Source organism: Notolabrus celidotus, chromosome 18 (genome assembly GCF_009762535.1).
Source record: "Notolabrus celidotus isolate fNotCel1 chromosome 18, fNotCel1.pri, whole genome shotgun sequence".
NCBI lineage: Eukaryota > Metazoa > Chordata > Actinopteri > Labriformes > Labridae > Notolabrus > Notolabrus celidotus.
This window is the reverse complement of record NC_048289.1, coordinates 16,543,681-16,832,038: the sequence shown is the minus strand read 5'-3', so window position 1 is coordinate 16,832,038 and position 288,358 is coordinate 16,543,681. Positions and strand designations below refer to the sequence as shown.

At 40.0% G+C, this 288,358-nt stretch overlaps 2 protein-coding genes and 3 long non-coding RNA genes across 8 annotated transcripts; 3 read left to right on the top strand and 2 right to left on the bottom strand.

Annotated features, from left to right (window-relative positions):
* Positions 1–70,245: 70,245 nt before the first annotated feature.
* On the bottom strand, positions 70,246–149,107 carry LOC117829705. 2 transcript variants are annotated; one of them, XR_004634674.1, is made up of 4 exons: positions 148,705–149,107; positions 74,741–74,815; positions 70,793–70,928; positions 70,246–70,448 (listed from the first exon to the last, which is right to left on the bottom strand). It is a non-coding gene; the product is annotated as an uncharacterized LOC117829705 (long non-coding RNA). The 2 variants fall into 2 exon arrangements; XR_004634673.1 differs by having other exon boundaries at positions 74,741–74,806.
* Positions 149,108–158,085: 8,978 nt separating this feature from the next.
* Positions 158,086–166,826, top strand: LOC117830202 (glycylpeptide N-tetradecanoyltransferase 2-like). Of its 3 annotated transcripts, none has more exons than XM_034708222.1 (12): positions 158,086–158,559; positions 158,663–158,771; positions 158,966–159,110; positions 160,749–160,867; positions 161,033–161,124; positions 162,211–162,327; positions 162,471–162,641; positions 163,937–164,045; positions 164,219–164,389; positions 164,479–164,505; positions 164,603–164,646; positions 165,142–165,275. In XM_034708222.1, exons 1-12 carry the CDS (start codon positions 158,540–158,542, stop codon positions 165,173–165,175), a joined length of 1,158 nt encoding a protein of 385 aa, XP_034564113.1. In that variant the 5' UTR covers positions 158,086–158,539; the 3' UTR covers positions 165,176–165,275. The 3 variants fall into 3 exon arrangements, with proteins under 3 accessions (XP_034564113.1, XP_034564112.1, XP_034564114.1); XM_034708221.1 differs by adding an exon at positions 166,533–166,826 and having other exon boundaries at positions 158,403–158,559; positions 164,479–164,646; positions 165,142–165,279; XM_034708223.1 differs by lacking the exons at positions 158,086–158,559; positions 158,663–158,771; positions 158,966–159,110 and adding exons at positions 159,538–159,668; positions 166,533–166,826 and having other exon boundaries at positions 164,479–164,646; positions 165,142–165,279.
* Positions 166,827–169,530: 2,704 nt separating this feature from the next.
* svild (supervillin d) lies at positions 169,531–240,508 on the top strand. Its single transcript, XM_034708356.1, is given in 31 exon segments — positions 169,531–169,910; positions 192,838–193,315; positions 203,123–203,157; positions 207,743–207,798; positions 216,365–216,462; positions 217,540–217,642; positions 218,892–219,182; positions 219,219–219,493; positions 220,306–220,438; positions 227,287–227,434; positions 230,935–231,018; positions 231,124–231,210; positions 231,384–231,567; positions 231,662–231,834; positions 232,941–233,102; positions 233,294–233,430; positions 233,516–233,663; positions 233,939–234,084; positions 234,330–234,505; positions 234,730–234,865; positions 234,949–235,249; positions 237,102–237,166; positions 237,168–237,257; positions 237,436–237,538; positions 237,662–237,869; positions 237,957–238,090; positions 238,183–238,338; positions 238,525–238,668; positions 238,757–238,869; positions 238,960–239,112; positions 239,300–240,508. Coding segments are annotated over 30 exon segments (4,491 nt in total). The 5' UTR covers positions 169,531–169,910; positions 192,838–192,950; the 3' UTR covers positions 239,387–240,508.
* Positions 240,509–244,477: 3,969 nt separating this feature from the next.
* LOC117830448 lies at positions 244,478–268,529 on the top strand. Its single transcript, XR_004634788.1, has 3 exons — positions 244,478–244,672; positions 247,704–247,823; positions 268,029–268,529. It is a non-coding gene; the product is annotated as an uncharacterized LOC117830448 (long non-coding RNA).
* A 2,873-nt stretch (positions 268,530–271,402) lies between these two features.
* Positions 271,403–272,257, bottom strand: LOC117830449. Its single transcript, XR_004634789.1, has 2 exons — positions 271,616–272,257; positions 271,403–271,518 (listed from the first exon to the last, which is right to left on the bottom strand). It is a non-coding gene; the product is annotated as an uncharacterized LOC117830449 (long non-coding RNA).
* Between the last annotated feature and the right edge of the window lie 16,101 nt (positions 272,258–288,358).

The window sequence follows — 288,358 nt, the reverse complement described above, 5'->3', positions numbered from 1 at the left end:
GGCGATGGGGTGTACAAATTTCTGCCTTTTTTTTTTTTTTTTACTGAGCTTTAATTAAGACAATGAGGATTAAGTGTCCTCCAATGACAACACCCAAAGGACTCATGCTACCTCAGCTGCTCCACATAACTCTCCAAATAAAATGCTCCAAGACTGTTTGGTTTTAAGATTGAAATAAATTGGGCATCGCCTATTGATTATATTTTCAGCAAAGGGGGACCAAAGTCCACAAGCCAATTCGTCTTTTATTTCTATGTGGCACAAAGTAAAACAGCTGCACGATCACTGTAACTTACACTTTGAGCTCGTAGAGAGAACATAACTACAATTTTAGTTTGATAAATGTGCATTTGACATTATGTAGAAGGAGTTGCATACGTTTGTTGGCCCTTGGGTCACACTGTTTGTTTAACAGTGTTAACATTTAATTGAACCCTTTCTTTCTAGAAGAGTACACGTACCTCACCTGAATTCACCTCATATTACTTAATTATTTCTCTCAGAGCTAAGATGACAAAGCATGTTGTGGGTTTCATGGTAACAGATTATCTTCTAATCGCTGTGAACTCTTAGCACTCCATTATTAAACCTCTGTTTGCTAGCCAGCCTCCAGTCCTTTAAATTGCTGCCCATGTTTTTTTCCCTCAGCAATTTAAAAATGTCAAATGGAAAAAAAAACAGCCGAGCCAGTCAGATCATCATGTTCTGGTGCCAACGCCAGAAAAAGACACCCATCCACATAGAGTAATGACAGGAGAAAGGCCATTCGGGTCAGTTGTAGTAATTCAAAGCACAGAAATACCAACTCTTAAATCAGATTTGTTTGCTATGTATGGCAAAGGTTAACTGTGCAGAGCAACCAATACTGCACCTTCTATTTTGACTTAAGTCTCCAGTCGTTACACTGGAACGCATCTGAATAAGTTGTCAAAACTGAGACCCGACCCAATCAGGATGTTTTAGCCATGCTCGTTGCTGAGAGACAGGCAAAAGGCAAAATAGTTCAAACAAACATGAGATGAAGGTTGTGAATCAGTGACAACTTGAAGATTTAATCACCAACAACAGATTGGTTCTGTACATTACAAATAAGTGGTTTCAGCTAAAGCTCCAGTGAGGAACTTCAGAATTAGCGTAGATTTTAGATGTCAGTGCTCCCCTATATGAAAAAGCAGAAAGGCCTTTTTCTGCGCTCATTTCGTCCTCTAAATAAGTCAGGAGTTTCAGCAAAAAAAAAAAAAAAAAACTCATCCTGCCTTCTTTCAACAGTCAAAGGTTTCCATTGATATGAATCTTTATCCTGAAATTTTAAAAGTGGCTGTTCAGCAGCATTTTATGGTGAAGGCACCATTTATAAACCTGCCTTCTATCTGCCAAAAATCAAAGGTTTAGTGTCCATAAATGAAAAATACCTTCTCCTTGTCATCATATCTAGCAGAGTGGATTCAGTCAGCAGCTAGAAATATTTTCCTGACTTAAAAAAATATTAAATGTCTGCACTATGTTTAGAGCAGCAAGACTTTTCTGCTAGTTTATAACTCACTCAATGGCTGCAATCCAAAAAACATTTCTGATTTCTCGAAGAACATAAAATACACCAATTACTGCCTGGTGTCAGACACATGGCTACAGACATCTCCAGTTCTTTCCAGTACTGCACACAGAAGATGATGTTCAAAGCAGATATATCCACTTCTACACACAGAAAAAAAAATCCTGTGCCTTTGAGTTGTTGATTCACATTTGCACTGGTACTGCTTCACATTTTAGCCCGTCAAGTAGGTGCTATTCAACCTCTCACTCTGTTTATTACATTTACTTTACTCTGATGTATTTAGTTTTCACTTTTCATTACATTTTTATTCTAAGCTTTAACACATTTTTTCAACTGTCTTTATGTTCAAAAAGTTGCCACATATTTTCAGTTAAAACATCAGAGTTGTATTAAATTCAGTGCAGGAAGACATTTCAAACTGCAATAGGAGTTCCAAATGTGCGCTAAAGGGTAATGCAATTCTATCCAGATGAGGACATTGTAGTCATGCATCAGAATCTAATGTGGATTCCCTTCAACTGGTTATAGCTTGCATAATTGCAGATAAAAAAAAGGGAGCATTTGACAGAAAACTATGACTTATACTCTACCTTAAAGGAGTTGCAAGCACATAATTTGTGCTGGTCTTATTCAAGAATTGCAGGTCTTGTTTTCAAGTACCACTCAAGATCAGTTACCATAATTTTACTCTTTCACTACAGGGCCAGATTATTTGGCAGGTTGATTGTTAGCAGTGTGAGGCATCACTGTCTTAAAGAAAAGCAACAAAAATAATGATCCCCACCACCTAAACTTTTAATACTGGTCGCTTCTTTTTAGTTGATTGGCGTGTGAAAGGAATGCCGTAACATTTGGTGTATGAGACGTACTTTGAAAGGTTTTTTTTTTCATTTAAAAAGTAGGCTGAGTACTTTAAGATAAGATAAGATAAGATATTACTTTATTGATCCCCCGGGGGGGAAATTCAGTTGTTACAGCAACCCAGACATAAGTACAATCAAGAAAGAAGTTTCAAAATAAGTACAAAATAAGTACAAAATAAAAACAAAAATAAAACAAAATAACATAACATAAAATAAAATAAAAAAATAAAAAAATAAATAAAAATAAGTAAAATAAAATAGATAAATAAAGCTAGAGTACAATTTAGATATATACAATTTTACAAATGGAATTTAAATTAAATAGCAGTAATTACAGGCAGTATTAAACAATGTTTCAGTAGTGACAGGTTGACATGGTGTGATTATGGTTGGTAATGACAAATTAAGCAATAAATAGAAAGAATATTTGTATGTAATATGACCATGGGTTGTAGTTAGAATAGTAATGTAATATAACAAAATATAATATATCAAAATATATTTATTACAGAATACAAATGCTGAGAGAGGTATTTTACCCAGAAGATACTGCTATAACCTGTGCGCCTTAAGTGTATGTGCAGTAGCCATCATTATCCACAGCATGCAACCCAGTGTTGCCAACCCCTCAGTGTGGAGAGTAGCTATTGGCTGTCCTAAAAGTCGCTAGAAGTCACTAAATTACGTCATCACTTCATTTGCATAATTTGAATTGTAATGGACGCTGTTGGAGAGACAAGTAATGTTGAGAAAGAAACAAAAAGAGAGCAAAAACACCCTAAATATGTTTAACTACACTTAGGAGCCTACAAAAATTCTAAGTAAAAAAATCAAAAAATTCAACCATAACAGTTTCAAGATATTTATTGTATAAAATCTACATTAACTATCTAAAAGGACCAAAAAGAGACAATAGGCAGGATCAGCCAGCGGTGTCTTCGTACATGCGTGATATGCTGCAGCCTGGATGCAGAGGAGTGAACGCCTCCTGCTCTGAATGCAGTAAGGAGGGACTCACAGCAGCATCCACTGCTCGTTGAGAAAAGTAAGAACGATACATGCTTTCACGTCAGTCTCCAAAAAGTCTCCTTTTAACACCAGAGAAAGTCGCTAGATTTGTTGCTAGTCGCTTTCTTGAAAAAGAGTCGCTATAGGGGTCTGAAAACTCACGAAATATAGAGACAAAGTCGCTAAGTTGGCAACAATGATGCAACCTAGCACGACTGGAAAAAGTATCCGTTACACTGTATAAAGTCTGATGAGATACATAGCGATGAAAACCAGGCTGGCAGCCCCACTTTTGTTTCATGTATTTGAAGAAAACAGTGTTGCATTATGATGAAAATAAACTGTAGGGAGGAGTATAATTGAAAAAACGCCTCAAGTGAGTGGCACAAGATGAGGCCAATTGGTCAAGGGTAAGCGGCCCATACCTTACAGCTTTCTACTATCATCATTATGACAGGTTGAGCTCAAAGACCATGCAGGTAGGATTGCAAGCTTTCCACTGGCAAAAATAGACGGTCAGAGAACGACCTACGCAGCTGCACAGAAACTGCACATTGTGGACATTGCTGAACGCAGTGCAAATCGTCACTCAGGAAGACTTTGTCTGATATGCTGATGCGACTTGTGGTCTGGATTTTGTGGTACCAATTGAGCACGAAAGTAAATAATATAAAGATGAAACAAAGACAGAAACTTAAAGCGTGCATGCATGCGTGCGTGTGTGCGTGCGTGCGTGCGTGCGTATTAAGTAGCAGTGTCAGCTCTGAGACAGCCTAAGAGAGGACAGGCGAAATGTCAGCCCATCTGTCAACATGACATGTGCAATCTCTCCTCTTCTCTGTCCATCTCTGTCTGTCTCGCTCTCATTCACTCGGTTAATTCAGGACTCAAAACTCTCTTTCTCTTCCTCCCCTTCTCCGACATTAATTCTCTCACACACTTCCTCCAAGGGTTCCTATCTACAACTTTAAATCTCTTGGTTCTCTATCTCGGCACTTATCTCCCTCACACTTCCTCTTTGTTATTCTCTCTCCATATCTTTCCCCCTCTCTCTATCTCCCTCTCTCTCCAATTTAATACAGACATCCATCTCGCTTGCGTGTCCCATACAGAGAAAACAATGAGATGCTCGGGATGCGGCTGCCCTTTAAAAATCTCTGTACAAGCTGCTTTTTTTTTTGGCTGAGAGGAGCGCTTTCCGAAGTTGAAAACAGCTGACCTTTTTCCAAAAAGCATGTAGAACATCAACTGCTGTTTTTATCAGCTGGCTGATCACAACGGACGAAGAAGGAGGATGGCGCCATCCTACAACAACAACAACCAAGATAAACAGAGATTTTAAATTAAACACACCTGTTAAGTTTAATGGTGTTTCTTGTGCTTATACAAGATGCACAGGTTGCAACAAATGCTTTTACTTAGCTATTTAATTTAGCTAAGAATTTTAAAGTGATGCAATTCCTAAATGTCTCAAAGATTTACAACCCTAATTCCAAAGAAAGAGATCAGCTTCAGAGAAGTCTCTTGTATAAGAGGAGTGATAAAAAGTTTTGATTGGTAATCCTTTAGTGATATGCTCAAATCAATCCCAATAGCCATACTCTTACCCAACAGCTATAATTACCATAAAACTCTGACCCACCCAAACCCTTTTATTTTGAAGGTTTAATGCTTTTCCAACATCTTTTCATATGCATGATTACACCATTACCAAGCATGATTATGAATACATTTCACAGTTTTTATTAATCAAGGGATTGATAAAGAAAAAAACAGGAAGTGTTTTTCAACTCACCAGCCCAGAAGATTGCTTTCCATGAGGTATTTTATATCTCCTCCACTTTCCACTTTCCTCTTAAGTCAGCTCATTTAGGCTGCCCTTTTAAAGGCCAGCAGCAACCAGGGTCAAGGGTCAAGTTGATTGAACTTTGTATTGAGTGCCTCCCACACCTGAGTGGTGCACATCACAGCAAGAAGCACTCCAGCTAACAGAGCGTTACGGCTCTCCTTACAAGAAAACAAGGTCTCGACCCACAAAGAGGATTTATTGCTCGGTGTGTAGGCGGCTATGGTTGATCTTCTCTTGGACAGGAAGTGAGAAAAGGATTGAACTTCTGAATAACGGGTGAGCAATAGCAAATCAGAAATTGATCATGACATCTTCCCTTTTTGTTTGTTTATAAAACCGCCTTTAATTAATACATTTCTGTTAAAACATGCACAGTCACACAGGTGTCTGCAAAAGCACTGACAAGTCTCCTTTTAAAAATGGGAAAAGTGGGAAAACAATATATGGCTCTGTAAATTACCATGGTGACTAACAAAGAAAAAAAAAACGTTAACATTGTTTGTGCTCAAAAATAGAGATATTTTGATGCCATTTTCCCTCTTCTGATATTTATTCCAACAATTAAACATGGGATGTGGCCAATACAGAGTAGCCCTCAAATACTGATGGGATAAAAAGTTAACGAGATATTGGTGGAAAAACACTGATCACTGACATTTTGTTGCTCTGATGAGCACTACGTTGTCTGCAAGCACAACACTGTTTATGTAAAGCTATAACCAGTTAATATTGAGGAGGGCTAATTGGATGTTGTACCAGTTGGTTTTATGACTGGAGTATTCGCAGAGGGGCTTGCATGTGTGAATGCAAATGGCAAAAAATTTCACCCCAACTTTGTCTGGACTTTTTCCTTCCATTTTTTGAAAGAAATAAGGGAGTGGATGTGTAATTTCAACACAGGTGTGGGTGATGATGTTGAGATGCACAACTGGTGCATTTGTTGAAGCTGCTTGATACGCTTTTTTGCTCTCCACTGTGTTCATTTTCCATTCATGTCCATACATGTAAAAGTGCACAAAAAAAACGTTATAGTGTTTGACTCTGCTCCCACCATCTCTGATATTTTGAAAACTTTACACGCAGCCTGCTTTTTACATCTTGCCTCCTGAAACCCCCGGCGTCCAACAGGGATTCAAGAATCAAGATTCAAGAAAAATGTATTGCCAAGTGAGCTCGCACACACAAGGAATTGGACGTTGTGGTGAATGGAACACTGGTACTTAACAACAAGACAGTAAGGACACAACAAGACAGTAAGGACAATAAATATAATCCTTAACACAAATCCAAAAATTCTAAATAAAAATAAAAATACTATCTGTACAAAAAAGGTAAAGAAGTAATTTGAAAGACATTAAATAAGTTAAATTAGCCTAAGCCAGAGTGCTCATGCAGTAGATGAATATAATAATAAAATATGCTATGGAATAAATTACAATATTGCCCATGGTTATGAGGTATTGCACCAGAAATCGAGTATTGTACATGTATGTGCTTTATCACAGGAGTCTTTAGTGTTTTACAGTGTGATTGTTCATGAGTGATAAGGCCTGAGGGAAGAAGCTGCTCCAGTGCCGGGATGTTCTGGTGCTCAGAGTTCTGAAGCGCCAGACAGAGGGCGGCAGGTCAAAGAGGTGATGACATGGGTGAGAGGGGTCTGTGAGGATTTTCCCTGCCCTTTTCCTCATCCTGGAGGAGTACAGGTCCTGGAGGGAGGGCAGGGGGGCGCCGATGATCATCTCTGCAGTCCTGACTGTCCGTTGCAGTCTCCTCATGTCTGATTTGGTAGCAGAACCAAACCAGACAGTGAGGGATGAGCACAGGACAGACTCAATGACTGCAGAGTAGAACCGTTTCAGCAGCTCCTGTGGCAGGTTGAACTTCTTCAGCTGGCGGAGGAAGTACAGTCTCTGCTGCTGGGATATGAATAAAAACTTTGGAAATGTTCAAAGGCAGACTGTCCTGAATTGTCCTGTAATGTACGAAGTGTGAAAAGCACTAAAGAGATGGGTAAGTCAAGAAACTCTGAGGACTACACTAATTGTAAAATATGCTAGGTTGCAAATAGTTTAGGTTTACAAGCGATTTAAGAGCTAACATCTAACTTCCAACAGATCTGTGATTGGTCTATATCGCTTCCACAGCAATAGCGCTCATATGTTTCAGTTTCAGTTCATTTGTGTGTTTCCACTTGCTGCGCTATGTTGCGTTTCTGCTCTGTCTCAGCTCCGGCAATCTGGTGCCCCTCCACAGCAGATATGCTTTTTGCTGGATGTTGGAGCACAGCCGTCAATCAGCACAGGGTAGATAAGTGTGACAAGAAGTCAGGGGCTGAAACAACATCTAATAGATTCTCATGATAAAATATCCTGTGTTGACGCAAGATTGTATTTCACTTAACTACATCAACAAACCATCATAATGAGCAGACCCAGGCCTGGAGTCAACAGGCCGACAATATGGATGAGGAGAAGCTCATCATGGAGGTAGAAAACAATTGATTCTGTAATTACTGCGGTAAATCCTTAGTCTCTTGAGTCCAGCTGCCTGGGCTTTCAACTACATGCTGCACACTGAAAACACAGACGGTGGGTGCTGATGGATGAGAGAGCACGGAGCCAAACCGCAATGGAGTGGAGACAACTTCACACAAATCTGGTGAAGAATAGAATATAGAATAGAATAGAATAGAATATATCTTTATTGTCATTGTACACTGTACAATGAAATTGAGGTGCAAGAAAATGCATAAAATAACACTAGTAAAATTAAAATAAAAAATCATAAAAACAGTAGAAACAGTAGACAAACATAAATAAATAAAAATAAATAAAACCACAAGACACAACCAGCATTCAACAGGCAGGCATTCAGTGTATCGGAAAATTGCACAGTCCCATTTATATTTCATTATTTAGCGCTTACTGCACGTATTGCTTTGGGATAAAAGCTGTTTTTCAGTCTGTTTGTTCTCGTCTTAATGTCCTGTATCTCCTACCCGAGGGCAGAAGTTCAAACAGGTGATGACCTCGGTGTGTTTGGTCCCTGAGGATGTTTCTCGCTTTTTTAAGGTACCGTGAGCTATAAAGTTCATCCAGGGAGGGGAGAGGGCAGCCAATGATTTTTGAGGCGGTAGTGATGACCCTCTGGAGCGTTCTCCTCTCTGCTGCTGTGCAGCTGGCGTACCACACACACAGACAATACGTAAAAAAAACTCTATATGGAGCAGTGGTAGAAGGACACAATCAGTTTTTGTGACAGGTGGTTCTTCCTGAGGAGTCTCAGAAAGTAAAGCCTCTGCTGCGCCTTCTTCACAGTTTTTGTAGCGTTAGTGCTCCAGGTCAGGTCCTCCTCAATCTGAACACCAAGGAACCGGAAGTCAGAGACCCTCTCCACCCAGTCCCCGTCAATGAGTAGAGGCTGAATGTCTGTTCTTTTCATCCTGAAATCAACAATCAGCTCCTTGGTCTTGGAGGTGTTATGGACCAGATTGTTGTCCTCGCACCACCCCGTCAGCCGCTCCACCTCGTCCCTGTATGCAGACTCATCTCCACCAGTGATGCGTCCCACAACGGTAGTGTCGTCTGCAAACTTAATGATGGTGTTGCTGGAGTGGGTGGGGGTGCAGTTGTGAGTGTAGAGGGTGTACAGTAGGGGTTCAGCACACAGCCCTGTGGGGAGCTGGTGCTGAGGCTGATGGTTGAGGAGGTGTGGGGGCCTACTCTCACAATCTGGGAGCGATGTGTCAGGAAGTCCAAGAAGTCTGACTTAAGGTTATAACTAGTATATGTGGTTTAGGAATATTATCAGGACACAATGAAGCACAGAAGATAAAGAAGTCAAGAACATTGGTGATAACTTTTGTGGGAGATGAACTATTTTGGGAACACGTGGGAACCAAAAGGTGAATTGTAATTGTCATTCTTCTTTGCCCTTTAGATCTCAAAGTTGAAAAATTCACTGATCTTCATACTCCATCTTTCCGCCATGCACAAGGCAGACATGCCAAAGCACAAAATAATATGCACGGACATGCATTCTTACACACACATACACACACAATGAGACGAAACCCTGCAGACTAAAAACAACTACTGGTTTCAGCGAGTTGTCACATTCTAGCTGAAAGTCAATTTTACACTTACTTAGCCCCGTAATAAGAAGTCATGTTGACAACCACACAATGCATCTCTGCTTTTAGAGGGTTAGAGAGAAAGAAAAACAAGGAATAAGGAAGGGAGGAGGGTTAAGCAACATTTGGTGTAGTCTACAAAGTGACGCCAAGACAAAGAGAGAGAGACAGAGAGAGAGACAGAGAGAGAGAGAGAGAGAGAGAGAGAGAGAGAGAGAGAGAGAGAGAGACAGAGAGAAAGACAGAAAGAGAGAGAGAGACAGAGAGGGGGGAATAATCACTCTATAACAATGTGTGTTTGCACTTTTTACATATTTCATCAAACTATTGAAAGAGATTTTTAGTGCAATGAGTCAAATATCTGTAAGGAGTAAAAGTTTGTAATGCAGAAAGTTTCACACGTTCTAAATAAAGCCTTCATTGTGAGACCTAATTTTCATACTTAAATTGTATTTTAAAGTTATGTTTAGATTCAATCAGACCTTCGTTATTGGTTTGAATTTTTTTCTGTAACAGCCATACAATGTATTCACAATGCATTCACAATGCATTCAGTAATCTCCTTTTCTTGTTAGTGGCACAGATTGAATTCTCGTACTGAGCAATCATAGGCTCCAGGCATGCATGTTATACAGTGTAATTTCATCTGCATTGATATCAGCCCCACTGTTAACGGTTCATCGTCTTTACACAATGTCAGAGCAGACATACCACTAACGCAGACTGAACTGAACATTTCCTTCAGTGGCTGATTCATTTAAAAGCTTAAAATAAGGAAGCCCAGTTATATCTATATAATGGATATTTCTAGATTTCTTTATGATGCATCCAAAAAGAGACAAGGACAGCACCAGAACCTTCCTGAGATGTTTACAGACATCCAAATTGTTGAAAAGGTAAAAAAAAAAAAAAAAGTTTGTCAATCAAAAGAAGCAGTATCCACAAACATCTGTCTCAGAAGTGTTTCTATTTGATATGAATGCCAACATTGGCTGCATGCTCCTAGATTTGTGTTATTGAACACAACATTCACTCACTCCAAACAGCAGCACTCGTGAACACCTGTTACTAGGGGTGGGAATGGAAAACCGGATCCGACTTAGAACCAGTTCCAATTGATCAATTCCATCAGTATTGTACACCTCAAATGTTATTGATTCTTCATAACGATTCATTTCCCAGCACGACGTCACGTCACACACTCTGCGACACAGAACTCCTTCAACCCCGAGGAAACATGGAAAGGAAAAGCGTTTTTCCTCTCCAAATTCAAAGTCTTTTCATCCAGGCTCGAGGGGCCATGTCCGGACTCACGCTGCCGAAAACGGGGCATCGAGAGCGGGTGAAATACCTCCGCGATGACCCCATTGAAGAAAGGCGTTTTTCCTCTCCATATTCAAAGTATTTTCCTCCAGGCTCCACGGGCCACTTCAGGACTCATGTGACCCAGAATGAGGTCAACCTATGTTCAGTATGTTCAAGTTGAATATGTTCATGTTCAGTCTTGTGCAGACATAATTTTGGAAAAAATAAAATGGTTCCTTTTGGTGCAGGAGACTGTGTAGAACTACTTTTTTCCCCCTCAAAAAAATACTCAGGAATCGAGAATTGATAAGGAATTGGATTGATAAGCAGAATCAACAATGGCATCGACATTGATAAAATCTTATCAATTCCCACCCCTACCTGTTACCCTGTGCCCTCCTGCCCCCAACCAGACACAGTTTGCTAGTCTTTGAATTTTTTTTTTTTAAAACCAAAACCCATTTTAAAAACATGAACAGTATTCAGCAACAGAAGGTCATTACTGCTGATGTAACACTCTAAAAGGCCCGTTTCTTACCTTGGCTTTAAGTCGTTCACTGCAGTTTATCCAGCTGTAAATTATTTGGTTTGATTTTGCTCCATCCTTATTCTTTTTCCGAAAGTGTTCTCAAAGACACCAGTGGAACCAACAACACCAATACTCAGTCAATGAGGTCACTCCGAATTGGCTTCTCCCTGGATAGAAGAAACAAAAGAACAGGTCGTCACATAATGTGGTTTAAATTTCTTTTTTGTTTCAAAAGAAGTCCCTTACCTCATTCCTTCATCAAGTCCTACACTGAGTATTTTTTGACAGTGTATTGTTTTCTACTTTTGCATGGAAAAGTCATGAGCATCCAAGGTGAGTTGTTAGATAATGAGCTTCAGCAGCAGGCTGCACACCTTCAACTGTCCTGTCGAAAGTTGCCATTTATTGCTAATTGCTACAGTCTCTTTGAAAACAACCTCACCTTTTGCATAAAACATGAGATCATGGTTTCAACTGCTGTTGACTGGGCTCTTAATTAAGACATCAAGTTTGTGTGGCCTCACTGAAAAACCCACAGTTTTTAAGTTGACACAAAGTAGCTGTTGAAAGCTGAGCTTAGTATTAAACTCCATTAGTGCTGTCAGCGGAGCAAATGGTGCTGAAGAATTAAAACCTTAACTAGTGGGTTGATTAATCAATCTATGTAACATCACATCTGCAGAATGAGTGGAAAATAATCCAATTATGCACTACATATAAAAAAAACTCAATGTTTTCACCCATGCATGAATCATCATTGGCGGACACTCGGGGTTGAGTATGTCTGTCCTCCTTCTTCTTGGTCCTTGTGGGTCTTCAGGTGGGCGAAGAGGCCGATCCGGGACCCGCATATTTTGGGGCAGTAAGGACATGGGTGGGCAGTGGCGATTGTGGGTTTGGGTGGGACCTTTTTGGTGGAAGCGATCTCCTTTCTGCGTCTGTGCTTGTCCTCTGCAGCACTGTCGAGATCGGCATTATACTGCGCAGCTCCATCTCGGACAAGTTGTCTTCAGTCTGCCCTGTTTGATGCTGTGGTCTCCCAGGTCTTTAGGCATATGTGGCACTTCTTGAGGTTTGCTTTGATGTTATCTTTGTACCTTTTCTTTTGGCCACCTGAGGCATGCTTCCCTTGAACAAGCTGTGAGTAGAGGACTTGTTTGGGAAGGCGAGAGTTCACATGTCCAGTCCATCTGAGCTGGTGTTGGGCGATGATGGCAGTGATGGTGGAAATGCCAGCCTCGTCCAGGACGCTGGTGTTGGTCCGTCAATCCTCCCAGGTTATCCTGAGGATTCTCCGGCGGTACCTCTGATGGAAGGCTTCAAGTGCTCTAAGGGGCCTGCTGTATGTGGTCCAGGCTTCTGAGCCATACAGGAGAGTGGGGAGCAGTACCGCTTTGTGCATGAATAAAAGGTATATTACATTTATCTTTTGTTAGTGTTTCTACAACCTGAAGCGATACTTTATGAAGCCATTACATGATTGTAATAGGTGATGAAAGGAGAAGTTAGCAAAACAAAGAGGGAATTTAATTTGTTAAGTTCAGCCTTCTAGGCTGCCAAAAAATGATGCACTGTTTTTGTTGTTGGGTTCTTCAGCGGGTCATTCATTATCATGTGTGCGTATTTGTCTAGAAGCGGAAACACTTGTTCCAACAGCCCTGACAGACGTGTTAGCACTCTACAAAAGTTGCTATTGTGTTGGTGCCACACGCACACACGCACACACACACACACATGCATGCACGCACACACAGACCCAAGTCTGGGTTGTAAGTGGGCTACCCAGTGAGTCATTCTGTGTGAGTGTGTGGGGAACACAAAGTTAATCATCATGCTAACTACAGAGTAAAACTTTCACTTTCCTCTGTTTTCTTTGGTTTCACAAAACAACAAGCAGAGCTCAAACTGTAACCTTTGCTGCACAGTAGTAGATTCGCAACAGGCATCATTTATAGAGACCTGTCTCTCTGTCGTTCTGTCTCTCCCTCTGTCTGTCCGACTGTTTGTCTCACAGACAAACCAACACAGAGAGGCGAGTTTGCGATAATCATCACTCCCTTTGCTGGTTAGTTTGTTTACATTCCTCTGTTTAAACAGATAATGCCGACACACTCTGATACAAACAGTCTGACTCTGCCCCTCTCTGTGAACAACAAAAACGACAAGCTGACCTCCTGATGGGCAGCGTTTGATCTGGTCTTATTGATAGAAACAGGCGAGGACAAAGACTGTTTTCAGCTAGAGAGAGACAACAAAGCTGTCTTTAGCAAAAAAATGTATGATTTGGAGAACAATCAAAGCTGTTAGAACTGTGTGAATACAACATTCATACACATACAATCGACTTAATGCAAAAGACCGTGTGATAAATTACAGCCAGTAATGACAAAGACTAAATCCTTACATTTCAGAGGACTACACCTCTTAATGTTTGTTTCAACCCTAATTAAAGCAAATGTAACATATTGTGCCATAAAACTAGGGGCAAAAGAGTTTATAGCAAACGCTATAACCTCTATTTGTAAGACACCAGTTTCATGATTTCTTATACAGAAATAAATCCAGCGTCCCACTGTCTTGTAGAAAGAGAGTTGTTGAAGCAGTATTTTTATCTGTTTTAGATTATGGGGATGTGATTTAAAACATGCTGCAGCTTCAACGCTAAAACCCTTGGATTCCGTTTACCACTCTGCTCTCAGATTCATCACTGGTGACAGATATGACACCCATCACTGTGTCCTGTATGAGACGGTTGGTTGTCCCTCTCTTGAGCAAAGAAGGAACAAACACTGGCTTTTGTATATTTTTAAAGCGCTTGTTGGAAAGCTCCCCACCTACCTTACAGACTTGTTGGAGTGGAATTTTGTATCCTACGGGACTCGCTCTTCTGATTGGCTCATTTTGAAAGTCCCTCGAGTTAACACTGAACTGGGTCGATCAGCATTTTCCATTGATGCCCCTAAATCATGGAATACCCTCAAACAGACTTTAAAGCTGACATCCATTCCCTCTTTTGCAGAATTTCATCTCAGACCACTGTGTTTGGTGAAATTGTATCTGTTTTAATTAATATATTATTTTGTGAATGATTGTGTGTTTGTTTGTTGTTTCTAATGTGCCTGTGGTCTCGACGACTTTGTAAATGAGGGAAACCTAAATGTCTTTTCGAGAATAAATAAAGGTTTCGAATTGAATTGAATGCTTTGTATTGAAATTATGTCAAATAACATCATACTTATCTTATAATAGATTTAACTCAGTTCAAAAGAGTCATTGTCGTATTGCATTTTGAATACTGACAGACAGGAAATAACAGAGAGCTGAATTTGCAAGCAGTGCAACAAAGTTTTCACAACAGGCAGTCTATAAGAAGTCAGTGTTAGTTCTGAAGTGTCTGCCTGTGTCAATCGTTTCCAATTTAACTTGTCCTTAGCATTGACACTGGTTTGAATAGTAAAAGAAAAATTGCATTGATTTACCAAGTTACCTTCCCATGCTGCTGTAGATTACCTTACAAAGCTCTCCTCGGGTAGCTTCAGTGTTGGGGGGAAACTTTGTAAAGCTTAATTTTTCAAGGCAACAAGTTTTTTATCTCACTACATTTCACGAGGAGCTTTCTCGACACTGCTCTAAGCACAAAAACACTCCAGAGTTGAAAGTAGTACAATTTTTGGAACACATGCTGTGCTTGTCAATGTTACTTCTCTGACGACAACCAATCAAAATCAAGAAATGTTTGGACCAATATCAACTTTTTCAAAAACAATAAGAGGGATACTGATCACGGCAGTCAATGACAACTCAACTCAGGGCTCATCGTCTCTCAAAAAAATTGGACTGCATTTGCTTGGATGGGCCAATTCTTTCCCAAAACTATCTCAAATTGAACCCTGTTGAGTCTGAAATAAGCGTCGCAATGGGAATCATGCAGACGCAAATCTTGCACCAGTCAGAGATATTCTACCAGCCTTTTCCTCACATGGTTTATCACATGCAGCCAGACTTGTATTTCGCACATTACAAAAAAAAGAAATTCCCTTGAATAAATCAGATCTATGCAGTTGTTTGTTCAATATCTCCTTTGCTTCTATGTGGCTGCTTGTCTCGGTCTGCTTTAACGGTTAGTTTTTAAGTCTATTTTAAAGGGATGTATCATGTGCCTTTTTTCCCAAAAGACAAACCAGAGACAACGACTGCAAATTAGCCTTGGCTACAAGTCCTGTATGCACTGCATTGATTGTTATTTAATTAGATGTAACAATACCTACATGTACGGTCCCTGTCAAAAATAAAAAGAAACATTCAATATACAGAGCAATTGGGGCACTGGTGGCCTAGCAGTCTAAGCGCCCCAAGTACAGAGGCTACAGTCCTCGTCGCAGGGGTCGCCGGTTCGATTCCCAGCCGGTTGACCATTTCCTGCATGTCTTCCCCCACTCTCTGCTCCCCACAATTCCTGTCTCTCTTCAGCTGTCTTATAAAATAAAGGCAAAAAGGCAAAAAATCTAACTTAAAAAAAAAAGTATACAGAGCAATTCAAAACAGACTTAAAGATCACTAACGTATAACAGCTTGACATCTTATAAACTAGCAACAGAGAGTGCTGGTGAGACATGCTCTGAAATAATAATAATTTAATAATAACTTTATTTATATAGCGCTTTTCAAAACAAATTATAAAGCACTTTACAAACAATTTTAAAAAGCAGTAGGCAGTAGTTAAAAGCATATCATTATCCAGCAGATGTAATAAAACAAGGAGCAAAGCAATAAACTATAAAATCAATAAAAAAGCAAGACTAAAATAGTGAGTTTTTAAAAGCGACTTAAAAGACGACAGTGTGTCGGCTTCCCTGATATCCTCCGGCAGGTCATTCCACAGCTTAGGGGCACGAACAGAAAATGCTTGATCACCCTTGGTTTTTCTGTTTGAGCGTGGAATAGTTAGTAAAGACCTACCAGAGGATCTGAGGTTACATGATAGTTTGTATGGAGTCAAGAGGTCAGCAATGTAGTCTGGAGCTGACCCCCTACGAGCTTTAAAAGTCAACATCATCATTTTGAAATCAATTCTAAAATGGACCGGGAGCCAGAGAAATGATTTTAAAATGGAGGTTGTGAGTGCTGCCAGTCAAAACAGGCGGTAGACACGGACCCTAAGCGAGTTAAAAAGCCAGGAATGGTGAGTGTTGACTTCAATATATGCTAACAAGAGCTAACATATGATTAGGTGATAAAAGAATTTACTACAGAAAGAGTGTCACGTGTGATGATCAAACAAAAGCGGACCCATATGCACACGAAAAATAGATTAATTAAACAAAAGACAGAGATAGCTAAATGAAGTAACTTACTTTAAAAAGTCCAAAACACAAAATCCAACCGTGGAAAATAAGTCCAACGCGAAATTCACAACAGTGAAAGACTCTGGAAACGACACTTGAGTTAGCACTGTAAATTCTCTGACACAGAAGGGAGGAAACACAGAGACTAAATAACAAGCGGCAACCTCCGGTCTCAAAGTATGAAGCCCATGCGGAAGTGTTATAAACTGCAGTTCATCGAGAATCCACTTGAGGCTGGCTGCAGAAACACCGGAAACCACATAGACACCAATTCAAAAAAGCCGATCTTTGCAGCATTAATAAACATGTTTACAGCCTGGTTCAAAAAATGGCTTGGATACAGTAGCTAATTTCTCTATCGACACACACTGTTCGGGGGTGATTTTTTTTTTATTAAGTCATAACTGACTTGACTACCGTTTGGGAACACACAGCTGTTGGCTAGGAGGCTCAAACTCCGCCCCTTTACGTCACACTATGCCTGGTTGAGTTCCGCATTTCCAATATGGCTGCCGCCGTTGATTGGCTTCAAAGCAGCGCACAGGAACAGATGGGTGATGTCACGGATACTACGTCCATTATTTATACAGTCTATGCTAAATACACACAAGGTAATCAGACACAGGTGCACCTAAAGAAAAATGGAAGGAAAACACAGGAAGTAAATGAAGACCGGACAGACTAGGGGAATACGACAAAATAAAACAGGAAACACACACAAAGTGTGAAAGAAACAAGGGTGCTGGCTCACAAAATAACACAAGAAACTACAACTGGAGAGCACTAGAAATAACTTAAACTACTGATGACTGTAAAAGACAAGACTTTAAGACAGCACATAAAAGAAAGAGTAAAAACTACAAAATACAACAGGAAATGAAGACTATTTACAAAACCAAACAAAAGCAACTCATGACAGAAAGAGATGTCCCACAGACTAATTGGATGGTCTATTAGAACAATAAACTGCACAGAAATAAGTTAAAACACCGCATAAAGGAAAGCTGCAACAAATGGCAAAGGTCCATTTAATGTTGTAAAGAGAATAAATAACAACTTCTTCAAAGCTGCTTTTTCAAACCATACGTATTTGACAGCCACCTCCCAGAAGCCCTTATGTAATCAAAGTCTTTTTTGTTAGCGCTGCCTTTCAGTGCTCTCCTCAAATACCATTTTTTTCTTTTTTCCAGATGATAAACCTTTGAAACAAGATAAAGAGCACATGACAAAAAGTCTTCCAGGACACTTGGCGAATCGAAACAAAGCTTCATTGTGTGCTGGGTTTACAAGATTATTACTTTGTTTGTTTAATATAATAAAATGATAAAAGAGTCTTTTACTCAACAATAAGAGTTCTCCCCGATGAAGGAGAAGCTCCTCTGAGTGCCACCAAAGTGCTGCGCGCCAACTCAGTCCTATTAATTGTCCTGTTTGTATATTATTTAGACAACTATTTTCAGGAAAGTGTGACTGCTCTGCAAATTATTGCATAAATTAACATTAAGTAGTAAGTACTGTATGTAACTCCTGACACGACTTCTCTCTGGATCTATGCTGATTGTCAGAGCTCAGCTACACTTATACACAAGTGTAGAGCAGGGGAATTATCTGGCTAAAGGCTGATTTATACTTCTGCGTCGAACTGACGGCGTAGCCTACACCGTAGGTCTGCGTAGCTCCCGTACCTACGCAGAGGCCTACGCACGTAGCTGACATGCACCTCCTCCAAAATGTAACTCCGCGTAGAGCCGACGCGGACCGCAAGCCCTGTGATTGGTCCGCTCGGCGGCTTTTGTCTTTCCCACATTCACAGCACTTCCGGGATCCCGGACATCGGCCACACATCGGCCGTGTATTTCATGTCCTCCTCTCTATTCTTCATGTAATCATGTCTGTATGATAAACAGCAACATGTATCAGCTGTAGATTAACATAACACCCTCTGAATCTCTGTGGAAAAGTAAACAGAGATCGTAGCGGGACCGGAAGTAGGAGACCGGCTATCAGAGAGAGCACACTGCCCTCAGGCGTTTCGGCGGAGAATTACTGCGCGACACGGACACACCGACGCACAAGTATGTGGTGCTCATGTCCGCGTCAGACCCTGCTGCGTAGGGGCGACGCAGAAGTATAAATCAGCCTTAAGTTGTGAGCTATGAAGAAAGCTGACAAGCTCAAGCAAGAGATAACCTGCTTGCAATACCTGTAAAACTGCAGCTTAACTCCTATAGTGTTAAGTAGGATAAAACTGGCCTTATTCCCTATGAGTTTTGAAAGATTGAGACAATTTGGAAAGTCTAGAGGATGATGTTATATATTACACTGCTTCTTACTTAATACATTTCCATTGTATGTATAGGCACCTCTCTGGACACTCAAGGTCACATTACAACATAGCAACAATAAAAGCAACACTCAACAGTAAATAAATAGATACATTAGAATAAAGAATACAATAATAGAAAAAAGAAAGGGGAGGGGAAGTCATTCCAGCCCCCAAGAGAGAGATTAGAGTGAGTATGCTTGGTGGAAAAGGTGAGTTTTTAGGCGGGATTTGAAGGTGGTGGGAGAGGTGGAATTTTGTGCGTCCAGGGGGAGAGAGTTCCAGAGGCGGGGGCCGAGCGGCTGAAGGCTCTCGACCCCATGATGGTCAAGCGAGCAGGTGGGAGGGTGAGGTACTGAGGGGCTAGGAACAGAATCTTGAAAATTATGCAGTATTTAATTTAATTAATGGGAAGCCAGTGGAGTTGCTGCAGGACAGGTGTGATGTGGCTGGTGGAGGGGGTTCCGGGGATGATGCAGGCAGCAGAGTTTTGAACCAGTTGAAGTTTGTGGATGGATTTGTCAGGTAAACCAAAAAGAAGGGAGTTGCAGTAATCTAGGCGGGAGGTGACCAGGGTGTGAACCAGAATGGATGTACTGTTGGGGGAGAGAGATAGACGCAGGCGAGTGATGTTACGGAGATGCAAGTATGCTGACTGGGTGACATTAGTGATGTGGGAGTGGAATGACAGTATACTGTCGAGGATGACACCCAGACTCTTAACATAGGGGGAGGGGGAGGGGGAGGGGGAGGAGTTGTCAATGAGGATCTTGGAAGTTCAGTTAATTTTATTTTCTATATAGCGCCAGTTCACAGCAGAAGTAATTCAGGGTTACCTCTTTTAAAGATCAGGTCTTAAACTTGTTCTTTTATTAAACAGACTAAATATCCTTGTTACATGATGGGATGTCATTATGGTCATCTGTTCTTTGTATCGCATGGCAGAGTTCTGCCCCTATGCGCGCACAGACACAAACACGTGCGCACCCATTCACACATCACAGCACAATGATACGATAAATGTTCATCAACAACTTGTTTTTTCAAGACAAAAATGAGACTATGACGAACCTCCATGCATCTGTCTCAGTTGCATTGATGATTTTTACCCCCGGTGTGTGTTAGTGACAAAAACACAACCGGGGGACATCTGTTTAATATTTGACATTTGCAGTTTTTGACGCTCTCTCCGTAAAAAAGCTCTGCATCTAGAGCTTGATTTAATCCAGTTTGGTGAAACATCAGACACATTTAGTAAGTTTGGATTAACTCCTTGGCATCAAAGAATGCCGTGAGGTGACTGTCTGTCTCGAGCGCCCATCAATGGACTGAACTGGAGCACTTATGACTCAGACTTGGCCTCAGACTTGAGCATTGACTGTATTTGGACTTGGAAGATGGAGAGGAGAATTCAGACTGATGATACTGATTGTTTTTTTGTTAGTTTGCTCGTTTGCTCACGTGCACAGAATACCAATCAGAGGTTAAAGGAATCCATCTATCCATCTTCTTCCGCTTGGTTAAAGGAATCAAGAGTTTTAATCTTTTTTTATTTTACAGCAAATCAAGATCAGTGCAACATGAAAAGGAACCATAAAGGAGACACTGTAGACTTAACAGGCATCTGTCCACGATGCACCCAGAAAAGTAAGTGACTCTTTCAGTAGCTCATGATCACCCTAGCCTCTAAACTGAATAAACCTCTGGGTCCAACATGTTTGGTCAGTTGAAACTCTGATAATTAGTGAGTGGGGTGCAGGTATTTTTGAGTTTACTGGACGCCTGCAGTAGTGTCTCCCCTTTAAGCAAGGCATGGTGCAAATTTTTGTATGATGCAAAGCACTGTAACAAGGGTCAGCCAGAATCAAATTTGATTTATATATGTCCGAAAGGTTTCACTCAGTCAGTCGAGGTAGCAAAGGTGAGCCATCAAGAAACAACAGACCACTCCCATAGAGTATTGACCGATCAAAATGAAGTATACAACACAGCCATGCAAGAACAGTTGAGCAAATATAACGTAGTTAGTCACTCATTGACAACCTTTTTCTGTTTGTTGATTATATCCCAACTTTAGTGCTGGCCAGACAAAAATAAGGAGGTCAGATTTTAAGGAGGTCAGACTTGTCATAAAAAGACAACATACTCATGTGTACACACTTTAGATGACACTGGTTCTGTGTAACAACAGATTACAGCAGATAGTCAAAGGCAGATGCATGCACTGGGGACAACCTCAAGGGCAGTAATACTTGATTATATAGCAAAAACACTAATTTGTACTTTTTTGGAAGTCAGCTCTTATCCAGGGTGACTTTAAATGACTATGCAGGTCTGTATTCAAAATCTTGCTCAAGGACATTTTGACAGGACGTAGGCTGTTGATGTGCACACTGTCTGCCTCGGAGATGGAATCTGTAACCTCACAGTAATGGGATGGTCTCACTAACCGCTAATCTGCTCCGCCACCTGAGAAATAGAGACGGCAGAGATGGAAAGACAGAGAAATATGAGAGTGTGGGTAAAAAGAAAAAAGAAGATGGGAGGGAAAATAGACAGACGGACGGGGGAAAGGATGATAACAGAGCAGGGGAGGAGACAGTGAGACAAACAAAGTATGAGTGATAGTGAAGAGTAAATGAATTCAGAGGGAGGAGGGATGGACGGAGAGTGATTGAAATGACGGAAAGCGAGTGATGAAAATTACTAAAAAAAAAAAGAGGAAGACCCATATTGAGAAAGAGAGAAATGTGCTGGAAAGAGAGGCGGATAGAGATGAATTGATTTGAAAAACACAGAGGTCACATTCACAACAGATTCCCTTTAATCTGGTCCCCTCTGTCGGTAGTTCTATTTTAAATACTAATCAGCCATTGGTCAGGAAGCAGGAAGTGGTGAAGCTGAACCCTTTCACCCTCCATTTCCTCAATGACAAATTTGGGTGTCCTTCGATTCCGCTTCCTCTCCGTCTCACTTACCGCCAGCACTGTCACATATTCACATTAGTCACCGTGGCAGCTAAGAGGACTGTGTGTAGATGTGTATGTGTGTGTGTGTGTTTTGGAGTGAGTCAGAGGAATGGAAGCAAAGAATGTGTGTGTGAGAAAAAAGAGAGGGGAATTATGCATGAAGAGAATGATGTATGAGTGCATGGGGTGGAGTTTGTGTGTTGTGTGTAGTGGATGATGTATGTGAATCTGTGGCCCTGTGTGTCACTTTATGTATATCTGTACCTAAGTGTGTGTGATAGTGTAGATACATGTAAATGCTCTGAGTAAGGGTTAATCAATGTTGACATTTCTGTCCCCATTCAACCCTCCTTCTCCTCATGGCTGTGGAGTTGACACATCATAAATGCGGCAAGTGGCACTTTTTTGTTGTCACCACCTATGGTTTAAATTTTTAAAGTTACTTTGTGGTGATCAGCGGCTGAGAGAACTCACCAGCTCTGCTGCTGTTGCCTGGATTGCTGGAGAGGGTCTTGCTATACTTTCATCTATTAAAGATGGTTGGGGCCCAGCAGCTCCTTTTTTCTCAGTGTCTACCAATTTAGAATGCAAACAGAAGCATATGTTTTTGTCACACTGTCAACAGGAATGGGTGTGCCACACTCTTTTACGCTATGATTTGTGTGTTGGGTTGTCCCAGGCATCACTTTTGTTGTTGAGAAAAAATTGTCAAATCAGAATCAAGTAATTAACACAACGGGGTAACAGCCCTATGTATACGATCATATGGAAAGACTCAATAGTGGCTAAAGTCAGTGCGCCAATACACTCAAAGTGCAATTTTGACTGATGCTAGGAAGATATAGCATGTTGGTTTACAATTTAACAACTGGCAACAAGACCCCTCTGACATGAGCATACCATTTTTGACTACAAATGGGGGACATGGAAAAACAAAAAAATAGTCTTGAAGTTATTGGTGGTAGTTAAATGGTGGAATGAATTGTCCAACTCCATTCGATCTGCAGAGTCCCTCTCTACTTTCAAAAGACAGCTAAAGACTCTCTTTAGGAAGCACTATGCACTTAGCTAGACTGCTCTCCACTGTTGTCCCCAGTAGCAGATCATGTCTTCCAGCTACAGTTGACTCGCACTGTCCTGCTCTACTCTGGGAATTTGTGTTCAGCTCTTGAGTGACCCAGCACTTGGTACTTTGGTAATTATTGTGGTGATGACAAGTTAATTGTTGATGATGATAATGGAAGGTCTTAAATTGTTTGGTTGCTTCATTGTAGATGTTCCTTATTTTACAAAAAAATATAATAAAAAAAGAATTCCTTATTTACTTTTGTGCATTGCATTTACACTGCATGGCAGTACCTGCACCCAAATGGACTTGAAGCACGTTGTTACTCTGACTGATCTTGTTCCCTCTTGTCTAGATCTTTGCTTGTGTTGTTCTTGTTCTCGTATGTGTGTCGCTTTGGATAAAAGCGTCTGCTAAATGACATTGTAACATTGTAAGTTAAACTGTTCTTGTAACTAGCCCTGTGTGTTTTGTTTTTTACCCAGACATGTTTCAACTGCAACTTCCTCAGAAATATCACATGATGTTGTTGTTTTGTTATCTGTCAGCTGATTTATAGAGGATGGTCAGCCTACCCGAAGCAGCAGGGAGACCATGCCCCCTGTTGTCCGACAGTCCTACAAAACACACAGGTCTATAGTTGCAAGAACGGTTGAACTATAATATACCGTGTCAGAATGAATGGACCTCTTTGCACTAAGGAACAATTAAGAGAGTAACGCTAAGTTTGAACAATACAATGATCAACTGATTGTAAACTTGAACATTTGCTTTAATGTACTTCCAATTGTTATCTGGAGAAGTCAGTTGAAGGTTTCAGAAATAATAAAATTAAATTGTCAATATTTTGGAATTTTATACATCAAATTTTTGTCATGGATTTTATATTGCCTTCCAAAGTTACAGGTGCTTGTCAGAAGAAATACAACATCTACAGCTTACACAGTGATTAGACTGACTTCAAACAGTCTGGACTGTGCATCTGTGCAGATTACTGTACTCAATAACTTTAAAAAAAGAAAAAGTGAATGTAAGCAGCTGCCAATACAGTTGGAGAGGAGCCTCGTCTACCTCCACAAATCCAATGATGTCCTTCAGGAGAAGGTAAACTGGGAACAGATTGGACTGAAGGCATGGAAGAGCCTGGAGAGATTTTTTCCCAGTGTGTCAAGTCAGACTGTAACCAAGAAGCCCTGCCAACAGGAAGTGAGCAACCAAGGCGATTACATTAGTGTACATGTAAAATCCATCCCTCTGCACCCTAAAGACTTGATGAATTTTAATACACATTGGTTAGGTGTGTTGTTGTCTGTGTAACTGCGCTCAGTTGCACTTCACTGCAGCTGGCTGGTTCAGTAAACCCCTAGACTCTGTGTTGTGTGTAGAATGAAGTGGGAGGCTTGTTTTCTGTTTATGCTGCTATTTAACATCTCTGGCATGTCTCTCATACACTGGCCAACTGCTGATAAGTATAACAAATATAGTGATACAAAATATTTGTGTACCTGAACAGGAATAGAATACGGACTGGTCAGACATAAAGTTGGCCCAGGTGGCACACTAAGCGACTTAGCTTGATAATGAACTTACAAATGTTGTTATATGGACGCATTAGCACTTACAAATTACAGTTAACCAAGCCAGGACTTAGTTCAATACAAACAATATGGAGTCCTTAATGTGTGATACAGACATCAATACACAGGTTTTGATAAAGTTACTGTAGTAATTTACAGTTTTCTTTCATAAATGTAATTAAAGGTTGGAAGAGCAAAAGCTTAGATCCATTTATTTGGAATAAGTTTCAAGAGCCACTTTGTATTTTACTTATGAACCCCTTCATTAAGCAAAAGTCTGGAAAGTTCAATCCCTGGCCTTGAGGACTTGTAGTCCCAAATGAGTTGGCATGAAATTTTCAACACAAACTTTGCATACAAGATCAACAAGTCCTTTTGATGAAGAAATGTCTATGGTTGGTAAGAGCATTCCAAATGAAATTAACATTAGGGCTCAAGAAAAGATATTTCAGAATGCTAAATTCACCTATAGTGGAGGGAACTCAAACTACACTTATAACTCCAGTTACAGATTTATTATCTTCTTGGTTTAACAAGTCTAGGGCTGTTTTTGAAACATGCTGCTACATACTACCTACTAATGTAGTAGGCAATAGGTACTGCCTACTACAGGCTGCGTTTGAATTTAGTCTGTAGTATTACAGCTCTGTTCGATCTGTGTTGCAGTGCGCTGGGCCAGACATCCCTGAATTTCCGGTTTCGGAATGCAGATGTAAACAACGGCTAAGCTGATAGAGAAACTGCTTCTTCAGCATCACTTATGATTTAAAAAGTTTGGAAGTGGTTTATATGGAGTTTAATAATTTACACAGCACCTAAAAACTGAGTCCCCCCATCAAAAAAAAGACAAGAAAATAAAAAGCGGAACGAGTGCTGTGCATTGTGGGAAACAGTACAGGAGGCAGACTGGTCCATTGCATACTGTGAAATTTACCCCAATCTGTAGACATCCAGGGAGTTTTGGCATGCTGCAGATTTTCCTCTGTTCGCAATTTTGGCCAAATCTAGTACTGCTAGTATAGTAGGCGGTTTTCAAAAACAGCCTAGGAGTGTTGCCAAGAGTCTAGCTCAATAGATGTTATGGAGTTTATTATCAGGGGGAAACCAAGGTGGTATCCAATTTTCAGAAAAGCAATCAGCTAGTGAAGATTTTTTAGAGTTATAAAGTTATCAATAACAACAGTGTTACCTTTAACACAGTTACAGTGAACTCACAAGGCTCAAGTAGTGTGGTTGACAGCGATCCAAAAAGTCACATTAGTGCACCACAACTGGCTTTCAAAAAATATCAGCTTCAGCAACGATAGCATTAGCAGAACTACTGTTGTCTACATCCCCCACAAGATAAAAAAACAGAGGCGATAAAACAAGATGGTAATAATTTGGCTATCCATGACTCTGTTTGCCCTGTTGTATTCTTCCTGTGTCAATCTGTCTCTACCTATTTGAAAGAAGCAATCTTTTCCATTACATCTTCTGCCATTGTCTTGTCAATACAAGCTCAACAGTTTGTAACAAAGGCAAAGCCGATTACTGCTGCTAGCCAAGATTGGACTTAAGTGGACTTGCTTTGCTATATCCAAAACCTGGCTGCTTGAGTGGTTAGAAAATGATGCTGAATATTGGTGAAAATGAACAAAATACTGGTCCCTTGAATGGGAAACAGACTCCTTGTCCTCAACTTACCTAACTTAACTTTCTGCAGTACTCTGAGGACATCACACTATTCCCTGCAAATATAGGTTCTTTATCTGGAAATGTAAAGATAAACATAATACCCTTTTCTTTGAAGACAACCTCTCTAAGATCTGGGTTAATATAAGCTGGGGTGTTGGGATAAAAGTCAAAAGCTCTCAGCTAAATCTCAGCCCAAAATGGGGTTAAAAGTTAAAAAGGCCCCTTGGATGTATAATGACAAAGGACAGTTTCAGTTCTCTGACACACCCGTGCAATTTCTCCTCTATTTCTGTGATAATGTGACAGTAGAGGTCAGAGATAAAGAGAGAGCAGAGGGAGATAACTTTGAGAGGACGGCAGATGGACTGTACATGCGTAAGTGTGTGGGAGAATGGGGTGGAGTACTGAATGAGTGATGTATTTTTCAGTTTGGGAGCACCAGAGTAATGAGTCGCTTGGTGAAATTTCTGTATCTATATTTAGATCAGGTCAGTTATGGAAAAAGAAAAACAGGGCAGCTCCCCTTGGTTCCTCTTTTTGACAGGTGAGACCAATGCGTCTGGTTCTGCCTGAGGTTTCTGCCTGTTTAAATCAGTTTTTCCTTGCAACTGTGGACATAGAGAATGAGTAAGATTCCATACATTGACACTACTCTACGCCATTCAGTTTGAAAAGCTTCTCTGGCCACACAATTTAAAACTCACCATTGTTTAGCCTCTTTCCTGTTTCCTGAATTCCCATGTGGCTATGGCTGTTCCAATTTCCTAAGATGGAACATATTCCACTAGCTGAAACCGTTTTTTGTTTTTTTTACATTTAGCACTTCAGACTTCCTTATGGGTCAACGGTTTCTCACTGTTACTCTCTTCTAACAGCTGAAGCTACCTAATAACAGTGACTGAATACCTGCAGGCTTACTCATAATAACCATGCATTCCATCTGCATTTTTAGTTTGGCTACTCCAAATTGCAGCATTGCAACCAGAGCTACTGGGACTTGGTGGCTACAGTGGTGCTAGCTGTAATTAAAATGACAGCATTAGCATGCTGCACAGCCTCGGTTTTTAAGAATGTTGAACAGTATTTTATGAGGTTGCTGGTGTTGACCACTGTGCACTTTTGCGTTACAGACCTACTAGAGTTTCTCCAGTATGAGACCACAACAATGTGATGTTGTTACTTTAAATAGCCCCATGGGAACAGGTGAAATGATAATAGTCAAGAGAGAGTTTAGATGTTTAGATAGTTTAGTGGTAATTTTAGTACTGACCAATAAAAAATACCTGTTCTTTAAACCTATCCCAGGTTGCCAAATTTTGCGAAGTGCTTGCTCTTGTTGGATTTATGTTGGGTCTCTCTTAATTAGATAAGGTAGGGTATAGGCATGCTCTTTTTGTATAGTGATATCTGTGGCCTAGTAAACCATATTTACATGGTGGCCATTTTTCCCTTAACACCCCGCCTAAGGCATGAAGCTCAAATAGTATTAAGGCTGATTTATAGTTCTGCGTCGAATCGACGGCGTGGCCTACGCCGGGGGTCTGCGTAGCTCCCGTACCTACGCAGAAGCCTACGGAGCAGACGTGCACCTCCTCCAAAATGTAACTACACATAGAATCGACGCAGACCCCAAGCCCTTTGATTAGTCAGCACTTCCGGGATCCCGGACATCAGCCTCACATCGCCTGTGTATTTCATCTCCTCCTCTCGATTCTTGATGTAATCATGTCTGTATGATAAACAGCAACATGTATCAGCTGTAGATTAACATAGCACGCTCTGAATCTCTGTGGAAAAGTAAACAGAGATCGTAGCGGGGCCGGAAACAGGCGACCGGTTATCAGAGACCACACTGCCCTCAACCGTTTTGGCAGAGCGTTGCTGCGCATCACAGACACAACGACACACAAGTATGTGGTGCTCATGCCCGCGTCAGCCCCTGCGTAGGGGAGACGCAGAAGTATAAATCAGCCTTTAGGTTTTACTGCTGAGTTTACAAAACATAACCTCAAGGAACATGAGTAACTGTTAACTGTTGTAATTAGCCAGCAAATAACACAACAATGAGCTGTCACAATCTAGTTGTAAGTCTGGAAACACTTTAAGGTACATCAACATGTGATTTACAGAAAGCAACCAGTAGACAACAGCTATGTAAGCAATCGGTCACTTAATAACTTATTATGCTGTTAGCTTCGGCAAGGCTACAAACTAATTTTGTTTCTGAATTCTTATGTTTTTGTTTTTATTATTGTTTTTTCAGTTTCTTATTCGTCCTGAAGTTGTGAATTAAATGACTGTCTGATCCCCCAAATGAATATGTCCTACAAACTGGTACACATCATTACAGCATTAGAACAGCATATAAGCTCACCATTATGACCATAATATAGAAAAATAGCCACTGAGTGACTTTTTGATGAAGACGTGGGTAAGCCAAAGAACACCTAACACCTCTGCATTGGATTTGGTCTGTTTAAGTCATCTTGTAGATTTTCAAACGTAGATCAATCTGTTCAAGTTTGGTCGTGTGTTGTAGCACTTTGTTTGTTTTTCAAGGTCTACATTATCATGAAGGTTGTTTGCCCAAGAAAGAAAAGAGACTTTTAGGAAATAACTTTCCACCGAAGAAGTGCAAATGTGGAAAAAGTGTTACTCAACAAAGGTCATATGGTAATAATGTGAGAAAAAGTAAAGAGATGACAATCTAGGAGCTGTTTTTGTATTTATCTCCTAAATTTAATAGGATATGTGCGATGGGCCACATCTACTGCCTCCACATAACAGAGTCCTAATGGAAACTAAGTAATAAACTCCCTTTAATAAGAGTTTACAGGAAAACTTGCTCGAAAACTTGCTCTTTCTAAAGAAAGTAAGAAAGAGTCAGATACACATCTAAACCTCCAACAATGTCTTTTTAATGATGTTTCACCCATTAACCTTCACAGAGCCCTTGAGAAAAAGTTCTTGCTAACTTGTGCAGATCTCCTGGAAACTAAACTCCCTCTTTCAAAAACTCATGTTTCCCCACAGCTCTTGTCTCATCTTCCCCCCTCTGTACCTGTTTATTTCCTTGTCAGTCACCTCCATCTCTCTCCCTCTGTCAATCTCCTACATCTCTGTTCTCACATCCCGGTCCACTCAGCGTCCTCCTCTTGTTTCCTTTCTTCCTCTCAGACATCCTGTGCTTTTATCTCCATCTCCCACTCCTTTCTTACCGCCTTCTTTTTGTTAAGTTTTTTACCCTCTTTTTTATTTGTTAAGCTGATAAAAGTTCAATAAATAGGAAGTAAAAGTTGTATTTTTTTGAGTTCAAACAAGGATCTAGCAATTTGAGCCAACTGCATGGTTTAATTCATTGTAAGTGCCTCGCTGTAGTCGATCTCCTCGCCTGTTTCACTGCGTTAAATATTACATTTCAAGACGTTATGTTTTAAAAAGCATTGCTATATCAATGTTTGTTTAAGGTGTTTTGTTTCCAGGGGCTTTACAGAAAACTATTTCCCATGAGTCTTCAACCATGACTGGCTAAAGGTCAGAAGCTGAATAAGGTTATGAGGTAAAAAAAAGTGAAGCAGCTTGTTCAGGATTTGCTACATAATAAACACAGGACAGAGAGAAGCACATGGTGTAAGCATCGTAAGATGGCTAAAATTAAAAAGTGAAAGAAAAGCAAAACAAAAGGACAATATGTATATGGAAAAAATCAAGTTACACACACATATGCACTCTACTATGCTAGCAATTTCCATCCTAGATGTTGAATGGTCATAAATTGTATCTGTCAAACTCTGCTTAAATTCTTATGGATTCATTTTCTTACAGTAAGTGCTGTAGTTTACTCTTCTCTTTGAAGTCTATATAGGAACAGGTTTGCTTTTCCTTAAAAAAAACAGTTGAAATATACTTCTGGACCAAACTGAGTAACTATGGCTAGCTTAAAGGCACCAGCATGATATCTTTTAACTCTACACTTCAGCCCACATGCTTGTTGCTAGCATTTCCTAGTTTCGAGTACTTTCAGTATGTAACATGCCTTAATTTCCTTCCTCTTACTTATTTTCCTTCAATGTTTTCTCTCCATTTTCTATAAAGTATTTCAGTGTGCAACATTAGCTTGTAATGGATATCCTTGCTTGAATTATTTTATATAACTTTGTGAGCTTTGTCAGCAGGCAGTATTGTTCTGAATGTTTAAGAAGCACATCTTATTTTCTATGAAATCTGAAATGGTACATTACACGCCACCAGATAACAATAATAATAATAATAATAATAATAATACATTTTATTTAAATGCATCTTTCAGAGCACTCAAGGTCATATCAAGGCCATATGGGGCAGAGTTTTTAAAAAGATAAATGCAGTTTTATTTATGTTTCTATACATTATTTAAAGAAATAGTTTTTTAAATACTTTCTTAATTTTGTCTCTAGGTGTTTTTCTTTAAACACAACTCCAACTCTACTTCCATCACAGTTAGTTTGGCTTTCTGCCAATATCTCTAATGTTGCGTTCACACCTGATCCGAACGATCGAGCTATTCGCGCGAATACATCAAGCGGCAAACTCCGGTCTCAAACGATGAAGCCAATGCGGAAGTGATATAAACTGCAATACATCGAAAATCCGCTTGAGGCTGGCTGCAGAAACACCGGAAACCACATAGATATGAATGGGAAAAAGACGATCTTTGCAGCGTTAATAAACATGTTTACAGCCTGGTTCAAAAAACGGCTTGGCCCTACAACGCTAATCTCTCTAATGGCACACACTGTACGGGGGGGTGAATTTTTTTCCAACGTGACGGTTAAGAAGATATTAAGATTATGAGTTTTGCCCAAATAAGGACATGACTGACGCGACTCCCGGTCGGGAACACACAGCCATTGGCTAAGGGGCTCACACTACGTCACACTCTGCCTAGTTGAGTTCCGCATTACCAATATGGCTGCTGCCGTCGATTTGCTTCAAAACAGCTCTTAGGAACAGATGGGTGACGTCACGGATACTACGTCCATATTTTATACAGTCTATGGAATACATCCACAAGAATGTTTTGTGTTTACTTGCTCTATTCGCGTGAATGACTCACTCAATTGGCGTGTCAAGTTCGTCTGTACACGAGTGCCCAAAACGCTAATTGTCACGAGAGGGAGCGGGGGGTTCCCACGTCACAGCAGTGTGTTGTTATCAAACAAGGTTGAGCTCGCGGACATTAAATGGGGAAGCCGGATATGCTAAAGGGAAAGAGCTAACTTCCTACTACAACCCATAACTGGATTCAAGTGACAGACAAAGTTTTTCACAACTCACCACATAATCCTCCTCACTCTCTGTCCTCACAGGGAGCTCCTGTTTATTCCTGATCCCATAAAAAGTAGGTAGTGTCACAAAGTTAAGGGAAGCTGCACGGAGACAGAATCAAAGAGTCCCATGTACTCCAGATGAAGGAATCTCCGCTGGTCCATACGTCACACCGCGGGTCACGGGGTGATCTGCACGCTGATTGGCTATCACGGTGCGATTGATTCACTGGAGTTCAGATATTTAAACTTGTGGAATGAATTTGCATCATTCCTGCGAATGATTCGTGCCTTTCGCGTGATTCACGCCGCCAGACCACTACTAACGCCTCTCCATTGACTTTACATGTATTTCATTCGCGAGAAAGATTTTATTCACGTTTGGTGTGAATGCCCCATTACAGTCTCCGATCTCTATATGACCTACCTCTAAAGATATTTAAAATCTCAAACTTAAAGCCCTTGTTAGGAGTTGAGGAGTGAGGAGCATTATTAAAACAGACTGGTTTAATATAAATGCCTTTCCATGGTCTTCAAAAGCAAACAAGATTGTTTGCAACAAGAATTACAATTTTATATTGTAATTTTTTTTAAGTTATACTTCTGTGAATTCTTGCCTTTTTGTTTTTTAATATGACAGCTGAAGAGAGACAAGAAATGTGGGGAGTATAGAGCAGGGAAAGACATGCAGCAAATGGTTTAGGCCAGGAGTCAAACCAGCGACTGCTGGGACAAGGACTGTAGCTCCTATACATGGGGCATGCATCCAAACCACTAAGACCGAAGGCGACCCATATTGTACATTTTTAATCCTATAACGGCAATGAGGGGGTGGATGATTGATGGCTCCAAACTGGTTACAAACACAAAGTTCCTCACAGGAGCTTTGAGCGGCAATCACACATGTTTGGAGACATCAATTGATGAACATCTACAAGGTACTATATTCAATTAAGGTGTTTTCATAAACAATATCACAATCTTATTCATGGGACACAGAAAATGAGAACCTTGCAAATTTTCTCTTTCTATCAAGAAAAAAGTTGTAGCATACATTTTGAAGTGAATTTACTGCAATTTTCCACCTTGCAATAAAACTTGCAGCTGAGTACAATAAATAAGGAATAAATCAGGCCCATGTACGTAGATGTGTGCTATATGTCAAAGTCCCACCCGCCCTCTCTATGTCAAGTTTTAATGTCTAGAGTCAAGCACACCCTGTTAGACAAAGTAATCACAAAAACACACAAGACCAACCCCACCAGCGTTGTATCAGTGATACATACATGCACTAAAGGCCCTCCTCCTCATGTCATGACAAGATCAATCAGCCATTCAGACGTGGAGTGTCCACACCCACAATCCCTTGAACACCCATAACTCACAGTTATGGGTCTGATGTGTATGTGTGTAAAAAAGGGTGTGTACACTGGCTACAAAGCTGAATGATTTGGTTTTTGCATGCCTCCATGAGGATCCCTTTGTTAGTCCTGTACATTCATTCTCATGTATCTTTATCGCTTTGTATGACAAAAGCTGTAGTGTTAAAAATGCACCAGGGAGCAAAGAGTGTAAGGAGAATGAAACAGAGAGGCAGAGATATAAAAGATAGCAAGAAGAGGGGAGAGATATTATAAGGTAGAGAGAAGGACAAAGGGAGGAGGGAAGGATACCAGAGGGAGGGAGAAAAAGAGATTAAGCAAGTGAGAAAGACAGACAAATCATTAAATTCATACCCTGGCCGGGAGGTAGATGGCAAATGAAGTTAGTGGAGGTGAAATTGTGACTGAGGGTGATACAAAATTCAATTATCTCTATTAGTTCACTTCATTATCTCGGGCTCAGGTGCTCTAATGCTCACATTATGCTATCATTGGGAAACAGTGCCACTCTGTTGGCTTCATCTCCTTACGTTTTTTTCTTTTGTGTTTGCGTGTGTTGTTTTTCCCTGACAGATTAATTGGCATCACAAAAAAGACAAGATCAGGTCTATCAGTCAGGCTTGAAACCCTCTGGTAGCCCAACCCTCTCTATAGCTGCACAGTAGAACAGTTTCTACTGGCGGACAGTACTGATGATTATTAGTGGTTGTATGGCTGGGATGATGGAAAATTAGATAGGCAAATAAAACGGAATTCAGGTTAAACTGCCTTATGTAGTTGACTCTTAGAATTAAATCAGTGGCCTTTAAAACCACTAGTTGCTGTGGTGCTTTAGGACCTGTGTCCACTGTGTTTTTGTGTTGGCAGCACCCATGACCCAACATCAACTTTAGAGGGCTTCTTACTGACTCTTACTATTGCCAGGTTATAAAAGTTATCTCGTAACACTGCCAATTCCCTGACTGTAGAGTCTGTTTAAATTTTTTTGTATGATTCATATTTGCGTCTATTGAAGAAAATTTTACAACACAAAACCTCAATCATGTATTTGTGTCCTAGCATTTGCAGACCTGGAAATAGCACTTCTTAAAATTTGAGTCTCCTTATCTGCCATTATTACCTGGCTCTCTCATTGATCTTCTGGCTGTGTAAGATGCTTGATTCTGATAGGTCAAAACCCCTTGACAACCCCTTGACAATGGTTATTAACTTTCACTAACATGATCAACGCCAGAGAAAAACTGAAGGCTAAAGGTGGCTAAAATATTAGTTTTGGTAAGCATGCTAAATCAGCAGGCTACAGACATTTTCATATTGGATCCTTCTAGCAATATTAGCAACGGCAGCAGAGAAGGTGAGTGAAACTGGATTTTGCATGTGTATTTAACACAGTCCCTGTACCATAAAACATTTTAGCATCCATTTTTGTGCAGTCTGCTCACAACAGTTTTGACTATATTAACCAAAAAATACATTGTCATGATATTAACACTGAGGGCCCGATCTACTAAAGGTTTGCGTGTATAAAAACACATGCAAACTTGATGGCGCACGCAAACCAGATGTACCGAGCACCGAGGATTGCGTCTATCAAATGAGCAAAATAGCACTCGCTATCTATTTAGCGTGTTTGCCGTCATGAATTTGCAGCATACATGCAGATTATCAGAACGCGCAAAATACTGGCAATGAGCATTTTTGTCAGATCGGCAATAGACTTTTGCTTCGGTATCTGGTCCCTGAAAGAGGTTCTAAAAGAAAGTAGTTGGCCAGGGAAGCTGGGGGCGATGTCCCGACCGTAGTGCTCACCAAGCCGCCAGGCAGCTTGGTGTAACTCCTCATCTTGGCTTGCAGCAGTGTGTTGGGGTGTATTGCCGGTGAATCTTTGGGACAGTTGCTGGATGATGGTATCAAAACAGGCATTAAAAACATTCACCCGAAAGTTGCTCTCTGCGTCAGTGAGGCGACTGTCCTCATCAAAGTGACGCCAACGTTTCTGGTCCTGGCTGTTTCAAAACTGCGATTGACTTCCCAATTTAGTAGCTAGAGCAAGAGTGGCAAACTTAAGGCTGATTTATACTTCTGCGTCGAATCGACGGCGTAGCCTACGCCGTAGGTCCGCGTAGCTCCCGTACCTACGCAGAGGCCTACGCACGTAGCTGACGTGCACCTCCTCCAAAATGTAACTACGCGTAGAGCCGACGCGGACCGCAAGCTCTGGAATTGGTCCGCTCGACGGCTTTGTCTTTCCCGCATTCACAGCACTTCCGGGATCCCGGACATCGGCCACACATCGGACGTGTATTTCATCTCCTCCTCTCTATTCTTCATGTAATCATGTCTGTATGATGAACAGCAACATGTATCAGCTGTAGATGAACATAACACGCTCTGAATCGATGTGGAAAAGTAAACAGAGATCGTAGCAGGACCGGAAGCAGGCGACCGGCTATCAGAGAGACCACACTGCCCTCAAGCGTTTCGGAGGAGAATTGCTGCGCGACACGGACACACCGACGCACAAGTATGTGGGGCTCATGTCCGTGTCAGCCCCTGCTGCGTAGGGGCGACGCAGAAGTAAAAATCAGCCTTTAGCCTCATCAAATTTCTCTCTTAACTCCATCAAAACACTGATTGCATTTTGGAGTAGATGCGTTAATATCATTGGCACATCTTTTGTTTTTCTCACAGCATTCACCTTTTCACAGATGGCCTCCCAAATCGCGTTTCTTCTGGCAACGCTGAGATGTCTCTGCTGGAGTTCACCGATGTGTTTGACAGCCGGTAGCATGTGCAAAATCGTCATTACAATAGGGCAGTCCGCACCACTTTTGCACTTGTTATCATTTGTGCACGCAGTCATAGTAGATCACCTGCAACACGCCCATAAATAGCATGTGCAAAATTATAATTTTGCACATGCAAATTAGCGCTCATTATTTGGGATCTTAGTAGATCATGCCCTGAGAAGTTAATGGTTGTGCAAAAGGTCTCACTGTATAGCATCTGCAACCCTTTATTTTGAAGGATCAAAAGGATGTTCAATTTTATATCTGCAAATGACTTTTATTTTGAAGGGACAAAAACAGGATCCACAGAGGCCCACCTGCACATCCCCTCAGTCAGTGATGCAGCCTATAGGAGAGGTCTCCCTTTCTCCTCACCTTCATCCTTTTCTGTGAGATTGTGAGTAGTTTTAGTCATAGTTTAGTCATAAGTTGCATTAGTAGTTCAATATCATCATTTATGTCCATATATTGTGTTGTATAGAGAAAGTTTATAGTGTATTTTAGCTTTGTTCATTGTATTTCATAGATTATAATCATATAGAGTATCTAATTCAGTTGTTATCATTTGCACAGACTTTATGTTTATATGTATTTTATTCTTTTCTTCAGAAACCACCACACACCTATGTTCACCACACACCTTCACTTTCATATTCACCATCATAAGTAAAAATCAATGTCAAAGGAAATAAAAGGAGTGGAAACCAAAAGAGAGTGTGTCACCATCGAATATCTTTTCATCCACAACATCCATGTTCTGACCGGACAAACTGTGACGATTGCAACCCTACAGATAAAATCACCAGCAAGTAGTTCATCTCCCTGAGGTCTCAAGTGTGGCATCTGGTACACCACCGCCTCTTTTACAATGGTCAATTTGGGAATCAATTCCAAACATAAAATCAAGATGCTGGTGTATGTAATTATCTAACAGCCCTAGTACTTATTCAAAAATCAAACTTACAACTTTTCAATTCAACAGCTATTTGGAAAATACCAAAAGAAGAAACAAAATGGGAAAAGGAGCCTCTGGTGTAATATGAATGAACAATATGGGGCAGCTGTAGTGCCTTGTGCAAGTGGATCTCAGTGGTACTTGTAGCAGAAAAACTAGCCATGACCTTTTTCCATTTCTGAGATTTTAAGTGGTGACTGAGGCCCACAAGGGATCCACTATCTACACTGACGAGAAAAGAAAATAATATTATAAAATCATGAGGAGAGCCGGCTCTAAAGACAAGCAAAACACCACATTGAGACCCAAAAATCGCTTGAGGGCACTCCAGCATGACAAATACTTTCTGTTAAGTGAGCTTGAACCCTCAGCCTTCCAGTCAATCTTTTTCCCTTACAAAGCCACACACACTGCTAGCACAGCAAAGAAATGCACATATGTTTTTATAGGCATAATTTCATAATATTACACCTCCATTACTTTGCCTGTCTTCCTCCATAATGAAGTTATTGTTCTGTGAGTGAGAGGGGGCCCAGTCCAACTATGCTGCAAGGTCAGTCCTTATTGATTTACCATTCATCTATTTGTTGAGGTCGTTACCGGCGTGTTGATGGTAATCTTGATTATGAATGGATAGTTGGAGTAGTGTTATGAGGGAGGGTGGAACCAGGAGTGAATGTGATGAGCCAGAAAGCAAAGAGAACAAGGAGATCTGGAGAAAATTAAATATCTGAATGAATGCAGGGTTTTTTTTTTCAAAATTCTCCAGCGCACATTTTTCTTTGACATTCAGCAAAGTCATAGGTGTCAACATGTAGGTGGAACATGGGGATAACAAATAGAAAGAACATCAAGCAATGAGAAAAAAATAATTTTTAAAAGTCTCCATTTCTGCCTCTAGTCATCTCCTTTATCTGCCAAAGTTTGCTCATTAAACACAACAATTGAAAATTAATTAACGGTTTCAACTAAATAATGAAATATTTCTGTGATCTGAATTGTCTATATCTAGTGCTCATGTTCTCCAGGGTCTCTTCTCTCTGTCAGCTCTGGATGCTTTTCAATTAAAACCTTTATTAGAATCCCTCCAAGCAATTAATGAGCTGGTTAGTAATTTAGTAAGCGTGTAATTACTGCATGGATAAGATATCAGACTTTGAATTTCAACATCAGATAAATAAATCAACAGCTTAGGTCATTAGGAAAGTGTCTAAGCATAAGACAGAACATAGCGCAGCTTATACAAGTAGGATAGTTAAGCGGCAGTTGTATCAAGCCGTGGAGTGAAAACTGTTTTGATTCAAGTGGAAGTCATATTGTGTGGCATTTACAGACATAACTCTTTTCCCTAAAGGAGGAAAATGTTTTCAGGTCATTGCAAATTTCAGCTAACACTCAAGTTAAAGTCATGTTTGTACTTCTGTGTTGAATGGGTGCTATAGCCTAGCCCTGTTCTAATGCACCGCCTCTAAAATGTAAGTAAAAATGTAAGTACAATGACGCGGTTCCCAAGCCCTATGATTGGTTCACTGGGCAGCATCGTATTTCCTGCATTCGAAACATTTCCGGAGTAGCGTACATCAACTGCTTTATTGCTGTATGATCAACAGCAACATTTATCAGCTCCAATCTGACACAATACGCTTGAAGTAGCCATAGTTCCCTGTAGAAAAGCAGGAGAAAATTCCGCCTGAACAGAAACAGCTAATCTGACTAGCATAGAAATCATACTGCCTTCAAGCGTTTATGCAGAGTATTGCAGAGTAACAGGCTTTGCGTCAGGGTCTGCTCACCCAGTCAGGATTCTAATTTACATAACTAACAAATTCACTAGATGTTATCTTGCTTATCACCTGACTACCAACTAAAGCTACAAACAAGTTGAACATTTTTTATGTAAAGATAATTCATTATTCAGCCAGAAAATAGTCTCTTTGATGCCATGATTGGAAATACTTCAATGGCAACAATAGTTTAAAGCCTCCTAGTGGCAAATCTGGAGCTGTCCTGGCCTGTGTTTCAGATTAAGTTGGCTAAATTATGGAATACCAGACCAACCTGCTCCCATCAGTTTCAAGATGTGATATCTTCAATAAAACTCGATGTTACCCTTGAGTGTTGGATTATACTGAGTGGTGTTTCGTATACTGACCTGACCGAACAGAGGACTCGGCCAAGAAAAAGCCAGAAGTCCGTGCAACAACTCAAACTTCTCAAGAGCCTCATTCCTGAAGCTGCAGCATGAGCAAAGGATATTGGCAGATAAAATATCTTGGTAATTGTATCCTGTGCCACAATCATATTGAAAGATCGATGGCTGAAAAGGTCCATGAATAAGTTATGTCAAGACTACAAAAGGAATGATTTTGATGTTATTTTTCCTATTAACTCTAAACTGATGTGTTGTTTTTATTCCTCTATGTTGCAAATAATTACAGAGTGAGCAATCTGGCATGTTAAAGTGACATAACCAAAGCACTACAATTACTGCCTCAGCATGCAGAGACGGCCAAAGGTTGACAGTCCTGCCGAACTCTATCAGTAATCTATGCTCTGACATTGTGTTCTAGGGAGTGGAGGTCGGAAAATGGTCAGCTGTACAATTGTTAATGAAAGAGTCATTCTTGCAGCATTCTAATCATCCTACACAGACATCTGCATTCTCTTGCATATTTTTGGCAGGAAAAAATGATACAAAAACGTGTTTTGGAGGGGTAAAATGGATTTGAGAGAGTCGATAATAAATGGAAGTAATTACACAAACAGAGCTGGGTCCATATTTTCACAATGTTCATTAAAATTGTGCTGACAAACTATCATTCAGCTCTTCTGACAGCGTTATAAAAAGGACACAAGGGGAGTTTTGTAGAGTGGCAAAAGTCACAGTGAAAGCAAGAAAGGAAAGCAGAGAAATGTGTTTCTAACAAAATATATGAAGGCCTTTGAAGGCATCTCTGTAATGCCCAACCAGCTAGAAGTAAGCATCAACAACAACAGCAGAATATCAATAATTGAGCATCATCAATTATTTAAAAATTGAATGTCTGACTTTTATCAATTACTAATTACCAATGAGAAGCTGGTACATATATATGCCCTGACTTAATGCATGCCTTGCTTTATACAACACGTTTATCACACTTCAGTGTACATCAAGAGGCAAAAACATTCCTCCCTGAAGGCAAAGAGAGAATTAAATGATGTTAAGCAAATTAGAAACAATGCATTTTTTCTATGATTGCTACGTTGGTGCGAGTGTGTGCTATGAGGAATATTCAGTGTGTTCGTGAGCCGGCCAGGGGGGAAGATGATCACAGCAGAAGGTGTGTGTGTATGCATTTTTATTTGCTCTGCCTTGGGAGAGTTGGGTAAGCAATAGGAAATATTTAAAACTTGAATTTTACAAATAGAGGCAGAAAGGAAGCAGCTGGAGATGAGTAATAACCATGCAGCACAGGGGTAAAAAGATTTAAAAACCCAGAGCTAAGGCAGCACAATGTTGTTTGATCAAGCCTGCAGAGGAGAGAGTGAGAGAGAGAGGGAAACACTAAAATGCAGACTCACTCACACACCTCAGATCTGAGGCTTAAGACCCATAAACTTGGTGTTATCTCTACTGTATCTCCACACATCTGCATTCAGGAGCAAAAGCACCTGATGCTGCATATACTCTCTATCGACAATAATCCCTGGACATGTTGTGAGCTTTTATATGCAGCTTTAAAAAAAAGTAATTTAAGTTAGGAGTTCAGAAACATCTCAGAAATAAACACGACTGCTCCATGTTATTACATGCAACAATAACTATTAGCACAAGATAATGTTGATTGAGTGTTTAATTTAAAATGATGGCAGATTATGAGGAACTAAGAGATAATCAGACTAATTACATCTGTTGCTAAATATGGATTAATGCTATCTTGGTGTTTTCTTCACCAACATGAAATGTAATCCTCTAAACAAGTCTCTAATCTGGTCTTAATGTCTTTATCTCAAGACTGCAGTTATTCATGATATGAGACTTATGACAACATTCTTAAGCTGTGATACAAAACTGTGCAATATCATGTAATGCGGTATGTTTAAGTCATGTCAAGTCATTTAAGATATAATTTTAAAAAACGGATTAAACATAATAAAAAAAATGTTGCACTGCATTTCAGTTATTTCACTCTCTGAAATCAGATACTAACTTCAAGACTAAATAATACAACCTCAAAATCTTAATGAATTGATAAGTTTGCCAACAAGCTAATGTCACAGACATTTGGCAATCATACCAAAGTGATTTAAAAATGTGACAAACAGCCTGGCTTCTGCTTGTTTTATTTTGTATCTTACTTCTAAGGGTGGTCTCATTTGGGAATAATATGAAAGAGGTTAATTGATAACTCTAAATTGCCCATAGGTGTGAGTGTGTGTGAATGATTGTCTGTCTCTCTGTGTTAGCACTGTGATAGGCTGGCGACCTGTCCAGGGTGTACCCTGCCTTTCGCCCGAAGCCAGCTGGGATAGGCTCCAGCCCCCCGTGACCCCTAACGGGATAAGCAGCCAAGATAATGGATGGATGGATGGATGGATGGATGGATGGATGGATGGATGGATGGATGGATGGATGGATGGATGGATGGATGGATGGATGGATGGATGAAAGAGACTGTAATATTATATAATGATATTGTAATAATACTATTTTTGACTTATATAATTTTCATTTTTTTGTCACAAAACCTGACCTATTACAATTTAACTAATCTACATGATACAATCCACAACCTATTTTAATATACAGGGATAGTTAGATTATTTAGAAGTGGGGCTTTATGAGGTCCAAGCCAATAATAAGTGTTTTACTCACAGGGGATCCTTGGCTGTCAAAATGGGTTAAATTGTGAGTAATCATTTCAATGTAAGTAATAAGTGAAGTAATAAATCTTACCCCTTCTCGATTATTAACTAATTATTAATGATCAAGTCAGCTTCCCTTTTACATACCAACATAATAATAATATATTTTCACATGTTCTAAGTTTATAATTTGTTGTTGTAGTTGTTTCTTTATTGTCTTTATATAACAATACTACATAAATATAAATATGTCATAATAAATACATACATTTGTTAATTATATTTCTTAACCCAAAAGTCCAGTTACCTTTATATATCTGTTTTAATACACACTCACATATATGTATCCAGTAAATCTATACTTACTTACATACACATACATCTACATGCACATGTACAGTAATTATAAAGGCACTGTGGGGAGTTTTCATGTTCTGTTGATCCAGGATAAAGACTACATTTCCCATGAGCACCATCGCCCACTGTTGTGAAGATGTGGCTCTTATCAAAGTGTGCATTTGTTGTAAAGCAAATAAATGGAATACAGATATTTTAAATACTACTTTTCTTTGTTAATGACACCTTTTTGCAGGACGCAGAGTGATGAGGTCATGAATTTATTCCTAGCTACGTAAAGTTATTAACAGTCATAAAACATTGTATACTTTGATTAAAGGCCCTGTGAGGAGTTTTGAACTGGCTGAGAAGCAGTCTGAAAATGATACCAATGCCTCTTTATGACCTTGAATAGCAAACAACACCATCAGCAACAACACTGACACCTTCTCTGTTGTCATTTTTAATGCCTGAAACCGCCCTGAGGGGGTAGGTGTCAGACCAGATGATGGACATCTCGCTTCAGAAACAGCCTTTATTTTAACGTTTCATGAAAAATAATCACATTGCCTGATAAAGTTGACTGTTAAAAGACAACAGGACGAGGTTTTAGTTGAAAACACTACTTTTGCATGTATAGGACAAGAGATAAGAGGTATCACTTTGTCCACAAGGGGGCGCCAGAATCGATACAAAACAAAAGTTCCTCACAGCAGCTTTAATTACTGTTGCTTAGCTTACAAAATGTGATGGGCGAGTCCAGTGTTACCCATTACAGCCCAAATGTCATGATATCCTAATAAATGTACAAATAACATTAACATGCTCAAAGTTAATTCATTAGTCCTCTAAAGAGCAGTGAAGCATTCACAAGCCGGCATAACAACTAAACCCTATTCATAGCCATTTGGCTCTTTTAGCTAGCAAAGTCTTGGTTGTAGAGTTCTTTCTTTAAAGCAGTACTTCAACAGCAAACGTACCTCTTTTTATTAATCCTGCATCAAGGAAAAATAAATCTACCTACAGAAGAAAATATCACCTCCTGCTTGCTAGCTTACTTCTCACTGCAAAACTTACAAGCAGAGTTCTAAACAAACCCACTTCCAGGTGACTTCTGAATATTGACTCAACACTTTTTAATGGAAAGTCAAACTGGCTCTATAATTCTGTTTAAAGAAGCTACGATTCATCTCACTGATAATCTTGTTAAACCATGTAGGTCATGAGAGGGGATCAGTGTAAGAGTGAGACTACTTAACAATCAGTTAAAAACTCCTCACAGTGCCTTTAAGTATCACATTCTAAGGTTATCCATCTAACAAACTTACAAATGAACCTCATGGTAACTCTGTAGTAAGAATCAAGGTGGTGGTGTTGCTATAAATAACACTAGATGTGATATTTACAGAAGTCGTGGTCCTTTTAAATACGTGTTACAGTTGTGTTCGACTTTGATAGCCTACAATCTGTCAACAGTCTTCATTCATGTCATTCATAAGTGTAACTTCTCTCTCCCTGACTGCTCTAACTGAAACCCATATGGCTCTGTGCATTAGAGATCCACTTATGGGTAGTGTTTGAGCGTACAAGTGTCGTGCAGAGTTTGTTGTGGTTGTCATTGACAAACGTCTGCTGATCTGAGTCGAGCCGTCAGTCGGGGGTGCACGAGGTAAGCCTCTTCCATCTGTCGCCCCTCTAGCAGGTGGCCTGGATAATGATGTGGCATAGCGTGGCTCATATGGGGAACCAGTCAATGGCGACAGACACCCGGGCTGAGTCAGTTATTTCTCGTCAGGAAATGAAAATCAGAGGATGATACATGCATTTAAAGGTTTTCAATTAATTGGGTTTGCATTGTACGAGTGACACTCTGGCTTCACCTGGGAGGCTTGGTTGCTGTGTTGAACAAATGCCTCTCTTTACTCTACTTTGAGATGGCAAGATATAATGTGTTTGAAAAAGGTAATTTTATTTAAAAAGCATCTTTCACACTTACTTTAACAGCTAAGCAGGTTTTGAAGCTTCTTGATACAAGCCACTTATCCTCGTCTGTCCCTGCTCTGTGACTGACCTTGACCTCTTGTGTGTCTGTGGTTTAAGGTTTGTAAGGACACTCTGTGCTGGATTTAGCCTGTTTACACTAAGTAGACTGGTCCAAACTAAATATAACACATGATGCTCAACACTTCATAAGGGAAAGAAGGTATCGTTATGCCAGAATTTGTTTATAGTGTAAATGGATTGGCAAATTAAATATATGGAACAACTTTTTGTGAAATAGTATAGATTCTAAGTGTTTGCCATCCAAGCAGCAATTTTCCCTTTGTGTCGTTAGATCCTTCTTGACTACTTCAAACTCTGTACTACATAAAACAAAATAGCAAGATACTGTTGCACCATTAAAGAAAATATCAAATGAAAGTTTATTTTAAAGTTGTCCATCACTGGCCACGGTTACATGATGTTTTGTAATTCGGAATTAATTATTCAGAATTAGATAATTCGGAATTAAAGTATTCTCCTTCGTAATAGTAATTCCGAATTGAGGTTTACATGGAAAAAACATTTAATCGTCTTTATTTAATTCCACTTAAGGTCTGGGGGTTGGGAAGGGTTCTGATTGGACAGGGGCGGGCATGACGTATTTACGTCTACCAGAAGAAAACCAGTTCCTGCTTCTTTTATTTTTCGGTTACAACATGGAAGACCACACAATATTAATTAAAATTATAAATTATAACTACAATAGATATACAATTGAATGTCATCAGCATAACAGTGATAGGTGTTAACTTTATGCACCATCAGTAGTCTGTGGATTTCTTGTAGATTTCTATGTTGCTGCAGACAGTTTGTGTCTTTAACCTCTGCTCTCTTTCTTTGCTGTTTCTATTTCTTTTCTTGCTTTAACCATTGCAAAAAAAAAAAAAGTTAAATGGATCAATAAACTGGTATGATTATGGCCTTAGTTTGTGATCACAGCCGTGTACAGAGCAATATTTTTTAAAGAGAAATATTAGACTGGCAATGGAAGTAAGTGACAATGGGTCACTTTAGGTTACTCAATTTATTTGTTTCTTCCATTGGGGTTTAATTTGCTCCCTAACTTCCTGATCTCAAAGGCGAAGGTCATTGTTCAGGGCCCTCAGAGTTTCAGATGCTTCCATATGGGAGATAGTTCAGTCTTCACAACAGATGCAGACTGTCTTTCCTTCCATTTGTAAACACTGGGATCTATGTTGACAGTGTATGGATCTTGTGCTGCTTTGTATGTGGACTACTGTCTACATAGCAAATTGCCCGACAGGGAGATTCAAGTTATACTCTACTTCTTTGAGTTCCATTATCCACACGTGTCCTCACCGAAACACAACAGCTGGTCCTGCCCCACCTCCTACAGTTTATCTTAGCCTCTATATGTAGGGGTGGGAATTGATAAGATTTTTATCAATGTCAATGCCATTGTCGATTCTGCTTATCAATCAAATTCCTTATCAACTCTCCTAACGATTCCTCAGGTTTTTTAGAGGGGAAAGTAGTAGTTCTACACAGTCTTCAGCACCAAAAGGAACCATTTTATTTTTTCCAAAATGATGTCTGCACAAGACTGAACATGAACATATTCAACTTGAACATACTAAACAATAGGTTGACCTCATTATCGGCCTCATGAGTCCGGACGGGGTCCCTTGAGCCTGGATGACAGGACTTTGAATTTGGAGAGGAAAAACGCTTTTCCTCTGGGGGTCATCGCAGAGGTATTTTACCCACTCTCGGTGCCTCATTTTCGGCCACGTGAGTCCGGCCATGGCCCTTTGAGCCTGAGGGAAAGCGTCCCGACTCAAAAAGGGGAGAGGTAGGCGGGGGTTCACCTCCCCGACGCTGAAATTTTCACATTGAACCCTTCTCCACTTCGGCCCAACGTGAACCTCAAGCTTCGTGGCCGAGTCGACAAATGCTTCAGCATATTTGAGGTATTTGCACCTAGGAGTTCTGCGTCGCAGTGTGTGACGTAATGCAACATACCGCGATGTGACGTGACGTTGTGCTGGGAAATGAATCATTAAGAAGAATCGATAACATTTGAGGTGTACAATTCCGATGGAATTGATCAATTGGAACCAGTTCTAAGTTGGATCTGGTTTTCGATTCCCACCCCTATCTATATGTATCAGATTTTTTGACTAAATTTTTCAGCAGTGTGTTGATAATGAGGCCCAGAGAAGGCAACTTGTGTTTTTAAATGTTTCACTCAACACAGCACAATGGGTGATCTGTGTACAGATAACAAGATGATAATGACAAAGAATTCAGCAACAAGCCAAAACTAAAAAAGTGCAGAATGACATTGGTAGCAACGAGCTGCACATGACTTTTAAAACAGTGGAATGAGATGGCTTTTATTAAGATGAAATGTTGTACCAGAATCGGTGCATTAACAGGAGGTACCAACGATAAAACTTCTCTCTCTTTCTCTCCGATCACCTGCTGCAGAGGATGTCAGTTGCTATAGAATCAAGTATGTAATATAGCTGTGTAATGAATGCTAGTGACAGGCAGCCAACACCAAAGGGAAAAAACACACCAACCTAATGCCAGAGCTTGCCAGTATAAGTATTAAAGTACAGGGGAAAAAACACTCTTCAAGTATCTCAAGTCAGATGGATTCAGCACCTTGGACAGCGACATAGACATCACCAGAGGTGTTCAACAGTATTGTCAGCATGAACAAACACCTACCATACTTCAAAGAAATGAAGACCTCTCAAACACGACACATTCCCTCATGCAGTGCAAAGCAGTGCGAAGCAGCACGCATGCACACACACACACACACACACACACACACAGACACACAGTCTAGTATTTACCTCTTGATGCTCTTAAAGGGTCTCCTCTGAGGATTGAGCTTGAGACCGTCTCAGGCCCTGTGTTCATTCAACACACATATACACATACACACACACACACATACACATACAAACTGTTTATCCAATGAGGATTATGACATGGAAAGTCATAGGCATGACACAAGAACCAACACACAAACACACACACACACACACCGCACAGGGATTAGGTTATTGACGACCTCAGACTTGACATTATGCGACGCTGACTGGGGCGTGACCATGACAGCACCACTGACGCCTCAGGGGAAAACACACACACACACACACACACACACACACACACACACACACACACACACACACACACACACACACACACACACACACACAGTGAAACTGGCCCCTCTCTGTCAAATCCTATTAAAGAAAAGGAAATGGTTGTAGGTTCTAATCCCCCCCTGCTCAAACCTGAGCTGCACAGCATGACAGACGTGCAGATAAACCGACAGGCAGAGAGAGACACACAGACAGATAAATGTGGAGGGCATGCTCTGTGATGATGCCTTTGAACAGAATGTGTTGTAGGAAAAAACTTAAGTATCACTTCCAAGAGGAAACTATGCAGCTCCTGCTGACAGCATCAATTTGAACTCTACTTACTCCGGAACTTGCCGCTAGTTATCAAAGCTATTGCCTCAAGGGGAAAAGAAAGCAATTCCTAGAAACACAGGTAATGCAGCCTTGTTGCCAGTGATGGATGACAGTTACTTACTGACACCTGTATTAACTGACTTGGCTTATATCTGGTTTTCACCCTTTGAATGTTATACATAGTAAGAGAATAAAATAGTCAGATTTTAATTTTCGTCATCTAAAGATAAACAGGATATTGGGCCTCCACAGATTTCTAAATAATGCATGATTTCCACCATGAGACTCCAAACTGGAGTTAAATGGGTTAATTAGGGATCATTCTCATCAGAATCTTGATTTGATCAAATTAAAACCCAATTAGGCGGACTTAAACAGATTTGGAAGATAAAGGAAGATAAGGAAGATAATCATTGATCAGAGCTTCTTCCCCTACTTCTTTCCTCAAAGGCAAATAAGAGGGTTGATAGAGGTTTTTCTCTTAGGACAAATAGAAAGATAGATGGAGGGCTGAACAATTAAAAGTATGGTTGGTTGTATTTGTGTTGAAATATAGATGAGGGATGGCTTATTAGTAAAAGGATAGTTCTGTTTTGTTTATGACTAGATAAAGGGTTCATTTGTGAAACCGTGTACTTAAAGAGCAAAATTGCTTGACATATGACGTACCTTTGTGTTCTTCTGTCAGTAAATATTATCTGTTAACCAATCTTAGAAAGCGTCAGCTATTTTCTGGCAACAATATCGCCTCTGAGAGCCACGGCCAATTTTCAGGGTAGCTGGAGGTTAGTGATAAAGGACTTCTGGCCAAAACATCTTTTTTATTTGTGCAGAAAAAGAAGTAGAAGTGCTGCTGGGTCTTTGTATTGATCACATACAGGTGCTCTAAGGATACTTTGGGCTTGCTGTGCTTAATTCATCCTGTGAAAGGATGGTTGCATTGGGTAAAAAATGAAGACTTCAACTGTCCTTCAAAAGACAACCAAGGCACACTGTGGGATCTGTGCTGAATTAAAGTGCATTTATTCATCAAGGGATCATTTGTTGACAAAGTTTGTTTTACTCAATGCAACCACCTCTTAACAAGGTGAATCTTTTTCTGTGTGTTGTCTTGTCTGTCTAGAAAATTAAGATGTAAGAATTGAAGCACCAGTTTGACTCAGCGGATAAATGGTGCACCCCATGTACAGAGGCTGTCTTTCTCAGACCTGGAGGCACAGGTTCAAATCGAACCTGTGGCCCTTTGCTGCATGTCATTTCCCAACTCTGTCTTGCCAGCTTCCAACTCTGTCCACTGTATCTGCTCATAGACAATGACTAAAGCTTAAACCTGTCAGATGACTGCCAATGAGTTCTGGGGTTGCAATTACAGTTGATTATGACAATGCCAGTTGAGGCCACTGCTTGTATTATCAATGAAAACCAGAACACTACAGATACAATAATCCAGTCCTACAGACTCTGCATTGTTATGGAGAATTGTAGATTAGAGTTTGTTGTGAGCTAGCACTCGATCCTGAACTGAAATCATGAGATCATGAATTTACCAACTCATGTTTCAGGTTACACATCGTGCCAGAAAAAAAGATGCGTGGCTTGAACGTCCACCACTTGGTAGACAGCTGGAGGCCATATTTTTTAAAGACTTTCTCAAAGCTTCTTTGCCTGAATTGGCTTGTCCTACTGTGCTGTGTTTGGCAAGAACCTGTTGCCTCAGGGTTTGCTTCAGGGATTTCTGCCAGAAAGCTCCCAGACCATATATACTTCTCCTGTAAAACTCAAAGTTAACTTATTTTAGTACTCAAAGCCTAAATCCCACCAAAACATGACCATTTCATTGAGTTGACCGATTTACTTTGTATGTTCAAGGAAAAGATGAGGTCACTAGTTGTATTCTGGTCAGACCTGTGATCACAATCTGAATCTGACAACCTCACCCATGCAGACTCTGCGTTTCATTACATCATGTCCCATGACGTCAAAAAGGCTTTGTGTCAGACATTTCAAGGCAATCAAAGCCCAGAATGTCAGCTTAAGAAATTATTTGAAAAAAAAGAGCTGTGCAGGAATTTATGCCAAATTTGGGCTAACATTATCAACTCTTTTTTGTTCTTTGTTTGGGTGGGCACTTTTTCATTCGTGCAACTGCTCAAATATGTAACTCTAAGTAATATTTTGTCTACCAACTAAGGATGTGAGTATTTATTTGACTAGACAATTGAACGTTGACAACCTAACTAGTTGGTACCAGAAATAGTAGTTGGTTAAACAAATGATACATTTTTGTATCATTGCAGTCCCAAAATGCTGGTCATATGTTGTGTCTAATGGCCCTTTTCCACTACACAGTTCCAGCCCTACTTGACTCGACTCAACTCGATTTTGGTGTCCTTTCCACCAGCCCGAGTACCGACTCACGATGGGCGGGGTCGTCATAACACAGCTGCGCAAAGCTGCGTTCATGTCATTCTGAACGCAAACACAGCAATCACAAACAATAGAGGACATGGAGGCAATGGTGTACTTGCTGCTTGGTCTGTGGCTTTTTTGTTGCAGGCCAAGCGAGAGAGGAAAGCAAAAGAAGAGCAAAAGAGTACTGATGGCTGGCAGTCCGTCAACGTCACCTTTTAGTATCGGCTCAGCTCGCTTGGAACCAGAGCAGAGCAGGTACGAAAAACTGGTATCTTACACGAGGTACCGCGCCCGTGGAAACGCAACACAAACCGAGTAGAGTCAAGTCAAGTCGAGTAGAGTAGGGCTAAGACGGGCCGGTGGAAAAGGGCCATAAGCTATCACCAACCACTAGCTGGGGCTATAGCTCTGGTTAATGGTAAGTGACATAATGGTTATGCTTTAATGCTCTATTGCCCAAATGTATGCTGTGTCTGGCTGAACTCAACTGGAGCAGTGCATAACCAGTACAGGCATGAGACCTTTAAACCTACAAGGAGGACCAAGCCTGGTGGTGCTAGCTCTGCTATGTTAGCCACCTTTGGCAAATAAGTTTGATATCATTTACCTGCAGATTCTAATTCTATGTTAAGCTGTGTTTTAATAAATTGGGCTCCGTTTTGGTGATTATCTTAGTGTTTCCTTACCTTTGGACTAGTCAGTAAGGCAGAATTTGAATTTCTGTTTAAACCACCATTGATTAGTCACTTCAAAACAACCTGACTCCCAACTTCATTGTGCAGTTTTTATATTGCTTTTTCTTTAAAAGAAGCAAATCATTTTAGCTTTTTTCAAACTCTACCTATCAAATTTTCGTTTTTCAAACATTTGATTGCAATTTACTTTCTTATGGTGCAATTTTCCATTTGAACAAATAAGCCCTACGCTGCAATGAAAGGAAATGTGATGGATTTTAAAAAAATACATTTTTCTTTGAAAGAATCATTAACTGGCAAGGATGATTGACTTTTACTAGGATACAATACCTTAATTCTCACTTTTAGCATCACATTAACCATGAAGTCTTCGATTGAAAGTTCATGCTGCATGATTCTCACATGAAGAACACATCTTAAAATGTCAAAGAGAAGAGAATCAAAGACAACTCATGAAGTTAGCTTATTCAGTTAAGAAAAATAGCAAGGTTTAAAAGTAAAGATACTGTAGCATTGAAAGTCTTCAACTTTTGGCTGCCTCCATCCTACAGCAGTGGATCACTTTTTGTCTAACTGATGAAAACAGCTCTGAAGGTTGACTGATGGCTGGAGTGAAGAAAATGCCATATTAAATATATCAATCATTGGTGTAGGGCTGGTATGTTTCATTAGAGGCACAGAGGGGCAGCGGGTGATGATTCGACCTCTGAACCACATAAAATCGTCTGACAGAGCATGCAGGGAAGGGGGTGGAAAGAAAACAGCAACAAGGAGGAGGATAAAGTCGAAAAAGAAAACTCTGAGAGGATTGAAAGACAAAGAAAAGACAGAGGTTGTATTACATGTGCTGCGGCTATAAGCTTATATGATCAAATATAGGGAAGAAAGCTCATCCTTGTGTCATAATGTGATATGTGGACCATAAAACAGACCTGATCAATGGAAATGACCTTAATTGATTGATTGCTGAAGTAAAGGGGTCAGTGAGACATATCAGTTGTTAGTGTAGGGCCAGTTTGTCATCGTTTGGAGATGATGTGACCTGTGAGATGCTCATTATTCATCCATCAGGGAGATTGTCAGGAAGGGGGAGGGCAGACTTTTTTGACTGGGGAGGCCAGTCAGATAAGTTAATTAATGGAACCAGATCATGTGCATGTGGCTGCTGGGTATTGTGATTGATAGTAAGAAAAACAAATAATGGATGAAACTGGATGTGCAGGTTTTTTTAAAAAAGCTCCCGATGTTATACCACTTCTCCAATGGCATAACTTGACTTTAGTTTTTGCTTAAAAAGGAAATAAAATTGCAATAACTGACGCTATTAGATTGCAATACTTTGTATCACGTATCAAGGTACTTCAGCATCGCAAATCAAATCAAATCGACTCACCCAAGTATTGCGAAACAATTGAAATTGGGACAAAAGGCAAGGCAAAGCAACAATCATATCATCGTTGCTTCGCTCTTGAGGAGCATATCATCACAGCACTAGATGATATGCTAAAGCTTATAGTTAGGGCTGGTTCAAGCTTCGACCAGCTCTTTGTTATGCTGCTATAAGCTTAGACTGCCGGGGGAACTGACACACTGGGATCCTGTCTTTCCTTCTCTCTTCTCTGTCTGCCTGTCATTTACTTTAAGTCTTCCTGTCCCATTAGTTATTAACCATAGATCTTTCTGGGAGTCCCTGAGGCCCCTTGTCCCGTAGATTCCTCTTGATCGCTGCTGGATCATAAACAGCCTGCTGCTGTGTACATGCCAGACTCCAGCCGATACAACTCTACTGGTCAACTATTGGTCTCACCACTACCTACTCTCTCTCTTTTCATATCCCTCTTTTCAACCCCAACACGGTCGAGGCAGATGGCTGTCTAACATGAGTCTGGTTCTGCTCAAGGTTTCTGCTTGTTAAAAGGATGTTTTTCATTGCCACTGTAACTTGCTAAATGCTGCAAAGTGCTCTGCTCATGGTGGATTAAGATGAGATAAGACGGAGTCCTAACCGTAAGATGGGGCTGGATCTTATCCTGTCTTGATGTTGGGTCTTTGTTAATAATAAAACAGAGTATGGTCTAGACCTGCGTTGTTTGTAGAGCGTCTTGAGATTACATTTATTGTGATTTGTCGCTATATAAATAAATATATAGCTTAATAGTAAGAACAGCAAGTTTCCTGATTGTCATCTACAAGAACAATGCCACACAAGTAAAAGGCAGCGTAGAAACCTCAGGGAACTGTAATATGCAGTCCTACTGATAATTTCAGTGGACAGATTGAATCTGTTATTTAAATCCCAATCACTCTTAGATTAATCTTATAACACAAATAATTGAAGATAAAAAAGGCATACAGAAAAACAAGAAAGTTGGTGAACAGAGGAGAGAGGCAAAGTGACTTTTTGAACTATTGAGGAGAAAAATCGTTCCCTCCTTTCCACCTTTTTACCCTCTTTTGACTTTTTCCTCCCTCTCTGCGTGCAGCTGAGGGCTATGATTATAGTCCGTCATGGGGTTCAGAAGGGCTTTGTCTTGTGCAGTCCGTATAATATGCTTCTTATGAGATATTACTTGTAAATAATTCATACTCTCAGTCACACAAACAGGCACACAAGCACTTTTAGGCATTAGCATGCACATGCCGTACCGTAGTTACATGCACACACTCAAGTGCGTGCATTTATTCAAACACACTTAACCGATGGAGAGGCACAAAGTAGTTTTACACTTAAAGGGATAATTCAGCCATTTTTCAGATCAATTATGCATGCATCAGCCTACGGGCTAAACTGCAATCTAAGCTTTATATTTTCTGTTTTTAGCCATTTTACCGTTTCGTGATGTTTCAGATTTTACTGCGTCATGCCTCAATGTGGAGGAAAGTGCAAGAACCTTAAAATCAAGCAGAAAAATGGTGTTTATCTTCGAGAATATGCAGGATGCAAAGTACATTTACATAATATTTAGTGTCCATTTGCATGCAAGAGTCCTGCACAATTAGAAAAGTCCACAACAGACCCCTGGGTCCTGTTAGAGGGTCTAACTTTTTTGTCATATGCTACTTATTCAGGGTGCTGAATTGATTATTTGTCTACTTGTTATTAAAAAAAGGCAATCTTGTTACCTAAACTGTGCTTGGATGTATTGCTTAAAATCACTGACTAGATAGTGATCTTACAGTAAGTATTAATTTAAATTAATCTGAGGAAATCCCTTTAAGCCCCTGCAGGCCATCACCTGAGCATAGGGGGCATTTTAGAAGACAAGGGACATTAATTATTTCCTTGTCTCTTTGGCCCTGTGTCTTTGGCTTACTGTCTTATTCTTTTTTTCCTTTGATCCTTTTGTGTGCATTGGGATCTGTTCACTGATTCAAAATTTAGTTTTCCACTACACACAAAAAATGGACAAAAGAAGAGTATAAATAATGTGTGACAACATAACATAGTAGTGCACAGCCTCTTAAAGGCTATTTTATTTATTTATTTTTTTTAAGTTATATTTTTGGTCTATTTTTATTTTAAAAGGACAGCTGAAGAGAGGCAGGAAATTTGGGGAGTAGAGAGAGGGGGAAGACATGCAGGGAATGGGCGACCGGCCGGAAATCGAACCGGCAACCCCTGTGACAAGGACTGTACAGTAGTCTCTGTATGTGGGGTGCTTAGACTGCTAGGCCACCAACGCCCCTCATTTTTTTAAATATGAAAATGGATACATATGTATGTATCCAATGCAAAAACAAACATCAAACAGCACTGGTTTTATATAAAAATTAATGTTCCCAGCACAAATGATGCTGTTAGAGGACACAGGCCTTAAAGGGAAAGGCTTGATATGTTTCTCTGCAGATAGCTTGAAGGTTAGTCTTTGAAAATCTACTACCAAAGGACCAAGGAACACTTTGTGGACTGAGACTTTATTGTGCTTTTTGTTAGCTAAACTCTGTGCAGATTTCTGAGAACAGTTTTGATTATCCACTGGATTCATGCTCCTTTGCAATCTTAAAACTATATATGATGAACCCCAATTGTTCCAGTAGCAGCTGTTCAATTGACAACTAGCAGTTAAGAGAAAGAGACAGATTTTGGAAGCTTTCTTTTCTCTATGAGGAGAAAAATGAACTATAGGTAACACGTACACAATTCATTACTTCTCGACTTGCTTGTGACAGCAATTGGATTTGTTATTTAACAACTTTATAAGCATGACATGTTTCATTTTCAGGAGACAGTTTGCTCCAGGCAACAGATTTGGTGTTGTCATGAATTCCCTTGAGGGTTTAGTCGACGAATCAGCCAAGAGACACGATTTAGTTAGATTGTGAGTAAGGTTTCTGAACGCTGCTGTCAAAGATGTACCATCAGTTGTCTAAGAGTTGGGTGATGTTAAGGCCAGAGGTTCTATAATTAGCACACGAGCAGATGGAATTTCAATTTTTTCAATTGGATAAAATGACTTTTCATACCTTTTAGGACACTGATAAACTTAAGGCTGATTTATACTTCTGGGACATGAGCCCCACATACTTGTGCGTCGGTCTGTCCGTGTCGTGCAGCAATTCTCCGCCGAAACGCCTGAGGGCAGTGTGGTCTCTCTGATAGCCGGCCGCCTGCTTCCGGTCCCGCTACGATCTCTGTTTACTTTTCAACAGAGATTCAGAGCGTGTTATGTTAATCTACAGCTGATACATGTTGCTGTTTATCATACAGACATGATTACATGAAGAATAGAGAGGAGGAGATGAAATACACGGCCGATGTGCGGCCGATGTCCGGGATCCCGGAAGTGTTGTAAATGCGGGAAAGACAAAGCCGCGAGCGGACCAATCACAGAGCTTGCGGTCCGCGTTGGCTCTATGGGGAGTTACATTTTGGAAGAGGTGCACGTCAGCTACGTGTGTAGGCCACGGTGTAGGTACGGGAGCTACACGGACCCCCGGCGTAGGGTACGCCGTTGATTCAACGCAGAAATATAAATCAGCCTTTAGTGCGAACAGGAGACATTGAAGGGATATCAAAATCCTCAATGGGACCTGTGTAGATAATTATCAGCTTCTATACAACCCAAATTGACTTGTTTGTGGTGTAAAAATAAAGCACACCCTCCACAGAAGTGTGTGACAGTACAGTTAAGTGATAATACTGTTAATGGGTTCATGTTTAGTTTGTATTTTACTTAATTTAGTCAATTCAAAGTTGAGGAGGTGTTATAATTTGAAGTAAAATACAGTCATTACTGCTGATGCATTAATGAGTAAACAGCACAGCATCTTTGTTGGTTGATGTCTGGCTACTGTTTTAAAATATGTCATACAGTGATGCAACTAATGCACACTATTATCACAGATTTGTTGATACTGTTATTTTGTACATTTTTGAACCAACTGTGTTTTTCTAAACTTGTGCATGTGTATGTTTTGAATGATTCTATGGTAATTTGGTGGCTATCAAATCAGCAATTTGTAACTTCTAATGTCAAATTATTAAATGATTGTGTTGTAGTAGAATATGTTAGGGATGGTGGGATGTGTTAGGCAGCAAGGTAACATTTTGTTCTCAAAGTTGATGCACTGAAAGCAGAAAAATAGGGAATCGATGGATGTGAGTGACTGTAACAAAGGCAAAGTAGGACGGCTGGGTCAAAGTATCTCTAAAATTGCAATTCTTGTAGGGTTTTCTCAGTCTGCAGTGCTTGGTCTCTACCATGAGTAGTGCAAGGAGGGAAAAAAATGGGGACAGGGACAAGGTCAAAAGATCAACCAAGGCTCTTTGTTATCATGGAGAGCAAAAGCAAGCTTGTGTGATTTGATCCAACGGAAGAGCCACAGAAGCTCAAATTGGTGAAAAAGTTAGTTCCAAAAGCACCTACATGTGTACATGAGCATTAGAACTGAACCACAGAGCGATGTAAGAAGGTGGCCTGGAGGAACAAGATAACATTTTCAAGGTGTTGACTTGGCCTCTGAATTCCTCCTTAGCCAATCCAACTGAGTACCTGTAGGATATGCTACCATGTCTAATCCACAGAGGCCCCACCTTGAAACTTCCAGTCGTTAAATAATCTGCTGACATTTTGGTGCCAGAAGAACACCTTTAGAGTACTATTAAAGTCCATGTCTTGTCAGGTCAAGGCTGGTGGTCAAATTGTTAAGGCTGATGGGGGTAAACTCTGTCCCACTGCACAATATATATTCATATGGATGCAGTTGCAGTCTGGACTTAGAGTAGTCATAGGTATTTATGTTTTGGTGAGCTTTTTCAGAATGCCAAAGGATATTAATCAGTTCATAGACTTAGAGCTCATAATGCAGGATGACAGTTACCATAAATGTCCCATCAGTGAGCTACCTGTCACTTCATATGATGTCATAGTAACTGGTGGTTCAATTCTGAGAAGCGGACTAGAACTAAAAAATACCATGATATATTGTTCTTTTATTAGTCTGAGAAAAATGAACCAAACACTGAATCTGAAGTCATCCTAAAGTCAAACTTGAAAACAAAATAATTACTCAATCGAAGTGAAACACAGCAGGACTTAATTCACAATCCACTTCACTCTAAAGAAAGCAGAGTTTTCTTGTTATTTCATATTTGCTCATATCTTCCCTGCTCCTTGCTGTCTCTCTGAATGCTACTTTACATTAATGCACTGCCCTCCAAGGGACAGATTGAGGCTCAGTGCTTTACCAAGCCCTGAGGACATTTTTAAATATTAACCACAGACACACATTCGACTGCACATCCACACACACACACACACACACTACTAACACACAGTGAGGAAAAAGGGTGAAAGACTCTACACACAGGTAACATTATTGGAAAGGAAAAGTGCATTGTGATGAGGGGTTTAATGTAAAAATATGACAGGGATGCATACTGAGAGTTTGATGAAAGATAGAGTGAGAGGGAGAAAAAAGCAGACACCTGTGGCTCTTGTGAAATTGAGTGTGACATTTGTAATAGTGCACAGTGAAGTAGAATGGGAGTGTGTGGGACTTGACACCCACCCACCCACTTACCTACCTACCTACCTACCTATCTACCTGCCTACCTACCTACCTATCTACTTACCTACCTACCTATCTGCCTGCCTACATACCTACATACCTACCTACCTACCTACCATACAACCATTGATCTGTCTGTCTACTATCATTCCATCCATCCACTCATCACTCTGTGGCTAAATAAATCCTTCCATCTACCATCTGTCCAGCAATTCATCTATCAACTATCCATTAATGTATCCACCCAACATCCATCCGTCCAACCATCCATTATTCAATCATCCGTGTATATCTATATACCCTTTCATGTGTAATTGATCCATCCACCCATCATTTGGCCATCTATCCAACCATCCATCATTTAACCATCCTTCCATCTATCCATCCAACCACCAAACAATCGATCCACCCACCAATCAATCCATCCAACCCCCCACAAATCCATCCAACCACCCATCAATCCATCCAACCACCCATCAATCCATCCAACCACCAATCCATCCAACCCCCCACCAATCCATCCAACCCCCCACCAATCCATCCAACCCCCCACCAATCCATCCAACCCCCCACCAATCCATCCAACCACCAATCCATCCAACCCCCCACCAATCCATCCAACCCCCCACCAATCCATCCAACCACCCATCAATCCATCCATCCATCCACCCAGCAATCAATCAATCCATCCAACCACCCATCCACCAATCAGTCCATCTAACCACCCATCAATCCATCCACCCACCCACCCATCCACCAATCCATCCATCCAACCACCATCAATCCATCCATCAACCACCCACCAATCCATCCATCAACCACCCACCAATCCATCCATCCACCTACCAATCCACCAATCAATCAATCCAACAACCCACCAATCCATCCATCCACCTACCAATCCACCAATCAATCAATCCAACCACCCACCAATCAATCCATCCACCAATCAGTCCATCTAACCACCCACCAATCCATCCATCCAACCACCAACCAATCAATCCATCCAACCCACCTATCCTAAAGTCAACAATCATCAAACTATCGATAGATTTCTCTATAAACTCAAATGTCGATCAAAGGAGTTTGCTGCTGTTTGGGTCAGAGCAGTTCACCTTAATAATTCTGGTAAAAAAAGACAAATTTAAAAGCCAAAGAGACAAGTTGAAATTTTGCCTTCAAAGAGGTTGATGTGATCCCTGCTGGCAACATTTTGTTTACGGCACCATCTGCATGCACTCAGGGAGGTCAGCAAGCACAAAACAAACACACCCTGCAGCCACAATTAAAACGAGTTGTTTTGTGTGGGGAACTTTAATATAGATCAACAGACCCCTGAACCCTCCACTGTGCTTCTCAATTTTCTCATTCAGACACTCAAACAGACTCAGACACACACATTGAACTCAAAATGGGATTAAATGCTGGGATTTTTGGCAAACAGTGTGGTACCGAGGGTAAAAAACAAACCTGATAATAATAATAAGATAGATACAGAAACAAAACAACATGACTTGTTAAATGGACAGTTTATCTATCAAGAGAATTTCAGATGCTGGAAGTCCTACTTCATATTTTAACATTTTTATATGATTTTGGGTTCAGTTTTCTTTAATATCCTATACATGTTACATTGCCTTTTCTCTTTGTTATGATCAAGGCAGAAAAAATGTTTGTTTCTGTAAATGTTAGTTTCCTGGCTTAGTCAGTTCTAAGACTCTAAGCTCAGAGCTTAGTTTCAGGAGTTACTGAACACCACAGTGTTACTGTGGGTTCATTTCTGGGTGTCAGAGGCCAAACCTGGCAAGAATATCCAACACAAGATTGATGATGCTTTACTATTCCCCATTTTGTTTTGAAGAGAAGGTAAAAAGTTAGGAACCCTGCCTAAAGTGACACTTTAAAAATAAATAATGTTTTAAAAAAAAAGGTTTTAAATCAAAGTGATACATTTTACCATCTTTTGTGGACAGATTTTCAAAAACTGGCTCATAAATGCAACAAAAAACGCCAAAATAATCAAATGCATTTGCATTTCTTCTGTCTTCATGGTGATAATTTGTGTTTTGCTGATGGTAATTAAATTTGTCACAATTACTTGAATGTATCAGCATACTGTTGACTTAAGTAAAGTATTGTATTGTCAGTATAGCATATTAAAAAGACAGGATCTGTACTTTTTAATTAGTTTGTATTGTGAACTTATTCAGCTCCTGTTTTATAAGGGTTTAATTAAACTCTAATGTGATACCTGGATGACTAGCACATTAATTATATTTTGCTAATTTCGTATGTGTGTGTGTCTCTCTGTGTGTGTGTGTGTGTGTGTGTGTGTGTGTGTGTGTGTGTGTGTGTGTGTGTGTGTGTGTGTGTGTGTGTGTGTGTGTGTGTGTTTGTGTGTCTGCTGGTAAACTTGTGCAATCAAGGAAAATTAAAGACAGAAAACAAGAGCATCACTGATCCGTCTCTCTCACCTTGTCAACTTTACTTTGGTACACTCTGTCTCAGATGAACCCGCGGTCACTGCGGTAACAGCCTGATTGTGTTGTGCATTAATTAAAACCGAGTGAATGAATAAATGAACACAGAAAAGTGGCAGAACAAATTTGCTGTTAAAGTAGAAAATTAAATAAATAACAATACGTCTAAGTCAGATGCGACCAAATGTCAGAAAATGATCTGCTTGTTTGGTGGCGGTCTGTGTGACACGAGGGTAACAAGTGTCAGTTCTGCTGAAATCAAAGTGCAGAAGTATAATTGAGCCACTTGTTATTCCAGCTGTTATGATGCCTTCAAGTGCTGTTGAATTTATTCTAATTAAAAGTCAAGCACATGTGAATGATGCAATCAGAGGAGGGGATATGAAATTGACAGTCATGTTATGTTATGACTTTGAAGAGGTTTGGAGAGGTCTTATTCAAAAATACACTTACACACACAGCTACTTTCTGTCCTGGCAGCTCTGAATGTTTTACAGTGATGCTGTTTCGCTTCTGCTACGACCTTCGCCCCTTCATACCCCCCTTTGTGTGTTTTACACTAAGGCTGTTTCCGAAACGGCCTGCTACATACTACTTACTAATGTAGTAGGCAGTAGGTATTACCTACTACATACTGCATTTGAATTTAGTATGTAGTATGACTGTTCTGTCCGATCTGTCATGCAGCATGCTGAGCCAGACTTCGCTGGATTTCCGGTTTCGGAAAGCGGAAGTAAACAACGGCGAAGCCGATAAATAAAATGCTTATTTATCATCCATTTATGATTTAAAAAGTTAGGAAGTGGTTTATATGTAATTTGATAACTTTCACAGCACCCAAAAACGGATTTCCTCCCGTCAAAAAATGAGGAAAAAGAAAAAGCAGAACGAGCGCTGTGCATTATGGGAAACGGTACGCAAGGAAGACTGGTCCGATGCACACTGAGATATTTTCCCGAATCAGTAGACATCCGGGGAGTTTTGGCATACTGCAGATTTTTGCTCTTGTTCACATACTACTTACTACATACTGAGTTTTGGACATATCAGTACGTACTGCTAGTATAGTAGGCGATTTCGGAAACAGCCTAAGACTGTATAAAATATGGACATAGTATCCGTGACGTCACCTATCTGTTCCTGAGCATTGTTTTGAAGCCAATCAACGGCGGCAGCCATATTGGAAATGCGGAGCTCAACCAGGCAGAGTGTGACGTAAAGGGGCAGAGTGAGCCTCCTAGCCAACAGCTATGTGTTCCCGTCCGGGAGTCAAGTCAGTCATGTCCTTATTTGGGCAAAAACTCGTAATCGTAATATCTTCTGAACCGTCACGTTAGAAAAAAATTCACCCCCCGTAGAGTGTGTGCTGATAGAAAGATTAGCTACGTAGAGCCAAGCCGTATTTTGTACTAGGCTGTAAACATGTTTATTAATGCTGCAAAGATCGTCTTTTTTGAATGGGTGTCTATGTGGTTTCCGGTGTTTCTGCAGCCAGCCTCCAGAGGATTCTCGATGAGTTGCAGTTTGTAACACTTCCGCATGGGCTTCATCGTTTGAGACCGGAGGTTGCCGGTTGGTTTTACATCGTGGACGAGGCATAAAGGTCCCACCTTTGAACAGACCATCTCAAAAGGCTTTTTATTTATTATAACTTTCCTTCCTTATTTTTCAACTCAGCTCAAAAAGGTTGTTCGCAATGGGTAAGTTCTAATACACGCTTAATACGTTTTACACATGCCCTAAGTTGAAATTATTTTCCTATTTTATCTGTTAAATGTTCATGAACTAATTTATGCTGGATTCAGTATCGAAATTGGTAATGGGCATGAAATTGACGGGAGAATTGATGGGAAAAACTGAGGGAGGACTCATGTGCAGAAGTAATAGAGATTTTAATAATAAAATAATTAGAAGGTACAAATAAAGTTAATAAAATATCCAAGAACTAAATCCAAAAGAAAACCCAACGCAGGACAGGGGGAACAGAGAAACTAAATACACAGAGTATTTAACACAGGTATGGAACACAGGATGCAGGTGAAACTAATCAGGTTAATCAAAAAAGGTGGGAGACACACAAGGACAGGAAGTATAACTAATCTGAAAACACAGGGATCAAGAACTACAAAATAAAACAGGAAACACAAAAGACTTGACTAAAGTACAAGCCAAGGATCACTAATAACAAGAGGAAGATATAGACTAACTTATAACTAACACAGAATACACACGGGACATCGACACAATGAAAAAGGAAACAGACTGATAAAACAAGGATAAATCCAACACTAAACAAGGTCAACTCATTTCAGAAATGAGTTGAGATTAAAAATCAGCATTTTAAATTATCAGAGGAAATCTAAAACTCTGCATATGTTATCACAACTGGATTTAGATACTTTTTAATCTTCATTTGAGAGTACTTTATGTGTAATTTTCAGAAGGGATTATACTTTAGTGCTCCTTTAGTGAGACATGAAGGTCGCACCAACCATGTTTTGGGATTGCGGGGGGAACTGGCACACCGACACACTGGGATCCTATCTCACCCCCTTCCACCCAACCCCCTCATCACTTACTTTAGCTCTACCTGTCCCATTAAAGTTACTAACCATAGACCTTTCTGGAGTCCCTGAGCTCCATTGTCTCATAGGTTCCTCTTCCGGACTCCAGCTGATACAGACTCCAGCGGCAACAGCTTCTACTCCTCGTCTCATCACTATCACCGCTCCCTCTGTGTCTTATTCTCTTCTATCCCTCTTTCCAGACCCAACTCGGTCGAGGCATGATGGCTGTCTAACATGAGTCTGGTTCTGCCTGAGGTTTCTGCCTGTTAAAATGAAGTTTTTCCTCGCTGCAGTAACTAGCCAAATACTGCAATGTGCAATGCTCATGATGGATTAAAGGGGACATATCATGCTTTTTTCATCAATATATATTGGTCTAAGAGGTCCCGAAAACATGTCTTTAAAGTTTATGCTCAAAAAAACACTTTGAAATCAGATTTTGGCATGCCTGAAAAGTCCTCTTCTTCATTCCTCATCAGAACACTCTGTTTTCCCTCTGACCACGCCCCCTCCGGATGTGGATGTGCCTCGGCTCTCCAGCACGTTGATCTAATGTTTACATGTTGGCTGAATATACACGGCTGCTCAGAGATCGCGTTACTTCAACCCTCTGAATCTGATCCTGACGGAGAGGCGCCTGTAGCAGGACCTTTCTGAACGATTGGTCATAGATTTAGTGTTTCTTGTTGTTTTATTTATCAGTATGTAGACGTGTGTCTTGGTACACAGCTACGAACATGTAGCTATGTGGCTATGCTAACTAGCGCTAGCACTTATCCATGATAAATAAAAATCATCCACTAGATCTTCAAATCTGCAGACGTGGGGAGTAAAACCGACCTCTGCCAGAAAGGCAGCGGGACCTTTTATGAAGGATTGGTCACAGATTTAGTGTTTCTTGCATGCTCCCTCCTAAGCTCCTTGTTAGCACACATTTGTGCAGGTAATGAAAAACGGGGAGGGATTCAGTATTATTTTATACAGTCTATGGGCTGAACAAGCTCCGAGCTCTGACTCCGTGACAGACCGGATATTGTTGTTACGTAACAAAAACACGGAAGTCTGAAACGGCTCGTTTCACACACATTTACAGAAAGGTGGAGAAATCAAAACAGGGGCAGAATGGATTTTTTTCATTCTCGGGGAGTTTGTAGACATGCCAGGGACACATATTTCAGGTAAAGAACCATTAAAAAGTCAATTTTGCATGATATGTCACCTTTAAGGTGGAAGTTGGGTCTCTGTTCATAATTTGACATAGAATGGTCTAGACCTCCTTTGTTTGTAAAAGCATCTCGAGATAATATTTGTTTTGATTTGGCGCTATACAAATAAAGATTGATTGATTGATTGATTGATTGATTGATTGATTGATTGATTGATTGATAAAGTTGGAGCTTATTGATCCTATATGGTAATATGTGACCTTTACAGTGGTTCAACTTTTGTTTAATTCTAGTGTCAAAGCATTATGTATGAGGTGTGTTAGTGTAAATTTCACCATCATACTGTATCTGTGTAGATCTTTTTTAATGAATTACTTCCTTTAAATTGCTAATTTATGTGGGATTAGGCATAAGTAAATATATGTATTTATCGTTTTCCATTTCTCCTTTTTTTCTCACTAACTTTAGATGGACTGAGTTGGACTTTCTTGTTATTGAAAAAGCTTAAAATAAACGGTCAAAAATAAATAAATAACATCAGTGATAAACTGCCAATCTTTAAGTAGTGAAGACTTTGACTTTTGTTTTTACAGACTGTCAGGAAGTCAGACAAGACGAGGATTGCTGTGATTATGGCGAAGGTCATTCATGCTTCAATATCATACGGGTTGGAAAGTTGCAAGTCCGTGTTGTCGGTGAAAAACAATCTCATGTCTTCAGCTTGGTCAAAATGCCGCTGATCACCTATTATATTTGGTTGAACTATTTGAAGCACTTTACAACTTTGTTTTTTAATAAAGCAGAATACAAAAAACTGCCAGTCCTCCTGTTGATGGTCCCTTTCACTTAGACTAATTATCCTTATAACTCAAAATGAATGCAGTGATGGTAATGTATTGATTCGTAAATGCTTCACATTGCACCTTTGAGACTGATAATGGATGGGTGCAAAAGGGAGAGCAAGTAGTGACGCAGGACTCAAGTCAAGAACAAGGCAAAAAAAGTCAGAAACTGTCGGTCATATGATGGGGAATATCCGGGTATAAAAACATGCTGTGTGGCTTAACACTGCATGTGTGTGTGCCTGAAGGTCACACTCTGATTGGTTATTGATCTGAGCCACCTATATTGCTCTAATATTTCCACATGATTACTTAACCAAGAGACAGATCCGTAAGTGAGTGTGTGTTGGTCTGTGTGTGGACGTGTCCTGAGTGTAAAGCAACATACTGCCTTTATTTTTCTCTCATAATCATCATCCAGACGGAGCGTATAATGATCCATGACAGAGACAGGGGAGAAGAGAAATGGAGGTGTATGTGTGCGTGTGTGAGAAAGACAGAAGAGTGGAAAATGAAAAAAGAGCTCTTTGCACCTGCCCCTCTTTGCACCTTTTACACCTTTGGAACATGACATAATGATTTCTGAAAGAGAAGACTGACACTAAGAAGTCAGATGCACCTCCCTATCTTTGACTAGTAACCTTTACTTCAAGGTGTATCACTGTTGGCTTTGTCTTGATTTATTCCCTGGAAATAAATACAGTTTGTGTGTAGCCTTCATTTCAGCTTAGACTGCAAATTGACTGTTTGAAAGTTGACTAATTATTGACCATTGATGATGTTGATCCACTAATGGTTGAATAAACTGCAAAAAATAACAGTTTTGAATAATGAATCAGCTTCTAAATTTTAGATTATTATTTTAACCCTCCTGTTATGTTGTGGTTCAAATTGACCCATTTGAAAGTTAAAAAAAAAAAGCTGGGAAAGAAGCAACTTAACAGGAATGTGAATGCAAAATATGAATACATTTTTTTGAAATATCAGTACTTCTGATACCAGATCTATATGCTCTAAAATCGATTATCAAATGAAAATATTGATACTTTTGATACTTAAGTCATTTGAGGCAAAGTAAATCATTAACAGGAACACAGTGGAGAGTAACTAAACCTTTCAGATCTTGTGTAAATGATACGTAATGGTTTTATTGTTTTACTTATTTTCTTTTTTCTGTGTTTAAAACCCCATTTTCACATATTTTGTATGATTGTGTCCTCTGTTTGGTTTTTCTGTTGTTGTGTTGGCTCGGCTATATTGTAAATGATGACGCTACCTCGATATACTTACGAATTTAAAATAAATAAACAAACAAATTATTCAGGTATCCGATCGGTATCTGATCGGTATCGCCGATACCAGCCTGACTTTTACTCAGTATCGGATCGGAAAGGAAATCAGTGGTATCGAACATCACTTCCTTTAGGGAAGACTTGCACCATGAAGGCGGTGACGGTCCTGTGCAGCAGGTTTTCGGCCAGACAAATTATTCTTTGTCTTTTTTTTCCAGATTTCTTCATGTTTTTCTTTTAACTGCTGGTATCACTGCCTCTCAGTCAAAGACAGAAACAGCCTAGACAATATTGTTAAAATATGTTCTAAAAGCATTGGAGTCAAACACAGACATCTGGGTATATTTTGTAACCTGCAGATTTTCTGGTAGTCTGAGTGTAATTTAATTTATTCCGTTCTTAAATGAATTTTCTCTGCTACGTTTTATCCGCTTGTAAAACTAACGACTATACTCCTTTAGATATTCTAACTTCTTATGCCTCTTTTGTTAGCCTGGTCTATTTATTTATTCTATTCTACCTATCTATTTATTTATCAGTCTGTTTGATACTAGTGTTTGCTTTAGACTTTATTTTGAGTTTTAGCCCTTGTGTATAATTTATTGTTGACTATATGTCACTGTGATTTATTTCTTTTCTTTTTTATGCACAAGCTGCTCCATAAAAATTGCCCTGGAGGGATAAATAAAGCTGTTTCATTAAATTAAACTGACGATTGTTTTGTAAATATTTCTTCAACCTGATTAAAATCGCTCTAATCAGAGGTTCCAACTTCACTGTGTACACGGAAGGTCAAATTTATTATTAAATTATCAGGCTTTTAACATGTTTATTAGTGGTTCATGCTAAAATGGTGAATGGTGGATGATCTTGCGTTCTTTCAAAACATCAAACTACATCTTCTGTAGTTGTTTGGTTGGGAGAAGTCCCCAGGAGGCTGAATTACATAGTGTTTGTGTAAGGTATCAAAGACTGCAGAAGAAATAAAAAATCTTCTCACATTACTCAGAAATATTTCATCCAGTATCTGAAACACTTTTTGAAAACATAATGTTATTGTCTGATTTAACTTTCTCAAAAGGTACAAATATTGTTTTCCACTTTGTTTTGAAAAGCGTTTCAATTACTAAAACACTGTTTCTCTTAAACAGAGTGAAATCCAAAATGCTCCACTGAGGAGCTGCCAGTTCTGTTGATGGTCTCTTTCAGTCAGAGTAATTGTCCTTATAACTCAAAATAAATGTAGCTTTGATAATTAATTGATTTCTAAATGCTTCTGGTAGCACCTTTTAGCGAGATTAATTGTATTACTGGTGTCAGTGTGACGAATGAGTCCTAGCATAATTCACAAAAAGTAACAGAAATGAAAAATAAAGAGGGCAGTTTAGAGGCACTTAATCTAATTCATATTCTAGTTTATGTTCTTATCAATGTGACTCTTTTTTTCTATGATTGATTCAACTCTACACTCTCTTTCCTTCTCTTCCTTCCTTGTCTGTTTGTTCTGCTTTGTTTCGAGTCATTTCCTGTATAGTTTGTTTAAATTGTGTCTTTTTCCACTGTCTCATTCTTGTTTAAAAATGAATAGAAAAATCTCTCCTCCATCTTTCCTCACAACATTATTATTAGCCATATAGAAAACTTGAAGCAGCAGGAGTCTCATTTTTATTCACTGCTGACTGTTGATTTTGCTGCTTGAATGATGAACATCACCAGCTGCAGATTATATCAACTAGTCAATTAACTTTGATCCCCGAACAGCTAAAATTCAAGCTGCTGCCTCGACACAAAGGTACTTTGTCAGAGAGAAGAAACATCCACCTGTAAAATCACTCCATGAGGAAAATGTGTGCTTTTTATAGCTCAACAGGATCATCAGAGGAGCGACATGAGAAAAATGATCCAGCTGAGTGTTTTGGAGAACTTACAAACTTTTATGCTGATATTTTCAATTTTTTTTAAAGTTATGAACTCGCCACATATCTTTGTCTTGACTATTGTGGTAAAGTTATCGAATAATGTATTGCATAATGTCATAAAGTATCATGTCATGAATTATCCAATCATGTCACATAGTATCATGTCATGACATATTCGATCATGTCATAAAGTATCATGTCATGACATATTCAATCATTTCACAGAGTATCGTGTTTTGACATATTGCATCATGTTATATAATATCATGTCATGACATATTGCATCATGTCATATATTATCATGTCATGACATATCTCATCATGTTATATAGTATCATGTCATGACATATCTCATCATGTCATATAGTATCACATCATGACATATCTCATCATGTCATATAGTATCGTGTCATGACATATCTCATCATGTTATATAATATCATGTCATGACATATTGCATCATGTCATATATTATCATGTCATGACATATTGCATCATGTCATATATTATCATGTCATGACATATCTCATCATGTTATATAGTATCATGTCATGACATATCTCATCATGTCATATAGTATCACGTCATGACATATCTCATCATGTCATATAGTATCACGTCATGACATATCTCATCATGTCATAGTGTCATGTCATGACATATCGTGTCATTTCATATAGTGTCATGTCATGACATATCTCATCATGTCATAGTGTCATGTCATGACATATTGTGTCATTTCATTTAGTGTCATGTCATGACATATTGTGTCATTTCATATAGTGTCATGTCATGACATATCTCATCATGTCATAGTATTATGTCATGACAAAGTATCATGTCATGACATATAGTATCATGTCATGACATATCTCATCATGTTATATAGTATCATGCCATGACATATCACATCATGTCATATAGTATCATGTCATGACATCATATCATGTCATATCCTATCATGTCATTTTATATAATGTCATGTTTTTTCATATCATCTATCAAATTGAATCATATCCTATCACTTCATTTCGTATCTTATGACGTATTGCATTGTATTTTATAGTGAGACACCTTGCGATTCTCAATCCCGGTATATACAGTATGTGAATAAAGTAAATCTTGCCAGAGTCTGTGATGTGACAGTGTTTCCTACACTTTACTTTAGAGGATTGTCAAGATGTATATAAACCTGGCCTTCTAGTCACTATATTTTTGTTGGCTCAATGTTATAATATGTTATTAATACTTGTTATCAATATTAGCCAGCAGGACCAGGACAGGTGTGAGGGTAATACTTTGGTCAACCTCTCCTTCCCCAATACACAGACTATAAGAATCAAACCCCACCAGCAACAGGCTGCAGTCCATCAGGATCAAAACCCCCCGCCACAAAAACGAGCTTCTTCCACTTCTCTGCTTGTCTCATCTATGAGGTTCCCTGCTGTGACACAGACTGTCTTCAAGCCTCGAAGTCATCATATGCTAAATACCGTAACACCATGACACAAGCCACTACATCTGACTCCATGCATTATATTAACACTCTCATTATTGTTGCATAATGCAAATTGTCTCTGTAGCCCATACAGTAAACTTTTGCACACTACCTCTGTAGGGAATAAACCTGAGTCTGATTTTGGCTACACCTGTGGACAAAGTAATATGTCTTCTCTCCTTGCTGATCCTGTCCTGTACGTGTGTTGTACACTCTAATGGAAAAAAAAACAATCCTGCTCTCTCTTTAAAGCTGGCATATCACTCACTGTGAAACTGTGAAAATGGGCAAAATGTAAGCGAGGGCACCTCCCACAGCATGTTGTGACTCACTTTGTTGAATTTGAGGGCAGTGGTTACAGGTCATGAATTAAAAGGATCAAAAAAAAAATTAACTTACTGCTAATGGTGATTTTTTGGAATCAGAGTTAAACTGAGTCTTTTTCATAACAAGTCAAAAAAGCTAGTACCAAAGTGTTAGACTTTGTATGCAGTTTTTTTCTAAGTCTTGCTTGCTTGTGTGTATGTCACTCAGTAATGTCAGCACATCAGTCTGTTCAATCAATCTTTTTGATAACAAGCCGTTTTCACATGCAGCTCAACTGCTGCTGTGAAAACAAAATCAGCATGGGGGGAGAAATTCAAGCAGGAGTTGTGTTTATATGGGGATTTTCTAAAACATGCAGACAAAGAAAGTCAACATGGCTAGAAAAATATCTTGAGCAGGTTAAAGTTGTTTGGAGGAACCACTTGAGTAAACAGTGACATTACAAAATGGTATATTTTGGTTATTTTATACTTTTAAATATTTCAATTTGGACAATACTTAATTACTTGCCCATGTTTTTGATGTAAAAGCTGTCCTCGCGAACACTCATAATACCCCATACTTCAGACGCCGTCATAAAAACAATGTTCCAAGTGTCTATATCTGAAAGTGACTCAGCACTTGAAATTTTGAGTGGAGTGAAAAACAATTTGCATACTTTGTTCATACGCACCCAAAAGTTTTCTGATGAACGAACAAAAAAAAACAATAGCACATCTCAATGACAGACTTGATATATGCAGCATTCAAACACAGACACATTTAGACAGTTCTCAAAATATTCACTGAAAATATTCAAATTGTGATGATGCCTGTCTGAGTGTTCTGTTGTGTTTTTGTGTTCCTGTCTGCATTTTGAAAAACGCTCCTGTCATCACTCTACAGGAAGGACAAATTATGAACAGGGACACTTCTATAGGTCTGCCCAAACAGAAAAACAGAGCCACAGAGAAAAGACAAATTCAGATCAGTCGAATCAAAATTCCAAATATCTCAAATATGATGTTTCACCAAGGATGACAAAAAAAATCTAAAAATACTATTTTCTGCAAGAGACAGACATCTCCATATATCTTTTTTTTTGCTGAAGTTCTTGAAATAATTGGTTTTCTCATGAATAAAAGACAAAACATGAGCTAACCAGGTGAAATAATTTTTTTTCTGCAGTATACTGATATTGTAGAGACAGTAAAAGTGACCCTTTTACCACGATAAATAAATCACAGAAAAATAGCAGGTCAAAAAAGTTCATACAGATATATTACCTGGCTGTGTTGAATACTTGATCCTGATTGGTCAAAAAATCCTTCACATCACGTTAAGTCCATCTGGAAGGAGTTCTTGCATATTCCACCTCTGCCTGTTGACACTGTGGCAGAAATGGTACTTTCCATTAGCATTCTAAATTTTTGAACAATATGGTGGATATGGTTAAAATAACTTTAAATTCATCTGGAGCACAGAACTTGAAATTGGTTGTTAACGGCTGACCAATCACAACAACAAGGAAAAAAGAAGCGAGTAGCCACAAGTAGGTTGATAAGAATATAGCGTTGCAATGGAAGTGCTACGAATTGCAGAATCTAAAGAACTATTATTTTTTTAGATGCACAATGAAATACTCTTTATATACAATCAGCTTCATATCAATATTTTGTGACAACTTGTTCATGTGTTGAATTCAGTGGGGTAGAAAGGGGTTTAGTGTGCAGGTAGTTTGAGACTAAAATCCTGTCGGGTGAGCAGGACCCTGACACAAAGCCACAATCCAGACTCTTTTCAACCAACTTGATATGAGGTTGTCCCTTGGGATACTTTTGATGTTGAGAGTTAGTCACTGTTGTTGTAGGATTTTGACCAATCAGAATCAAGTATACAACAAAGCACGGTAGTAATTTGCTACAGTATGTCCACCCGCTCACTATACATTATAACTTTTCCAACTGTCTATTAAGGAAACATTCAACATAATGTCACCCATGTTTCAGTTCTTTAACATCTTTTGTTAGGACAAAGGGATACCTTAAGCCTCCTCTTCTTTTCTTTTCTTTATTTTTGTTTGGCTGGTTCTCATGTGGGAAATTGGGATTGGGTTCGGTTGTCACTGGTTTGTCCGACACTGTTAAACGCAGCCATGAAAGGGACTTGGTCTTGTTTGTTTGACGTCAACTGATTGAAGTGATGAGCGCCAACTCATCACGACGGGACTCAACTAGAGACAACCACAAAGCACTTTTTAAAAGACTTATCCCAACCAAAGAAAACAACTATTAAACTAATAAGAAGACGCTTGGGCTCACCCCTCACCACCCAGTATATTCCCCGGCAGACCGGTGCAGGTGAGTGGACCCCTTTTCAGTTTTCCCCTACTGAGAACCAGTCCTAACCTTCGTTCTCGTTTTGATCACTGTTCATGTTGGGGCTTTATGTTGCATTCATACCTCTACTCGGGGAAGCCCGTAACACTTTGAACACTGAAATGTTCCTTCACTCATGCCCCTTATATAACTGTTACAATGAAGGTCTACCACCAGCAAAAACATGCAAAATAGAAAAACAGACTGTGAGGGATGGGGCGATTAGCTGTGTGCAGTGAACAGGGATGAAGGTTTGATTTTCCGGTAAGCACAAAAAACTTTTCTAGTACATAAGACATGAAGAAATAAGAACTTAGTGAGTTTCCTTTGTGCAATGAGTAGTAATATAAAGGCAGCACGGCATGTTTCACCTCATTTAAGTCACATTGCACATCCTGCGACCCGCTCACGTGCACGTATTAAGATTGTGATGTTTCAGGAGTAAATCGAGCAGCTCCAGGAGGAGGGAGAGCAGGTGAATCACTGTCCATTTATCTGCTTGTGTAAAAATGTGTCACTTCTAACTTGATGCTTTGCTAGTATGGATATAAACATTAACAGCAAAGTTAAAAGAAAAACAAAAAAGGAGCAAACCATTAAAAAGACGACCTGCAGTGTATGTCAAATCCTGATTGTACCTGCCAGTTTACAAAAATAATGAATTCTTAATGAGCTTGCAAACAAAATCAGTGCCAACAGCACTCTGGAGCCAGGTTATCTCAAGGATTTGTGTGTGTGTTTATACAGTGAGGCAAAAAAGTATTTAGTCAGCCACTGATTTGCAAGTTCTCCTACTTAGAAAGATGAGAGAGGTCTGTAATTTTCATCAGAGGTACAATTCAACTATGAGAGAAAAAATGAGAAAAAAAATCCAGGAAATCACATTGTAGGATTTTTAAATAATTTATTTGTAAATTATGGTGGAAAATAAGTATTTGGTCACCCACAAACAAGCAAGATTTCTGGCTCTCACAGACCTGTAACTTCTTCTTTAAGAAGCTCTTCTGTCCTCCACTCGTTACCTGTATTAATGGCACCTGTTTGAACTGGTTATCTGTATAAAAGACACCTGTCCACAGCCTCAAACAGTCAGACTCCAAACTCAACCATGGCCAAGACCAAAGAGCTGTCCAAGGACACCAGGAAGAAAATTGTGGATGGAAAGAGTGAATCTACAATAGGCAAGCAGGTTGGTGTGAATAACTCAACTGTGGGAGCAATTGTAAGAAAATGGAAGACTTACAAGATCATTGATAATCTCCCTCGATCTGGGGCCCCACGCAAGATCTCATCCCGTGGGGTCAAAATGATCATGAGAACGGTGAGCAAAAATCCCAGAACTACACGGAGGGACCTGATGAATGACCTGCAGAGAGCTGGGACCAAAGTAACAAAGGCTACCATCAGTAACACACTACGCCGAGAGGGACTCAAATCCTGCAGCGCCAGGCGTGTCCCCATGCTTATGCCAGTACACATCAAGGCCCGTCTAAAGTTTGCCAGAGATCATATGGATGATCCAGAAGAGGATTGGGAGAATATCATGTGGTCAGATGAAACCAAAATAGAAGTTTTTGGTAAAAACTCAACTCGTCGTGTTTGGAGGAAGAAGAAGAATGCAGTTGCATCCCAAGAACACCATACCTACTGTGAAGCATGGGGGTGGAAACCTCATGCTTTGGGGCTGGTTTTCTGCAAAGGGGACAGGATGACTGATCCGTGTTAAGGGAAGAATGAACGGGGCCAAGTATCGTGAGATTTTAAGCCAAAACCTCCTTCCATCAGTGAGAGCATTGAAGATGGAACGTGGCTGGGTCTTCCAGCATGACAATGATCCCAAACACACCGCTCGGGCAACGAAGGAGTGGCTCCGTAAAAAGCATTTCAAGGTCCTGGAGTGGCCTAGCCAGTCTCAAGACCTCAACCCCATAGATTTGTGGAGGGAGTTGAAAGTCTGTGTTGCCCAGCGACAGCCCCAAAACATCACTGCTCTAGAGGAGATCTGCATGGAGGAATGGGCCAAAATACCAGCTACAGTGTGTGCAAACCTGGTGAAGACATATAGGAAACATTGACCTCTGTCATTGCCAACAAAGGTTATGTTACAAAGTATTGAGTCGAACTTTTGTTATTGACCAAATACTTATTTTCCACCATAATTTACAAATAAATTCTTTAAAAATCCTACAATGTGATTTCCTGGATTTTTTTTCTCATTTTGTCTCTCATAGTTGAAGTGTACCTCTGATGAAAATTACAGACCTCTCTCATCTTTCTAAGTGGGAGAACTTGCAAATCAGTGCCTGACTAAATACTTTTTTGCCTCACTGTATGTGTTTGTGCGTGTATCTGTGCGTGTGCGTGCGTGTTTCTAATTTCCTGCAGGAACAGGTGCATTAGAGCCTTTGGGCGTATGTGAGAGCATCATTCCAATCAGCTCCAGTTAGGTGTTTATGTTTGTCAGGTGTGTGTGTGCGTGCGTGTGTGTTTATGTGTGTGTGTGTGTGTGTGTGTGTGTGTGTGTGTGTGTGTGTGTGTGTGTGTGTGTGTGTGCGTGTGCGTGTGTTTGTGTGTTTGTGTGTATAGCAGCCTAATTATACGTGTGCATGTAGTGCTAGATGAAACAATGAATACACTAATACCCGATACTTGACAGAGAAGTAACACAAAAACGCACACACCAGAGATTAGCTGTCTTTGACAGGGTTTAGTTTACTTTCAGCCTCATTACAGATCTGTTGTTTTTGTTAATGAGAAATGTTAAAGAGGGGTCTTAAAAAACAAACTCCAAAAACTTGTGACATATTCAGCTAGAATCACTAAATTACAACCTTGTTAACAAAACTACAGACTTACCAACTGAAGAGCACCTGAAGAAAGGATCAAAAGTGGTTGTAATCTTCAGCCAGCTGCCGGTTTCACCTGCAACAGCTTGGGAAGTCACAAGCTATTTTAAAGCACGTCACCTTTTATAGCTCTCATCCCTCTTTTTTTTTTTTTTTTTTCTATGTTTTTGCACTTTCATCATGACATGAATTGAAAATGTAGAACATACAGTATATTAAAAAAAATCAATCCTCAGTCCTCCCTCACGCTTTGAGCTATCATAAATAGCATCCAGCTCAAATAAAAGCAGCAAAAGAAGTGGACAAAAAAACCTCTCTGCTCCCAAAAAGGATGAGGTCAGCGATTAAGTATTATGTCACTGTATGTAGCTGATTTTGCATAATGGAGATGTGCATGGAGCAACAATGAGTTATAAATCCTTAAAGCTCCTGTAAGGAATTTTCAACTGGTTAATAAATCAACTGAAAAAATTACAACTGATGCCTCTGTTTGACCTACAATAGCAAATGAGAACAGCAGCAGCAGGATTGATTGTTTCTGTAAAGCAGTTTTCAATGCTTGTAAATGCTGCCACAGGGTATCTGTCAGACTAGATGATTTGCCGCACATTTAAGCAACAGCGAAAATACATCATCTTATTTGTATTGCATCATAATCATAATCCACCCCACATAAACACACACTGTACTAAGCTTTTCTCTGCTAACACATACTGGCTTGTCCTGCCCCACCTCCTACAGTTTCTCTCTGCTTAAAGCTGGGGTTGGTAGTCAGATTTAGATACACTTTTTGTCATACTGGTTAAAATGATCTTTATGTCCTGATGGCAATCAATACATGATGTGTTCCTAAAAAAGAGTGAAAAAAAACTGCTATCTACAGCCGGAGTAAACCTGGGAAAACACCAACCAATCACCGTATTTTGGCTCTCCAAATTTTAAACCAATCAAATCCCGTCCAGCCGTTCTGCTCTCCTCCTGCGCGCACATTTCCCCGGCGTGCACTCCTCCGAGTCTCCGTCTCCTGCCTCTACTTCCCCTGACTCTACTGACTGCCCCTCTCGCTCGTCCTCGGGCCTGTCCCCTCTGACCTGATGAGGTGCTTTGCTCAGGACTGTAGTCCGGATCAGATTCTAAAAAGCTCTCACCAACAATCAGAATAATTAATGACGTTCAGTAAGTCCTACAGAAAATATATTTTTATTGTAGCGTCCGTCCGGACGCTGTAGGGATGACGAGCTGATAGGTGAACACGTTGAGCTTTAATAACCGGTCACTGTCGGCTGTGATCACGCCAACCAACAAAACAACAATCAATGTTTGAATGAATGAAGAACTTCTCCTCTCCTCTCTCCCACTCGCACACTCTACACCTCTCCTGATGCCTTCACTGACCGTCAACACTGTAGGAATTAAGAACATCTACACTGAACACGTTTAACAAACAGTAGAGTTGTTACAGTTTTATATGTATTATAACTTTTCTCCTGATATCGTGTCACCAGTATAACTGGATAATGCTAGCATGATAGTTGTGAGTACTAACAGCAGCCATGTTTGTTTGTGTTTTTAACTTTCACTATGATAATGTTTTGGTGAGGACCGGTTTTGAATCATTCACGATCATATGGTCGAGAATCAGCGGCGCTCGTGCATGTGAGCGGGGGGGGGGCGTCGTTTTGGAGGAGCTCCGAGGGAGGAGGGGAGGGGTTAGACGGAGTCATGAGGAAATGCTACATTCAAATTCATGCTGGTTTACCGAGACTACCAACCCTAGCTTTAACTCCATGTCGGATATTTTGACAATCATCAGCACTACTTCATATGGACACACCCAAGTAAGACAAATCACATTTTTAAATGCTTTAATCAATATTACGCTGCATCAGTACATGTGACCCGTGTGCCAGTGCTAATTTCGTTAAAGAAATTATGACGATAAATGTTTGTCAATGACAAATTTTTTAAGGACGAATTTTTTTTGTTGAAGAGACAATGACGAGACGAAAATTTTAGTGGCTGACTGTCGGACATTAAGAATCCATGTTTTCCCCGCTGTGAGTCTAATCTTTAAAGATAGAAGTGATGCATTCCTGTGACAGGCTTGAGTTATTATTTGAGGAGCGCAGTGTTAGTTTGGTCTCTACCTGCAGCAGGAGTGCATCTGTCTTATCTTCATTGAGGATTTTTACCCCCGGTGTGTGTTAGTGACAAAGACACAACTGGGGGATGTCTGTATAATATTTGATGTTTGACGTTTTTGCCGCTATTATCGTAAAAAGCTCTGCATCTGGATCATGATTTATTCCAGTTTGGTGATAAATCAGACACATCTAATAGGTTTAGATCAACTCCTTGTCATCAAAGATGCAGATGCATTTTAGAGTGCCGTGAACTGACTGTCTGTCCAGTGCGGCTGTCACTGCAGGTACATTCAAGGACCGTCGTAAATGTGCAATACAGCCCTTTCATGGCATTTTTCTGTGATTCAAGAGAATCAAAATACAGTCACAGTGGTCACATCAAGAATGTGTTCTTTTGAATTTTTAGCAGGGACAGGCTGTAGGACTTCTCTCTCTATCACACTGATCATCTGCAGCATATGTGATGGGCGCTGCTGGCTATCAGACGTGAGGAACAGAGAGCGGCTCGTTGATTTTCGGTGGCAATGTTAAACAAAGAGTCAAAAATAAATGTATAAATAAACTGGCTGTGCCAACATACTTTGGCATCCCTCCCAGCTACTATCTGTATGGCAAAAACCCCAAATTTGAATTCCCCAAATGACCACTTGTGGGTCACAGAGACTTGCTTAACTGAAAAGCTTTCACCATTATTGATACAGACCTAAGCCAGTGTCTTTTTATTTAAGAAATAGTATATTTTATTTTACTCAAAATGATACTTTACTTTGATGTAGAATGGCTTAAATCTGCAAATGATGTCTCTAACTCAAAGAAATCAAAGGCCAAACACTCAAAGGGTGGTAGATGATTCCCCTTCATGAGTGCTGGTTGCAAATTTGTGGATTGAAACAGGTTGCTGCAGGCCTGGCCAATTCATTGAGCCTCAAAACACAGACAATCTTTCTGAACTTACTCTCTTGGTGCCTGTGTTGGAAGAAAAAAAGAAACAGATGGCTGGATGGATGAATTGATTGATGAATGGATGCACGGACGGATGGATGGATGAATAGACTGTGCTGCAATAAAACTTTGCCATAGACTTCAGATTGCTGCAGGATGGTTCAATCCACTGATCCTGAACACCAGGAAAACAACCATCTGTTTTTATCCCCCAGCCATGACAATAGTCTCCATCTAATTCTCTTTTTTTCTTCTTTCACTATCTCTTCTTTCCCCCTCAAAATCTATCTTCCTCGATTCATCTGTCTTTACCTCTCCATTTTGTCACTCAACACTTCTTTTTCACCTTTCTCCCCCTCTCAAGGATCCTGTTTTTTTGTAGTTCCCCACTCCCTGCATCGCCGTCTGGTCCATTGGGAAATCAAAGAACTAGAATAACTTTCCTATCACCACGGGAACAAAAACTCATATAGTCGTCATGGGAACACACTCATCCTGGCACCACAGGAACCATTTCACCCAGTAACCTGCTGAAACAGGACAATTTGTTCCCCAGTTTTCTTTCCGTGAGGAAATGCTAATACAATATTGCTTTTGATGATGACAGACAGAAGATTATGTGAAAGTACCAGAAAAGGCTACAAAGTGCTGCAAACAAAGATTATGTTTATTATGATTATGTGTCCGCCTTTCTTGTTTTTTCTTTTGTTAGCTAACTATGGTTAAGGGCTTGACTATCTTCCTCTATACCTAATATTTTTGGCTTTTTCACAAGTAAGCAATGTTTTACTCCTCCAATAGAGACTGCTTACGTTTCACTGGTTCACAATCTGGTTTACGGCTTTACCACTTAACTCTAAAAGAGGTTTAACTGGGTTATCTTTTTTTTTGGGAGGGGGGGGGGGGTAGTTTCTGTAGTTAGCTAAGGGAGAACAGAAGAGATGTCTGATGTTGTCTAGGAGTTACTTCAATTGCTTTTTATAAAGAAACACTGCAAGTGTAATGGGAAGTCAAAATCCCTCCACAATTAGCATTGACATATTATGCTGGTGACATCATTTTGGAGTTGGTGAAGCTGTAGAAGTAACATTAAGCCCACTCTGCTAACCAAAACATACATTTAACTTCTAGATACAATGGCGAATAACAGCGTGCTAGTTGGCAGTCTAAGCGGATTTCATGATTGATTAATTGCTTGTGATGTCTATTCGTTGTGCTCATCTGTCGCTCAGTCTATACGTTGCTTAATTTCAATTGCATGCAGCTAGTTCAATGATTGGTAGTCACTGCTTGATGCAAATGTGTACAGCACTGTTAAATGTTGTCCTGTTGTGTCTGCATGTGTCTTTTTTTATATTTCCTTATTGCTGTTTCCTGATTGTCTTGCTCCTGTATTTTATGTCCATGGCAGCTTTCTCAAAGACTGTCATATCATGTCCTTATGTAGAACCTTGTCTTGAAACTTTACCAGAACTTATAGGGAATGTTTGCCAATGTAGTGGGAACCATATGTGCAACTTGCAAGTGGCATATGTGTGTAACATGAGGATCAGTAATGAAATCCCAACTATTCTCCTAAATATTTGCAGAGTTGAAACATGTTGGCAATTATGAGTGTAATTTTGAATTTTAAGCCATTACAATTGGCAATTGTTGAAAAGGGGATGTCTTTTTGTATGACTTTCCATCAAATAAAAGGTGTTTTTGGTTGGAATATGTTGCTAATTTAGTTGGTCATCCAGCAGAGATTGGTATTGGTCTTTTATTTTCTGTATTTTAGCCAGTATGGGCAGAGAGAAGCGAAACTGGAACATTTTTTAAATGTAACCAAGAGTGAAAGTGAAAGTGCAATAATTACAGTTGATGCGTTAGCAGCTCTAATATTAATCACATGCTTTCCTGCTGCTGTGATGCATCAGTTCTCCGAGAGTGTCTTTGTACACATAAAGCTGCTCATTAACCATCTATCAAGGCGTCCTGTGATGCATTAACACGCCTCTCTCCCTCTTCCTGTCTCTCCGTCTCATTATGTGTTGAATCACCTTAAGACAGCGAGTGAGTGCGTCCACGTGCACGGGCCCACAGCCACGTCTTCCTCTGGCTTTGAGAGTGTGTGTAATTATCGGTGTGATAATTAGAGCTGCATTTAAATGGGTATTGAAAAGTCTGGTGTCAGAGAGAGACGCCGACCCTGCCATGAACCCCAGATGCACAAACACACACCTATTAAATCGTACGTATTGACTCCAAAATACACAACCAAGCTTACTCACACGTACTTACAGTTATTTTGATTAACAGGCATAATTTCTGCTTTAATGGCTCCAACACCACATGGCACTGTTATATGTGCGTGTGTGTGTGTGTTATTTCCGGGGGAAAAAAGGCAAAAGACACACTTGAGTGGGTGCAAATTAATTAAAAGAAGATTGAAATATTTTCCTCTGACTTTAGCTTACTTTTTCTTCAAGTATGTCAAACAATTAAGTGTAAGATTTCAAGAAATTCTCAAACGAAAATCAGTGTTTTGGTATCAGAGCACATGGAGAATGTGTTAAAAAAGGCCACGGCTCCCTCTCAAAGATCAGAGTTCATGTTTTTTAACAGCACTAATAATCAATAAGTAGACACAAAAGCAGGAGCACAGGAGTCAAGGCAACCCAAGCAACAGACGCAAACACCCTGGGCCCTGTATTTCAAAGAATAATAATAAAAATAAACAACATTTTCATCATCATCATTTCTGCTGTTGAATCATATGTTGTCTTACAACAAAACATGACTAACTCATATCCTGCTGCTGTCCTCTTTCAAGCTCTCAGGTCCCCATGCTAAAAGTGGTTGGAGCCTACAATTTTAATCATTAAAACAGCCAAATGACCCTCTGATTATTGCACATTAGTCTCTGTTATTGTGTTCCTTCAAATAAAGTGGTGCACCGAGCCTTAATTTGGGATACATTACTTCATAATTATCTTACAATTACCTGTGTCCCTGACAGTAAAATAGAGAATTACTCTAGCAAAAAAAAGAAGAGATGTTTTATGGTAAGGTACCATTGGTTTATGAAAGACAAACATCTGAGGGAGAAAAATACTGATACATTTTGGTCATGTGTTTGGCATTTTATATGAAATAGAAAATTGGGATACAGCAAAATATTGCATTATTTGTTTTCATGATAGTTTGTCGACTTCCTGCAGTCACAATTACTTCCACGAATGGTGACGTCACTGCACGTGCACAGACATGAGATTGTTTTCTGGAGATGAATTGCTGAGGAGTGAGACATCTTGCAACTTTACTATCTTAACCGGGAAATAGCCAAACAGTGACCGGGAAGCGACCAACAAAACATAGCAAACTTAATTACTAAGGAGTGAGACATCTTGCGTCCAAAATATCTCTGCTGAGTGTGACACATGCAAAACAGTATGTGCCACATATGACAGGACAGGTAAACAAAATATTGCAAAATGGAGGGGGGCCGATGCAGCACCACTGCATTGTAAAAGTGGCGTAAAAATGTTAAAAAATAAAATTGGGACATTCTTTAAAGCTGGGGTTGGTAGTCACGGAAAACTAGCATGCATTTGAATGTAGCATTTCCTCAGGACGCCGTCTAACCCCTCCCCCCCTTCCCCTCGGAGCTCCTCCAAAACGACGCCCCCGCTCACATGATCGTGACTGATTCCAAACCGGTCCTCAGCACATCGTTTGTGTTTTGCACTACATCAACTCATGTCTCACTCAGCGGTAAGAAAACACCAAAACATTATCATAGTGAAAGTTAAAAACACAAACAAACATGAAATGTACGCGCAGGAGGCGGGCGTAGGCAGGCAGAACGGCAGGACGGGATTTGATTGGTTTCATAAATTGGACCCTAAAGTCGGGGATTGGTTGGTGTTTTCCCAGGTTTACCCCGGCTGTAGATAGCTGCTTTTTTTCGCTCTTTTTTAAGAACACATCATGTATTGATTACCATCTGGACATAAAGATCATTTTAACCAGTATAACAAAAAGTGTATCTAAATCTGACTACCAACCCCAGCTTTTAGTCCGGGTGTATTTAACTCAACAATGCAAAGTAAAAAGTTACTCTGAAGAGCTGTAAACCAGAACTTACTTTTTATGGGAGCACGTCAGTAATGCATGATACTAGTTTTAATACACTTTTTAAAAATGTTGTAAGAGTCTAAGATCAATTCCTCAGGTTTGAAGACACTGTGGACAACCGTCTTGGGTTAGCTGTAACTATGTTGCCCACATGCCTGATTACAAACAGAACCCCCAGCTGACAACTGATTACCAGCACCTGATGTTCAACACCCAGGACGAACAGTAAAAATCAGCACCAACACAAAATCTGTGGGATTAAAAAAATCATCAAAGAAGCGACAAGGCCTTCAACATCTTACTTTTGGTCCCTGGCTGTGCATGTTTGGAGATCTCTTTCTGAAACACTGCGGGTTCAGTGCTGTTAACATTTCAAATTTGATGTCTGCAGTGCATCACATCAAACACATCAAATGAGGGGCATCAGTTAACACTGTTAGTTTGTTTGGGCCGAAACTGTCAGATAGCAGGTTATCTCTCTTGGTGAGCAGTAGGTAGAGGATCAATGGAGCCATACCGAGAGACCTCCAACATGGAACCATTTTTGATGGTAAGTTTCCAACAATCACGTTTCTTCAAAGCAGAGAAAAACTTTTACTCCAAGCTTTACCTTTATCCTACAGTGAGGAAACATGTCACTCTAATTTTGAGAAAACATCCCAACATACACAATAAGATGTTGGGGATTTTGCATCTGCATTTCTTTGGGATTTGTAGAATTACAACAACAAGTATTCACTCATATACGAGTGTGTTTGTGTTGTTTAATATGCGATCATTAATTCTCCCTGACAGACATTACGATAGTCCTGCAGAGACGCACATGTACCGGTGTTACGGACCTCACAAGTGAGTCATTATTTAGCAGATGGTACTGAGAGACCACAAACAAAAACACTGACACACACAAACAGCATAACCCCCAGCCTCCCACACACACACTTACAAAAGCCAGACCTCCTTCTTGTCCTTGGATTCCATGTGAGATGAATTAAACATTTGACACACAAACAAAACAAACACTCACTAATGCAAGATAGCTTCTGTCCTCAGATAACCTGCGACATTTTATCAATCTGTTCCTGCTTTGATAGAAATACTGTTTTATTTTGGAAGTTTCAGAAACTGAAGAATCATTTAATATAGCATGTTTTTTTGTGAACACATCTGCTGATAAGATTTGTTTTAAAGTTACGCATTACAAAACTTTTCTTGTCATTGCTTTTGTGTGTTTTCCCTCTTGCCTATTTTACAATGGTGACGCTTTTTTTTTAAAACACCCAAAACAACTTTTTTTTTCCAGATATGTCTGTGACAAGCTTACCTCAATCAAACTCAGACTACAAACCTAGGGTTGTTTAAATACCAGTATTAGTATGAGCCCCTTATACTGCCAGAAGTTAGTCCAAAGGTATAGGGATGTATCAATACAGTTAAATATTGGCACACAGAGAGGAGTGCTGAAGTTTGAGATGTAAGATGAATGAATTCTTAAACAGACAGGTGCTACCTCTGACTTCTCCTGTTCAATGCCATTGTGTCTCTCCAGCCAAAATAGCTCCCAACCATTTTAACATTTTTCCTACTCAAGATTTCATCTAGTGATAATCTCTTTGATGGGCAGTATCTCTCTGCTCATCGTGTATGTGTCTGCGTCTATCTACAGATTACAAAGAGGGTGGGAACAGATGCTACACTTGTCGTTGAACATTTCTGACATGGTCATTCATTTAGCTGCTTTTAATCACAATCTCACATTTGATCATTTTGCATTGTCCCAAAATAAAAGCACTTTTGTACAGAACAGGAAATAAGGTAACCTTGGCATGAAGCAGCAAAAGAGGAAATATTAGAGCAACAGAAATAATACTTCTGACTCATTCTCCTTTCTAAAGCTTAAACATGAACTGTGCTACTTACACCTTTAAGAATTCATGATAAAATGGTATTGTGAACCCAGCATAGTCTCGTATTGTATCGTATTGTGAGTTGGGTTTATCATTACATCCCTCATTGGCTATCTGCAAGTTCACCCTGTGACAGATTTGACACAGTTCAAAGTGGGGTGCCAGTCAGAGTCCAGTCTGACAACTCACAATGAATACAAATGAAAATACTTGAAGTCAAATCAGCACAAAAATTGATATAAAACAGCAATGCACATGAAATGATTTCATGAAAACCAAGCAATGCAAAGCAACAAAATAAGTGACTAAACAATGGATCACTCAAAGTTTTCCAAGTGTTTTTATAAGCAATAAATCAGGGAGCGATGATCAAAAGGGTTGAATGTGTGTTGGGCATTTCAAGCCAAAACAAGATTCATTTGTAACTGGCATCTATTCAGCCATTATTCATAAATCAAAAAAGGGTCCACTCCTATGTTCGGTCTGTACTGTTTCCAGCACCATACAGCAATAACAACGATACAACATCCACTCCAGGATTTATCCTGGACCCGCAAGTCAAATAGTAGACCAAAAACTCCAACTACTATGAAAAACTTCTAATTTGTCTTGAAAATGTAGTATTTAAATGTTTCATTCTTTGATAAATGGCAAACTCCGGTCTTAAAATATAAAGCCCATGCGGAAGTGTTAAAAACTGCAGTTCATCAAGCGTCCACTTGAGGCTGGCTGCTGAAACACCAGAAACCACAAATACACCCATTCTGAAAAGACCATTTTGCAGCAATAATAAACATGTTTACAGCCTGGTTCAAAAAACGGTTTAGGTCTGAGTAACTAATTTCTCTATCAGCACACGGGGTGAATTTGAAGATATTAAACTTACGAGTTTTGCCTGAATAAGGACATGGCTGACTTGATTGACAGGCCTGTAGCTATAAGCAAAAAGGCTAAAAGGCCCGCCTCTTTACCTCACACTAGCTGGAACGAAGTTAGGTTGTGTTCAGCATTTCAAATATGGCACCCGCCGACGATTGGCTTATAAACAGTGCTTCAGAAACAGATGGGTGACATCACATGCTTTAGACTACCTCATTAAAAAGTGACTGAGCGCGTTTCCACATTTTTGAAAGAAAGACGCTGCTCAGTAAGATTAGTTAATCTGTCAATCTGAATGCTAATCTTCCTAAACTGCCTAGTTTATTTTGAAGTTTTATTTAGCTTGTGACCCACTTGCTTACTGTGGGAAATGGTTCAATGAAAAAGATACATATTTTTAACATTAAGTGCTTCTTTCAGGTGAGGTGAAAAACTTAAGTAACTTACAACACTGCCTCTTGCCTGCAGCGACAACAACTATTGAAAGACAAGCAGACACAGAAGAGGGGCTTTTGTATTTCCTCTTTCTAGTTTGTATTTCTGCCTCTTCTTATTTGTATTTTTCTCAGTGTTTCTTTAAGAGATTTAGTATGCGGCTTGTGTGTGTGTGTGTGTGTGTTAATCCTAATGTGTCTCCTCAGGCTGTTTATGTTTGCCTGCAGTACAGCCTCATGCTGTGAATACACATCATCACAAAAATCACCTCGATTTCAACCACAGAATAAATAAAGGGATGTCGAAAAAGGAATACACACACGAATGCACACGTGCAAACCACCACTTGAGAGCTGAGTCAAATGTGTGCTGCCTTTATTGTTGAAAACATGCAAACATAGAAATGAATGAATTACAAAACTTTTTAAAAACTTCAATTGAGCAATTTGAGAAAAAGTTGCAACAGTTGTTAGTCACTCAAGCTGTTTGCGTGTGTGTTGTGTGTGTTGTGCATTAGCAACATAGTATTTTCTCTTCTTGCTGTGGGGTGTATTTCTCATCAGGACAGGTGAGAGGTCAAAGGCAGCTGCAGAGACACATGGTTTCAGGTTCTTGCTAAAGTTAACCGCAGCATGGCTTTAAACCAGGTGAGGGTTACAAATGTTTAATATGAGTGGTATTAAAAATGCCATGTACCTCACACTGATTTTGAGCCATTACTGTATTCATTTGTAGGGGTGGAAAATTTCCAGTAAACTTCTGGAAAGTTTTTGGTAAATTTCCATGGGAAGTTAAGCTAGGGAATTTTGGAAATATTCCAAATTGGAGACTTTCCATGGGAATTAAGTGGAATTAATGGGAATTCAGGGTAATTTAATGGAAAGGTATCATATCCAAGCATAAATATTTGTTTTGTTATAAGCAGATATCCATCCAAAATAATAAAATTAAAACAGATTTATTTGTAAGTAGAACTTTATCAAGTGTTAAATATATTATTAAATAATCAATTCTTTCATTGAAGAACAAAAACATGAATGTTGAGTTAAATATTACTCATCCCCCCGACCCAACCCATTCAAAAATTAACAAAAATGCAATCCCAACAAAGTCCCATTCAAAATGTTCAATGAAAAGAGCCCCTCTCCTTCCAGAAAAAGTCCCATTCAACATGCAAATAAAAAAGCATCTTCCTGCATGGAATCTGGTTATATTGGTTAGGATTATGCTAAAATAGGTGACCCAACTGGAGCACTGACTCACGCAGGGGTGGCTTTAAGGACAAAACAAAGAAAAAAGAATAGCATTAATTTAATCTTCCTGTCTCCACTAATCATATCTGCTACAGCTACTAACATTTAAGATAAACAGGTGTTGTTCTGCATTTGTTTGTTTTTTTTACTTCAAAAAGTTAAACAACTCAGAGGCAACCAAAGACTGTATATAAAATGGACAGCGTGCTCCGCCTTTTCCCGTTGTACAGTTTTGAAGCCAAAAACCCCCGTTCCAGGGCGTAGCCATTGTGTAGCCAGAGTCTGCGCTGTAGAGAATTTCTGTGGTTGCCACAGTAATTTCTGTGTTGCCCTGGTAACGAGATCCGCCCTACAGCGTAGCGTCACGAGATCCGCCCTACAGCGTAGCGTCACGAGATCCGCCCTACAGCGTAGCGTCACGAGATCCTATGGAGTTTCCGCCTACGGCAGCTGTGAATAGAAGCAAACCCAGAAGTAAAACCCCGTTTTTTTAACCTTTTTTAAAAATTAACTTTTCAGGAAAAAGAGGCCTTGAACACAAAACAGTCAAATAATAACTACATATCACCACAGCATACGCATGTGAGAAACATTCGTACCACATGTATTAATTTTTTAAAGTTTGACTGCAGCCCCATTCAAATGAATGGGGGGGGGCGTAGTTCTTGACTTCTACTGCAGCCAGCTACCAGGGGGAGCAGTTTTTGTGGAAGCTTCACCTCCAGCTGAGCGAGCTGCACCCCTGGAGGCAACCAATACATTTCCATTAAAACATGTGATTATTTTAGCTTAAAATTACTGCAATATCAACGCTAATCCTGTTAAAATAATGTAGTGACTTTACTTAGGGGGGGACATCGTCATCAAATCATTATGAAGAACGGTAGATAATTGACCACTAGATATAGTTGTGAATTAACCAATTAATTAACAGTCAGTCTAAAAGCCACTGAAAATTACACATAACAGTTAGACAGTGTTTTCTACGATTTAGAGTACCAACAAAAATAAAATAAAGCTTAATGTAAATGCAAAGAAAACAACTTAAAGCCTTTGTACAACAATCCACTATTTGGACTGTGCTGCAGGTCCTTCTTTTGACAAGGCAAATAGCCAATCACAGTCTCAGCTTTTGGGGTGGCACATGGTGCGGCCAATCAGATTTCAAAGGGGGCCCATGCAACTCCTCTGGACAGAGGCTCACTTCACATTATTTGCTACTTGAGAAACCTTTCACCTGCGTCCACGGTAATCATTAACGATGTTTTTCAATGATGTTATGAATTGGCACTGATTTCAGATTGATTTTTCTGTCACGTCATACTCAAAGTCTGTGACATTTGGTGTCTGTTCACTCTTGTTAAAACACTCTAATAACCCCTACTGTGTTCCATTAAATGTTAACTTCATGCACCATCTTCAATTACGGCGTTTTTTTCTATAACATTCTATAACATGTTTGTGTTTTGGGGCTCTCCAGCTCTTTATCTGCTATTTCTGTCTTTTTACTTCTTTCAAATTAACCAAACCAACGTCAAATTCCCTGCACTTCTATCTATGCATTGATAGGTTTACAGTTAACCTGCCAGAGTCTCTGATCATATCAACCGTCTTGTCTTCCTTTGCTACAAAGTGATGGCCAATCTGAATCAAGTATTAATCACAGCTTGTAGAATGAGGTGAGCTGGCCAGCTGCTGGCTGTTGTTCAAGATTTAGATTGCATTTGATCTCACACTAAGCGGGAAAAAAAGAACATTTTGTGAAAATATCAAAATCAGAAAGAAAGAAAACAGCTTTTAAACAGCTGGTGTTCTCCAATCCAGGTGGTGTATCCACTGCACATAATATTATGGTATTGAACTTCTTTGTATTGTCAAGAGCAGAAACAAGGCTGTGTATTGTTGTAAATATTACCAATGGAGGAGGTAATAGGCCAAAAAAGCATCAAGCTAAAAAAAAAAAAAAGTCTATCAAGACACTGATATGTGATGTCTTTTTTTCAAAGGGAATAATATTTGTATGTGAATAAAGCATCAAGACAAGAGTGGCTATTGGTCTATTCATCACCAAGGCTGATTGCCAATAGGCTGTTTTGGACTTATTGATTTTGAAGCATTTTGTGACCACAGTACCACTAAAGGAGAATGATGTGCAGCACCAAATGGTAAGAGGCTGCTGTTCTTGGAGTGCAAATGAACCTGAAGCTCCACATAGTCTCTCACATTGACAGATAATGGAAGAAGAGAGAGGCTGAGGTCAACAAGTTTGTGTGTTTTCAGAAAAAAAAAAAAGGACAGCCAAGAATAAGGAAGGGAGAAAGCAGGTTTTAGGAGGAATTGGGTCGTATTTTATAGGAACCCAATGACCGCATTCAAACCAAACACTGTATGAAACATGGATGAGTTTCACCAACATCGCCCTTTTGCTTCTGAAGAGGCATTTTGAAGCATTAAAATGGCAGTCACCATATGGAAAAAGCTGACTCAACCCGGTTGCAAAATTCTGGGAATTTTCAAAGTTCGAAACTTTCCATAGGAATTAACAGGAATTTATGGGAATTACCGGTAATAAACCAGGAATTTACTAAATTGAAGGTTAGCTCTTACTAGAGAACTTAAATATAGTTGGGGAAAATATATTTTAGCATAATCCTGACTAAAACAACCAGATTTCATGCAAGTACAGTTGAATATCCATGCTATTCCTCAATCACATGCACATAGCACACTGCTTACTGCAGGGCTATTGAGACCACGCCCCCTACATGCACTGTGCATTCCTCCATCACATGCACAGATGATTTCTAGAATCCTGCAGAGGCCGGGCTTGAGAAGCTTAAGGGAAGATGCTTTTTTATTTGCATGTTGAATGGGACTTTTTTGGAGGGAGAGCAGCTCTTTTCATTTAACATTTTGAATGGGACTTTTTTGGAGGGAGAGGGGCTCTTTCATTGAACATTTTGAATGGGACTTTGTTTGGATCGCATTTTTGTTAATTTTTGAATGGGTTGGGTTGGAGGGATGATAAATATTTAACTCAACATTCATGTTTTTGTTCTTCAATGAAAGAATTGATTGTTCAATAATATATTTAACACTTGATAAAGTTCTACTTACAAATACATCTGTTTTAATTTTGTTATTTTGGATGGATGTCTGCTTATAGCAAAACAAATATTTATGCTTGGATATGATACCTTTCCATTAAATTACCCTCAACTCCTATTAATTCTCATAAAATCCCATAAATTCCCATGGAAAGTTTCCCATTTGGAATATTTCCAAAATTCCCCAGCTTAACTTCCCATGGAAATTTACTGTAAACTTTCCAGGAATTTACCGGAAATTTTCCAGCCCTTTGCAACCCTAACCCAGTACCTCAGGCAAAGAGGTGGAGCTGAGGTGGGGCTTTTAGCCTCCTGGCAAACAGCTATGACACGCCCACCTGTCAGTCAACGGCCACACCCTTGATTTTGTAAACTGTGCTGAACACCTAGCTTTATGTTATCTTTAGAGATTAATTATAAAAAAACATCACCTCCCGTACAACATAAAGAACTGAGCCACATATTGTGTCACCATTTTTTGAACAAAGCAATTTTAATATAAGACCTAATGGGGATTTATTGGCTTTTGCAGTCTGCTTCAAGTGGACACTGAAGGAACTGTAGTATTTTGGACTTCCATGTTGGTTTTAGCTTTCAACAATGGAGGTTTCTGATTCGTTACACTGAAAATCTGCCTCCTTTATGCCACTTATGTTCAATATTTTTTGTTGGGGAATAGTGCCTCATTTCCTTTTTTTTTGTAGTTATCTACATTATTCAAACCTCCTGTTATGTTCCTGTAAGTGTAGTGCAAATGTGCATATTGCAAATGTGAGAAATGAGCCATTTTCATTGTATATGTTGTTTACGCTAATTAAGCCAAGCAGACAAAGTTTCATAACGAAATAATACTTTTGACATTTTTATTTTTGAACTTTAAAATGGGTCAATTTGACCCACAACATAACAGGAGGGTTAATTAATATTGCTCCAGACTTTTTTTCCTTTATTTTCTGGATCATACTTTTTTCTTATCTTTTATATCTCTTTCTTTATTTTTTTCTGCAAGGTTTCAAGTGTGTATTTGTGTGTAGCTGAAAGCTAAGGGTCTGTGTAGAATGAAACATTCTAGATGAAAACTTGTTTCAAAAATGCAGAACAAAGTCTGCTATACAATGCACACTGATGATAAAGGCATTCTATTTCTAAGCGATTATATTATTTGCTCAAGTTTAAAATCATAGATCTATACATACATGCACAAAAACACACTATTATTGCATTATTGCTGCATGATGTATTGCATGTTTTGTCTGTTTGCTGATGACACCCAGTTTAATCAGCTTGAAGGGAAAAACTGTTTCAAATTGAAAAGAACACAATGTTATTTACACAGAGATGCTAGCTCCCTTGTGGATGTCACAGATGTGGCTGTTCTATTTTCTCTTTATCACTCTTTATGATTCTTTGTCTTTTTGAACAAGGAGGGAATGATGTGAAATAAACCATCTTTGTTCTGCCTGTTCCCTCATTTATAAACAAACCTGGATGAACCCCTAGATCTTTTCTGTGATGATGTGACAGACATATTTATTTATTTTGCTTTAATTCTTTTGTTCTGTAGTGTTGTAGTAAGGTTTCAAGCACATAGTTTCTGTCTTTTGCATCACAAGAGTATTTTTGAAAACAATTTCTCAACTCAGGACGCAGTTCTTTCACCAACTATTCATAAATTGTTGGGCAAAGGGAATTTGTTCTGTAAAGGAGGCCAGCTGACACACACTCACACACACACACACACACACACACACACACACATCATAACAGTTGATGGGACAGCTGCCTCTACACAACACTCAATTTATTTTCTTATTATGAGTAAGAAATACAGTTTATTGGAAGCCAATGATGACATAGGCAATCAATAATACTTATTTACTGGAGGATCCATCTCAATCAAATAATTGATTGGTCTTCAAAAAACATTTGTGACTCTTCCCAAAATTGTTCATCAAGATAACTCAGTGCCCCCTTTAGAAAAAGACCTTGGAAGCACAAATCATAGATATGTTCCAACAGATATTTCCTTCTGCTGTGAATTTTATTCTTAAGAAACTTCAAAATGTCATCATCTTGTTGACAGAGTAGGAAGGAAAAACAATCTTGATGTTTATTATTAAGGTTGATTCAGTGATGCTGTTGAACTGGACTGAATCTATTTCCTTTCGCAGATTGAATCTGACACAAACAAAATACGAGTACAATAGCAGCTTTTGCTAGCAGAACTTTTTTACTAGGACTGTACTGAGTGACCAAGGAGTGTATTTGTACTTAAGTCTAACACAGTAGTAGCAAATGATATGCTATAATAAACTAAAGGAATACTTCCAGAAGAAAGTGGAGAAGTTATCCATCTATTGGGAAACTAGATTGATATATCACCCAGCCACGTTCCATCTTCAATGCTCTCACTGATGGAAGGAGGTTTTGGCTTAAAATCTCACGATACTTGGCCTCGTTCATTCTTCCCTTAACACGGATCAGTCGTCCTGTCCCCTTTGCAGAAAAACAGCCCCAAAGCATGAGGTTTCCACCCCCATGCTTCACAGTAGGTATGGTGTTCTTGGGATGCAACTCAACATTCTTCTTCCTCCAAACACGACGAGTTGAGTTTTTACCAAAAAGTTCTATTTTGGTTTCATCTGACCACATGATATTCTCCCAATCCTCTTCTGGATCATCCATATGCTCTCTGGCAAACTTCAGACGGGCCTGGACATGTACTGGCTTAAGCTGGGGGACATGCCTGGTGCTGCATGATTTGAGTCCCTCTCGGCATAGTGTGTTACAGATGGTAGCCTTTGTTACTTTGGTCCCAATTCTCTGCAGGTCATTCATCAGGTCCCTCCGTGTAGTTCTGGGATTTTTGTTCACCGTTCTCATGATCATTTTGACCCCACGGGATGAGATCTTGCGTGGGGCCCCAGATTGAGGGTGATTATCAATGGTCTTGTATGTCTTCCATTTTCTTACAATTGCTCCCACAGTTGATTTATTCACACCAACCTGCTTGCCTATTGTAGATTCACTCTTCCCAGCCTGGTGCAGGTCCACAATTTTCTTCCTGGTGTCCTTTGACAGCTCTTTGGTCTTGGCCATGGTTGAGTTTAGACTCTGGCTGTTTGAGGCTGTGGACAGGTGTCTTTTATACAGATAACCAGTTCAAACAGGTGCCATTAATACAGGTAACGAGTGAAGGACAGAAGAGCTTCTTAAAGAAGAAGTTACAGGTCTGTGAGAGCCAGAAATCTTGCTTGTTTGTGGGTGACCAAATACTTATTTTACACCATAATTTACAAATAAATTCTTTAAAAATCCTACAATGTGATTTCCTGGATTTTTTTTTCTCATTTTGTCTCTCATAGATGAAGTGTACCTCTGATGAAAATTACAGACCTCTCTCATCTTTCTAAGTAGGAGAACTTGCAAAATCAGTGGCTGACTAAATACTTTTTTGCCCCACTATATGTCCGTAAGTTCATAATAATTTTAACCGCAGTGTAATTCCTCACCACATACTTGGCCAGTACAACAAATTCTAATAATAATAAAACAAATAAGTATCCCTCTGCTATAACAGCAGTTATTTCATTCTCAATTAAGGCAGAGCTATTGTCCCTCAGGCCAGACAGTAGATTTTCTATATCCTCTATTTATCCTTCACTGAGGAGCTTTCCTATCCCTCCTTGTTTAATTAGAGAAGAAGAGAATAGAGAGGATAAAGCTCTGTCCAACTTTTACCCCCATGCCTCAGTTCTAAGCTGCAAAACCTCAAAAGTGTCATTTGCATCAGTCCTGTGTTGATGGATACAAACTCCTGACAAAGTCACAACCCCTCAGCCACTAAAAATCCAGCGATAAGGGTCATTGTAGACAAAAAAAAAATAATTAAAGCTGTTGATGTTAAGTCCTCTGCTGATACAAGCTTCAACTTGAGAGCAGCTTCTCAGATCTTCTCGGTTCCATTTTAATTCAACGAGACAAAGATGATCCCTGTGTTAATATGGTTTAGGAGAACCAGCACTTGGGAGGATTAGGGAGACAGAGAGCAGAGGGAAAGTGTAGTAAAAAGAGGAGGAGGAGGAGAGGAAGGGGAAAAACAGCAGAGCAACAGATGGAGAGGAGGAAGGAGGGGAGAAACAAATGATTAGAAGACAGGAGACATGAAGACAGACTGATGCACACGAGCTCTCTAATCTTGTCTTCCCAAAGGTATCGGACATTTCACTGCATCATGAGCCTGTGCTGCCGCCCAATCAGGCTGTAGTATTATAGAGGGAGACTGAAGGATCAAATCAATAAGATACAGGAGAGAGGGAGAGAATGGAGTGACAGAAGGGGAAGGGAGAGGTGGATAGAGTACAGATAAGGTGAAAGAAATCCAGAAGATGAGATTAGAGAAAAATGACAAGGAGAAAATGAGAGGCAGACAACAGGGAACACACATCAGAGAGAGAACGTGGTGTGTGTGTGTGTGTGTGTGTGTGTGTGTGTGTGTGTGTGTGTGTGTGTGTGTGTGTGTGTGTGTGTGTGTGTGTGTGTGTGTGTGCGTGCTTGCGTGCATGTGTGTTTGTGTACAACCCCGTATCCAAAAGAAGTTGGGATGCTGTGTAAAATGTTGATAAATGCATAATTTTATGGTTTGCAAATTCAAAATTTAATTGAAAGTGGTGTAAAGGCAACATATCAAATGTTGAAACTGAAAATGTTGTTAAACAATGAATATATGCTCAATTTGAATTTGATGTTGTCATCTTAAAAAAAGTCGAGATGGGTATGTTTGCCAAAGTGTTGCATCACCCCTCTTTTAACAACACTGTAATTGTATGGGAACCGAGAAAACCAGTTTCTGACAAAAGTGAAGTGTTGTCTCATTCTTGCCTGATGTAGGATTTCAGCTGGTCAACAGTTTGGGGTCTCCTTTGTTGTATTCATTTGTCTCATGATGCACCAAATGTTTTCATTAGGAGACGAGACAGGACAACAAACGGGCCAACATAGCACCCAGACTCTTTTTCTACAGAGCCATGCTGTTATAATAAATTGTAGAATGTGGTTTGGCATTGTCTTGCTGAAATGTACAAGGTCTTCTCTAAAAGAGGCATTGTCTTGATGACAGCATATGTTGCTCTAAAACCTGTTATATTGTTCAGAATTAATGGTGCCTTCCTGGATGTGTAAGCTACCCATGCCATGGACACTTAAGCATCCCCATACCCACTAGAGGAACAAATCAGTGCCAGGTCGGGGGTGGGGCACATGACCAGGCCTTTATAAAATGCTTTACAACATACACATGCCCGCAAAAGCGGGTCTTACAAGCAATACTACATTTTTTACACACGGTTACGTCATTTTGAAGCCAATCAAACGGACATGAAGTCTAACAAACCAAGAGAACAACTAAAACTTTAGGCTACCTGGCCCAATAAGGAAACAACACAAATTCAAAGCAGTTCAGCACCACGGATAGCGACCGCATCTTTCTGACACCCACTAACTATTTCAGCTAATGAGAGCACAGTAGGCCACTGTATCAACAGATATAAAGCTTAGTCAAATTGGCACAGCGGCCCACATGTTCACATACAAACACAAAATCAATATGAAGAACTGGGCTTACTCAACACTATTTGCAGGGCATACGACGAGCCTTGCGCTCCGCAAACTCGTCCCTGATGCGCTTTATGTCAACTTTTCTTTGCTCTGTCATTCTCAATGGACAACATAGCAAGTCCACTCAGTCTCTCCTGTCCCACCGTGCTCCTCAAGGGGTTTTTAGTAAGTCTTAACTTGGAGAATGAGCGTGGGCGGGCCTGAATCGCTGCCAACAATGCCAGGTTCATCTCCAGCAGGACAAACAAAATATGTGTCCAGTTTTTGTAACTTGGCTTTTCCTTGTTCTCTTCTTTCCTTTTCTTTGCGCGTTGTCGCTCCACAGTTACGTTTATATAAACTGCCACTCTGCTCCACCTAGCTTGCACTTTGTTGACTGATGATGACGTTGGGGTTGATGACTATTTTACCCAAAATACACTGGGAGACAATATCTGCGATCCACTTGTAAATCTGCACGTTGTAAAGTTAAAAGTGAGAGTGAAAGTGAAGCCATTCATGCAGCACAAAAATGTATTCAATATTTTACACTCAACTACATGACTCAAGTCAGTTATGTAGTTTGGTTTTTACCAACCATGACTCATCCTGACTGGAGCAACCTATATAAAGGCACACACATCCGCAACGTAACCCACAGCTTGTCAAGAAAATAGTCAGCTCTAAGAAGGGAACACACTGCATCCACTAACCAAGCCTGTCCGGTAGTGGAAGGGGCCCGCCTCCCCCAGCTCCCCGGGCCCTCCACCATCCCGGGCCGGGGGAGTGCCGCCCTCCCAGCTCCGCCCCTGCCCATACCAACATAGGTGGTGGCTTTTGAACTGTGCACTCTCCTTTTCAGAAGATGCAGTGTCCATGATTTTAATAGGTAATGTGAAATTTAGCTTGTCAGACCACAAGACAGTATTACATTTGTATTAAGTCCATCTTTAATAAGCTCTGGCCAAGTGAATTTGCCTGTGTCCTGATCATGTTTATGTGTGGTTTCCTCTTTGCATGGTAGATATAACCTGCATTGCTTGATGCAGTGATGAGTGTGGTCTCAGACAATGGTTTTTGTATGCATGCAGTGATTTCCACTACAGAGTAATGTCTGTTTTTAATGCAGTGCTGACTGAGGGCACAAAGATCATGACCATCTAGTATTGGTTTTTCAGCCTTCAGCCTGTACAGAGATTCTCTGAACCTTTTAGTGATATTATTTACAAGAGATTATGAACATGCACTGTATCTTTAAAATGAAAATATATTTTTCTTAAAACAATACTATTTGTTGTCTGGGTTCTATTTTATATTAAGCACAGGGTTTGGATGATTTTCAAACCATCAAAAGACAGTTTTTATTATAATTTACACAGTGTCCAAACTTTTTTGGGACTCCAGACATAAATAAAAATGATTGACGATACATTCTAATCTTTTTTTTGGTTAAATATTTATATTTTTCAGATTTACACATTCACATTGAAGTATCGTCTCTCATGGCCATGATATTTTTGGAGAGAGTGATTAAGAAATGTGAGTCATCTGATTTTACATTCAAGTGTAAGTGCTCAGCTATTGTTTGGGTATCTACCTTTCTGCAGAGCTCATTTGATTCATTCAAAAGGGTATTTTCCACCTGCGTGCGTTCAATTTAGCGAAGCACAGGACTTTGGGTCCTCACCCATAACTAATTGTATTACTTTCCTTACAAAGGTCTGGAGATAAATTCAGCAGAGTGAGGAGGTATCTTTACATCTGTAATTCAATGAAATCAGTTTTAAAGATGTACCATTCTGTTTGCAAAGGTCAAAACACTCAACTTTAGTAATGCTGCAGTTCTTCACTTTTACACGGGTGAATATTCTATAAAGAAATAACTGTGAATGCACATGTCTTAAATAACCTTTTCTTCTTCTCTGTCACATTATTTGTCTCCCTCATTCTTTCAGTCAAAGCTTCTCTGACACATTTTGAATCATTGCGTCGGTGGCATCCTTCACTCAATAACAGTTGTAGTAACAAGTGCAAGTTAGTCACTTAAATCATAGTGATTAGAGACTCCAATTTCACAGTTAAATAGGGCACTAAACAGAGTAGGGTTGCAACATTCCGGGAATTTTCAAAGTTGGAAACTTTCCATGGGAATTAACAGGAAAAAAACAGGAATTGACTAAATTGAAGGTTGGCTCTTAATAGGGAATTTAAATATAGTTGGGGAAAATATATTTTAGCATAATCCTGACTAAAACAACCAGATTTCATGCAAGTACAGTTGAATATCTATGCTATTCCTCAATCACATGCACATAGCACACTGCTCACTGCAGGGCTATTGAGACCATGCCCCCTGCATGCACTGTGCATTCCTCCATCACATGCACAGATGTATTCTAGAATCCTCGACCACACTTTTGAGCTCAGAGCACAAGACTCTTGAAGCCATACATTTGAGCCTGGGGACAACACAAAGTGAACTAAGTTTTGATGATACTATGTGGTAATATATTTAATAAAAGTCATGTATGGTACTAATGTTTAACTTACAAATATCAATAGGTTGGGTCGGGGGGATGAGTAATATTTAAGTCAACATTCATGTTTTCGTTCTTCAATGAACGAATTGATTGTTCAATAAAAAATGTAACACTTGATAAAGTTCTACTTACAAATACATCTTTTTTAATTATATTATTTTGGATTGATGTCTGCTTATAACAAACAAAAATGTTTTATTTTTATTTTTTAAATATATTTTTATTAGGTTTTTCTGCTGTATACATCAATCAAAAAGTGTATGTTACCCACTTTTATATTTTTTACAGACAAACAAGAACACATCATACAATGACTACCACTACAGTCCATCCAGTGTGTTTTGAAATGTTATCTTAAAAATAAGAAAGCAGGAAGGACATAGCTTATAACAAAACAAATATTTATGCTTGGATATGAAAACCTTTCCAGTAAATTACCCTCAATTCATATTCATTCCCAGTTAATTCCCATAAATTACCATTAAATTACCATAAATCATGGAAAGTTTCCAATTTGGAATATTTCCAAAATTCTCCAGCTTAATCTCCCATGGAAATTTACCGGAAACTTTCCGGAAATTTCCCCCCTCTTTGCAACCCTAAAAGTGATCTGCTTGAGATGCGGAGACATGCATTACGCATTTAATCCGAACAAGTATGCAATAACGTATAGTGAACAAGTGGTAATGCAAATTAGAATCCTGACAGGGTAAGCTTTTTTTTTTCCTTTTATTTCTTTTTTTAAACCACTGACATGCTCAAAAATCCCAAGTTCTTTGAAAGTATCCACCAGCAGAAGTTGTCCACTACAGACAAGTCCTGACAGTATGTATTTAACTCTTCCATATTCTCCACACTCTGTACATTCTAGGGTTTCTCACCATGTAGGGTTATCTGCATTTGACCAGGAGCTGAACTGTGAGTTTAGTGTTGCTGAGCCTTTAGAAGTTTCTTAGAAGCTGAGTAAGGAATATGTAAAGCTGACCATAGGAGCAACTTTGACCTATACTGCCCCCCTTCTCAAGTTTGTGGTGCTTTCTGTTTTGCTTGCTATTTAAGCTTACCCTTTCCATGATGGTAATCAGTGGTTGAATCTTTCTAGACAATATAAAAGAAAGTTGTGAGCTTTTCAGAGTTGTCATTACATTTCATTTTCTGCCTTTATATGATGCATAAATATAAATAATGTAACAGTCAACATCTATGATTGTCTCGATGATAGAGATGCCCAGCAGCACTTCCAGAATACAGAAACCGTTCTGAGTTTAGTGTAGAGGAGTATTATGGGTGGGAAACAGAAAATCTATGCACCTAATAATCCAAACTTTTTATCCAAGGATATTTTTCAAGCTGGCGACCATGTGGCATCATCAAGTGGCAACCTCCGGTCTCAAACTATGAAGCAAATGTGAAAGTGTTATAAACTGCAGTTCATTGAGGATCCGCTTGTGGCTGGCTACAGAAACACCGGAAACCACATAGACACCAATTCAAGAAAGACGATCTTTGCAGCATTAATAAACATGTTTACAGCCTGGTTCAAAAAACAGCTTGGCTCTACTTAGCTAATCTCTCTATCAGCACACACTGTATGGGGGTGAATTTTTTTCTAAAACTACGGTTCAGAAGATATTAAGATTACGAGATTTTGCCCAAATAAGGACATGACTGACTTGACTCCCGGACGGGAACACATAGCTGTTGGCTAGGAGGCTCAAACTCCGCCCCTTTATGTCACACTCTGACTGGTTGAGTTCAGCATTTCCAAGATGGCTGCCGCCATCGATTGGCTTCAAAACAGCGCTCAGGAACAGATGGGTGATTTCACGGGTACTACGTCCATATTTTACACAGTCTATGAGCATCATATACTGTATGTTAAGAGACAACAGCTGACATGATTTGAGAACAGTAGAGGGCTAAAGCCATGAAACATAAACTTAAGTGTAAAGGTACTAGCATTAGCTTGCTACGGAATAGGATTTCACTGAAGGTAAAAATTTGTTAGGATGCAGTGTGTATTGCTTTTGTAAATGTTCCTCATGATATTGTTCTGTCTTTACTTTTGTATGATTTTGTATGGCAGATCAAACTGCCACCCAAGCATCGTAATAAAATAGAGTGGAAACAACAGCATATCCTTTGTAGTACACATCTTCTTTTCCTATATGATGGTTGTTTGTACCCGGTACTTTGTTGAGCCAGTTAATATTTAAAACTAAACACTGTAACACCAACAAAAAAAGTTGTTTTTTTCCATACCTTTCACTGTTTAAACACTAATTGCTAATCCAAGGTACAATTCAGATTAAAGTTTGGCTTTTTAATAGTACTGTAAGTCCAAAACTCAATTTTATGCATGGCTTGCAGAGATTTTTTTTTCTTGATCTTTGTCCCATCCATATCTGAAGCAATGTTTTAAGCATTTCTGCCAATAAAAATAAAAAAAGACATGACAGTGCTCTTGAAGTATTGATTGTTATTCGGTTTGTTTGTTTTCTCTGTGACACTGTGATTATTCTTTTGGACTGGGGCAATCGAATGTTTAGAAGTACATCAGGGCTTTTGTAATTCATCTTTTTCTGAATTCAAAACTAGGAAAGGAGTTATGACATGATAGAGGAGGTGGAAGTGAGCTTTGTACAGTTGTTAAGACAACATTCAGATCATCTCTGGGGATTTGAGCTGTGGGACATAATGGGGGCACAAACAGAGTCCGGGTTAGGGTCTTGTCACAATTGGATACACCCCAAAAACATTGAGAGCCAAGCTTCCAGAATGGATGGTTATGGCTTTTTAAATGGCGTCTTCCAATACAAATAGACAGCTCATCTTTCCTTCTACTGAGCTTCTAAAAGAAAGAAATGTACACTGATCACAGCAGAGGAACCATGGCTGCAAAATGGTTATGATGTATTGAGGGATTCGTGTTCAAGCTCAGCTCTTGCTTTATACAAGTTTGGTACTAACCCAGCATCAATTCTTGGCTGAAGGCAGCATCTCATTCTCTACCTGAAAGAGGGAATCCATTGTTTTCCAGTAGAGTGCTTTGGTCTTATACGTGGAGGTGCTGACCCTCATCCCAGCAGCTTCGTACTCAGCTGCAAAGCTCCTCACTGGGCACTTCAGGACACGGTCCACTGAAGCAAGTAAAAGTACCTCATCAGCAGAAAGCTTTGATGTAGTTCTGAGGTCAACAAATTGGCCTCCAGTCTTCAGCTGTAGCTAGAGATTCTATCAATCACAACAAGAATTGTGTTTATCCATGTGTATTGACTGCCAGGTCTCTGCTTTTAACTCCCAGTAGGCCCAAATTGCACTGAATTCAATACTATTATGATAATAGTAACAAATAATTCATGACATCTTACTTATTGTTGTTCTCTTGCAAACTTACTACACACAGAATATTATGTTGCCAGTGTGAGACACAAAACTGAGAGCATCCATTTGTCGGTGAATCTTTTAATCTTGTGATCCAATTTCAGATATCAGCGGTGCCTCTTTGTGTTTCTTTGTGACACACACATACACACTCACATATACAAATCTGGACTGAAGAAAGGACGGAGATTGACGTTTGTCAGTCCTTTAAGATGTTTGAGAAGCGAACGTTACACAGAGGTTTCATCATTGTCTCCATTTCCTGTTTTACTGTGTGGCGAGTGTGTGTGTGTGTGTGTGTGTGTGTCTTTGCGCCTGTATTGGTGAAAGCGAAACAGAGCGGGGTTTCTTTCAAAGAATAAAGTATATCCGTGTGTACAAGGGTGTGTGCTGAATGGCAATGAAGGGTAAGGTTTTGTCCTCAACAAGAGGAAGCCTGGAAGATGTCAAGAGTCATGATGCCATGATGATGACATACTGTTTTCAAAAATAAAATGAAAAGGGAAAAAAAAGATCTCTTTGAAACAAGACAGGACAATATCCTCTTGAACCACTGAGTTTCCCAAAGGACTACATTTGACATGAAATCTCATCACTTATGACCTGGAGCTGCTCGAGCTGGAAACTTTTCTCTTCATTATTGGGCACTTTTGGCTGAAAGTTTAACTTTGAATAAACTTTAACGCAAATCAATTAAGCAACAAGAAAGCTAACTCCAAGAAGTGAACATAGTTAGCTATATTAGTTCCTGATAGTCTAAGTCAAAGATGCATTACATGTTCCGGGGATTTTTTATTTAAGTTTGTTGAATGATTTTGAAAATGTTTTAGAGACCACCTTTAGAGCTTTTTATGGCCAATTTTGTTTTAAAAAACTGCAAAAACTACATAAAAATGATAATTTAATTATATTTATGTAATTAGGATGGTGCAACTTAGCATAGCTCCATTGCAAAGCCTGAAACGGATTGATTGCCTTTGAGTCTGGACAGATTGCATGGAATTCTTGGCATAATACTTATTGGACATAATATCTAAATAGCTATATTCCTAATAACCTACATTTACCAGCAATAAAACACAAAATACTCGTGCTATGACACAATCAATTATATTAAAATGTCAAAGTTAATTATTTATTAGCTTGATCTTTCACTGAGGCACGCCATTTCAATGTCTACCTGCTGAACTGAAAGGGGAATGGGGAGCGGAGGGAGAGAGACCCCAGCTTATATAATAATTTACCAGTGTTAGCAGACGTGTAAGGCTATTAAGTTGTCAAATCACTTCACTGTATGTGTTATTTGTTGTTATGATGCATATTATGTTATACTGTATAATACCCCATGAGTGACAGGAATATATACGTTACTTTAGTTTATTGGCACCAAAGCCAGCAAAAGCAACAGAGTCCTCCCCGTCCCTCCTGTCACTCAATGTGGTGTACATTTTGTCAAATCAACTGTAATGCCAGCTGATGCCGTGTTTGTGCAGTGGACTTACTGGTCCGTATTATGCTCTCTTGCTGATTGTTAACTCTGCCCCTCCCATCAGTGTGTAGTCACCTTTTTGGACAGAAGTTAAAGCTCAGCTACCTCTCCTCTCATTCTTTTAATAATCAAAGGAGAACGTGTTTTCTGCTGCTTTTGTTGAGCTATCTTGACAACCTGACAGCATTCAGGTCTTATTGTTTTCTATGATCCGCTGTGTTCATCAGTAAATATGACGTGTGCCTTTTGGTTGTACTTGAAAATGCAGGTACTTCATTGCACTGTCATAAGCAAGTGTTGGTATGTAAACGTATAGAACCTGACTGGAGATGATAACACTTTTTCACATGTATTTTCAGGGAAATATACGTCTTATATTTGGATCTATATGTTTATTTTAATTTAGCCTTTCTCTCCACTAGACATTTTGGCTGATATCTTTAGCTGCCAGGCAACTGCATATGAAACTGTAGATACCAGCTAAAACTCTTGTCACTCACACACAGAGACTTGCAGTTGGAGCCTGAAATGCATCATTCTAATATAGCAGTTATATCTTAATTTGATAGCAGTGAGGAGGGTCAGCAGGTGTAGGGCATTTCTTCAACAAAGTGAATAAAATGCATATTAGCCAGTCTAGTGAACTCAACACATTCTTATCTAGGTCTATTAAGATAATCCTTTATTAGTCCCACAACAGGAAAACTTTAGTTCTTAACTTCTTAAAATGATAAAACAACATGCAGTATGTTTCATTAAAGTGTTCCCTCTGACACAGGACGTCACACCGTCTCCATGCTCCTACAACTTAACAAACCAAAGTTGCGTTTCTCAACACACATCAATCAGTGATTTCAAGACAGGTATTTGCCTTTTGGCACCATGCAACATTTTGCTGTCTAAAGATGGTGGCTGTTTTCAAGAAAAAATACGTGATACATCATCAGACAAACTTCCACTCTCTCTCTCTCTACCCCACTTTTCAAGCATCTTTCAAAGCTGGGCACTCAGAGGAGATGGGGTGAAAATCACCAGCATCCACCCACACTCAAACCCAACCACAGGACTGAATGCATCAATAAGCCTGTCTACAATGCTGTCAGATGGGACAGATGGAAGTGATATTGAAATTCATAGCAGTGGACCCTCAGCTTTCTCTGTAAATATTGGGTCACGGCCCAAAATCATTCATAAATGTGTCAATAAATGTTTATGGAAAAAGTAAAAGGCTTCACCAGCAGTGTCTCATTAGGATGTGTGAAAGTTGACTGACCTCTGAAACACACTGCAACTACATTATGTTTGACCCTACCGACTATGATAATACTTGAGGTCTGGTACAGTGAAACAACTTAATGAAATGTTCAACATTTTGGGAAATTCACCGAAAACGTAGGACAATAACAGTATGGTCATTATGTAGCCACTGGGAGCAGCAGTTTAGCTAGCTCAGTTCAGCAATAGGGGTGGGAATTGATAAGATTTTTGTCAATGTCAATGCCATTGTCGATTCTGCTTGTCAATCCAATTCCTTATCAATTCTTCTAACAATTCCTGAGTTATTTTTTGAGGGGAAAAAAGTAGTTCTACACAGTCTCCCGCACCAAAAGGAACCATTTAAATTTTTCCAAAATTATGTCTGCACAAGACTGAACATGAACATATTCAACTTGAAAATACTGAACAATAGGTTGACCTCATTCTCTGCCATGTGAGTCTGGACATGGCCCCTCGAGTCTGGATGAAAATACTTTGAATTTGGAGAGGAAAAACTTTTTTCCTCCGGGGGTCATCGCGGAGGTATTTTACCCTCTCTCGGTGCCTCATTTTTGGCCGAGTGAGTCCAGACGTGGCCCCATGACTCTGAGGGAAAGTGTCCCGACTCCGAAAGGGGAGAGGTAGGCGGGGGTTCGCCTCCCCGACGCGAACATGTTCACATGGAACCCTTCTCCACTTCGACCCGACACGAACCCCAAGCTTCGAGGCCAAGTCGACAAATGCTTCAGCATATTTGAGGTATTTGCACCTAGGAGTTCTGCGATGCGACGTGACATTGTGCTGGGAAATGAATTGTTAAGAAGAATCGATAACATTTGAGGTGTACAATTCCGATGGAATTGATCAATTGGAAGCAGTTCTAAGTCGGATCTGGTTTTCGATTCCCACCCCTACTTAGCACATGAAAAAAGTTAGGTCAATACCATCTGTATGGTCAATGTGTAACCACTGGGAGCAGCAGTTTCGCTAACATAGCTTAGTACTTAGGCTAAACACAGCTACCTTAGCGCTTGAAAAGAGTTATGTCAAAACCATCTGTATGGTCAATGTGTAGCCACTGGGAGCAGGACAAGAGCCAGCGTAGCTTAGCACTAAGGCTGAAAACAGGTTTATCTTGAAAAATGTAGGTCAATTCCATCTGCAAGTTCAATGTGTAGCCACTGGGAGCAGCATTTTGGCTAGCTTAGCTTAGCACTAAGTCAAGTCAAACTTTATTTATAGAGCACATTTAAAACAACCTCAGTTGACCAAAGCTCTGTACAGATATTAAAATACAATATAATCATACACAATATAACAATAAATAAAAACAATAAAAGAATAGTAAGAGCTCAATTTAGGAAATAAAAGAGTAAAAAAGTAAAAAAGCGAAGGATTCTTGCTTAGCTGGGACTGAACGCCAAGGAGAAAAGATAGGTTTTCAGGAGTGTTTTAAAGTGCTCAACAGACTGTGCAGCTTTAACCTGGAAAGGTAGGCTGTTCCACAGATTTGGGACCGCCACTGAGAAGGCTCTGTCCCCACAAGTAGAGGGTCTGGACCGAGGTACTGCCAGGAGCAGCTGGTTTGATGACCTAAGTGCTCTGGAAGTACTGTGAGGCTGTACAAGATCTGATAAATAAGACGGTGCCAGACCATTTAAACACTTTAAAACAATTAATGAAACCTTGAACTGGATCCTAAAGTTAACAAGCAACCAGTGCAGAGACTCAAGGACAGGACTGATGTGATCCCGCCGTTTCTAAACACAGCTACCTCAGTGCTTGAAAAGAGTTAGTTCAATATAATCTGTATGGTCTATGTGTAGCCACTGGGAGCAGCAGTTTAGCTAGCTTAGCTTAGCACTGAGGCTAAAAAAATATATCTTAGCTGGCAAAGAAATTAAAAGCATTTTAAAAAGTTAGGTCCAGCTTGCAGGCTAAGGCTAATTTAACTAGCTACTCGCACCAGCTTTATATTGACAGATATGACAATGGTTTAATTTTTTTCAATGAAATCTTTTGAATATAACAAAAGGCAATTTCCAATATCTCAGTTTACCATTTTCAAACACTACTCTGTCCAAGGATTCATTAATCATATGTAATTAAATCAGTTAATGGATACACTGGCGCAGTAAACTGTCGAGTAAGTGTAGAAAGAGCTTGTCTTTTTTATTTAGTTTCCTCGTAGTTTCTCATTAATGTCATAAAAATCAGCAAGCTCGAGCTGATTAATGTTTATTTGACTCCATCCATATTGCCTGGTGAGCAAAGTCTGTGATTCTTTTTATGTGTATGCTCAGCTCTTTCTGCTCTGTGAAGCATAACACAGAATAATTCCCCACAGCAGCACTGAGAGTCTACAGCCATGCCAGCACCTCTGTGAGGCTGAACTTCAGCACAACAGTGACTGGACAGAATATTAAATGTCAGCATGACAACATGTTCACAATGATGTATTTGTGGTGTTATGCTGACCAGGGTAACCCAGTTAACTCAGTTTTAGAACATAAACAATTAATTTCAACAAACTCAAAGTACTCTTGAGGTTGATAAGAATGTTAAATATTGGGTTTGCAGAGAAACTGTTTAAAACTTTTAACTTTAAAATCCATATACAATTTGACTTTCTGCTACAAACTACTACCAACTATCATTCTACTGATGTAGTTAAGGGAAATGTGAGGTGAAGTCTTTGAATTTTAACAAGATATTTCAGTCTGCATCAGATTGACGAGGGATCAATTGGGCCGTCATTGGCATGCGAAGATGATGCAATGGTAAATTCATGCAACTGCAACTGATCCCTGCAGCCAATCTGTCAAATCTTGACTTTTCCACAAATTGTACTAATTAGCCTATTTTCCAAACATGCATCACTATCTGTGTCTTACATTTGACTTGTTTAAAATTTAAAATATTGATCACTTAGTTCTGCAGTATTTTTTAAATCTGAGGCTATTGCGTACTTTGTTTTTGATATATTTGGAACACAGCATCCAAGAAACATACTAGAGAGTGGTTCCAACAAAAGCTCCAGCGTGACCGTTTCGCTTTGAGCAGCCCCTAAAGCAGGCCTCAAACTTTGTGGAGACTTGAGAGAATAAATTCATAACTCAATTTGAAACTCCTCGGCATTGAACTGAATATTAAATTCAATGCTCAATTTCTTCATGTTTTTCATCATTATTATTCTTTGTATTTAAACAGCAGTCCATTTAGCCACTTCCTCACAACTTGTGTTTGAGTCCATTAGCCAATCAAAAGCTGTGTTCTTCTCAACTCACTAGCAGGGGGGTTGTGTAACAAAAGAAAGCACTGATCTCAAAGAGAGTTACCATTTTCAACTATTAATGGTTAAAAACAATAAAGAATTATCAATTCAACTCTGTAAATCTAACAAATACATGTGTAGTGGCAACTTTTAGAAAAAACCTTCTTTGCCACTTCTGCAGGACGTGATCTTTCTGACTCGTGGGTTGTAAAATAGGTTTACTAAAAAAGGAAATGAATGCCGTATAAAATTAAACAAACCGAGAATTTATTAAAATTATAGACAAACAAAATCACTTCTCTCGTCGCTATTAACTTATATATTTACAAAAGCGACAAAACTATACAAACCAAACAAAGCTACGGTTAGAAAAATATGGTGCTCCTTGTCCTGCTCAAATGAAAGCACACATTGCCTCGCACATGCTCAGTAGCTCCCACTTGGCAGCACCACTTACATGCAGCGTGACAATTAAAGGCACGCACACACTCAAATAACTCTATGGCTCTAACAACATGTATATTATATTTTGCATTGTGGGATAGCATTGCTTGCACAGTTTGTATTTTGTGTTTCAAAGCCATGTATTTAAAGCTGCTTTTGTTAGTCCCGGAATAAACATCAGTTCAGGGAGAGATTTTGAATGTAAACACTACCCCTCCACACCAGATTTCCCTCTCACTACATCCCTCCCCCCTCTCCCTGCTCTTGTAAGCCCCGCCCACAAACAGATTTGCCCAATTATCTTGGTGCTGAAAATGGCAAAAGTGATGTCAGCTTGCTCAGCCAATGGATGGCTTTTTATCTTAGTGTTTGCACCAGTAGCTACAGTTGATGTCTTGTGTGTTACATATGTAGAAAAAACGTGGCAACTTTCACTGCAATATTTTTTTTAAATTGCCACAATACCAGGCACTTTAGGCCTCATGAATCACAGAATAAAAGTATGTGAAGTCTTGAAGGGACTTCTTGGAGCAGTTCTTTAAAAATAACTTCAAATTAACAGGGTTTGACCTTTGAGATGTCCGTCCATATAGAGTATGATCTGCCCTTTGAACATAGACAGAGTGAAGATCACAACTAAGCCAAATCTTCTGGCGTACCATGGGAATTTTAAAATGGATGTTTAAGATGACATCATAAACATTTCACTTTGCATCAGTGATAATAGATCAGGGATCATTGGATAATTGCATCTATCTGGATCAACTCATTGTCACATCCTTAAAACAGAACTAAAGGGGCCATTATCTCATTCTTATTAATCCAGCCACATGCCTCACCAGATGTAAACATTGCTCAGGGACCTGTTGTGGCCCGCACTTCCTGCTTCATTAAGAAAGGCTGGTAGTGGGCCGATAAACTGGCCTCAGTGGCATCCTTTGCTGCCCCTCCGGCAGATTTCTGCTCCTCGATCTTTGCTTCCTAAAGCTGGAGCGACGCCATCCAGCTCTCCAAGTCAATCACGCTGTGACCACCCTCCAGGCCAGGACGGCAGCTCTCAGCCAGAGAAGCCCACACCAGAACAAGTCCACCAGCTTCTGAATCTGTGCCAGGATGCTGCAAGGAGCATTAAGCATGATGTCACAGGCAGACAGCTGGCAAGTTGTTTATTATCAGCTCCCTGGCCCTGAATGAGAGATGTGATAGCAGGTGCTTACACTTCGACAGCCCTGCTTCAGCTGCTTGAGACACACATGCTGCACCTTGCAAGAGAGCCATTGCTCTGGAAATATTCCCCATTGGTGTTCCCTGAGGCCTGCTGGGAGCTGTGGAAGAATAACCACACACCATGCACAGCTTAAGTCGCATCACAGCCAATCCTGCCAAGTGAAAGAAACTATCCTTAAAATAGGATGCTGTCATGCTGACATTAGAGCACACAACCTTTGACGAAAATGTCCACGAAACCGTTAGTCCAGTTAAGTAGAATCCTGCATGCTCAATTTTGACTTCATATGAGTTTGCAAATGTTATTTAAAATCAATGGAATCCAGGGACTAGAATTGGAACCAATCAGTAACCTCTCAAGACCATAGACTGTAAAAATAATGGACGTTGTATCCTTAACGTCACTCACTCGTTTCTGAAGCGCTGTTTTGAAGTCAATCGAAGGCGAGGGCCATATTGGAAATGCTGAACTCAACCAGGCAGAGTGTGACGTAAAGAGGTGGAGTTTGAGCCTCCTAGCCAACAGCTGCAGTGTTCCCGCCTGTCAGTCAAGTCAGCTGTGCCTCTCATTGGAAGACTCGTAACGTAAATATCTTCGAAATTGCTGCGGTATGAAAAACTCAACCCCCAGTACAGTGTGTGCCGATCTATAAGTGAGCTATCCAGACTACACTCTTCTTTGTACCAGGAAGTAACATGTTTATTTCTGCTGTAAAGATCTGCTTTTTTTAATTGGTGTGTATGTGGTTTCCGCTACTTCCTGGAGCCTGCCTCAAGTGGACACTCCAGAAACTGCAGTTTTTAAAACATCTGCATGGGCTTCAATTCTCACGGTCAGAGGTTGCCGCTTGCACAAGACTGATGATGTTTAAAAGGACAACAAATTAAAAGGAAAGGTCATTATTGTAATTGTCCTATTTTGGACCAGTAGATGGATTTTGAATTCCAGTCTTGACCACATTTTTTCAGGCAGACCTACACTGATAAAAAAAAATGTTTGTCCCTGTAAATATTCCTTGATTTCATAATTATATTTACAAATGTTCTCCATATTTACTTTAAAAAATAAGTATTTTTTAATGTGCTACTTGGTTTTTCCTTGTAATTTTTTTACAGCATTTTACAATGTAAATGACATTATCAGGTAAGATTTACTCAGTAAATGTGTTTAATTGATAATTGCTAGTAAATGTTACTCAAGTTATTCTTTTCGAATAGCTAATAATATGCAAGTAAAATTTACTTATGAATTCCCCTTGTAAAATGTACTTGGAATTTCTTAGTGAAAAAACTTTCCTAGGTTTTTTTCAAGTAAATATCACTCAAAAAAAAATGTTCAGTGTAAATGAAAAGATGGAAGTTCATTATTAAAACTCTATTAACTTGTTATGACTGTCTTTGGACAAAACAGGAGGATAATATGTGGAAGACAGGCCCTTTCCAGGGGACTAAGATTCAGACAAAGTGTGCAGAGTTGGAAGGAAATAGGATAGGGGAGGAAGTGAAGCGGAAGAAATACAACATGAGGAGCAAACAAGAAAAGGGCTATGGGTTGAAGATGAGGATAAAAAGAGGGGAAAGGTAATGGACTGCCACTAAGAATGAAAGGAGAAAAAAGAGAGGTAAACCGAAACTGTGCCAAACGATCAATGTTATGCAAAACCTCCACTCTGAAGTCTGGCTGTTAGCTAAATGTAATGGGGGAGGGGGAAAAAAAGCATGGATCTGAATGGCCGTTATAGGTCACTCATGCTGTTTTATAAAACTTTAGCAGGAACACGACCTTCACTGCAGGACTTTTACTGAGCAGGCCAGCAGAGAGCATCCCAGAAGAATCCTAATGATTGTTTTTATCTTATCATATCAACAGTGTAAATCTTTTGTTTATTCACCAACTGCAGACCCAGAAGACGACATCAGGAAGTATTTTCAAAAGAGAGGAAGTCTTAGGAATCTTTGCAAAACACATGATTATAAAACATGTTGTTCACTGTGATGATGAAAAGTCTAATACATTAAAAAAAAAGTGTGTTTTCATGCCTGTTGTGCTTTAAAGTGAGGGAGGAGTGCGATACTCAGAGCGTCTGTGACCTCATACGCATTTGTTACCAACAGTGTAGGAAGCAGAGTTACTGCCACACACACGCACACACACACTCCTCTCTGTACATATACTGTGTGTGTGTGTTGTGTGTATGTGTATGTGTATGTGTGTGTGTGTGTGTGTGTGTGTGAGCTTGTGTGGCTTCTTAATATATTCTCTCCCCACTTTTCATCCAGATTTAAGTCACTGTTCAACCCTGCAAAACTTTTCAGCTTGAATAATTCACTATATTTTATCCTAAGCAAACTCAAACTGCCCATAAAGAATATTTATGAGGGGTCTAATTTGCAATATGGTGTGCATGTGTGTGTGTGTGTGTGTGTGTGTGTGTGTGTGTGTGTGTGTGCGTGCGTGCGTGCGTGCGTGCGTGCGTGCGTGCGTGCGTGCGTGCGTGCGTGCGTGCGTGTGTGTGTGTACGCTGGAAGAAAAGAAGAAGTCACTTCTACTTGAGTTCAATGTGAAAGCCTGCATGTAACTTAATTGTTGCAGAGTATCAATACATATGTGTTTGCATGTCTTTTTTTACATAGTCGCTAAAAGACATTGCAGTCTCACTGTACATCACTAAAATCAAAGAGAAACTTTAAAAGCAGAAATGTATCCGGAGCTCACATTGTGGCGGAAACATCAAAGAATCTCCTTTTGGCCTTGATAGCTACAGTGCATCTCTAATAGCCAATAAAATAGAGAACATGGGGGGGGGGGGGGGTTAGTGAAGCGGCTGAAGGAGCAGGTCAGTGAACTTAAAGTATAAAACATCTGAAGTACCAAGGACCTTTTACTGAGAAGTAGCTTTAAAAGAAAAGATAGCCCTTGGCTCTACATACAGAATCAGTGCTATGAAGTATGTCAGCTTCCATTGATTAAAAAATTCCTGGCACCATCAGGCAGACAAACAGCAACGCTCTTATACATCAAAGGTATTCTAAATAATGTACAAAGATGATAAAGATGGAGGATGAGCTTCTATAATGAAGGCTGCCAGAAATGCCACAGCAAAAATCTGACAGCTTACTTACCATAGAAAGAAAAAAAGAGAAGAAGAGGAGCTTTAGGGGCATTTCGACCGGAGGAACTATAGGGACTTTACCCCTGAACTACGTGCGTTTCGACCGAAGGAACAAGGGTCTAAATTTAGTTCAGGAGTAGATAATCTCCCCCCAAACAAGCCCCTGCTAGGGGGGTAGTACTTTTCAAAGGCCCCGCAGCTTTTGCGGGGCAGAGCCTGCAATGCAGAACATGTCTGATTGGTAGATTAACTGCAATTTTTTTCCACCCGTCGTCCACAATAACATCACGTACATCTTTGATTCACTTGATTTCTCCTTCTTTGATTTGTTCTATCTTTTCTGCATGTGTGTGTACTTTTCAAAAGAAGAAGCTGCGATTCTCTTGATTTAGCAGCTTGTAACAGTAGTCTTCTGTCAGCCCACTGTGAATGCGCCTCTCCCGGTGTTACGGTTTTAAAGTGACCCTGTAAACTGGAGACCTTCAGCTGAATGTAATGGATTTTGTGGAGTTTACACAGCTGCTGAAACATAGTGAGTTTTAAGATTCAATATCCTCATCAGATAAGTATTTAATGATCGTCTAAAGACGTTTATGAGGGATGCATCCGGCTGAAAGTCGGCAGTAAACAGGGTCGCTGTTTAAATCAAAACACCGGCGATCTCTGCCACAGCTTTTTGAGCTAAAAAGTATTTTAAAGCCGTGTTGAAACATCTTTGCTGCTCGCGCTTATCTCCTCTCACATGTTGATTCAGTGAATCCATCTGCCATCTGTTAACCAGATCATGGTTAACAAACTTAATACACTCATTAACCCTACCATCAAATGTAAACCCAAAGATAAGTTTTAGTGTTGTGGTGGAATCTCAATTAACACCCAACAACAGTGAATCACTTCTGACGCACAGCCAAAGTCCTGCTTTCACTGAGTGAAATTACACTGTTAACAGACCGAAATCTTAGAAAACTAATGGAGATTTTTTTCTAACATGCCAGAAATTTATCCAACTCGTCAGGAGCAGGGAAGTGGACCTCCCTCTTCCTCTGCAATGACGCAGATCAAGCTAACATTTAGCCCGATTTTATAAAAATCAGTCTCAAGAGTCAGAAATAAGATCAGACTTGGCTTCAATTGGCACAGTAAGTTCTTAGCCTGAGAAGAACTCCATTAGAAAATATATTTTGAAGATTCTTTCAAAGCAAGTGTAATCAATATTTCTATCTCCAAATGGATCCCATGACTAAACGTGTTTGAATTCAACTCTGTCTTTTGACAAACATGAACTATCCCTGAACTCCAGTTTTTCTCTCTTTTAGCTCTTCAAATAAATACAAGTGCTATCAGTTGTCATCAGAAGCATAGATATGTTTAAAAAGGGTATGCTCTACCTCCCGATGGCCTGTAGGCAGTTACTATCGCTTGGTAAGAGCCACAGTGCCATGTGGTCATTGTGATAAAGAAGGCCTTCCTTCTCGTTACAGGTTCCTGTGCTTTAGCTGTAGTAAGAACTCTTTGAGCGCCCTAAAGTTAGCGGAAGAATATTAAGAAATAACATTAGTCTAAAAGTGACAGAAAAGGATGCTAAAACCTTGTTCAGTGGTTTGATCCTGCTCCTGAATTTTAAACAAGCTGGAGATTAGAGAAGTTGGAAGAATTACACTGAAACATTTTTTTTTAAAAACTGCTATTTTTCTTATAAAAATCCATGTGACAGGTGGAAGACTTGTGGTGAAGCGCTGTGACCTCTAGAAATTGAAATGGGGTTGATATTGCTTCAAAAACCTTCTCACAGTAGAATAATCAGCAGAGACATAAACCTGTCAGAGGGTAAGATCTTGAGTCTTAAGTCTTCAGCTGGTATGAATACTTAAAGTCTCCACAATTTTCTGGAAAGGTGCCAATACTTTGATGAGAAGAGGAGTGAACTATTCCCTTTTTTTTTCAAAGACTGAGGGTTGAGGGCTTGATAACTGTGGGACTGTAATATCTCAGCGTTTATTTTCCAAGCGAGCTTGTTTGAGTTGATGAATTCATCTCATTACATGGCTTTGTTAAGTACTTGATTCTGATTGGTCATTACATTACAACAGTTCATATCAATCCCTGTAATTTTCACTTACTCACATCTTCCTGCTTATTACCCAGCCACCAACTGAGGGTACAAACTTCAATGGCAACTGTATTCTTATCAGCCAACTTCAGGGTTGCATTAATGTTAAATGTAACATTTTCATTCTGATTAAGTTTTTAACATTAGCCTGCTTTATTGTTAAGCCTATTTTTTTATTTTTTTATTTAACCTTTATTTAACCAGATAAGTCCCATTGAGATCAAGACCTCATTTTCAAGGGCGACCTGGCCAAGAGGTCAGCAGCACACGTCAGAATAAATGGCACAACTCAACAACATGGAACATATATGCAGACAGTATGTAGAAGCAAACAATAATAATTTAAAAAGTGCAACCTATTTTCAAGTAAAGTGCAGTTTGTGAATATAAAACAGCATTTAAAACACAGGCACTGTTCTGGGGTCTTTCTTTCATTTAAGATAGACTTAAAGGTGTCCAGAGAAATGAGATCCGACAGATTCAAGTCCTTCCGGAGTTTATTCCAAGCAGTAGGAGCAGCAAAACTGAACGCTCTCTTACCGAACTCTGTCCGAACACGGGGAACACACATCCGCAAGGTGTCGCAGGAGCGCAAGGCATAGTGACTTCCTGATCTCTGAAGATAAACACATAAATCCATTGGGATCAAGCCAAGTAGACATTTGTAAATTAGATGAAGCCAATGTGTTTGCCTGCGCACTCTCAGGGATGGCCAGTCACATTAAACATAATATTTCGTTAACAGTAACGTTAAAACATTGGGGTTTTCCAATGGCATTCCTAACTAGGGGTGGGAATTGATAAGATTTTATCAATGTCAATGCCATTGTCGATTCTGCTTATCAATCCAATTCCTTATCAATTCTCCTAACGATTCCTGAGTATTTTTTTAGGAGAAAAAAAGTAGTTCTACACAGTCTTGCACACCAAAAGGAACCATTTTATTTTTTCCAAAATTATGTCTGCACAAGACCGAACATGAACATATTCAACTTGAACATACTGAACAATAGGTTGAACTCATTCTCGGCTGCGAGCCTGAATGAAATACTTTGAATTTGGAGAGGAAAAACGTTTTTCCTCCGGGGGTCATCGCGGAGGTATGTTACCCACTTTCGGAGCCTCATTTTCTGCCGCGTGAGTCGAGACGTGGCCCCTGGAGCCTGGGGGGAAATACTTTGAATTTGGAGAGGAAAAACGCTTTTCCTCCGGGTGTCATCACGGATGTATTTTACCCGAAACTATTAATGTGTCGATTTCCTTTCAGCGGGTTGATTTGGTATGATGTGTATGATCAGATTTTCCCTGGTGTCAGTCATATTTATCACAGTTAGTTACCATTATGAGGTTCGACCTATCAGAATCAAGTGTTTAACACAGCTGAGTGATCAATAAGAAAGCCAGGAGATAAAATAGGGGTAATGTTTAATGTGCAGATTTTTATAGCCGAGGAACCCCTTCAGGTTGAGACCGGCATATTTGTACTCTTTAAAGTGACCATTGAATAAAGTCAGAGACCGTCAAAGGCAGTCAATGTCTCCCTTGTGTTTTGCCATTGAGCTAATCTCTGTTCTCTTCTATTCTCTGTCTACCTGATTCGATTGGTTTCTTTTCCAATGTTCTAACTGACAGGTTGTAACACGGCATGAGTGAAAATCCTCTTACACCTCACGTCTCCATTTCCAACCTTGCGACAGTTGAAAAATTGAACAATTGATACCTCTGACAGGAACTCAATTAAATCCTGTGGCCACTGTCAAAGCCCTGCACAAGAGGAACAGGAGTGTGCTTTCACATGATTACATTGAGGTGATGTATTGTCACACTCTGTGCATCTTACTACACATGATCATTTTTAATTTTTTGCATGGGAGAAAATAACACTTAATCTGTGCAGGAAATAAAGTGCTTTAATTTTCTATACAGTGCTTAAAGCACTTATGTCTGACTTGTAATTTGCTATTGTTGGGATGATTTCCTTATTGCTCTGTCATATTCTGATGAGAAAATGCTGTTAATAAGTCCAATTTTATAAAGTTGTAAGTTAAGTGAAGGAGAAACTTGTAGGTAAGAAAGAACACGGACTGTGTAAAATGTGAAGAGGGAGCGGGAATGAGACAGACAGAAAACGAGAGAATGGGAGACAGAGACAAGTGGCCCCTGTGGCACTGTGTGATAAGGATATTATGCAGATTGAAATGCTTCCTGCAGGTTGAAATCAGCATAAAATGTTGCTTCAATTTTCTTTTTAAACTCACACCATGGTCTAACTGTCCAATTATACACAGACTCCACTTTCACAGTGATCTGAATGCAAATCAGGTTTCTAATCTGAACTCTGAAGACGTTCAGAACGGGCATAAAGAACTTTTTTGTTGGAGTGTCAAAATATTAGAGGGGCGCAAATTTACATGAATCACATTACGTTTCAGTCAATATTTTTAAGATTATGATGTGGCGCTGTACCTTTATTTGAGGGTGCAATATTTCCTGGGCAGTTAGACAGGAAATATTGGGAGGGCATAGGGGTTACGCATCACGATACTTGGGTCACGATATGATAGTATCATGATATATCACCATATCACAATATTGTGATATTCTACACAGTTAACCAAGAAAAAAAATAGAGATGGTGTATATGTAAATCCCACAATATTACTCAAAATGAATAAGACAAATTAAGTCAAAACTATTTGATTGAAAACAACTTTTCGGGGCGCCGGTGGCCTAGCGGCCTAAGCGCCCCACATACAGAGGCTACAGTCCGTGTCGCAGGGGTCACCGGTTCGATTCCTCTACTCTCTACTCCCCATATTTCCTGTCTCTCTTCAGCTGTCCTATCAAATAAAGGCAAAAAGGCCAAAAATATAACTTAAATTTTTTTTTTCCGCTTTATTGTTTTTGAAATACTGAAGTCGTATTTTAGTTCCAACTCTGCGAAAATATGATCTTTTTTTTTTTTTTTACAAAAAAATCGATATTATGAGTTGAAATATCAATATTATATCAGAGGTCAAAACATTGTGATATATTGCTGTATCAATATTTTTTCACACCTCTAGTAGGACAAAGGTAAAAACAAGAAGCCTGACTATTATAAGGTTATAACATAAGAGAATGTACTAGGTAAATAAAGTATTCATTTGTTCATACAGTCACACTTTTATTAGTTAGGCACATGTGAGGTCTTTGGTGCTGCAACAAAAACCTCTCTCCTCCTTCCACTCTTGGCTTGGCTTCCTGTGCCACCAACTCTATCAAGTAATGAGACAAGAGGTAGAGGGACACGTTTCTTCATAAAATCCATAAATAGACTTGTGGCTTTCTGTCAATTTACTGACACGTCGTCCACAGCTTCTAGCGAGGTTCAAATTACTGTTAGATCTCTGTGAGCAGCTCTGTGAAGGTACTGTTTTAAAACACAAGCTGAAAAACACTACAGAGTACACGTCATGCAGGTGTAAACACTCAAAGTAAACATCCTCTCTTCAGCCCATATTAGGTAGCCACAGTGCTAACCAGCTCTGGCATGACGTGCTGTTGACAACAGAAAAACACTCTTGGAGCATACTTGAGCATCTTAGAGGCAGTCTTAGTGTGGCGTGCAGGTTTACGTTTCAAAGGCAGGAGATACATGTGCAGCGGACAATTCACTCTGTACTCTGGCAAGAGGAGCTCTTATCTGATGACAGATTGATTAGATTACTCAAGTTAGAAAGTTCTTCTTCTTGTTACAACACTAGTGTGTTTTCTTTTTTACCTCTGCATGTTTCGACTACAAATGTCCTGCAGTCTTCCCAGTCCATGATGTGAACCTCCATCTTGCAGTGGTCTAGGACAATCATTCCCAAAGTCTAGGTCCCGTCCAAAGACTGTATAAAATATGGATGTAGTATCCCTGACGAAACCCATCTGTTTCTGAATGCTGTTTTGAAGCCAATCGGCAGCGGCAGCCATATTGCTTCTGTCGAGCCAGTGTGACGTAAAGAGGCGGGCTTTGAGCCTCCTAGCCAACAGCTGCAGTGTTCCTGCAGGCAGCTGTGCCTCTCATTGGAAGACTAGTAATCCCAATATCTTCAAAATTGCTGCGTTAGAAACAAATTCACCCCCCTCACAGTGAGAGGACATCGAGAAATTAGCTATTCAGACTACACTCATCTTTTGTACCAGGCTGTAAACATGTTTTTTTCTGCTGTAAAGATCGTCTTTTTCCCATTCATGTGTATGTGACTTCCGGTACTTCCGGAGCCAGCCTCAAGCGGATTCCCTGATGAACTGCAGTTTTTAACATTTCCGCATTGACTCATATTTTTAGACTGGAGGTTGCCGCTTGGTCACCCATCTGTTTCTTTTGAGGTCAATTGTTGGCGGCAGCCATATTGCTGCTATCGAGCCAGTGTGACGTAAAGAGGCGGGCTTTGAGCCTCCTAGCCAACAGCTACAGTGTTCCCGCTTGTCAATCAGGTCAGCTGTGCCTCTCATTGGAAGACTCGTAATCTCAATATCTTCGAAATTGCTGCATTAGAAAAAAATCACCCTCGTACAATGTGTGCCGATCGAGACGCGCTATCCAGGCTACACTCGTCTTTTGTACCAGGCTGTAAACATGTATGTGTATGTTGTTTCTGGTAGTTCCTCAGCCAGCCTCAAGCGGATCCTCGAACTGCAGTTTGGAGTCCACATTGGACTCATTTTTAGACCGGAGGTTGCCGCTTGGTCCCGACCCACGGGTGGGTCGCCAAATTAGTTTTCAGAATGTGTTTAATGTGACATTTCATACACATTTAAATCACATGGTGGAGCTCCGCTAAAAAATAAGGCTCTTCCACCAGCCACTGGTAATACACTACTCCCGCCACACGGTGGCTATGGAGTGTCTTAGAGCTGTTTGCGAACCGCATTAAATAACAGAAGAAGAATGCTAACTGCATTAAATAGCAAAAGGAAGTTGAAAAATTAGCGTCAATCGCTGGAAATACACGTGTAGTGGTGTGAGATCCAGAAACTGAGATAATCGTAGAGACTGAGCATGACTGTAAATGTTAACATATACGGTATGCTGCTGCATAAAGGTCGATACAGATGCATCCTGTTCCCGCTCCTGGCAGCACCTCATCCCGCTCGATTACGAATAATCGCCAATTAGATGCAAGTGGTTATGGAATAGTGTTTTAGCCTGAAATGCCCATTCCTAGTTCTGGTTACAACCAACAGCTGAAAGGGACCTACATTTTACGCCACCAACGACCATTGGAAGTATCGAGATAGACGTTTCAGTTTCCAGAGGCCTCCCACCTCTTCTGACAACCCTGTTGTTGTGGGCTGAGCATGAAAAGTCTTCCTCTTCTCTCTCAGCCCACTACAATCCACCTCTACATTCAGGCCAGCTCAACACTTTCTGGAAGATTGCTGGGCACCATTGGCCAAGGGGTTTAAAGCGTGCGCTCAATATATAGAGGCCATAGTCCTTGTCACGGTGGTGGCTGATTCGACTTGTCTTCCCCTGCCCTCTACTCTACATTTCCTGTCTCTCTTCAGCTGTCTTCAGACGCCCCGATGCAAAAATATAACTTTTTAAAAACTTTTGTGAAAAGTTTACAATGTGTATAAAATGTGTTTAAAATCCTGGTGTGGGCTGTCTGAGGGAAAAGTACATTTTGTTAGTTTAGCAGGGTGGCTAAGCGCAATAATTTCCAGACTGGAGTCAGCAAAGGGACCAAAAGGTTCAAGACTTCCCTTACAAACTGATTAATAATATATATATTTTTTAAACCCAGGTCTTTTGCATAGAGACTTGCTCAGCTGCTGAAGGTTAAACTGATTATCATACCCATGCTGTAGTTTTCCCTTTCATGCCTCAATATATTAGTGTAAATAATTAAACCAGCACTTGTTGTTTTTGAATTCCCACATTAAAAAGGTCATGTTAATATTGATTCACATGAAAAGTGTAAGGGAGAATAATGACTTATATGAAACATACATAATCAGATGAAATCCTTTCCCTCCTGCTGACTGACTCAGGTTTCATGGGTTTAATTAGCTTGTCAGTAGACGCATGAAGACGTGGAGAAAAGTAGTGTGGAAACAGATGCAAAGGTTGTCGGTCATAAAGAAACATAAAGTAAATAAACTGAAGTGTTATCGTCAGTAGAAACATGATAAGCATCTCCCTGCTTTGAAATTCTTAACACAGCATGAGTCAGTGTTTCTTTGACGTGCGTGTCGTCGGCCTCCCGATTTATTTCCATCTACATCAAACTCTGACAAGAAGTGCAGTTTCTAGAAGCTCCATTCAATATCTGTTCACGTATTGCTGCTCCATAAAGTGAATGGTTAATGTACCTATTGATTGTTACGATAAAGATCTGTGAAAGCGCTGACTGCAGTCGCACTGGATTATAATGGGCAGTTAAACAGCCACATGTGAGCTTGTGTTCACACGACTATGAGGGAGTCGGCGTCCACTCCAAACTGCTCCAAATGACACGCACACATCACTAATCCCCAAGTCACTCATTAAATGCCGTCACCACAGTCCAGGGTTCTTTATTGTGTAATTTCTAGAACTTTATTCTGCTTTGTCGCTGGCTTGTGACAGAAGCTCTAAAGAAAGGAGGGGCACCATGGTCAGCTGTTTGAGGACAGGGACAGAGACAAGTACAGCAGAGAGGGTGGGGACAATTTTGTGATGCACGTTATGCAAATTGACTAACTTGCCTTCGAAATAGTGACGTGTTTCTTAACATATATAATTAAATTGTTTTTCGTTTTGTTTTTAAAGTTGTGTTTTTGGGCATTTTCGCCTTTAATGGACAGCTGAAGAGTGAAAGGAAATGTGGGGAGTAGAGAGTGGGGGAAGACATGCAGACTGCTACGATGAGGGCTGTAGCTGCAGGCTCGCTTACACGGGACTTCCACCAGATCCGTGTCCAGTCCGTCTCTGATCCGCTGCGGTCCAGCTCCATGCGCGCTTGTCCGTCAACACCCATCCGTTGCGTTTTCGGAAGACAGCACAACGCAGGACCTCCGGAATCATGTGACCGAGGTTTTCCCGTGGCAATCACTGAATCAAGGACTCTCCCCCTCCTCTCCTCATCCATGTTGTCTTTATCAGCCTCTGAAAATCTCTGACTTGATGACTCCAGGCCTGCCTTTGCTCAAAATGACATATTTTTGTCATAGTTAAGTTAAAAACGATCTAACAACACACAGAGTGTTTTATTCTGATAATTAACCAGGTCTTTATTTTGTTTTGGTGCCTGACTTCCTGTCCTGCTCCATCTGCTCTGTGCTGAATTGATGCGTCGTGTTTCGGCATCCGGCAAAAATAGAAGTGTTGCGTTTCTGATCCGTTGCGTTCCGACCTGCCAGATCAGAGACGCAACCGTAACGCAACAAAGCGGATCCAGTGGGGGTTAACAGATTGACTAGAATAGAAACCTATCAGATCCTGTGCTGCGACGCAGCGGAGACAGAACGAAGACGGACCTGGTGGAATTTGGCCTTTAGACTGCTAGGCCAATGGCGACTCTTAAATTATGTTTTGATAAGACAGTACACATCCTGAGGTTGAGTATATCAGATTTTTCACGGGTCAAATAAAAAGTAAAGAATAGTGGTAGGATGACGGTTAAAGGTCCTGTGAAGAAATTTCATGTTGTGCTGATTCTGGTGACCCCTTTAGATGAAATTGGTAGTGTTCCTCTCAAGGTGAAGGGTATACACATCCAAAAAAGGTTCTTTCCAAGTGCTGGATCAAAAGCCAAGCTGAAGGCAGGAGTCAACATAAAAATCTGCACATTGTGCAAAAAGCTCCACATCCTTAATTGAACAAGCAGCGTTTGATTCTCACAGATATTTGTCAGGCTTTGTCAAGTCAAACATCACAAAGATATCGTCACCATACTGGATACGTCATAACAACGGACTGGGAGGTTGAGTGTGAAGTCTGTTGTCACTTTCCTGCACCTTACACACAGCGATTTCATTTTCAAGTTGTTTTAAATATTGAAAACTATTCAGCAGGGCGGATTTGAAGGAGCAAAATCAATGTCCTTTCTGTTTTCCTCAGTGCAAACTTGAACATGATGAAAGTTAAAATGCAAATGGTGTGAGTGCATTTTCATATTATTCTTGAGTAAAAAAATGCTAATCCATTGTCAAAATTTCAATTAATTCTGTGAATGCAATTCTAATTTTTGAATTTGCTTTTTAATTTGAATTATGATAATAATTTAGCAGGGTTTTTTTTTTTTATTAAAAAGCAAATGTAATTTTCTTATTCATTTTAATTGTGTAGAAGAATTAGCATTCTTGAAGTTGAAATTTAAAATGCAAATTGGATTATTTGATATAAATTTTATGTATGAGTCAAATAATGCGCCCATATTTGGAAAAGTAAAAATAATTTCTGTTACTGCAATTTCTCTTTCAAATGTTCTTTTTCTTTTGGATTTGGTCACTATTTGCCTCCATACAAAGAAAGACGGACAATATTAAGACGCAATCCTGCAAATCACAATCACCTGTGTGATGAATGTGCTTGAGAATTATCCTGCTGCCAACCTCAACTACTGGAGTCAAATATGACACATCAAAAAAATTTTGTTTATTTGATTAAGACAATGCACATTAATCAACATTTCAACAGTATGCCGGAATTAACAAAATAGCTCAATTTCATCTGCAGTCCTAAGTCAGGTTCTTACATAAAACATAAAACAACAAGATTTAAAATGACAGGATGTCACAAGACAGTTAACAGGACACTACATTTACAAAGGCATTTTAAATACAAAACATACACTTTTGTGACATTATAAAAACAGGATGGAAGGTGAGTCCAAAGCCCCCAGGAATGGGCATTAAATGAGGAAACAGACTATTCATGAGTACATGACTGGTTTACATCTCGGTACATAACAGTCTCCTCTTGTTTGTGCTGTAGTATTTATTATACTGTGTTCTTTTTTGATACATTTTTCAGAGAATATGAATGATGTGAGAAAAAGCTTTTTTTTACTCATGGTTAGTGGTTGGGTGAAGCCATTTATTGTCAAATAACTGTATTTACTCTTTTTATATCACAGCGTCCGGAACGAAGGCTACAATGTAATTTTCTGTAGGACTTACTAAATCTCATTAATTGTTTTTCTTGTCAGAGCCCCTTTGGAGAGAGCTTTTTAGACTCTGATCCGGACTACAGCCTTGAGCAAAGCACCTCATCGGGTCAGAGGGGACAGGCTCGAGGTGGAGTGACAGGGGCAGTCAGTAGAGTCAGAGGAAGCAGAGACAGGGGACAGAGAGTGGACGCTGGGGAAATGTACGCGGAGGAGGCAGGCAGAACAGCAGGACGGGATTTGATTGGTTTCATAATTTTGGACCCCAAAAACAGTGATTGGTTGGTGTTTTCCCAGGTTTACTCCGGCTGTAGATAGCGGCTTTTTTACCGCTCTTTTTTAAATTACGTATTGATTACCATCTAGACATAAAGATCATTTTAACCAGTATAACAAAAAGTGTATCAAAATCTGACTACCAACCCCAGCTTTAAGGGTATGATCAGTGTAATGTAAACTGCTACTTTTTTACAACTTCATTCACAAAGTTTTCACACGACACCTTGCTTTTGACCTCAATTCAAAAAAGAGAAATATGAGCCCACAAGATCTCATGTATTTACAAGCTATTCAAGGGGAAGTGTTGAAAACATGAAACTAAACGGAATTTGTCAAGAGGGCAGCCTTTGTTAGTTTAAAAAAACAATTATTCTTCTATGCTACTTCAGCCTCTATGAATCGGTTAATTGCTCTCCCTCCTACCTGCACATCCTCTCTGAGTTGGCTTTCAAAAAAAAAAAGTTCCAAATATCAAAGACCTCATGACTACAAAGCCTTACACCTGAACGACCCATGCTGTGCCAGTTTTCAGCTTGATTTTCTGTGACTGTAGGCATGGAGTGACACGGTTCACATTACAGGATTTCAAAGGCTCCAAAAAGAAAGAGAGGAAAAAAAAACTGCACACACAGCTGTAATTAACTCAAAGCTGACACACAAGCTCTTACAGGCAGATGTCAGAGGAGAAATCTATATATTGTGCATGTGTAGAAAACCAAGCACCTGCACGCATGCTTTTTTTTTACATGTGCATGTTAATCAGACAGAGAGGGTGAGATACAGCAGCAGCAAGCTCTGATGATCCATGTGGGTCCTTTGATTTAATTAAAAATGTATGCAGTCAAAACCAATTATCTCTGCATCCTTCCTCTTGTACCACATAACCACACAATGAACCAGGTGCTTGCTGGTGCCGAGTAAACTTAATCCTAATATAAATTTGGGGGAGTATTCCTACAGAGAGCCTTAAGAACCACAGTGGGATTTGTGACACTTCAGATTGCAGGTGGTAATTACTGGGTGCAAATTGCAAAATTCCCAAAGCATAATTTGATTTGAACATGTTTGAAACCCTGTACTCTGCCACCTTGCCTGCTTTTAAACACTAAGACTTGCGCAGTGAAAAGGCACTGCAGTGACTGACTGACTTACTGACATTAGCTCTACTTGACACACGGGCAAGGGGGAATACACTGCTGCATGTAAATAGTGTTCAGCACCACAGTGTGTTGGACAGCTCCCCCTCAGGCCAAACAAGCTTTATTATTCACCACCCAGCTGCAGCTCTTGGCTCATTTAAACTAGCTACAAACTGCCTCCTTTCTTAATGCTTTCTGGAGGAGTTGACAAATGATAATCTGCAAAGAGGATAACCTTTAAGCTGGAAAGTTCATTGCTGGTCATGGAATTACAAACCAAAATGTTTTAAAAAGTTGGAACGCAGTGTAAAATGTTGATGAAAACAGAATTTGATTATTTGCAAATCGTTCAAAGCCTATGTTTAATTAAAAATAGTATATATTCATCAGTATACATAGAAAGTTCTCACTCTCAAACTGAAAGTTGTGTTTGTGATGGCTGGAGCCACATAGTCAGTTACCTGGCTGTGGGAGTATGGCACTTCCTGAAAGGGACTTTTATGCTGAAGCCAGCTGAGTGGAGCAGACCATGGGCTCTGCTGTCATGGGGGGGTTGGGGCTTAGTTAGTATTACTTTGAATTCAGTTTGATTTAGCGTCCATTTTGTTTACCCCTTGAGTTAAACTTGGTTTGACCCAACCACTATATAAGTTCCTTAATGTCTCATTGTGTCAGGTCTGTTTGTTTAGCTCACACCTTACATTTTGTAATGCTAAATTGAGTTATGTTCAGTTGACCTCTTTTATAAGCCTACTTCTTATAATTTTGGTTTGTGAATTTGGTTTGCCTAATTTTGGGTAAAATAAAAACCCACTTCTCTTTAAAACCTACACCTGTGTCTTGTGCTTTACTGCTTGGTCCCTAACAGTGTTGTTTAATAAGAAATTGTGTTTTTATTTTAAATTAGATGTTTGCAACATGTTCTAAAAAGTTGGAACAGGGACAACAAAACACTGAAAAAGTTGCGGAATGCTAAAATTAACAAAAAAAAACATGCAAGGACAACTCCCAACTAGGGATGCACGATATTGGATTTGTTGCCGATATCCCATATGCCAATATTTTACAACTCATTTAGTTGATTACCAATACCATTTTTTTTCCCCGCACACCTAATTGCAGAGATCATCATTTCTCTTCTGTATTGGAATTAGCGTACAGTATTATGGTGATTCTCTTATCACATTTGATGTGTAATATTCATTTCTTGTGCAAAATAAGAAAAATACTTAAAACTGCATATTCATTTACAACAATTGCTTTCAAACAAATTCATACAAATGATACATCCTACTTAAAGGTGACATATCATGCAAAATCGACTTTTTATTGGTTCTCTACCTGAAATATGTGTCCCTGACATGTCTACAAACCCCCCGAGAATGAAAAAATTCCATTCTGCCCCTGTTTTGATTTCTCCACCTTTCTGTAAATGTGTGCTGAAACGAGCCGTTTCAGACTTCCGTGTTTTTGTTACGTAAGAACAATATCCGGTCTGTCACGGAGTCAGAGCTCGGAGCTTGTTCAGCCCATAGACTGTATAAAATAATACTGAACCCTTCCTCCATTTTTCATTACCTGCACAAATGTGTGCTAACAAGGAGCTTAGGAGGGAGGCATGCTAGTTGTAGGCTGTCTAAATAAACACAAAGGTTGGTTTTACTCCCCACGTCTGCAGATTTGAACATCTAGGGGATGATTTTTATTTGTCATGGAAAATTTCTAGCGCTAGTTAGCATAGCCACATAGCTACATGTCGTAGCTGTAGCTGTGTACCAAGACACACGTCGACATACTGAGAAATAAAACAACAAGAAACACAAAATCTGTGACCAATGGTTCAGAAAGGTCCTGCTGCCTTTCTGGCAGAGGTCGGTTTTACTCCCCACGTCTGCAGATTTGAAGATCTAGTGGATGATTTATATTTATCATGGATAAGTGCTAGCGCTAGTTAGCATAGCCACATGTTCGTAGCTGTGTACCAAGACACACGTCGACATACTGATAAATAAAACAACAAGAAACACTAAATCTGTGACCAATCGTTCAGAAAGGTCCTGCTGCATGCGCCTCTCCGTCAGGATCAGATTCTGGATCAGATTCAGAGGGTTGATGTAACGCGGGTCTGTGAGCAGCCGTGTATATTCAGCCAACATGTAAACATTTAGATCAACGTGCTGGAGAGCCGAGGCACATCCACTTCCTGAGGGGGCGTGGTCAGAGAGAAAACTTTAAAGACATGTTTTGGGGACCTCTTAGACCAATATATATTGATGAAAAAAGCGTGATATGTCACCTTTAAAACTTGGATGATGCGCTCCCTGAGACAATCATAACAATACCCACATTGACATTTGACATAGTAAGTAAACCTAACCTCTGTTCACAAGGAACATGTGAAAAGTGCAACTGTACAGCAATTAAACCCAAATTAAATAAATGGTTTGCAGCAGCCCATTATTATATTGGTTAATTATATCAGCGCATATCGATGTGTTGGCCGATATCGGATAGTTCATTTTAGAGCCAATATCGTCCGATACCAGCCTTGGTTTCCTCATTTTCGGTCTCGGCCAAGAATTTTCACTTCGGTGCATCCCTAGCTGAAAGCCAAGATGGAATTGTTGTGAAAAACTTTTCTTTTTCTTTTTTTTTTTTTACAGCACATAATGCAGAAAACAATAATTTTTGCAGAGAATGAAGCGAATCAACTTGGATGGGTGGAGGTTTTTCAACATTTGAATATTGTTTGATAATAAAAGCACATTGAACCTCTTTCTCATTTCAAAAATATTTTTTTTCTCAATTATTATTGGTTTCTGGTTGTAATGCCTGACGGTTACTGAAGCACATCTGAAAGCAGTTCTCTAACTGCCATTTAATAAAAAAGGAAGAAAAGAGCATAAGTGCCAATTGAGTTATGTGTGGTACTTTAAAAAGGAACTGAAAAAGGACCTGAAAACTTATATAGAAAAACAGCTGAGGAACAGATGTAAACACTAGTATTGATTTATATGTCAAATGTAATGGGAAATTATATTGTGTTATTCCTGTGCTGTCTAGTACTGAGTAAGTTCCACACACAGACCTTCTGTGATTTGTATATTGTTATCTGTTCACATAGCTGAGGAGGAAACGGTGGAGTGAGAGGTCAAGAAGGTGACCAGGGAGTGAAAGGCTGTAAAAGGGCTCTCTGGTTTGACTCACAGCACTTCGAGCTTCTTTAACGATGTGGTCGTCTTATACTCTGTGAACACAATACTGTTCTGAATGTTCACTCTGGGTCAGTTGTGCAGACTCTGTCCTGATGGTCAGATCACTCTGCCGGCTGACCGCTGAGTGTTAATTCTTTAATGTGACTTAATTTGAGAAAGGAAGTTTTTGCAAAAAGATAGAGAGAGGATATTGAGTTGGGATTGTTTTGTAGAAAATGCCAATGACTCATCCGGAAGTTTGAGACTAGGTGTTCTGTGTTCTGCACGGCTCTACTTTGTGACCACATTCTTGAAGCATACAAGCATAAAGTTTTGGTGCACAAAACAGGTTTTCACTGTACGTTCATTATTAGCTTTGATAAATTTGATGCAGCCAGCTTCATGTACTTTATACTGTCGTCCTTTCTGCCAAGTCTTTGGCTGTAAAGTCAATAAAGCAGAATACATCTTCATACTGGTATCTTCCACTCTCCCTTTTTTTGTGCACACACCAATGCACCCACACAAACGCATACACACACACACAAACACACACACTCACACACACAGCTGGGTCAGACTGAATGTATTAAATCATTTATGACTCTCCAGCACTACTAATGCAAACTGCACACAGCACCTACTTAATAATTAAAGCCTCATATTGATTTTGGAATTACAATGCTTGTGTTGAGGGACATTAGTCAGTGCTGCGGATGATAATAACGCTGCAGATTCTCTCCTATAAAACGGCCTTTAATTCACTGGGTGAATACAGATCAAGAGGGGGAGGGGAGGGGATGGATAGAAGTTCAGAATCAAACTGAACAAAAACTACCAAATAAGAAAAAAAGAAAGACAGATTTGTATGTGCACATTGTTAACAGTCATTTAAAACACGCCTCTGATAAAGGATTTGAGCTTCTCATTTAGTCTGAATTAGCCAGAAGCTAGCATTTAGTGACTCCAAGACCCAAAAAGAAACTAATTTTCTGCAAAAAGTGATGCAAAAATAAGGACTGGAAGCATTTTTAACATAGATATATTTTCAAATGAGACTTTTGCTTCGTCCATAGAGCTGCCAGTTCGCATATTTCTCTTATGACTGTCTGCCCCTTCGTATAACCGCACTTTATTAAGACCCGAGCACTGACATGCAATGGCGACGAGTGGCGACGAGTGGAGACGAGTGGCGACGAGTGGAGACGAGTGGCGACGAGTGGCGACAAGGTACTATTGTTTCCCTAAGGATCACTAGGATTTTCTCCGCCACTTAAAAGCCAAATTTGCATGCCTCAACGTGGCCAGAAACTCACCAAACTTTGTCCACAATTCAGTCATGGTGTAAAATTTATGAATTCATTGCTTTTGTGCCAAGACCTGCTCCATAGCGCCCACTAACGACTTAAAAGGCCAGCCCCTCATGCTACTTTCACCTACATGCATAACATTTCTTTTGCATATCTACCATCCCAAGACCTACAAAAAAGTCCCTGAGCATCGTGGTGAAATCCCAACAGAAAGCACAGAAATTTGAGTTGAATGCCTGATTTTGGCGATTGTTTTACAGGGTACACATTTAAAAGATCTTGCCCTAGTCCTTTTCTCCGTTCAATCCCAAACATCACACATTTTGTAGTAAACACATTGTCGATTAAAAGTTATCAGAAAAATCACGCAAAATCTAAAAAGTTGTGGACGTGGCAGACATACATGGGATTCATTCTAGGCCTCATAAAGTGCAGCACAGCAACACCTGCTGCACATCAGGCATGGCATACATCAGGCATGGCGTGCATCAGGCGGTGGCATGCATCAGGCGGTGGCGTACATCAGGCATGGCGTACATCAGGCGGTGGCGTACATCAGGCGGTGCTTGTGAGAGGGCCCTCTCATATCCTCAATATCTCTCCCTCTGAGAGAACCAAAAACCAAAAACCCGACACACTCTTTAAATAACAACTCCAGTATGCAGCCACAACAACGAGGCAGATAAAGACAGGAGCAATGTTGCCAGAGGAGCCTGTTGGTCAAATTAAAAATGCTGGCTCCATTATTTGGAGTTTGTTCGGGTTTGAGGCAAGCAGCAGAATAATGTATTCTGTTGAGAATGCAAACAACAGGCTGCAACAAAAAGTCCAAGCACGTCAAATCTATACACCATTTAGAACAGCACCACTCAGTGCAATACAAAGAATGTAAAACTGATGCTGCAACCCAAAGGCTGACGCCTTCACATCCTCCTGCACCAAAACAATCCACGTTGCAAGTTTCATTCGCCCGTGTAAGTAAAAAGTGAACAATATAACCAAGGTAGTCTCCTACCACATGAGTAAAGACTGCAACTGTGAAACACGATGGCTTTATACAGACGCTGAAAGCCCAATTAGCCCAAGGTAATATTTGCCTGATTGCAATTACTTTGCAAGAGCAATACTGCCAAAAATGTACATGCAGCTATCGAAAGGGTCTCATTTTGCACAATCTTAACTCAATGGGACTGATTGCAAGAACAACTGACAACAGGCGTAATGTTATCAAAGCAGTGCCACTCATCAAGTAGAGTTTTGGTCACAGACTGTGGCCATTGAGTGAGGGCATTGAGTGAGGCTTTTGTAAACCAAAATAAAATAAACATTTTTAAACTGACAGTATCATTATTCAATAGATTATAATTGTGTACCAGCAGTCTGGTGAGTTAATCTTCATAACCAACAGGTATTGTTAATACAGAAAAGCATAGAACTGAGATGAATAGATCTGCCATATAGATCGGCACTATATCGGCCCTTTGTCACCGATATCCGATCTAGCTTTTGGAGTCCGATCTAGCCGATATCTGATACCAGGATCGGATCGGAGCATCCCTAATCCTGTAAATTTTCTGCAGCCAGAGGCTGCTCAGTAGAGAAGTTGTGTTGCTACAGTAATTTCTGTGTTGCCAGGGTAACGAGCTCCGCCCTACAGTGTACCGTCCCGAGGTCCTGTGGAATTTCCCTCTATAGCAGCTGTCAATAAAAGAAAACTCTAACAAAACTAACGAAAAAGAAAGTTTTCAGAAAAAAGAGGCCTTGAACACAAAACAGTCACATATCAACACAGCATACAGATACAAGAAACATTCGTACGACGTGTAATTATTTTTAAAGTTTGACTGCAGCTACATTCAAATGAATGGGGGAGATGGAATTTTTGACCTATAATGCAGCCAGCCACTAGGGGGAGCGGTTTTTGTGGAAGCCTCACTTCCAGCCGAGCAAGCTGCACCCCTGGTTCTAATGCTCAGTGAAAATACAGCTCACAGTAGGAACCATTTGCAGTCATGTAGTATGCTTATACTGTAATATAATATTGTAAGATTTTAGCATCATATTTGCCCCTTTTGTCATGGATGTCATTTCGTGTCATTGCACCCACTAACCCAGCCACTCACACTGTACTTGTATATGTTGGAACACACAATGAAGGCAACACAATATTTAATGAACAGATGTACAATTTAAAAAAAGGATTTACAGTGATTTTAACACTCTTGACAGATCCACTATGATGCATGCTGGCCTACGATAGCCATACCTGCGTTAGCAAGAAATTCACAGCGGAAGAAACAGAACTATAAAGAGCTTATAGCAAAAGAGATGCAAGTAATGCAAGAACTCAATAATACATCAATAACAAGTGAAATGTTGAAAATCAAAGCGTATAAGCCATAGACTGTATAAATAATGGACGTAGTATCCGTGACGTCACCCATCTGTTCCTGAGCGCTGTTTTGAAGCCACTTGACGGCGGCAGCCATATTGGAAACTCAACCAGTCAAAGTATGACGTAAAGGGGCGGAGTTTGAGCCTCTTAGCCAACAGCTATGTGTTCTCGACCGTTCTCGATGTCCAAAATTTTTGGGCAAAAACTCGTAATCTTAATATCTTCTGAACCGTCGCGTTAGAAGAAAATTCACCCCCTGTACAGTGTGTGCCGATAGAGAAATTAGCTACGAAGAGCCAATCTGTTTTTTGATCCAGGCTGTAAACATGTTTATTTATGCTGCAAAGATCATCTTTTTTGAATTGGTGTGTATGTGGTTTCCGGTGTTTCTGCAGCCAGCCTCAAGCTGATTCTCCATGAATTGCAGTTTATAACACTTCTGCATGGGCTTCATAGTTTCAGACTGGAGGTTACCGCTTGGTATAAGCCAGAGGAATAGCAATCAAGACGAGTAGAAAGACAGTTAAGTATGCAAATCCTGTCGTGCTTCTAACTTGAGTTCTAGCGTACATGGTTACTGATTGGAAACCATGCCTGTCCACTTATTAATATTATGTCATAAGAATCAATATTAAATAACTACTTTAATATATGTGATGTAGTTTAGAGTCACATCCAGATGTTGCACAAATACTAAACAGGGGGTAAGGCTGAAAGAATAAAATAAAGAAACAGGCCTAAGTATCATGAAGTGCTTGACTCCATCTGAGCTCTGTGCTGTATAATTTGTTGTTTTCGTGATCGTAAAATTGCAAAGCACTCAAAATACGACTGTCTCACAGAAGTGTTTTAAGAGTCTAGACTCTAAACTGCCAATCTCAAAATGATACGTCTGAGCATGTCTGATATGAATCATGAGAGGCATTCACAGGAGGTTGAAGAGCGGCGGGGCTGAAGAGGTGCAACTTTGAAGAACATCATTTTAAAGTTTCACCTAAGCATCTTGTATGTTCATATCTACAATCAAGGCTTCATTGTTTTTCATAACATCTCCACTACTATCATACTTCCCTACACTAACCAATTATGGTTGCTTATGATGAAATAAATTGTACCTCTCAGCATTCATTCTTTGGTGACTTTGGTCAGGTTGTAGCTAAACTCTGGAGAACAATGTGTATAGTAATGCTTTCTTAAGACTTGAAAAAGCTTAAATCCACCCTTTTTTTTTATCATTTTTGAGATAGTAAAAAAGGGCAACATGACTAACTGTAATGAACTGAGACAGATTGGATCATACGCAGAGCACAACCGGTCTAAACACATGCTAAACAGAGATAATGTTTCTGTGTGTTTCCAGTCTGATGCATAAGCTTCTTGACATTTTTCCATCTCAGTGCGTCTTCTCTAAGGAGGCCGGCCTGCTGAGTATTTAGAGAAATGTCAGAGTCCAGATGTAACATGCAAGAAATCATCACGGTCAACTTGTGCGTGCATGTGACTCTGACGTGAAGTGTGCGTTACATTTGTGTGATGGTGATGAAAGAAGAACGAAGAAAAAGCACACGAAGAGAGAGCATGATTCAGGTAACGTGAATGGGTTTGTACGTGCCCACATATCTGTGTGTGCGTGTGTGTCAGTTCCCCAATGAAATCATGGCATCACCTCATAGATGGGCTTTCTCTGAAGCGAACAGCCAGCTCGCACACTGACTCTGCTCCCCCAGAAAGGCTAAATAAAAGGATTCCCTCGGTAACAGTACATCATTCATCATCACCTTCATTTAACGGCCGTACGTTGACTGAGTGCTTCCAGGGCTCGGAGCCAGAGGTAAGAAATAAGAAAGCAAAGATAAAATTGGACCTGATTCCCTGAAAAATATTTAAAAGAAAATGCTGAAACATTAACACACGAGTGAAGAGGTACTTTACATTAGTTAAAAAGATCCAATCATGATCCTTTATTGGATCTACTGTACTGTATTGTGGCTTTATCTGGCTTCATTCCCTTTACTTACCCTCATTGTGGCATTTTTTAAAAACTGGCATACTCTTTAATATACTTAAAGTGAGAAAGAGCTCAGTGTGAAAGAAAACCACAAACTGATTTTATGGCTTCATTTGATGAGTACCTCACAGGAGTGGACCTTGGCAGTGGTTTCACTGGACTTATGCAGCTCCCATCTGCTGTAGAAGGCGTAATGCCCAACATGCTGTCCATTATCGGGGATTAATGCACTGCACAGGGGTCATTTATTCCTGATAATGGATACACTGTAGGGCATTATCCCACTTAAACCATGGTACCTTGCCAAAGAGAAAAATTGTATTTCTTTTACTTGCCAGAAGTTTTTTTTTTCCTTTGGAGCCATTGTTTGGTGTTGACTTTTTTTTTCTTTTTTTTTCTACCACTCTCTTTTAGCTTCTCTTTTTTTTCTGGTTCATCAAAGCACTGGTTAAACAATGTCAAAGTCACTCTTGGTTTACATAAAATGTAAGCTTGTCACAAGTTGTATTGAATAGTAAGCTGTAGGCCCTTACTGTTTCATGTTGTTTTGGGGTACTAGCTGATATAGTGTAGCTATCATATCGTTTTACAGAGGGAACAGAGCGTTTCTCTACAACAGGTAGGTGTTCATCCCCGTCAGGTCATGTTGTTCTAAAAGTCAGGGTTCAGTTGAAAGCTTGTTTCTGCTTCCCCCTAGTGGCCACTATAATCAGAAAACCCAGGCTGATATCATATGGTAAAGGTTTTTTTTTTTTTTATCAGCATTAAAGGTGACATATCATGCAAAATTGACTTTTTAATGGTTCTCTACCTGAAATATGTTTCCCTGGCATGTCTACAAACCCCCCAAGAATGAAAAAAATCCATTCTGCCCCTGTTTTGATTTCTACACCTTTCTGTAAATGTGTGTGAAACGAGCCGTTTCAGACTTCCGTGTTTTTGTTACGTAACAACAATATCCGGTCTGTCACGGAGTCAGAGCTCGGAGCTTGTTCAGCCCATAGACTGTATAAAATAATACTGAATCCCTCCCCCGTTTTTCATTACCTGCACAAATATGTGCCAACAAGGAGCTTAGGAGGGAGGCATGCTAGTTGTAGGCTTTCTTAATAAACGCAAAGGTCGGTTTGACTCCCCACGTCTGCAGATTTGAAGATATAGTGGATGATTTTTATTTGTCATGGATAAGTGCTAGCGCTAATTAGCATAGCCACATAGCTATATGTTCATAGCTGTAGCTGTAGCTGTAGCTGTGTACCAAGACACACGTCGACATACTGACAAATAAAACAACAAGAAACACTAAATCTGTGACCAATCCTTCATAAAAGGTCCCGCTGCCTTTCTGGCAGAGGTCGGGTTTACTCCCCACGTCTGCAGATTTGAAGATCTAGTGGATGATTTATCATGGATAAGTGCTAGCGCTAGTTAGCATAGCCACATAGCTACATGCTCGTAGCTGTGTACCAAGACACACGTCTACATACTGATAAATAAAACAACAAGAAACACTAAATCTATGACCAATCCTTCAGAAAGGTCCTGCTACAGGCGCCTCTCCGTCAGGATCAGATTCAGAGGGTTGAAGTAACGCGATCTCTGAGCAGCCGTGTATATTCAGCCAACATGTAAACATTAGATCAACGTGCTGGAGAGCCGAGGCACATCCACTTCCGGAGGGGGCGTGGTCAGAGGGAAAACAGAGTGTTCTGATGAGGAATGAAGAAAAGGACTTTTCAGGCATGCCAAAATCTGATTTCAAAGTGTTTTTTTGAGCATAAACTTTAAATACATGTTTTTGGGACCTCTTAGACCAATATATATTGATGAAAAAAGCATGATATGTCCCCTTTAAAATTGATATTGTTATGAATAGGGTTGCAAAATTCCGGGAATTTTCAAAGTTGGAAACTTTCCATGGGAATTAACAGGAATAAAAGAGGAATTGACTACATTGAAGGTTGGCTCTTAATAGGGAACTTAAAGGGGAAAATATATTTTATATAATCCTGACTAAAACAACCAGATTTCATGCAAGTACAGTTAAATATCTGTGCTATTCCTTAATCACATGCACATAGCACACTGCTTACTGCAGAGCTATTGAGACCACGCCCCGTCCATGCACTTTTTATCTGCATGTTGAATGGGACTTTTTTGAGGGAGAGGGGCTCTTTTCATTTAACATTTTGAATGGGACTTTATTGGGATTGCATTTTTGTTAATTTTGAATTGGTGGGTCAGGGGGATGAGTAATATTTAACTCAACATTCATGTTTTTGTTCTTTAATGAAATAATTTATTGTTCAATAAAATATTTAACACTTGATAAAGTTCTACTTACAAATAAATCTGTTTTAATTGTGTTATTTTGGATGGATGTCTGCTTATAACAAAACATATTTATGCTTGGATATGATACCTTACCATTACATTACCCTCAATTCCCAGTTCATTCCCATCAATTCCCATACATTCCCATGGAAAGTTTCCAATTTGGAATATTTCCAAAATTCCCCAGCTTAACTTCACATGGAAATGTACCATTTCATTAACTGTCACCAATGTTGTCTTCTTTTTCTTTTCTTTTTTTACATTTTTGAGCATTTTCGCGTTTACTGGATAGGACAGCTGAAGAGAGACTGCAAATGTGGGGACTAGAGAGTGGGGGAAGACATGCAGCAAATGATCGGGGCTGGTTGTTGAAGAGGTGAACTGCTGTGACAGGGACTATATCCAGGGGCACGTGCCTTAACGCTGGGCCAATGGCACTCCCTTCTTTTGTTTTTAATAGGGTTAGCATTCTTCTTCTTCTTCTTCTTCAACCATCTGGCGGGAGTATCATCAAGCACCAGTAGAACTCACTTTTCAAGTCACTGGTCTTGCAGGAATTTCTCAAGAACTCACGACAGAAAAAGCCCCAAAAATGTCTGCTGTTCAGAGTCTCAGTCTTGTTACCAGGTCTAAAAATGCTGGGATCAGAGTTCAGGTTGTTACAGTTGATGAAATCGATCCTTCTTTTCTTCCTCCTCTTTTTGTATTGCAGCCTCAGCAATATCAAGACAGTTTAATCATTACAGCCCACCTTCACCTGTACACAATTGTTGACGCAGCCTTTTCATCACTGTGTTGTGAAGCCACTCCTTGCCCCAAAGTTGACCCAAGTAGTTTTACTTTTCCCTGAAATCCAAACTTCACTTTTCCTGATTCTCCGCTGAAAACCAAAGCAATAAAGAGCCACAAACATCCACATTCTTCATCCAGAATCTTCATCCCCACCAGCATCCAATCACAGCGTACATTTGTCATTGCACACTTTATTGAGCATTTTTTGACTCCCCACAGTAAAGAGATCAGAAAGCTGCACCTTTCACATCTTTAGATATGACTTATCTCATAATCACTGACACCTTCAATATTTCAAACATTAACAGCCAGCTCTATCACCAACACACACCCACAATCACTCATACAAGACCTTCTGCTCTGTCAGGCATCACTCAAGTGAAAGAGGTTATCATATAAATCATATAAATGTGACAGAAGAGAGGTCACAGAGAATAAAGAGGATCTGGATTTTTCACCTCACAGATGTTTGGGGTGGGAAAGGCAGAGGGACAGACGGACAGACTGCCGAGATGTGAAAGACAAAAATAGAGATAGACAAACCTTTGGAGTGACTGACAATAGCATTTGTGTGCACATGTGGGCGTGTGTGTGTGTGTGTGTGTGTGTGTGTGTGTGTGTGTGTGTGTGTGTGTGTGTGTGTGTGTGTGTGTGTGTGTGTGTGTGTGTTTGTGTGTGTGTGTGTGTGTGAGAGAGAGAGAGAGAGAGAGAGAGAGAAAGCGAGAGAGAGAGAGAGAGAGAGAGAGTGGCAATAAAATCCAAACAGGACATATGAAACCAGTGTGTTTGCCTTGAAGTCAAAAGAAGATGAGTTTATGGATCTTTTCAGGCTGTGCCATCTGTCTCAGAAATATAAAGGAGTACATGTGCAAGCATGCGTACCTGCAAACACACACACAAACACACGACCATATACACAGAGCAACATCAATCTGCAGAAAGTAGGGTTGTTTGTCTTGTGGTCCAAATTAAAGTTTCTCAGAAGTTGCTCAACCACGCACCAACACCTGAATACTTCACTGAATTCTGAATTCAAATGTCATGGGTTTGTTTTTAACACATCCTACTGACACTCTTTAAGGACTGGTGTTAAAATGCTAATAGAGAGAAGATGTGAGCATCGTAAAGAACATGCTTCTTAACAACAGTCTCTTAATGCTGCTTTGATGTACACAACAACATCGATGTAACGGCTCAAAGAGATGGTTGGGTTGAATGGTGGGGGTACTAACTCAGTGCATGACTTAAGGTGCATTTCGACCAAGAGTTCCGGGGTCTTTTAGCCCCCAGAACTACTTTACTCTGGATTAAAGGTTCCTGTCCCCCCATTGTTGTCTGTGTTTCGACCCTGGTTCCTCCGGTGGAAAAACGCCTTTAAAGGTGCTTTTAGACATTTTTCGATATTTTTCGACATTTTTCGACTGCAGGAACTTTACCCCGGAACTAGAGACTTTACCCCTAAACTACGTGCATTTCGAATGGAGGAACCAGGGTCTAAATTTAGTTTAGGGGTAGATAATCTCCCCCTGAAAAGCCCCTGCTTTGGGGGTAGTACTTTTCAAAGGTGCTGGGACTTTCGGTTGAACGTAACAGTGTTTGTGGAGTTTACACAGTTGTTGAAACACAGAGGGAGTTCCTGGGAATGCATACTAGTTTAGTTTTTTATTAAGATTTCAAATTATTATTTAATATAATTTTTTTCTCCATACTTCACTGGCCTGATTTGCACAATCTACCTGGGACTTCAGCCCGCAGTCAAAATGCAGACAACAATGGGGACACAGGAACCTTTTAGTTCCGGTGAAAGTAGTTCTGGGGGCTAAAAGACCCCGGAACTCTTGGTCGAAATGCACCTTTAGAACCAGAAGTATCAGGAACCTTTAGTTCCAGGAACGACTCTTCAAGAAACTTAATGTGGTATGTTCGATGAATCTTTAATTCTTGGTCGTTATGTTTGTTGTTGCTGTTCCCCTGTCACTCTGCTAATCCGGTAAAGAATGCTGGAGGAACTCAGACTTGTCAACAGAGCTGTCAATCAATCTGAATTTGAACATGGAATAACTTATCAAAAGTACAGTCTTCAGAAAAGTGAACACTTGAACATAAATCAATATGATAAATATTATCTAAAAAGGACAGAAAGCATGTTTGCAGAATTTTATTTGACATATATACATATTTTTTTGTTTGACTCATGTTTAATCTGTTACAATAGAGGAGGCGGGCTTTAAGAGCTATACTACAGCCATTCACCAGGGGTTTCTAAATATTTGGGCCTCATTTGGAGTTAATGTTTTGTCCATGTTTTAGTTTCTATGGTATCCATTCACAGGCACCGTAGATGTGAAGTACTGCCTAAAAGCCTCAAGCATGATTATTGATTTTTAGCTTGTTGACATATTTCTGATGTAGTTCAGCCTTCAGCTACTAATCATTTAAATGAAATAATATGTTGTAAGGCATTTCAGGTTACTCTTCTTTGGGACCTCACTGTAAGATTGTATTAAAATAATGACTAAATTGAGTTTTTGAGAAGCATTCTTGTAATATCATAAATTTGAAGACAAGTGTTCAAAAAGTGCCTGAATTACACCAAACCATGAGGATATTTTCTCCAGCACAGCCTGGGTTAGCATTCAGAGATGTATCAGATTTCAGATATTTTTGACTCTGTCATTCATCATCCCAACTTTTGATCCAGATATGTTTGTATCTTGAAGGGGAGGACCCAGCTGCAGTCTGTGGAGCGCTGAATCATTGTTATTTCTCAAGCTACTTAGACAGCACACAGTCTGTATCTGAGCTTGAGCGCTTCTCTCTGAGGTATCTGAGATGTTCTGACCTTTTGGTGGCCACTTAAAATTTTGAGACAGAAAGCTTATTGACTGTCAGCAATGATTTATGTTAGTCAAGACGGAGAGGGAGGAACTAAAGAGAGCAAATCGAGGAGTCGCAAATATGAACTGTCAACACAAGACAAACATTTTTAAGCACTGGCTCAGTAACCCACAAAATCCCTGAAATTGGTGGCCGAAATACATTTTTGTTTGGCCAAATGTAAACTTCTACACTTAGCAAAACTGAAAACATAACAATATGACTTTATTCAGTTACTCTAAGCATGGATTTGAGTGTTATCGCTTCTTAAAGCCCAAAGAGAATCAAAATAGCATCAGAATTAGAGCACCTGCTGTTACACAAGTCTCAAGCTGTTTGCTCTTGGTGCGGTTCAAGATGGGAACATCTCCGAAATCACCTCAACACAGACAGGGCTGAAAGACAAACTTGTTTTTTTTTAGACACTGCAATATGAAAGTGCTCATTAAACACATGAAAGGCTGCCTGTAGCTAATCTATGTAAACATGCTATGTACAAACTCCATACGTCACAGACTGTATAAAAAATGGATCTGTGACGTCACCCATCTGTTCTTGAAGCGCTGTTTTGAAGCCAATCGTCGGCGGGAGCCATATTGGAAATGCTGAACTCAGACTAACTTCGTTCCAGCTAGTGTGAGGTAAAGAGGCGGGCCTTTAGCCATTTCGCTAACAGCTACAAGGTGCCCTCCTGTCAATGAAGTCAGCCATGGCCTTATTTTGGCAAAACTCATAAGTTTAATATCTTAAAGAATATCTCTGTCCACAGAAATTATTTATAAGCCTGCTCCTCATGTTGATATTCAGCTTGTTAAGTAACTTGTCGAGTACTGTAGCCTCTGTATGTGGGGCGCTTAGACCGCTAGGCCACCAGCGCCCCAAATAATTGTTATTTAAATTTTGAGTTCAATCCAGTTTTCCTGAAAATCATTCGAGAATCGTGAGTGAATCGTATCGTGAACCAAAAATAAGGATTCAATCGTGGGTTGAGTGTATCATTACATCCCTACTATTCAGACCTAAGCCGATTTTTGAACCAGGCTGTAAACATGTTTATTATTGCTGTAAAGATCGTCTTTTTTGAATAGGTGTGTATGTGGTTTCCGGTGTTTCTGCAGCCAGCCTCAAGTGGAAGCTCGATGAACTGCAGGTTTTAGCACTTCCGCATGGGCTTCATATTTCAAGACCGGAGGTTGCTGCTTTTTGCATTCACAGCATGCCAACATGTTGACCCTGAAGATGAAACCCTTGTTCAACCATGTATTTACACCATTCAGCCGGTCAGATCTGTGTTAGCCAAGAGTTCAGGACTTGGACTCTAGTCTGACACTTTTAGGACTCAGGAGTCAGAGTGGAGGACTGATCACTTAAGACTTGACTCATGTCAACTTGGACATGGCTTGACCAAGAGCCAACCTCCGGTATAAAAAATTGAGTCCAATGCGGAAGTGCTAAAAACTGCAGTTCATCGAGGATCTGCTTGAGGCTGGTTCAAGAAGTACCAGAAACCACATACACACCAATTCAAAAAAGCTGATCCTTACAGCAGAAATAAACATGTTTACAGCCTGGTACAAAAGACGAGTGTAGTCTGGATAGCTCATTTCTCAAATCGGCACACTCTGTGAGGGGGGTGAATTTTTTTCTAACGCTGCAATTTCGAAGATATTTAGATTACGAGTCTTCCAATGAGAGGCACAGCTGACTTGATTGACAGGAGGGAACACTGTAGCTGTTGGCTAGGAGGCTCAAAGCCCGCCTCTTTACGTCACACTGGCTCGACAGTGTTGACGATTGGCCTCAAAACAGCTCTTCAGAAACAGGTGGGTTACGCCACGGATTCTATGTCCATATTTTATACAGTCTATGGTCTTGACATGAATATCAATAGAAACTGTGTTACCCATAAGTGATGCCAGTCAGTTCAGCCTCTTTGTTGAGAAACCAGCCAGAGAACCGGAACAGAAGCTAGGCTATATACCCAATTCAACTTATTTATACTAAGAAACTCCCACCCAACCACTATTGTTAGTCTACGAGGTGAGTCTTTGATATATTGTGAATTTTGATAGGTATACTTGTGATACAAGTGGTATTGATTATAACTTTAATGATTCAATTCAATTACACAGCTTAAGCTTCACTTAACAAACATGTTAACAGCTGATTAAATATGCACAGAAATCATATACCTTTCTTTTTTTCTGTTTCTCTGACACTTTTACTTCATACTTTTCTGTGACTACCTCTCTTGCCCTCTCCTCCTGTCCAGGTGTCTCTGTAATTCAATGAGAATCTCAACTGAGAACAACATTTTTCTCTATTCCTCAGACTTTGTGGCTGTTGCAACATTCTGTACATTAGGGATTTTTTTCCTCAGATGTCTTCTCATAGCTCCAGGACGTTAAAAAAAAACTTTGATTGCAACATCAGTTCAGGGCCATTTGAGGCTCTACACAGTGAGCATATGAATTGAGGTGATATAGCAGTGCAAGAGCATGAACAACTTATTGGTGGGCTGGTCAAGAAACACAAATTCAACAAGTTTTGCTTGAAATGAATCTGCGTTAGTTTCTTTCTTATAGCAGAGGTGACAGTACAAATCATTCAGAGTTTACAGGTGAAGCTCAATAAATTAGTGTATTGTCAACATTTTTTTCCCAACAATTTCTAGCTTCTGTTGTTTTGATTTTAATGGTTATGTAGGGCCCTATGAAATCTGTTTTATTTTGCCCAGTATTTGGCACTGTGGCACTGCTGAGGTGTTATCACAACCAAAGCTTCTTTGACAGTGGCCTCAATCTAGTCTGTATTTTGGGGTTGGGTGTTTCTCATCTTCCTCTTGACAAATATCCCAAACACTCTCAATGTAGTTCAGGTAGTGGTGCATTTCAAAATGGGAGTTGTGTTATTTGGGCATCTTTATAAAGGGTGGTGCTTATGAATGTTGTCAAAAGATCAGACACAAAGAAAAGAGAAACAATTTAGGAGGCGAGGCAGGAAAGAAAAAAGTGAAGCTGAAATAAGATGTTTATGAACACACACTAAAATTGGAGAACAAAGTACAATTAATATATTACCTATTGAACTACTGAACCATTAAATTAATATATTACCCACACACATACCACCACCGGCTGTACCTGGTTAAACCTGCTATAAAGATTGAATTGGTCATGGTATAGATTCAACAAGGCGTTTGAAACCTACTAAATTGTATGTTGTTTATAAATTGTGTGTAATGTCTCCATTCTTAGCTCACAGCAGTAGTGTGTCTCTCCTTCTGTCTGTTGCTTTTTCCTGCTGTTTCTCTCTTGTCTGACTTGTTTGATATTTCTCCCAATCTCTCAGTCTCTTTGTTTCACTTTGACTCGCTCTTTTTTCCTCTCTCTCTTCTCACTCTCTCTCTCCCCATTGAGACCGCTCTCCTCCTTCCTGTCCTCTCTGTTCTTCTCCGTGATTGTTCTACGCTTGTCTGAACCTTCTCTGAAACTCCCTGCAGGCTGAGTGGTGGGCGCAAACACACACATACACACACACGCACGCACGGTTTGCACTCACATTTCCACCTACATTTCACACACAGCGACTATACATGAACACAGACACTCCTGCCTTCATATAAACTCTCAAAATTAAATGTTCTCAGGAAGCAGCAGGGAAGCAACTACATGCATACAAACAAAACACACACACACACACACCAAAGTTGTGGTGACATTTGTAATAAATGGTGTAATGGAATTTCCGCTGCTGGTTAAAAAGGATAGAAATGCCACTGCAGGCATGATCACAAATCAATAACCCATTCTAGAAGATGCCATTTTGGATGTACGTGTTTGTTCGTGGGTGTGGATCTTTTGCAGGACACAACTGTGAAAATTTTGTTCTGCCTTTGCAATTCCATTTTGTTTTTCATTCATTTCACCCTTAACTGTGTTGGTATATAGGATGTGTTTTATTGATCTTTGGGGGGAATGCAGCAGAAAAAAAGAAAGATCTGATATATAATACATCAAAGTTTCCTTCCCGTCTTTCAAAAGTGGGCTGCAGTAATTATCTGTAGTGATTTTTGTATGTACACTATAGAGCGATAACCATTCATACACAGATTTATAATCCATCTCAGTTCAAGGGCTGACCCCCAAAATGTCAATGAGTCAAGCAGAACTGCTGAATCTCTGCTCTCTTGATTTTTAGCTGCATCAATATGCCAACTAGAGCCATGCAGGAGTAACTATACGCAGGCTGGAAACTTCACAAGCCTTACGTAGTGATGGGAGATAATTCCATAACGATAATTCAAGCAATATAATTTTTCTCTATATAAATATAAAACATTTCAGATAAAAATTTGATATAAATAAACATGTCATTACACCCCCCGGCCACTTAAAATGGAGGGGCTGCTAATGAGCCTTAAACGCTAGTTGCCACCCAACATTTGACAGAAGAACAAGACTGCATTGAACAGCCAATCATGTCGCATAGTGAGAGGTAGGCGGGGCTTAAAGACGTTTGGAGCGGAATGTAAACACAGCTGAGACGAGGGACAGCGGCACAGAAAAAAACTCATAACCTACCAGCTCAAAACAGAGTCGTTAGTCTGACACTCTGCGTTAACTATTAACTTCATTAAATATATTTTCAGGATCTGGGTAAAGGAAGAGCACAGAGACAACTTCTGCTGTTCATTTCTAACACAATTAATGTCCACCATGACCGTTGTCCAACCAAGCGGCAACATCTGGTCTCAAACTATGAAGCCCATGCGGAAGTGTTATAAACTGCAATTCATCGAGAATCAGCTTGAGGCTGGCTGCAGAAACACCAGAAACCACATACACACCAATTCAAAAAAGACGATCTTCGCAGCATTAATAAACATGTTTACAGCCTGGTTCAAAAAACGTCTTGGCTCCAAGTAGCTAATCTCTCTCTCGGCACACACTGTACAGGGGGTGATTTTTTTTCTAACGCAACGGTTCAGAAGATATTAAGATTACAAGTTTTTGGCAAAATAAGGACATGACTGACTTGACTCCCGGACGGGAACACATAGCTGTTGGCTAGGAGGCTCAAACTCTGCCTCTTTACGTCAAACTATGCCTGGTTGAGCAACACATTTCCAATATGGCTGCCGCCGTCGATTGGCTTCAAAACAGCGCTCAAGAACAGATGGGTGACGTCACGGATACTACGTCCATTATTTAAACAGTCTACAGCTGGGATTGAAATTTCTGCAGAAGAAAAAGACACGGGCCAGATAACTGAAACAAGTGAACACAAAGTAAAGCAGTCTCTCATTAAGAAACACGGTGGAGAGTTCAGGTACTGCAAGTTAAACTGCTGCTTACTTGAGCTAAGCTTAATTTCCTTTCTCAATTCAAATCATCAGAAAGTTTGCTGCTGCAGGTTCAACATGGGACTCATGTTGCCTGAGACAAACTTTGTTGTGGGCAAACTGAAGCAAATGAATAGTTCAAAGATCAGAACAACCAAATCTGACTCAAATGTCAAATGACTGTGTCCACTTCAAATATTAAACTCAACACTTCAAATATTTATCCAAGAGCCTGCAGCATTACCTTCACAGTATGATTGTTTTGGCAGTACAGTCAGTAAGGGTGTTAAAGGCTAAATATGTGTGAAATTAAAGATTTGTGAAAGATTAGTAATGATATGGTGTAAATGCACAGAGGTACATGGATTAAGGTGTAAAGCTGATCCATTTCAGATAAATCCACCCTGCACTAAAGGGTTTAATATACATTTTTCAACTTAAATATACGATCCTCATAGTCTCTACACTCTGAAGCACTTTGAGGACTCGTGGTATTTCATTTTGGCTTCTCCTCTGATCACTTCTCCACTTTTATGTTCCGCTCAAATTTCCTGCTGGCTGAGTTCAGTGTGTCAGTGAACAACAATGAACAATGAACACTCTAATTTCCCCTGAGAGAGCTCTGTGTGCCCAAATGACGGGACAGTCTGTGTTTTGAGGCTTACGTGAAAGCATGAATAATTCCAGCAGCAAATCACACTTGTCATCTATGCTGTTGGAAAAAACACAGGAGGTGATATGTGCAATGCAAGGCCAGCGTAAGTTTATTAGTTACGCCACCACGACAGGGGGTCCTTCATTGTGAAACACAAAGTTTTAATGAATGTTTCTTTTACTGCAGAACTCCATCCACTGCTCTCAAACTTGATATCGCCCAAAGGGGATAGGAGCAACTGCCAGCTACATTTTTCGACTCTGTTTGCAATCTGAGCTCCACTGGCTTCAGTCCGGATCTCCAGAACAGTACCTGCTGCCTGTCAATCAGCATTTAAAAATGACTGGCAGGTCCCATCCCAACTGAACTCAAAGTGCTCTGACCAAAGTCAAACTTTAGATTTGGGGGAGTATCTTCTCTGTTTTCAAATATTCTTACTCAACACTCTACTCTCTCCTCTATGCCACCATAATGAGGTTGAATAACTGTGTGTCCTTCTTGCAGCTGATTCTGAGTCTAAAGCCACCAAACTACTGACATAGAACTGACATGATCAATGGGTTCATTTAAAATTAGTCAGGCAAAAAAAAATGTGATCAGTTCCACAACAATTATCACATACAGTACAATTTTCACATGTGTGGATAAGGAGGAAAAAGTAAAGCAGATTGAAGTTAAAGCTTTAGCTTCTATAGAAAACTTGATCATGTTTTATTTTCAAGCAAACTGGATTCTGAAAGCTTTGGGGAGATATTAAGCCAAATGGAAGTAAAATATATATCTAACAGAATTAATCTAATGCCAGTTACTTATTTCATCTTGACTCATATAAAAAATGAGCACCTGTGGCGTTTTTGGCATGAACATTCTAATGAGGCCAGGCAACATTCACAGAAGAAAATCTGATGATACAAAAGTTCAAAATATTATATTTAACTATTCTTGGACAACAAATAAAGTATGTGCAAGTGAGAGGGGGGGTCACAGCAATTGTGATGATTTAATTCCAGCTGACTAACTTTCTGATTTGCCTTTGTGTTTTCTGATTTGCTGTTTTGTTTTCTGATTTGTTTTCTGATTTGCTGTTTTGTTCTCTGATTTGTTTTCTGATTTGCAGTTTTGTTTTCTGATTTGTTTTCTGATTTGCTGTTTTGTTTTCTGATTTGCAGTTTTGTTTTCTGATTTGTTTTCTGATTTGCTGTTTTGTTTTCTGTTTTGTTTTCTGATTTGTTTTCTGATTTGCTGTTTTGTTTTCTGATTTGCCAATGTGTTTTCTGATTTGTTTTCTGATTTGCCGTTGTGTTTTCTGATTTGCCATTCAATCAATTAATCAATCTTTATTTTTATAGCACCAAATCACAATAAACGTTATCTCAAGACGCTTTTACAAACATAGGTCTAGACCACTCTATGTCACTCTATGTCACCATTGTGTTTTCTGATTTGCTGTTGTTTTTTCTGATTTGTTTTCTGATTTGCCGTTGTGTTTTCTGATTTGTTTTCTGTTTGCCGTTGTGTTTTCTGATTTGTTTTCTGATTTGCCGTTGTGTTTTCTGATTTGCCTTTGTGTTTTCTGAATTGCCGTTGTGTTTTCTGATTTGCCGTTGTGTTTTCTGAATTGCCGTTGTGTTTTCTGAATTGCCTTGGTGTTTTCTGAATTGCCGTTGTGTTTTCTGATTTGCCGTTGTGTTTTCTGAATTGCCGTTGTGTTTTCTGAATTGCCTTGGTGTTTTCTGAATTGCCGTTGTGTTTTCTGAATTGCCGTTGTGTTTTCTGATTTGCCGTTGTGTTTTCTGAATTGCCGTTGTGTTTTCTGAATTGCCATAGTGTTTTCTGAATTGCCGTTGTGATTTGCATTTCAGGGCCAACGCAGTGTTGCCAACTTAGTTTCCAGACCCCTCTAGCGACTCTTTTTCAAAAAGCGACTAGCGACAAATCTAGCGACTTTTTCTGGTGTTAAAAGGAGACTTTTGGAGACTGACGTGAAAGCATGTATCGTTCTAACTCATCTCAACAAGTAGTGGATGCTGCTGTGAGTCCCTCCTAGCTGCATTCAGAGCAGGAGGCCTTCATCCCTCAGCATCCACACTGCAAATGTATCACGCATGTACAAAGACACCGCTGGCTGATCCATTTAGATTTTCAATGTAGATTTTATACAATAACTATCTTGAAAATTATATTGTTGAAAAATGTAATATTTTACTTTAATTTGTTGTAGGCTCCTAAGTGTAGTTATTTAGGGTGTTTTTAACCTCATTGTGTCCCTCCCTTGACATTACTCGTCTCTCATACAGCATCAATTATAATTGAAATTATGCAAATTGGGCGATGACGTCATTTAGCGACTTATAGCAACTTTTAGGACAGCCAATCAGTGTTGCCAACTTAGCGGCTTTGTCGCTATTTTTAGCAAGTTTTCAGGTCCTCTAGCGACTCTTTTTTTTTTTAAAGCGACTTGCGACAAATCTAGCGACTTTCTCTGGTGTTATTGGAGAATTTTGGAGACTCTGAAATGAAAGCATGTATCATTCTAAATGAGCAGCGGTTGCTGCAGTGGCCACCTCCCCCGTCTCAAAGCACCCACAGACGGCTCAGTCCTAGTCGCGCAGCAGTCCCTCGTAGCTGCAGTCACAGCAGAGATGTTAACCCCTCCGCATCCACACTGCAAATGAATCGCACAGGTACGAAGACACCTCTGGCTGATCCATTTAGATTGTTAAAGAAGATTTTATACAATAACTTTCTTGAAAATTATATTGTTGAAAAATGTAATGTTTTATATTGATTTTTTTAGGCTCCTCAATGTAGTTATAAACATATTTAGGGTGTTTTTTTAACCTCTTTTTAATTTAAATTATGCAAATTGGGCAATGGCGTCATTTGAGCGACCTCTTGCGACTTTTAGGACAGCAAAGAGGTACTTTCCTCACAGGAATTGGCAACACTGGGCCACCATACTAATGCCATCTAAAATGAAACAAATAATGAATATCTCAAACATATTTAACAATATTGACAGCACCACCCAATGAGAGAGCGATACATCTCCTAACATTAAACACTTAAGATAGTAACGATGCCATTATCTGCACAACAGAGACACAAATCAAAACGGACCATGAACAGCGCTCAGCCAGTACATGAAAGTCCAAACACCGGGCCGCTCAGCACCGTGGACCACCGTCCAACAGCAGCATGGTAAACAGTAGAAGCCTGAGGTCACATCTCCCACAAACTTAGCAGCTTATCACGATACAAATGTCTCAGTGCTTAATACTTTAGAATAAAATATTGACTCACCGACATGTGATTTGCTTGTCCTGTTTAACCAGCCTTTCTGGACGATGTTTTAGTTCCTTAAATTCATATGTAGTCCAGACAGTTTCCTCTTCGAAAAATAACAGGTAACAGGGCTTTATTGCAAAGTTTCCTCTTGAACCACTTCAGGTTAAATTATCTTTTTTAATAGGCCTATTTTCCGTCTCAAGATATCAGGCGCTTTCCTTCCCACGGTTTACTTCAAGTTTTTGCTCAAAGGATGAAGCGCAATATCGAACAGTGTTGAAAGAGATCCACAGGATTCACCATTAATTACTGTAATGTGGATAAACTTAATGTCCGTCACCTGTTCACTATCACACAGTGCAGCCTGGCACGACCTGTCCGGTGCCCGCCATTGTGCCAGTCAAATCAACCAATGGGATTGCCTGGGGACCATAGGGACCTGGCCGTCAGCACGCACGCGTACGCACTCGTGGCTGGTCGTCCAGTCCACAACGCTGCAGGTGTTATGGAAGCATATATGTACCAAAATTAAAATGGAAAAGTAAATTTGAAAATGAAATTGCATTAACAGAAATGCTTTTTAATTTTCTAAATATGTGCTGTTTTTTTTACTCATAAATACAATTAATATTCAGTAGTCCTGTTTGCATTTTTATTTTCACCTTCAACAATGCTAATTATGTTACACAATTAAAATGAAAAAGAAAATTACATTTGCTTTTTAATTTTCAAAAAATGCCCCTCCTAGATTGATAACCAACCTGTTATCAGTCCTTCATCGATGCGCTGTGTCAGTGTCTGGACCTGAAAGGGGATGACCAGCCATCAACATCCCCTTCACCAAACAGCTCTGCAATCTCCTTCACTTTAAAGCCATGTAACAAATATTTTTCAATGATTTCGAAGGGGATGTTATTGGCTGGTCGTCCCCTGACTGATAACACGTTGGTTAGGGCATCCTGGTTAATATCTGTGTCCGTGACAGCTGAATATTCGTCCAGAGTCTCCATGATGCACTCGACTTGGTCACGGAGCCTAACTCAGAAACATTTCTCTGCTGCACCTGGTCAGCCAGGTGAGACTGGAGACTGACTGTGCCTCGCTGCCAAAGAACGCCATGCTCGCCGAAGGTTCAGTGAGCTGAGGAAAGGACCATACAGAGCGCCACAACAGCCAGAAAATTAAAATGCAAATAGGATTATTGAATATTAATTTTATTTATGAGTCAAATAATGCGCACATATTTAGAAAATTAAAAAGCATTTCTGTTAATGCAATTTCATTTTCAAATTTACTTTTCCATTTTAATTTTGCTACATATATGATTCCATAAGATGCAGGGTCAGATCTGTTGTGCTCCACCGAGCAACACACAAGCAGCATTAGGCACTAAGGCAAATTATACTACACTATGTAGATTTTTCTAGATAAGAAATAGCATTCAGCATGTAAAAAATTCCAAACTTTTAATGAAGTAAACAAAGATGAGTTTGCTTTTTATCATAAGTTCAACAGCATTCTTGTGTCTGAAGTAGAAAGCATGTCTCCTGCATAATAAGTTAGATGATCTTTTAAAAGAACAATGATTGTCAGTAAAAAAAATTAAGGTTGTTCTTACCTGTGGCAATGACAGGAACTTTAACACAGCTTTGCATAACAAATCCCTTCGTTTTTTTATAATCATGAAGTTTTAATTGGAAAAATAATCAAGACTAGATGGAAATAGTGGTCGCTCTTAACTGAATTCACAGTGCACAAAAAATAAATGAAGTTTAAAAGTAAAAAAATGGTTTTGATTTATAACCTCAAGCACTTTTACAGTACAAGGAGTCCGTTTACTGTCACATAGGGAGGAAAATTAACTACCTAATGTAAATGACTTGGATAAAGGCCAGCAGCCTGTCAGTAATGCCAAGTAACCTCACTTTATGTCACATTAGGTGGTCCCTTTTTTACTTAAGAAGAATCTACTTACAGTACACTCAGCAGAGGAGCTCTGTGTGACTGTGTAGTTCACCTAGAGCTGAAACGGTTAAATCTGATCCACGGCTTAATGTGATTTTCCTTTTCCATCTTAAATAATGACTGAAATCCACACTCTCATTGTTAACTCCAAAGGATTCATTCAATCTCTTTCTGCCATCCTGCTGCATCTGCCAGACAGTCCACCAGTCACTGCCAGTAATCTGTGCCAGTACTGGCTCAGCATGCAAGATCCATTCATGTACAGTCTATGTATGTGTGTGTAGATGTCCTGTGCCTGCTTAAACCCTCCTTATGCACACGTATGCATATCCTTTTGTTTGTAGTGTGAATGCATACTATCTAAACCAGTTATCCTGAGCTCCCCAATCCTTTTATTCTTGTGTGTGTGACAACAAAGTTTGGCTTGAATATTCCACTATGCCTTTTTAACCTTTTCCATTTTTATGTAGGGGATGCCAATGGGAAATCTACTTTAATTAACTATAAAGAATCTCCATGATTAAAGGCGATGGCAATGATGGATACTCATTCAGCCAGCCTGTTTGTGAGCGACTCCACTGTTTTCTTCCAGAGTGAAACATCTCAACAAATGGCTCGACTTACAGACTTGTCTGCAAATGAATGAGGTTTATAAAAAAGTCCAATTTGATTTATTCAATGCAAGAGTTTAGAGCAGTTAAAGTATTCCATTTAAAAATGTATGGTGCATAGATATGGAACAACAGACACATCCTATGTTCGAGGAAACCATTCATTAGCTTGAGATGATAAACTCAACTCTTCAGGATGCTAATTAGCTAAACACTACTCTTAGGGGATATGGCATAGGAAGGTTTTCTTGTCATTTAATACAGATAAATACTCTTTTCTTCAAATGCAGAGCAAAGCAAGCTGGTGAGGCCTTCACGGATTCTTGAGGGGTCTGGATAAACAGATTATAAGATTTTAAATAGAAAAGTGCTCCCGTCGAGGTCGTCATATCGCGCCCCCATGTATGGAGGCTATTACACGGGCAGCCGAGGTTTGATTCCAACCCGTTGCCCTTTATTGTATGCCATGCCCCACACTGTCTCCCAGTTTCCTGCTCTTTCAACCATCCTATCTCTGCAAATAAAGCCCCCCCCCCCATCAAAGAAGGAAACAAGAAACAAATAGTTGCTCCTAAACAGATACTGTTAGTTATCTATGACTAAATAAACTTCAGTCAGAAACACTCTAGTCAAAGATGTAACCATTTATTGCCAAATGGAATTACAGTTATGCTAGGCGCTATGAGCTGTGCTTTAGCACTCCCCAGGTTAGCCAAGCAGCCTGCTTCGGCTTTGGTCTTTGAGGTCTACAGGACAGCAGCTTCTTGTAGTCCCTAAGACCAGGCTGAAAACCTGGGGTGGCCGTGCCTTCTCAGCAGTGGCCCCCAAACTGTGGAACGAGCTAACCCCCCATGTTAGACTGTAAGGTATTTTTACTCCTTGGCTTTTAATCCAGCATGAGAGTTGTGTGGTCTCTGTCTCCGTCTGTTCTTTTATTGGATTTTTTATTTTGTTCTTACAGGATTTTTATTCTTTTTATTTTTTTCAAGTGTTTTATTTATTTTATTTTATATTATTCTATTTTATTTTCTTACAGCGTTTTATGTTCTGTGTGTTTTAACTTATTTTACCTCACTGTGCAGCACTTTGCTAAACTTGATTGTTTTTAAAAAATGTGCTATCTAAATAAAGTGAATCGGATTGGATTACAAGGAGTGCATTGCAAAATCTCCACATGGGTAAACAGACATTTAGACTTAACAGGAGGAGGCTGGGGTGGAGGAGGCAAAGTTTAACCAACAGCAGCAGACTGTGGGCAGCAAAGGTGTAGCAGGGATTAGCGAGAGGGAAGACGTGTTTAAATAGACCGCCTTATCGTTAGAATGAGCTGTGATTGGTTGTGTGGTTAGGAAACAATGATTCAAACTGCAGCATGACAGCTGACAGCAGCTGAGGCGTATGACTTCTGTATCCTGCATGAACTAACGCAAAGCTTCATTTCTAGAAATAGTGTCGACATCAGGAATAAGGTATAACCTCTACTTGCCAAAGAGATCATATGTGACGCCAACATTGTGGTCCTTCCTCCCCTATGTTGCTGCCATTTTCACAAAACGTATCACCTGTGAGGAGTGATGACATGAATACAAACCTGACTCATGTCATAGAAAAGGAATGTGACTCCTTACATACAATATTCAAGCCATTTTTCGCCAGTTCCATGAAAAGATAAAAAGCCCCCACCCCTAAGCATGCAAGCATGTACTGATCATTTGATATGGGCTCCACATTCGCCCCTAACACAGCCCCCCCACATGTGAAAGGCCACCCCTGCTATTATCCTATAAGTTTAACAGAGCCAATGTCTCTTGCTGCATCATTCTTCATTCGCTGTCTGTCTTCATGTGTTGCTCCAAATCCTTTACCAATGTCAAAAATAGACCTGTTCACCACTGTTCCCCCCTGCTTTTTTCCCTTTTTCTTCCCCCGTTCTCTTGTCTCTCTCTCCCTCTTTCCCTCTCTCTTTCGCACTGTTTTTCTTCGGTGTCAGAGAGACATTTGTGTGCTCTGAATGTGGAGTAGAAAAGATGTTTGGATGTTTTGAAGCAGAACTGTCTGTCTCACCGTCTGAATGCGGACTGAGACCTATTGATTTCTGGTTTACTAAGGGATCAGAGGCTAATCTGTATGACGCGCACACCAAAACACACAAAGACACATGCAGTGCCAAATGTTTTCCTACCATTACAGTAAATATGTTTTTGGGCATCCAGGGATAATAAAGATCAACTTTCATGGGATATTACAAGTCTTTCATTAGAGAAGAAACACACCCACCCACTCACACATTCACACACACACACACACACACACACACTCATGGCTGAGTTCAGATAAGGCCAAACCGTTTGGAGCAACCAAGCAAACTGAGTACAGTGTGAAGGACATAGACTTATTCTTAGAGGTGACTTCTCCTTTCTGTAATTTCACACACATTTAGAAAATGCATGAATTAATAATAAATGAATGTTTTCATTGAGTCCTTGTTACAAAATTATGTTTTTAAGAGTTTTCATGTTTCCCTAATTTAAAAAAAAATTAGGTTTTAAATGAAGGATGTCTTAAGTCTTACTACACTCTCACATAAATATGTAAAGACAAGCATGTAGCTCTGTATTAACACACATAAAACCATCATGAGCAGGTGCACTGTCTCTTCTTTTTCCAAGTAGTGGTTTTAGAGGCTCCTTGGCCGAGTCCCAATAAAACTACTGCCCCTCTTTTATTATCTCCCTCCACTCTCCTCTGCCCACTACTCCTTCTATTTCACTTAATTTGCCTATTCTGCCAGCTGTCATGTTGATATAGTTTGGAAGTCATTTGAAAGAATGGAATAATCTAAAACTAAATCAAACCAAGATATGCATCGTGAACAGACTTATATTTCTGACCCCAAAGTTTTTCCAAGGCTGAGGTGTTCAAAAGAAATCAAATCGTGTAATGGTTATTAGAAAACTAAATTTTTATTCAGAGAGATAAAATAAATGAAATAAATTCAGTTTTGTTTTCCTTTTGGATAAAAACTCCAGTATGCATTTTTGAGTAGTGCTTGGATCCAAAAAGTCAGGGTCTTCCAAATCCCAGGAGAAGTGTGGTTTTAGCCTGGAGTTCAGAAATAACGTGGGGAAAAAAATGTAATTGGTGAAATGATGTAACATTTGCAGTGACTGTCACAATGGGTTAGAAACAATGAAGGAGGACCAACATATAGTATTTCAAGTATTTAATAAACAAAAGGGCAAATTGTGTCCATGGACACACAGAGAAAGTTACACCAAAAATAACCAGGGATAATCCACAGAAAGCACTGGAGGGAAGACACAGGGAAAGATGCAATGATCCAACAAAGAAGGTAGGACACAGAGACTATTTACACAAGGTAATCAGACACAGGTGAGACAACTAGACACAGGTGCAACCAATGAAGTGCAATCAGTGTTGAGGGAAACACACAAGGGCAGGTGGTAAATTGAACCAGACACATGTACATTACTCAATCTGGACAACTGGACTTCAGCCAAGAAACTGTTGGAATACCTTCATAGCACAGGACTGTACAAAAAAATTTAGACATGAGTTAAGGCCTTGGAAAATTGACCAGAAGAGAGCAGCGCTATACTGTTGATTTGTCTAGTCTGCCTAAACCAAAAGAAGAAGAAGAAGAAGAAGAAGAAGAAGAAGAAGAAGAAGAAGAAGAAGAAGAAGAAAACAAGATACAATGGCTGTTTTCGAAACCGCCTACTATACTAGCAGTACGTACTGATTTGGACAAAATTCAATATGTAGCACGTAGAAAGTGAACAAGAGCATACTGCAGTCTACAACAGCAGTCATACTAGATACTAAATTCAAGCGCAGTATGTAGTAGGCAGTACCTACTACACCTCCTGTCAACTACATTCGTAGGTAGTATGTAGCAGGCCGTTTGGCTGTTTTCGAAACCGCCTACTATACTAGCAGTATGTACTGATTTGGGCAAAATTCAGTATGTAGTAAGTATGTCTGCTTCTTCTTTTCTCCGTATATGACGGGGGCACTCAGCTTTTAGGTGCTGTGAAAATGATTAAATTCCATATAAACCACTTCTTAACTTTTTGAATCATAAGTGGATGCCACAGAAGCAGTTTCACTAACAGCTCAGCCATTGTTTACTTCTGCTTTCGGAAACAGGAAATCCAGCAGAAAGGAAACACTGCTGACCAAATTAAGGAACATGAGTGAAAACAAACAAATAAGGAACATGAGACATGAAACGGAGGGGGAAAACCAAGCACAAACCAAACCAGTAATGACAAAGGGAATACTAAAGCAAAAACCAACACCAGCCAAAAGCAAGTCATAGCAGTGACAAAGTAAATAATGTAGCATTGGGCTATCTGGAATGGGATCTATCGGCATAAACACTCCAACAAACACCTTTAAATATTTAACAAATAGCTTTATAGCAATCATGCAGTAAAAATTGGTATTTTAACCTCCTTACTGCATATTGGTGCTCTTCACGAGTATACAAGTGTTTTTTTGATAAAATATATTAAAATAAAAAGTTTTATCAGGATGAAAACAGTTTTAATCTAAAAATTTTAGGCAAAAGTTGAGTTGATTAGCAAACCCTGAAAAGAAACAGGAGCAGGACTTCCAAGTTCTAATTCAGATTCAACTTCAATACACAGATGTGCACAGAAAACTGCGATCATGTTTGGTTCATAAACTGAAATTGAAAATGTATTATATCAAATAATTTCTGAATTAATTTTTATCCAATTATCGTAACATTTTGTAAGAAAATAATTCATGTGGATGATCTGATTCCTGAAGGTAAAGCACAGAAAATATTAATAACAGGAAACAAGAGGCACAGTGTGTGTGAACATTGCATCTTCTACTAAGATGTTTTGTGATGAAATTCTGCTGAAATAGTGTCCCAAATGGAGCCAAACTGCATCATGAACCAGATATCTGTCCCTGAGGCTGCTGCTGCCAAAAGAGCCTAGATCGTTTCCCTTAAAGCTTTAACTTTTCCTCCAAAACTGGTACAGCAGCATTCAAAGTTAAGCCACCAGCTGCTTTAAATGGATTGCTAAATTATTCTCGTGGTATTGGTGTCAGACAAATGTATTTATAAAGTCCTTATAAAGTTATTTACGGAGAACAAAGAGTTACAGATGCAGGTAAGACGAAGAGATAGGGACAAGAAATAGAACAAAACACACATAAAATGCATTGGCAGGATGTTGTTGACAGTTTTAGCTGCGTAGAGATATCGTACGGTGCAAGTGTCTATTACTGTTTTCTGTCCAGCTCTATCTCTTGTAAGACACAAATAACCAGTGCAGGAAAGTAAGATGAGCACACTGCCAATAAAACTGAGTAAATATTGAACATGGTTTCATATATGTACTATATCTACTTCTTGCACCCATTTTGGAAGGTATCCCGACCAGCTGGAGGTTCACCTAAAGCTCAAAATGAGTTTGGCTGCCGCCGTAATGGAAGTGATGGCTGAATTTTGGAAGCCATTGTGGACAAAATCCAAAAAGAACATTTGTTTTCTGCTTGGTATATTATTGAGTATAAAGAGTTTATATAACTGCATGAGTGAACACTGAGTGAACAGATTTTGTAAGTATAGATGACAGATGTTTCACAATGAAAATATCAGAGGGAGTTTGTATCATAGAATGTTGTTTGAATATTGTTTTGATGCCCTGAAACGGAATACAACAATTTGACTCACATAAATGAAAAGTCTGTAAAGATCAACCTTAATTACTTAAAGCTCCTGTGAGGAACTTTCGAATTGCATTGATTTTGGCACCTCCTGTGGACAATGCAGTACCTCATATTGCCATAGGGTGCGGTAAGCACTGTTGCCTCATAATCAGGAGGTTGTAAGTTTGAATTTGGTGGCTGGCTAAGATCATGTGTGGAAAATTTGTGTTGTCCATTTTTTGGTGGGGGTTTGATAAGCCACAAGTTAACTAAGGTCTTTTACTAGGTGTCAGAATGAGCAACATGCCAGAAAGAGCTGCCTGACAGAATGAGTGTCTTTAAATCAGGGGTGTCAAACATGTGGCCAAAACCGGCCCGCCAGAGGTTCCAATCCGGCCCGTGGAACGCCTTTGCAAAGTGAAGAAATTACAGAGAAGACAATAACTGCCATTTTTCAATAAAAGTAACTCCTATTTCAGATTTGTTGTCTGGTGGTCGTTTAAAATCAGAGTGCTGATAGAGTGCACCTGAACGGCACTTTTTTTTCCAGGACTTTTTTTTCTCAAAGTAAGAAAATAGATGACTTGCTGTTTGCATAATCGGTTAAGATTCATAAAGACTTTTTAGAGCACTATAAGATGATCCACTAACTACTAACACTAGCACTACCCCTGCATACAACACTGTCCAGCAAGCAAACTGTTCCTGCTGGAGCTGAGGGGTCCAAAATAGTCAACCTTGCCTTCTTCATTAGGTCATTTTTGAGCTAAAACAAAGGGAAACATTTGGAGTTTTCATTATTTATAGGTTATTATGTTGTGATTTTACTGGTCCGGCCCACTTCGGATCAACTTGGGCTGTATGTGGCCCCTGAACTAAAATGAGTTTGATGCCCCTGCCTTAAATGAAAGCTTAAATGGAAGAGAATGTCAAAATTGGCCAGGCTGGCCAATAAAGCTTGTGCCCCACTAGCTGAGCTAAACACCCCCTGCTTTTGGGAGAGTTTAAAGATAAAGGCTTTAGCAAGTGAGCTAATCAGGTACCTAATTTTTGTATTTGTGTTTTAGAAATAAAATTAATACAGTTGTATGCCACTACAACATGTGTGCTGCAAGATAATAGAACACCAATGAATTAGAAATGTAGAATTGGGCTGTATTTAATATACACTCTACATTATACTGGGGAGACAAAGATAAGCCCGCAAGAGACATAAAACTTTTGTCAAAGTTCTGAACTCTACAAAGGCCTACATGCAAACTCTGCAATTAGACAGCTTCAACCAATTACACCAGCACCAGGATCAAGTAGCTCTAAGCTTTAATCTGCTACAATGCCCTCTATTCAGTAGCTGTCTAACATATGGAAGCTGTGAGAAGTTGTATTTAATTGTAAGAAATGCTCTGAGTTATCTATCGACTGGGTGGGGAAATGGGTTGGGTTACTGAGGCGGTGACTTTCCTCCCCTTGCTGCTGGCTGAGATAAGAGCTGAAAAACCACAAACGTGTCAGAAAAACAACCAAATTCACCCTTTAGCTTCAAGGACACGCACTTGTTCACAATGACTGACTCAAGCTCTGTGTAAGTATAGAAAAAAAAATCTGTTTTCTGATTATTGAAGTTGGTAAAAAAATGATTCAGTAAAATTGGTCAATGCAAAACAAGATAATAAAATGCATTTTAGAAATCAGGGACAAACAGAAGATGGGGATGGTGGTAGTAAAAGGAGCAAAAAGAAGCAGAAGACGGGAGAGAACTGGCGACAAGAAGGACCCAGGGACCCTTTTGCGATGGTTTGTGTGCTTAAAACAAAATAAGCATTCATAACTTGTCTCTAGTGTTCATATCATGAATAAAACTGCTTTATGCACTTATTAAAATGATTCACAATATATGGTGCAGACTCATGCTACTGTATGATGGTCAAACCTCAATTTTCCTGGAAAAGATTTTATTGCAACTTGTCCTTGCCTGTCCTTTCCTAAAGCTGGACGCTCTTCCAGAGAAGAAGCAGCAGGAGATCCAGAGAGCTCTCCACCTCTTCTCACTGGGCCCCAGTCTGCCAAAAACCCTGCAGCAGGCCAAAAATCACACATACCACTTCTGGGACACGCAGCCCGTCCCCAGACTGGGTAAGAAGTAATTTTCTGCTTATTTTTGTTACAGCAATCTGCCAGAAAACGCTAGAGATATCAAAGCTGTGGCTCAAACTTATCTGTGCAAAAGTTTCACACTTAGTGATTATTCTCTCTCTGCAGGAAAACTAGAGGAAAATATTTTCAAGTCTTACATATTTCAGTCAATTATAAGACACAAACTGTTATATGAAAGAACACAGTCAGCCAAAAGACACTAAGCATTGTTGAACAGCACTGGGGACCATAGGAAGTTATAAAGTGCTCCAAACCATAAAATTCGTTAGCCACAAACAACATGGAAAAAATATAATTTGTCATTCTTACACTTTAGTTGAAGCATTCAATCAACAATCAATAAATAACTTGTTTATTGGTGAGCTGTGTGAGCTAGCTGTCGTCTTTTAACTGAGCCAGCTAACTTTTTTAAGCTAGGCAGCAAGCTAACAGTAAGCTAACTGACAGCTTACTGTAGAGTTTCCTGATATTATGCAGAAAAATTTAAAAACTGCCATTTTTACGCTTCTTTAATGGCAAAAAAACGACAAATGATATGTAAGTAACCGAGTATAAGATTTTGTTTTAGTTATCTCCAGACAGCTAGCCATGCTGTCCCATTTTCTTCACTCTTTTTGCTAGGCTACAGTAAGCTAACAAGCCGCTGACAGAATAGGGCTGTTTTGAAAACCACCTACTATACGAGCAGTTGGTAATGATTTGGCCAAAATTCAGTATGTAGTAAGTAATATGTGAACAAGAGCGAAATCTGCAGTATGCCAAAACTCCCCGGATGTTTACTGATTCGGGAAAAGTTCACAGTATGCATCAGACCAGTCTCCCTCTCATATTGTTTCCCGCAATGCACAGCGCTCGTTCCGCTTTTTCTTTTCTCTTTTTTTTTTGAACGGGGGAACTCAGTTTTTAGGTGCTGTGAAAATTATTAAATTCCATATAAACCACTTCTTAACTTTTTAAATCATAAGTGAATGCTAAAGAAGCAGTTTCTTTATCAGCTTGGCCGTTGTTTACTTCCGCTTTCCGAAACTAGAAATTCAGTGACGTCTGGCTGAGCATACTGCATAACGGGCGGCTGTGGCTCAGTGGGTAGAGTCGGTCATCTATCAGTCGGAAGGTTGGCGGTTCGATCCCAGCTCCAGCGGTCACATGCCGAAGTGTCCTTGAGCAAGACACTGAACCCCAAATTGCTCCCTCTGTTGTTCAGAGGTGTGTGAATGTGTACGAATGAGATTAGCTAACACTGATGGTCCGTCACTAAATAGCAGTCTCTACCATAAGTTAGTGAATGGGTGAATGTGACGAGTAGTGTGTAAAAGCGCTTTGAGTTGTCAGACAGATTAGAAAAGCGCTATATAAGTACAAGTCCATTTACCATTTACCATAACAGATTGAACAGAACAGTCATACTACATACTATATTCAAACACAGTATGTAGTAGGTAGTACATACTGCCTACTACATTAGTAGGTAATATGTCGCAGGCCGTTTCGAAAACAGCCTTTAGGGACAGAATAAAAGTGATATCAATCTTCTCATTTAATGCTTTTCCACAAAGCAAATAAGCACATGTACCGAAAAATATGTTTGTTTGTTTTTTTTTATCTTTGTGTCTTCAGGTGAAAGTAATGTGACTCATGGCCCAATAGTAGTGGGTGAAACCAGTGTCCGAAAGGAACCATTCTCACTACCTCAGGGTTTCTTCTGGGACACCCTAGACCTCAGCAGTCCTACTGTGGTAAGTACTGACTGTAATTTTCATGCACACCTGCAGCAGTAAATCGTTGAAAAGAAAATAACTGTGGCACATTTTGTAGTGGAAGTTGAAGTCAAAAATTCTTAGGGTTACATTCAGAAAAAACTAAACATGGAAAATGCATTGCTCTTCCACCTATCATTTCAGATGACAGAGCTTTGCACTCTACTCAATGGAAACTACATGGAGGAGGATGACAACACAATCAGATATGACTTCTCTCCAGACTATCTCAAATGGTAAGCAACTATTAGCAGCATAAAATCACTCTTTCTTTGTAGTTTTAGATGAACAAATATAAGTTCTAACATTTCATCCTCAATTTTAAGTCAACACTGAGTGCCTGTAGTCTGATTTAACCAGGTGTTCAATATTTTGGAAAATACACTTGTTTACTTCTGACAGACTGTTGAGCTTGTAAAAAGGTGGCTAGTTTAATTCGCCAAAAGATGATAAACAATATTTGTTAGCCCCGTGTCGGACTGGTGATCTGTCCAGGCACTACCCATCCTCTCGCCCAATGACAGCTGGGATAGGCTCCAGCTGCCCCACGACTCCTTACATGATAAGTGGTAAAAGATAATGGATGGATGGATGATAAACAATAGGAAACAATAAGCCTTGAGGTGCTATTGATTGTTTATTTTATCTGTTGGCAAAAAACATGTGAAAAGTCTTCAGACAACCAGCTGAGACTCTACTTTGCCTGTCTAAGGAGCTGTCCAGCACCCACTGAACTGGATTGATGTCAAAATGTTGTTTCTACACTTCAGTTTTTGTATTAAAAAAGCATACAGTAATACATTATATTACTTATTATATTGGATACTAGTAGGCAGATTTTTTTTGTGTATGGCACAGTGCTTCTTGTGCACAGTTTTTGTGTAAGTCTGAGGCCATATTATTTATGGCAGATGTAAGAGTGGATTCTGAAGCATCTTAATTCATGAACATTATCAAGTTTTTTTTATTATTAAAAAGTGCTCCTTTATTGTTCATACACTTTACATCTGACCATCAAATAACAAAGTACAGCTAAAACATAATTATTGTAGCCATTGCATATATTTTCTATCTGAGTTTTCAACCCTGACCCCCCATTGGAACCAGTACATCTACACATTCATCAACATGACCGTTATCAGAAGTTCTACAGGTCTCTGGCTCTGAGGTCAATGAAAACTTTTGTAGCTATTCATTCAATATAGTCACCCAATGTTCAATTATTTTCTAAGAAATTGTCCTTCGTCAGAGTTTATTAAACTATCCCTATTCATTTATTCACAGAGTCACATTGCAATCCATGTCCTTCTTTCCCTCTTAAGGGCTTTACAACCTCCTAACTGGCTGGTCCAGTGGAACTGTGGTGTGCGAGTAAACTCCAATAACAAGCTGGTAGGCTTCATTGCTGCTGTTCCTGCAGAAGTCCGCATTTATGAGATGTGAGTAGTTCATAATTATATGCAAAGATATGAGTTCATGTGAAATCTTATGGGTAATATTAGCATTCAGAGTGCTTTCTGGTGAAACTAAAGCAATTTCCCTGCTAATGCCTCAGTGCAAATGCTTCATATGTGCTCTGCAGGGAGAAGCGGATAGTACAGGTCAAACTGCTGTGTGTTCATAAGAAACTGCGCCTCAAGCGGATGACTCCAGTTCTGATCCGAGAGCTCACCAGACGGGTCAACCAGCAGGAAATCTACCAGGCAGTCTACACAGCTGGCATAGTGCTGCCTACACCTTTAAGCTCCTGCAGGTAGAAAAAGGATTGACACTTAAAAAAGAAACTAACTTTGAAAGATCTAAAAACACTTCTTTTTACTACTATAGATAAAGAGTAGGGTTTGATATTTTCTCATGACTGGTGTGAACAACAAATGACACTTGGAAAATGACATGCAGCATATTTATTATCAGCTGTCTGCCAGAAAATGAAACTCGCTCAGAACAGCTAAATCTTAAAGTGCATCTTAAAGATCTTTTGGCAATTTGAAGTAGATAGAGAGACAAACAAAATCTTTGCTAGCAGTATGTCTGTGTTTACCTTCACCTGAATGTTGTATTTCCTTTTGATTTGCACTTATTTTTGATGTTTCATCTCCTGCACCTTTCAATCTTTTTGGTGTTTTGTTCAGCCATGGTAACACTTTTCAGTTCAGTCAGGAGAGAAAAGTTAAAAATGCTCATATCAGCTCTTTCTGCTGAACCCACTTCCTGGTGATGGACACCGCTTGTGATTGGGAATGTGACCGGCCACTCAGTCTCCGATACCAAAGAACTGTTTCAAATACAAGGGCTTTGAACAATAGGTCATTGGATTGGTCAGTTATGTGACTTAGCAGAGGTTTGATCAGCTGGTAAACTTCAAAAGCATAGTTGATTGTTGCTTATTTATTCATGAATTATTATCATTATTTTTTTTAAAATTTATTTTCAATAACAGAAAACATCACCACATACCACACCAGTTGCAAAATAAAATACAAGCAGCCCTCGCTGCATACACACAAACAAACAAAATAATAATAATAATACAATTAAATTAAGAAAAATAAAATAAAATTGTCACACTCAATAGCCTTACAGATAAGTATAGTATACTGTTGCCTGAGAAGGTCCATTAAGGGTGCCCACACCTCTTCAAACTCTTCCCTAATTCTCTATTCCTAATTACATAGGTTAACTTTTCTAGTGTAACACACATTGCCATCTCTCTAATCCAAGATTGTGCAGAGGATACTTCTGTCTCTCTCCAAGATAAAGCAACCATCTTCCTGGCCTGCAGGAGGCCAAAGTTGATCAGAGTCTTACACTTACACTTAGAGTTAACAGAAAAGCAATCTGGGTAAAAAAGAGCGTTCAGAGTCTGAAATGAAGAATTATATAAAACATGAAGAGTCTTTAGCTGCTTATGGATCTAACTCTTGTATTTATATCGAACAAGTGCTCTTTCCCCTGAAAAAAGCTGCTGATGAGTATCCTAAATTAGGCATCTCCGGAACTTCTATCCTCAAGCAACATACACATTTAATTTCCCTTCTCCAAAAACAGATTCTGGCACCGTCCCCTGAATCCACGAAAGTTGACTGATGTGGACTTCCCAGGTCTGAGGCAGAACATGAACCTGCAAAGAGCTCTCAAATTCAACCGTCTGCCTGAGGTTAGTTTGTGCTGCCACCTAGAGGTGAAAAGGAGTAGTGCCATTACAGTCTAGCATTAGTCTGATATCACAGAATAGACAGAAATGTTGTAAAGGTAAAAACTGTTTATAAAATATTTAGAGAAACTATTTTATCCTCTATCCTGCTGTCTCTACTTTCATCTTTCTCCAAGGTGACAAAGACCCCTGGCCTGCGCCCGATGACTAAAAAAGATGTTGCTGGAGTACGCTCTCTTCTCCAGTCACACCTCTGCAAGTTTCACCTCAGCCCCGTCTTTTCTGAGCAGGAAGTGGAGCACTGGCTGCTGCCGAGGGAGAATGTGATTGACACCTATGTGGTTGAGGTCTGACCTTACAACTTTTCTACCCCAGTTTCTTTAACTTTAGAGATATTTCAAAGCTTTCCTGAAACTAACCGCTTCTCTGCGTGCAGAGAGGTGACGGCACACTGACGGACGTGGTGAGTTTCCACAGCACTACCTACAAGGTCTTAAATCACCCGGTCCACTCTGGGTTGAAAGTAGCCATTCTCTTTTACATCGCCTCGACTTCTACAGATGCGGTCGATCTCATGGAGGACACACTGGTGCTGGCTAAATCTGTGAGTGTGTCACTGGAAAAAATAAAGAGTATCTAACCATAGAACATCACCTCAAAACTTCTTATCAATTTTGGGTTAACCTACAAAAAGTTAAATTTAATTAGAACTAAATATCTCAGTTTTTTTATATTTTTTTAAATATATAATACTTTGTTGTCCACTTGTTTTTTTTAAAGTTATACTTTTAGGCTTTTACACCTTTATTGATAGAGGAGAGGACAGTGGGTATAGTAGGAAACTGTGGGAGGGGCAGGTGGGAAAGGGGCCGCAGGCTGGAATTGAACCTTGGCAACCCGCTATATGGGCGCGCAGCTTAACCATTAGGCTAAATCCATGCCCGTTCTACTCTACTAAGAGCTGAGTTCTTGCAGTGTACTTTCCCTCCAAACTTCACAAATGCACTACATGATAGAAACAGAGAAGGATTACAAGCATCAATACATTTTAAATCTGATTTGGTTTCAACAAATTTCATGCACTTTTTCATATTTGCAGACAGGTTTTGACATCTTCTCTGCTCTGGACGTGATGGATAACAAGAGTTTCCTCGAGAAGCTCAAGTTCAGCGTCCACGAGTCAAGCCTCCACTACTACCTGTACAACTGGAAGTGTCCTAACATAAGCCCAGACAAGGTACTGAAAACATAGTCTTCTGTATCATCTTTCTGCAAAGTGTTTTTGAGTATCCAGAAAAGTGCTATATAAGTCCCATCAATTATTATTTTTACCTTTATTATAATCCCTAACAATACACGCTGCTTTTGTACATATTCAAAGCCCAAAGTCCTTACAGCTATTTACCACTCATGGCAGCTGTTTGCTTTTTATGCTATAGGTAAAGTGAAGCTCTCACCTACATCTCCTTAAGCAATGTTTACATGTTTCAGGAAAGCTATACAATTTCATTGTATTTTTCAGTTGAAAACTTGGTTACATGAACTGGCTATTTAACATTTAGGCTAAAAGTGCCCCAAATCCGATTTTTTGGGGGTCAGGTGACAAGGTTCGATTTTTTGGAACACTCAAATCTGGCCCAAATCAGATAATTTCAAATTAGATTTAGACCACTTCCATATGTGGTCCTGAATCAGATACAGATCTGATTTTTTTCAATGCGACCTCAGTGTGAACGTCCAAGGCAGATTTGATGTGCATTTGATACTTTCACGTCACTTTATAGCGACACACGTCACAATTCTGCGCAGTGATAGCCTTGCAAAACTGGAGGATAGCAACGATGGAGCAAGTCAATGGAGGGACAGTGAGGTCTTGGACCTTATAAATATATGGGGTGACACTTTCTCCGCACCTGGTCATTCATTCTCCGGCTCCCACTGCACAAAAAAAATTGTAACAAAGGTGAAAATGCTGACTTCCTCCATGTTTACGTTTGTGAAACAGCTGCATGTGACATCATTGTCACTGTTCTTTTGCGCATGTGGGGCAGTTTGGAGCCGCAAACAGTTCACACTGGAATCGGATACAGGTCACATTATAGGTGGTAATGTGAACAGGCAAACAAAAAATCAGAATTGAGCATTAAGCCTTGTGCCTAAGTGTGAATGTAGCCTTAGATGCAACAAGGGGGCACATTCCCTTTTATTTTGTGTATGTGTCAAACATATTTCAGGAAAAATCTCCAAAACATATGTTTGAAAATGGTTTAGATCCAACTTTGATGATATCTAAGATGGATTAGTAAGATTAATAGGCTAATTCCCTTTTTAATCTTGTGTTATGATGTTGTATACTGCTTTTTAACACCACATGATACATTTGGTAGAAATGATCTCATACCACCTAAAACTTCACTCTTACATTAGCAGCAAACCCAAGTATTCTGTGTCATACCAGTTCATTCATATTGGTGGTTGCATATTTTACAGGTGGGATTGTTGTTACCAAACTGACTGTCCACTTAAACAGGAAAGAGTGATGAAGAAGAATGCACCAGAGAGATTGTCTGGGCATATGAATGAACACCATCATGGATTTCGGTTTTAAATGAAACGGTCAAACTGGAGGAAACACAAACACACTCATGAATCAATAAAAGAAATAAAGACAACATTCCATTTGTCAGTACATCCATCATCAACGTGTCTGCTATTCAGTGAGCCATGAACACATCGTTTCTGACATGATGGGCTATTGAGTAAACAAATTCAGGCAGTTCAAAATGTGTGTGTGTGTGTGTGACTTACCTCAGATGACACAACACTTTAGAGTGACCAATACACAAAACAGTCATTATCATTAATCATTTGCAGTCAGTCATCCAACACACACATGACGCACACACAATCCTATACATGTGACCATTAAATCTATTTTACTGTGCATGTTACTAATGTATTATGTTGGGTTTAAATGCAATCACACTGAGACCAGACAGTATAGACCAAAGTCCATATCTTAAAGTTACAGAAAAACATGTTCAGCTTGGATAGAGCGAGAAATGCTGCAAATAATCACGTAATGTTACAGTGATATTCTGCAATTGACCTCATTTCAGTCGGAGGTCACAGTTAATTGATTTTTTAAATTGGGTTAGACCACACAATAGTCATCTTAAAATGAAACACAGTTTCCTGAAAAAACCACAAGGTCCAAGAAATGGTCAGCAGGGGGCACTCTAACCTTTACATTAAATTGTCTTTTAATTGAGGACAGCTACAAGGACAACGGAGCTGCTTTGTATATTTTGTTATTGTCAGATATGTAGGAAATTATGCATTCATGCCTTTTAAAAAAAGGATGGGTTTTGTCCATCCTTTGGGAGATTTGATTGTTGAGACTACTGAAAATTATATGGCTCTATGTGAGGAGAAAAAAGTATGACCAGTATCTCTGCCGATTAAATAAAAAAGGGATAAAACTTAATTTTTCATCCATTTTCCAAGGAAAATCGAAACTTTTATTAATGTTAAGATTAAAAAAAGTTGTTATCACCAATCCTTCTGTAACAAAAGCAGTATTGGCCAAAAATATTGGCTGATGATACCTCTGTCAGGCCCAGCTTTCCAACGGGTTGGTTTTGTGGGCTTCTGCACTACGAATTTACACAGTATCCCTCAGAGATGTTGGACAAAATATAAAATAGCACTACGATGATTTTGTTAGTAAGTGCCTAAAATTGAATTTGTCACCGTTTTAAATGAATCACTTCTTCTTTTGTTTTTCTTTCAATGTAGGCTACCTTCTTACCATACTACTACTAATAATAACACATTTTATTTAAAAGCACCTTTCTTAACACTCAAGGCTACTTTACAGAGGGACAAAACACAATAAAATAAAATAACACAATAAAATAAATAGTACTATTACATACTATCAGGGGCGTGTACAGAACTTTTTGACTGGGGTGGCCCAACTCAGGCTCTCACACAGGCAGGGGTGGCCAGTGCATTTACAAATAAATAACGTTAACCCTTTCTATCTTAAAAACCTACTTTCATTAAAGTATTAAACAGTTTTCATATTCCTTTTGACTTAAAAACAAAAAAAACATGACAAAGTGGCATAAATCTTCTAGGTTTAAGTCTTTAAGGACTTACAAAAGGTGTTTTTTCAAAGTCACTTTTGAGGGCACTAATAAAGAAATCTACTTTCACCCTTTTAACTCATCCCAAATTATAGATTTTAACTGAAACCCCACCTCTGACAAGGCAAACAGCCAATCATAGTTTAGGTTTTTGGGGTGGCCAATTGAAATTTCAAGGGGTGCCGGTGCACCCTTGGCCACCCCTCTGGACACGCCACTGCATACTATGCTATACTATACTATACTATACTATAGTATACTATACTATACTATACTATACTATACTCCATATATTACTATGCTATACTATAGTATACTATACTATAGTAAACTATACTATACTATACTATACTATATTATACAATACTATACTATACTATACTCCATATATTACTATGCTATACTATACTCCATATATATCTATACTATACTATACTATACTATACTATACTATAATCCATATATATCTATACTGTACTATACTATACTATACTCCATATATATCTATACTATACTATACTATACTATACTATACTATACTCCATATATATATATACTATACTGTACTATACTATACTCCATATATATCTATACTATACTGTACTATACTATACTCCATATATATCTATACTATACTATACTATACTATACTCCATATATATCTATACTATACTGTACTCCATATATATCTAGACTATACTATACGACACTATACTATACTCCATATACAACTATACTATACTATACTGTACTCCATATATAACTATACTATACTATACTACACTATACTATACTCCATATATATCTATACTATACTACACTATACTATAACTATACTATACTCCATATATATCTATACTACACTATACTATACTATACTCCATATATATCTATACTATACTACACTATACTATAACTATACTATACTCCATATATTACTATACTACACTATACTATACTCCATATATATCTATACTACACTATAACTATACTATACTCCATATATTACTATACTGTACTATAACTGTACTATAATATACTATACTATACTATACTCCATATACAACTACACTATACTATAACTATACTATACTATACTCCATATATAACTATACTATACTATACTATACTATACTATACTATACTATACTATACTATACTATACTATACTATCAAATACTATCAAATACTATCAAATACTATCAAATACTGTTATGTGTCTTGGAGGACCCCACAGTTATAGAAGTGGGCGCTCGCCCTGGGCAAGTGAACGCATCACCGCGCTGAGTTTGGACCAATCAGAAGCGAGAAGGCATTTTAAGTTTGAAGCTGTTGGATCAGCCAGCAGCAGCACTCAGCGCCCTGCCGCCGCCTCCCCACTCTGCTGCATGGGCAGGAGAGAGCCGTGTCTCACTGTAGCTTCAGTTTCAGTGATAAATAAGGAAAGACAACCAGACACACTCCTGAGGAAGAGAAGAGTATGCTTACGTGCATTGCTTTCTGACATCGGCGTCGAGGAAACGCTCTGAACGTTAGTCTGTGACGTGCTGCTGCGGTTAAACGTTAGCAGGAACTCTTCAAAACATCACGTATGCTGACTTTTAATGTTCAAACCACCAAGTTCTGTGGTTGTAGTTTGTTTAAACAGCTGCCTGACACGCACTTCCGTGGATGTTACGTTGAGACGCCAGTTTAAGACCTCCTTGAAGAATTGCAGGTACGTTATCACACCATGTATTCACACTATATGTTGCAACTCTGTAATGCGTTCGTTGTTGTAGTGCAACGGAACATAATGTTACCCAGGTTAATTGAGTGCATTCTCAAACTTGTATGTTCGAGGTTGTTCAGGAGTGTATATTGCGAAGTGAGGTGTCGAAACGATGTCATACAGACACACACTCATCAGCTGTCATTGTGTTAGTCAGTGTAGCTTCCTTCCTCTATATATTAACCTAATTCTCACGGTTACAGAACGCACTGTAGGAAGTGAAGCAGCCCTCCTGCTGTTTGTTCCTGCAGCTGACAACCTGACTGCATATTTTGACAGTTATATGACATCTATCTATCTATCTATCTATCTATCTATCTATCTATCTATCTATCTAGTGACAGAGCCCCTAAGCCAGCTGGTTTTATCCTTTCACCCACTGTCCTACTTCTTACTTGTTATTATAAAGTCAAGCTTGTCTGCCCTCTCTTCACAAGTCTAAAGACTGAGCCTGTGGACAGCTTGCCAACCCCCTTTTGCAAGCAGTGACACAGAGGACAGAGCATTTGGGTTGCTTTCTGCAAAACCCACCTGTGAAAACACAGTAAGTAGAAAGTAAGGGAAGGCTGAAATGTGGGGAAGCCCCAAGCAGATATGCATTCATACATTTGACTTAGTTTTCTTGACACAAGTCACTGAAAGAGCTGTTTATCTTGTTGTCTTGGACTTGTAGTTTTTCGTAATTCACTTACACCTCTGTAACCTGTGATGATCATTACTCATCTGATCTCCCTGGAGTTGCAACATCACAAAGCAAACAGAAGTAGGCTTAATTTGCCTCATTAGTGTGGGCACTATAGCAGCATGGCACGATGCCAAGAAATCATCCTGTTATCACATGAAAACAAATAAGCCTTGTTATCTTGAGATTGAGATATATTTATCTCTTAATAACCGCGAAACCAGCTGTGTTGAGTGTTATCCTGTCCTAACAAGAAAAATAAGTTGCAAAAACAACAGAAATTGATTTGTTTTGACAGGAAAAGCCAGTGTTATCTCGAGATTATGACAACTAGAAGTTGCTTGTTATGATGTGAAATGGAATAAATAAATGGATCGATGTTCACTTAGGGCTTCTTTAGAAATGGGAAACCTTAATTTTCCAACTAAATAAAAGGTTACACTAAACCACTGAAGACTGGGTTACGTAAGCACTTAGAATCAAAGTCTTGTTTATCTGTGTCAAACCGCCACAGCTATGCAAATACTTGCAAACTACAAGGGTTATGTGTACATTGGAGATGGTTGAAGCTTGTTTGATTTCCTTTGAAATATGGTGAGTGTACTCATTGTGAGGTGTTCCCTCTGTTTACTCCATGGGCTTTTCTTTCAGCAGACATGCTCCTATGATTTCAACTATACTCTTGGCTCTTAGTGCATGTTGAATTCAGGGTTTTGTGTCAAAATAATGTCATTTTCAGAGAAAAAGTGAGAAAATCTTGAGTTTATTACACTATCTCAAAAGGTAAGTGAGTTAAAGTGAAGAAATAGTGTAGCTGATAGGTTTCTCCAACTTCCCCTCTCTTTCAAGTTTCCTTCCAGCTGCTTCTTCTTTTAAAAGTCAGATTGTAAATATAATAAAACTCATTGAAGCTTCATATCCAAGGGCTATAGTATTTGAAGCTTCCAAGACTGTAATTTTCCCACTGACTGCACGGCCTGTGTCACAACAGGTTTTTCACAGACCTTCCTGAGCCAGCTGGTGTTGTGCAACTCAGAGAAAAAACTGATAGACTCCTTGATAAGACATTCTGTGGAGCACTAAGCAGGACAGCACATGTTTGTGTTGCTGTGTAACTCATTAATAACAGAGCCTGCTGCTTTGTGTCACTCTTGTTTAATAGCAGAACGTTAAAGGATGAAGCACAGTCCCCCGTTGATCCATATCCAGCGTTGTGCAGAGCAGCCAGCTGCAGCAGAGCGTGTCCGAGCAGGGAGTGGCTCTTCCCCTCTTTTCCACCCACATCATTCTGCTGCTCTTTACCTGCCCCTTCTTTGGACCATGTAAAGACTGCAAACAAAGAGACAGACGCTTCATTGTTGTTGGACAGAAGTGAGCTGTAAGTGTTATCGTTCACCTGAACGCCTTGTGTTGTCATGTTGCCCCTGAAGGGATTGTGTTACTCAACGCAGGCTAGGAGAGGGGTGTGCAGTAAATGAGGGTGTCTTGCTGTAGAGACATGTTTTGTTCAACACTTTAACATCAACTTGCCTGTTTTTTACCCTCAGAGCAAGTTGTTGTGAGTGATGAATAAAAAACTTCCCAATGGCATGTTCTCTAGAACAGGGGCTCCCAAACTTTTCAGCCCACGACCCCAAAAATATAGGTGCCACAGACTCACCACTCCCACTATCCCTCAAAGTGATTTAATGTGGCTTCATTTAGCTGGTCAGCAGAAAATTAGCCCACCTATAGGTGCATTTCGACCAAGAGTTCCGGGGTCTTGCAGCCCCCAGAACTACTTTACCCTGAACTAAAAGGCTCTGTGCCCCCCATTGGTGTATGCGTTTCCACCATGGGGCCGAAGACCTGGGTAGATTGTGCAAATCAGGCCAGTGACGTATGGAGGAAATAAAAAGTCAGGCACTACACCACCAGACCAGTAGAGGGCAGTAAAACAAAGGCGAATGCTATTCATCACAGATGACACCACAGAAGCAGACGGACAGGCAGGTATCACAACAGTTATCCTGTTAGCATGGAAGAGACTCAGCTGGTGCTGTTTTAGATTGTGCTATATTTCATCACAGATGGATTCACTGAATCAACACGTGAGAGGGCATAAGCGCGAGTAGCAAAGACGTTTCAACACAGCTTTAAAATCCTTTTTAACTCAACAAGCTGTGGCAGAGATCGCCTGTGTTTTGCTTTAAACCGCGACCCTGTTTACTGCCGACTTTCAGCCGGATGCATCCCTCATAAACGTTTTAGACGATGATTAAATATCTGATGAGGATATTGAATCTTAAAACTCCCTCTGTGTTTCAACAGCTGTGTAAACTCCACAAACACCGTTACAATCAGCTGAAGGTCTCCAGTTTAGAGGGTCACTTTTAAAACCGTAACACCGGGAGAAACGCATTCGCGGTGGGTTTAGAGAAGACTACTGTGAAGCTGCTAAATCAAGTTAAGAAAAATAAACACATACAAAACAGACAAAACAAGTTAAAGAAAGAGAAATCAAATGAATCACAGATGTGTGTGATGTTATTGTGGACGGCGGGCAGAATTAAAAACACTGCGGTTAATCTACCAATCAGACACGGTCAGCATGGCAGGCCCTGACCCCCAAAAGCCCCGGGCCCTGTGAAAAGTACTACCCCCCTAGCAGGGGCTTTTTAGGGGGGAGATTATCTACCCCTGAATTACTTTTTCACCCTGGGTCCGTCGGTTGAAACGCATGTAGTTCCGGGGTAAAGTTCCTCCTGTCGAAAAACGCCTTATATCAGCATGTCGCTGTGTTCCCTGTGCCGTTATGAATGAACCAACTGCTGCAGATGCTTTTGATAATAAACTAATCACTAATGGCTACATTCCACCGGATCCGTGTCAGGTCCGTCTCTGATCTGTCACGGCACTGAATCTGATAGGTTTCTATTCTAGTCAATATGTTAACTCTGTTGTGTTCCGAACTGCCGGATCAGAGACGCAGGTTGGAATGCAACAGATCAGATACGCGAGTCTTCTATTTTTGCTGGATGCCGGAGCACGACGCATCAATCTGTGTTATCGCCACTTATTTCACTTAACTACAACAACAAACCGTCATAATGAGCGGAGGCAGGCCTGGAGTCAACAGGTCAGAGGTTTTCAGAGGACGATAAAGACAACATGGATGAGGAGAGGAGGAGGAGAATCGTTAATTCAGTAATTACAGCTGGAAAACCTAGGTCACATGACTACTGCTGTCCGGTGGTCGTGCTTCGTGCTGCATTCCGAAAACGCAACCCTTGCGTGTTGACAGACGAGAGAGCACGGAGCTTGACCGCAGAGGATTGGAGATGGACCGGACACGGATCTGGTGGAAGTCCAGCGTAACCCTAAATTTAGGAGTTATCTGGCAAAAATTAAGGCTGAAAGCTCATTACATAGGTTTTATTTTAAGTTTAGCCACTGTTTTTGTCATTATTTTTTACTATTATAGGTAAAATGTACTATTTTTAGATAATTAAAAAAAAAAAAACATTCTGAAAGACATTTCACAACCCCCCCATTTGTGTCTCGCGACCTCGCCAGGGGGTCCCAACCCACATTGCTCTAGAATGCTACTTTACAGAGCGCTTTCAGATTAACAAGAACTAGCTTAAATAGAAGAGTAATCTTTTCCTAAAACAGGCTTCTGTTTCTCTAACTTTTCTTCTTCAAAACTGCATTGTTTTAAAAACATTTTTGCATCCTCCCATTCCAAAGCTTCAGATCAATTAACATCCCATAACTGGACGAGTGTTTTATCTTCTGCTGTTGTCCTGCCCGGCCCTCTGTCATGAAGGTGTAGATCTAAAGCTTTGGTTAGCTCTGCTGAGTGAATTGACCCCCCACTAAGTGTAGCCTCACTGAAAAGTAATTGAAGGGATGTTAAATAAAACGTTCTTGTTAAATTAGTATAGTAATTTAGTTTTAAATGGGTAATTAAGGATTTAACAAGGATCTAAAAGGCAAAGCATCCAAATAAGGGCACTTGTGGAGTTAAACTGATTTAGTGTAAAGGCAAAAAGTCCAATTCAGGTCACAGATTTGATTCTTAGATGGTTTGATTGCTTTGGAATGCACTCTTGCACAAATTATTTTAATCAAATGTATAACATATTTTTGCTCATGCAAAGCGTGAGTAAAGAGTGTTTTATCTCATAATCCCACCCTGTGCCTTATGTAAAAGCCCTGCTCAAGCAATGACAGAAATTTTTAGTGAGGGATGTTTAAATTTTAACTTTGAATTTCGGTCTTTTTACTTAAAGGGACACACCTGCACCACCAGGTAAGTTGGAATCTTCTGCTCTCCAGTTTAGCAGTTTTAGCACAGATGTTTCTCCACTTTTTCTACTGGTGCATTGAATCACCTTTTCCTCTGTAAACTCCGGCTCATGAAGGTGTCTACGTGTGTCCGCAGTAAATAGCATGTCATCGGCTCTGTCAGAATCACTCATTATGAAGTTAATGTGTATCTTTTGAAGCCCGCAAACCTGAACAGCTGATCAGTGCGCTTCAGGCGGAAGAGCACGACTGTGTTGTGTCTCCAAATAGTGCAAAAAATAACAGACTTGTTTTTTTTGCTTTTTTTTCCAAAAACATGTTTTATTGGTTTTCAAATTTGTGAAGGGTATTTACAAAATGTATCAACATTCGCAGAAAACACATAACACCCCCCCCCCCCCCCCCATTGGCAGAATATTTCACACATAAAACACATACAGAAAATGTAAAAGCAAATAAATAAATAGGAGTAACGCATAAATTGCATGTTTTCAGAAAGTTCTAGACAAAACCTTAAAATAAATAAAACGACATTGAAAATAGTAATAATAATAAAATAACAACAATAGTACATAAAAACTAAAATGTAGCAAAAAAAATTCCTCACATCATAACTATAGAACACGTCATTCTTGTCATCCCATCACTGTTCCAGTACTTGCTCAATGTCAACACTTTTTATAAATTAAAAAAATGTCTCCGAGATATCAATAAACTCAGAAGCCTTCTTCCTTACAACATAAGTAAGTTTTTCTTAAAGGTGACATATCATGCAAAATTGACTTTTTAATTGTTCTCTACCTGAAATATGTGTACCTGGCATGTCTACAAACCCCCCGAGAATGAAAAAAATCCATTCTGCCCCTGTTTTGATTTCTCCACCTTTCTGTAAATGTGTATAAAATAATACTGAATCCCTCCCCCGTTTTTCATTACCTGCACAAATGTGTGCTAACAAGGAGCTTAGGAGGGAGGCATGCTAGTTGTAGGCTGTCTTAATAAACACAAAGGTCGGTTTTACTCCCCACGTCTGCAGATTTGAAGATCTAGTGGATGATTTTTATTTATCATGGATAAGTGCTAGCGCTAATTGGCATAGCCACATAGCTACATGTTCATAGCTGTAGCTGTAGCTGTAGCTGTAGCTGTGTACCAAGACACACGTCGACATACTGACAAATAAAACAACAAGAAACACTAAATCTGTGACCAATCCTTCAGAAAGGTCCTGCTGCCTTTCTGGCAGAGGTCAGTTTTACTCCCCAGGCCTGCAGATTTGAAGATCTAGTGGATGATTTTTATTTATCATGGATAAGTGCTAGCGCTAGTTAGCATAGCCACATAGCTACATGATCGTAGCTGTGTACCAAGACACACGTCTACATACTGATAAATAAAACAACAAGAAACACTAAATCTGTGACCAATCCTTCAGAAAGGTCCTGCTACAGGCGCCTCTCCGTCAGGATCAGATTCAGAGGGTTGAAGTAACGCGATCTCTGAGCAGCCGTGTATATTCAGCCAACATGTAAACATTAGATCAACGTGCTGGAGAGCCGAGGCACATCCACTTCCTGAGGGGGCGTGGTCAGAGGGAAAACAGAGTGTTCTGATGAGGAATGAAGAAGAGGGTTTTTCAGGCAGACCAAAATCTGATTTCAAAGGGTTTTTTTGAGCATAAACTTTAAAGACATGTTTTGGGGACCTCTTAGACCAATATATATTGATGAAAAAAGCGTGATATGTCCCCTTTAAGAGCTGGACTTGCTGTTAATTCCCTTAACCATCAACCAAGAGAGGAGCAACACACATTAACAGACTTTCTGGTGGCAAAGTGAAGTGCTGAAAAAATCCCCAGTAGAGCGTACACCTAGACCGAGATGAGTACGTGGGTCAGAATGTTTCAAAATTGGCTCAATAACGTGGCAGGAATGACCCCGTCAGCTGAAAACTGTAGCCTAGCTTGTGTGCTGTTTCTCCCTGCAGTTTCTCATCAAAGGAGCCGAGCTGACTGGCATCCGTTGTGGCTAGTACAATTACTAGTGACATAACATTCATACAACCCCACTTAAAAAAATGGAAATATCCCTTTTAAATTCAAGTAACGTGACACAGCCAAACTGCAAAACATGGCTTCAAAAAATCCTCTCTACTCTCTGAGGTTTGATGTCAGCTGCACAGCCAAGAAGTTTTGCTGAACAAATATTTACATAAATCAAAAGTGATGTCATCCATGTGAGTGATAGGAAGGGTGAGAGAAGTGTGCTATGTGTTACCCACATGTTAATAACTGCTCGGACATATTTATAAACCAAGCTAGCACTTAGAACGGCCGGCTTCATCAGCAAGAGCCTAACTGTATTTGGTCAGTAACTGCTCTGTCAAGGCTCACTTTAATGACGTCTTGCACCGGTGTAATATCTGCATGGCACATAAGCATATGGTTATACTTTTCGACTTTTATTTGATTTGCACACACATAATAGTTTCCATGCACAGGGGAAGCATGAGGCCTCTCTCCATTCTGCATTTTGCTTTGTTTTCGCTCATTCCCAGAGCTGAGTTCCATCTGACACCATCATTAACCAAAATAAAGACCAGGAATCAAATATCAGTGTTTTGAATCGAGGATCAAAGGGAGGGAGTTTATGGGTCCTTTCTGTGCATGTCAACCATGGTTTAATAGTCTTTGTACCCATGTGAGTGACATATGTTGCCATGAAACATCCATTAATAAAACATGCACGAACAGATGTATCTTAGTAAAGCACATTCTGGAATGTAGTCAAAGCATTGGGTGTGATATAAATGTTACTTTAAATGTATCCTGAAAGTAATACAGCCCTTGTCGTTACTCTTAGACTTTTATTGCCTGTAAGCTGTACACATAAAGTCTGTTGATGGTATGGTTCCAAACATGTTTACGCTTCAGTGCTATGAATGTAAGCTTCCCTGGAATTGAGGAACAAGTTGTATTTTAAGGCTCAACTGAATTTATATCATTAGCTGTATTGTCGAATGGATGGCACAGCACCTCCCCAATGGTGAAGCCAAAGAAATCGGCGCTCCCCTGGTGATTGGCCGCAGTATAGGTCATAAAGCCCGCCTCCTACCTTGAAGCAGATGTAACATGGGCCAAACTGGAAAATTAATTTTTAAACATGTTTTCTGTCATGACAGTTCATATCATGCTGAATTATGTTTGTTGTATTTCATTTTTCTGAGGAGCTAACTTTTCAGTAGCTGCTTGGTTCTAAAGGTTATTTATCATGTAGCATTTGAGGTATTTCATATTGACATTTGTCGGTTATAGAAGGGTTAATGGTACTCATGGCCTCACTACTACTCCCCATGCATGTCTTCCATTTAGTTTCTCCAGTTAAGGGTTAAGTTGGTATTAAATGGTTAATACTACTACTGTTAATTCTCCATCTCTCAGCAATAACCCATCCCCCTCTGCAAGACAGGACAACCCCTCAACCCCTCAACCCCTCCACCCCACACTCAGTAGCATTCCAGCTGGCCAGATGGTGTCTGCTCTGCTCTGCCCTGCTCTGCACAGTGGACACCAGAAAGAGAGAGAGAGAGAGAGAAACCCCACGTTCACGATTCTCTGGATGAGACATTCCTCCCACTGATCCTCCTCCCTCCCTCCCTCTCATGTAGCCCTCTTTCTCTGTTCAGTCCTGTGTGTATCTTACAAGCAACCATTCTGGGGATGAAGTCCATGTTGATAAGTTGTTGACAGGCAGAAAAATCGCATTAAATGGTTGCTAGGGAGAGCAAGCTGTGACTACAGTTAATGAGTGAGAAACTGAGAACAAATAACAGTAGAAATAATTGATTTTTGTCTCCAACATAAATTAGAATATAACTTGACATAATGACTAGACTTTGACAAGAAAACTTAGTAACCTTAGCATTTTTTTAGCTCAATTTCTAACTTAAGAAGTTTGTTATTTTAACAAATTATTTCAAATTTCTGAAGAATGAATTGGTTTTTTTTCTTGCTAGCAATAATTAAATGCATTTATTGTAGGTTTGATTGAAATTATTAACATGAAGTTGCATGGAAAAAGCAGAAAATAAGCTATAGGGCTATCAACGGCTGATTTTGTGATGGTTTGACTGAGTTTCATTAGATAATTGCATTATTTCCCACGTGGTTGAATTCCATTATTTTAACCCTCCCGTTCTGTTTGTTTCTCTGGATCAGCAATAATGGTCCTGGGTCAATTTGATCCGGGGCATATTCAATTATCCAAAAGTGTCAGAACCCCCAAAAAATCCCAATACACATTTTTTTAATCTAATTTTTAACTCCATTACTAACCATTTAAATCAAGATTTAGTCCATTGGTGTTCTTTAATTCTCACAGATCATGGTTCAATGAGGATAATTCACTCGTTTGTCATTAAAATTAATGTTAAAACTTTTTTTTAATGTACATTGGAAAGCCCTAAATATAAATACAATAGTTTTACATGACAGATTTTTTTAAATTTTATTTTACATTTTGAATTTTTTGATCTTGATAAATTAACATGACTCCTCTTCTGTCACATGCTGCCCAGATTTTTATGCTGCATGTAGCTGGTTTGGAAGGCATATATTACCTAAAATAGACTTTAAAAAGGGTCAATTTGACCCGCAACATAACAGGAGGTTTAAAATTCTTAACTGTTTTTAGCGCCATATTTAACAATGTAAAGGATTTTTTACCAGTGTCTTGATTAATGTCAAAAGAAGGCAATGAAATGTAAATTATGATCTTGACTTTCCGACACCAGTGTGATCTGAAACCATGACTGAGAGGTAGGAGGAGACAGCTTTAAAGTGCTTTCCCTGTGAAATACAGTTAGTTTAATTTTGTTAAAGTATATTACTGTTACACATTGAGAAATATGCAGAAGTGCATGCATAAAATGTGTAGCACATTTCAATAAAGTTTATAGCTTACATGAGGTTAACAAAATAAAAAAATGATGAGTCAGTCTTCATTGTAGCTTTGTCCAAAAAATCAACCAGAAAACTTGAAGTCATGCTCATTTCGCAGTGGTTCACTTTGAATTAGTTTCACCTAGGGCTTGACCCATTATTGGCCTTGGCTGATAATTGGCGTCAGCATTGGGCTGATTATCTGTGTCGGTGTTTTATTTTACTGATTGAAGAACTGAAAATGTGTGCTACTTCGGCCCCACTGTTGGTACGTCTGTCCCTCTTGGAATTCTTTCAATCTCCGTCCCACCTCATATTCTGCACACAAGAATAACTCAGTCCCTCCAGGAAGTTGCGATTTTGCGATCGCAACTATCAACGCAAATTCAACCAATTACATCAATCTCCGCCCCTACACGTCATTGGTTTCGTCATCAATTTGACTTCCTTGGAACATAAACGCAAGTCCTCACTTGATCGGCACTTTTCAACAGCAAAACACGCACGGAGAACGGGTGAAAAGAGGGGACAGCAGGCAGGACAAGTGACCATGACAACGTTGTTATTTATAGATTGAGGGGTACAGTGTTCGCTTGGTCTCTACCTGCAGCAGGTGTGCTTTATGAACCAGCTCTCCTCACCTCCATGCATCTGTCTCATCTTCATTGATGATTTTTAACCCCGGTGTGCGTTAGTGACAAAGACACAACCGGGGGACCTCTGTTTACTATTTGATGTTTGACGTTGTTGCCGTGGTTACCGTAAAAAGCTCTGCATCTACAGCTTGATTTAATACAGTTTGGTGAAACATCAGAAACATTCAGTAAGTTTTGATCAACTCCTTGTCATCAAAGATGCAGATTAATTTCAGAGTGCCGTGAACTGACTGTGCATCAGTCGCTGCGAGGTGCATTCAGGGACCGTCGTAAATGTGCAATACAGACCTTTCATGGCATTTTTCTGTGAATCAAGAGAATCAAAATACAGTCACAGTGGCCACATCAAGAATGTTTTCTAAAAACAACTGTAATTTGGCATATTTACTTGCCCCTGAGATGTTATTGGGGGAAAAAAGCAACAAAAAAAACCTCGCAACTTTCACCGCAATTTTTTCAAAAAGCTGTCGCAAATTCAGGCTTTTTGGGCCGCAACAATCACAAAAAAATCCCGCGAAATCCTGGAGGGACTGAACTGATTGAAGGTGATATGATGTTGAAAGTTTCCGTTTTGAATACATAGTTACTAAAGACATTGACACAAAGTCTTTTGTTGGACTCCAAATACTACATTTTAACAAAGTTTTTAATTTAATTGAAATGTATCAGTTCCAAATATCAGTTATCAGTCTCATGAAATAATAATCACTATCGGATCTGAAAAAAACAATATTAGTTGACCCCCTAGTTCCATCCATAGGTCTGTGGCATTTGGACACTGTGATGAGGTAACTGGCTGACATCAGTCTGGCTTGCTACACCTGTATGTTTAGCTGGTCGGTGGTTGCTCAAACCATACACTGTATAAAAAAAATGGACGTAGTATCCATGACGTCGCCATCTGAGCGCTGTTTCAAAGCCAATAGTCAGCAGGTGCCATATTGGAAATGCTGAAAGCAACCAAACTTCGTCCAAGCTAGTGTGAGGTAAAGAGGCGGGCCTTTAGCCTTTTCATTAACAGCTACAGGGTGCCTGCCAGTCAATACAGTCAGTCGTATCCCTATTTGGGCAAAAGTCGCGAGTTTAATGTCTGAGTTATTAAAAAATCAATGCCCGTACAGTGTGTGCCAATAGAGAAAGTAGCTACTCAGACCTAAACCATTTTTTGAACCAGGCAGCCTCAAGTGGACGCTTGATGAAGTGTAGTTTTTAGAACATCGCATTATCTTCATATTTTAAGACCGGAGGTTGCTGCTTGTCTCAAACTCGTATTACTTTGGTAATATTTTGATGCTGATTCACACAAAGTGCATGTATACTTTATTGGACGTATCAATTGAACTTTGTGGGAGTGAAAAGTGCCATTCAAAAGCGCAGTGGTGTCATTGTTTAATGGTGTTGTTCAGTTGTAAATACAGTGTGCTGAAAGGGACAATATAGCATGCGATTATAAAAGAATGGTGCTTTGTTTTCATCATGATTAATAAATGAATGCTGACAGCCCTACTAGAAATACTTTGGAATGAAAATGGTTGATTTGAAAAGAAGAACACTGCTAACATGAATGTACCAATGGGCAGGTTACTAATTTTTCGCTCTTTTCATACAAAGTTGGCAAATTAACAGACATGAAGCACTCCTGGAGTGGAGCTCTCTTCCCATTTGCCAGGGTGCTGCAAAGAGTCGGAGGTGGTGTGAAGGTTGGAGCTTTAACTGTAGCTACTACAGTACATCTGTCCAATAAAAAGCGGAGTGGGTGTTTGTGTCTGGCCTACATTAACATCACTGAAAGGAGTCTGGTATGGCACATTGTGCGTGTTTGTGTGCACATGATCCCCCAGCTTGATAAAGCCCATAAACCCCACCCTTCCTGCTTTGATCTGCAGCTTCCACGATTGAAGCCTGTTTGGAAGAGTCGGTGTGTTGCATCGTGATTCAGTGTGTGCCCGTGAATTTCATTGTTTGCTTTCCCAAACGTCACATTTAGGGGCTTCTTTTAAAAACAGAAAACAGGAAGACTTGGACAAAGAGTCGGTCTGTATAAAAAAAAAAGATATAGGATAAGACACAGATGCTCCTCTGTGTCAAAGCTCCAAAGGTTTGAATGGGACAAGCTGTTCCCCCCCTTTAAAACAGATTTCTGTGAGGCTAAGCAGCACATTTTCTCTGCCTGGTAACAATAGTTGCCCCGCCTGGAGCAGGCCCGTACAGTTTTTACAGTGTCAGTTACTCGGGCAGAGCAGAGTGCAGGCATGAGCACCCAGGGGGCTGTTATGTCAACTGGCTCTCGGGTGACTGGCTGCAGTCAGCGGGACTTCTGGTAAAAGGGATTTGAGGGGGTTTGTGTCTATGTGAGAAAGAGCAGGGAGAGAGGGGAGGATGGATTAGGCACTGTTTTTTTGCCCCATCCTCCTCCTCCTCCTTTTCTGTAGATTGTTGTCCCCCCCCTTACCACCAGACTGGGGCCCCTTGGCACCCTGGAGACACATGCCCCACAAAGCCATCACATCCACCCCCACAAAAAGCCCATTCTGTCCTCAGCTCTTCCCATCTTTTTCCTCTTCTGGCCTGCTCTCTTGACCTGTGCAACTCTCCTCATTCATTCTCCCGTTGTACCCGCCCCTCTTTTGATCCAGCACACCCCTCTTCTTCCTCAAGTCCTTCCTCTGCTTTCTCTCTCTCTCTCTCCCTTCCTGCCATCTCTTTCTCTCCATTTTCCCCCCTATTTTTCCTTGCAGCTCACAGCCAGGAAAGAGTTGAGTCATGTGATGTTTTTTTTTTTGGCCGGGCTAAACAAACACACCCCTCACATCAGACTCAGTCTTTGAACCTCTGTATTAGTGGAGGCCTGTTTCAACAGGACAAAGTGTTGTGCGCCTCTACAATTACAATTAAAACTTGTGCCAGTGGTTGGATGGAGGCAGGGTACTTAAACCGCCTTAAATGCTGAGAGATTGCTTTTTAATGAGAAACAGATTTGGCACTCAGTATGTGGTTGATTGTTGTATTAACGTGGCTTAAAATAAAAAGTGACACTCCCTACGTCTGCCCCCTTCCCCGGCGGTTTTCTGATGCGTGTGTTTGGATCAGTTAGCAGCCGCATGTACAGCATGTGGAAGACAGAGTTATTGGATTAGGGACTGGTGACCTGTACTTGGGCCTATCTGCTTTCAAGGAATGGTCACATGACCTGGTTGCTGTAATGCAGACACTTGCACACAAAACATGCAACCCTTGCTATTCCTGCTAGTGTTTTGAAACTATTCAACAGCTGTTTTGATGTCACTTTCCTGTATCTGAAACAGAATGAAGGTAAGATTATATTCTTGTTCAGTCTTAAATGATTGCGGATTTGCAGACTTGGGATAGTTTATACAAATCAAAAGTAGACGGACAATACTTGAGGAAGTCAGTCAGGTTTCCTTTGCTGTGAAATTGTCAATTGCTTTTTCTCTGAAGTTACTTCCGTCTTTTGTTTTGCACCTTAATAGTTCCTGATACTGGCCTGAAACTCCCCCTGCGCTGTTCTCAAAAATGGATTGGCGGTACATCCTTTGCCTGTTGTCTTGCCAAACCATGCCAAGTACCTGTGTTTTCCTCAGTGGAGCTAAGTTTCCACTCTCCACCCTCTTCCCCTTGGAAGAATGTGTGTCAGGAGTTGGGCCCATCTTTAGCTGCCTTTTCTTTTTTTTGTAGGGCTAAAGATGGCCAATGTATTTTTACTTAAAGTCTCTGATGCTTGTGGTTGTGTTTTATGTGGATTCCTGAAAATTCCTGGAAGTGAAGTGCTGTCAAGATACAAAGTGTCACCCTTTGTGTGCCGTCTATTTCTGCTCTGTAGAGGTAAATACCAACAGTTTCACTTGTTAACCTCCAATGCATTAAGTCGGAGTTAAGGACAGAAAATCAGAAGTGCAGTTGAACCAGATCCATTTCAAAAGCAACATTTGTATCAGCCTTTGGTTTCTTGGTTTCTTGCTATATGTTCTATTAGAGCTGTGAGGCATGTCTTTAAATAGACAGGAGAGCTGTGGACTCTGTGGTCAAACTAAAAGTCAGAATGTCTGCCATATAACCCGGAATGATTTCTCAACTGAACTTGAATCCACGTTACTAAACCTGTTCCACCAAAAGGACCATGGTAGATTTTCACTTTGCCACTTCAAGAAAAACTCATGAATTCTGACACAGATATGATCCCTTGCTTTTCCCATGCAAATCTACTATTTATGAGTAGGGTGTAGCCTGCATTCCTGCTCTGTCCTCCTGTGTGGACGTGATAATTCTCTGAATACACAGCAGTGGGCTACAGGTCAGCTTTAACCTCTGAGGCACTTGTCTGTCTTCAGGTATTCTTTTCCCACAAAGAACCTGCTTCCCATTACTTCACTGTAGCATTAGTGGTCTGTGAGTACAGTAATGATGGAATACCGGTGATTCATTTGACCGTGTCCTTGGAGTACCTTGTTTGACCTGCCTTTTATTTTTTTTTTATTTCATGCTAAAGCAGAACACCAGCCAGCAAAATCAGATTAACAAATAACAGTGGCACATCATTCATCATTCATTCTAACAAGTATCTCCCTATTAGGAGATTTGTCAGTGAACTCAAAATTTGTATACACCAACATTTGCAAGATACGTCAGTTACATTTGTTTATGTTTTGCAGGAACTAACAAAGTCAAAAAGATCGGGGCGCTGGTGGCCTAGTGGTCTAAGCGCCCCACGTACAGAGGCTACAGTCCTCGTCGCAGTTCCCGGCCGGTCGACCATTTCCTGCATGTCTTGCCCAGCTCTCTACTCCCCACATTTCCTGTCTCTCTTCAGCTGTCCTATAAAATAAAGGCAAAAAGGCCAAAAAATATAACAAAAGTATCATTGGATCAGGTTCTAGTATGTGTGCGACTATCAGTACAACATACATATGAATAAGAACACTAAAGGCTGTTTTATACTTCTGCGTCTCCCCTACGCAGCAGGGGCTGACGCGGACATGAGCACCACATACTTGTGCGTCGGTGTGTCCGTGTCGCGCAGCAATTCTCCTCCGAAACGCCTGAGGGCAGTGTGGTCTCTCTGATAGCCGGTCGCCTGCTTCCGGCCCCGCTACGATCTCTGTTTACTTTTCCACAGAGATTCAGAGCGTGATATGTTAATCTACAGCTGATACATGTTGTTGTTTATCATACAGACATGATTACATGAAGAATACAGAGGAGGAGATGAAATACACGGCCGATGTGCGGCCGATGTCTGGGGTCCCGGAAGTGCTGTAAATGTGGGAAACACAATGTTGCTGAGCGGACTAATCACAGGGCTTGCAGTCTGCGTCGGCTCTACGGGTTGTTACATTTTGGAGGAGGTGCACGTCAGCTACGTGTGTAGGCCTCTGCGTAGGTACGGGAGCTACGCGGACCCCAGGCGTAGGGTACGGATTCAATGCAGAAGTATAAATCAGCCTTTAGCCTGGTTGGTTTCAAGCAAGCAGCAACCTCCGGTCGCGAGAATTTAAGCCAATGCGGAAGTTTTAGAAACTGCAGTTCTTCGAGTGTTCGCTTGAGGCTGGCTCCCGAAGTCACAGTCTGGTACATAAAAAGAAGATATTAAGATTAGGAGTTTTCCGTTATGAGTTTGACAACAGTTAGGTTGACTTAAGCATTTACAATATAGCTCCCGCCAACAATTGGCTTCAAAACAGCGCTTCAGAAACAGATGATGTCAAGGATACTACGTCTATTATACATACAGTCTGTGATTTAAAGGGAACTTTAAATGCTCAAATGCCGATGCTTAAATGAAATGGTTTGATTTCTAGCTTCAGCTACTCCTGGTGTTTATATCTTAACCAAACTGACTGAAACAATGATGGCTGAACTTTATTAGATGGTGCTAAAATCTAAGTATTGTATTTGAATTTACCTGACAGGCCTGTGAGGATTTGTCTGACAAAGAAGGATAACTTTCACCATGAGCAGGGTGAAAATTTCAACATGTCTCAAACGGCTTTAGCTGCTGCAACTTCTGCATTTGTGGTCCACTGCATCTGTCATTGGGTCAAGAACAGCTATTATGTAATATTTAGTAAGTGCCTTTAATCGCTGAGGGTTTCTGCAGTGAAGTAAATATTTAAAGATGGGACTATCACGCAGTACTTATACATGATATGACCCTTCATAATACAGTTTGAGTATACAGGGGACATCTGACTGCCAAGTTTTCTCAACTGTCCTTATGCATCCTGTCCCTCCTTGAAGTTCTGGACCTCAGCCAGGCTTATGAGTAACATTTCCTGGTTAATTGAGCTTTAATGAAGGAGGATACAGGGCCCAGTCAGGAAGTGACACACTTGGCCTTTGTTAGACATCTTTCTCTCATTGCCAGTAACAGCTCCAAACGGGAAACAAAGGGTCAAAGAGCAGTCTGGTGACAGGAAAAATTAGGATTCTGTTTGTTTACATACCCTAGAGGAGCAGATATAAAATTGCAAGTATGAATGAACAGATATGAATTGGCAGGTAAGACTAGCATGACTGCATTCTTAGGTGCAGGCAGTGCTGTCAGTAACAACAAAAGCAGCACGCGTGCCTGGATAATGTTCTTCCTTTGTGTCCTTCAAGTGACGCCTCAGTGGGGGCCTTGCAGACAATCAATCAAAACAACTATATTTACTTCAACATGATGCAAACAGACATTGAAACCAGTTTCCCCTGCTGAAGCAACTTTAATCATCTTGTGGTGAATCATTGTTCGCATGTGAGCTTTGTTAAGAACCACCTTTTGTAATTTTTTGTCCTGCGTTTTTCTCCCCATTCCACTTGTTTGTAATAACCATAAATAGGGAACGACAACCAAAACAAATACTTTTGTGTGAGCTCACATTCGCTGATAGGACCAATGATTTTGAACACATGACTCACACACTTTTGTGTTTCCAGTCCCCCTTGTTGCTTAAAATAACACATGCAGCTTCCAAACAAAGCATGCTCAATGTTCTGGGCCTCCATGGACTAAAGCTTTAGTGTACTGTTTAGCACTCCTTTTATAGGTAGTGACTTAGGTGAATTATGTAAGTGCGTGCACAGTCCTGAAATCAACATCTGAACTCAGGGTGGTTTTTGCCTTCATAAGGAAATTCACTTGCTTTAGAGTGCCATGCAGTTCAGAGATGTCCTGATACACTTCTTTCCTTACTGCTACCAATTCAGATACCCAGACAACAAGATTTGCCATTTAAACACCAATCCAATGCCATCGTCACATAACATATACATACTATCATTTTTTAAAGTGCTTTTAACTGCGTCCCTGAATAAGTCCCTTCCAAAAAACATGCTGAGCTACTCTACTGATGTCCTGAACACAGAAGCAGATCTGACTCTTAAACAATACTATTTAATGCAGAGTTTCCACTACATTTAACCGTCTTAACTTTAATTGAAAAATAAATAAAGAGTGTGATGTCACCCACTATTTTCTCAAGAGCAATTTTGAAGCCCAGTGATAGCTGTCCCATATTGGAAATACTCATTCACCAGACTGTTGATCAACACAGAAACTCCCCCCTCCTACCCTTTTACCACATTGTGTCCAGCCCCCCCGACAGCAGATCTGACACCTGAAAGGAGCAGTGGAGCGACATATTACTTCATAAATGCATTAATAAACTCAATTGACTTAGAAATCATCAGTCATTTCTGACATTTAGAACATAGACTCTATAAATAATGGATGTATTATCTGTGGCGTCACCCATCTGTTTCTGAAGCGCTGTTTTGAAACCTTTCGTCAGCGGGTGCCATATCGGATATGCTGAAGTCAACCTAACTGCTGTTGAGCTAGTGTAACGTAAAGAGGCGGGCTTTGAGCATCCTAGCCAACAGCTACAGTGTTCCCGCATGTCAATCAAGTCAGGTGTGCCTAGGGATGGGTACCGAATTCGGTACTTTTATAGGTACCGACCGAATTCCGTCGGTACTACCGAGTACCGATTCACGTAAAATCAAACAGTACCATGTTTCGGTACCTGAACGCATCCCTGTGACAGTGAGAGAGTGGAAGAGGAGGCGAGTTTCCATACTTTCGCCCTGTAATAAAGTTTGAGACTGATCGGGTGGACGTCTCTGCTCTCTGCATCTGCACGGGAGCGCGCCAAATGGAGCCTGCAGCTGACGGGCGTGCGCACTCAGCGCAAGGCAGAACTGCAGGAGGATTAAGTTTATTTTATACAGTCTATGGTTTAGACTACCTGCCCTGTTTATAACTGTTCCTGTGTGCGTGAATTCCCAACAAGTAAGTTGTGTGTCCTGTTATTATAAAGAGACGGAGAACAGACTTTTTTACGCAGGCATTCACGTGTGTTCATTGATAAACTCCTGAAAGATCAATTAGACGCCAAGAACACATGTCAGCTAATATATCTAATCACCTATATAATGCTGTTTCTGTTCATTTCATGTAAAATTCAATAAATATGTTAAATAAAACAAATTTGAGATTTTTTTTTTTTTTAAATTAACATTTATTACTACATAAACACACAAAAGTACCGAAAAATGGTACTGTTGAGTACCGGTACCGATTCCCAGGTACCGGGTATCTGTACCGTATCGGTTCAAATTGCCAGATGTTAAAAAGGCTCACTTAAAAAGATCAAGGTTAAAACAATTTTTTTTAAAAAGTAAAATAAAATCAAAATAAGAAGATAGACCAAAACACAAACAAACAAACAAAAAAGAGAAGAAAAGTGAAAATAGCACCATACGATTTAAAAATGATTAAAAGCTATATCGGGACATGATATGACAGTTTTGAGAAATACATGGAGCAAGACAATTAGGAAGCAACAATGAGGAAATGTTAAAGAAGACACAACAGGACAACAGGACAACAGTTAACAGTGCTGTACATATTTGCATCAGGCAGTGACTATCAATAATTAAACTAGCTGCATGCAATTCAAATGAGGCAACGTATAGACTGAGCGACAGATGAGCACAACGAATAGACAACACAAGCAAGCAACAGTATGTTAAAAAACAGGACAAATTCACAGATGGCCGACACAAGGTGGCAGTAGCAGGGGGAGATTGGTTTAGTGCTGACAGATCTGGTTGCTTATGAGCCGCTGCTTCAAATGAAAACTAATTGAGCGGTATGTGTTGAGCTCTCTGATAGAAGTTGGTATGTTGTTCCATTCTCATGAGGCTCTGATGGAGAAGAGTGATTGACTAAAAGCACTTTTTCTAAGTGGAATAACAGTCCCCTCTTGTGACTCCTCTCGTAGTGTGATGCGGATTAGTTCGGATGCTAACAAAATCGCTAAGTGGTGGGGGAGCCATGCCATGTGTGATTTTGTAAAGGAGACGGGCATTTATGTGCATTACCATGTTTTCCCAACTTAGGAGGTTGTATTTCTTTAAAATAGTGCAGTGGTGGAATGTCCTTGGTCGTTTGTCTTGAACCTTAAGTGTCTGTTTATACAGGGTCTGTAATGGTTTCACCGTGGCAGGACTAGCTAAATCTAGCTGTAACCTTTTCTTTTTTTTTTATAAATATATTTATTAGATTTTTTAAACAAACAAAACATATACATTTGGCTCACATATATATATCATGGTTAGCATTCAGGTTAAGTTAATACAGGCGTCAGAAACAGGGTTCACAATGTACATTGCAGAAGTGGAAAGATAGAGGAAAAAGAAATATAATAATAATAAGGGAATAAATAGAATAAAAAAATAAATAAATAATAGTGATGATATTAAAAAGTTGTGTCTATAGCACAAAGCCTCTTGTAAGAATAGTGGAAACATTTAGCCCAATATATACCAGGAGGGGTTCCCATGTTCTACGGAAAACATCGTCTCTGGAATGTAATTTACATGTTAGGTAGTCCAGCGGGACATATTCAAGTATAACTCTGTGCCAAACTCTGTACTTTAGAAGGGACCCTATCTGTGATCCAGTTTAAAAGAATACATTTTCTGGCACAGAAAGTTAACATCTTATAAAGTTTCCTCTTATATTTATCAGTAACAGTAACATTAGGTATACCTAGAAGTAATGACAATGGTCCACCTAGCTGTAATCTTAATATCTTCAAGACTACTGCATCACTACCCTTACAGTGTGCCGATCGAGAAATTAGCTATCCAGACTACACTCGTTTTTTGCTCCAGGCTGTAAACATGTTTGTTTTTGTCTTTTTTGAATTGGTGTGTATGTGGTTTCCGGTACTTCGGGAGCCAGCCTCAAGCGGACAATCAAGAAACTACAGTTTTTAACACTTCCGCATTGGCTTCAATTCTCGTGGCTGGAGGTTGCAGAGTGGTTTAGACATGCTAGACAGGCCTGAGAGCATCACCATTTACTACTGCCTAAATTTTTGTAACCTTTGACCCTTTCTTAGCCATTGATTTCCAACCAAAACAAACCCTATCATGAAAGGCTCACTGCTGGAGAAAAAATGTGGAACAACTCGTGTAATATATTTTCATCAATGAGCTGTTTGCTCTGCTCTACAGCTCAATAAGAAAGTCTAAAGAAGTCTCGGTAGTAATGAGTTTACCACTGCTAATTGATTTTTTCTGCATCTTTAACGGACCCTTTGGTTTTCACATTACGCAGTAAATCCCATTCAAAAAAAAGCTTTACTTGTATACATTCCTAGAATATGATCTGGTTTCTGCTCTGACTGAGACTTGTCACCGAACTTACTGAAATGGAAACGATAGGTGCTGATGTGCTATATTACAAACAGATGGTGTTTTTTTTTTTTTATTCTTTGCAGAGCATACAATTCCCAGAGTGACCGTGTCTCGGACAATCCCAGGTTTATAATAAGGAGCGGACAACATGTAATCGTCCAGCAGAGTTTATAGTTTGTTTTCACACAAGGGAGGCACTGTTTAGCCAAGAGCTGTTATGTTAGGTGGAGGAGGGAAGGGATAGGAGAGGTCAAGGTGAAACCCACACATATGAACGCTCACATATCCTCTGACATATACACTGATTTCCTGGGTAGAATTTCAAAGCCATATTTTGGAAGGAGGTCTTTAACTCTGGGCTTGTTTTAAAGCCGAGCAGGTTTTCAGGGGTCAGAGAGGGTGCACCAGAGATTTGTTCAAGCTTGTCATCATTACAGGAAAAAGCTCTTCGAGTCAGCCAATTTATTCCACCTTATGACCATGTCTTTTTTTCTCCCTCTTGACCTATTCTTCACTTTTACTCTTTCTTCTTAACACTCATTACTAACATTGTTCAGACATAACTCACTCGCTTATACTTCTCCCATGCACCCCTCTTCCTGGCAATAAATGTGAGAACCTATGTGAGGGATATCATTGGGATACTGGAACCCCCTTTCCCCCCCTCCAATGTAAATACACCTCCATTTTTATTCATTTTTCCTTGGATAGAAGCCCCACATGGCATCATAAGCACACTTGTATTGTGGGAAATTGTGGAAAATGCAGCACTCGGTAACTATGCACAAAACTTTAATTTGGTTTGTCAGCTGGCGATGCATTTAAGTGACAGCAATTTTTAAACCTCTGCATCTGAGCCATGTGTGGTTTTTCTGATTTGTGAACACTTAATGGAACCAAATGAGCTCAACCCGACTCTTTAAATTTAACTCAGTAGTTACCAAAAAGCCAAAAGTTGTAAAAAAAAAAAATTTTTTTTTTTTACAGTGCTGGATGTGAAACCAATTTTCCTTCTTAGGGACACATGAAGCTCAAGTCTGTCCCAGCATGCAGTGCTGGAGATGCTGTGTAAACTTGGATAGGTTGCCAAGTCCATCACAGGGCTAACACATTCACACTTGAGGGCAGTCATTGTGTTTGTAGTAAATACTGACTCATTATGAGGTGGGATAATGTTGAGGAGGTGATTCTTCCAGGCACAGAGCCTCAGTTATGTAAGGGCTAAAATTGGATAAAGATGTTATTGGATGTGTGATTCTCTCTCTCTCACACTCTCTCACACTCTCTCTCGCTCTCTCTCGCTCTCTCTCGCTCTCTCTCGCTCTCCTCCCTCTCTCTAACGGGCTCCAAGTGAGCCGATGAAGTTGAGGTTATATGAGAGTCTCTGCGGTGGTCGGCGGTCTCTGAGCAGAGCTGGCTGACATCATCCTCACAGGGGGGTGATGGTGTTAGCTGGGGCAGGGCAGGGCTTGGCTTGGAGCTCTACAGCAGAGTCTCTTTTATTTTAAAGCTAAAATTTACAGCTTCAGAGCTCCTGTCACGTGAAATTCTACTCTCTATTTCTACGACACTAATTATGACATATTTTCTTGTTTGCAGAACTGGGATGATTTTGATGGAGTAAGACACTTCTGCCAAAAGGAGATCTACTTGCCTGGGTTTTGGACGATTAAGTAGCAGCATCATCTTCTCGCCCGCACTGAATATTGAAAATGGATGGAATAGACACCTTACAGAGCTCGGCCCCAGAAACCAAAGCTGAGCGAATCGCTCGCTACAAAGCAGAAAGGAGGAGGGAGCTCGCAGAGCGCTACGGCAGCACAGACGAATTCACCTCCAAATATGTACGCAGGGATCGGAAGATTGGTGACACAGCTGAAACTCTGTCTTCGGATACCAAAGAGAAGGACATATATGAGGATAATGCATCAGAGAAAACTTACACCAGAAGAGGCCTCAGGGGTAGAGGGGCCGAGGAGCACGCTGAAGATGAACCCACACAGGAAAAAGAGGATATCAGTCACCTCAAAGCAAACACAGAAACTGTCTCATCCACCAAGATATCCTCTCAATTCAGGTGAGTTTCAGTCTCATTTCAAGAAAATTATTCTGGTATCAATGTCTAGGGCTGGGAATCGAGAACTGGTTTATGATGAGAATCAGTTCCAACTTGTTTGAGCCACTGACATCATCTTTGTTCCCTTATCATTGCCCTACGCTGAGTTCTGAGTGCCTTGCAAAACAATGACTTAATGCATCATGAGAGGCAGTCAGCGCAACTGACAACCAAGGAGGAAGTGATCATGGCGGACAGGACACAGTAGCAATCTAAAGTGTAGCTTAATTTCACGTAAAATGACACCAACAGCACAAAATGCTATGTCTGTGGCTGTGTGATTTCAAGCAAGGGTGCAAACATTTAAATATCAGGATTGCCATGTGTTTGATGCTCTAGACCAGGGGTTCCCAAACTTTTCAGCCGGCGACCCCCAAAATATAGATGCCAGGCTCGCGAACCCCTCTGTCCCCCAAAAGTGATTTAATGTGGCTTCATTTCTCTGATCTGCAGAAAATTAGCCTACCTATTTGAGCATGTGGCTGTGTTTCCTGTGCTGTCATGAATTAACCTGCTGCTACTGATGCTTTTGATAATTAACTGTTCACTAACCCTAAACTTAGGAGTCATCTGGCAAAAAGAAAGACAGAAAACTCATTACATTTTCTATTTTCAAGGTTTTATTTTAAATGTAGCTACAATTTTTGTCGGTATTTTGTACTTTAAAGGGTAAAATGTACTATTTTTAGATAACTCCCAAAAAAAATAATCTCACGACCCCCCATTTGTGTCTCGCTGTGATGCTGCTGCTCTCCCTAGCTTGGCCTTATCATGTATGCACATGAAAGAGAGGGGAGGTGTGCCCTCCCCACCTCAGGCTTTGGCATTCCACATAAGTACGTGGAAGGGCATTTAGGGGAAAGTTGCAGTTAACAGGGTCACACTTCAAACCAAAACACCAGTCAACGAGTGCTTCCTTGTCTCAGCAGAGCAGAGAAGATAAGTATGTCCTATACTGTGTTGACATTGACACAAAGTAGGCGCCGTTTGTCTAGCAGTCTAAGCGTGCGCCCCATATACAGAAGCTATAGCCATTAAAGGCGAAAATGCCCAAAAATATAACTTCAGACATTGACACAAAACATGCATGCCATGGAAAATCAGAATGACTTGCTAAGGAGTTTGTTAAAGTATGGGAGTGATAAGCAGATTTGATAATGGCATTGGTATCAATAAAATCTTATCTGTTCCCATTCCTATCAATACCAGCATTGGCGTCTGTCCCTTTAAAAGTGGTTTCGAGTACCGGTGAGATGACACTACAATGACAACCCCCCTTGCGAAGACAACACTTTGATGGATATATGTGAACAGCATCTTAGGCTAACTCAGCATCAGTCAATCCCCAAGACATGGTATATGAATTAAAAAATGGGTACTAGGGCAGATTTTGCAGCATGATGGTCCATCCAACCGAGGCAGATGGCTGTTCACCGGTAAGTCTGGATCTGTTCAGGGTAAAAGCATAGACAGTATAAAATATGGACGTAGTATTCGTGACGTCACCCATCTGTTCCTGAGCGCTGTTTTGAAGCCAATCGACGGTGGCAGCCATATTGGAAATGCAGAACTCAACCATGCAGAGTGTGACATAAAGAGCCTCCTAGCCAACAGCTATGTGTTCCCGTCTGGGAGCCAAGTCAGTCAGGACTTTGTTTGGGCAAAAACTTGTAATCTTAATATCTTCTGAACTGTCATGTTTGAAAAAAATTCACCCCCGTACTGTGTGTGCCGATAGAGAGGTTAGCTACGTAGAGCCAAGCCGTTTTTTGAAACGGCTGTAAAGATCGCCTTTTTCTAATTGGTGTCTCTATGGTTTCCAGTGTTTCTGCAGCCAGCCTCAAGTGGATTCTCGATTAATTGCAGTTTAACACTTCCGCATGGGCTTCATAGTTTTAGACCGGAGGTTGCCGCTTGGTTAAAAAGAAGTTTTCCTTTGCCACTGCTGCCAAATGTTCGCTCATGAAAGTTGGTTTAAAGCACATTGAGTTGTCAGTATACAATGTGCAGTACAAATAAAACTGATTGGATTTGAAGCATTGTACGCCTGTTGTTTGTTTAAAACTAGTCATAGTGCTGCTCTTGATATGGCATAAACTTGGCCAGAGACCTGAACATAGAGCTGCCAAGTTACAGTGACTCATAAGACATCTCAGGAATTGATTATAATAAAAACATCATGCATTATTTAGCTATTCTATCATGTATCTGTAGTAAAAGTAGAGTGCTGAGTAGTCACCCAGTTAATGCGCCCCTGACCTTAAAGTGAATCTACTTAAACTTGGAGCTAAATGTTCAGACCAGCACTGATTTTATTCATCCAGCACAGTGGCTCCTTTCTGAGACATACCTTGATTTAGAGAAGATAGTCAGCGCAGCTAGCAAAGACTGCTATTAGATTATTGTAAAAGGGCTCACTGACTCCGAATGAGTGGAGAGGAGGCAACAAGTCGGCACATATGCAGAACATTGAGTGCTATCTTCTGTTTGAAGTAAACACGGCTGCCAACATTTCCAAAATTGGCCTGTGTGCGAAGCAGAGCGCTGCCTCATTTATTTTGCCACGCAGTGTTTTGCCCTGATGACATGAAACCAGCTTGTTTTGTTTTGTTGTAAACCAACTGGAGGGACTTGCATGTTTAACAGTACGTGATGATAAGAAACAGGGGTCGTCTTGAACAGTCTGAGTTTTCACATTTGCTGTCAGGAGCGTCTTTCTGAAAAATGTACATAAATGGAGTAGAACATGACCAGTCGTGTGTCTGGGGATGTTTTTGCTGTAATCAAGCAGAGGATTCTGCCATGTGCACATAGTCAGACCTGTCTGTTCTTGAAAAACAGCCTGAGGGAGTGGAGAGAGGGGGAGAGTGGAGCTGAGATGGACAGAGTGTTGAGATAAAGTCAGATTTTGGCTTAAACACAGGGAGGTAGGATTATTGGGCTCTGCCAAGTTTTCATGCCCTTCGCTTAATGAAGCAAGACATCTAGTTAGCCGCGAGATGGCCAAATATGATCGGGGAAGGGCATGTGTTGTGTTGTTTAAGACTTGAATTAGAAATATAGTACATGCAGCATCTCATGCTTCAGCAAATCTTAGTGTATCAAATGATTTACTTGCTGATCTGTGGATTTGTGTGATCTGAAAGAAGCTGTTTTCTCACAGCCTCTGCTCACAACAAGCTTGGGGGATATTTGGGAAAACCCAGAGTTACGCCACACAAAAAAATTGTGACTTACGTTTTTGATTACAAAGAGTATAAACACAGGTTGACGTGTTGACGTGTTGATGTGTTGATGTGTTTGTCCACATGCCTCTCTTTCACTTTAGCTATAATCTTGGCAGGTTGGTGGAGTTTAGCTTTGTGTCATTGTTCTTTGTGAAGTATTTTGTATAGGGGAGCTTGCTCAACTTGCAGAGAAAGATACAGTAGAAGCCGACTCAAAAGTATAAGTCGTCCGTACTATATTTTACTCCCTCCTTAAATTCTGGGGCATTATTGTTTCCTTGGCTTGAATTGTCAGTTACGCCTCCTTTCTTTCCTTTTAAAGCTTCCTTTTCTGAGTTGAATGTTGATAGAAAATATCCAAGATATCTGGTGTATTTGAACAAACCTCTCACATATTCACTAAACCTCCAAACGTGACATGTGTGTGTTTGTGTGTGTGTGTGTATGTGTGTGTGTGTGTCTGCTTCAAAAATAGCAAACCAGGAAACCCGTTGAGTCTCAGCTGTGCCACAGATAATGAAAACTGTCTGTCAACAGGGGTTATCTTCGACAGACAAGACTCCGCTCCTGATAGTTGAACGGCGACATTCTTCAGTCGCTTCATTTTGGAACTAACAATAATCTGTCAGTCAAAATGTACTGTTAACAATTCCCCAAAACCTTAAAGGAACCTAAATGTAGTTTCGAAGAGAACACTGTTACATCATGTTCCCTGGTTCACTGTCACTGTTTGTACAAGATGTGACAGCATACGTGCATAACAGCATGCAAACTAAGAAGAGGAGATTCTGGTTGTAGATAATCATGAGACATCATTATACACAAGTAAGAATTAAGATCTTTGTGGGCACAATACTTCCATTGAAACAGGTTGCGATGAAATCCTCAGATATCATGCTCCAGGCTAGGGTAAAAAACATGATTAAGTATAAAGTAGTCACGTGAGAAAATAAGCTAAAGAGATATAAAAGAATAAAAGTAAAAAAAAAAAGGTAGGATAATGTTTCAAGTGGACTTCGCAGTTGTTAAATGAGGATCAAAATGCACTTCTGTAGTAGAATGTAAATCAGGGTTCACCTACTTTGAGATGCAAACTGCAGGAGCCAGGGATTGGCCCGCTAATCTTCCAGTAAACGTAATGACTTGCTCTATCTCCACAGCCACCCCTAGAAGATTTGTCAAGCTAGAAATGTAAGATATACAGTTGAGGTCAAAATTTTTAGCCCCCCTTGTGAAATCAGATAAAACCCTTGATTTGTCCATGAAAATGACCATTAAAAATAAGTGTTTATAGTTTATGTTTCCAAAATAACAAAGACAAATGTTCACTATGTTTGACTTGGATATTTTATTGATGCAATGAATTGAAACAAGAAAAGGTAAAAATGGCATGTCCAAAATCATTAGCCCCCTGGCCCTAAGTAGTCAATAGTGCACCTGTTCTGAGCCACACCTGACAACAACCTCTTCAAATAGTTCTTTACAAGGTTGGCACATGTCTCTGGAGGGATTTTGGCCCATTTTTCCAATGCAAATTGTTCCAGCTGGTCCAAAATACATGGTTTCTGAGCATGGACATTCACTTTGAGCACCCGCCACAGATTCTTCACAGGATTTAGATCTGGGCTCTGTACGGGCCACTCCAGGACCTTGGTTTTGGTGTCCTTTAAGAACTGTTTGACCAATTTTGACGTAAGCTTTGGATCATTGTCTTGCTGGAAGACCCAGCACCGACCAAAGCCTAGGCTAAGAGCAGAGTTCTTCACATTATCCCTCAAAATGTCAAAATAACTTTCTTTTTTCATGATGCCATGCACCAGAACAAGACTTCCTGTGCCTGAGGCTGCAAAACAGCCCCACAGTAAGATGCTCCCTCCACCATGTTTAATTCTGAGGACCGTGTTCTAAGGGTTGAAGGACTCTCCCTTTCTTGGCCAAACATGAACAACATCCATATGCCCAAAAAGTTCCATCAGACCAAAGGATGGACTTCCAAAACTCATCTTTACCTTTCAAATGTTCACGGGCAAACCTCAATCTGGCTCTGATGTGCCGCTCTTTTAGTAAAGGGGTTCTTCTGGGACGATGGTCCTGAAGCCCACTATGATAAGGATCCCTCACAACTGTGCTCCTTCAAACATCAACTCCAATGGAGGTCAGGTCAGCAACAATCACCTTGGAAGATGTCCGGGGCTTCTTGCTGACATCTTCGACTACTTTCCTCTCCAAAGTCCTTGAAATATTGCGTTTTCTACCACGCCCAGGTTTGTTTCTAACAGAGTTTGTCCCTTTGTACTTTGCAATGATGCAACATACAGCTATTCTAGACACTGTAAAATGCCTGGAAATGACAGTATAGCCTTCCCCCTTATTATGAGCCTCAATTATCTTCTCTCTGAGCTCAAGACTGAGTTCCACTGTCTTTGGCATGGTTAGTATGAGTAGTCTCTCTCAATAACGTGTTCAAGTGCCCTGTTTGGAGTCCCTTAAGTAAATCTCAATGCTGTTTGAATGCTCAGGTGTTGTTAGGAAGCCAACAGACCTACAGGTGTTGTTAGGAAACAAACTGACTGCTCAGGTGTGTTTTAAAAGCAAAAATTCACAGGGGGGCTAATAATTTTGACCACCCCATTTTTCACTATATTTGATATAAAGTTATCCTAAAAATGTATTTTACATTCCAAAATGTACCAAAGCTACTAAAGAACACTGGTGAATGTTTGCTTATATCAAGTTTTATCAATGATTCAAACATTGGGCAGAATTTAAGGAAAATGTTCCAGAATTCCTGGGGGGCTAATAATTTTGACCTCAAGTGTACCTGCTCTTGTCTTGTATTTTGGGTATGATGTTCTGTATGTTAACCATAAACACCAGTCCATGAAACTGGAGGTAGCAAGACTGCACAGGATTTGTACTAAGTATTGTTTACATGGATGACCCATTACAGTGTAAGTACCCAACATATGAGGAAGCAAGGTTTCCAAAAGTTAAGCACCAATTTAGAGGCACTGTAATTAGATCTTTGAACTACTCCACCGTCATGATTATATCCTTTCTGTACTGAAACCTGATCCTCTCAGTAAGAGGTGATTAAAATAAGTAAGATTGAGGAGATTTACTGTCTTTGAATGTGTTGAACCTTTCCTTTCCCAACTTACCCCATTATGTAGATTTCACCATTTCAAAGTCCATGTGTATACCACATAGCCATTGATGTTTTGAGTTTATGACATGGATTTAATTGTTGTTATACCTACATCAATTTGTGATCTTAAGTCCCCTTTCCCATCCCAAACTACCCCACATTCACACGCCATGAATACTTCATCCTGGCATTTGAGATTTCCCACTGTTTCACAAAGCTGCACCGAGGCGTGCCAGTACCCAAACTGACAAATCTTTCCGTGGTGGCCAAACCAAAGCCCACAATTAGTCATAATCATATACTGCTGTAAAAGTTACTTTTTAAATGACACAACAGGATAAGTCAGTCGAGACAGAGTCTGATCCAGTCATGAGTGGTTTTTCCCTGAGTAATAAAGCTGCATTAGTCCACACCAAAGAGGCCAGTATAGTCTATAGGAAGTGCTGGTAGGATTGTAGGATAGTTGCAGTGACCCACCAACAACTTATGACGCCTAAATTGGACATTTTTTCTAACTTTTCAAAATCTTGAATTGGACTTTGACACCTATTTACAAAGTCCTTAGATAAATGTATGAAAGTATAGCACAAGCAATTGTAAGTATTTCCTTTTAGAGTGCAGGTTGTTAAGATCATGCGCACAATGTATTGAGGCGATAGTCCTCAAAGCTTCTCTTTTTTTTGACTCCAAAATTTTACAGGAATGTGACACAGATACAGACATGTGCATTTACAGTGCATTACAAGTCTTCCAATGAGAGGCATAGCTGACTTGATTGGCAGGCGGGAACACTGTAGCTGTTGGCTAGGAGACTCGAAGCCTGCCTCTTTACGTCACAAACACTCAACAGCAGCAATATGGCCGCCGCGAACAATTGGCCTCAAAACAGGTCTTCAGAAACAGATGGGTGCTGTCACGGATCCTCCGTCCATATTTTATGCAGGCTATGGTTCAAATGAGGGGCTAAATCAAATATCAGGCAGACTTTTAGTTTGGATCTATAATGGAAAACAAGAAAGTGGTGGCAGCATGATGTGTTTCAGATTGTATGACTGACAGTGTATGTGATCATCGCGATGGTTAAACGATATATTGTTCAGCCCTAATCTTGATATATAGGGACTATTCATTAAGATATGGAACGAAAGTTTGGTACAACAATGATCTGATCTTTTCTGGTCCCAGTCTGACCAAGCTACTAGCTAACAGGCTGAAGATTACTCCATGCCGACTCACCAGGTGAGATTTGTCTTGCTGCCTTTGTACTTGATCACTTCTCTCCAAACCAAAGCCCTGTTTCCACCAAGTGGTTCAGTTCGGTACGTCTCTCTACAGCACGCATTTTGTGGCGTTTCCATTGACTAATACTGGGACAGGTCCCCAAATTACAGAGCCGTACCATCCCACTTTTTGGTACCCTTCTGTTGGGGTGTCAGACATACCGATCCGACCCCAGAAGGTGGAGCTAGAAACACTTCAGTCCGTTGATTGATCGAAAGAATCGTCACTTCCTGTGCGACAGCGGTAATAAAAAACAACACATAACCCCACCATGTTTAAATCTCCAGTGGACTTCAGGAAGATAACTTTTTTCCTTCCATTGTTGCTCTTTGATTACAGTGTTGCGTTTTTCTTCTTCGTTGCATTTATTAGCAGGGTACACTGTGTCGCGCTGCCATGACGTCATGCTATTACGTAGCTGATGCAGCTATCGGCATCCGGCTTACACACCGCCCACAAAGTAAAATGTAACTACACGTAGAATCAACGCGGACCACTGTGACGGGTCCGCTTGGCGGCATTGTGTTTCCCGCATTTACAGCAATCTCGGGATCCCCGCTCATCGGCCGCACATCTGCCGTGTATTTCATCTCCTCCTCTCTATTCTTCATGTAATCATGTCTGTATGATAAACAGCAACATGTATCAGCTGTAGATTAACATAACACGCTCTGAATCTCTGTGGAAAAGTAAACAGAGATCGTAGCGGGGCCGGAAGCAGGCGACCGGCTATTAGAAACCACACTGCCCTCAAGCGTTTCGAGGGAGAATTGCTGCGCGACACGGACGCATCGACGCACAAGTATGTATTGCTCATATCCACGTCAGCCCCTGCTGCATAGGGGTGACGCACAAGTATAAATCAGCCTTAACAGTTGGAGTCTAAAAAGTTTTCCTTCCTTCATATTAAGCACACATGACTTGATATAGGCAATGGAGGACTGGGAAAATGAGGTCATGCTTTTGTTTCCACTTCGGAAGCCCAAAATGCTAACGTGATTAGTACAAGATGCTAATTACTCTTGTAATGGGTCAATATCGGAGTCTCTTGAGATTTAAGATGCTAAGCGCAGTATGCATAAAAAAGCTACAAAACCTGAGTACATAGCCTGTCTTTGGAATTGGGCTAGCAACTAGTGTATTGTACAATCGTATTAATCCAGGGCTAGGTGGACCAATGGACTCACATCTTTAATGTTAGAATCAATAACCATTTGGGATTGGTTGATCTTCACACCCTGATAATTTGGATGAAGAATCACTATGCAGTACTGAACAATTATTACAATTATGGCTTTGGTTGGATGACATAACCTGGCCATTGCCCATTTACATTACAGCTGCATTAATTCATATAAACTACATCATACTTTTACTGATATTTATAGTTATACCTTACGTAATGACCTGTAGTATTTTGCCTAACATGAGGTTTAGCTTAGCTGCACTCGCTCACTGACGCACACTCTCCATCAGATGAATAACACAGCTTGTTTGTTTATTTTGGGCACTTCACAGCTCACAATGCTTCAGTTTCAATGGACCACAGCACAGTCTTTATTCTGAGAGTCAGTCAAGGGTCTGACTTAATTCAGCCGTTACCAACCAACCTCAGACCCGCAGATCAGATCAGCCTGGGGCAGCCTCCCCTCACTCAGCGACCTCTGACCCCTCCCAGATGTCCACCAGGGTTCTCCTTTGTGTGTAATGCTCTCCCCTCCTCCTGTTACATCATCGCTGCTACCCCACAGGCAGCTGCTGTCCCCATCCATATTTAACGCGCATTACTTAGAGCTGAATGGACATCTTCAGATGCTGCACAGGCAGCGTGCTGTTCTCTCATTGCCAACATGAGGCTGGAGGAGCAGCATGAGTAAATGTTGTTATACGCTTATCAAAGGAGGCACAGTAAGTAGCTTTCTGCAGACTTGTCAACAGTCAGGGTTATATTCTCTAAAGTGGTTTGGTTTAACATATTGGATGTAGCTTTCTGTCTAGCTTGCAAGCTGGGGCTGTAACGGGCTTGTCATGTCTGTCACTGCTTCAGTATGTGAGATATTGACCTCATTTGTCTCCGTCTGTTTCTCTCTCTCTCTCTTTCTCTCTCTCAAGGCTGCTGGAAACTGATGACACAGAGGAGCCAAAGGGTAAGATGAACCCTTCACGTTCCTTGCACTCACATCCTCTATTGTTTCACACATCCCTAAACTCGTCCAAGTTCTGTGAATTCTGAGCTCATTGCTGATGTCAGATCACCTACCTGGTTTTATAGAAGTTGGCGGTTTATTTATCTGCCACCGAGGAGAAAGAGTGAAAGAAAACAGATCCACTGATGTGTTTGGCTCTGTTTTGTTCGGAGTATAATTGAAACTGAATGTTTTGCCTCAGGCGATAGTTTTCTTTTCTAAAAGCTGAGGGAGATCATTTTTGGCACGTGTCTGCAGAGTTTTTGTTCAAAGAACATGACTGTCAGTGTACGTGCATACACTTGTGTGTTTCCACAGATCTTTGATCACATGAAAAAAACACTTGAAGCTTGTTTCAGCCAGCTAGCAATATGGACTAATTTTGGAGCCTGCTGTGACACAGAGAAGAATACGGCTAAGTTTACACACAGGCTGCTGGCTGTTCTTTGAAATCACAGTGAGCCACCTGAGCCCCAGCCTGACAGTCTGTCTGCATCAGCATCCTCCTGCCTTTTTTCATTGGTTGACCTGCCTATCTGTTTGTTCCTGTGCTTACAAATTGAACATGGCTTGTTTTTGTGTGTTTACTTCCTTTCAAAGATGTGCCTGTGGGTATGTTTGCCTCTAAGTGCTAGATATTGAAAGACAGATGTGAGAGGAAGGCTTTCAGAGCAGAAAACAAGTGTTTTTTTTTACCATCCAAATTAAGCACGAGATCTGGGAAATGAAGGCTTACTGATTCTTAGATTTAGTCAAAGTCTTACAGTATTTTTCTATTATACAGGTAGTAACTTTATAAGCTCTCAAACATTAATTACTTATAGAAGTTTACCTTGACTTTCTCCACGCACATGTGCACAGCAAAAATAAATCATGTCTGACAGAGCTGCTGAAGCTATGAGCGAATAAATCACAGGTTTGATCCAAACACTCATTAGTGTGTTTGACTTGTGTGCCTATTTATCTGCTGGGTTCAACTTTTTCACTGCAGCAGCACAGGTCCACTTTTTTCTCTTAGTAGAATAGGTCTGACATACGATGAAAAAAACATTTGATAAACAACTCAATAAAAGAAACACACAGTCCATGGTCACCAATCATACATCTACATAATGCCTCATTTATTTAACTTTAAGCCGCCGCCGGCTACTTGTTCTTAAATGTTTGACAGCTTTTGGACCACCTATCATATCAACAAGCTTTAAAAAACTCAGTTACAGCGGACATTCTCAGCTTTCCATTGAAACCACATTTGTCTCATTCAGCATATTCAAAATAAATTCAGGAGAGTCTGGTGCCCCCAAAGATGGTCTAGGTCTTTAAGGGTTAAATATTCAATGAACATCCTGGTCTCCTGCCACAAATTCCATATGTATGGACTAGGGATGTATATTTTAATTATTTTCCGTGATCGATTTTTGGTAATGTTAACGATCAATTATCGATTAATTGATAAAAAAAAACATTATTATTCTTACGTCAAAAACAAGGCCAAATAGGTTGTTTTCCCCCTAAATTATATTTTCTACAGCAACAAAATGCAAATAACTGACAGGATTGAATACGGGCACACGTTTGACACGCAGAATATCAACGATCAGGCTCATTAAAATATTCTCCGCGGACATAATCTTATAAAGTGAAGGCTCATAATACTAACAGAAAAGTACTTCAGACTCACAGTGTCCAGTTTTCTATTCGTTCTTATTGAGAAAAATAAACGTGTATTCGATCAGGTGTCAGCCAGGAGTGCAACCAGGTCATAATCAGTCCCGCTGGAGAAAAGCCCAGACGGCTCTGATGTTGCTGCTCTGTAAACGTAGCGTACCAGAATTTCCCACCTGTCTGTTGCCTTTGTATCCAAAGGTGGGAAATATCCTGTTTAAAGCTGTCAACCTTTGTGTCCGTGTTGTTGTTGGCAGTAGTTTTGTATTGATCCTCTTTTAAAAAGCGCACGTGGAGACCTGACGCTCAGCCACAGCCGCCAGCTGAGCGTCTCCGCTGTGCGCAACACCTTTAACAGCTGATTCACATCAAAACATGCTTTAAACTTAAAACACATCCCTGATAGATGAGTGTAATATGAGACCACATGATGTTTGTTCCACGTGACGGAAAATTGATAACAAAAATGTGTGTTTCGAGTAATTTCTTAACAATCAATTAATCGATAATCGATTAATTGTGGTCATCACTAGTATGGACATTAACTGCCCAATTTTTTAGGCTGAATTTTGTAAGCTCAAAAAATTTGGTCAGCTCTCTTGTAATACATTTAATGTGAAAGTAGGGTGTGAATGCAGCAGGAAATATTTGCGAAAATTCACCATGTTTGAATGGGCCTGGTTGATGAGCAAGGACCATGAACTGTATAAAATATGGATGTAGTATCCGTGACGTCACCCATCTGTTTCTGAAGAGCTGTTTTGAGGCCAATTGTTGGCGGCGGCCATATTGCTGCTGTTGAGTGATTGTGACGTAAAGAGGCGGGCTTTGAGTCTCCTAGCTAACAGCTACAGTGTTCCCGCCTGCCAATCGAGTCAGCTGTGCCTCTCATTGGAAGACTTGTAATCTCAATATCTTCAAAATTGCAGCGTTAGAAAAAAATTCATCCCCCGTACAGTGTGTGCTGATCGCGAAATGAGCTATCCAGACTACCCTCGTCTTTGTACCAGGCTGTAAACATGTTTATTTCTGCTGTAAGGATCGGCTTTTTTGAATTGGTGTGTATGTGGTTTCTGTTACTTCTGAAACAAGCCTCAAGCGGATCCTTGATGAACTGCAGTTTTTATCACTTCTGCATTGGACTCATATTTTTAGACCGAAGGTTGATGCTTGGCAAGCACGAGCGACACAAAACGGGTGACAAAAACCATCCAAGGCCAAAGAAGATGACTCGCTTTCAAGACAAAAAGACAGCAGTGTTGACTTGATGCTTAAATTACTTTATCATTTGGGAGCAGAATACAAAAGATGTTGAATACTTGTAGTTTCCTGGGCTTTGAACTACTACATATCTCTCAAACATGACCAGTGTATTTCTGTAGTTGGGAGATAAGATCAAAACGGCACTTAAAAGCAGAAACCGTAACAAAGAACGGTCAGTGTTCATCTTCTACGATATGTCCATGTGTGATAGAATGAGCGTGTGAGACAAAAAGCAGTGCATTCACATGGCTCATGGCACTTCCTGCCCATGCTGGCAGAGGATCCAGTGCCCTGAACCAGAACTCCCCTTTGTCACATAAGGATTTCCCCTTTAGCTACCAAATAAGCCAGCAAAGAACTCAGTGAAACTAATCTATTCAGATTTGATCAACTCTACAACCTTTCTTTTAAGTATGTTGCCTAATATACGACCATTACAAGGTAAAGGGTCAATGGAATAAACGCTCAGCAGCTCTAACTGAGCAGAGATGGATGAAAACACTTATGGAAAAGTCACTAAACTGAAGTGGAGGTTTTTCCATCTCTTGGGTTTTTCCTTTTTTCTCTCAGCTCATTCTTGCATGCTAGATGGATGATGATGATGTAATAAAGTTTGGACCAGAGTCAAACTTGAACGAGTGCAGTCTGAGTGGAATCACCAGTCTGAAATGTTTCATCATCACATCTAAATCAAGCTGAATTCTAGACAGCAGGGGAGCCTGATGACATAAATCAAAACTATAGTACTTGGCTCCAGTGTTTTTCTTTCCACCAGTAAAGGGGAGTTCGTTAGAGACAGGCCATTATTTGAAATGCATTTGCTTCTTTGTTTTCTTAGGAGGGGGGAAATTTTGGCTTGTAATGTAAGATTGTGAAGGCAATAAAATGCATTAAAGTGGGAGAATGATGTTGATTCTGCTGACTTAAGAAATTTGTGTTGTTTTGGAATATCATTAAATTTAATGGTTTCCTTTTGTTTCGGATTAGAAGATTATATTTTCAGGGCTGTTTCTGATTAGACTACTCCCATGAATAAATATCTTCTCTCTCGCCCATAAGCACACACACACACACACACACACACACACACACACACACACACACACACACTTGCACACACAAACACAAAAAAAACCCACACTAATGGTATTTCTTGCTTTTTAAAGTCATTTCTCTCACTATAAACTCTAGAGTCCGGATGGTTTTACCTTTCCTGTATATCTGAGTCCAACAGAGCACAAAGACTTCTGAAACGTAGCCTGAGAAGAAAAGGGAAAAATCCTGACTTTCATTTCATTTTAAGATCTGAAGACTCATTGGTGAAGCCAATAAGAATATATATCCCACCAGTTTTTAAGTCAACATTTTTTTTCAAATGTCATTTCTAGCGTGGATAACTTCTACTTGAGCTGGAAATATGCTGCCTACTTGACTGATAGACAGACTGATGTGCTGGAGATCTCCCCTCAACCATCCAGAAAGCTGCATGCATTACGTTGATACTAAACACATAATGTGCATCAAACCAGATTATGAGATGACATTCTGAATGATAGTATTGCATATGTCCTCGTTCTGTTGTTTAAACGGTCAACCTTTGTTTCTGTATTTCTTCCAGTTGAAGAGGTGACTGAGGAATCAGCCAAGAGAACTTCCAAGACATCTCTCTTCAAGGTAAAGTTGTCAACAAGGAAAAAAAAACAAAATGTTGAACTTCGATATGATACAAGTAAAAATCACAAGGTTACAATACTTGTTTTGACACGACTGCAAAAAAAAACATATATACAGTTGTGCTCATAAGTTCACATACCCTGGCAGAATTTGTGATTTTTTTGGCCATTTTTCAGAGAATATGAATGATAAGGGAAAAACTTTTTTTTCACTCATGGTTAGTGGTTGGGTGAAGCCATTTATTGTCAAACAACTGTGTTTCCTCTTTTTAAATCATAATGACAACAGAAACTTCCCAAATGACCCTGATCTAAAGTTTACATACCCTGGTGATTTTGACCTGATAACATGCACACAAGTTGACACAAACAGGTTTGAATGGCTATTAAAGGTAACTAGTGGTGCAACGGATCATCGTTGATCCGTGATCCGTACGGATGCCTCTCCGCGGTTCGGCACGGACGTGGTCCGCGGATCGGTTGATGAAAAAAGTTGCGCGTGTACACGTGATGACCGCATGTTCAATCCACACTCACTCGTCAAGCGCAGCTGTTGTCATGGCAAGTGGAGGAGCAGAGGGACTTGAAAAACCCCCTGCATCTTGTAAGTCACATGTATGGGAGCATTTTGGTTTCCCTGTGAAATACAGTGAATGCTGAATGTGCTTGAGCCACGTTATGAAATTCCGTTGCGCACCCACTAGACCAGAGGCCATCAATACGCGGCCCGCGGGCCGCATCCGGCCGCCTATTTATGGTCCCCGAACTGTTATTCCTTCACTCTGTGTTTTGGTCGGGTCACCGTGTGTTTACGGGGACTTGTCTCCATGTCAACCATACGCAGACAGGCTGTTACTGGGTCACTTAGAGTCCACTGCTGCAATGCAATTTTTAACTTTCACTTTCGTTTCTGGAGCGGTTCGCATATTGGCACTTTGCCAGCTGTAGGACCCTAGAATGCACGAAAACATTGTGTTCACAGTTTGCAGCTCAAAGAAAAGTGGACGGTGAAAATCAGCAAATGAAAGAAGAATGGAGTGAAACTTTTGAAGTTCCTCTGCTCCTTCACTTGCCATGCCATGAAATGCAGTGAATGAGGCAGGACTGGGCCCACAGATTGGGTGCTTTGCACAAGCTGCACATTTTGAGTTGAATCTTGTTTTTATTTAATGGGCAAAAGTTTACAAGGGTTTTACAAAATAAATGGAGGACAAAGTTATATTAATCTTGTCTTCTTTTTTTTTTTTTTTTTTTTTTTTTGCTGATCCGAAAAAATGATCCGATCCGTGACTCAAAACCGTGATCCGATCCGAACCGTGAGTTTTTTTATCCGTTGCACCCCTAAAGGTAACCATCCTCACCTGTGATCTGTTTGCTTGTAATCAGTGTGTGTATAAAAGGTCAGTGAGTTTCTGGGCTCCTGACAGACCCTTGCATTTTTCATCCAGTGCTGCACTGACGTTTCTGGATTCTGAGTCATAGGGAAAGCAAAATAATTGTCAAAGGATCTGCGGGAAAAGGTAAATTGAACTGTATAAAACAGGAAAGGGATATGAAAAGATATCCAAGGACCTGAGAATGCCAATCAGCAGTGTTCAAACTCTAATTAAGAAGTGGAAATGAGGGATTCTGTTGAAAGCCAACCACAGTCAGGTAGACCAACAAAACTTTCAGCCACAACTGCCAGGAAAACTGTTCGGGATGCAGAGAAAAACCACAAATAAGTTGAGCTGAAATACAGGACTCCCTGAAAAAAGTGGTGTGGCTGTTTCGAGATGCACAATAAGGAAGCACTTGAAGAAAAATGGGCTGCATGGTCGAGTCGCCGGGAGAAAGCCATTACTACGCAAATGACAACACAGTTGTTTGATAATAAATGGCTTCACCCAACCACTAACCATGAGTGAAAGAAAAGTTTTTAGTGTTATCATTCACATTCTCTGAAAAATGACCAAGAAATCATAAATTTTGCCAGGGTATATACATTTAGGAGCACAACTGTATATATATATGTATGTAATTAATATCTTATTTTTCACTACTTGGTTTTCATTAGCAGTGCTCATTCTTATACTTCATTTTTATGTAAACTCTCTCTTTAACTCTCTCTCTCTCTTTATGTAGGTTGCTTTTGGTGAAAATACTTTTATATTTAATAAGCTCTAGTACTTTTCAGTTCTATCATGTGTAAAAAATATTGTAGCTTGTATTGTTTTTAGGCACACAGTATCTAAAAGCATTAAAGTATCCAAATTATGCCTACCTTATTTAATACACTTGACAAAATCAGCAAAGACCACAGGGGTCGCCATTATTAACACAAACCAAAAGTCCCTCACTGAAGCTTTAAATTCAGTAATCACGTGACATGAATAAAACACAATGTAATGACTTGTTACTTTGACATTAGTGGATAGACTTGTTTATCTAATGAGGAGACAGGGGTGGGTCAGTCTTAATTTGGTCTCACTCCTTTCAGTGGTCAGACTAGTCTAGGAGGAGCTAGCTTGATGAAGGGTTGGAGGCAAGGAGATGGTTAGCATCGACTGGAACAGGAGAAGCAGTTCCAAACTTGTTTTATTCACATTTATTCATACCTGGCTTACATTAGTCTGCTGCTGGTACACTCACATCCACCTGATTTCCTTTCAAGCTGGAGTGTGTACCATAGACTATGGATGATATGACAGCTCCCTGAAAGTGAAGCCAAAACAATTTGAACCCCCCGTTGTGACTAATCGGGGTAGAGGTCATAAAGCCAGCCTTCAGTGTTACCCAATGAGGCGTTGGTCAAACTATAAAATCGAAATACACATGATGATGATGATGATGATCAGGTGTGTCATGTGTCTATTGATGCTAACAATAGGGTATGACGCCATGATTGGCAGCTCTTTTGACAAATCTGTATGCTCCAAATTAGTAGAGGAGGAAGAAAAGGGAGACAAAACAGAACAACACTCACACATGAGTCACTAAACTCTCCATTACTTTGAATGTTAGCTTCAAACCAACTCAAGAATCTGTCCTGTGGTGGACTGTACCCACATGAGGGATCTTTAACATTTCATCTGTAACTTATACGTGAGTTTTGGTTAGCAGAAGGGATTGGAAATCCACCATCTGATTCTTACTGACTCTGACTCCAACATAGTCATCAGTCAGTGCCTGTAACTTGTGAGGGGTATTTTGGCTTTTTTTGTACAATAGGAGAAGGTGGAGGTCATTCATCATTTTATACAGTCAATGGCGTGTACCAGTGAGCCTCTGAAGTAGGGAACTTTTTTACAGTCATAGGGGCTGAGCAAGCTGCTTGAGTGTAACAGTAAATCCTTTCTAATTACAAGGTTGCCTGTTCGATAAACCACAATCTCCTTTTCTGTACACGTGTTAAAAAGAAAAAAACGGATGCCACATGTTGTTGTGGGAACTTTGAAATGTGTTTACATGCGCCTTAGTTGGTGCTGAACACCTAAAGGGAAATACCATGTAATGTAAGACATTTCTTTTACTGCTGAACTATTAGTAGGTAATGATTTTAAAAGTCTCATAAGGTATATGATTGCAATTTTACAAGGAAAATGTTTAACATTGATGTTAGTATATATAATATCCAGCTTTCTTACTGATCTTACGGTTGTGTAAGATGCTTGATTCTGATGGGTCAAAAACCCCTTGACAACGGTTGTTAACTTTCACTAATATGAGCAACACCAGAAGCAAACTGATCACACGTAGGGTTGAAAAGGGTGGAACATTTCTGGTTAGTTTCTGGTAAATTTCCATGGGAAGTTAAGCTGGGGACTTTTCGAAATATTCCAAATTGGAAACTTTCCATTGGTATTATGGGAATTTATTGGAATTAACTTGGAATTGAGGGTAAATTAATGGAAAGGTATCATATCCAAGCATAAATATTTGTTTTGTTATAAGCAGACATCCACCCAAATTAATAAATTAAAACAGATTTATTTGTTAGTAGAACTTTATCAAGTGTTAAATGTTTTATTGAACAATCAGTTATTTCATTGAAGAACAAAAACATAAAAGTTGAGTTAAATATTACTCATACTCATTACTCGCGGAACAGAGCTCCGGTATATTTAGCTTCTGCTTATTACCATAGACCGTACGGTGAGGTGAAACTGTTAGTTTCTATTCACATCAACACAATGTGGCTAAAATGCTAGTTTTGCTTAGCATACTAATGCGTCTTGCTAAACAACACTGACATTTACATCTTGGATCCTGTCCAGCATTCCTACCAACGAGCAGAGCAAGTGAGAGCAACATTGAGTTACCGGTGGGTCTTGTCTCCTCCATAGACTGTATAAATGATGGACGTGGTATCCGTGATGTCACCCATCTTTTACTGAGTGCTGTTTTGAAGCCAAACGACGGCGGCAGCCATATTGGAAAAGCGGAACTCAACCAGGAATAGTGTTACGTAAAGGGGTAGAGTTTGAGCCTCCTAGACAACAGCCATGTGTTCCCGTCTGTGAGTCAAGTGAATCATGTTTGGGCAAAAACTTGTAATCTTAATATCTTCTGAACTGTCGCGTTACAAAAAAATCCCCCCCCCACCGTACAGTGTGTGCCGATAGAGAGATTAGCTACGTAGAGCAAAGCCATTTTTTGAACCAGGCTGTAAACATGTTTATTAATGCTGCAAAGATCGTCTTTTTTTGAATTGGTGTCTATGTGGTTTCTGGTGTTTCTGCAGCCAGCCTCAAGCAGATTCTCGATGAATTGCAGTTTATAACACTTCTGCATGGGCCTCATAGTTTGAGACCGGAGGTTGCCGCTTGATCTCACCCCGTTGGTTCTATTTCCCATAACTACCTGCTAACCATACATGACCCCTTACTTAGTGGCAGAGCTGACTTTGTTTTTCTATAAGAAGAAAATGCCGTATAAGGTGTTTTTCGATGATGGACAGATGTCTCTGCTGTCAACCCTTAAGCATGATGATTCTCACCTCAGCTTTAAATTCCAAAGTCTACAGCTCACTGTGAACTAAATCGAAGGTTGAAAACATGCATTTAACAGATGAAGGCTGTCACAGATGCTGTATCTTACATTTTTCTTACACTTATTTACTCCCAGTCTGTTCCAGTGCAGCTGGTGTACACTTCAAACCCCCTTTGGGAAGTTTGCTCCATTAATAACAAATTGAGCTGTTTTATACAGCACTGAGCTGTCCTGCACCTGGATGCACACTGGGCCAAAATCATGATTTCACGCACACAAACACACACAGACACACACACACACACACACACACACACACAGAGTTAGAGGAGGTCTTGAAGCAGTGGTGGGAAAAAGAGTCGCAGAGAGCTAAAAGATCCATTCAGGCAATACAGCTTGATAAAGTCCTGAATCCAAAGGGAGATATACACGTGTGTTTAAAATTCAGAGATTATCCAACTTTCCCAGGCTGCTTAAGTATCAGAAGTTGTTGGGTTTCTTGATATTGGATGTAAATAGCTGTTCTGACTTGGCCTTTACAGAGCAGGAACAGTGCCAAGGTTAGCCAAGTGAACCCAGATGGCAGCAACCAAAAAACCTGCTGGGAAAACATTCAAGGCTATCTCCCAATCACATGACTTCTTTTCTTCTCTCTCCATTCTTTGCCCCGATCTAGACCTCTGTTATTTCAAGATGTCTCACTTGAAAGTCATCGGTAGTGACAGATCCCCCCTCTGCTGTCATCACTTTCCCCTTATCACTCATTTCTACTCCGCAGTCCCCGCTGAGAGCCGGTGAGTCAGTGTCTCCAGCTGGAGAGGCAGATCAGGAGTGAGGTTACAGTATGTCTGCTTTGCAGCAAGGATGGAAGCAATAAAATGTGCAGACTTCTGAGGGGGGTCATTTATATTTTCAGAAATGTGCATTAAACTTCACCATATTAAAGCTGTTTTGATGCATTCATGCTGGGTGGATGATAAGTCCCTTCTTTATGATCAGCCTGTCTGTAAGAGGTCTCTAATTATGTAAGTTTTGGTATATAATTTTGTAGAAAAAAAGGCATTAGATTACCATTATTGGTTCACAGCTGGAGATCCACTTATCTCCTCCCAGACACCCCAGGGCCATGGTGGAGTGTTTACTGACAAGAGGTCTCACTCAGCTGCACGGTTCACAGTGAGCTTAGATCTATAAAAGTCTGATCCAGAAGACAAAGACATTTTAATCGTGTTTTTTTCATGTGGTCATTTTAAATAGGTATTTGTTATAGAGAAGAAGAGAGAAGAAGAAACATACTTTATTAATCCCCAATCTTTTCACTCGTGTTATTTTTTGGTCATGCTCCACAGACAGTTTGGTATATATACATACAATTTTATGCACAAACATGCAGTGGACATGCACTTAAAGTGAGATGTCAGAGTGATGATGTTGCCATCAACAAGCGCACTCCAAGCAGTTGGGGGTTTGGTGCCTTGCTCAAGGGCACCTCGGCAGTGCCCAGGCAAGTGAACCAGCACCTCTCCAACCACCAGTCCACTTGCCAAACTTCTTCCAAACTGGGACTCGAATTGGTGACCCTCCCGTTCCCAAGCCAGGCCCCTATGGACTGAGCTACTGCCGCCCCATTATAATTAATATCCTAAGTTGTTTTTTCTGTTTTTATTCATATGTACTTCAGTGTTAAGCTATTTCACATTCATCACTAATAGCTTTAGTAAAAAAATGGCTAATATCAGGATTTTGCAAAGTAGCACTCCAACAATATCAACAATGTATCCACCCCCTGTGGTTTAACGACGGTCAGACTGCCCTTTTAAGCTAGGAAAGGATTGTAGCACCATAAATTGCGCATCATTTGCCCCCCTTCCTGTAATCTACCCCATCTTAATTTTTGATGACAGCGTCTTGCACTAACAGTATGCAAGCAACCTCTAAGTTGTCCTACTCTGTGTAGTTTGTGCTTGTTTTGCGTATGTTAGTGGAGAGAAGCTGTGAACCTCTCATCTCTTTGCTGTGCGGAGGGGAAACCACTACATCATTTTTAGTAGTTATTTATCATAGACTGTATAAAATCTGAACGTAGCATCCTTGACGTCATCCATCTGTTTCTGAAGAGCTGTTTTGAGGCCAATCGCTGGGGGCAGCCATATTGCTGCTGTTGAGCGATTGTGACGTAAAAGAGGTGGGCTTTGAGCCTCCTAGCCAACAGCTGCAGTTTTCCTGCCTGTCAGTCAAGTCAGCTGTGCCTCTCATTGGAAGACTCGTAATCTCAATATCTTCAAAATTGCAGCGTTAGAAAAAAATTCACCCCCTACAGTGTGTGCCGATCGAGAAATGAGCTATCCAGACTACAGTTGTCTTTTGTACCAGGCTGTAAACATGTTTATTTTCTCTTGTAAAGATCGTCTTTTTTGAATTGGTGTGTATGTGGTTTCTGGTACTTCCGGAGCCAGCCTCAAGAGGATCCTCGATGAACTGCAGTTTTTAGCACTTCCGCATTGGACTCATATTTTTAGACCGGAGGTTGCTGCTTGTCATTCATTGGGAAGTCGAGACTTTTGACAGAACTTTTACCATTTACAAAGGCTTCATCTCTTGAACTAGCCAGTGAGAGCAGCTTAAACCCCCCTAGTGGTGTGTAACAGCCTGGGCTGTCTTCACATATAAAAACATTTCTCTATGTTCTAGAGAGAAGAAGTGTGGTCCTGATCACTGTAAACTTTTAACTTGAAATCCCTCAGAAATACTATAGCACAGTTACCACCTACTCCCAGACAGTAAAAATGTCAGTCTGTGCATGGCTGTTAGTGTCTATGTTTGTGCATTAGATGTTTATTGCAATGAGAATCGTTAACATAGAAAAGGGGTGAATTTTACCCCTTTGCATAAAGGGGCAATGCATAAATGCATAAAGGCTCATTAGAGTACGAGCAAACAGCACCAGGGTACAGAGATGCATTTTACTCTGCATTGCAATTTGTGGTGCATGGACATTATTATGATTCAATATTAATTTTTTAACTTGCTTGCACAGAATTTACTGGATCAAAAGTTGTGCAACCTTTGGTGAATACAACCCCAAAAGTGGACCTTTCAGTGTGATTGGAAACAGCTTTTCATAGAGTCTGGACTTTAAAGGGACGCTATGCTTGCTTTAAGAAATTTTAACCAGGTACTAATAATATATTAGAAGAAAATGCAATACAAAGCAGAGTATTTTAATGTTCCGGGATATAATTAAACCTACAAAATGTCAGGAAAACTTTTATAAACAATCATAAAGGCTCCCTTAAGGGCACTTTACTTTAATGTGGAAAATGTCATACCACAGTACTTCTCTTCCACTTTTAGTGTTTGTTCTCAGAGTGTTCTCATCCTTACCTAAGCACTTCACGATGACTCCCTCTGAAGTCTGAGGAGTTAAAGCAAGGGTTAACTATTTAAGTGTTTAGGTGGAGCCTTGTTCATTCATTCATTCACTTCCTTTATCGTGACGTTTTTATTTCTTTACAGCCGTAGCAGGACTTCAGCAGGATTTCTCTCAGTGCTAATCTTGACTCGAAGGTAACAGTCACTTTTTTGTCTGCCTGTAGGACCAGGAGGGGACGGAGGATGGAAGTAGGGGCCAACGTGCTAACGACAGAGTGAAGTGTCAGCTGATGAGCAGTGAAGACAGGGAGTCCTCCACCAGGTCGGTAGCTTTATACTGATTTATTTTTTTTATTGCTGCAGGGTTAGCTGCTGAATTAAGCTCTCAAGCTTGCTCAGACTTGTTACTTTACTTCAAAAATACCTTCTAATAGACAGTTGCTGCATTAAGCTATAACACTTGTAAGTAGAAAAGAATCGCTTTTGGACACAAACACACACACGCACACACACACACACACACGCACACACACACTGATTGAACAGGGCACACGGGTAATTACAGACAGTTTCAAAGGGCTGTGCAATGATGTAAACCTTTACAGAGATAAACCAGATAAACCTGCAGAGCTTCTTTAATACCAAACACCTTCTCTCACGCACACACACATGCACCCCAGCACACTCACAAACACTCAGGGCTGTGTGGTAGCCATGGTGATGCAAACCAGACTGAGTTTAATAGCTGCAGCAGTGCGAGCCAGACTGTACTTAGCACAGTTACTGTGGAGTAAAAGATCTGGACTCAGTGTGTGTGTGTGTGTGTGTGTGTGTGTGTGTGTGTGTGTGTATGAGTGGATAGTTGGAGGACAAAAGTAAAGTTCATTCCTCTCAGTATCCTCCCATGTCAGAGGTTGTGTTATTATACTTGGCTTTTAGCAGCTGGACCTTGTCCCTGACCCTTTTTGAAGACGTGCCATGCTTTCACGACAACAAATATCCTTTTTGGAGAGCTCACTTGAGAATGAAAAAAATAACATGAAAACACAAAGCTCTGGAGGAAGCTCAAAACAAAAGTGAATATGTCTTGGTATCACTGCCTTCCAAAGGTTGAAGACAATCACGTCAGATCTTATCAGTGTTTGATTTGAAGTTCAACTACTTAATGCTGGCTCAGAGCTCATGTTTATTGATTTTGGTAATGCCCTTTGTGTCAGTAATCAAATAAACAAAGCCATCTACAGCAGAATCTAACCTTGATGTAAGATTTAACTTACTGTACTAGTGCTTCAGGGTGGTTAAATGCTCTGTCAAAGCTTTGGTTTCAATTTCATTTGCAGCTAGCTCCTTGCTGCAGTGTTATAATAAACTGGCTGATCCATTGTGTTTGATATTGCAGCAGAAACAAAGCAATGGATGACAACGACTCCACAGATGGACCTGCGAGGAAGGAGCAGTGTGAAAATGCTGCCACTGCAGAAGAAGAAGAAGAAGAAGAAGAGGTCAGTTTTTATCCCGATGCTTTTAATGATTTCATGTTACACAGTTCTACCATACAAGTTATTTGTCACATGTTTTTCTTAACTCATTAGAGAGTGAGAATAAAACTAGCTACACTGGAATTTGTTTGGAAAGATGATATTTTTCCGTTGTGTCGTTCTGTTTGAGCCAATTCCAAAACTCTTACTCACCTTCCTTTTGGCTCCATGCACCTCTTGGATCTGCTTTTGCTTAGCTTGGTGTAGCTTGTAATTCATGTCAGTCATTGATGTACAGTTGTAATGCAAACACTCTCTCACACACACACACACACACATTCTAAAACTTGTGTGTAAAATGTAATTACGTCAGCCTGATCCTGCACCGATCCACGCGTGTAATCAGAGAATGCACACATACTGTATGCACCACACACTCCTGTTACACACACCCTGCTGTTTTGAATTTAAATCGACCACCTGGTTAGCATTGAACTCTCACACCCAGCTGGCCGCAATCACTCTATACCTCCCTTTATCTCCTCCTAAATCAGCACTCCCTGGTGACCTTTTTACCTGTCAGCAGGACGTCTGCTGTTGTTCCAGCTGCTGATGTATCATCTAAGCATATAGAATACACATAGAAGGCTGCGTTTTGTTGGGTTAATACCTGTCCATTTTTGCATTTTTGTGTATTTACGGTGTTATCCTTTAAAAAGCTTGACCACATTCTCAAATTAGTCACAGTTTTATGACTGAAAGGCGTTTGTTTCTAAGTTACAGGATCACTCTAAGCACAACATGTTTTCTGTTAATGTGTTTCAAAATGTCTGATGTCCTTCAAGCCTTGCAGATTAATCAACAAAGGATGAAACCCCCTATTTATTTGTTGAAACTCTGTTGAAACTCTGTCTGCCTCTTTTGGTCCTAACCTTTACCTCTTGGATTTTTCATTCAAACCCTTCCTCTTATCATTATTCTTTGACGTTGTGTTGCTCTAAGACGACTTTTATGTTTGCTTTTCTCTACTTTTATCTCCCTTGAATCCACTTACTCTGTCAACTTCAGCCTGAGTCTCTTCAAAACAGCAGCTGTGCAGAACATGCTTAAACAGGACAATGTGTTATCAAGTCTGTATTTTTGAGGAATTAATAAGCAAAGCCTTGTCTGCGTTTATGTGGAGCAAAAATGTGCAAATGTGGATCTATGCTATATCAGAAATTTTAAATCTTATAGCTGGTCTCTCTCTGGGTTTTTTCTCTCCCTCTCCTAGTCCTCAGATGTCGGCAAGAACAGAGACGCCTCCCCCCCTCCCTCTCCCTCTCCCTCCTGCCAGCCGGGCTCCCTGCAGCGCCAAGACTCTGGGCCTCGGGGCATCAAGGGAATCCTAAAGAAAAGCCGCTCCACCAGCCTGGAGTCTGACCAAAGCGAGGGCTCAACGACGGAGCGCGTGCCCCCTGCCCGCCAGAGCAGCATAACCCTCAGTCACCATGAGAGCGAGGAGGAAGAGGAGGAGGAGGAGATGGACGAGATGGACGAGGAGGAGGAGATAGAGGAGGAGGAGGTGGAGGACGAGGTGGAGGACGAGGTGGAGGAGGAGGAGGAGGTTGAGGAGGAGGTGGAGGAGGAGGAGGAGGTGAATGGGGACAGTGACAGAGAGGATGAATCATTCACTGAGGAAATCACAGATGGAGGGAGCTTCAGCATTGACACACAGCAGAGAGGGGGAAGCTGCAGCAGCAGCGGAGGGAGCTTTGAGGAGATGCGGAGTCCCTCGCCAGTCGAGAGCTTGGAGCGGACGTCCTCGGTGTCGGAGGATGTTGATGAGCTGGAGAGCAGTTTGGATGGAAGCCTGGGCTCAGGAGTCAAACAAAGGTCAATGGATGTGCATGAACAAACACACACACTATGATGTGCATTATTTGGGACCAATAGCTAATAGATTGACAGGGGGGTGCCAAAGATGTGAAAGTGCTTAACTGCATGTTTCTGAATCAGCATTTTTTAACACATTCTTTCTTTCTTTATTTAACCATGTAAGAGACTCAGAGATTTAAAACCTCTTTTTCAAGAGTGACCTGGCCAAGGCGGGAGCACAAAATAGGTTTCAACACACAAGCACACAAAACAACACAAATAGAATACAGTCACATTTTCACATGGTTACACAATCCAGATCCAATGGAGCATGTTTCTCTGACTTTTATCAGTGACTTGAATTCCCCCAGAGAAAGAAAGTAAAACGACTCTCAAACTGATGTGCAGGAAATCAGCAACAATTACTGATTACAGGGGTAGCCTAATTTGACACAAACCCCATGTTTCTGACAAGAAAGTGAGAATGATTGAACGTTTTCCCCAAAGAAAACACACACCTTTACCCCTGGAAACACACTTTTCTGAAGTCATAGCAGCCCGTTTCTCTTTCAAATACTGCAGTAGAGAAATAAGGCTAGAGTATATTGTTCTTCGAGTCCAGAACTAACATCAAAAAAGACTTTATTGTATTAGCAGGACTTGTTAGGAGTCTTAAAAATAGCCAGGAAGCCAGGGAGTGAGACTTTTATACTTCTTTAAGTTTAAGGCTCAGGTTGCAGCTTTCTGATAATATAATCATATATGAATAACAAAAATTATGAGTGCTCCCTTTAATGAGGGGAAAAGTTCATCTGTTTTTCCTTTTCCAGACTGATGGATATTAATACTGATGCTGAGAGGAAGGTCAGACTGAAGAAATCCAGAGCATCTGATACGATCCAAACACCACTATCTGATCGCTTTGGTCAGCTTCAAGATGCTGAAAACGCCTGGAGGAAAAAGGTTAGTTGGTTTTCCGAAGCAAACTCCCTTATTTGTATTTGTTTGAGTTTCATCTGACTAACAGGTCAGGACTCCTTGCAAAGCAAACCTGTTTTTTTGCTGGGAGTGCATTGTTTTCTGAGGTAATGAGGAGATCCTGCCATATGTTTAGGCTTCCCCTCAGCTTTCTGTGCAGAGAAAGAACCATTTGGCTGTGGATGCACTTTCTTCCCCTGCTGAATCAGCTTATTTTCCCAGAGTTGCTGCCAAGAGGGTGTGAGGTTAGTGTGGGGGCTTTTTGGGGTGGGGGAGTGTGGCAAATTTGGGAGTGGTGATGCCAAATCCAGAGATCGAGGGCTTAACCAGCCTCCCACTGAGAAGGAGGGACACGCCCATTCCTCTTGTTAAGATAAAAACCCTCCACCATGACCAAAACACCTGCAAACCTCCCAATGCCTCCTTCCTTTGTTGCACTCTACTTCCCTTAAAGTTAGAAAAATAATCAGCAGGTTTTTGTGTTCTGTATGAACTCTGTGGCTCCATAAATGTATACAACCATCTTTAGGTCAGCTTTTAAAATAGCTGACATATTTTGAACTGCATGCAGGTTTGGACATGCGTTCCTCCTTAGCAAACAAGACCACCCTCGCTTAGCTTTAAGTGGAAAAACATCATCACACTCTGTTAAAAGCACTGCATGCTCAGTCTGAGGAAAGAAAAGTGCTACACTCATGGAAAACCCGACATGGATATCCCCAGAACTGCAGTGATGTCATTTTTATTCATGCAGACTATCTCTTGGCTCGAAGCTCGTTCAGATCAATGATGCTCTTGAGGGATTTCTGGTTTTGGCTCCTTCTTCATCCAATGATGACCTAACCTTAGAATAAATCCACTCCCAGTCTGGAAAAAAAGAATTAAGTACAGTCAGCTAAAAATGTGAAAAAAATCCCTGCTTGACCAAAAAACTGAAAGCTGAAGTCATTTTCACATAGAGTGTGGTCTTTCTATGTTACGACACATCAACACAAAGTCCACAAAAAGTTTAGTGTGATTCCACCAGTACTACAAAAACTGCGTCTTCAACACTCACATGCATGAGCGGACGCCAAATGGTTGTCTGCAGATGTCGTCCTCTTAAGTCTATCTGTGGTCGCTGCCTGTAAATTCGTCTGGAACCTGCTGTGCACTGCGGCTTCTACTTTGAGGATATAACTCAGATGACAGATAATACACGGGATGGCTAAATGATTGGCATTGTGGTGCGTTTACTCGCATGATGGAACTATTTTGTTACATTTCTGTTCCCCTCTGGAGGAAAGGATGCCGGTTTCTCGTGTAAGCATGTACTCTTTATCTCACACGCTGCCAAGCCAGGGCAGATGTTGACATCGCTGTTTGGCTGATATGTGGGAAACCTGGGAATGAAGCATGCCTGCATCACAACACGCTCACCTTCAACCAACTCCAGATGTTTCCTGTAAAACCTGCTAAGCTGTTCTGCACACCACATTTGTGTTTAAAAGTGAGGCCCTGGTTGCAGATTCAGTTTAAATCCAGTTCTGACAGTGCCTTAAATAACAGTTTTGAAGTGTACTGTCCACAAAGACTTTTAAAGACTTTTGTGAATCCTGAAGGATTTACTTAATGATTAGGTTTTGTTTTCCAGTGATGACTCATTGAAAACTGGTCTGATCCAGTCCAACAAACACTAAGGATCGTTTGGTTCCCAGACAATAAATGTTGATCAACTTAAAGCTCCTGTGAGGAGTTTTTGACTGGCTATGAGGCAGACTGAAATGATTACTGATCCCTTTTTTTATGACCCACAAAAGCAAACAAACCATCAGTGACAAGACTGACTGAGCATTTCTTTATATACTGCTTTCACCCTTTCACACAACACCTGAAAACTTCCTGGAAATGTACAAGTAAGCTGCATGTGTGAACGCAGCAGGAAATTGTCAAGAGAGTTCACAGCAGGCCACGAGTTGATGACATTTATTTCATGAGTTCTGTGTAGTTTTGCTGCTTGGTCCAAAAATGCTACCTAGCTTGAATCAATAGCAGTGGTGGTTAGTTTACACTCTTTATCAGTGTTACTTAATCACAAACAGGGTTTAAGTGTAATGTAAGAATAAGGCAGGCATGTTTTTGTACTCTATTATGAAACCTTGATATTTCAGGGAAGTGTTTCTAAATAGACCAGTGTCCAGAATTATGGCTCTATGCATGAGCAGAGCTACTAAGTAGTACATTTCAAAAGGAAGCACTATTGCGTAGAACAGTGATTCTCAAATGGGGGTACACGTACCTCTAGGGGTACGTGGTAGTACTGCAAGGGGTACTTGACAAATGTAAAAAAAAAAAAAAAGTTGCATCACAATAAATGAAATAAAAAAATCTGATTAAAGACAACTTTTTCAACAGCATTTATTTTTATTTCAATGCAACATCAAATAGGGCACTATTTCCAAATTGAGCATATTCATTCATAAAATATATTATTTGCAAAACCGCTTAGACCAGGAATTTTCATCTGTTACCATGGCTCTACCTGCCTCAACGTGTATTAAAACTTGGTTTTCTAAAGATCAAGATGAGTAGAGATGACTGTAGCTGTGACTTGAGGCCAGATGAACAATTGTAAGTATTATAACTCCTGATGGCCGTCAATAATAGTAGTCAGTGAACATTTTTTCACCCACAAAGGGGGGCCCTACAGAAAAAGTTTGGGAACCACTACTGAAAATCACATGCATACATTTATTCATGTTATTTTCCCATATAATTTCCTGAATTTTTTTTCTCGGCCATACAAGGCGGTACTTGGCTGAAAACGATTTGAAAGGGGTTACACAAGCCAAAAAAGTTTGAGAACCCCTGGCGTAGAACAATAGTGTGACCCCTAGTAGAGCATTATGGGATGAGAAAAACATTGACGTGTTGTGAGACTGCCTCGTACTTTGCCTACTCTCCAGTTTGGTCTTCTTTACTCATGTGTTGACACTGGAACATTTCTAACACTCCTGGCATTGATATAAAGGCAGAAACTACTGTCCAAGCATGCAACTGCTGCTTTGTCTGCCAACGTATTTTTAAAGCTCCAGTAATTTTTATGTTTATGTAAAGGACCGAAATTCTGACTGATGCCTTTATATGATATACAAAAACAAACAAGACCATCAGTGACAGGACGGACAACTTCTATACTGTTGTTTTTTAATGTCTGAAACCAGTGCTAATGGGTAGATGTCTGACGAGCAGCTGAAGAAACAGCCCTTTTTTATGTTCTCCAAATTGTATATTTATACAGTGATCATAGACTGTATAAAATATGGACGTAGTATGCGCAACGTCACCTATCTGTTCCTGAGCGCTGTTTTGAAGCCAATCGGCAGCAGCAGCCATATTGGAAATGCGGAACTCAACCAGGCATTTTGTGACGTTAAATGGCGGAGTTTGAGCCTCCTAGCCAACAGCTATGTGTAGTCAAGTCAGTCATGTCCTTATTTGGGCAAAAACTCGTAATATTAATATCTTCTGAACCGTCGCGTTAGAAAAAAAATCACCCCCCGTACAGTGTGTGCCGATAGAGAGATTAGCTATGTAGAGCCAAGACGTTTTTTGACCCAGGCTGAAAACATGTTTATTAATGCTGCAAAGATCGTCTTTTTGAATTGGTGTCTATGTGGTTTCTGGTGTTTCTGCAGCCAGCCTCAAGCGGATTCTCGATGAATTGCAGTTTATAACACTTCCGCATGGGCTTCATCGTTTGAGACCAGACGTTGCCGTTTGTAAATGATACATGAGACTGACAAAAGTCAGCAGGATGAGATTTTTTTGGTCAGTAGACACAATTCAAGCAGGGCACAAAAAAGCGAAGACCACTTTGTCCACCAGGGGGCAGCAAAAGTGACACAAACTGAAAGTTCCAACTGAAGTTTTACGTACATTTCATTGCAGTCGTCTGAAAAGGAAGACTTCATGATGTGAGGGGTCATGTGTGAACAGTCAACTCTAGAAATTTTCTGGAGTGCATGTCTGAAAGGACCCTCTGAAACGGTGGGTGTCAGACGAGATCCCCCCTCCTTTATCTGTTCAGAGATAGCAGGGTGATTTATTTTTTGACAGAACACACTACTCACACATGTGCAGGAAAAGATCAGCAAAGATGCAACAAGTACCACTTTTGAGGGGGCACCAAGATCAAAACAAACTGAAAGTTTCTCACAGGAGCTTTAATGATGAGTCGATTACCCTGAATCAGCTGTGAGTGAACTCTTAATATAAGCAACTTAAGAGCAGCATTTGTGGAACATTAATTCACTGTGAGATATCCGACTTTCTCACCAAAGCAATGAGACTTTTCCCTTCGGTTTAGAGTTTCTTTTGTTTTCTCTCCCCATGCGCTGTTATAAACAGTCTGTTTCCCCTTTCCTTCCTCTCCCATCCTCTCAAACTTCATCCCAGACTTTAAATGACCCGTGTCTCTCTTCTCAGCCATGCTAAATCCCACTCACTCCAGCTGTTGCAGTCTCATGTTACCCTGCTTTTCTTTTCTACCCCTCTGATAATTCCCCTGTCCTATTTTCCTTCTCCGACTACACTTCCTTCTTTTCCTCTTCTTTCCAGCTTCCTCTGTCCTCACCTGCGGACTCTACCCCTTTCTTTGACTCTGACACCTGCCTGTCAACCTTTCCCCGTCCCTTCAGGTGAGTTTGTGCATGTATGAACGCACGTATATGTGTGTCTTTGCATGGAATTTACCAATCATATTTTCCCCCTCTATTTTTCTATCTGGGTTCTGTACAACTTCACACACTCACCACTGAGAAATCGGTGCTGTCACCACACAGGCTGTTGCTACATGGATGTGGTTTAGCCGGCCCCTCAGCTGGTCGATATCTGTGTCAGTGGTTTTGGCCAAAGTACTGAATACACTATACAGTAAGGCAGGGCTGAGAAAAATGGTTTCCTGTGGGGGTTTTTAGACCCCGGCCCTTTCCTTCCCTCCCACCTCCCCGGGGTCCTGTCAGGCCGAGGTATTTCCCTTCTCTGATCGACTCCAGAGATGGGCATCTGGCTGGAGGGGCTGTGTGAGATGACAGGTATAGTAGTGCGTAGTAGCTTATCGCAGGATTTGCTCCCACGGTGAAGCTTTTGTCTTTGTCCTGCATAGAGTCATTGATGTTTTTAGGCTCTCTGATTTTAAAATAATCCCCTTTTCACTCATGCTGGCCTCAAAACTTTTGCAGAACTAGCTCTGCATGTATCATACACTCTCATGTCACTAAAATAGCAAGGGCTCAGTGTAATGTTCAGCCCTGATAAGTTGTCACTGCATGTATGCCAGTATGATTAAATGTAATCCTTTGAACTTTTCTTGTACGTCAGGCTGATATTTGATCACTACAGGTCAAACAATAATGGGACAAAAAAAAACAAACACTGATCAGTGAGTGAGCACTGCAGAGAAGGTTTGTCTTGATTTGTTTGAGTGCAGAGGAGACGTTCCTTTACTGTATGGTGTATTGAAGCATGTACAACAAATATCACAGAGTTGTCATTCAGTACATGCATTGCCTGACATCTTGTCTTCAAAGCATAAAAAAATACAGGGTTATATCAGTGTATTAGGGTCTGTGAAATTACTGTATTATTTATGCAGCATGAGCGTTCACAGAAATACTGTAAAATTAGAATTTATAACAATAAATTAGATACATTATTTGTGTTACAAGCAATGCTCTCTCCCTCAACATGCTTGCATTTTGCTTGTTCTATGGAGAACTGATTGTGACAGCTGTGTTTTCACACATTTGGATGCAGTCAATGACACAAATTATAACAACATCAATTTCATGTGATTAATTTGGGAGTAGACGGCATATTCTCCCTCAACAAAGGCCACACTGACGAGATTTCATCAGCAGTGCAACTCTTCAGCCACAACCTTTTTGTATTCTCCTTTGTTGATATCTGTGAATGTTTAAGTTGACCCCTTCAGATCTAACAGTGGAGACCATGCTTATTAAATGTCACCCTCTGCAGCATACAGTAATCGGCTATTGATCTGGTATTATTTAAGTTCACATGAAGTCTACATATGTAACAAAATGTTAGGAGAGTTTTTTAATCACTTTCATGCATTTCTTTCTTTGTGTCATGTTGTTTTTCTGCCTGGACTTTGGAGAGGACTCTGCTTTTGTAAGACTGTGAAACATAGAAAGGAAGTCAACACCCATGCTACATTACACACAGTGAATTGCTCATTATTAGCTGAGAATTATGGGGAAGCAGCCCGTAAAAACCCAGGCAGGGCCATAAAACGCTTCAAATATTTAGAGGTGGAATATCATTAATTACTGTAACAGCTCCTGGGGTCCAGCGGGAGCAGGAGGCCAGTAAAGCTCTGCTAATTCATTTTTAATGGTGGAGTTCAGGTGCAAAAATGGCAGCACAGGTAAATCATGTTTAGAAAGCTTGCCAATTCCTTGAGCTGCTGTGTTTAAAATCAGGGACTTTGGCATTCCATATCCAGGCCTCCCATTCCCTGTCTTTCTTTCTTTGTTTTCTCATTGTAAAAATAAAGTTTGAATCACACTAGAGAAACCTCTTGCAGTTGTTGTTATCGAGAAAAGTTGTACTCTTTCAGAAATAATGAGAAAGATATGGGATCCATGGTAATCCCTCTCTGATTTACTCCAGCCTTTTATATCCTTCACTGCCTCTCTGGCTCACTGGCGGTTACTCCACTGCACCCTCATTACTGTATTTTCCTTTGTGATATAATCAGACAGCAGAGTCCACGACCTACATTCCTTAAACAAGTCCAAATCTAAAGTTGAATTGACATGTGCCTACAGAAGTCCAACGTGGACGTGGGGCCAAAGATGTCGCTGGCAGAGAGGATGAAGATCCTTAAAGACAAGGAGGAGCAGTGGAAGAACAAAGGCAAAGGAGCAGCCAATGACTCAAGCCAGTTCACTGTGGCCGGACGCATGGCCAAGAGAGGTAATAATACTCTGTGTTTATTCAACAAGGTGTGACTGAAGGTGGGAGTGCTTATTGTGGAGAATCTGGCAGACTCTGCAAGCTACTGTATGACTTTGGCTTTACCCAAAGTAGTCAGCTTTTAGTTCTTACATTTCAATCAATCAATCAATCAATCAGACTTTATTTATAAAGTGCTTTTCATACTATGACATTGCAACACAAAGTGCTGTACATAAAAACAACTTAAAATAGAATAAATTAGGAAAAAGATCCCAGCCCCAGCCCGACCCCAAACCCACCCCACAATCCTAAGGTTAAGAACACAATATGCAACAATAGTAATAAAAAAAATCAAATCAAATAAATGAATAAAAATAAGTTGCTCAACACACACAAAAAAAATCACCAAAATAAAATAAATTTCTAAGATAATAAAACACTAAAATATTAAACCATTAAAAAAAATAAGATTCTATACTTAAAATAAATAAATAAGTAAATAAACAAATAGAGTAGAATAAAAGTGACTAAAATTTGAACTAGATAATAAATTAATGAATAAATAAAACTGCTAAGGATAAAACTCAGTTAAAAGCGAGACTAAAAAGGTAGGTCTTGAGTTTGCTTTTTTAAAATGTTGATGCTCTGTGCAGCCCTCAGATCTTCAGGTAGGGTGTTCCACATTTAGCTTTGCACATTTTTTTTCATTTTCATATTTTGAATAAAAACCAGCAACACCATTATCTAAAACAAACAGCCCCTGTGCTGTCATTAGCACCTCATAGAGAACATTTTGCAGTGTCACAGCCGATCCTCAACATTACAACCACACTAAGCAGTTGGTTTTTCAGATAATATGTTGGACACCATATGTGGAGCCCATTACAGTGCCACCAACAAATTCCTCCCGCAACAGGGATTGCAATAAACTTTTTTTACTCTGTAGCGCTGGTGCTCCCAATTAAAAAGTTAAGAGCACTAGTAAAACATTAGAAGCCCCCATAACCTCCTGTAAGCTTTACAGTGAATGCAGTGCATTGTGCCATTTTTAAAGCAGAGCCATTCAAAAATCCGTCAGCCTTCACTGAAAACTGTGAGCCTCTTTTGCTGCTTCTGCATCCAGATTCACCACATCACCATCGACAACTTCACAGTGACATGTTTGTGTAACCATGGCGGTCTCATCATCTTCTCTCTTCAGCTCTTTTGATTTCATGCTAGTTAGCTCTCTGTCACGTGACAATCAAGCACAGTGAAAGGAAGTGATTGGAGGCTAATATTAACCAATCGGAAATCATCATTGACAGTTAAAGCTAGGGTTGGTATTCTCGGAAAACTAGCATGAATTTGAATGTAGCATTTCCTCAGGACTCCGTCTAACCCCTCCCCTCTTCCCTCGGAGCTCCTCCAAAACGACGCCCCCCCCCCGCTCACATGCACGAGCGCCGCTGACTTGCGACCATATGATGGTGACTGATTCAAAACCGGTCCTCACCAAAACATTATCATAGTGAAAGTTAAAAACACAAACAAACATGGCTGCTGTTAGTACTCACAACTGTCATGCTAGCATTATCCAGTTGTACTGGTGACATGATATCAGGAGAAAAGTTATAACACATATAATACTGTAACAACTCTACTGTTTGTTAAACATGTTCAGTGTAGATGTTCTTAATTCCTACAGTGTTGACAGTCAGTGAAGGCATCAGAAGAGGTGTAGAGTGTGTGAGCGGGAGAGAGGAGAGACAAGAGGAGAAGTTCTTCATTCATTCAAACATTGATTGTTGCTTTGTTGGTTGGCGTGATCACGGCCGACAGTGACCGGTTATTAAAACTCAACGTGTTCACCAATCGGCTCGTCATCACTACAGCGTCCGGACAGACGCTACAGTACATCTACATTTCTGTAGGACTTACTAAATGTCATTCATTCTTCTGCTTGTCAGAGCCCCCGTGGTGAGAGCTTTTTAGACTCTGATCCGGACTACAGTCCTGAGCAAAGCACCTCATCGGGTCAGAGGGGACAGGCACGAGGTCGAGCGAGAGGGGCAGTAAATAGAGTCAGGGGAAGCAGAGGCAGGGGACGGGGACTCGGAGTGCACGCCAGGGAAATGTACGCGCAGGAGGCGGGCAGAACGGCAGGAAGGGATTTGAATGGTTTAAAATTTTGGGTCCCAAAAAACGGTGATTGGTTGGTGTTTTCCCAGGTTTACTCCGGCTGTAGATAGCAGCTTTTTTCTGCTCTTTTTTAAGAACACATTATGTATTGATTGCCATCAGGACATGAAGATCATTTTAACCAGTATAACTAAGTGTATCTAAATCTGACTACCAACCCCAGCTTTAAGAATGTCAAGCTGGTGTTTGATTGGTCATGTAAGTGTTGGATTGATTAGTAATGGCTGCTAGGAGCCGCATGTTGCTCTCGACTGACATCATCACTCTACACATACACATAGACATATAAAGAGTAGACGCTGCAATCGACCGCTACTACCTATTGGCGCTAACAAGCATGGGGCCGCCATCTTGGTCCGGTCACCCGCTCCACTCAGTGTAATCCGTTTGGCAGGCCCAAATAAGTGTCAGCGCATTTAATCAATCATAACCCCCTGAATACTAAACTGATTTTCATGCAGGGTTTTTTTTCTACAAACGTCTTACATGTAGGTATGATACAGGACACATGGTTTGCTGTATTTTAATATTCATAGTGGGCTTAACAGTAATAGAATATTCTGATATGTGATATATGTGATGTATGATAGGTATTTTGCCGCACAGTGCTCTGGCATCTTGAAGTCTCTGCTGCTTCAGTTAATGGTTTACATGTATCATCATGGGTAGGATGACCGGACCAAGATTACTGTATTTCTTGCGCCCCAGCAGCCAACGCGGCGTCTACTCTTTAGATGTCTATGACTCTACACCTCTTAGCAGGAAGTAAAAGACAACCGTTGGTCACACAGTGAACATTTGATGGAGAGGTGGAGAAAAAAAGGTCCGCCACAAGAATTATTTGCACTTGCACAAATGCTCTCAAATTTATTTTCAAAATTGAATTTCATATAACGTTTTGGGAGCATATGCAAACCAAATGGTCTTAATTTTGAGCAGTGCTTAAGATTGCAAAGGAGTGTTAATCAGTAAATTGACAAGTTAATCTACGGAAACCTGAACAACAAGAGATTCGGTTTAACTTTTACGAGAATGAATTTTCAAAAATATTTTCCATTAAATGTTGGATTCTATTTTTTTCTTTTCATAATAACTTATTTTTGCAATTTGGAATCGATCGGTCAGACAAACATTTGATATTTGAATGTACAGTAGTAGACTCAGAATTTTAATTATTATTATTTTCATTTTTTTTTTGTTATTATTATTATTATTATTATTATTATTATTATTATTATTATTATTATTATTATTACTCAATTTTTAGCATAATTCAATTGAGAAAAATAATCCTGAGTTGCAGCCCTAACTATCATTTCCCCCTTGTTTTCCATCAGGTCTTATGTCAGACACCGGAAAAGAGGAGTCTCCTCTCATCGCTCTCAAAAAGTGTAATGCCACACCTGTAAAGCCTCATGAAGGTATCAGACATTGAAATCTTTTGAAGACATTGTTTCTAATAATCAAAATTGTATTGTATGTCAACATTAAAGGCACTAAATCAAATCCCTTTCTGTTCTGGACAGAAATCTCCAGCAGAACTGATGTGAAGGTGGAGGGAGACAAAAGGCTGGACAAGCTTGAGTCTTTCCTTGATAAGCTCCACAGTAAAGGTAAGATCCCCTGTTTGTTGTTGTTTATCAGAGAAGGTGATATCAATTGGTCCATTGTACATGTTTGTTCTGTGTCTATAGATGTGTAAATTATCTACAGTGCTGTATTTAATGTCAAGGCTCTGTCTCTCCTGTTCCCTCCTTCTTGTGTCCTGTCCTTGTGGCTTGATCAGGCGTGAGTCAAAGCAAGCAATCCACCATCGAAGTGACAGCACAGGTTGAAAAAGAAGTGATGACCCTGGATGATGACGAGACGTTCGGCAACTTCTACAAATCTGTCTCCCCTGTGTCGCTCCAGGACACCAGCCTGGTTTTGACAGAAGAGGACCTCAGTCTGATCCAGGCTAATACACCAAAGTACAAAAAAAAATCACATCAGGCAGAACGTTTTTGACTTTTTTGAGCCTTTCTTAAACTAAAACATTTGCCATCTGTGCGTATTTATCTTCAGGCTCGATTCAGCCGTAGCAGAACACAAGCGAGCAGTGCGACCAGCCAGAAGGAACCAGGGCTCAAGGAACCCTCTGCGGGCTCTGGCTGCCCGCAACGACATCCGACAGGTCTACACCGAGCAGAGGCTTAACGTGGCCACAGTGGAGACCAAGAGGATCCAAGTGGAGAGGAGTAAGACTGCTCACACTCAATTATTGTCTGGCTTTGAAGGTTCTTACCTCAGCAAGGCTCACCTAAAGCTAAATCCACAACCACAATTTGCTGTGTTTTGATTCTACATGCTTGTAAGAGGTTTCTGAGGTAACCTCGAGAAAACTGCAAATTATACTCAATCGATTTAAGACACTACAGTCCTGTAAATAATCTCACATTAGACAGATTATTACAAAAACTAAACCCTTAAATGAACAAGTGCTTATCTATGTTTTCCCAATGTGTCACACACATACATGATAACAAATAGCCATTAAAGGCACAACAAAAGCAAAGATGCATTATTTCATCCTGCTGTAACTGCAAAATCAATACCCAAGCCCATCCAGCCTCTGGGAGTAATGGTCAATATACTGTATATCATGGCTTCTGGTACAGTCAGGGCATGTCAAGAGAAGCAAAAATGAACAACCTGGGTAGGGACTTCCCTCTCCGTGCCCTGGTTTGTTTACAGTACAGACAGACTGTGAGCTAATGCAGAGACACAACATCAGCAGAGGAATTATTCTCCATGTTGACACGCATGTATCTCTTTATACAGATAGAATCAAAAGATAAACTCGTCTGATAATAAACAATGGGTTCCAAGTCTGCTGTACTCATGGCGGACAATTTCCTGATACCTGAACACAACTGAAGCTTGCTAAAGTGATAAAAGTCAATACTACAAGATCAGACACCAGACACAGAAAGCTAACTTTGGTTGAAGTCCTTGGAACATTTTTGCATGTTTCCTGTATATGCTTTAACTTGAATACCAGGTCATTGATGTCACTCACTGGATTTGTTCGGGGCTGGTTTGAGATCACAAGCAGCTGGACTTGTTTGCTTCCTGACATTCACTGATGTTTGCTGCAGCGTATTTCCTACATTTGAATTCTCTCTGTTGATACTCCTGCACAGACAAGTGACTTTAATAACTCGGTCACAGGTTTCACAAGAGGAAGTTAGCACAACAGATACATACAGCCTGTCTGCTACACCAAACACATTCATGATCAAAAAGTGCCTCCTCACTGTCGTCATGTCTAACTGTTACTTGTCTCGTCTCCTCTTCGTCAAAGTGGCAAAACACGCCAGATCAAACTTGGCAGATGTTGCCTTGGCAGGTCTCGCCAGCAAAGAGAACTTCCGCAAGGTCAACCTACGCAGCGTCAAGTCCACGGATGTTGTGACCAACAACAGTGCTCTGCCTTTCAAGAAGCTCATGCTCATTCGCATTAAAGGTCAGAGACACAAAGGAATGTTGTACGTGTTTGTTTTCTAAGCATGTTGGTTGGATTGAGGATCTCTGAGCGCTTAACAATGACCTGAAACATTTTTGTGGGGAGCAAGTGAAATAAGAAGTGATACTGGAATGTCTTGATTGAGGCTGTTTAAGTCTGCAATAATGTCATTGTTTTACCTTTTTCTGTAGGTCGGCGGCATGTACAAGTGCGCCTCATGGAGCCAACAGCCAACTCGCTTAACAGTGGAGACTGCTTCCTCCTCATAACGCCAAAACACTGCTACATGTGGAGCGGAGAGTTTGCAAACGTCATTGAGAAGGCAAAGGTAAATGAGTGAACCAAAGAGACAACATTTCAGACAGAGAGTTAAGGCTGCATTATGACATGTGGGATGTGTTTTGTGTGACCAGGCTTCGGAGATGGCCTCGTTTGTTCAGGCTAAGAGGGACCTGGGGTGTAAGGCCCCGCAGGTGACGGTGCTGGAAGAGGGGATCAACAGTGAGACCAGATGGGCCAAAGAGTTCTGGAGCCTTCTGGGAGGGAAAACCAAATACAGAGGTTTGCACACGTGTACTCTTAAGAGGTCTACATAAAGAGAGCACCTTCATTGTCTGATGTGGGACACGTGTACAGCACTAAAGTCCAAGAAATTCCTCAAGGGGACAAGAAAGTGAATCATATCATATAGCATGCAACATCTGTTTACCTTTAACATCATCACTCCCAGGTTTCCTTTACCGTAGGCTCATAACGTAGTGCTTTTTAATGGCTTGTTATTTGTCTGATGAAAACCTAATGCCAGCCCTGTTTGTCTTTGTTTTTGTGTGCGATAGGGGCCGGGGAACCAGAGGAGGATGAGCTTTACGAGAACGGGGTGTGTGACTCTAACGGGGTGTACAGACTCCAGGGAGACAAGCTGGTGCCTCATGAGGATGCCTGGGCCTCCATACCAAGCGTCTCCTTGCTCAACTCCAAAGAGGTAACACGGCTGCACACCAGAGTAATGACCTCATGTTTCTGGGAAGCTTTGTCAAGTGTGGAAAAATGAATTTGATCCGTTTTACACCTGGCTGGAAAAGTTAAGGAACAGTGCAGAAAGACTCACAAAGATGAAAGTCAAAGAAGGACATAATTTAAAAAACTATTGCTATGCTACACAGAAACGACAATAATGCACTAAACTTCCTCCGTCTTCTCTCCCTGCTTGCCAATTCTCCTCACCAGGTCTTGGTATTTGATTTTGGCGGCGAGGTGTATGTCTGGACTGGAAAAGATGTGTCCTTGAGTGATAGAAAAGTGGCTGTGAAGCTGGGTAAACAGCTCTACAGCGGCAGCTACGACTACAGCAACTGCAGAGTGAATCCTTTAAATGCCTCCTGCACGGATAAAGATGTGCCTCTGTAAGCATCATACGTTGATCCTCTAGCCTTTCATAGCATTTTGTTGCACATTGTGTTGTTTGTTTGAGGCATTTTGTACTGTGTAAGGCAGCTTTGTAGGGTACATAAAGTAGGTTGTATGGTAATATTGGTTGTGTTATAGGAGCCCCTAGTGGTTTTATCATGCCAGTGCAGCTGCAAATAGTGGATGTTTATCAATGACTTCTTTTTGTGTGTGTGTCCAGACAGGGGGAGGGTCGTCCAAGCTGGACTCTGTTTGGCCGGCTGTCAGAACACAATGAGACGGCCCTGTTCAGAGAGAAGTTCCTGGACTGGGCCGAAAGGAAAAAGGAGGAAGCAGCACAACTTGAGGAAGTCAAGGTAAATGATGCCCTCTTAAAAAGGGGTTAATTCACATGAAGTAGTTAATTTAAACTGACTTTAATGTCCCTTATTCTTCTCAGAGCCCAGCCCACTGCACTGATCGCACCTCCTTCGACTTGGAGCTGCAGCCATGCAACGCCAAAGCCCTGCTGGACAACGAGCCAGACCCGGTGAAGACAGTCCTGGAAAACGTGGACGTCCAGCGGGGCCACGGCATCGTGAGGGCGGACGATGGCAGACAGGCGGAGCTCGCGACAGTGGCTGTTGAAGCCTGGCACATCAAAGAGCATGGGGAGGAGGAGCTGCCTGAGGAGAGCCTGGGACAACTGCACGAGGGAGATGCCTACATCATCCGATGGAAATACTCCATCACCACACTCGGTGAGTCAAGAGTTTGGCACAGAGGAGGCATGGGGAATACGTGAGAGGAGGTTTGAATGTGAACAACAAAATAGTAAGAAGACTGATAGCAGAAGGAATAAGTATCTGTAACAAAAACCTCTCCTTTAACAGGAAAGGAATGTACAGTGGCTAGCGAAAGTCTACACACCCTTGTTAAAATGCCAGGTTTTGTGATGTAAAAAAATCAGACCAAGATAAATCATGTCAGAACTTTTTCCACCTGTAATGTGACCTATAACATGAACAATTCATTTGAAAAAAAAATTAAAATCTTTTAAAGGGAAGAATAAAATAATAATAATAATAATAATGTGGTTGCATAAGTTTACACACCCTCTTATAACTGGGGATGTCGCTGTGTTCAGAATTAACCAATCACATTCAAACTCATGACAAATAGTAGTCAGTATCCACCTGTCATGATTTAAAGTGACTTTGAATAATCCCAATAAAGATCAGCTGTTCTAGGAGGATTTTCCTGACATTTCCTCAGTTGCATCTTATACATGAAGTCTCCCAAAAGCATGAGGCAAATGTTTTATGGTCTGAAGAAACCAAAGTTGATCTTTTTGGCCATAATTCTAAAAGGTGTGTTTGTCACAAAAATAACAATGCACATCACATAAAGAACACCATACCCACAGAGAAGCATGGTTGGGGCAGCATCATGCTTTGGGGCTGTTTTTCTTCAGCTGGAACCAGGGCCTTAGTCAAGGTGGGGGGAAGTATGAACAGTTACAAACACCAGTCAGTTTAACACAAAACCTCCAGGCCTCTGTTAGAAAGCTAAAGATGAAGAGGAATTTCACCTTTCAATACGACAACGAAACCAAAGCATACATCCAAATCAACAAAAGCATGGCTTCACCAGAAGAAGATTAAAGTTTTGGAATGGCCCAGCCAGAGTCCAGACCTGAATCCAGTTGAATATCTGTGGGGTGGTCTGAAGAGGGCTGTGCACAGGTGATGCCCTCACTATCTGATGGATTTGGAGCTTTGGTAAAGAAGAATGGGCAAATATCACAAATATCACCACGTCAAGATGTGCCATGCTAATAGAGTCCTACAAAAAAAAAATGAGTGCTTTAATAAAATCAAAAGGTGCTTCAAAATATTAGTTAAAGGGTGTGTTTTTGTATTTTTTTTGTATTCTTCCCCCTAAATGATTTAAAAAAAAAAATCAATAGGATTATTCACATTATAGGTCACATTAAAGATGGAAAAAGTTCTGACATGATTTTTTTTTATTTAACCTTTATTTAACCAGGTAAAACCCATTGAGATCAGGATCTCTTTCACGAGGGTGACCTGGCCAAGAGGTCAGCAGCACATGTCACAAAACAGTCACACGAAAATGACAGCACAAATTAAAACATACAATTTATAAATGCATAGTGTTTTACAATATGAATAAGAGGAGTGGAAGCTGTAACAAAACAACAAACATAATTTAAGGTTTAAAACACAGGCACTGTTCAGTGCTCTCATGTTGTCTGTCCCTCAGGATAGAACGGAAGGCTCCAAGAGTCATAAGTTCAGAGAGTTTCAATGTAGTCTGTAGAGCGTTCCATGCTATGGGGGCAGCAAAGCTGAAAGCTCTTTTTCCGAATTCAGTCCTTACCCGAGGAACAGATAAAACAAGAGTAGTGTTGGAACGCAGGGTATAGGAACTGATTTTTCTCTGCGCTAAAGCACACTATCTTTGTCTCATTTTCTTAAATCTTAAAACCTGGCATTTTAACTGGGGTGTGTAGACTTTTGCTATCCACTGTGTGTTTGTCAGCAAAGGTGAGGAAAGAAGTGACATTTGACTTGATGCTCTTTTTGCCAGTTGGAAAGCGTCAGAAGCCTGGCGAGCTGAGTGCCGGGGCCCCTGGAAGAGAGAGGACCGCGTGTTTTTTTCTGGCAGGGCCGTCAATCCAGCGTCAGTGAGAAAGGGACTTCAGCTCTGATGACAGTGGAGCTGGGCAGCCACAGGGGGGCACAAGTCAGTACTCTTTAATCACAGCCACACACAGATAATCCAATTCTTCAACTGGTTACAACAGAGATCAAAATCCCCTCATGTTTAATGAAGACATATGCGTTAATCTGTTATTTAATAACAAAGGGTTAATCAGAGTGTGGCTAGTCTCTCATGTGTTTGTGTGAATTTGTCCATCCAGGTGTTGGTGACCGAGGGAAAAGAGCCTCCATGCTTTCTCCAGCTCTTCCAAGGAGGTTTGGTCATCCACAAGGGCAGCAGAGAGGACAGCGCCAACAACACAGGTTACAAAAACAACAACAACAAAAAACAATCAGATTTAGTCATGTTAGCTTTTCAATGATTCTTAAAACCACTGCATCATTGCTGCTTTGACACTTCTAACCATGTTTCTCTCACCTCTCCAGATGGCTGGAGGTTGTTCTGTGTCCGTGGGGAGGCAGAGGTGGAGGCCTCTCTGGTGGAGGTAGACTGTCAGCGTGCCAGTCTGCGCTCCCGTGCCAGCTTGGTGCTTCTTAATGCCCAGAAAAGCAGTCTCTACCTGTGGCACGGCTGTAAAGCTCATGTCAGCGCCCGGCAGGTGGCTAAAAGAGCTGCAGACAAAGTGACCCAGAGGTGAGGCCTCCGGGAGGATGTATGAATAGAAGTCCCATTGATCCAGATATTTATGGAGCTACATTTTATTCTGTTTGTGTCTTCAAGGTGCCCCTCTGAGTTAGGTCTGAGCAAAACAAGCAGCTTGAAAGTGGAGGAGGTGGAGGAAGGGTCTGAACCGACAGAGTTCACAAAGGCTCTGGGCCTGCAGGACAAGAAGGCGTATGACTGCATGCTGCAAGGTGCATCCTCACTAAACCACTCCACATCAAAGAAAGAGAAGCATCATCTTACTGCTTTTACTTAGTGATCAAATGTTGTTTGCCTTCTGCAGATCCAGGGAAGTACAACTACACACCCCGGCTGTTTAGGCTGAGTGCGAGCTCAGGGGTGTTTGAGGGGGAGGAGAAGCTGTACTCAGCTCGGGTGATTGAGGGAGTCATGGCGATGCCCTTCCTGCAGGAGAACCTCTACTCCGCACAACAACCAGGTACCACACACCTGTAGCAGTGATATACTGTGGAGCATTTCAAGTTTCCTATGAAGCCAAACACCCCCATGCTGTATAAAATTAAGAGTCATGTCAACTATTTCTGATGTGTAATCCTAGAACAATCCTAATGTGTTTCACACGCTTCATGTAAGTCATGTTATTCCTATACTGCTGTGTTTCCAGCCCTGTTCATGCTGGATAACCGTATGGAGGTGTACCTGTGGCAGGGCTGGCAGCCTGACGACACACAGTGCACAGGCTCTGCAAAGATCCGCTGGAACAACGAGAGGAAGTGTGCCATGGAGACGGTTCTGCAGTACTGCAAAGGTCAGAGTTCAAGCACAGACACTGGAGCTAAAAAACTCTGATCACAATGTTCAGCATACTTTAACCTCGATACTGTTATGATTTACAGACAAGAACCCTCGGCGCCCCCCTCTGGCATACTTGGTCCTTGCAGGCTGTGAACCCCTCACCTTCACAAACATCTTCCCATACTGGGAGAAAGACACCAGTATCACCTCAAAGGTGGGAATATTTGTAGCTTTTACACACAGAGGTTAAACAACACTATACTTTGTTCTCCCCTCTCTGACATGTTGTGACTTATGTGTGTAGGAGAGCTCTAAGAACAAGGTGACCCTCGTGAAGGAGGCTCTGTCAAAGCTCAGCAAACAGCAGTACTCCATCGAGGAGCTCACCAGGAAACCACTGCCAGAGGGAGTGGACCCTCTGCGTCTGGAGGACTACCTGTCTGACCAGGACTTCAAGGTGGGGACACTCTCAAAGAGGACGAAAGACTAAATGATAACTTTTAAACTTGTCTTTAAACTGTCTTTTTTCAACATGCACCCACACACATACACAGTTATGTGTGTTTATATAACACCTGCATTGCCTTCCATCAAATGCACACTGACTTGTGTTTTTCTTGTCCTCTTGCGTTGTTGTTTTGCAGACACTTCTTGAGATGAGTCGAGTTGAGTTCAACGCCCTGCCAAACTGGAAGCAAAAGAACCTTAAGAAAAGCAAAGGCCTCTTCTGAACACTTTTGTTTGTTCATAATTCTGCCTCTTTTTTATGTTTAAAGCAGCTTTTCTTACTTTTATTCCAAGAAAAAAAACATATCCTTATTTTTTTAAGGATAGAGAAAAGCAGTTGTACAATTTTGTTCATGTTGACCTTATTTTTTAAAAACCAATCTGATTTTTTTATGTATCACTAAAATATTTTAGCCAACCACTATGTGCAATTGTTAATCTTTTTATACAAGGTGTTTGCCTTGTATGGTAAAATACTTAACCTCCCATTATAAATATGTAATATACTCTTACTAAATGTGTTATAATGTGTTCTTCAAACAGTGTCAATTTGTGTGTTTGTATGAATATTTTCTGTTGGTTTGAAAAATGTGGGAGTTTTTTTTTCTATCTATTTCGCTGATATTAGATGGTTCAGCACCCCCCTGAATTTTCTGAGGTTTCCTTTAAAGAAACATGCTCTTCTTTAAAATCATGATTGTATTAGAGACATCTAAGTTATCTATCTTTGGTAAAGTCAACTAAAATCCCTTAACTTGTCAATTCTCTACTTTGAGCATTCAATTTGTCATTAGACTGACCTGAATATTTTTTGGTACTGAATACTTCCTGGTTCATATGAAAGCTGCCTGTGTGCTTGTGATGACAGGACTATTATCAACTGGTTGTTTGGGACCAAATGTGATTGTTTCGTCTTCTTATAAGTGTTGTTTTTGTATTTGTATGTGTCTCTGTGTGAGTGTGTACCAATGTGCAACTTTAAAAGTATTTAGTATGAGTGCGTATGTGAAGGAGGCATCGAGAGAGGAACTATGCTGTGTGAACTGCCTCTGTAGCTGGCACCACAAATGTAAACTTGTGGCATTTTATGATGTGTAAACCAAACTGTTGATATGACTGCCTGCTATGCTGAATTAAGCAATTCTCTGCATGATACCCACGAAAGCAATTTACCAACAATTGTATTCTTTTTTTTGCGACATATGCAACTTTTTGTGATACATTATTATACATGGAGACGGCTTTTAGGCCAGCTGTATTTCATGGCACATAAGGTTAACATTGGTGGTAGGGAAAACGAGATAATAACACTCAAGATTCCCTTCTGAATAAAGTGTTTCTCAAAATGTTTGGTTCTTCTTTTAAAAACAGCAGAAGCATAGACAATAGCTGTTTTCGAAACCGCCTACTATACTAGCAGTACGTACTGATTTGGCCAAAATTCAGTATGTAGTAAGTAGTATGTGAACAAGAGCAAAATCTGCAGTATGCCAAAACTCCCCGGATATCTACTGATTTGGGAAATTTCACAATATGCATCAGACCAGTCTGCCTCGCGTACTGTTTCCCACAATGCACAGTGCTCATTCTGATTGTTCTAATCTCTTCTTTTTTAGACGGGGGGAACTCAGTTTTTAGGTGCTGTGAAAATTATTAAATGCCATATAAACCGCTTCCTAACAGGCAGTACCTACTGCCTATTACATTATTAGGTAGTATGTCGCAGGCTGTTTCGAAAACAGACGATTTCACAGTGATGAACACAAATTGCACTTCCCCTTTAAGTCATTGTGGGTTGTCTCAGAAACATGCAACATTAAAATAAATAGCTTACTAAATTACCCAAAGTATTGAGCGTGACACCTGTGTTTTCCAGCTCTGTGCGTCAAATGTCTGCTGGGAAGAAGGCCAATTGCCACTCGGTGCCAGGAATTGTTGAAGCACAAATGGACTTCTGTTTATTTTTATGCTCTTTATATAGCATTCTATCCTTCCTGCAGTCCTCAGGTGTTGCTACCAAGCTTAAAGACATGCACAATGCCTGAACATAATGCCAATCGGCCATCTGTTGGAGATTCTTGGAAAGTAATTGGTAGTATTTTTACAAGGTACAATCCGTAAGCTCCTACTATGGAGCTGTAAAATATGACCTTACATAGCCTCCTCCTTTCCCCCAAACCTCTTTGGGCCCTTGTCAAGGCAGACATTGCTTTTATTAAAGCAGGAAAAGCACAGATGGCCACTTTGAGCATGCTGATCAAAGCTGGATACTAAATGTTGGTTAACTACTTTACTGTAATCCAAGTTTACTTGTATTAAAGCCTCCACACTACCAAGAGTAAAGTTCTGGGACATCCTGTTAATACTTGATACTTTTATCCAATGAGAGGGTAAGTCTAATAAAATACTTAAACTAAACTATAAATACCTTGGAGGCTAAAATCACAGGAAAAATCACAGAAAAAATAGCCTCACATATTAAACAGCAAAAATCAAACCATGTCCTAATTTCTTTGATACATACTTCTACCATAATAACATAAATTACAATGCGAGTGTGTAATGAGGTAAGTATACATTTTATAGAGCAGTGGTAATCAAAGTGGGGGTCCGTGAAATAATTAGAATACATTTCTAATAAATTGTAAAACTGTGCTGTGTCATTAAAAACAGCATATATACCATTGTTAGGATACCATTTGGTGGCTCGAAGGGATATGAGAGTCTTGCTACTGTTAATTTTCTGAAAGCGTTTAAGATCAATTACTTGAAAAGTATAAATGCTGTCATTTTGAGTCCGCAAGGAATTAAATGACTCTCTGTTTTAAAGTATACAAGTGGTATTTACTTGATTCAAATTGAAGTGTTATCTGTTTATCACTATGGTACAGGTCTTGAGTATTTAGATTGATACATTTTACAATACAAATAGTTCCAAGGGCATCTAAGAGTGCAAATGGTAGTAAGCATGTGCTTAATCTATGTTAAAATTATGAGGGGGTTCTTGGAAAATTTTCTCATCTGTAAGGGGGCCCTGGCTTCAAAAAGTTTCAGAACCCCTGTTATAGAGGACCTCCTGAAGCCTTCTTATTATGTATTTGTTCAGAGGAAATATATATGGATAGTCATGTCCATAATTAACCACCAAGGGGTGCTGCAAGTCCAACCATAACATGCTGTAACATTTTAAATGTGTGCAGCTTTTAGGGAAATACACAATCAATTTGTTATGAGTTGACAATAAAGCATTTAAAGCAAATAAAAACAAACTTGGCTTGAAATCATTGTTGTTGTTTGTAGGCGGTTGTTCTTGAACGTTGTGTAGAACATTGTGTCAAAACTGTTCATGAATATCCATTATGTTCTGCCAGACTCATGCATTATAATGACTGTTTAAACAACACCTGCTTGGCTGGGGGGCAGCACATCTGTTCAGCACACACCCTGGGTCAACGGGATACTGTAAACACACGAAGACTTAAGGAGATAGGTGTGTATCCCTGAAGAGACACACCTATTAAATCAAAGTGTAGCTCTATGCCTCATTTCTATAGATCCTCCTGTCAAACACGCAGCAGTAGAAACATTATTTCCATAACAGATGGCAGGAGGCAGCCGCTGCTTCCTCCAACAGCAAATGGGCGGCTGGTTTGTTTATTTATTATCATCTCTGTCCTGCGAGCATTAATCACCTGCATCACTCTGCCTCCTGGCTCAGGTGCCCCAGCATCCCACAATGTGTCTTACATGCAGGCAAACAATGAGGCTGCTAATACAAGATTAGCTTGAGTAATAACAGGCTGGATATGAGATGATAGAGCTGAATGGACAGCTTGGAAAGAAAAACAGTCTAGTTGTCTGATCGGGCTCCAAATTCTGCCCAATTATAAGCCTGGGGACAATCTAAACTCCGCCTGAACCCGTGATAGCAATATTTTATGAAGTCAACCTAGGAAAAACATCTTATTTGTTATTTTAGAAAAGTGGAACGGAATAATACACTTCATGCATAAACCTTCACATTTGAATGTTTTAGATGACGTAATGGGTTGCATTGACTTCATCTAATAATGAACATTGTTGACTCTTTTTTAACTTCTTACCAGACTGTGCTAAATACTTGATTCTGATTGGTCAAAACCCTGTAACACAACACTATAATTCTCAACAACAAAAGGGATGCCAAGGATAACCTGATTAAATCAACCCATATCAAACAACCAGGGTCATTCTCACCCTGTTAGGATTCTAATTTGCATAACCACCCACTCTCTATAATATAACTCCTACTTATTAGATACACCTATTCAACTACTGATTCATACTTCCTGTTATCTTATTAGTCAGTCACATGGCAATAACACAATATATTTTTATCAGGCCAGAAGAGAGAGTGTAATGTGTTGCTTTTGTTTAGTTGTATTTTCTTGGTGTGGTAATATGTCTTTGATTTCTTGTTTTATTTTGTATATTTTTTCCCTTCCTGTCTGTATTCTGTATTAGTAATAGGTTGTCACATCCATGTCTTGTGTTATATTCCTTGTGTCTGTGTTGTCACTTGTGTTTCTTCGTTGAGTCTGTTGTGTTTCCTGTTTTACTTTGTAGTTGATCCCTGTGTATCTGGTTTCGTTTTACTTCCTGCCAACAAGAGTTTCCCCGCCTATTTGATTTACTCTAATTCCATTGAGTTTATGTTGGTGCCTGGTCACTCAGGGGTAAAAGGTAATGAAACAGCAGACAGATTAGCGAAAGAGTCTCGACTAAAAGACTCAGTGGAGTTTGAGGTCTTGATGGGAATGTGTGAGTGGTTCAGGATTTGTAAGGAAAAACTAGAGCAACAGTGGCAGAAAGAATGAAAAAAGAGGAAGGCAGTAGTTCTCTCTGCAGCCATCAATTAAAAGGAAAAGGATGGGGTTAAAGACTGGACGGAGGGATGAGGTGGTCCTAACCAGGCTTAAACTGGGGCACTATGGGCTGGCCAAATACCTTCAAGTCATAGGGAAACATCCAGATGGATTATGTCAGTGCGGAAAGCCCAAGACAATTCAGCATGTTATTTTCTCTTGTAGAAGATATGGGCATGAAAGGCAGATATTGAACAGAGAATTGTCAGATCTGGAGGTCTCTCTCTTTTCCTTTAAGACTATCTTTACCGCTGATACGCAGTCTCCACTAACTTGTCGGGTGGTTTTACAGTTTTTAAAATCAACTGGTCTGTATGCCAGAATTTAAGTACATATTAAAACCTAGCCTGTGGAGGGCAGCATACACTCCCCAGTGTACAGCCTGCCACAATTTAATTCGAAGAAGAAGAAGATTACTCTAATTAGTTTCACCTGTGTCCTGTGTTGATTACCCTGTGTGTATTTGGTTGCTCTGTTTCCCCTCTCCTTCTGTCGGATCATTTAATCTTGCTTCTGAGTTTTTCCCTGCATCTTCCTCTTGCTCCCTGTGGTGGTTTTTATGTTTTCATTTGGACCTTTTTGGATTTTGTTACTGGACATTTTATGGTAAGTTCTGTTTAATATTTTACCTTTTTGTTATTTTGTTTAATAGATCTTCACATTTCTGTACATGGGTCCTCCTCTTTATCACTCTATCTATCACTGTCACTGACTTTGAATGTGTTGTGGTTGTTGGGGCCAAAGATGCTAGTTTGAAGACTTTAGGAACTGTCTACCTGGGATTTTCAAACACAAGCACCGTTTCTCAAATTCAGTTGGTTTCAGAGGAGTCACTCGAGTCACACTGCTGTCAGTGTTACCAAACAGATCAAAGCATTGATTTAACATTTTGCAAATTGTGTCTATTCCCTTTCTGAACAAAATGAAGCTACAAGCAGCTAGTTAGCTTAGCTAAGTGAAAGGCTGGAAACTAGCCTTAAAGCTGCTGTTGGTAGAGTTAACATCTGTTCAGAGAGAGGGACTTCGAATGTCAACACTATCCCTCCCAACCAGATTTCCTCTTAGCCCCCCAACACAGATAGGCGAGTGCAGTCATGATAGTGCCGGACTCATAATCAATCGGAAGACGCAGTAGGAGCCGCCTCTTAACCAATCAGGACAGAGGATTGGAGATTAGCTATGATTGGTCCGTCATAACAGGAACGAGGGGAATAATAACATTGTTTGATACAAAGGCATTGGAAAATGCAGATATATTGCAACAGTCTCAAATTACTCCACTTACTGATGGGTATAATGACCTTTTCTCCAAACCCAGCAGAAAAAAAGTAACGTTTTTTTTACACTATTCCTACCAACAGCAGCTTTAATTACATCTTGTTTTAAACCATTAAAAAAGAAGTGCAAAAACAACAAGAGTAGGGTCTATGCAACAGCCAAAGTTTGAATTAGTAATATGTTCCCTTCCCTAAGAGCCAGGCTAGTTATATTGCCAGTCTTTGTGTTCAGCTAAGCCAGGGAGCCTTATACTGGAAGGGGGCCGAAGTCATGATAGCCAGAGCAAGGCTTAATTACCACACCGTTCTGCATAGCTTGCCAAATAGGGCCAGTTTTGTAAAAGGACTGCCAGGTGAACATAAGATTGACGGTGTATCAAACACCACTGCTACAACTACTCGAACAAACACAAGAAATCATGATGAATCATACCTTGCTCTCAGCTTCACCTCCACCACGCGTGGGTTGCCCACACATTAAAAATTTGGGAGTCACATGTTGTAGTGCTACATTTAAATCTCCCTTTTGTAAAAGTGGTTTGTTGGATTTACAGTTTTGATGTCACACACTGAAGTTACCTTTCTGTATTTGGTGCAGACAATATTCCAATGATTCTGAGATACAGGAGATATTTTCATCAATCAAAGGGAGGCCTTGCAGAAAAAGACTGGGTAACACTGAGCTAAGCTGACTGCTAATTGTAGCAACATCATTTACTTCTAGTAAAAACAGTTGTCCAAGATTTAACATGTTATTAGAGACATGCTACCTGTCTTTAGGGTTGCAAAATTCCGGGAATTTTCAAAGTTGGAAACTTTCCATTGGAATTAACGTGAATTTATGGGAATAAGCGGGAATAAACCATGAATTTACTAAATTGAAGGTTGGCTCTTAATAGGGAACTTTAAATATAGTTGGGAAAAATATATTTTAGCATAATCCTGACTAAAACAACCAGATTTCATGCAAGTACAGTTCCAGATCCCACCATCAACAGCCACCTCAGAGTGCAACTGGTCCTTGTTCAGTAGCACGCACCCAAAGGTGCGCAACAGGCTCACAAATGTGAGAGTGGAAGAATTGGTTGGTATTTGAGCTAATCTGAAGTTCTTTGAGCCTGACACAGAGCCATCCTCAACAAGGCTGGAGAGTGACACTGAAAAGGAAGAGTCGGAGTTGGATGTTGAGGAAGTGGAAATGGAGGATGTTGATGAGACCCAGGAAGAGCCTGAAAGGGTTAAGCAAAAAATGCATAGGCTAGGCTTGAGAAGCTTACTTTTTTATTTTCATTTTGAATGGGACTTTTTTGGGATTGCGTTTTTGAATGGGTTGGGTCGGGGGGATGAGAAATATTTAACTCGACATTCATGTTTTTGTTTGATAAAGTTCTATGTACAAATAAATCTTTCCATTAAATTACCCTCAATTCCCATAATTCCCATAGAAAGTTTCCAATTTAGAATATTCCCAAAATTCCCCAGCTTAACTTCCCATGGAAATTTACTGTAATCTTTGTGGAAATTTACCGGAAATTTTCTACCCCTTTGCAACCCTATTTACTTCACATATATAAGTATGGTATCATTCTTCTCATCTCACTCTCAGCAAGAAAGAGGAGGAAGTGTCAAACAAGTTTTAAATTATTCCTGAAAAAATGTGTGAAATGGTAAAGCTAACGTTGCTGTAATGATGTATTGTACATAACCACTGCAGCTTAAAATGTCTTGTGTTTTCATCTGGATTCAGACAGCAGGTAGTTGGACTTGTTGTAACCTCTGATAGATTTTCAGAATTTTCTGTTTAAAGAGATTTTGTGCGGATTTAAAAAAACTCCAAATACAATAAAAAACACCCTTTGTTTTGATTTTTGTTTTGTTCAGTGATTTTTTTCATACCAATAAGTGGTGTGATCATAATTACAGAGCAGAAAACACAAGGCCGACAAAACAAAAGATTTAATAAATGTCCAAATGAGACCTGCACAGAGAATTGATTGCCTCAGGGGGACCCAATCAGTTCTTCTGCTTTTATAGCCACTTTCTTTCACTGTAAGAGAACATGTTTATTACCTGGAGCAGCAGACATGAACTCCGCTTTGAGGAGGACGAGGAAGTCCTTCAAATTCTCATAACTCTCAAAGCAATAATGCCTTTGAAAGAAGAGGAAGAAAATGAAACTCTCCTTTTTTATGTGGGAAATCCAAGGCCTTGGAAATGTCATTGCTCGCCTTGAATGCAGCAGGCAGTATTGAGCCAGTAACATGCAATAACCTTGGATTTATGTGTGTTCAATGAGGAGAATCAGCAGGAATAAAGGTGTTAATGTTTCTAATCAATGTTTCTCCCTGTCTCCCTCCCAGAAGTGCTCCTCTGGCTCTGGATTCCTGCTGCTGAATTAAACTTGTTGAGTTTTCACATACCGCTTAAGGCCTACTGCTGGATTAACTCCATGAGCAGTCCAATATGAACTCCTCCATTAGGTAAGATTCGCATGTGCAGAACCTATTATTATTATTATCTTGATCTACGTTTTTTCTGAGCAATGATGAAAAGCTGAAGAAAGTTTTTGTCTTTATTAATATCGTGAGTTTGAATAAAAAGTGAGAAATGTATTATTTCTGTCCAAAATCCAAACTGCACACTACAACTTACACAACGTAAATCAAAGTATGCTCTTTTTTTTTTTCTTTCTTTTCAATGAGTGTTGTGAACGTTTAGATAACCAAACACTTAAAATGTCATCTCACTTGTTGGCAGTGGTGGACACAGTACACAGCTCCATCACTTAAGTCAAAGTATAGATCCTCCTGGTCAAATATATTACTCCAATACAAGTGAAAGTTGTTCAGTCAGATTATTACTTGTGTTAAAGTACTGAAGTACTTCCTTTTAAAAATACTTCAGTATTCAAAATACTTCTTAAAATATCTCAAAACGTTGTATTTCCTCAATACATGAGTGCAATCCAGAATACATAGGAGTACATTCTGGTACATCATGTTTATTTAGAAACCATTACTTGAAATCTCTAAAAACTATACCATGGAATAAAAACAGAAACTAAGTCACTCCAAGCACAGACAACTTAGTTTGAAATGTTCATCTGGAATTAAACAAATGTTCTATAGCTCAACACGCTTTCTCAGGTTGGACAGTGAATGTTTGTGTGTTTAGGCAGAGTGGGAAACAGAACATTTCAAATGATACGTATCATTCTTCATTTCAAAAACCTCTAACACGGGCTGAAGATATGACCATGGATGCTCAGGTGGAGAATTATAGCCATCATTACCACCTCTAAATGAACTGCCTGATCTGAGTGAAATTTGCTCTGTGTTTGCTCCACTTTCAACCTTGGAGACGGTCGATATACAGGTACGACTAAACCACTGAGACACACAGAACTACACAAACACATTTTACTGTCTCAGATTTCAGAAAAGAGAAGGAAATTCATGAGCTGACGTCAAAGCAAAAGTAGTGAGTAACTAGAGCACTGATAGAAATGTAGTGGAGTCAAAAGTACAATAATTGTCTTCTGAATGTAGTGGAGTAAAAGTAATAAGGTCCCCCCAAAAAATAATTCACAAGTAAAGTACAGATACTCAAAAAATCTACTTAAGTACATTACTCAAGTAAATCAACTTTGTTCCTGTCCACCACTGCTTGTTGGCACCAGAATTACTGTCTGGTGAAACAAATTATCAATTGAGTATGGTGATAGTTCAGGCAGACCATGAAGTCAATCTCAGCCCTTAGTACACCAGCTGATCTTAACCCCAGGCTGACACGTGCTTGGGTATATGTACTGGACTGCTTGCACCCGCTTAGCCTTGTTGGCATCTTCCTCCCCTTGCTGGCACTTTCATGCAGGCACATGTAGGCAAGGTATGTTTGGCTGGTATATCCTTTTGTGGGTCTCTGGCTGTTTTCGCAACGGCCTGCTACATACTACCTACTAATGTAGTAGGCAGTAGGTACTACCTACTACATACTGTGTTTGAATTTAGTATGTAGTATGACTGTTCTGTTCGATCTGTGTTGCAGTACACTGGGCCAGATGTTGCTGAATTTCCAGTTTTGGAAAGCAGAAGGAAACAACGGCCAAGCTGATAGTAAAACTGCTTCTTTAGCATCCACTTATGCTTTAAAAAGTTAGGAAGTGGTTTATATGTGATAATTTTCACAGCTCCTTAAAAATTGAGTTCCAGCCGTCAAAAAAAGAAGAGGAAAGAAAAAGCGGAGCAAGCGCTGGGCATTGTGAGAAACAGTTTGCGAGGCAGACTGGTCCGATGCATGCTGTGAAATTTTCCCAAATCAGTAGACATCCGGGGAGTTTTGGCATACTGCACATTTTGCTCTTGTTCACATACTACTTACTACATACTGAATTTTGGCCAAATCAGTACGTCCTGCTAGGATAGTAGGCAGTTTTGAAAACAGCCATAGTTTCTGCTCTCCCTGCCTTGGCTCTTCATGTATGCACATGAAAGGGATGAGAGGTGTGCTCTCCCTGCCTCATGCTTTGGCATTTCACATACCCATAAAACACTGACTGTTAAATAAACTATATCCAATTTTGACTGCTCTGTTTTTTCTTACCTCTAGAATAGTCAGTTAATCAGAATTGTAATTTCTGTTAAAACAACTAGGAAGTCAGTTGGAACATCCCCATTATCAATTAGTAAACTAAAATACTTTATAATTAAAACATTGGTTGTCAATCAAACTGCTGTTTTTGATTTGTTTGCCAGTTGAACCAGATAGAAGCAAAAATGTTCTTCCTAAAATGAAATACTTGTACTTTTGTCGTCCAAGATTTCTGTGGAGCAGTTTCCTTCCACCCACAATTTATTTCCTCCCCCATTAGTGTGAAATGTGGGTGAAAAGCATGCATCTGCAGCACACTCCAAAAATTCTACCGTCTGCTTTGATATTTTTTTATTTATTTTGTGCCACTCGGGTTAGAACATACTGCTCTCTTTTTGACTCTGCCAATGTTATTGCAATTATTATTTAATTGTCAGTTTGTAGTATGGTTTGAGGAAAAAGAGCATAACTGACTGTAGCTTCTACAGCCTTTCTGCTGTCTATATCCTCACCAACACTGTTGGACGGGTTTAAAGCTCTGACAAAATTAATAATTGGGCCTTTTTAATTCAGTTTACAGAAGTACTTTCTAACCCAACAGCTGATCAGTGTGTGTCCTTCAGAGTACTGAAATAATTTGGCAGATTTACCTAAAATTATCATGCTTCTTTGAAATAATCCTAATTCTTCTTAAAACTCTATTGGGTTTATAAGCAGCCGCCATTTTTTTGGCTTGGAAATCCGTTAAATCTGCAAGCTCAGGTTTTATTTGCTCAGGTTTTATTTGCTCAGGTTTTATTTGCTCAGGTCGATGTGTTTGGTTCCCCACCCGATCAGTCTGCTGATCCAGAAGAAGTCAGGCCTATCACAAATTTGGAAAGGTAGAATTGTATCCAATGACTGACTATAAAGAGGAACGCAGAACCAATGGAGTATTTTTAAAACAACCAAGATGGCTGCCACTAATATGAAGTATTTCATGACCCCACTGTAATTTACTGTACCTATAATTGTGTTGTATGTGAAAGCCATGTTAACTGGACAATAGGTATAGCTCCTTAGCCTATTTGCATTTTGCTAGGCTAGGTCATATGTCCTGTCAGTGTCGGTCTGTTTGAAGCATATGACCACATTTTGGTCTGTGCCTGTAAATTAAAGTGAGGTGTGTCAGACCAACAGGCATTCGCTAATTGGTCTTTCAATGGCAGGTTAGTACATACTGCTTTAAGTGCAAAAGGTGATGTCATTGTCTAATAAAATATTACTGATCTACTTTCTCTAGGAACATTCTAAAGCTTATAAATTACAGCAGACCAACACACAGCAACAGAGTGCCGTCCACTCAATTTACTCAGATGAAAATTTTCTGAGCCTTTATACCAGGATTTACTTTTTAGTTATTTTTAGATTATGTAATTAAATTTTTTATGTGTTCAGGTTATTACAGATTTAGCTCTGCAGTTAAAACGCACACTGCTCGTACAGAGGCTACAGTCCTTTCAGCTGTAGCTCCTCATTCAACTTCCAGCCACAACCCTTTGCTGCAAGTCATCCCCCCTCTTCATTCCCGATCTTTACACTTCCTGTTTCTCTTGAGCTGTCCAATCCAATACAAGAAAAAAAAAAAAATCTACAATGTGCTGAAGGAATTACAATCAGTAGGCAATAAAGAGAAGGAAAATGGAGAAAGCCTCTGCAAAAAAATGTCCAGAACAAACAAAAAGGCTGCCCTATGAAAATAAACATATGAATCACTAAATAAACATCATGCCACTCCAGTATTTCCTACAATTATACTACTTCCATCTGTAAAAATACAAAAACATTCCCTGACATTTACAAAACACACATATATGAATCCTGTCAACCAGTACAAGATTACCCTCTTTTAAGATGTTATACCCCCTAACACAAGCCATAGAAGCTTCATGGTGAATTTTAGTAGTCCTTTTCAAAGTCAACAGTTTACTGTCATGGGATCCCCTTGCCTTGAGTTTCATGTCTTGTTTACATCTGTTTGTATTAGTCATGGGTTATCCTTATTTGGCCTCCCTGAGTTGTTTTCCAGTAATCATTTCTTGTGTAAGGTCATATTTTACTTGTGTGTTCCAGTGCTTCTTGTGTGTGAAGTGCCTCCTGTTTTATTGTGCAAGTTCTTGCTCCTTGTGTTTCATGCCTTTTTTTTAACTTCCTTGTATGTTTTCCATCCACTTTGATTACCCTCATTAGTTTCACCTGTGTCCCGTGTTCACACCTGTTGCTCGTTAGCCAGCATGTATTTAGTCTCGGGGGCTGTTTCCGAAACGGCCTGCTACATACTACTTACTAATGTAGTAGGTAGTAGGTATTTCCTACTACATACTGCTTTTGATTTTAGTATGTAGTATGACTGTTCTGTTGGATCTGTGTTGCAGTAAGCTGGGCCAGACGTCACTGTATTTCCGGTTTTGGAAAGCGGAAGTAAACAATGGCAAAGTTGATAGAGAAACTGCTTCTTTCGCATCACTTATGATTTAAAAAGTTAGGAAGTGGTTCATATGGAATTTGGTAACTTCCACAGCACCCAAAACGGATTTCCTCTCGTCAAGAAAGAAGGAAAAAGAAAAAGCAGAACGAGTGCTGTGCATTGTGGGAAACAGTACGTGAGGGAGACTGGTCCGATGCATACTGTGAAATTTTCCCGAACCAGTCGACATCAGGGTAGTTTTGGCATACTGCAGATTTTGCTCTTGTTCACATACTACTTACTACATACTGAATTCTGGCCAAATCAGTACGTACTGCTAGTATAGTAGGCAGTTTTCGGAAACAGCCAGTGTTTCTTCCCTTTTGTGTCGGATCATTGTTCTTGTTCATTGCTCTCCATGGATCTCTTGTGTTCTCTCAGACCTTTTTGGATTTAGTTTTCTTGGACAGTGTACGTGGTTTTTGTTTCACCTTTTGTCTTTGATCCTTTGTCCATTAAGTCTTTGTCTGTCTGCATGGGGGTTCTCCTCCCTCATTTGATTACACACACAAAATATCTGTCATGAGCTAAAACCTACTTTTTAATTTAGGGATGCACGATATTATCGGCACGTTATCGTATGGGCCAACAAGCCAATATCCGCCGATATAATTAACTGATAAAATAATGGGCTGCTGCTCACATGTTGTGCTCATGTTTTAAGTTAAATTTGAATTTAATCAGCAGTCTGTAAGGTACATGTAGCTGACTAATTTAGGCACATTTACTGTCAAAGAGTAAACCATGTTATTTAATTTGGGTTTAATTGCTGTACAGCTGCACTTCTCACATGTTCCCTGTGAACAGAGGTTAGGTTTACTTACTATGGCAAATGTGAAAGTGGCCAAATTTGCCTTGGTTGTGGGTTTTGTTATGACTGTCTCAGGGAGAGCATCATTCAAGTTTTAAGTAGGATGTATCTTTTTGTATGAATTTTGTTGGAAAGCAATTGTCATAAATAAATATTTTCATATTTTGCACAATAATTGAATATTACATAACAAATATGATAAGAGTATCACCATAATACTGTACGCTAATTCCAATACAGAAGAGAATTGATCTCTGCAATTAGTTTTGCTGAAAAAAATATCGGTAATCGGCTAAATGAGTTGTAAAATATCGGCATATTGGATATCGGAAAAAAATCCAATATCGTGCATCCTTATTTTAATTCTTGATATACCAGAAGATACTCCACTTAGCCTTCATTTCTCATCTATGAGAAATCAAACTCTGACTTCATCCCTTAGAATAACCTCAGAGATGTTGAATTCTTATTAATAAAAGAGTTCAAAAGGCCTTTGTTATGTGACAAAATCCAAAATGTACAATATATGAGCTCTGATATGGAAGCAGGTTATTGGAACCCATCCATTGTTAATGCTTTTACTTCACCTGGGCTTTTCATACTGCGACATGTCAAAACATCTCGTATAAAAAGTATCTTTTATGAAAGACTCTAATTTGCTAGAATTGTAATAGTCTTCCTAAGGGTGAGATTCTTGTGGGGGAATTTGAATTAAAAAAAGACAATCTAAAACACTCACAGGACACATGTTTTGGATTAGAAGAGCTCCTTCCTCTGAGCCAGCTGCTGAAGTGAGCATTATATTGTCTGATGTGGAGTGTCAGCGGGTAATTCCAGGCAGCAGATGGTGACAGTTTGCCTACTTAACTTCAGCACAACACACTTAATCACACACACACACACACACACACACACACACACACACACACACACACACACACACACACACACACACACACACACACACACACACGCACACACGCACATTGTAGTCACAAACCTTAACTCTGTGCCACACAGAGAGAAAACAAACAAATTAAACACTTCACATTGCTTCTTCAACAAAAGCAGGTGCAGGACACTGTTCGCATGCAGAAACTCTCCTTCAGAAACACACATCTCCAAGGGACAAAGGCCTGCCTGCATTGACCATGACATTAGTCCTGTTTCTTGTGCACGAGAGGGGGACTGTGGATGACAGATTGATTGAAAGATCCCCCTCCCTCTCTCATCCATCATTTCAGCCTGTTTATCATCTTCTTTCTGTTCTATCCATCTGCTGGACAGAGAAAGGGAAAACCAGTGGCCAGCCCTGACCATCGAGTCACCCAGAGGGGTTTTCAGATGACACACAGCTGCGTCTCTGGCATAAGTGCCCTCATAAAACAAGAAGACAAACATTTCTTCGGATTCAGCTCATACATAATGACATTTACTTTACCCTGTCCATCTGAATGTCCAGGAAGGCTTTGTCCTCTTCTGTCGTTGTGGCAGACAAGCTGCTCGATAATCTAATAAAGGAAAGTTCTGTACTTGAGTGATATTGAGAAAAACCTGAATATGATCTGGAAACATGGAGAGAGTTTTTCATGTCACTCTGGTATATCTCAGTCATAGACGGTGCAAATAATTATCGTACCCTATGCAGCATCACCCAATAGTTTTGTAGCTGATGTATTAAACTGTATGTGCCTCCATGGTGTTGTTTTGGAACCATTGGTGTAAAGGTTTAGGCTAGACACTGGCGATGGAAAGGAGTGAAGATTAGGCCAGTGCAGCATAATAAATCTAATCGCAAGCGCAATGTAAGAATTTGCGGTTTGATTTGATTTAAATGTGTGCACGTGTGTCTGTTAATTCTACTGTGATTGGAGTCTGGTTTTACACATCAGCTGTGTCTGTTTGAGCAACAGTTTCCAAACTTAAGAGTAGGGATGTACACAGTTTATCGATTAATTGATTGTTAAGTAATTACTCGAAACACGTTTTTTGGTTTTCAATTTTCCGTCACGTGGAACAAACATCATGTGGTCTCATATTACATTCAGCTATCAGGGAGGTGTTTTAAGTTTAAAGCATGTTTTGATGTGAATTAGCTGTTAAAGGTGTTGCACACAGCAGAGACGCTCAGCTGGCGGCTGCGGCTGACTGACATGTCTCCATGTGCGCTTTTTAAAGAGGATCAATGTGCAACTTCTGCCAACGACGACACGGACACGAAGGACAACTTTAAACAGGACATTTCCACCTTTAGATACAAAGCCAACAGACTGTTTGGAATCGCTAGTACGCTATGTTTGCACACCAGCAACATCAGAGCCGTCTGGGCTTTTCTGCAGCTGTCCTGGTTATGACCCGTTTGCGCTCCCGACTGAGACCTGATCAAATACACGTTTATTTTTCTCAATAAGAACAAGTAGAGCAGAAAACTGGACTCTGTGAGTCTGAAGTACTTTTCTGTTAGTATTATGAGCCTTCACTTTATAAGACTATAGGTGCATTTCGACCAAGAGTTCCAGGGTCTTTTAGCCCCCAGGACTACTTTCCCTGGAACTAAAAGTTTCCTGTGCACCCATTGTTGTCTGCGTTTCGACCACGGGCTGAAGTCCCGGGTATTGAGCAAATCAGGCCAGTGACGTAGGGAGGAAGAAAATTATATTAAATAATATTTTGAAATCTTAATAAAAAACTAAACTAGTATGCATTCCCAGGAACTCCCTCTGGGTTTCAACAACTGTGCTAACTCCAAAGTCTCTAGTTCAGGGGTTAAGTTCCTGCGGTGGAAAAACGCCTTATGTACACAGAGAATATTTTTATGAGCCTGATCGTTGATAATCAGTGTTAAAGCTGGGGTTGGTAAGCAGATGTAGATACACTTTTTGTTATACTGGTTAAAATGATCTTTATGTCCTGATGGCAATCAGGCTCTGAGGGAGGAGGGGAGGGGTTAGACGGAGTCCTGAGGAAATGCTACATTCAAATTCATGCTAGTTTTCCAAGACTACCATCCCCAGCTTTAAACATGTACATGTGTTCAAGACCGTCAGTTATATGCATTTTGTTGCTGTAGAAAATATAATTTAGGGGGAAAATGTATTTGGCATTGTTTTTGACAACAATAACAATGTTTTTTTTATTGATTAATCAATAATTGATCGTTAACATTTTCAAAAATCGATCACGGAAAATACTTAAAATGTACATCCCTAGTTTGGAGTGAAAAAGCTTTAGAATGAGGACTCGACTCAGACTCGACTCTGCCTTGAAATTTGGTGACTCGACTACAAAACTGAATGGGGTGCTCTATATAACCATGAAGCCAAACTGGTGCCTTGCTATGGTATAATTTAAACAGTTATGGTGAATACAGACAATCTCATGAAAAAAAAAAAGACAAAAGAGAAAATGTCTTGAGAGACATAAATCTGTGTTTTGAACAGGCTGTAAACATGTTTATTCTTGCTGTATTGGTTAACATTTGAATAAGGGGTCTGTTATATGTGGACTCAGCTTGGGGGCCAGCCTCCAGGGACCAATTGAGGACTACAGTTTAGCGTCTTCTTTAAACCTTGGAGGTTGTTGAAGCTCAGATTTATAACCTTTCCTTAAAGTATGATGTCTAACAAAGTTATAATAAATTGCAGTGGATGTAAAACTGAAGCCCACACATTTTGTCATTTCATTACAATCATGGCCATCTTTGATGTGGTGCCATCCTTCAGGTGCTGAGACAGGTTTAAGAGCGGTTAGGTGAGGACAGCCTATACGAGTCCCTGAAAGTCTGCACAAAGGGCCGAGAACATTTTCAGAGGTGGATGGTACTTATCCAGAGCAACTAACATCGAAACACAGAGGTACAATGAACTCCAAGGCCAGCAATCCAGACACCCATTAGGGGAGAATTCCAGGGTCAAAACTGCCAGCAGATGTAAACTCATTCTTCAACCTTCACTCAGCACTTGTTGATAAGAGCTCAACATCAACAGGAAAATAAGCATAATAAGGCATGTAATGTGGACTTGTGGAAAAATAAGCACTTGTTAAATACAAAGACATCAGCCACATATTTTATACTTTGAAGGGCATAAAGAAAAACGCAGAAAAGTGACTCATTAAAGTTTTATAAAGATAAAAAGCCCCATGCGTCATACATACAATACACCCTCACTTGGGGTTGTGGAGGGGGAGGGGAGTGAGCTTGGTCTAATGACAGAGGGTCAGGATCACAAAGTTTTACAGCTGATGATTCACATCCTATGCCTCTTTTCACTCTTGTCCTCTTCAAGACTTTTTTTATGTGGATACTTATCAAAACTTTGCTCAATGTTTTGTGTTGTTTTCCAGCAGAGTAAGGTGGAGACGAGGCACTATGTGTTATACAAAGTCAATGAAAGACATGAATTGTTTTCGACTCCTGAGTGGGTAGCACTTAATTACCTTCTGTTTCTGTGGAGGGAGATTATTGTTTACTGCAGATGAAATAGAGAGAACAGACGAGGCAGAAAAACAGCTCACAGAGGATGATTCTCTCCAGTAAAGTTTTGTATTGTCAAATCGTATATGCTCATATTATTCAAACTTTAGAGTAAAATACAGTGACAACGCTTCGACAGATCACCATGAAATTTGCTGGAGATGTTCATTGTCCCAAGAGGATACACCCTCATTAATTTTGCCATTTATCAGACTTGGTTTTTGTAGTAATGTCTCAACACCTTTTGAATATTGCTCAGAAATTTGGCACTATTGTTATCTTTCCAAATTTTGAACCCTTGACTTCCTGTCTACTGCTGTCAATGGATCAAATCAGTGTTTCTTTTGCTTTACCTTATGACAAATACTAACAAGACTAAAGGCATTAACATCAACTTCTATCGTTCTCTGTATAAGAGCTAACTAGATTTCAGCATTATAGCGTTTCTAACCAAATTGGGAAATATGGTATAAATCATATGATGCCAACTGAACATCCTCAACTCAACTTTATTTATATAGCACCTTTCATACATAAAAACATGCAGCCCAAAGTGCTTCACAGAATAACACAGACAGAAAACAGCATTGGTAAACTTATAAAAGGCATGATTATAAATAAAATATTTAAAAATAAAATAAAGTCAATACAGTAAAATTAATGAAACAAGTAATAGTGGAAGGAAAAGTTAAAAATAATGTAGCGTTAACAAGATCAGATGAATACAAGAAATAAATAGATAAATAAATAATTAATTAAAGGTGACATATCACGCTTTTTTCATCAATATATATTGGTCTAAGAGGTCCCCAAAACATGTCTTTAAAGTTTATGCTAAAAAAAACACTTTGAAATCAGATTTTGGCATGCCTGAAAAACCCTCTTCAGTCCTCCTCAGAACACTCTGTTTTCTCTCTGACCACGCCCCCTCAGGAAGTGGATGTGCCTCGGCTCTCCAGCACGTTGATCTAATGTTTACATGTTGGCTGAATATGCACGGCTGCTCATAGATCGCGTTACTTCAACCCTCTGAATCTGATCCAGAATCTGATCCTGATGGAGAGGCGCCTGTAGCAGGACCTTTCTGAAGGATTGGTCACAGATTTAGTGTTTCTTGTTGTTTTATTTATCAGTATGTCGACGTGTGTCTTGGTACACAGCTACGAGCATGTAGCTATGTGGCTATGCTAACTAGCGCTAGCACTTATCCATGATAAATAAAAATCATCCACTAGATCTTCAAATCTGCAGATGTGGGGATTAAAACCGACCTCTAGCAGAAAGGCAGCAGGACCTTTTATGAAGGATTGGTCACAGATTTAGTGTTTCTTGTTGTTTTATTTATCAGTATGTCGACGTGTGTCTTGGTACACAGCTACGAGCATGTAGCTATGTGGCTATGCTAACTAGCGCTAGCACTTATCCATGATAAATAAAAATCATCCACTAGATCTTCAAATCTGCAGACGTGGGGAGTAAAACCGACCTCTAGCAGAAAGGCAGCAGGATCTTTCTGAAGGATTGGTCACAGATTTTGTGTTTCTTGTTGTTTTATTTGTCAGTATGTTGACGTCTGTCATGGTACACAGCTACAGCTATGAACATGTAGCTATGCTAATTAGCGCTAGCACTTATCCATGATAAGTAAAAATCATCCACTAGATCTTTAAATCTGCAGACGTGGGGAGTAAAACCGACCTTTGTGTTTATTAAGACAGCCTACAACTAGCATGCCTCCCTCCTAAGCTCCTTGTTAGCACACATTTGTGCAGGTAATGAAAAACGGAGGGGGGATTCAGTATTAGTTTATACAGTCTATGGGCTGAACAGGCTCCGAGCTCTGACTCCGTGACAGACCGGATATTGTTGTTACGTAACAAAATCACGGAAGTCTGAAACGGCTCGTTTCACACACATTTACAGAAAGGTGTAGAAATCAGAACAGGGGCAGAATGGATTTTTTTCATTCTCTGGGGGTTTGTAGACATGCCAGGGACACATATTTCAGGTAAAGAACCATTAAAAAGTCAATTTTGCATGATATGTCACCTTTTAAGATAAATAAATGTTAAAGCAATGATTCAAATAATAATGTTTTAAAATAATAATACAAATAATAATTATGCAGTCCAGGGCTAAAATTAAATTACTCCAAATTAAAAGCTAGATTAAAAAGGTAAGTCTTAAGTTTACTTTTAAAAACACCCAGAGAGCTCGCCGTTTTAACGTCCAGAGGCAGAGAGTTCCACAGTTTAGGGGCGTAAAAACAGAAAGCTCTCTGGCCGGCGCTTGTGTGAGACACACGAGGAACATTTAAAAAATCCTCATTCTAGCATTGCTAATGTTAGCATTTAGATATGGTACAGACCAAACAAAGCACAAGTACAGCCTCATAGACACACTGGCAATCGACTCAATAATAAAACAAATATCAGCACTGCTCACTGAATATTTGGACATCATAGTTTGGTTTGCTTTGGACCAGTCTGATTTGTCTGCTTTGTCCAACAATTCAAAGCACTGGAATGACGATAACATTTGGGACTTCAACCTTTATTTATCATGCTAACTTCATCAGATGCTAATGCAACTGTAAGAGGAAAAATTACCCAAACATGTAAGAGATATTATCAAAGCCATGCAGACCCCATGTTCAAAAGATAATGTGCAAAAAACTGAAATGTTACGAGAACAACCATTGTGCGAATTACGGGGGGGTCTGAGACCCCTTAACTGACACAAGAGACCCCCTGAAAGCCTCAACTGCAAAATTTTGGGGGGTCTCTTGGGAAATATTTATAACATCATTTTTTTCACTTGCTATTTTCACTACAAATGCCATTTTAAAGCACATCACGTTTGTTTAATCTGTGCTTCATATGGAAATATATATTTCGCCATAAGACGGTTGGCTGGGTTCATTTGTTCATGTATGCGTGTATGTGAGCGCGCACCCACACGAGAGGGAAGCACGAGTGTCCTATTTGGTTGTTCTGTGGTCCTGTAGCTGTGTGCAGCTTTGTTGATAATGATGCTAGACTGGGTGATGTGTTTTTAAAGTGCGGACATGCATATCATTTATCTTATTTACATGACGGGATGGCTTTTCTGTCTATACATGGTTGTGCGTTCTGTTGTGCGCTCTCTGTATCGCGCACGGCAGAGTTCCGCCCCGATGCGTACACACACACACACACACACACACACACACACACACACACACACACAAACACACACACACACACACACACACACACACACACACACACACACACACACACACACACTATATGAGAGTCGGGGAAAATAATGTAGCAACTCCCCCCAGTGGCCGCTGGACCCCCGATTGCGGCAGGGTCATTTGCACACTGAGAACAACGTTTGCTTCAACTCATGTTGCGATTACCATTATGTAATATTCAAATTAATGACACTCTGGGTTAAGGTGTCACCCATCTCTCAGGCAAAATTCACTCATTTAAAAGCCTGTTTTTCACATTTTTAGTTTAGCTCAAACACTTGCATAAAAGCAAAGAGGGATGCTGAAGTGGCAGTGGTTTACCATTAGCCACTACTTACTTATGCTGTCTCAAACTGAAATCAACCTAGCCTCATCAAGCATGCTAAACAACACACTGATTGGCTATAACATTATGACCAATGACAGGTGAAGTGAATAACATTGATTATCCAGTTACTGTCAGAAGGCGCGATGTCTTCGGCAGCAAGGGATCATTTTGTCCTTGAAATTGATGCAGTCAGGAATAACTGTGTAAGCATATGTGAGCGACTAAAACAAGGGCTGAATTATGATCGCTAGATGACCGGGTCAGAGCATCTCCAAAACTACAGCTCTTGTGGCGTGGTCCCAGTCTGCAGGAGTCTAGTCACTGCCAACCAGAAAGTGGTTTGAGGAAGGACAACTGGTGAACTGGCAACAGGGTCAGGAGCAGCCAAGGCTCATTGATTTGTGTGGGGGGCAAGCGGCAACCTCCGGTCTCAAAATATGAATCCCATGCGGAAGTGTTATAAACTGCAGTCAATCGAGAATCCGCTTGAGGCTGGCTGCAGAAACACCGGAAATCACATAGACACCCATTGAAAAAAGACAATCTTTGCAGCATTAATAAACATGTTTACAGCCTGGTTCAAAAAACGGCTTGGTTCTATGTAGCTAATTTCTCTATCTGCACACACTGTACAGGGGGGAGAATTTTTTCTAACACCACGGTTCAGAAGATATTAAGATTACGAGTTTTTGCCCAAATAAGGACATGACTGACTTGACTCCAGGTCGGGAACACATAGCTGTTGGCTAAGAGGCTCAAACTCCGCCTCTTTACGTCCCACTCTGCCTGGTTGAGTTCCACATTTCCAATATGGCTGCCACTGTCGATTGGCTTCAAAACAGCGCTCAGGAACAGATGGGTGACGTCACGGATACTACGTCCATATTTTATACAGTCTATGGTGGGAAGGGAAGGCTGGCGTGTGTGGTCCCATCCAACAGAAGAGATGCTGGAGCTCAAATTGCAAATAATCCCATCCTGTGTAAATTAATCAATTAAAGGATTCAGATTATATACTACTTTGAAAGGCAGGATGCGGTATACAATGCATACTTCAGCCTTACGGAAAGCAGTTTGAGTCATTCAAAGTGTAAATGGAATACAAAGTGATAGAATAAATAAAGCGAGTGATGACTTGGACCTTTTTTGTGCCTGCTGTCTCAATTTCTCTGCATATATTTTCTGAAATAGTCTACATAATCTTAATACCTCTTCAGAATAAAGAGCTTCACTCTGTATTGAGGGTCTGTTATGTGTCATCACAGCTCAATTTTACACACACAGTATGGTGTCATTTAGCAGATCTCTAGAGACGGACTGAAACTTACCTTTGGCTGTAAGTGTCTCTGGGATTTCATCAGGAGACAGATTTGTAATTGACTCATAATTTCCATGTGATGATTGGACTCGGCTAACCATGTTCTGTCTGTACTTTTTCACTCAGTGAGGTTTTGTGCTTGCTTTCTAATCCGTGCTAAGCTTATCAGGGTATTTGGCACAGCTAAATGGAGTTCTCCACTTTTTGATATGAAGCGACCTTCTCTGTGGCAGAGGAAACTGAATTGCATCAGCGAGGGCACGCTCTTTGTACTGCTATCCTTTTCTCCTCCTTTCATTCTCACCTCCACTCCTCGTATAATATCCCATCTTCTGCTTTTATGAAATAGATTTGCTCCAAAATTGCTCCTCTGGTGTCAGTGTGACCCACTCCATGCCCACAGATACCACACACCTGATAAAACTGGAAGAAGAAGGTATTACATGTCTGAAGATGACTAAATGGCAGCAATTTTAGAGAAATTACATGTCCATTTCAAGTTGCTGTTTCATTCTCATCCTGCCTCTTTTTCTCTGATCCTTGTTTATATCTTAAGTTGTGTGTTCCCTGTTGTGGTCGTAGAGTGTCTGTTAAATTGCTTGCTGTTTTATTATTATTATTATTATTTCAAACATAAAAACATTTGGTTGGATTATTTGCTATATTAGGAAAGACTTTTGAGTCTGAAAGAGTGATGAAAAATAATCATTAGTGAAGATCTTAAACAACAGCTATGAAGAACCTTTTGGTGAATGTAACCCCATTGAGACATATTTATTTTAAGGGGGTAGTGATGCAATAGGATGTAAAGAATCTGAGCCAGACTAGCTGTTTGCCTGTTTCTTGATGCTTTGCTAAGCTAAGCTAGCAGGCTTCAGGCTGTAGATACATGCTTTTGGTATGCATTTACTTGTCCCATCTAACTTTCGGCAAGAAGTCAAACAATATTGTGTATATCTTTGAGTTCACTGTTGTGTGTTGTGATGTAATGCAAAATCAGTGAATTAGATTAGGCTGATATTTATTAGCTGGTTATTATATCACAAAGTACAGCTTTTTACTGAATAGATACGTAAATTGGCACTTAATATTGATTGAGAAGACATTGAATTGATGCAAAAATGAAACGGTATCTTCTATTGAGAAAGTAGTCTTGAAAATTCTCCAGCTCCAACTGATGGCAAACAGCATAAAACAAATATTAAGTTAAAATGTTGGGTGTCAATACTAAGTGCGGGGAAAGTTTAAAATTGTAAGTTAAACATATGTCGGCATAAAACCTGGATAAGACTGCTGGTTCATTTAATTCACATGAACTTGTTGATAAACAGATCTCTCAGTATAGTTTGATACAGTACAGATTCTTGTGTTGGTTTGAAGCAGACACTCGTGGTAGAACAGGGGTTCTCAAACTTTTTGGGGTCAGGGACCCCTTACACGTGAGAACATTTTCCAAGGACCCCCTTGTAATTGTAACAGAGATGAAGCACATGCTTGCTACCATTTGCACTCTTAGTTGCTCTTGGAACTATTTGTATTGTAAAACTTATCAATCTAAATACTCAAGACCTGTTCCATAGTGATACACAGAAAACCCTTCATTTTGAGTCATGTAAATACCACTTGTATACTTTAAAACAGAGGGTCATTCTATTCCTTGTGGACTCAACATGACAGCATTTATACTTTTCAAGTGATTGATCTTAAACGCTTTCAGAAAATCAACTGTAGCAAGACTCGCATATCCCTTCGAGCCACTAGAGGAACTTTAAGAAGCCTTCTGCGCTTTCTCTGAAGTTGTGGCCAGGTTCACCATCAGTGTTTTCTGGCAGATGTATTCCTTGCTATTTCGCTGGAAAAAGTCTTTAGGTTTGTCCTTATATTCCGGGATGCTTTGTGATCAGATGTCGCTTTAGCTTGGCTGGCTTCATAGCTTCGTTTGCTAGCATCTGAAGACACATGACGCATTTTGGTCTCCCGTCACTGTTGTCAATAAAACCAAACTCTATATATCTGTCGTCATATTTTCTTCATTTAGCTAGCTTGGGCTTAAGCGTCACTTGACGATGTGAATGGATTTAGAAATGTCTCCATGCTCTCTAGCTAGTAAGCAAAGCTAAGTAGTAGCAGGAACAGTTGTGACCAGAATGAAGTGTGAATGATTTTTGTGTGAATGAGTGATGCGTGACAGATTGATGTGACGTGTCACAATCATATCAGTTTCTATTGGCCAAAGCTAACTAGGGTGGGAGCAATGGGCACAATATGCTGTTTTCATTGGCGCAAATGGTCCTCACCTGTATATGTGCTGTTTTTAATGACACAGCACAATTTTGTAATTTATTAGAAATGTATTATAATTATTTCACGGACCCCACGCTATGGTTCATGGACCCACTATGAGAACCACTGATATAGAAAGTTAAATGACTCTTGTGTGAGTGTTTGTTTCGTTTTCCCTCACTCTTCCTCCACACTCTGCTAATGTGGTAAAGATCACTGCAGGAACCACATTGGTCAACAGAGCTGTCAATCATGACTTCACATCCCCTTTTATCAACATCAAATAACTAATAAGAAATTAAAAATGAGCACTTGTACATCAATCAGCTTGAAAAAAAAATCCACACTTGGACAGAAAAATGTTTTTCATATGTATTCTAATTATCTAATTTGACCCATGTTCCATCTGTTCATATGGAGGAGGTGGGCTTAAAGACAGATAGTGTCAGTCTATTCAGGGGAGCTGTTGTGCTGTCCATGTTTATATATAATCTCTGCTTCAAGCTTCTCTGTTTTCTTCACGTCTTTTTCTTTTCTTTTGTTTCATTTTTGAGCACATTACCAACACTCATGCCTTGGATCGATATGATGAAATGATGACACTAGGCAGGATCAGAGGGGCATCAGTAGCAATGTTCTGTTCTTCACAGCAGGAGTCTGCTATAGAAAAATAGACGATTCCAGAATGCTTATTTTGACGAATCTTCAAAGAGAGGTGTAATACTCTGCTGTTTTGTTTTACTGACAATACAAAGAAAGCAATCCTTAGAAACCTTGTTGCTGTAAAGTTGGAATTGATTTCAAGGCAGTTTTCAGCCTTGATTCCAAACTTTCTCTTCGCTTTTTCACACAAAAGAAATCCACATCTTTTTGATTTGATACATTCTGGACACGACTCCTCTGACGCTCTTAAAGACCAAAAAAAAAAAAAAAAACAATCATCTGCTGAGGGTTTATTAGGGGCTGAGACTGTACCAAGGTTTCATCAAGAGCACTCTAAGGTCAATTTACCTGTGACACACAAGAGGATATCCAGTTGTGTGTGTGTCTGTGTGTGTGTGTGTGTGTGTGTCTGTGTGTGTATTACAGCTGTGTGTGTTTGTTAAGGTCACAACGTTTCAGTAATGTGTTTTGTACGTCTAAGTTTTGATATTTTTCCTCTACATAAGTCGTTCCTGTAGGAGTATTCGATGTGTTTCTGTTTTTCTCACTGCTACACTAGTTTTCAAAATCATTTATTTCTACCTTCTATGTGCCTCCTGTGGTTTTCTACGAACTCAATCTCCTACGCAGATGCTGTGAAATTGCTTTCCTTCGCGTGTTTACCTTTTCCCGAAACACGCTCTGCACGCTTGCACACATAAATGCTCACACTCTTGCATACATGCTGCACAAGCGCATGCACGTATAACCTCAACACACAGAGTATTCATCAGTTTATGCTCAGCTGGGGTTCAGTGTCACTGAAGATATGTGTCTGTATCATTATCAAAATTGTTTCTCTCTGTTTTCCTCTCGCACCTTCTCATTTTCTCCTCATGTATACACTTTTTCATTATGCTTCTCTCGGTATGTCTTCTGCAACTATCATTTCCTCATTTTTTTTCCCAGCAGTTCGCAGTATCGGAAAAGCCATTCTCCCTTTGCAAGCAAACATCTTCAATTTGGCATTAAATGTGTTGATGTATACTTATTTTAAGCACACGACAGACAGATAAATGTTGTTTATTCAGTCTCAGTAGGTGTCTCCACTACATCACAGGATTTACCTGAATATTCTTGGAAGAAATTTGGTTTATTTGTTGAAGTGCTGGGGAAAGTATTGTGTTAAATATAAGAGCTTTATCACATCCTCCATGATCCCGAAAGATGCTGGGACTACTTTGCATGCTGCGTTCATTCTTCATTGTTGCCAAGCTTGATTAGAGTTAAAAACTGCTCTCTAATTGTCTCAAATACTTCTTCTTGGCTTTTCCTGCATCTTTAAAATATATTCCCTGTGCCACAGGTTATATACAAGACAAGTATCACAATTCAATTGCAGGCTTTCTTCTGTCGCAGTGCAAATGACAGGATGTGTGCAGAGCTATTAAAAATGATGCTGTGTAATTGTGATGAATGTTGTGTGTCAGTTTGAATCCCCAATGGAAACACCAGCAATGCTGGGTGCTAACTGACCAGCTTAACCCCCCCCCCCCCCCCCCCCCCCCCCCCCCCCCAGGCCCTTGATGCGTGGGGCCGTAAGAAGTAATGAACTCAAGCAGTTGACTCAATTCCCCTGTCAGTGTGCACATGTAGCATGCCATATCACAAAGGATTAATGTATTTTACGTACATTGGGATGCATCGATGTGCAGCCTGACAACATATATGCTCTCACACTGTCTCCCCCTGACATCTGCAGAGAGACCTCGATACACTCCAAATAAAAATGAAAACCAGGCGTCCTCTCATTTCTGCAGAAATTGAGAAACACTCAAGTGTTTTCTCCGCCGCAGACAACAAACTTCAATTTCCTGACATCAAAGAGCTGTCTCATCCTCTTAGTCCCAAACCTTCTGTTTAGTCCCCCCACTGAACTCCCATTTTCTTCAAGAGCTTAATTTTATGAGGTCTCGCCTTTCATGTCTGGGCTAATGTTGTTTATAATGCCAATATGTGCGTCTGAGTCACTCATGTGAAGGTGAACTATCCAGAAGATGAGTTAGATTTTTCATTATTTGTTTTTTTGGCCGTTAATATCTAAAAATGTAGAGGGAGGTTTGTTTTGACAGGATCCTCTGTTGTTTTATATATTGCGGTGATGTAATAAATGTGAAACAATATCAGCAGTTCTCTGAGAGACACTCAATTTCAGCTGCAGTAGAAAGGATTCTCTGTGGTGCTCACTAGTAATGCTACCTTTGTATTTATTTTCCCCAATATTTCACCTCAGTGCAGTCCATTAAAAACATTTGCTGTCCAGGGAGATTATTAGAGGCAGAGAAATCACAATGATCCCTCTGTTTTCCAAAAGCTAGCATGCATTACCTGTAATGTCGCCCATCAGCTTTGGCATGTTCGTAAAATAAACTGTACTATGACCCGTCCTGACAAGGGGTTGTGATTAAAACCATTTTCCTGATGTTTTACAGCCTCCCTCATGGTTTCTGCTCCCACCAGGCTGGACGCAATTGTTGTGTGCCCCCTCTCCATCTCAGCGTGACCCCAAGGTCAGCCTGTAATGCTGCAGCAACATTGAACAGGCTGAAAAGAAGCTCCAGCTTTGATTCCCCTGGTGATCAGTTTGGGTAAACTTGATGGATGAGTTTCAGATTAAAGAAACAAGCTGTCGGTATTGTAAGGTGGTGAAGCTACAGTGTGTGTAATGCTCCACTATCACAACTTGCCTGTGTGTGCGTAGACACAAATACATTTCAACTCACATACACCTACTGTACCTTTACATGCAAAAGAGAAACACTTCACATGGCACAAGGAACTAAAGTCTTTCAAACATGCATTTCACTTTAGAAAATTCTCCATCATAGTCTAGGTGTCTGTGTGAACATAAATGTCTGGATAATGATGTTCACACTGACTTCATGCGGCCTATTTGCTGCCAGCCCCTTGATTAAACTGCATTTGTAAAGTCAGGTTGTGTCGATGTGTGATTGGAGCAGGTACTAGTCTGGACTAGACTGGAACATTCACTGTAAGCAAGTGAGTGGGGGGCGATTACCTTGATCACATGAATAACGTTTTTATTCTTTAGTGCCAGTGTGAGTAGGAGAAACAATCCTGACTTCATTTTTTAAGGGTACAATTTACAGGTCTATAGCTGCCGCTAGTTCCAAGATACAATTCCTTTCCATTGATTTTACATTTTCTTTGTAAAATATCCTTGAACCAAAGCAAATATAACCGTCACAACAGAGAGAAGCAAAAGTGCTTTCTCAGAAGTGTATTCTTGTGTTCAAAGTACTGAAATATCTTTTCAGTATTACGTGCTGAGAAAAGAGGAGCAGGACTGTCTGGAGTCTGCTAGTCTCAAGGCAACCCCTGAATGAAACGCATGAATTCATTCATTCTTGGACACATTTAACTAATGTAACAAAGCCTATGGCAGATTTCTACTTACCTCAGCTACTGTAGTGGTAGAAGTTGTTGTGTACTGAAACTCTTGATGCATCATTAACAGGAAAATGGTCTAGTCTCTTGTAGAGTTAGAAACTACCTTATTAATTGTAGAACGATCATCAGATTTGCACGGGGTTTAAAATGTTAACTTAAAGTTTTTGTTGTTGTTTGTTTAACACTAGACTCCAGTGGGAAGGTCTTGCTTTGTTTTTCAATGCAAAGACCTCGACCCAAAGTAGACTTTACCTGTCTTTGACTTGTCAGAAAGAGCAGCTGTCTACGTGTCTTATAGGTTACAATGTTACAATGTTACAAGCAGACGCTTTTATCCAAAGCGACGTACATACGAGAACAAGAACAACACAAGCAAAGATCTAGACAAGAGGAAACAAGATCAGTAAGAGTAACAAAGTGCTTCAAGTCCATTTGGATGCAGGTACTGCCAAGCAGTGTAAAGGCAATGCACAAAAGTAAATAAGGAATTTTATTTTTTTTTAACTAAAAAAAATAAGTTTAATAGTTAAATAAGGAACATCTACAATGAAGCAACCAAACAATTTCAGACCTTCCATTATCATCATCAACAATTAACTTGTCATCACCACAATAATCACCAAAGTACCAAGTGCTGGGTCACTCAAGACCTGAACACAGATTCCCAGAGTAGAGCAGGACAGTGCGAGTCAACTGTAGCTGGACGACATGATCTGCCACTGGGGACAACAGTGGAGAACAGTCTAGCTAAGTGCATAGTGTGTCCTTAAGAGCTGGGTCTTTAGCTGCAGCATTCAAATTATTTAAAAGCTTAATACATCTAATACTGATGTACTTTACCATCAGAGACAATGTTAACTTGAATGTGAATAATAACAGCAAAGTTGACTCATTTTATATTTGAAGAAGGCTGCAGAGTTAATTGTTGCTATGATTGCAGTTAAAACTGTGCGTATCATGGGTCATTTTCAATGGAATGAATAGAATTATATATATATATCTAAATCAATACTGTGTATAAATCATTGTATTTCAAGGAACTGTGTAGTATGCAGAATCATTTATAATGAGCAGTAGAGAGGCCGATTAACAGCTTTTTGTAGTCTGCATAAGGTGATGCCTGTGCTCCAGAGGACAATTAAAACAATAAACAAATTATATCTGCAGCAGCAGCATCATCAGTCTGCTGTGGAGCAATGTTATCTTTATCTTTTTGTCTATTTTGCCATTCTGCATTTCACATTCTGCTATAAAAATATGTAAGTCTCCATCGTCCTTTCCCATCCTAAATGAGAGCACATCACATCAAAAACAGTTACTGGCTAGTGTTTTAATATAGATTCTGTTATGATGTATGAAATAATGCAGTCTAATAGGGCTTTTGACATAAATATCAGTCATATTTTGAAATCCATAGCATAGAAATGTATTTTTCTATTTCATAAATTTATCGAAAACACATTAGTAATAAAAACCCAACCATAGGTTTTCTTTTTCTCCAATCTCCTGAAGCAGCAGATCAAACGTGAGATTTTATTCATTTGCACTTTGTCTTTCTTCGATCCATTAGATATCATCAGCTCATGTGTTAAATGCAGTCATTCAGACTGGATTTAACTGACAGCTCTCACGGACACCTCATCCCCTGTGGTCTGCCACAGACCCCCCCCCCCCCCCCCCACCCCACCATGGGAGGTTCAATTCTCCCCAAGCAGACCCATACACACACATACCACACTTCACTGAATACTTCACCTCCTGTGTGGTTTCTCTACTGAGGTGCCTTCTATCCTCTCCACGCTGAAATGCACAAACACACACAGGAAGGCATGGAAGCTTGCTTAACACTTACACTGCGTTATTGTAACACACAAAGCATCAGTTACTGCTCTTACAATGAGAGCCTTCCACCTCACACAGCACACATACTGTAAGCTGTTTAGAAATTCAAGCACGTTCGCTCAACACTTCACAGATCAGGTGCAGGCAATCTACAGTATGAGATATGTTTAGAGTTTAAAGAAACACACCAAGTTTCTTCTGGGTGGGGTAATTTTTCTCTGCTTACTGAGAGGAGAAGCTCAAAGAATCATGCTGAATGTCTGGTGATGGTAATGCTGACCACTTTGTCTGAATCTGTATCCACAATGAATAGACCACCTCAAACGCTTTAAATGGATGAAACCTAAAGACTCCACTGATCCACTGACTATGTGATTTGTGGCATCTTCAGATCATGATTCTGGACTCGGCTGTAGTTTTTTTTTTTAGTGCTATCAGACATTTTTTGTATGCTAGCTTGCTAACCAAAATTCTAAACTGACTAACTTGATGGAAGCAAGGTGATACAGTTTGTATGAAGAACTTCCACTGGACCCAAAATGCAGACCACAGATGAGTTAAAGAAAGGATTTTATTGGATGAAGCTGTTTGAGGCAGATGCGAGGCATAGGAGATTGCTGAGGCTGGGTATGAAGGTGGTGAGGCACTGAGGCTCAGTGGAGGGAGGCACTGGAGACAAAAAAGGAAAAAATGTTAGGATAACAGCAGGGTAAAGCAGCAGGGTATATGAAATCAGACAACTCAGTTTCTAAGGAGCCTACAATACCAGTTGAGGTATGGTAACAATCTGGCAGTAAGTGGAGGGAAGACCAGAGCCTATATATGGCGCAATCAGGGGGAGATGGAAGTCAGGTGAGTGCAAGCCCAGTGTCTGGTAGCCACACCCAGCGGTTGCATGAGAGCACGGGGGAAAGAAAACCAAATCCAAGACGCAGAGCAAAGAAACAGACATCCCACATAAGTAAAGATCCAAATCCTGACACAGGGACTCTATAAGGACAAATAGAATTTAGTAGCTGTTACAAAAAAGGAAAAAAATGGAATCTTGACTAAAGACTCTATAGTTTGAACCCATTTGCAAATTTGTAGAAAAAATAATAGCACATCCTGAATGAGTGTGTTTGCACCATTAACAATAAACAAGTCACATTTGTAAGGTCCTCCTTTTAGCTGTGTTAGTGCACACTGTTTCTACTCCTTCATTCACACAGAGCTCCATATGGACCCACAGGGGGCTAACAAGGGCTGCTTTAATCTTCATAGACAAATATCTGCTGGGCACCATACAGCTGGGATGAGTCTGTCCGTTCAGCTGTTCAAATGGCACATGTCCCATTTGTTTTTAAGATGCATGTTCCACCTTTCTCTTATTCTGCTTCCAATTTTTTGTCATAACCTGCCAGTGGCCTGCTTCATGTTTGTTAGCTTACTGGAACTTGTATACAAGCAACCTTTGAGAAAAGACATGATTGACGCCCATCAGCCTGCTTGTTACTGTCTGCATGTGGGTTCTTCCCTGCTGCCCATGCATCTCCTTTTGTCTGTTAGCTTAGCTGTTTGCCAGCTAGCATACAACAATGAGAAAGATGTCGACTTTTAAATCCAACTCTGGGCCAAAAGAGAAAGGTTGCTCTACTATACTGTAGAGCCAGTGATGTTGTTAAGTATGGGTTTAGAGCTAGCCAGTCACCATGGATTTAATTTCAACAATATAGGTCAGAAACATCTTCGTACTTAACCTTAGTTTCCACCACTCATGCTGTGTTCACTCATGTTGATGATGTTTTAACATCCAGGGAAAATACTGCGGTAAATAAACAAAACATATGCTGGTGACTGTGAAAAAAGAGTCCTTCCCAATGATCACACAAATCCTGTTACCAGAGAGATCCCAGTGTTTTTTTTTTTTTTTTTCAGAGTAAGCGTTGAAATGAAAATGTTAAAAAATGCCACCGAAAATAATTTAACATCTGGTTCATTTAATTTCATTTATTTATTTATTGAGTTGGGACATTGCACATTAATCAACATTAATGCATTGAGCATCAATGTAATTGCACCGGACTTAACACTAATGCTTAATTTCATCCGTAGTCCCAAGGCAGGTAGCTTCACAACACGGACATGAAAGACTTTAAAACCTCATCTACAAATCATACGATAGACAATTACAAAAAAGAAACACAGGCAGACAAAATCAAGACTAACAAAACACAGGCAGACAAAATCAAGACTAACAAAACACAGGCAGACAAAATCAAGACTAACAAAACACAGGCAGACAAAATCAAGACTAGCAAAACACAGGCAGACAAAATCAAGACTAACAAAACACAGGCAGACAAAATCAAGACTAACAAAAAACAGACAAAATCAAGACTAACAAAACACAGGCAGACAAAATTAAGACTAACAAATCACAGGCAGACAAAATCAAGACTAACAAAACACAGGCAGACAAAATCAAGACTAACAAAACACAGGCAGACAATATCAAGACTAACAAAACACAGGCAGACAAATCAAGACTAACAAAACACAGGCAGACAAATCAAGACTAACCTAACACAGGCAGACAAAATCAAGACTAACAAAACACAGGCAGACAAAATCAAGACTAACAAAACACAGGCAGACAAATCAAGACTAACAAAACACAGGCAGACAAAATCAAATCAAGCAAAACAGGCAGACAAATCAAGACTAACAAAACACAGGCAGACAAAATCAAGACTAACAAAACACAGGCAGACAAAATCAAGACTAACAAAACACAGGCAGACAAATCAAGACTAACAAAACACAGGCAGACAAATCAAGACTAACAAAACACAGGCAGACAAAATCAAGACTAACAAAACACAGGCAGACAAATCAAGACTAACAAAACACAGGCAGACAAATCAAGACTAACAAAACACAGGCAGACAAAATCAAGACTAACAAAACACAGGCAGACAAAATCAAGACTAACCTAACACAGGCAGACAAAATCAAGACTAACAAAACACAGGCAGACAAATCAAGACTAACCTAACACAGGCAGACAATATCTAGACTAACAAAACACAGGCAGACAATATCAAGACTAACAAAACACAGGCAGACAATATCAAGGCTAAGCAGTATTTAGATATGGGTACATGTCTGATTTGTTTTTAACCAATGTTTGAGGGTTTTTTTTAAGGAGTGGGTAGTTGTCACAGTTTCTGATGTGTGATGGTAACTTGTTCCAGGAATGTGTTCCTCTTACAGATAACACCATCAGACTGAATTTAGTCCTACGCCTAGGTACAGTACAGTCTCCTCTGGTTAGAGCTCTAGTTCTCTGTCCATCATTGTTTTTTTTCTGGATGAAGTCACTCAGTGGCAGAGGGGCAAGACCATTTAAAACTTTAAAAATGAGACAAATGTCCATGAAAACTCTGTAGTTATCCATGTCAAGTTTATTAAACTTTTTTTAAATATTGCTGTGGTGAAAATGAAAAGGTTTCCTATCTAAAATTTGAACAGCCTTCTTGAAGAGAGACTTGGGTTTCAGAGTACATTCTGTTGCATGTGTCCAAGTTGAGAAACCATTATTTATCTGTGAGAATATCATGGCATGCATATAGACTTTAGCTGTCTTGGAGGTAAGGAAAGGTCGTATATGATGGAAATTTGACAGGCTGAATTTAATATGTGTATACTCACCTTTTTGATTTGATCATTTATCTTGGTGCTATTTCCGCTGCTACAGAAACACTATAAATAAGAACTTTGGATTTTCTTCTAATGTGTTATTTTTAATACTTTTTTAATTGTTGGGAATTTGTTCTTGTAATTTTAGATACATTTTTAACATACGTGAATATATATAATTGCATTAAATCAATGTCTTACCATACCAATATCAAACACAACTCTGACACTAGAATTTCTGAAGAAATTAGACTTTCCCGGGGAAAACATTCAGTTTCTCAAGAGCCTACTCAAATCGTCCAGGAGACTAATTTAAATTCAATCAACATCACTGGAAATTATGTTTTTCCCAATTTACTTAACTCCACAACAATCTCACTGTCTCACTGCACACATTTCTCATCACACTTCTCTCTCTCTCCTCTCTGACTCTACCTTTTTCAATTTCTCCTTCATGGCATTATTGGTGGTCATGACCAAAACAATTGACCGGAATGGCAGCTCATTATCAATGGTTGACTGGTCACAATAGACGTTGTGTTCACTTTCATTGTAAGTGACTGTTGAATCCTGGTGTGTCACTTACTCTCATCATAAAATCAGATAAACTCAGAGAAAAATCCCTTTAAGTACTCCATCTTGTTACAGAATCTGACGTGTGTGTGTGGGTGTGTCTGTGTGTAACGTGATGGCGACTGGTGTTGCTGTCTTGATGGAGCAGTGACATGGGCAGGGTGTCAGGGCCATATGGTGGCAAAGAAGCAGTTGATTAATGACTCTGGTGTGTGTGAAAGGGAGAAGCTTTTTCTGTTTTAAATCTGACTTCTAACTCAGTGTGAGAGCATGCAGTGTACGTGCTGGTCTGTGTGTCCGTGATACTGAATAGAAGTACACTTGTGGACATGAATGAATGTGTGTGTGCGTGCGCATGTGTGTTATGTGTCTACCAGATGGAGCTCTTGACAGTGAACTGTATCAGGGATGTGGGGGGATGGTGGGGTGTGTGTGAAAGAGGCGACATTGAAATGATGTCACTCAGTCCTCTTCCTGTCTCCCCCTAATTAAATAAACTCTCCCTCCACCTCGCTCTCTCACTCACTCTATCTCACTCTAATTCCATCAGATCCGGTTCTCCACACTGCAGGGGCAGGTGGTTTATGTGTGCGTGTGTGTGTGTGTGTTTGTGTGTGTGTAAGGGGTCCGGGGGGTTAAACATGCGTATAACCGGTAGGTGCAGTAAATTCATGGCCTTTCGCGTTTGACAAATGACTCTGTCAGCCTGTGGAAGGGCAGCAGCCCTCCATCGACCCTCAAGGTGCCCTCCACACAATCAGCTGCAACTGCAGGAGCCAAAACCACAAGTGCAATGAACTTAATGAACATATCTACTGCTTGAACCTCTAGGGGGAACAGTTAATACATTCATTGTGCCCCACAGAATATTGCACCTTTAGCAGGTCTGGTTGGCTGCGGAGGGAAGCAAGCCTTTATAAGGGTTCGGACTGATTCAGATCAAGAGCTTTGAGTAGGCAGAGGCGGCACATCAGCAGGTCCAGAGTGATACAGGGATTACAAACTGTTACCACCAAGATTTTTAAATGCTCTCCTCTGATAACTCATAGTTGTCCAAAATTGGAGCTTTAACCCTTCTGTTATGTTCGTTTCTCTGGAACAGCAATTATGTGCCTGTGTCAATTTGACCCGGGGCATATTCAATTAACCAAAAGTGTCAGAACCCCAAAAAATCCCAATACACATTTTTTTAATCAAATTTTTAACTCTATTACAAACCATTTAAATCAAGATTTAGACCATTGATGCTCTTTAATTCTCACAGATCATGGTTCAATGAGGATAACTCACTCGTTCTTCATTAAAGTTAATGTTAAAACTTTTTTTAATGTACATTGGAAAGCCCTAAATATAAATACAATAGTTTTACATGACAGATTTTTGTTGATTTTATTTTAATTTTAATTTTTTTTTAATTTTTTTAATTTTTATGAAGTGATTTTGATAATTATCATGACTCCTCTTCTGTCACATGCTGCCCAGATTTTGATGCTGCATTTAGCTGGCTTGGAAGGCATATTTTGCCTAAAATAGACTTTAAAAAGGGTCAATTTGACCTGCAACATAACAGCATGGTTAATGGGCTAAAAACAGATAGCACTGCTTTAACCTTTGTTCCAGATGCAGTCTTCATTAGAATTCTGAAAGGGCATTTCAAAATGAAATCATTTAATTTCTCAAATAGGGTTTCATCAGTCTGAAGCTGTTATTTCTTTCTTCCCTCTAAATATATGAAAACATCTCTGCAAACATATACACCATATGGTAAAGATAATCACAAATCGACCAAAGAGAGTCGTACAGTCTTCTCTAAATGTAACAATAAGGCTATTTAAGTTGGATTTGAAGGAAGGTTGTTAGTGGAAAGTAAAATGTTGATGAACCTAGAGAGCAGTCATGCAAATAAGTCTAAAAACCCTCTTTCATCTACTCCTACAGCAACTTGAAAAATCATGTTAAAGTCCTAAAAAGAAGACTAATTATGCACCAAAGAGAGAGCCATGACACAAATACTGTTCCTTAAATGGGAGCACACATTCAGGCAATGTCAGGTGGACACACAAACAGACACACACACAAACTGTTACAGAGATACAAACTGCACTTGAAAACAGTCTCTGGAAGGGATAGAGTACAGCTCAGCTTGGATTTTAATTGTCACAGGTGTTTCTCTTAGCTGCCATGAGAAAATGCTAAAATTTGAAAATCATATAGAAAGGCATTTTTGGAAAGTTAACTTCACTTTTTTTTCATGAGAGATGAAATTCAATACATACAATATTAAACAAAACTAGGAATGCATGATTAATATTGGAAGAATTAGTAGGCAGCAGTAGCCGCAGCTAGCATTTGCACCAAAGGGGTGAGTGTTGTAATGCCAAATTAAGAACTGCATAAAGGTTTACCAGAGACGATCATTGACTGTAAAATCAATAGACGTGGTATCCATGACATCGCCTATCTGTTTCTGAAGCGCTGTTTTGAAGCGAATCGTGGGTGGGAGCAATATTGGAAATGCTGCTCAACTTAACTTCTGGCGATCTAGTGTGAGGTAAAGAGGCGGGCTTTGAGCCTCCTCGCCAACAGCTACAGTGTTCCTGGCTGTCAGTTAAGTCAGCTGTGCCTCTCATTATGGAAAACTCGTAATCTAAATATCTTTGAAACTGCTGCATCATGAAAAAATTCACCCCCAGTACAGTGTGTGACAAAAGAGAAATTAGCTATTCAGACTAAACTCAGTTTTTGTACCTGGCTGTAAACATGTTTATTTCTGCTGTAAAGATCAGCTTTTTTAAATCGGTGTGTATATGTGGTTTCCGGTACTTCCGGAATCAGCTCAATTTGGGTGCTTGAAGAACTGAAGTTTTTCAAAACTTCCACATTGGCTTCAATTCGCAAAGGTTGCCGCCTGGGTACAATCCAAAAGATGATGCAATATCTGACCAATTTAGTGAATTTTAACCCCTTGATGGCCCCTGTATGATGTGATCTCTGCACACTTTTACAGTGTAATCTACAGCTAAATCACTGACATAAGTTTTACCACAAACACACGGACCTCTGACGTTATTTCAGTAAGTTTGCTGGGTTTGATGGCCCAGTGGCTGGATGAAGACTTGAACCTGAAAAGGAAAGATATTGTTGCATAAATAGGATATAGCCTTGTTTGGGTGCGTGGCATCATGAAAAAAGAAAGTTATGTTGATATTTTGAGGAATAATATGAAGAACTCTGCTCTGAGTCTAGGGTTAGGTTGGCGCTGGGTCTTCCAACAAGACAATGACCCAGAGCATTCGTCAAAATTGGACCAACAGTTTTTAAAGGACACCAAAACCAAGGTCCTGGAGTGGCCCGTATAGAGCCCAGATCTCAATCCTGTGGAGAATCTGTGACGGGTGCTAAAAGTGAATGTCCATGCTGTGCCATTTTTACCTTTTCTTGTTTCATTGCATCAATAAAATATTCAAATCAAACATAGCGAACATTTTGACTTAGTGGGGGCTAATAATTTTGGCCTCAACTCACTCACTCACTCTCTCTCTCTCTCTCTCTCTCTCTCTCTCTCTCTCTCTCTCTCTCTCTCTCTCTCTCTCTCTCTCTCTCTCTCTCTCTCTATCTCTATCTCTATCTCTCTCTCTCTATCTCTGAAGCGAGTAGATGTCACACTGGTCAACAAAACGATCCAGTGATGACTGACAGGATGCATCACCGGGATACATATTCCACAGGGGATACTAGATGGAGCAGGTGTGGATAAGCAGCAGCAGATGTAGAGGCAGGAATCAGGAAGCCCAGAATGTCAAATGAATACTCACACTCACCCTCTCTCACACAGCTACAAACCAGGAAGCACCAGGGACCAACAAAAAGGAAGAAAAAGAACAGTGAAACACAAGAGCCTCTTCTCACGTCTTAGTTGTCACATCCTTAGTTCCTTTCCTTGCTTCATCTCTTCACTTTATATCTCCACCAACCTGAAATGGGAGCAGAGGATGCAAGGAAGAGACTTTAGGAGAGGAGCCGAGGTGCTGTCAATTAAATATGACGAGTGGCAAAGTTGCATCATCTGTCCATTGGGTGGTTGTTGCATACCCATCAGAGTTTTCATTGCAATTTTTACTGGTGCATGAATATAAAAATGCACAGATTTTGTTTTCCATCTGTGTCACATTTTTTTACAAGTCATGGGCAGGGAGAAGACTGCATAAGATACACCTGTGCATCCTTGCTTATTGCTTCCCTGGCAGGAAACCTCTCTCCTCAAGATGCGGTTTAGAAATTGAGACATCCGTCAAGATGGCGCACAGAGATCGATTTCGGGTCACAGACTGGAGGATGGTGGAGAGTGGAATAGAACAGCTCAGAGAAAAGAAAATAGAAGAGGCCCAGAGAAAAAGACGAGGTATAGCTGTGGCCATGACAGACTGGAGAGTCTGCACCACAGATTTCGTGTGAACCAGCTATCAAAATTTTAATTTACAGCAGCGGATCAAAACAAGTATTCATTCACGGTTTATTGGCACTTGAAGGTGAGGTTCATGGGAATAAATATCAGAAAAGAAAAGCTAAAAATGTCCTTATCACCTTGGCACAGCTCATCTTTTATAGCAAGAAGCAAACTCTGTTGTGGTGTAATCATTTTGTGGGTGTTGTAAAAGTTGTATTGCTTAGCCCCCACATTTCTTGGATCAGAATCAAGTAGCAACCTCTAATGCTGAAGTGCAAAACACTGCAGTATCTCAGGTGTCCATTTGAGGCTGACTCAAAAGGCGTGGAAACCCCATTAGAGCCCATATTTAAAATTTTACGGCAGAAGCAATGAGGGACATCAACGGACCTATGCACATGGACCTTTTTAAACTATCCAAAGCATACAGTTGAAAGTTCATTTTATGAGCCATTTTACCTATGTAGTTTTTGTTTTGCTACTCGCACAATTACCCCAAAGGGCACTTCAGGTAAACGGGCAGGTAAATGCTACAAAAGGAGGCACAGGTGAAGCAGTGATCTTGGGAACGGGAAGAGCACACGGTTTTTACCGCTCGTCTTAGACCGCACTGTTATCCTCATCACGTATTTCACCGTCAAAGTAAGTTGTCTGTACCTGTTATCATTTGAATCAATAAATGTCAAGAAGTAATGCAACGATAACACCGGATGGGACATTGGAGTTCTTTAGAAGTGCGTCAAAAATACCTCACTCCCACACCCAGGCAGTGACTAAAATCAGGTCAGAAAAGTCACTACACTCATTGTGCAAAGTGAATCAGGGCTAGCCAACCACATATTGCAAATTAAGCAGCTTGCAATCTTGGCATTAAGCTAGGCACAGGGCGAAAATTGGGTGGATCAAGTCTCTTGATTATTCATAGGTGTATTTTGAGTAACATGAATCAATACAATCAGGATGTCTGCTTTCAACCTGAACCCCTGTATGGAATGAAAAACAACAATTGAAACCTAGGGTTTAGTGTTGTTGAATATTTTCAACACCGTCACAGCCTGCTTGTCCTATAAAGTCATGAAATATTCAAGCGTAAAGTTCTCATATTTAATCACTGAATGATTAGTTTGTGCTTCTCCCAGATTGCTCAGCCAAATGAATCATTTTAATTTCCAAAACATAATTAAAGGACATGTTTTCTGTGATGACATTTGGGAATGAAAATCTAATCACAGTTTTCAAACTGCTCAACTCTGTAATATTGACTTTTTTCACCCATAACAGAAAAAAAGTAGATTGGATTTTGCTCCATCACAGAATGTGGTTATGCTGAGTGAGAGAGAATGGGATTAATAGGAAGAGGAGGATGGTTTGTGCCATTAAGGTGAGACTTTGGATGACGACAGGGGGGAAATGAGAGTCTGTGAGTGGGTGGTCGGGATGTGACTCCCTGTGATGGAGAGGGATGAGGAGCTCCAATCGGTCAAAGTGAGCCACTAGAGTCGAGCTTCTCAGTTATGAAAGCGGCTCTGAAATGGAAGCGTGTGGGTGCCAAGTGCCTTGTCGAACACCCGCTTATCTAATTGCATGCCGACAAGTGGTAGAATATTAGCTGTGGGCATATTTATGTGTGTGTGTGTGTTCATTCATCCCAAGCCTATTGCAATCCCACCACACGAAATCCATATTATTGCCTCTGTGTTTTGTGGTTTGCTGTCCCAGGTCGTGTGTTTGTTGTCACACGCTTTGAGGACATAATTAGCCTATTTATTTATGTAGTTACAGTACTTTGCACTGTGTGTGCGTGGGTTTGCATCATCTTATACTGTTCCTCCCTCTACCCTCTGCTCATAAGTGCAGCTGGAGTCAACCAGATTGGAAGCCTGGATAATTGCTGTGGGGATTAAACACAACAGCTCCTCCGGTGGAGGGTCCCAGGTCAGCACGGGCAAAGAGCTGACTCGATTTTTACACAGAGCTGAGAAGACATTGCTTTGCTTTTTCATTGCCAAACTAGAGCATCCTATCTGCCACAGCATATTATCCAGAAGTCTCCAAAGGAATGGAGCGCTGCAATGGCAGAAATTGTATTACTTTTATTGGGACTTTTTTTATTATGTGTCACAGCACAGGTAGAACTTGTAAAAATGATTTGTTTTAAGTCAGAGGGATCTGTTTGCTACTGAGACTTATGGCTGTAGCTATGAGAGGCAACATAATACCCCACTGCCTTGGTTGCCACAACAAAAGAAACATGCATGAACTACTCACATTTTTTGCCATTGCTCTACACTGCCATGTGGTTGAACCAGCACTGTATATAAAGACAGACAATGTGTTTCCACCTCCTCCTGTTTTTCAAAAGTGAAGCCAAAATAACTCCAAGACGGGTGATAACTACAAACAGCAAAGATCCCCTATGATCGGTGAGTCTACAATAGGGATGTTCCAAAGCATCTAATTGCCCTGTCTAGGGATGCACCGATCCTACCTTGTAGGTCCTGATACCGATACCGATACCTGAACTTTGGTATCTGCCAATACCGATACCAGCTGATCTGATCCCGGTATTGATTTAGCAATCTCTATTCTTTAATATGAGGATAGAATCATGTTTTGGCAACTTCAGGCTTTTCTGACTTTGTAAACCAAAATAAATAAAATAAACATTTTTAAAGTGACAGTATCATTATTCAAGAGATTATAAATATGTACCAGCAGTTCAGTGAGTTAATCTTTGTAACTTGTAACAGATATTACAATTCAACTGTAAACCTCAGCAGTGGATCATATGGATTGGCACTATATATCGGCCCCTTGTCACTGATGTCCGATCTAGCTTTTTATGTTCGATCTAGCCGATATCCGATACCAGGATCCAATCGGTGCATCCCTAGCCCTGTCATTCGAAAAGACATTTCAATGTAGATCAACCTGCTAGTCCAGAGTGAGGAATACACCCAGAAAACAGTCAAAGTTGAGCACAGTTTAGGTATCATTCCTGAACACCAGATTATAGAATCTGTAGGTAAACCATGTCAAATTGGTTTGCTGAGTGTGGCATATGTTAGAAGAGCTAACACAATCAGCCTTTGGTCCTCCTTGCACGTTAACATCCACATGCCTTTGCAGGTAACTGATTGCTCCGGTCAAGTGGTTATGTGCTAGTTTAACCAGACACTGACAACCAGAGGTGTCAAAAGTATTCACATTCATTGCTCAAGTAGAAGTATAGATACTAAGGTTTAAAAATACATCTGTAGAAGTTGAAGTATCAACTCAAGCTTTTTACTGAAGTAGAAGTGTAAAAGTACTGGTTTCAAAACTACTTAAAGTATAAAAGTAAAAGTAATGTAAGGGGAAAAAATGCCATTAAAGCTGCTGTGAGGAACTTTTGTTTTGTGTCGATTCTGGCGCCCCCCTTGTGGACAAAGTGATAACTCTTATCTCTTGTCCTGTAAATGCAAAAGTAGCATTTTCAACAAAAGCCTCATCCTGTTGTGTTCAACAGTCAACATTATCAGGCAATGTGATTATTTTCCATGAAAACAGTCAAATAAAGGCTGTTTCTGAAGCAAGATGTCCATCATCTGGTCTGGCACCTACCCCCCCAGGGCGGTTTCAGGCATTAAAAATTACAACGGAGGAGGTGTCAGTGTTGCTGCTGATGGACTTGTTTGCTATTGAAGGTTATAAAGAGGCATCAGTATCATTTTTTGTCTGTTTCTCAGCCAGTTCAAAACTCCTCACAGGGCCTTTAAGGACAAAAGCTTAGGCTGCGCCACAGGGGCCTATAGTGCACTACCCCACCTGCCAAAAAAACATTTCTCTAAAGGCCATGATGACTATAATGGATATTAATATGTTAATGTTGAAATATTTTGGTTGCACCTATTTCAGCCGCATTTATGCCCATTGAAAATGAACGCATATTACAATGCAAATATATTAAAGAACCATATATGTGTACTACTGAGCATTACGTGTTTCATGGAGCGGAAGATATGATGACCAGTTGTCTATAAGTATTGTAATGGTGCAAAAAGTCAAACCTCAACAGAAAAATAATTACTCCAGTAAAGTATAGATATCCAAAATTTCTACTTAAGTAAGGTAGCGAAGTATTTGTAGTTTGTTACTTGGCACATCTGCTGACAACATAAAACTTTATCTCCATTTTCAGATCAAAATACTGCCAAACCACTCGAAGACGCCAACTGTCATCTGAGCTTGTTTACATCCGGGTAGTGGAGCTTTGTAACAGTCACCATAAAACTGAGCTGCAGCTTAGCTTGCCAGTGGCTACTCTACAGACAATACATCAATAAATATATTTATTTTACCAACTAGTAATTTTGGTGCCAACTAGTGAGGCTAACAATATTTAGTTGTTTAGGTGACATTAATCCCTTGTCTGCAACATAACAGCTACTTGTGTAGGTTTGAAGCAGACACACTCTGGCATGGAGAGCTCAATGATCCTCCTATTAGCGCCTGTTTCTCCTCAATCAAGGCATTGTACCCCTTTTTTGGCAATAAATAACATAAACATTTATTCTAGCACTTAAATCAGCATGATGAATACTATATTCATATAGTATGTATTTGTCAAGTGCTTTGATTTTATACTTTAACAGTATGTCCCATCTATTGACATGGAGGAGGCAGGTTTTATGACCTGTACTGCAGCCAGTCATTAGGAGGAGGTCGAATAGTTGTGGCCCCACTTTTAGGGTGCATGCGCCAACCGTGCATGCAGCCCGTTGGAGTCGCTCCTCTTCGGAGGTTTATGGAGAGGAGACCGAAGCCATGTCTCTCCTCTCATCATGGGCAACGTGAGATCTCTTATAAGATGGATGGGCTAACAGGACAAGCCAGGAGTCAGACGGAGTTTCAGGAATGTAGCATGGTGTGCTTCACGGAAAAGTGGCTGCACCTGGATAGTCCCAACCACAACGTCTCGATTGACGGCTTCCTGACTGTCCGGGCAGACCGGGATGGCACACTGTAGGCCTCCGACCTTGTTGTCTGTGCAAGGCGATCTCACATGTCATACTGATAGCTGTTTACATCCCCCCTTTGCCAACCTGACTACGGCGTCCAACGTTCTAAACGCTGCCATAGCCAGACTCCAGACAGACCACCAGAGTGCCCTCTTCCTGATCTCCAGGGACTTCAACCATGTATTTTCTACATAGCTTATTCTGTCTTCTGTACATACTTTTATTATCATTATTATCATTGTATTTGTATTTATATCTTATTCATTACTTATTCTATTAATATTATTTGATATTCTTAATCACTGTGTATAGGAGCAACTTTCATGACTGATAAATAAAGTATTTCTGATTCTGATTCTGTCATGTCATCCATCTTTTGATACAATCTATTTAGTTATGCTCAGGTCTGCTCCAGTTTTTTTTCACTCAGCCCATTTTCTTTCAAGCTCATTATGTCTAACAAATAACCCAGATACCCCTTCATGTAATCATGATCTTTATGAGAAGCTGCTCTTTGCACTAATCTGCAGCTCTTCCCTCCCCTTGTGTTCTTTGTTGGGTCTTAGAGATTTAGATCTGGGCCAGAAGATGAGCGTGGATCCTTTGTGAACACTTTACCAAAATAGCAAAGCAGCTGCTGTTGGAGTCAAAAAGAGTCTCAATGAGCCAAGACCCAGAACAATTTGCTTGATGTCTACCACATGTTAGACAGAGTTGGCAAAGTAGAAACTACTACTTTTGTATGAGATGTGAAAAGATAACTCGTGCATCTGAATAAGATGTCAGCGGTTGTGCAAAATTCAATGAAAAGTCTTTGAATGTATGCATGATACAATGAATCAAGTGGCATTAGTCCAGGCAGCTTCATGACACCTTTACCTTTGTTTCTGAAGCACAAAATGAGCTTAAGTTAACTAATATAGAACGTTTACGAATGCTGATTCATTCTGTAATGTGTACTGAGAGCTCCCACATTGTATACTATAATAATAATAATAATAATAATAATAATAATAATAATAATAAAAATACACTTTATTTATATAGCACTGTTCTTAACAAGGTTACAAAGTGCTTCACAACAAAAAAGCAGAGAATTACAAAGCATAAAAAACGATGCAAACAAGGGGGAGAAAAAAGACAGAAGCAAAACAAGTCATCTGAATACAGAGCAAATTCAAGAATTAGGGGTGGAGAAATGCCTTTCTAAAATCCATTTTGAACTAGCTGGAGTCTGTGGTGGGAGCTCTGATACCTGTTAAAAGTGCATTACAATAATCAAGACGAGTAAAAATAAAAGCATGGATGACTTTGGACAGATCAGAGTCGAGTTATAAACAAAAGTGGTTATTTGCTTGTTCAAATGTCCTGTTCAATGCCTTTTTTTATTCTGTTTAATCTTGAAGAAGTCCAAGCGCTGTGTTCAGCAGACCTGTAAATTACAGATCATATTAAAGTGTCCATCATCATCAAAGAATTATTATATGCTCAACAAGCAGTGATGAAGGAGCCACCAACTGACAGATATTGACAAGTGCGTATGTGTTCTTGTATATCTGTCTTTGTGAGGACCTATTATTAACTGCACTGCAGCATGAAATCCCTGTGACAGTTATTTGGTATGAAAGACATCCACTGGTTGAAGCTATACGCATACATTTGTGATTTAAATTGTATTTTTGGTACAAAATTATTTCTTCATTCAGTGGAATCTAGATGTTGTTGAGGGTAGATGCTCCTATTGAGACTCCTTTAGGATCTGAGTCATTATCGATACCACTATCACCCTGCAAAAAACTCAAAATCTTGCCAAGTAAAAATTGTCTCAATTTTAGTCAAAATGTCTTATCCCACTTAATTTAAGATACATTTACTTAACAAGTAACATTCAAGCAAGATACAGGGACTTGTTTTAAGACAATGCATCTTAAATATCTTAAGTCAAACAATCTTGAAATTATCTTGTTTTGAGTTTTAATTTAGAGGAAACAAGGTTTATTTTACATTTCATACATTTTTCAAACTGAGATCTTATTTGTAGAAGATGGATAATCTTGATTTAAGACAAACTCTTTACTTGATTCAAGTAAATGCATTTTATTGGAGAATCTATCAGAAAACAGCTCCATTGAAGAAAGAAAGAAAGAAAGAAAGAAAGAAAGAAAGAAAGAAAGAAAGAAAGAAAGAAAGAAAGAAAGAAAGAAAGAAAGAAAGAAAGAAAGAAAGAAAGAAAGAAGAAAGAAAGAAAAGTTGTTGTTTTTAATGGTGGGTTACAGTTTTCAGGCACTGTTTCTTCTAAATCAGATAAAAATATACATCCTCAAACTACATGCACACATTGAAACACCTACTTTAGAGCATAGCTGGCTTATCCTAAAAAACAACATGACTGAATATTAGTATACCCAGCTCACTATGAGAAGACATTGTGTCTCAAAATGCTCAAATTACACTTCGTCATCTTATTTCAAGTACAAGATGGTCTTAAACCTAGAGAAGTGCTGCTATAATACAACTCAAATTAAGGTGAATATATCTAAAATGAAAAGATGACATGAAATTTATTCGTGCAGAAATCTTTTTTTTAATGAAAAAATACTAATTGTTATCATTCCTGGCTTATTCTGATACACTAAGCATTAAAATACTGATAAAATATTGATTAATGTAAGTTTTCCCTATTAATTTTAAGATCACAGTTTTCTAAATATTATGTCTTATTTTAAGAAATCTTACCAAGCAAATTTTCACTTGTTCTATAGGCAGATTGATTTGCTTATTTCAAGGTAAAAGTACCTAAAATAAATTTTTCCAGTGCAGTGCTTTTCTAATATTTACTGTCACATTCAGTCATGTTATTAGAGATGTGGGAGAAATAATTGAAACTTTGAAAAAACTTGCTATCACTAGTTTTAACAATATATTACAAGAAGCTCATTTTAAGAGGTTGTATCTATTTTTCTATTTCTCATCTAGACAGCTGTGTTTATTCAAGTTTCTCACGAAAAGGTTAATTTTCTTACTGAAAAAATCTTAAATCTTATTTGACATTTACAACACCATGATGACATTTTATGTACCTTTGCCCGATAGCCATTTCACTGACCTGACCTTAAACCCATCAGAATGTAACCTTGTGTCATTAATGTATCTAACTAGCTTTTATGCTGCCAATTTCAACAAAGTGAATTCAATTACTATTATTAATGGCTGTCCAGCAGCAGTAGCAGCAGCTGGAGTTGATAATAACAGTCTATGCTTCTACATTTTGGTGTAATTTGATGTACACTGCTGATGTGCTTGGCCAAAGAGGTTGAAGGAAACTATTTTGCAACATAAATTGCTTTTTGCTTTCTCATTTTTTAGTCTTATTTTTCAATCAGAAAGATTGTATCAACTCAAATAGTTATTAAATTAAAAAAATATATTTTCACCTGTGACATTTTTTTTTGTCATCAATCAAAAAATTGCTTACTGGGATGTACTGAGGTTAAAGGTTAAGGCCATATATTGACAGTCCTCTCGAGCATACAAATCTATATGTGCACTTCTCACACTGCTGTATATGTTTCAAGTCCTCTGCTGTAATCAGCATGTATGACACACCATGCACCTACTGCATTATTAAAGAGCGGTGTGATTTGTAAAGCAAGAAAAAGATGAAAGAGAATCCAACACAAGTCCCCTCCAGTTTCTTAACCCCTTAACCTCCTTCCCCTCTTTTATCCAGACTCAAAGAGAAATTCTGTTGTGAAGGTTAGCTTGAGTCCCACCTCCTCACCTACACTTAGCAGGTCTGTCAATAACA

Bases quoted from the DNA above. Each gene is read 5' to 3' on its own strand.
- LOC117830202 (XM_034708221.1), top strand. From the start codon at position 158,540: ATGACTGACTCAAGCTCTGT. The intron at 162,328-162,470 runs GTGAGTAGTTCA...TGTGCTCTGCAG, and splicing joins GAAGTCCGCATTTATGAGAT to GGAGAAGCGGATAGTACAGG. The intron at 164,046-164,218 runs GTTAGTTTGTGC...TCTTTCTCCAAG, and splicing joins AATTCAACCGTCTGCCTGAG to GTGACAAAGACCCCTGGCCT.